The sequence below is a fragment of the Rousettus aegyptiacus genome, unplaced genomic scaffold (assembly GCF_014176215.1).
Source record: "Rousettus aegyptiacus isolate mRouAeg1 unplaced genomic scaffold, mRouAeg1.p scaffold_m13_p_4, whole genome shotgun sequence".
NCBI lineage: Eukaryota > Metazoa > Chordata > Mammalia > Chiroptera > Pteropodidae > Rousettus > Rousettus aegyptiacus.
In genome coordinates this window covers 74,902,045-75,190,402 of record NW_023416307.1, presented here as the reverse complement: position 1 = coordinate 75,190,402, position 288,358 = coordinate 74,902,045, and the positions used below count along the sequence as shown (strand labels likewise).

General features: G+C 34.3%; 4 protein-coding genes, 1 non-coding gene and 6 pseudogenes across 14 annotated transcripts; 5 read left to right on the top strand and 6 right to left on the bottom strand.

Moving 5' to 3' along the window:
* Window positions 1–57,276: 57,276 nt before the first annotated feature.
* Window positions 57,277–57,395, bottom strand: LOC118602453 (annotated as a pseudogene).
* A 4,793-nt stretch (window positions 57,396–62,188) lies between these two features.
* PROS1 (protein S) lies at window positions 62,189–135,249 on the bottom strand. Its single transcript, XM_016165180.2, has 15 exons — window positions 134,875–135,249; window positions 114,971–115,128; window positions 112,269–112,293; window positions 96,354–96,440; window positions 94,734–94,856; window positions 94,503–94,634; window positions 91,230–91,355; window positions 88,968–89,089; window positions 87,130–87,245; window positions 81,699–81,888; window positions 76,392–76,559; window positions 74,914–75,082; window positions 71,224–71,372; window positions 68,960–69,185; window positions 62,189–66,358 (listed from the first exon to the last, which is right to left on the bottom strand). The coding sequence occupies exons 1-15, from the start codon at window positions 134,948–134,950 to the stop codon at window positions 66,198–66,200; spliced, it is 2,028 nt and encodes a 675-aa protein (XP_016020666.2). The 5' UTR covers window positions 134,951–135,249; the 3' UTR covers window positions 62,189–66,197.
* On the bottom strand, window positions 91,764–91,882 carry LOC118602437 (annotated as a pseudogene).
* On the bottom strand, window positions 101,316–101,434 carry LOC118602157 (annotated as a pseudogene).
* LOC107520924 lies at window positions 102,897–109,447 on the top strand (annotated as a pseudogene).
* Window positions 128,047–128,165, top strand: LOC118602531 (annotated as a pseudogene).
* Window positions 135,250–140,600: 5,351 nt separating the features above from the next.
* On the top strand, window positions 140,601–204,483 carry ARL13B (ADP ribosylation factor like GTPase 13B). Of its 4 annotated transcripts, none has more exons than XM_016165170.2 (10): window positions 140,601–140,970; window positions 156,340–156,406; window positions 162,653–162,902; window positions 186,695–186,800; window positions 187,572–187,774; window positions 190,337–190,451; window positions 193,478–193,703; window positions 196,040–196,156; window positions 197,138–197,206; window positions 202,224–202,489. In XM_016165170.2, exons 2-10 carry the CDS (start codon window positions 156,352–156,354, stop codon window positions 202,298–202,300), a joined length of 1,218 nt encoding a protein of 405 aa, XP_016020656.1. In that variant the 5' UTR covers window positions 140,601–140,970; window positions 156,340–156,351; the 3' UTR covers window positions 202,301–202,489. The 4 variants fall into 4 exon arrangements, with proteins under 4 accessions (XP_016020656.1, XP_016020654.1, XP_016020655.1 ...); XM_016165168.2 differs by having other exon boundaries at window positions 156,336–156,406; XM_016165169.2 differs by lacking the exon at window positions 197,138–197,206 and having other exon boundaries at window positions 156,336–156,406; window positions 202,224–204,483.
* Window positions 170,604–170,721, bottom strand: LOC118601895 (annotated as a pseudogene).
* STX19 (syntaxin 19) lies at window positions 171,740–172,644 on the bottom strand. Its single transcript, XM_016165179.2, has one exon. It carries the CDS (start codon window positions 172,635–172,637, stop codon window positions 171,753–171,755), a length of 885 nt encoding a protein of 294 aa, XP_016020665.2. The 5' UTR covers window positions 172,638–172,644; the 3' UTR covers window positions 171,740–171,752.
* Window positions 204,484–208,749: 4,266 nt separating the features above from the next.
* NSUN3 (NOP2/Sun RNA methyltransferase 3) lies at window positions 208,750–256,071 on the top strand. Of its 7 annotated transcripts, none has more exons than XM_016165175.2 (7): window positions 208,750–208,857; window positions 209,754–209,863; window positions 211,860–211,940; window positions 219,156–219,499; window positions 228,365–228,519; window positions 229,257–229,378; window positions 253,321–256,071. In XM_016165175.2, the coding sequence occupies exons 3-7, from the start codon at window positions 211,927–211,929 to the stop codon at window positions 253,589–253,591; spliced, it is 906 nt and encodes a 301-aa protein (XP_016020661.2). In that variant the 5' UTR covers window positions 208,750–208,857; window positions 209,754–209,863; window positions 211,860–211,926; the 3' UTR covers window positions 253,592–256,071. The 7 variants fall into 7 exon arrangements, with proteins under 7 accessions (XP_016020661.2, XP_016020659.2, XP_016020664.2 ...); XM_016165173.2 differs by lacking the exon at window positions 253,321–256,071 and adding an exon at window positions 233,989–236,133 and having other exon boundaries at window positions 208,750–208,942; XM_016165178.2 differs by lacking the exon at window positions 253,321–256,071 and adding an exon at window positions 231,037–233,126 and having other exon boundaries at window positions 208,750–208,942.
* LOC118602365 lies at window positions 251,250–251,354 on the top strand. The gene has a single exon (XR_004950703.1). It is a non-coding gene; the product is annotated as a small nucleolar RNA U13 (small nucleolar RNA).
* Window positions 256,072–288,358: the final 32,287 nt, after the last annotated feature.

Genomic DNA, 288,358 nt, shown 5'->3' with positions numbered 1-288,358 from the left:
AAACTACAAAATAGCCATAATTGAGAGTCTTCTAAAGTCTAGCTAAACAGAAGTCCTACAACTGAGAATCTACAGAAGAGGCCACCTCGAAACTGGTAGGAAGGGTAGAGATGTGAAACGGCCTTATTCCATACCCTCATGTGGTGTTTGAGACTCAGGAGTGACATCTTATCTGTGGAGGTCTCCCCTGAGAAGCAGGAGGTCCTGGCCCCACACCGGGCTCCCCAGTCCAGGGTTCCAGTACTGGGAAGAGAAGTCTCTACTACACCTAGCTGTGAAAAGCAGTGGAGATTGTGGCTGAGTCAGACAGAGGGCCACTGGAATTGCAGACATTACTCTTAACTGATCCATGAATGGACTTACTTGCTGATAGACTCACTAATTCTGAGCTCTAGTGCAGAGGCACCAGCTTGAAAGGCACCAGGGACATATGGAAGGAACTGAATTTAGGGAAAGAGCTGGAGAACTAGCTTTCTTCCAGATAGAACTGCTGACAGGATCCATTGTTCTTTTGTTGAGCTCTCCTCCACCCCGCCCCCACCCTGTCTTGGCTCATTCTGAGGACTTTCCTAAAAATCTCTCAAAAGTTCACAAAACTTGAATAAGCAGCATCTGGCCTTGACATGCCCCATACCTCTTGCTGAGCAGCACTAGCAGCAGGCAGCCTCAGCCTGGCCTCTCGAGGCACATTCAAGTCCACCATAGGGGTGGACCATTTGTGGATTTCTTGGTGGCTCAGGCCAAGGGGCCCTGGGCAAGGCACAGGCTATGGCTAAACTTGGTCTGTAGTGGGGTCCCTCCCAGCAAGCCCTGGCCTGCATGCCGGGTGGTCAGCTTCTGTCTAAGCTGGAGCACAACCCAGTGCCACATCCAAAGATGACATACATAAAGGACAGAGTAGGCAGGCACCAGAGCCCTGCTAAATTAGCAAATCTTAATTGAGACAACAATGACAGAAAAGGGGAGGATTCAAAGATCCAAATTCACAAAGGGGAATCGAGATAAGGCATACACAGAAGAAAATGGACAACTACATACATATAACTATCCTTTACATGTTCGTAATGGTAACCACACACCAAAGATTCACAACTGAAGTATATAACATAAAAAAAGAAGCAGAGGGAAAATCCACAAAAGTCAACCAAAATAAAGGAAACAGAAACACGAGGACAAGGAAACAATGGAAACACTGAGCTACCAGAAAGCAAAAGATAAAATGGGTGTAAGAAGACTTCATATTTCAATAATCATCCTAAATGTAAATGGACTGAACTCACCCATAAAAAGGCACAGAGTTGCAGAATGGATCAAAAAACAAAACCCAACCATATGCTGCCTCCAGGAGACACATCTCCGCTCCAAAGACAAATATAGACTCCAAATGAAAGGGCAGTAAATGATATTTCAAGCAAATGGCATTCAGAGAAAAGCGGGAGTAGTGGTACTAATATTGGACAAAATAGACTTCAAAATAAAAAAGGTAAAGAAAGATACTGAGGGATACTTCATAATAATAAAGGGAATCATGCACCAAGAACACATAACACATTAATATCTATGTTCACAATCAGGGAACCCCGAAATATGTAAAGCAATTACTAATAGAACTAAAGGGAGAAACAGACCAAAACACTGTCGTAGTAGTGGACCTAAATACCCCACCATCAGATATGGACAGATCATCCCAACAGAAAATCAGTAAGGAAATAACATCCTTAAATGACATATTAGACCAACTGGACATAATTGACAATTACAGAGCCTTCCATCCCAAAATAGCTGCTTATACATTCTTCTACATGTAACATTCTTATACATTCTTCTACATGGAATATTCTCAAGGATCGACCACATACCGGGACACAGAGATAGCCTCAACCAATTAAAAGAGTTGAAATCTTGCCAACTATATTTTCTAATCATAATGCTTTGAAACTAGAGATCAACTGCAAAAAGAAAGCAGGAAGAACCACAAATACATGGAGATTAAAACAACTTGCTACTGAAAAATAACTGCATCAGAGAAGAAATAAAAAAGAGAGATCAAGAGATACATAGAAACAAATGATAATGATAGTGCAGCATATCAAAACTTTTGGGACATGACAAAAGTGGTTGTAAGAGGAAAGTTCATATCATTACAAGCCTATCTCCAAAAACAAGAACGAGCCCAAATAAACAACCTAACACTTCATCTTAAAAAACTAGAAAAGAAAGAACAAATGAGACCTAAAGTCAACAGAAGGAAAGAAATAATCAAAATTAGAGCAGAAATAAATGAATTTAAAAACAAAACAAAACAAAACAAAATGACAAAAATAAATACAATAAAGAGTTGGTTCTTTGAGAAGGTTAATAAAATTGACAAATCCCTGGCTAAGCTCATTAAAGAAAAAAGAGGACACAAATAAACAATCAGGGATGAAAGAGGAGGTAATTATGACTGATATCACAAAAATACAAAGGATCATACAAAATTACTATGAAAAAGTACACAACATCAAATTTAATAACCTAGAAGAAATGGACCAGTACTTAGAAAAATACAAACTTCATAGACTGAATCAAGAAGAACTGGAAAATCTGTGTAGATGGAGGCAGCATGGAAATTGAACAATCATCAAAAACCTACTAAAAAATGAAAAGTACAGGCCCAGATGGCTTCACCAGTTAATTCTACCAAACATTTAAAGAAGATTTAATACCTATTCTCTTCAGACTCTTCCAAAAATATCGAAGAGGAAATACTTCCCAACTCATCTTATGAATTCATTATTACCCTGATACCAAAACCTGGTAAAGATAACATAAAAAAAGAAAACTATAGACCAATATCTCTCATGAACCCAAATACAAAAATCCTAAATAAAATACTAGCGAACTGAATACAGCAACATATGAAAAAGATTATTCACCACGATCAAGTGGGCTTTATCCCAGAGGCAAAGGGATGGTTTAACATATGCAAATCAACTAATGTGATACACCACATAAATTAAAAAACAAGAATCACATGATCATATCAATAGATGTAGAAAAGGCCTTTGACAAAATACAGCATCCATTTATGATCAAAACACTTAACAAAATTGGTGTAGAAGGAAAGTACCTTAACATAAAAAAAAACCATGTTTGACAAACCCTCTGCCAACATTATACTAAATGGTGAAAAACTAAAAACCTTCTCTCTGAGATCAGGAATAAGGCAAGGCTGTCCACTATCACTGTTGTTATTTACTATAACATCAGAGGTCTTGGCGAGTGCAATCAGGCAAGAGAAAGATGTAAAATCCATGCAAATAGGAAACAAAGAAGTCAAATTGTCACTATTTGTGGGTGACATGATTCTCTATATAGAAAACCCTCATGGCTCCACAAGAACACACTACTAGAAACAATAAGCAGATACAGTAAAGTCTCTGGAAACAAAATAAATGTTCAGAAATCCATATCATTCCTATACTCTAATAATGAAGCATCAGAAAAAGAAGTGGAAAAAATTCCTTTTGTAATTGCAACAAAAAGAAAATACCTAGGAATCAATTTAATGAAACATGCAAAGGACCTATATACTGAAAACTATAAGACTCTATTAAAAGAAATTGAAGAAGATACAAAGAAATAGAAAGATATTCCATTATCTTGGATTGGAAGAATCAACATAGTCAAAATGACCATATTACCTAAAGCATATACAGATTTAATGCAATCCCCATCAAAATCTTAGGCATTTTTTAAAGAAATAGAACAGAAAATCATCAGATGTGTATGGAAACACAAAAGACCCCGAATTGCCAAAACCATCCTGAGAAAAAAGAACAAGGCTGAAGCCAGCCAAAATGGGGAGACAGATAAACCCGTCTCAAATGAAAGAACAAAGCTCCAGAAAAAGAACTAAACAAAATGGAGATAAGCAATCTGAGATGCAGAGTTCAAAACACTGATTATAAGGGTGGTCAATGAACTTAGGGGAAGAAGAGATGAACTCACTGAGAACTTTAATAAAGGGATAGAAGACATAAAAATAGAAAACGTGAAAAAGAACCAGTCAGAAATGAAGACTACAATAACTGAAATGAAGAATACCTTAGGAAAAATTAACAGTAGATTAGATGAAGGAGAGCATTGAATTAGCGATTTAGAAGATAAGGTAAAGCATCCCAGAACAGTAACAATAAAAAAAAAAAATCCAAAAAAATGAGGATGGATATTTTAAGGGACCACTGGGACAACATCAAGCATATCAACATTCACATCATAGGGATGCCAGAAGGAGAAGAGAGAGCAAGAAATTGAAAACCTATTTAAAGAAATAATGACAGAAAACTTCCTTAAACTGGTGAAGGAAATAGACATACAAGCCCAGGAAGTGCAGAGAGTCCTAAAAACAAGTTGAACTCAAGGAGACCCACACTAAGACACATCATCATTAAAAAGGCAAAAGTTAAAGAAAAAGAATCCTAGAAGCAGCAAGAGAAAAACAGTTACCTATAGGGGAGTTCCCGTAAGACTGTCAGATGATTTCTCAGGAGAAACTTGGCAGGCAAGAAGGGACTGGTGCAAAATATTCGAAGTGATGAAAGGCAAGGACCTACAACTAAGATTAGTCTACCCAGCAAAGCTATCATTTGGAATCGAAAGACAGGTAGAGCTTCTGAGACAAGAAAAAGCTAAAGGAGTTCATTGCCACCCAGCCAGTATTGTAGGAAATGTCAGAGGGACTTTTTTTAGAAGAAAAAAGATAAAAAATATGTATAATAAAATGGCAATAATTATATATTATTGGCAATTACTTTAAATGTAAATGGTTAATTGCTCCAATCAAAAGATGGGGTAACTGAATGGATAAAAAAAAAAAAAGACCTTTACAAGTGCTGCCTAGAAGAGACTCACTTCAGATCAAAGGCACACACACACAGACTGAAAGTAAAGGGATAGAAAAAGATGTTTCATGAAAATAGAAACAAAAAGATGAGGTAGCAATACTTATACCAGACAAAATAGACCTTAAGAAAAATACTGTAACAAGAAATGAAGAAGGATCCAGTAATCTCACTTCTGGGTATTTACCAAAGAAACACAAACACTACTTCGAAGGGACATGTGAATCCATATGTTCATAGCAGCATTATTTACAGTAGTCAAAATATGGAGGCTACTTGGGTGTCCATCATGGATGAATGGATAAAGAAGAGGAAGTATATATGTACAATAGAATATTAGCCACCAGTAAAAAAAAGATTGAAATCTTGCCATATGCAACAGCATAGATAGACCTAGACTCTATTATTCTGAATGGAATAATAAGTCGGAGAAAGACAAATGTCATAACGATTTCACTTACATGTGGAATCAAACAGAATAAACAAAACAAAACAGAAACTCATAGATACAGAGAACATTTTAATGGTTGCCAGATGAGAGGGGGGTTGGCAAGTGGGTAAAAAAAAAAAAAGTGATAAAGAAGTACAAATTGGTAGTTATAAAACATATTGGGATGTAAAGTACAGCACACAGATTATAGTTAATAATATCGTAATAGCTACATATGGTGTCAGGTGATTACTAGATTTATCAGGGTGATCACTTTGTAAGTTATATAAATGTCTAATCACTATGGTGTATACCTGAAACATAATACTGTACACCAACTATAATTTTAAAAATTTTTAAATATATTTTTTTAAAGTATTATCACTGTCTAGCTTGTGATTGTGATCTTTCCTTTTTCTGTTTCTTTCAAAGTTTAATTTTCTGTTATATGAAAATAATAATACTCATTACATAGAGTTGTTGTAAATATTTTTAAAACACAGTGCTTGGCACAGAGTTGTAACTTAAGCATTAGTTTCCTACGCAGACTGAGCATTGCCACCATTTAAAAGATGACACAATCCAGAAGAATTCAAATAACTTGCCAGAGCCTTCATAGTCTTCAGATTTATTATCCTGTGATTTTTCTGCTATATAGCTTCAAATGAAAATAATTTCACTTATGATCATATTGATAGATGTGAGTCTATACATATATTTTTATTTATATTTAACAATGCCAACATCACTTATATATTTAAGTGATATATATATCAGTGTTATGTTTCTTAAACTATGTGTCCACAGGGTACATGGCTGTGTGCTGTTGTTATTCAAAACCAGAAATTAAACTTGGCGCACCTTAAAAATGTAAGGGGGTGAAGGAGGGCAATAATTTATATTAAAATAAGCAACCATGTGTAAACTATATATAATGAGGTAGACTTTCTATTTTTTAATAAAAAACAAAAAATGTAATTGCAGAAGATTGTTTTGGATCATATCCTACTCCCTAGTTAATATGATATTTTCTGCTATGCTTGATACTTTGAAAGGAAGGTTTAATGAGCAATGAAATCCCATCTTAAACATTACGAAGGCATTTGTGTTTACTAGAAATTTACATTTCTCAAGATAAAGGCTAGAGATTGGCTTGGTCTCTAATCCTTTCTTCATAGAATAATTTCTATACATTCTTATGTCTACTATTTGCCATTTCTTCTCCATTTTGAAACAAGGAATACAAAGTACAAAATGGCCAAAAGCAACCCAAGGAAGGAAAGTAGAGGGAAACAAGACCAACACTTTATGATATATATGGTTGTTTAGGTATTCTAAAGGACATAATTTTAGTTAAGGTAAAATTAAAAATTTTAATTATGTCGAATGCTCTCATATCAGTGGCATGTGTGCTGAATAATAAACTTTGAACCCAATCTTCTATACTGCTCTTTGTTATGTGAGGCTGAAGTTCCAGCTTTACCTAACTGAATCTCTATTGAACTGTGCCAATAGGAAGTGCTAGAGGGAGCCTGGAAACTAGAGAAGGAGAAAAGACTAGATGCTTGCTGTTTGCTTCCTGTCCAGTGGCCCCAGCAATACACCTTATCCCTATCAGTGACACTCATAATTAAGCACAGTTCATTCCAATTTAAATCATTGACTCAAGTATTCTTTAAAAAGAAAAATCATTTCTTTAGTGCCTTGGTTATTATTACAAAAAACACTATCAGAGTTTTGTTTGTTTTCCTTTTTTGTCCAATTTGATCTCTGTCAGAAATATCAAGAATAATCACATTATCTCTCATCTTTCCTCCAAGAATTCTAGATGGATTGAGTAATCTTTTGTGATTACCAAAAAGAGAATATTCAAGTAATCAAAACAAAATTTGCCTCAGCATTGAAAGCCATGAAACTATGAGATTTTATTTCAAACTCTGTTTAAATGTGTCCATATAAAATATTATTTAATAAAGTAATTAATTTGGACTTGATATTTAAAAAATTCCGTTGAGAACTTCTGTGGGATTAGAATTTTTTTTCATTACCCTCACAGATGCACCATAAAATACAGCAGAAAACTAAACCACTTCTTACATCTGTTTTTCCTATTTTAGACATCAGTCTTCAATTTATTTTTATTTTTACTATTTTCTGTGTAATGTTTTGAAGAGCCTTATAAAGCAATACTTTTTCAGTTGGCTGCCATTTTATGGAAATGAACATGTACAGATACATTTTAAAATATTTTTAAAGTTTTTATTTTCAATAGTTTTAATCTTCCCAAAAAGCAGAAAGAGGAATATAATAAATTTTCATATACTTATTATGATTGTTAGTTTTATGTGTCAATTTGTCTAGGCCATGGTGCCTAGATATTTAATCAGCCTTATTCTAGATGTTTCTGTAAAGGATTTTTGGATGAGATTAACATCTAAATTGGTAGACTTTAGGTAAAGTGCACTGCTCTTCAGAAGATGGATAAACTTCATCCAATCAGTTGAAGGCCTAACTAGAACAAAAGATGATCTCCTCTAAGCAAGAGAGAATTATGCCATGCATTCAGACTTCAATTGCAATATTGTCTCGTTCTTACTCTTAAGACTGCTGATCCATCCTGCAGATTTTAGACTTGCTGGCCTCCATAATTGTGTAAGCCTATTCCTTAAAATAATTATATTTATAAATTTTTAAATAAATTTACACACACGTGCACACGCACATCACACACACATATGCACACATACCCTATTGGTTCTATTTATCTAGGGAACCCTGAATAATACACTGATCATCACCATCAACAATTGGCAATTGCTATATTTACTTAATCTATTTTTCGTGTGTAGTAATTTAGAGTAAATGCACACATCATGGCATTTTATCCCTAAACAGGTCATTATGTTACTATCTGTAATTGCTGCAAGTAATATTTTCCTACATAAGAAAATTCTCTATTCACACTTACCAATCTTAGTAATTCTTTATATAATATTCACTCCATCTTGAAATTCAATAATCAAAAAAAAAATGTTTTTATGCAAACAAGAAGCCAATTAAGAACCAAACATGGTGTTGGGTGATGAGACAAAATATTTTATGGGTAATGTTGTGTACCTCATATGACAATAAGAAGCCCATAATGTCTGCACTATTAGTGATATTAACACTGAACTCCTTGTTAAGGAGATGACAGCATGATCTCGTCATTGTAAAATCACATCCTTTTCTCTTTGTAACTTGCAAATAATCTTTGTGATGATATTTTGGCATATTATGAATATCTGTAGCAGTCTTCCATCTAGTGATTTTATCACCCATTAATGATCCTTCCCTGAATTAAATATTTTATTAGAAGTTACAAAAAATGTTAGAAGAATATCCAATGATAATTTATTGTAGGATATAAGAGAGCCTGTTCTATCCCCCATCTCCTTCTAATTTGTTCAACTCTGAAGACACTAGCATGGAATTTTGGATTATCACAGCTGCAATCAATAAAGAGAATTACTCTGTATGTAAAAGTGCCTACTTTAAGGTCCGGATTGTGTAAGATAAGGGGAGTCTGGAAAACTAGTAATAGAAATATCAGTCTATGGCCATGTTACCGTAAATAAGCCCAATCCCATCTGATCTTGGAAGCTAAGCAAGGTTGGTCCTGGTTAGTACTTGGATGAGAGACCACCTAGGAAGATGAGGTGCTTTAGATGCAAAAAAATAAAAATAAAAAAAATAAGAGATTGTTAACTGACAAGGTCCTTGCAATCTGTGATATCAACCAAAGGTTGCCTTGCGGAAGGAAGGAAAAGGGAGGGAAGGAAGGAGGGAGGGAGGGAGGGAGGGAGGGAGGGAGGGAGGGAGAGAAGGAAGGAAGGAAGGAAGGATCAATGTTTAGAAGTCTTAACCCCCATATCAATTTTCAAAATTTACTTAGAATATATGGAAATTTTTGATAGACTGAGCAACAGATAATGGACAAATTATGCTTGGTAGTGCAAACCAAAGAGCTAATAGTTTGAATGTTTCCCCAAACTTTATTGAGGTACAAATTGATAAATAGTTGAATTATTTTTATGAAGATCTAAACAAATGGTATTTAATGTATGTAACCTGCTAACTTAGCACTGTTTTTACCTATTGCCATTTATTTTTGTATGGTTTTAGGAATTCTTAACCTTTTTTTCCCATTTGTTTTTCATATTCACTTTAAAATAAAGGTTCTAAAACTCTGAGTTTTACCTCTTTGGCATTAGATTTTTACCTTTATATTACCACTGCATATCTTTGCATATAAAAATTTACCTTCAGCTTTACTAAGTCTGTGGTGAAGGAACACCCACTGAGAGTGAATGGAAAAGATATTAAACTTAAGGGATATAGGAATTTGAAAATTAACATTCTGATAGAAACAAGAAAATGCTGAGACAATACTGGAAAAAAGCCAGTTCTCTCTAAATTTTTGCTCTGTTCTAGCAGATTGTGGAGGTTTAATTAAGATCCCATTAGACTTTTGAACTCAGAATACTTACTCAAACTCATTGTGAACCCTTTGAGGTTGACTCATTGCTAATATTTTTCCGTTTTACGGTAAAATTTCCCACTGACACTAACCAACACAACCTCAATGTGGATAAGTGGAATAGGAAGTTCAAGATCACTGAACTCTTGTAAAATGACTTATTTATTGTTTTTACTTAATTCCTCAGACATGCTTTGTGAGCTTTTTATTATTACTGTTAGATTTTTAAGTTCTATTTTTCCATTCAGTGGCCCTAATCTTCCTAGGAAAATCCTGAACAACAGAGACAGCTGTTAAAAGAATGAACTCAGTAATTAGTTTCATATTGGGAAAATAAATAGTGTAACAAGTAACTTAAGTTATTGTTTATTTCTTAAAGGATAGTGTGGAAAATGTCCACTCATGACTTAATTGCAATAAAATAAATAGGATTCGCTTTGTATACTTTGATTGACAAATTTTATGAGTAGAACTGTTTCAAATTAAAATAAGAACCTGTCTTCATAAGCTTGGTTATTATTTATCTTTTTTTATTTATTTTTTAGTCTAAGAAAAATGCACTGGTAGATAACTTATCCTCTTAAATCCAGGTGGCATGCAATTGTCTGCTCCTTAAAGGATGCCAGCATTTAGTGTGCATGCCAGTATATCATGGGAAGTAATATATAAAACATCATCTACTTAGCAATGATAGGTTTCTGTAGATTCTAAATAAGTATCTCTTACACTGATATTATCAAATTCTTCTTTTTCAATAATGAATTTTACCCTACAGCTATTCAAAAAATGATGTTTTAATATAGATGTCAATTTTTTCATTGTATTTCAATTTTTGTCAACTAAAATTATCTAAATAATTGCACATCATATACAAAAAACAATAATATATTTGAAAAATAATGCTGGTCAGCTTCAGCATTTCATATAAAACTGTACTGTACCTCATTTTATGTTTTTACTTCTCACTCAAAAGATCCAGTGTTCTGCAGTTCATGAATTCATCTTCTTTCTGGACAAACTTAAATTTTAATGCCCATCAGAAGTATTATGTGCTTCAACACAACTTTGCTTCTCATTTTTTCCTGGCACCAGGAAAGACAAATCCACAGCCAGTTCCTGTGGGTGTACAAAATACCAGTTTGTGTTTCTGCTGACCATCATGGGCTAATTGGCATCTAACCCGGGAAGTTTTTAAGAACACTCAAACATTTAAGAATGCCTTTCCTGTGTTATATCACCTATTTCAGAAGAAAATGGGGAAGAAAGTGACATTAAGGGAAGCAGTATATAAAAGAAATGATTGAGGGGAAGAAAGAAAAGAGACAATGGGTAGGAAGCTCTAACAAAGTTCTGGAATAAAGGGCCATTGTAACAATATACAACTAGTAAACTATACAGGAATCAAGAGTTTTACAGAAACCATGAATTAAAAGAATGGATGCTCAAACCCAAATAAAATTTTATTGAAATTATTATTAAATAGATTAAGTTTTAACAAATACTTAAGGTATTAATTTCAAGCGATTAAATAATTTTAACATACCTACTGGAGAAAATGTGTCATATGTTTGCCTTAACCTATAACAACACTTAGCTGTAGAATAATTTAGGGGCTTTAATTGGCTTTCAAAATATTTTCCACAGTAGTTTATTATAATTCTCTGTTTTCCTCTTGTTTCATACATCCAGCTGACTTCCAGGTTAAAAATAGTTTTTAAAAAGTTGTCTGTGCTAAGACTCTTTTCTTTATAAGTATGTGTATTAGATTAAATATAAATGGTATCCATTAAATCTGCAAATTGCTGAGCCATGTATAAACTTCTGCTATTGTTGTTTTGGTTATTCTAGAGTAAAAGAAAAATATTTATGATTGATTACTTGCTGTGATAGAGAACTGCAAAAGGAGATATGATTAGTGGTAAACCAAAGAGAAGATTCCAATTTATACTCCTCAAAGCTTGTTAACAAGCTTTGACAGAATGTATTTTCAGAAAATGGCCACAGCAATATTTCTTGTTTCACAGAAATATTTTCAGATCCTTGCCATTCCCATATCAAGAGATAGAGTCTATTTTCCCTCCACTTGAAAGTAAGTGGGACTTTATTAATAAAATGTACCACAACTGATACTGCGTGACTTTGAGTCTGGGTTATAATTGATGATATGCCTTCTGCTTGGTTCTTGCTAAGTCTCTTGGGACACTGACCTTTGGAACCTAGCCATCATGTGGAACTCATAGGTGTTCAGCTGACAGCCCTTGCTAAAATCCCATGTGACTGCCAGTATCAGTTGCTAAACATAAGTAAATGACTCCAGCCCCAGCCTCTGGCTGCCCTTTTGACACTGAGTGGAAACTTCCTGAGTTGAAATTTGTGAACAAAATCAATGTTGTTTTGGTTTTAGGCCATGAAGTATTATGGGTTTGTTATTATTATGGACTGAATCATGTCCCCCCAAAATCCATATGTTCAAACTCTAACTCCTAATGTGACTGTATTTGGAGGTTAAATGAGGTCATTTGGGTGGTGTTTTAATTCAACAGAACTGGTCTTATAAGAAGAGGAGACAGAAGAGAACTTGCTCATTCACTCTCTCTCCCCACACAGAGGAAAGACTGTGAAGACAAATTGAGAAAGTGGACTTCCGCAAGCCAGAAAAAGAGGACTCAGCAGAAACTAACTTGTTGGAACCTTAATCTTGGACTTCTAACCTCCAGAACTGTGAGAAAATAAATCTGTGTTGTTTAACCACTTAATCTGTGCTATTTTGTTATGACAACCTGAGCAGGCTAATACAGATTTTGGTATTATGAAGAGGGGTGCTGCCATAAAAAAAAAAAAAAAAAAAATCTAAAACTGTGTCAGAAACCCTGCCAACTGAGACTAAAGTAAAAAAAAAATAATAATAATGGGACAGAATGTTGGACTTCAGGGATTCCATAGGATGGAACAGAGAGCTATCTGGCTTTGAACATACGTTATCCTTTGAAAAAGAGAAGAAAAACCTGAAGGCAATTCAAAGATCATCAGAAATGCCACTCCCACCAGAGCCTAGGGAGCCAGGCTTTTTCCTCAATGGTCTCAGAGGGCGAGACTACCTCCTTTGTTTCTGTGGGCAGCAATGCTGATCCCCAGAGGGGCAAGACCACCCCACGTAGCTTCAGGGGTGGGGCTGCCATCTGCAGATATGGGAGTGACACTACCACCCACTGGGCCCAGAGAGCAGAGCATTGAACCAAAGAGGATTGTTCTCAAGGTCGAAGACTTAATGGCCTTTGACTTGCTTGGGAGCTGTTACTGCTTTCTTATTTCCAATTTCTTCCTTTCAGAATGGAAATGTCTACCCTATGCCTGTGCCACAGCTGTGTTTTGAAAACATACGATTCATTGAGTGTCACAGTTTCACAGCCGGAGAGCATATTTAAGTCAAGAAAAATCATACTTCAGGTCTCACCCATACCCGATTTAGATAAATTCTGTTGAAACTTTGGGCTTGGAATTGATGCTGGAATGGTTAAGATTAAGGGGGCTGTTGGGATAGGGCAAACGTACTATATGTGAGAAGGACATGGATTTGGGAAGTGAAAGGGCAGAATGTTATATGCTGAATTATGTTTCCCCAAAATTTAAACATCGAGGCCCTAATCTCCAGTGTGAATAAAGATAGAGCCTTTAAAGGGATAATTATGATTAAATGGGGTCATAAGAATGGGACCCTAATCCAGTATCCTTATAAGTAGGTGTCCTTATAAGAAATGAAGGAGACACCAGGAGCATTTGCTAACAGAGGAAATGCTATGTGAGGATACAGCAAGAAGCTGAGTGTCAAAATCCTCAGCTATAATTCTAGATTTGTCTTTTTATTCTTTCATTTCTGCCAGTTTGGGGTTTCATAATTTGAAGCTCTGTTAGGAGCATACGTATTTGGAATTCTTACATTTTCTTGATGACTTGACCCTTTTATCATTATGTAATAACCTTCTTTATCCCTGGAAATAGTCTTTGTTCTGAAGTTTACTTTTCCTGATGTATAATCACACGAATTTCCTTATGTTTAATGTTTACACAGTTCATCTTTTTTCCATTGCGTTACTTTTAACATAGCTTTGTCTTTATATTTATGTGTTTTTTGTATACAACATATGGATGAGGTTTGCTTTTTCATCCTGATAACTCTACATTTAAGGTGCTTATACTATTTACCTATAGTGTGGACAGATTAAGTATTTTTCCAAATATTAGTTTTACAAGTATGTATAACAAATATGAAGTTAATTATAAGGAAAATTTATACAAATAAAATCTCACTTTTATCTGTTTTATAGTTTGGAATTCTAAGTAAGATATTTTCGATGGCAAAAAAGATTCTGTCACCAAAATAACTTCCAAGCCATACATGATCTTGCTTGATCAATTAATGGCTTTTGGTCAAGTAGATTCATTTTGATTGATCTAAACTTTGGTGTGTAGCAGATGCCCAAATGAACTCTCATTTTTAATTATAAATATGAGTCACTGTTTGTTATCTACATTAATGATAGTACAATACATTACCAGAACTAATTCTGCCACCCTCTGGTAATTCTCCACAATCACGTACCTATGAAACTTAATTTTGCTGGAGTAAAAATAAAAGGAAAAGGGAATTGTTTTTCCATAAACTGCTTCTCTCCAGAAGCCAATATGTATTGGCTTTGTGACCTTATCAGCCTTTATTCTAATATCTAGAATAATGGAAATATTTTTCCAGAAAGGTTTAAAGAGTATGGTCATAAGAGAGAATAAGTAACATTTGTTAGAAGTTTCATTAATTCTATTCCTGTGAATACAACCTTGTCTTTATATTACCTCCCTTTCCTAAAAAGTGCATTAATATTATATGAGACATTCTTTTGTCTTCTCTTTCATTTGGTAAATATAACTTAAAGAAAAGCAGAATGTGCTTATTATCCAGAGACTAGCCCAGTTGCCTTTAAAGGAAGGTATCCAGGAATCACTTCCCGGGCTTTAAAAGGGGTTGATAAAAATACAAATAATAACACATTGATGTAGTAAACACCATTTTACCCTACACTTCAAGTTGGTGTTAAATAGAAAAAAACAGGTGGGGTGAGAAAGTATGGCTTAGAGAATAACAAAAGTTCACTCTCTTTTAATTGAATTAATGTGACTCAATCTTTGAACTCCTGTGTTTGTCCTGGAAAATTCCTTTATTTAGTTATTTGTCTGTAAAAATGGAGAATTTCAGTATGTCAAATCCTAGGGTAACTCCATACAGAAAATAACAAATACTCACTTTTCTCAAACTATATAAAGGAGAAGATAAAATTCTGTTATTTTTCAGAGATTTTCTCTGTGATAATTATGAGTCTTGGGAAATCATATTTACTCTGTGAAATCGAGTCATGCCTACTAAATAAGTTTGCATTTTACACTGAAATAAGTTCTGTTATATAGTGATAAATAAAAGAAATAAAGTTCAGAAGTGAAACCATCACTTTAGAAATCTAATTTTATAATCTCTAAAATCAATCTTAACTTTAAAAAATGAAGATGACAAATCACTCACAAATGTCTATATATAAATTATATATATATAATGAATAAAAAACCAAACCTAAATTCACAGAAATGTAAACGCTAAAACAAACAATTAATTAATTAATTAATTAATTAACATTTGTTGATCATTTTTAAATGGTTCTGGATCTAGAGTTCTTAATTTACATAATTATGTGATTTTTAACACATCTAAGCTATTACATGGTTATTTGAACTTTTATAAAATAGCATTTTGAGATTATCTAGTCCAATTATATTTAGAGTGGAGAATATTTAGGTCAAGAGAAGATGAAATACTTGCACAAGATTTTCCTGCTATTTGGTTTGCCAAATTGGGAATAAAATCCACGTTTAATGATTTCAAATAATAATAAATTAAAATAGTGGATTGCATTACAATTAGAAAAATACTTCCAAACATTATTTTATCTAATGCACTTTCTACCATGCAACCTGTTTTCCCCCCTCAATTTGATTTATCCTGTTTATTCTAAGTAATTGTATAATTGTGTACAGGAATAATAAACTATTTCACTTGCCTTTTACCTAGCTGCTTTTTAATGGAATGGAACAGCTTATCTTCTTTAGATGAATGCCATTCTTCTACTTTAGCAAGGTGACTTCCTTGTATGACAGTCAGTAATATTCTGATTTATTGACCTTAATGAATGAGACCAGTGAGTTTCTTAATTCACATTTCTATCATTGTTACTTGATTAGTAAATGATTCTCTATGCTCATTTGGTGTAAGCCAAAATTTAACCACTCATTTATTTAAATATCTAAATTTATGTAGTTGTTTCTTTCCCTAAAATCTTGTCAGAAGAGTATGAAATGATCTATGAAATGTATTCTAATATACTAGAATGGCAGAAAATATAAGGCTAAACTACTTTATTTTATTTCATGGTGAATTGTTCACTATTATGCTTTCTCGGCATTTTCTTCTAGGCTATTGTATAAAATGTTGAGGGTCATATCTTGAAGAAAAGAGATATTTCCAAATATAAATGAAATTATAATGAATGTCTCTAGTAGGGACTGAAATATAATAAAAGGAAAGAAGCATGCTGTTTTGAATAACAGAATTTGTTGCCACTCAAACCCATCATTTTAACATTTAGGGGGAACCACTAAAGACAGATATTCTGAAAATAGAAAAAAATTAGCGTAATAGTAAATTATTCTGTGCGTATTTGTTTATATCTATAAGGTGTAACAAATTGTATCAGACTATGTCCCAAAATTGGATCAATCTGCAAATAAAATTGAATTTATGCACAAAAACATAAAACGTAGACATAAAGAAGACTCCATCTACTTGATTTATATTTGTTTGTATTTATTTACTTCCTCTTCCAATTGAAACTGGTGATCTTTAAAGTTTCTGTATTTATAAGAGAAGTGGAATAATTTAATTCCATATCTCAAGTATGATTTATTTTCCTTCCCTATTGGGGAAGTGGGCTAATTCCCATGGATTATCCAGCATTATATATGGTTTCATTATCTTTGTTTATTCAGATGTTACTCAATTGTCAATTTGATGGTGACTATAAAACACAAGCTAGCAAAAACAATTTTTTCATTTTGATACCAAGAAGTCATTAGGATTAACAAATTAATGTTTATCAAATTACTTTGAACACTCAAGTGTATGGTTCTGCATTAGTACAAAGGATTATCTGGTAAGCCAAATTAACAAAAGTGAATAGCATGGCAAAACAAGAATCATCTGCTTTTCGGAATTAAGTAATTATATATAATTAATGGAAAGGAATAATAATTAATGAATACATAATACTTACACAATAATTAGTTAACACTTTTAAAATAATTAACTTTCCTAATGACCATTTTCAACACAATTAATGTGGTTTGCATGAGTAGCTGGTGACAACAAAAATACTAATAGCTCCTCATTACAGCACTGCCAGAGGGGATGGAAAGAATACGGTGAGAGCAAACCTTTCACTAGTATACTCTTTGTGGTTCTTTTGCTAAAGAATAGTAATTCTTCAGAAAATTTAGCATTGGTAGAATTTAAGTGATAACATATGTATACATTTATATCATAAGTGTATATGATAAAAGTACATAAACTTATAATTATTGCTTTTAAATGCATTAATTTCAGAGGAAGAAATTTTTAAACTATCTCAGTATCGTCTTTAACACTTTCTTTTCCCTTCTTATAATCAGTTACCAGTTTGTACATATTTTTTAACTTCTGGACTTAGTTCAACATGAATGCATCACTATGTGTCTGATCTCCTCTGTGTATCTTGCTTATTTTTACTCCTACATTTCATATTATGCATAGTCAGCAATCTTTTTCCCTCCTAAAACATGCTTTACAACTAGATCTTAACCAACTCCAAAAGTATCAAAATGAAGCCCCAGGACTACAGCCTGATGATATTCGATCTGATCAAAATCCAACCCAACTTTCATCTCAAACTTTACCTTACTCTTCTATTCCTGCCTTTTAAATAGTTATATTTTAATAGTTCTTGAATGAATTAAGTGCTTATCCTCATTTTACTAAAGTTAATAATTCATATATTCAGTGGTAAGATTATGGTCAAATTTCAAAGTATTCTATAAGTTGCCAGCTATTATAATGATCATCTAAACTATACTGAACTTTCTGTTTAAGATTAATATTCTAGTTAGCACCAGAAAAAGAACTAACTCCTGGTCAAGGAAACAATGATATAAAACTTCCTGCTGTGACTATGCCTGCTTCTAAATGCTGTACTATTATTGCCAACACTTTCTAAGGCAGCAAATATTTGCTATAGTAATTTGTCTTCTATTTTTCATCCTTGACTTTTGGAGGTTTGCCTCAGGATCTTAAGTGTTGGGTAGCCCTGGGTTTGCACATCATAGACTCCTACATACTACACCTGGCAGAACATCTACTGGGCATCTTTTCTGAATGTGACATATAATATACTATAAGGGAGAAAAAACATGAGAGATTAACTTAACCCACAATATTGTCTTGAAAGCTATAAGAGGGCATTGCTGTAATAAGAAGGAGATCACTTTAAGAAAAGATGAGTTTCTGAGGTGAAAAGGACACAAAGACATAAAGAATTCAACATTGTATAATGTTAAACCCGAGGAGATCTTAGCGATTATTTAGTCCAAAGGCTTTATCTTGCAAATAACATCCAAAGGTATGGAGTAAGTGGTATAGTATTCTACAGTGAGTCAGGGAATGTGATACAATCAGAAAATACATATTCTGGCTGCTAGCTGAGCCACACATTTTTCTCTAATCAGTGCTCTAGATCAGTGGAATGTGTACATCACAGGATGTACATAAACCAAGCCACTGTACTGAGTGTGAAAATGTTAGCATTTCTAATTATTTACTTTTATATTTAAAAGAGAACAAATAAGGAATTAAGATTTATAAAATTTTAATATACAGATTGACATTAGTTCCCTCACTAGGGTGATACAAATATCAGATGTTCATGGCAATAATATTCAGCTGTCCTGAGGAAAGTGGGTCAGCTACAGTTAAGACAAATGGGACAAAGGCTCCTTCACATATGTATTTGCTTTTATCTTATTGATGCATATTATAGTCTACGTTGCACCAGAAAGTGGGTTTATAGATTACATTACTCAATGTTAACCAACAAGTGAATTTACAAATTATATCATCTAGTTTCAATTACATTAAACCTACATAAAATGGACAAGTGGCTAGAATTACCTTATTGCTAATTCTAGTCCAAGAGCCTCACTAGCCACATTACAAAGTAAAATCAATGAGAGTCTAATCAGATCTAACAAGTTATCAACCAAAAATTAAAATTACCTAGAAAACTATTAAAAATATGAACATATATCCATTACCAATAACAAAAAAATCTTACCCTAAATCTATACAGACAGTCCCCAACTTAAGATTTTTCAACTTTACAATGTTGTAAAAGTGATGCACATTCAGTAGAAACTGTACTTCAAATTTTGAATTTGATCTTTTCCCAGGCTACTGATATGCAGTATGTACTCTCATGATGCTAAGCAGCCACAGCAAGCTACAGCTCCCAGTCAAACAATCATGGGAGTAAATAACTGATACTATACAGTATTCATTGTGTTAGATGATTTTGCCCAATTATAGGCTAATGTAAGTATTCTGAGCACAGGTAGGCTAGGCTAAGCTACACTGTTCAGTAAGCTAAGCGTATTTAAATTCTTTTTGACTTAAAGTATTTTCAACTTATGATGGGCTCCATAAGTTGGTATTGTGCATTGAGAAATTGGTTAATATTAATAGTATTTATATATGTAATAAATAAATAAATGACTAGCCAACCAAAATATTTGGAGACAAGTATTATATTTAAGGAGCTGGATATTAAATAACAATAGATGGGCCCCAAACCAAGACAACCCAAATGTCCATATATAGGAGAATGGATAAGCAAATAGTTGTATATTGATATACTAGAATACTACTCTGCAATAAATAATTTTTAAAAAATGGACTTATGGATACAATCAACAACATGAACAGATCTCTAAAACACAATGCTAAGAGCAAGGAGGTAGACCAAAAAGAAATAAAAAAGGCCATAGTAACTGATTTCATTTGTATAAAGCTCAAATTGAAATTCTATGGAGATAAAAATTAGAACAATTGTTGCTAAGGGAAGGGAAATGACTGCAGGAGAGCATGAGAGAACTTTCTATGGTGACAAAAATGTCCTATGTCTGGTTTTGGGTGTTGGTTACTGAAGTGAATACCTTTCAAAGATTATTAAATTATACATTTGAGATCTGTACATTTCACTGTATATAAAGTTTGCCTCAGTGAAAACACATTTAAATAAATAACAGGTGGAACTCACACTTTTGTCAGAGGTTCTTATGTTCTAGCTCTTTTTATATAATGTAATTTTCTTTCGTATATCCATCTTATTGGGAGTGGATACTGTAACCTTATTTCTGTTTTCTCTGCCACACGCATATGAATATGGCACTGTCTCAAGGCAGGTGTTGTTGAACAATTAAATAAATGAAAGAGGTACTAATTTTTTATTTGTAAGTTATTTAATATCCTTTTAATTAGCAAGCAGTTCTCTAAAATAACTCCATGAAGAAGCTTCTTATTGCTCCTAGAATAATAGTAAATAAAATTTTCAAGTCCTTGAAGGCACCATAGGCCTTTAAACTAATCAGCTTTGGGTCTCAATTCCAAATGGGCTGCCTATGGGGCCTTAGGCAAATCAGTTAATCTCTCTGTCCTCATTTTCTCATTGATATAAATTGTGATGATAAGACCCAACCTAAAAAGTGTTGAGGATTATAAATGGTATAGAAAAAGTTCTATCATATAGTATGACACATATAATAAACATGCCATAAATATTAGCTTCTTCCCACATCCTATAAACAATGTAAGTGTATTTCTCCTCAAGTCACCAAAATAATACAGCCTATTTCTCTCAATCTTTAAACATGTGTGCAGATGGCCAGAGTTTCAGTAGTTAACCTCTTGTTCCTATATAATTTAGAGTCACCAAGCTACCTCTCCCCAGTCGTTTTTAATTTGGTGTGATTGGCTAAGTGAGAGTGTTAACACTCCACACCTTTTGTGGCTTGTGTGACAAAACCCTCTTTTAAAGCCACTAGACACTTCCTCCCAGAGCATACCGAAACTTTTCCAGGATGTGACAACCGAATCTGACAGCTCCTTGTAGAATTCAGTTTTATAGACTGCTGAATTATCTAAGGAACGTCTCCCCTGCCACTAGTGTTTTACTGGCTACCTCACCCAAAAATGTAGTGTGTCAGTTCTTTCTTGCTCTGCCTCATAAGATAGCCCATTAAAAAGATAAAACTAGTGGGAAAAAGCCAGCAGTTTTTATTTGTTATGTTTTCTATGAATTCCTTATTTATAAAAAGAAAAAATAGGCACTGTTTTTATTTATGGTAATAAAACTGAACTCTAAACTTAGGGAAGATGTCTCTAGACTCACATCCCATGAGCTATCACCAGTAACTCATAAACTTCTGTTAAGTCCTGGTTTCTATACTCCAGGACTATACTTCACAGCTAAGCCTACAGATCATAGATATAATAAACCCTGAAATTTTAACTTTTATGAAACAATAACTGCCAACTCCTTCATATATGCAATGCTCTCATATATAATGTGTGTGATTTCAAGGAAGAAAAGTATGAAATTGGAAGCCAGTCTCTTGATAAGAAAACATATAGATTTTATTACTTTATTATAGAACAATTTTTCCTAAATCCTTTTGTTCCCACCACATATTCTACTTATTTAAATAAGAAAATAACTAATTTAATTCATTTAATTAAAGGAGAAAGACGATCCTAACAGAAAATGGTATTTTTACTGGATACACTGGAGAGAGATCGATGTAACCTCAGATGACTGCCAAGCCCATAGGACACTCAGAAAAGCAACCAGATATATATGACACTCTCAAATGTATACTGAGTGAAAACAAGCTCAGTCCTTTGGCCACAACTGATTGAAGAAATAATCAGTGTGCTAGTGAAAGACAAACACGTTGGAACAAGTCAAAGTGAGGCCAAGCAGCTCTGAAGGGCTTTGGTCTGAAAATCTACCCAATAAAGTTGCCCCATACTGAAAGATGATAAACTAAGCCAATCAAATTCTTTTGTTTTTAGAAATATAAAGGTTAAATGAAAGATGTCTCATATTCCTCTTAGATCCCAGATAATACTGTTATGGTTTCAGTTCTAAAGGGGTAGGACATGCCAATCTTAGAAGAACTTTCAACCCAATATTTCTATATAAACTTAATAAGCTTCTCTTGTCAAAGGTAATTCCTGTGTGCCTCTTTCCTGGAGTATTAAAGAATCTGATTAATATAACAATATCAGTGCTGGGAATAATTATTTTTATATGTATAACAGTATAATACAATAAAATAAAGACTTATCATTTACATCATAGATTATATTTCTTATTTGCAGCTTCCCTTACTACTGGGAACATATTTAAAGAGAATACAATTTGAAGGAACAAAAGGAATTAATTTAGCAAAGCAGTTGACTGTGAAAATTGTATAATTGAGAGAGGAATACTAATCGCAAATAAATAAATGGCCTAATTCATAGTACTAAATTCTTATTTTCCTCAGCCTGTGCCTAGGTTAAAAGTAGAGCTTTTGTTTAAAAATAGAAGGTTGAAAAATACCAAGTATAAAATGAAAAGTTTCCTAAATTCAGACCATAAACCAATTCCAATCAATGCTGACTTACCACCAATAAAAGCAGATAACCTAAAATAAGGTAAACACAATCGCTACCTCACCAAAAATAAAGAAGAATACCAATTTATAGCCAAACTTGTAAAAATAAACTCTTAGAATGCAGTATAAACTACATGTGTGGATTATATCAGTATTTAAAGTGGGTAGTAACTAGATGGGGAGTTTTTATTTTAACATAGCCAATCATTATTTCTCCCATAATTTTGCTTTCTCAACAATGTAATCCCTGGTGCAATTTGCAAAAAAAGTTTTAACTTTTCTATAATATATGCTACCTTACTTATTATGCAAACTAATTATATTTAGTCATAAAAAGATTAACAATATTTTGCTTCTTATAATTGATTTTAGCAACAACAAGCTTTGTTATCACTTAGTTTCTCTTAAGGGCTTGTGCCTTCATATATTGTAGTTATCAGTGAAACTAAGTACTTCAACATTTTAGTTTTGTCTTTTTTTATTTTAGCCCTCATTTTCTTGCAATAATTTGAAAACACAGATGTGTTTCACTAATCTGTCCATTATATTTCACCTTCTATATACCTGGCTTGAAATGTTTTGTGTCATCTTTTCCTTCCACTTTTCTTGCATAGTAACTCCAACCCAGACTTTTTTGTTAACACTTATTTGCCCTCCCCTCTTTTTTGGCAAATTCCTTCCCTATCTCCCATCATTGCCAAATCTTGTCCTCCTCTTCATTTGCTCTTATTCTAATCCTAACCCGGAAACTTTGTGTACACGTTTGTTAAGTTCTAGGTTGGAAGGGTTGAATTGGTTTTGCGGAGATGGTCTATTTAAATATCTAACTGAATTAATTAGTCATAGGTCTCAGAGAGGAACCAGATTTATCAGAAGAGAGGTAGGTAGCAGGAGGTAAGGTTCAAAATCTTGGTTTACAAAAAAAATATTTAAGTAGCTACCTGAAGTTAACAACAGGAATTAAACTATTCAAAGGCATCAATCCAGAATTTGGCCTAGTATCAGATTGCAAATTCAGAAGCAAGTTTATAGAAAAGTTGTCCCACTTCTTCCCAAAATGGCAGAACAAATGTAGCTTGACTAGTGAGCATAATTATTCTTCATCTCCTTACTGTTTATTATCAGAGGGCAATTTAAGTCAGACTCTTCGAAGATTTACTGGTGTTCTAAAAGTGCTGGTCATTCATGCTAGGTATTGTAAAAGATGGATCAGTAATTACAGTATACAAGGTGTTCCTTCCTGCACGAAATGAGACAAAAGAAAGCCTGTAACTTGACACTAGATACCAAGTAGTCTAGTGACTTTGCAAATTTAAATTAAACTATCCTTTCATGAAGAAACACACTGGATTTTAAATCTAAGTATGAAAGTTGCTCTAAATATGCATCCCGATAGCTCCTTGTCCTTCTTAGTAGTCAGATATACAAATAGAAGTCTAATTTCAAAGTGTTTAGAGTGCAACGGAGGTACCTATTAGTCTTTGATCTCCACACAAATTATCTAAGAAAGAGGCTATCTTTTGAAACTCTAATGCCTAGAAACAGGATGAAGCTAAACTTAAAGAGTTTGCCCCTGACATTCAGAGTTCAATATATATTGAACTTTTATTATTAAAATGAAACCTTTCAGTAACATCAGATAAGATTCCTTTTTTGTCTAGGAAGCTCAGATTATGGTGATGGAAAGTCCAGAGGGTCACTCCTGGTTCTGTGATGGGATTGGTTGCTTTGTACTCATGACTTATGAAATAATCTCTAGGGGAATCAATATTCCTAGAATTCATAAAACCCTAGAGTGGAAAGGGACCACAGAATCATTTCCAGATGGATTACTTAGTGATGGGAAACCGAATTCCATGACTAGTTAGGGAAGAGAGTACTAAAACCAGTTTTTCTGCCTCTTGGGGCAGTGTTCTACTCCACTAAAGCAAATCCAGAGTAAAAAGCTGTTGTCCACTTGATAGTTTCATTTTCCTTCTATCTTTTGTTTCCTAGACCCTTTTACACAATAACACTGCTTTTCGTAAAATTCTAGGCTTTGCTGAGGTAAGATTTTTATCAACATTTTCTGCTGCAATTGCTATTTAAGCAAAAAAAAAAAAACCACTTTAACTGACTATTTTTTTGGCTTGCATCTTATTAAAAAATGGGAAATTTCAGCTCTGGGCTATACTTTCGAAAAATAAATATTTTTATTTTAATCAAAATTACATTTCTTAAGCATGTTCCAAATCATTGTTCCAAAACACTTTAGAAACTCAAAATGCCTTGTGTAGCCAAGAAGAAATACTTTTCTTTTTGCCATATGAACCCTTACCTAAAAAGCAAAGGACTTGACTACCAATTCAACAACATTTACATCAACTCTATTCTAAATAGTATGAAAATATGCTTTTATAATTTTAAGTGGAATGCATAACTTTTTAATATATTAATTGATTATTTTATGTACTGGCAGTAAAATGAAATATATAAACCAGGACAACATTTCAATCAGCAGAAATAACACAATAAAATAGAGCGGAGTAAAAAAACTGAGTGCCAACACAAGAAAAAGGAAATAGAACAATGGGAAGTCTAAGGTTTGTGTAAGAGTTTTATATTCATATAGAAGAAAAAAGTGAATACAGACTTTAGAGGCCAAAAATTATCAAAGTAAATTTGATTAAAGCATGAGGGATGGACTAGAAAGATATCAGAAAGCAAAAATATTTTTACTAAGATTCTTATTTTCCCCTCGATACAAACCACTGTATGTGTGTTTAATTTTGTCATTTCCCTGTAGGAATAAGAAATCAACTGAGGAGGGAGAAAAAAATGTACCAAAAAAACTTCTCCTTAGCCAAATTTTAGGGAATAAATTTACAGGATCTGGGAGGAATGCATAAAAGCAATAGTAGCTGGATTAAAAGAGGCCCAGTCAGCCTTTCTGAACATCTCCAATAATGACTAATATCAGTCATGGCTGGACCTGCAAAGCTTCAAGCCCTGCTGGATAACCATCTGAGTGCTGAACTAAATGACCCTCCATGATTCTCAAATACTGTAGTAGATCAACTGCATTTTAACATTTACACAGCTGGTTGTTTGGTTAAATGTGGGCAATTCCCCAAGTCCTCATTTGATTTTAGAATATATCTGTTCACTTAAAGCACATGGTAATGGACTCCCTTGGATAGTGTATCTGTACCAAGGGAATTCATTTAGCAAACCTGTGTTCCCACAAACAAAAATCCCTCCTAGAGAGACAGTGGAAGGTATTCTGGCTTCACTGGTCACAGCCCTAAATACAAACTATCTGATAATGGTTATTTTTAAACAGAGAAACTATTTACATGGCAGGGGGCGGGGAGAAGGGAATGAGGGGGATCAAAAGCTTAAAAACAAAAAAGGCTAAGTGGCAAAGATAATACCCAAGTGATTTATTATTCAGTATACAATCTACCAATGTTGCTTGAATTCTAGTAAGGTTATAAAACAAGTCTCTCAAAGAATTGGGTCACAAAATACCAGAAAAATTGTCCACAGATTCTAAAATAATTTAATAGGCTAGATTATGAGGCCTAGTACTAATAAATGTTAATTTATGGCATTTTAAGTTTATCAGAGAGCTTTCAAGTATTTTCATTTTAAAAACATATATTCTTTATTTCTGTTATATGAAGATGTTTTTCTGTCATCTAGTAAGGAAAACAAAACCAATCTGTTCTTCCTTCCTCAGAAAGAAAAAGAGGTAAGATTCTTAAATCGATTTAATCTTGGCAGCCCTCCTTACCTGTACCCAACTGGAGGTATCAAGACTTTTCTGTTGCTGCTGTTTTAACAGCCAGGGGGTTCCAGTTCTCAGCCTCTTCCCCCTAAAGCAGTGATTACAGATTCTACTTCCTCAGTCACTGTAGCTTCAGGGCTTTTGCTTGGAGTTGAAAACAATTAGATATTGCATTTGTTGAACTGCTTTTTAAGGAAGAACTGCTCAAATGATGTTTATACCCAACCTCTCTAAGTCTCAGTGTCTCCTTCTATAAATGGGAATGATTTAAAAATCTATCTCATAAGGTATTGTGATAAATAAAAGAGTTAATGCATGTAAAGCATATGATATAACACGACAATTAGAACATGTTTTGTGGATGTTACATCATTATTATTAAGTCCCCTAGTAAAAGACACAGAGGCACTCTAAATATTTTTAAGAGAAATTTGTAGTGTAATATTTCAGGCAGAAAGAGGAAAAAGGAACAGTGAAAGAGGAGATAGAAAAAGACCAAAGGCAAAAGACACGTTAATTCACTTCACCTTAATTTATGGAGCCATATCTGCTTTAGCACCTACCTAAATACTAAAAGGATAAATGTTGAGTTGATTCTCCATTCCGTCTTTTTTTTTCCTTTACAGAACATTTTATTTTAAATAGAGCATATAGAAATATTCCATTCTAAATATATTGGGAATTGGTTAACACTATGATATTTTTGTTTATGTCTTAGACACCTAAAATAAATAGCACCTGCGAGGAAGAAGCAGGAGGCGGTCATCAAGAGTGGACTTTGAGTAATGAAAAACTTCATAGGTTTGGAAAATACACTAAAACTTCCCCAATCTGAAATGAGTATGTGTGTGTGTGTGTGTGTGTGTGTGTGTGTGTGCGCACACACACACACACACACACACACAGCTTTTGTATTTTTTTAGATACTTCAGAATTTATTATTTCTTTAAAAAGTAAATGAAAATGAGCTTGTATATGGTTGCATGAGTACAACGTTAAGAAAAATGGAAGTCAAAGAAACCCTCCCTAGAATTGTTCAGGTTTCAGCATTGCCATTTACCCCTTTATGGACAGAATTAATTATTTGTGTTTCTCAGTTTCCTAGAAAATTCTTAAAATTCAAGTTTTGTTTCTTTGCAAAGAAATGAGGAAGGATCAGACAGCAGAGAAGCAGGAACCAACCCCAAGGGGTTAATGATTGTGGAAAAGACAGAAGGGAGACAGGGCTAGGTAGCTGGTACAGCTGGGGATCGTTAATAGCAATCAAGGGCCACTATAAACAAATCAGCAGGAAATAGAGAGGCTCTACATTTTTCTGGCTTGGTAGAAGAAGCCATCTGGACAGAGGGAATTTGGCTTAAAACTCCCATAAGGGAACTTGGCTTTTTTTAAAAAACCACTCCAGCATAGTAGATCACTGAAGTAAACAAATTGAACTTGCTTATGCTATAACAGATTAAATTACTATCAGAAAATATAAAATCCACAATGGATTATGACTAACACAACAATATAGGAAGAATTTAACAGCTAGGGAAAAGTGGGTAGAGTTTTAAGAGTAGCCAGGGAAACTTAAACAAAGAAAGGAGAGAAAATAAGAAAAAGTTATTGGTTTATAATATATATATTATATTCTTCAGAGTTTGTAAAAGAAATCATGGGTTGTTTAATAGCATTTGAGTCAGCAGAACTGGTGACCATGATCAAATCTGTTTGTAAAACATCTTGTAGGCAGTCCTGAATCAGTAAGCTGCTAATAAGGATGGAAGTAAGGAACAGTCTAGTAAAACAGAGCCTAAAAGTCTTTTCCTACAACAAAAGGAATGGGTAGTCACAATAGAAAGAATGACGAACAACCAAAAGGTAGCTTTTTCTAAGACCTCTTCTTCTGTCCGTACATCTTAATAATCTCTGCCCCACTTCCAGATGCTTACTACACCCAAACCAGACTCCAAATCATCTTTTTTTTTTTGGAGGGGGAGGGATGGGGCGTCTTGGCATTTGTTTTACTGCTTTACTACCCCCTTTGTTTCTCTCTATAGCAGTGGTTCCAAAACTTTGGCACCAGGGACTGGTGCTTCTGTGAGAATCTAATGCCTGATGATCTGAGGTGGAGCTGAGGTGGTGATGCTAGCACTAGTGAGCAGCTGCAAATACAAATGAAGCCGCTTTTGCTCAACCGCAATGTGCCTCCTACTTTGCACCCAGTTCCTAGCAAAGCACAGACTGTACTAGGATTGGGGGGGACCCTTGCTCTTTATGATGACACATCTCACTGTCAAGGGAGCAAGGGAATTTTCCATCTTTGAATCATGAGTTAATTATCTCTCTTTCCTGACTTTCTTGATCTTTTTCATTTGTCAACTCTGTTTTTTAATTTATTTATTTTTATTATATGGTGCCATTGGTTAACAAAATGCAGCAAGTTTTGGGTATACAATTAAACAGTAAGGTGTGTGTGTGTGTGTATATATATATATGTGTGTGTGTGTTCCTTGGCCATAGTTAGATTTCTTCCTATCACCACATTTTCGACCCCTTTTACCCCATCTGCCTCCCTCTCCCCTCTCCCCCTCACTCTCTGTTAACTGCTAGTCTGTTGTGCATGTCCATGAGTCTCTTTGTGTGTAGGAACTGCTTTTGAAAATTTTTATGGCTTTTCTCCATTTTAAGCAGACTCATTTGACTTGTACCCAATTGTGAAATTAAAAAGTATTCTGTTGTGAATAGTTCTTCCTCTCCTCTGTCATTATTTTTAGTCAAGTGCATTATGTGCACACAACTCCCACCGAATAAAGGCAGAAACAATTTCTTGGTTTTTGTTTTTCTCTCCTGGGCAGCAATTATAATTGGTTTGAAACATAGTTTATTGTAAGTCATCAAATACATTTCCCTGTGGTGTCATCACATACCACCTATCTAAATATTTTTTCTGCTGATTTATTTATTTATTCTTTAGAATAAAAATAAAGCAAGCTATATGACAAAAAATATAATTACTTATCCAAGGGTCTTATAAAAGGCATGTACATCTTTAATACTTTGACCTTGTATTTGCAGTAATGATTTCAAATACTATAGAGATTTTAAATTAATTCTATGCCTTCCAAAAATCTTTAGACTTATATGCAGAAGGAGAGATTCACATTAAGTACAGACCATACTTGAAGGAAGAAAATATTAGTTATATGACCAGACTTCATGGAGTCATTTGTTTCAATCATTAAATTAATAACCATTTATAGAATACTTAGATGTACCAATACTCTACTAAGCACTGAGGCTATGATAGTGAAAAAAAATTTCTTGCGCTCACAGGGCTTAAATTATGATGTTGAAGATAGAAAATAAATAAATAATCTATATGATGTGTTAGATTGTAATCAGTGCTAATGAGAAAAAGAGAGGGGTAATATGAAGTATAGAGATGGAAGGCCAAAATTTTAAACCTTGACTTGGGTGGCCCACTGTGAAGGTGAATTTTGATGATAAACCTGAAAGCACTGTGAATTCTAGGCCTGTCTGGTCCCAGGTCTGGCTGTGATTCAGGTTTGAGGCTAGGAATAGGACCCCTGATTTAGAATGTTACATTAGTGTAGCAAGGCACCTGTGCCTAACATATGTAAACATAATTCAGCTTATCGTATCATGCATGTGTGGCAAAATGCCACTATTGTACTCTGATGTATGGGGAGCCCATGTCGTCCCCTAATGGAGCAGGAGCAAAAGCGTGTACCCTGCAATAGAAGCGTGTTCCCCACAATAGAAACATGCTCCCTGCAATAAAGTAGGTACCTGCTGTTTCATTTGGCCCCTCATGCGTTCTTCCAACTGGTGTCTCACTATTGAAACCTTCCCTTTTGGATCAGCTTGGCGCTAACAAGCACACACACAAAAATAACTCTACTGATAATCTAAGGGAGTAGCATTTCAGGGAGAAGGAGTAGCAAAGCCCAAGTCAATGAGTCAGGTAAGTGCTTGGCTGTTCGAAGAAGAGCAAGGAGGAGCATGGAGAAAATTAAAGGAAAAAAAGGGAAAACATGACGGAAATATAGGGAGCATAACATGTAAGATCTTACCCTTGTGTATTCTTTGAATCAATAACTGTTGTCTAGAAAATAATTGGAAGTTTTAGCATCCTATAAAATATGTACCTCAGATTAATATACCCTAAATAGAATATTTTAAAGAAAGAAGTAGTGTTTTGGCTATTCATATCAAAACTCTTTGTTTGAACTATAGTGAGTTTTTTTATATATATCACTTTTGATTTAATTCTAAAGCTAAAGAAATATATTAGAGAAAATATGACCATTGAATCTTTTTTATTACCTTCTACAATAAATAACAGAGTTTATCATTTGACAATTTACCTTTAGCAAATATCGAAGAGGTCAAGAGAATCTATAAAAAAGGACTGGCCTCAAATAATGGATAAGAAGTTCCAACCAGTAAAAAGAACAGTTTATTCCTCATAGTTAAGGATTCTAAATCCATAATACTCAGTGAAGATTTTATCAGAAACTTCTTGAATTCACTCTAGGTGAAAATCATTAATAGAAGAGCATAGACAAGTCAACACAATGATCCAATTCTGTCAGTGCTGAGCTGATCGAGAAGGGAAGGCTCAATGGTGAGAGGCCGAGTTGGAAAAATGCACAAAAGGAAGACATGAGAATGAAACGGCAGACACCGACTTTATTGCACAGAGCGCAGTTCTATTGGGCAGTGCAGTCTATTGCTGGTGGTGCACGGTATTGTGTGTAATTCTTCTTCTCCCCTTTCTTGTGCTCCCCTTCTGCACCCTAGGGCACCGTGTGGCTCCACACATAGCCGAGTACAATAGTGGCCTTCGGCCACATGTGCGTGATATAATAAGCTGAAGTATGTATATTTTAGGCACAGGCGCTCTACTATACTAATTGAACACTCTAAATCCAAGGTCCTATTCCTAGCCACAGGCCTGGATCACAGCCAGACCTTAGGCCAGCAAGACCTTGGATTCAGCCAGGCCTGGCACCCACAAATTCCTTTACCTCTTTAAGACCAAAAAATGCTTACACTGAGGCATGAGGACTTTTAATGAAGATTTAAGTACTCAACCTCTTCTAAAGAGTGGGGCGCCGAGAAGGATCAGATTCAACTGACATCAGTTAGTGAAGGGACTGATGTGAGACACACAGAGAGGAAATGGCATTACCATCTAATGGGGAAGACAGATATTTCTGAAAAACAAACTCATCCACTAAATTTTAGAACCAAAATGAAACCAAAGCTTTTCAAGACCATTTTCATAACTTCAAGTATAAATTTAATGAAATAAAATAGAAATCTTTAGTGTATGTAAAACATATATAACTTATCTAAGTAATACTGTATTCACTTACAAATAAGGAGAAAATATATTTTCTTTGATTATTTCATTTCATTTAGCCATTTCTCTATTTTGTAATCATTATGAAGTTTACTTCTCCCATATCTGTTTTGCATCTCAAAGAAATAATGTCTATCAGTAAAAAATATATATATATATATTTTTTTATTCGTGAATAATAATGCTTACCTCTGAAAAGAAAAAAATATATGTATATATAGGAATAGGTTGGTAATATCTCTTCCTCTAGGAAGACAAACCTTTCGAACGTAGAAGTAGGACACAATTTGGTTTCTATGATTCTAATCCTTCCGTTTCACGTGGATAGCAAAGCCACTCAGTATACAAAAGACGCTTTGATTCTCATCATCTCTAATATATTATTTCTGTTAAATTAATGTAAAAAGGGAGCTATTAGACTGAGGTGGCTCTAATGCTGAGGTGCCTACACAAGCAAAGCAAAATCTAAATTTGTAAATGTCTCAAGGTTGCAATGTTAAAACCTAAGGATAACCAATCATAAACAGCCAACTAGCTTTAAGCTATAGCCAAGTAATAATTTCCTTGCTTCCCTTTACCTTTTCTCTTATAAAATTCTCATAAGAGATCCTTTTGGATTGCTTCTAACCACTTCTGGTTCAGGACTTCCCAATTCAAATCAATTTTTGGTGAAATAAACTCTTAAAATTTTAAGTATCCTTTACTCTATCTTTAACCCTTCCATGATTTGTATCTACCAGGATTAATATGTACCTGGCTATTCAACCCAGATCAGTTTAAGATTTATTGCAAACCAAGCCTAATGGGAATTAGACTGATTAATGGTAGCAATCAAAATCTAGAGATAGTCCCTTCTGTTTATGCAGTTCCTGCCCTGTGCTTGAGGGTGAAAGAGCCCTACAACTCACCACCATTACACAGCAACATTTTCATCTGTCTCCCAGCACGACGAGCAGTGTGCTACCAATGGTACATTTGAGTCCCAAGGTCTCAGAGTTTCTTACTGGAGTTCAAGGGTGAATGAGTGGGAGAGAGGAACATGAATAGAAGGGTGGTATTCATAGTCCTAAGCAAAACCCAACCTGGGATTCTTCATCACTGCCAATCTTTTCTTTACCTGTGGGCAAATCATCCTAATATCTTGAATGAGACTCACATTGAATAGTTAGCTTGTCAAAATCAGGTATAATTTGACCTCATTTCTGTTTGAATGTTGCTTTTAATGTCTAGTCACTCCCCTGTTAGCTGAAGTTCTCTAGGCTTTGTCTGCGCAGCTCACATCTCTCCCTTTTGTTTATGTCCTTCCTGCCCCACCACACATAATACAGAGGTAGCCCCCAGTATATTATACAATAGACTTTGAGATATGGATGATGGTTATGAAATAATCATTCCCCAAAGCGCTAACCTCTCTACACAATGATGATACCGTTATTTCCCACCTATTAAACTTCTTTGTCTAATTTGATAAGGCTTTCCTACGTATTCATCTTAAGCAACTTACTTACTTATACTTACCTTCAAACTTCTGAAACTAGCAATACAAGAGCAACCAAAGGAAGAACCCAAGATCTATGTATCAGCCTTAAGAATTAGCCTCAACTTTATGACTTAGTCAATTTTTGACAATTATATGACCTGGCCATGCTTAAGATAACTGGCATTTTATACACAATAAATTATGAGTCAATTAGTATACTGCCTCAGTAAAACTAGAGAGAGAAATTTTTTATAATTTATCCAATTATGTCACATTTATTAGGTATTATAACTTGTTTTCAGGTATCTTCACTCACCACCACCTGCATCATGGAATATGTTTCCCTTTAGTCACCTCATGCGTAAATTCAATCCATTTGGGTTTTTTTCTCCTTTGAAGTCTAAGAAATGAGAGTTATCAAAAAGTCACTTCCAAGTAAATTAACCTTAAAGTATGATAAATAATTTTCCTTATCCACATTTTTGTGTCCGTACACACACACACACACACACACACACACACACACACACACACCCCTATGTAAACATGATGAATTATATTATTTCTATTATTCTATATAAGATTATAATATATTATAACTAAAAGCTATTTTTTCTACACATACACACACTCTACTTCATTAACTTCTATATACAAAACTTCCTCTCATTGCCAAAGCTACAGTTAATCCTCCCTCTTTTTTTGCAACATGACTCATTTCACGCTCTCAAGATAGTTTCCCGTAACATTTCTGATTAAAACTAGAATCTTTTCTCTCATGTCACATTTGAATTCACACTGATCTTCCTATAGCTTTCAACACCTAACTTTCTTTTTCCACTCTCTTCACTGTAAGTTCTCAGCAGCCCACATATTAACCTTTTCAGTCTTCCTCTTTCTCTCGAAGATTTCCACAGTTAATAGAAGGAAGCTGGCACATTTCTTTACCCTGAACTACAATATAAAATCCCCATGAGTTCCCTTCTACTTTTCAAAGTAAGCTAATCAATTTCCCCAGATTATGTATGCTAAACTCTAGCCTTTTGCGCATATCATCAATTGAAGTGCTTCTCTAATTTATTTTTTAGTAGAGCTAAGGTTTGCATATTTTCCATGTGTCAGCTAATTTAATCTTCACAACCACTCAATGAGATAAATAAATTATTAGTCCCACTTTACAAGGGAAGAAACTGAGGCATATAGAGGTTAATTGCCAAGTGCCACACATTAGTAAGTAGAAGATCTAGGGTTTGAACAGAGCCATTATGGCTCCAGAGGCCATGTTCTTACCCAGTACAATAATCTGCTCCTTTGTGTTCAATATCTGTCCTTTATTTATATTTTTAAAGTTTATACATCTGTGATGTCTATTCTAGTATTCTAAAAACTTTATTGTTACAAGGACAATGCAGTTCAATTCAGAGTATATTTGGTTTTTTAAAACCTTTATTAATCATTAGGAGCTGATATATTCACAAAACTGACTTAACTTGGACAAAATGCTAATACATAAGGAAAAAAGACAAGGAAGAAATAAGAGAGATAACGAAGCTGTATAAATTATTTATTGGCTGAGATTTTCTTTAGGAAATTTATCATCTCCTTTTAAAGTTGTCTGTTGCCTCAAACCATTGCTGAAAGATTATATTAATATTCTATTCCCTTCAAATGAATTACTTGCTGTCAGAGGTATTTTTTTTTTTGGAAGAAAGGGAACTAAAATATACTTCAGATTTAAAAATTGTGTTGCTATTTAGAGTATACTTGTACATACATTATTTCTATATCAGCAATGACCTTTTTTCATTTTTCCTAATATGGAGTAACTAAAAGTGACATATATGACAATGAATTTCTTAGGAAAACCTTTATTTTTAGCAAGTGAAAGAAGTTCCTCATGATTTACATACACTTTCCTTTTTCTAAGAACTAAATATCTGTCTTAACTGATAAGAAGGTTTATACTACCATGCAGGAGCATCTTTTTTTGTGTGTCAGTTTCTACTAAATAATTATCAAAACAAAGAAATGAAAAAGGTTTGAGAGCCAGTGTTTATTCCCTCACAGCAATAAGTCATGTATTATTCAATTTTAACCATGCTTTAACTTCTTATGGAAAGATATGCATGGCTAAATTACCACAAATTAAAAATTACCTGTCTCTCTCTCCCTATCCCTCTTCCTCTCCCTCACACACAGGCACATAAAATAATCATTATTTTCTTAATATGTAAAGTTCTTTTATGATTTTAAAAAATAACAGCTAATAGAAAATTATTAGGTGGTCTCTTATCTGGTTTTATTTACTTCTATTTCAGAGAAAATATGTTAGGTTTAACAAATGATTGCAGCTAAATTAATTATGAGAGTGAATTTATTTTGTATATATTGTAACCCCTTGAATTTCTATTATTTGGGGGGACATTTTATACTTTTTTATATAATTTTATATTTCATAGTTTTAAAATCGCTATTCCACTGAGTTTACAACAAAAAACAATAACTTAAAGATTTTACTGGTCATCAAATAACAGTAGATGAAATTAAGAGCTTCATTAAAGAAAAGATCACCAGTGCTGCAACCAATAATTTTACAATTAACAAGAAATAGGCCAGTAATTTCTCTAGCAAGGAGTTTTTCTTGTGATGAGATTGCCAAGAATAGATTTCTATATCTGCTTAACAGTCATTGAAGAAATGATACATTTTCAAAGTAAACCAGGTTTTTCAGAAGCTCTCATACTTTGAAATATATTTTATATATATATATAAATATAAATATATATATGTATATATAAAACCAAAGGTTCTAAAGTGTTTAAGAATGTTTCAAAGTGTAAGTTTTACACTCATAACATAAATAAGCACTAAGTGTATCTCTAAACTGAGAAAAAGAGTTATTATTCTCTCTGAGCTTGAGACTAAGTCACTAGATAGGATATATACCAAACTTTCATGTCTGTGAATTTTCCTTTCTCAGGAAGGGGATTACTCAGCACATTTTTACCACCCAAGAACACAGATAGCCTGCAATTATGTTTAAGACAAATTCATATTGTAGAATCAAACAATAGATGCTGTATTAAAATTCTCAAATAACACAAAGATCGTGGTAACTCACAAAATCAATCAGATTGATGTTTGAAGTCCACAAAGAAGTCACTGTAGCTGTTTTTCAGCTATTCCTTTGATTTATTTTTTTGCTTTTGTCCCAAAAATTAAATCCTGATACTGGCAAGTTGAATTTAAAACCTGTCATAGAGACATCTGTAAAGGCCATAGCCAGACCCTAAGTTTAATTATGTGTAAAATGATAAATAAAACAGAAGTTCCAGACTTAATTAACATAGCGAACATTCAATAGATTCAATAGATATTATATTTAGAAAGTCCCAACATTTAACAGGCATATAACACAAACACAGTATTTTTCTTTACATCACAAACAACACTAGTCACGAATGAGAGCATGCAACAACTATTAAAAACTTTCCCGAAACAGTGGTGTTTTTTTCTTGACACAAAAATGTCATTGATGATACTACACGGCTCCATTAATGAAGAGGCTAGGTCAATGCTGGGCTAATAACATGGTCAGGACAATTTCTTGTCACCAACCAGAAACTGCTCTTTTTGATTTTGTTGTTCCTCTGGGCTAACACAAAAAACTTTTCATGTCATTTCCATTTTTTTTTTTAATCTAGTTTGAGATATTTTCCAGTAGTCTATTTTCATTCTAGTGCTTAAGGAGTGGTGACTATGTTCTGGCCTTTGGTTAGCAATGTCTTTTAATGCTTGTGGATTGTAAGAGTAAATTAGCAAGGATGGCAAATGCCAGCATTCCTCAAGTGATGAATTAGCTGCACGAAAAGCATGTGTTCAATGACATCAACTAATATTTGCAAGGTAGTGCTGGGTAACAATGAAGAGCCAATGCTCTGGAGCCAGAGTGCTTGGGTGCAAGTTCCTGTTCTGACACCTCTGTGCCTTTTACCAAGTTACTTAAACTTCCTTCATTTCAGTTGCCTCAGTTGCAAAAGGAAGATAATTATAAAGTGGTTATGAGAGTTAAATTAGTTAACACGTATATGTAAAACGCAAAAAATACACTAGTTATATTGTTATATTTCATAATTTACAGTCAATCAGGATGTTTTGATCATATGACACTATAACAATTTTCTCTGTTCCCAGTAGAAAATGCAGCTTCTTTACCTATGCCACTGGTTTTCAAACTTGGCTGCACGTTGGCATAACCTGGGAAATATTTAGACTCATAATTGGTGTAGGCCTCAGCATGAGAATTTTTAAAGGTTTCCCAAGTTATTCTAATGTGCATCCAAGTTTAAGAACCACTGATCTACGTTCTTTCTTACATAGGTAGGCCACCTCTAGAAAATATAGTCAGAGTGCTGTTGGAGATAAATGATGCTAATTCTCAAAATTCCTATGGTCTATGACAGTTGTTCTTAATCTGTTGTGTGCACCAGAATTACTGAGATAAGTTGTTAAAATAGATTACTAGCTACACCACAGAGTTTCTGAATCAGTAGGCCTGAGATAAGGCCCAGGGGTTTGCATGGAATGCATATTGCTGGTCCACTGATCGGGAGTTAGGGCAGATGAGCCCATAATAACCACCACACTGTCCACATCTTATGTATGGTCTTTGTTAGTCAGGATTCTCCAGACAAACAGAAAACAGAACTGACAGGATATATAAATGTGGATAGGTATTCTTTTTTGTTTAGTTCTGTTATGTTCTGTTTTGTTTTGTAAGAATTGGCTGACATTATTGTGGAGGCTTGATAAGTTCAAAATCTGCAGGGTAGGCCAGTAGGCCGGAGACCCGGGGTCTTGAAATTTGAGTCGAAAGGCAGACCACTGACAGAATTCCTTCTTGCTTAGGGGGGTCAGTCTTTGTTCTATAAAGGCCTTCAGCTGATTGCATGAGGCTCAACCACATTATGGACTTTATTCAAAGTCCATCAATTTAAATGTTAATATATAAAAAAAAAAAAATCCACCTTCACAGAAACATCCAGAATAATGTTTAACCAAATATCTGAGCACCGTGGCCCAGTCAAACTGACACACAAAATTAATCACACATGTTCTCATCTGTACACAGTGCTGAATCCAACATGAAGGAATAAACTTTATTCTCCAAATCTCGTTATTATTATAAATTACTATTAAAAAATTTCAGATTAATCAGATGATGGTAGAAACAATAAAATTTTAATGGTCCAAAGTGATTGAGTTTTGTCTTAACCAGTGACAAAGTTCTGTGTATTTAGTGACCCAACAGGACAGTTTTCTAAATAAAATTTTGAGATGCCTGTAAACAAAAGATTTCACTCGAGGTACAGTTATGAAGCTGACTCTCCTCCTTCCCAGCAACTCCTCCACATTGGTGACAGGGCTCTAGAACTGTTTTAAACCCTCTAGATTGTCCTCTTCCCTCCATCGAAACATATCTGTCCCATGTTCCAGTCCCAGTGGTTCCTAATCTCAGCTGTAAATAGAACAAATCAAACTGGAATGCTAATATGCCATGAAGTACAGAGGTGATTGGCTGACATTGACTGATTTTTATGTGGCTGAACAAACCAAACTCCTGCCAACATTATTTTACTAAAGAGCTGCAATGGACAGCAGAACAAAGCACAAAGAAAGAACTTATTTTTCATACTGGTGTCTATTGCAAGATTAGAATTAGTAAGAGAGCTTTTTCAAACATACGCTATGTGACTATCCATACAGGATATGTTAATATGCCCAATGTTTTGATTGTTCCATGTAATTCAAATAAAACTCCTTCCACTACTCCCATCAGTGGTTATCAATCCTAATTGTGTATTAAATCACTTTATGAGCTTTTATAATATACAGATGCCAGAGCTCCTCCCTAATCCAATTAAGCAAAAACATGTATGACGACTGGGGAATCACTGTGCTTTAAACGTTCTCCAGGTGATTCTAATATGCAGTCAAGGTTGAGCACCACCGCCTTACATTAAAAAAACCATAAAGCATAAGGTCACTGAGTTCGTAAGGAAAATAGACAATACTATTTATCATAAAATAAGTAAACATTTATAGTATTAGTTTTACATGTATAGTTACAAATTTATAGCCAAGGAAAGTTAGAAACAGTCTACTGTGGGGTGAAGTTTTGGGGAAAACAAATAGAAATCTCATTCAGCTTTATAATTTTTATTCATTGAAATTCTTACTCATTGAAAAATTTTCATTCATGGAAAAATTCCACTATGAGTATATAATATACTACATTCTTAGGCACACCAATAATTTTTTAAAATAATTGTTAAAAATAGTTTCTTCCCTAACTGTGCTTTTTGTTTCCTAGTCTGATGAGCGTTAAAGACAAATACCCTGCAATCATCCTGAAGTGTTCTTGTAACATTTGATCAAGTAGAACAGAGGCCTTGTTTTAAATTAACTGAGGAACCTCTACAATTCCAGCCCAGACACAAGCTCAAGAAGTATTATTGATTGGCTGATGGAGAATGAATTGTTTTAACCTATTTATTTTAATTTCTAAGGTATTTTAAATACATACATTTTAATACATATATTTAAATAAGATACATAAATATTTTATTTTTAGAAAAGCAGCATAAACCTTCAGAAAAATTTTATATTGCAAAATATTTTGTCAGTCTCAATGAAAAAGATCAAAGAACTAATGTATGTAAAGAATAACAAATATTGGGAAACTGTTATTCCCCAAATGTTTCAAATTTTAGGGTTAAGAATATTTTAGGTACTTAGAAAAAAATTATAGTTACTACAAATCCTTATTCAAAAGGGGCAATCTATAAATAAACAATATAATGCAAGTGGGAAATAGTAAGTAGAGTAGACAATTATTTCTATGGTTGGATTATAAAGGTAACTGCTATAATGCCATACTTCCCACAAAATCCCATTGATTATGACTGAAATGTCACCAGTGTTAAGTATGGCTTTAAGCATCAATTGCTTGCAGCATTTACTCCTGAGAAAACTCATAGTCCCAGTTAAAGTAATTGTAACAGGCTATGGCCTAAAAGCACTGTGTGTGAAGAGTGGGATTAGGGGCTTCCAGATATCATCAAAGTCCAGCTTGGTCTATTTTTCAGAAACTGAAATTATGAGACTCACTTACACCTTCTCAGGATCAGTCACTCTATCTGAAAAGATGCAAATAACACAGTAAAGTTCTAGAAAGTTGGAAGCACTTACAATTACATAGATTTGAACATAATTTTTATAGCTGAAAAATTGGAAAATTTGATATATTTTTTACATACCTTTTAATGTATAAGTAGAAAAATTTGACAAGAACAGTATGTATACTCAGAATTTGAGGGAAGACATGAGGGTAATCTGTTAACAGCAAAAAGAAAATTTTCAAAGACTACCAGAGTGCCAGGGGATAGTCTACAATAAATATGAGTATCGCATTTACACTATTTAAATAAATTTTTAAGATAACAGATTATTAATATGTGATTCTCAAATGACTAATGCTGGTGATGTTTTTAATGGTGCATTTTGTCATATTTGCTTTATTTAACTAACCAATAATATTTAAATTTGTTTGCAATTGTGCCATAACTAAATTAATTGCAACCATATTTGCAAATAGAAAAAGAATGGATGAGATTGTAAGCATAATATAAATAATTAATTTTGAAAATTAATTTTGGTAATTATATTTGTTTACATAATTTGATAATTTTATTCAATTATTTATATACTTATAAATAATAATGCAATATTAATGGTATTATGCACAATTAAATGCAAATATTTAATATTTTGAATGCATAAATTAAAGCATTTGATCGCGTTATATATATATGTGTGTTATTTGAACAAAACAGTTTTGATATTAATATTCTAATCCTACTTCTATAAGTTTTTTGTTTTATTTTTAAAATGATTAAGGAATGTTACATTAAGTTTATATAGATCTCTTTAGAAATAAAATGAACTCTTATAGAAAACTTTTTAATTAGATCTTATATTTCAGAGACATATACTGAAATGGTAATTGAATTTGAGCATGTAATGGATAAATAAAACACAAATTATTATGAACCAAACAAATGTTCCCAATTTTTAATGTTACTACATTTGCAATTTCAGTAAGTGAAAATATATACGAACCTCCGTAAATGAGAATTCCCCACTGCAGTTTTGTAGTCATTAATATGCCATTACTTTTCTATATAGTGTGGCCTCATTATCAGCAAGTCTCTAAAATCTCAAACTAAAAGAAATACCATTAATCGGGCAAATCTTTCTGAACCATCGATTCCATTGCAGGATTTGGGAGACATAGATCAGAAGAAAAATTGTTAAATTTGTATATATAACTTAAAACATTGTTTTTGTATTGCAACAAATACTAAGAACATGGAGATAAGAATAATTCCTCCAAATTTTTAGGATTAAACAGGAGACAGCAAACATATTCGATATAGCTGCTTCAGGCTATACTTCAGCTACCTGGGATACTTTCCACTCTCCTCTGCTTTCAGGAGGACTTCTGAGAAAATGTTTGAGAAGCATAGCTGTATTCTTTCCTCTTTGTTCATTGAACTGTCAACTGCATCTCTTACCTGCATTTTATAAGAAAAAAATTGTTTCTTTGATTAAAGAAACAAACAGGTAATGAACTTATTATGAACCCAGCACTTTGTATACATTCAAAGGAATACTTAAGAATTAAACATAGTAATCGAGGAAGGAAAGAAAAAAAGCATAGTAATTTTTAAACTTATAGATTCAATAAGCATATAGGACAGATCCACATGAAATAAAACATTTAATAAATGCCACAGTAGTTCCACAGTAATAAAATAATCGCCAAGCACATATGGGGAAAGGGGAAAAGGTCTGAGATTAGAAAGAGGAGCAGACACTACTCTAAGACAGGACACTTAACTTTTGTGCTTAAAAGAATTGGAAAGAAGGGAAAAGGGCAGGCTTCTGCATTTGGAGGAACAACTTGAGTAAAATAATATCACTGGCAATATTCAAGGTCTGAAAAACATTGAAAAGGAAGACATTGGTCATGAAAGATTAGGCAAGAGTGAAGATGAAAATAAAAGATTATTCCTAAATTTCAAACCTGGGGAACAATGCCAAGGTAAGTCTGAGAACAAATCTCATGAGGGAAAAGCTTGCATTTTGGTTTGAATATGTTAAATTTTTAGTTATTTTGAAGACAACTAAAAAAAAAAAAAAGAGTAGTATTAACACCTGAACAAGATAAGTGATGACAGGAAAAGATTGCTGCTACCACTTCTGCTACTGGGAAAAGCAGTCACTAAAACGTTTAATTATTTGTACCACAGAGTCTCTCTTTCAATACAGAAACAGAGAGCAATGGATAGTCTCACTGAAGGTTTCAATAGAACACCTAGGACTCCTCAATGTTCAGCATCTTTGAGGACTGAATTTCAACTCAGGGACATGGAATCAAGCTTTCTCCCACAGCCTTTCTTAAAGGTTAACTTTCCCACCCACGCCAGAAGTTTGTCTAAGTCTTCCAAGAGTCTTCTAATTCTTTAACTTGAACTTTACTCCAAGGACACTAGAAAACTATATGTTGAGTGAAGGACCCTATAATATCAAGATAGTCACTATCATGATCACACTTCCATCCTTGAACTCGTGGAAAAATGGCATGATTCAAGCCCCCTACCAAAAGATAAGCAAAATAACCATAAGATTTCCCCATATTTGGAAACCTGATGTCTTCTAGAAATACAGAGTAACTCAGCTAACAACCAGGCCCAAATGATCCAGGCTCAGCTCAGACTTGTGGTCAAAGAAACACAATAGAGTAACCAGAAAGAATTAAAAGACATTCAAATTATTTAAAGATGTCCTTTAAAAAATACCGACAGTACAGAAATATACTTTAAAAACCACAAATCATCTTAAATATCCATTCTCCCCATCTGTGTGGCTCTTAACACTCCCCACATGGATAGCAGCAACTCCGAAAGTTCTCCCTCTCTGATCCTCTCAACTTCCAACCAAGCACTGTCCTCAGTTCCAACATCTCATGAGGGCCTTTGTCTTTCCTCCCTCTCACTTTCCTTGAGTCGTTATTCCTTTTTCTCCTCCCAAAGTAAATACCCGTCCTCTCTTTTTCATTTTTTTTTCATCGACCCAAAGCATTGTCTAAGTAACATTGGAACCGAAAAAATTCTTCTTGGTGGTTAGGGGCAAGGAGAAAAGAAGGGCTAATGTAGGAAGCAGAAAGCATGCACACATTAGTGTTTCTGTTACCATCACATGTAAACACTTAGTTTCAAACTAATTTTCTGTTATTATGTTTTATTTTGTTCTCAAACTCCAGGCTCTTCAGAAGACAATTAAAATTCTCAAGAGGTCTCCTGATCACTCTCTTTTAGGATAACTTGGGCTTTTGGAATTAGGGGAAACCAAATAGAGATCTCCATATATCAAACCACAGAGACCTCAAGAGTCCTCTAACCTTGGAGATGTCAGATGTCTTCAGTGCTTCCCTGGCACCTGAAATGAAATGCCATGACACAGTGCAATGCCAGGAGCTCACGGATCTGTGGCTGTCTGCATTGCCGCTCACCAGAAAACAAGCATGGAATTTCTATCTTCTCCAAGAATTAGTAAGTTGACAGTTCCACATTGCTTTCTTTTCTCCCACAGAGTTTGTTTTTTGTCCTATTTTGCTTTTAGTAAGAAAAAGTTTGATTTCATGATTAATTAAATTTTATTTATTTTTTTTAATGTTAGAGTACCATCAAAGAAGAAAAATCCTATAAAAATAAAGAATAAACTTCCCTTTTTTCTGAAATGTCCAGGGAATTTTAGGATTTTTTGTAGTAAACATCTAGGAAACTAGAGATTTTTATGTGAATCACTAGTTTTGATTATATAAAGTGTAATGATATAAAAATAACATTGCGCTAAACACAATTTAAAGTTTCCTTTGGCACATAGTGGGAACTTGATAAATATTCATAAATGAGTCATTCTCTTTCTAGAGAATAAATTATTGATGATGGTTGCAGATAATGTTTTCTTTACTAGAAAACTAAAACATTACTTTTTTTCTGAAAAATGAAAACAAAAAATTCCTTAAGTAAATTTGCTCTTAAGGAGTTCAATTTCAGGTAATTTATCTGAATTATGTTTTCTATGATAATAATTGCAGACATTTTAATAATCAATATATTTATCAGGGAGGGCTACTTTTTAATCTCCATTTATAGAATAAGAAACCACAGTATAGTGAGTTCAGAGGAACAGGAGATATAATTATAAGGTAGAATATGTTAGAATATTCTAGCATTTCCTACTCAACCCTCAACCTGTCTAGTACCACTATAATTATGTGATGTGTAACTATCCATTATATCTACTCAACTATTTATTCGGTTGAAGAAAGCGACAGGAACGTAAGTAGCACTAAGTAGTTTCATATTTTACCTAAGTGCTAGACTGCTTTAAAGACCTTGAATTATAATTGCATAGTAGATAACAATTACGTAAAATAAAAATCATACAGAATGAATTAATTCTTTTTTAAAGCATATTATGTACCACTTACCTCTTAAATGCGGAATACTTTAACTCGGATGAAAGGAAATTTGATATAAAGTTCCTTAATTTTAGATAGCTATTCTATGAATGCATATGTTTAATAGCATTATAAAGTATCACTTCTAAGACACCATTATATTTGCAGACAGCATATTCTTAGGTCACAAAGTTATGATTCATATATATCAAGTCACTTAGTACTGCTGGCAAGTGTTGCAAACCTGAAGTATAACACAGAGAGGATAATAAAACTTTAACAAGCAGCAATAAAACTAATGAAATATAATCTCAAATATACTACTCTAATTCATCCAGAGAGGAAACACAATCACCCAATTCCGAGGATGAGGAAATGAAGCCAGTTTCATAAAAACACATATTCATCATACTAACTTGGATCATTTTAGAATTAGAACTAAAAGAAAATTCAAGCTGGTTACAGTAGTATAATTACCATGGCCAAATAAATGAGGATAACAGGATGAAGCAACAGTTTACAAATGCTTATTTTGGCTCTGTGTTTAAAGCTATAGAAATGAAAATATTGGTGCTATTTTTAATAGAGATAATCTTCCATGTTAAGGACAGAGAAATTTCATTATAGTCAGATTGAGCAACATTTAAGAAGTTAGTTATGACTTCCAAGATCAATATGTATGTGAGTCACAAGATTATTTACATGCAGTTTGTATGCATCTGTAATAACCATACAACCTAGTCTAAAATAACTTCAGGTTGATGTTTATTACTGTGTTCCTTGAGGTTGTAATTTGGCAATTGCGTGTTCCCTCACACCTATCCCTTATTCCTTATTCTTCTTCTCTAGTTTTGAGAACCTAGATTCCAAATTTAAGCATAAGGGAGGAGAGACAGGAAGAGGAAAGTAAGAATGAGAAAGGTAAAATGAAGTGAGAGAAAAACTGCAATTTGTTATATGAGTTCTTTCTCTGTAGCTTTGATGTTCAGCACCCAAAAGTAATTTAAGGCAGCAAGCTAAACAATAGAGAATGGATTTACTCAAAAGTTGAAATCAGAATAGACAAGGTTTACTCTTAATAGAAAACCTCTGTGATTGTACATATAGGAGAGTTTACATATTAAATAAATTAATAAAGGAAAACAGATTGATAATTGTCCATTTTCAGAAGCATGCACAAGACAACTAGAAATTCAGTGCTTAGTTTCCATGTTGGAAGATTTAGGAAAAAATTAGAGAAATTCACATCAGTGATTGACTTCTATCATCCAAGGAGGCTGATGAAACACATAAGGTCAAGTGGGGTCAAATAATAAATAAAATAGGATATGGGACTCCTTTCAAGTATGTTTTGATAAGTAAAAATAATGAAGAAGAGCAGGATGGTATACAGAGATTATATAGAAGTTTGGAATTTCTATTAATCAAAGGGCAACCTAAATGTACTAGCAGGATTATTTTCCTCATAGAATGAATTCAAGAACAGTGAGATTATCTGCTGCAGGCTAAATTGACTAAGTCATTTTTAAAACCTCCAACTAATAAGGTGCTTGAAAATACATAAATTAAAAGAAATAATGTGTCACATGAAAATTTATGAATTATAGGAACGACTTTTTCTTTTTTTACCCTACATTTTATAAGAGTAGAAAACAAAATATGAGGTTTAACTCTAATATAAATAATCAAATTCATCTCACTTTCTGTTGTCTCATTTATCTTTTCAAAATATGTATATGCCTACCCATTAGTTTTATGTCAGTTGGGTGAAAAAAAGTATTAACATCAGTCTCAAAGTTGTCTCCTTCTAAAAAGTAATTTTCATTCTTTCTCATCTATCCTGGACTTTTAAAATCAAGATAACGTATTGTTCATTTTTAAAATGATAATTAGTTTACTACCTCTGAGGGATGTTCTGAGAATTAATAATACAAGAGAAATAAAAACACTTTGCAGAAATGAAATGATGAGGTTTGCGATAATTATAGGTTGATAGTTAATGCTACTATTTTCCTACACAATGTTAATGCCTGATCATTTTTTTTCATTAAAAACAAAACCAAAACAATAATGTCTTTAACATCTGTCTACTATCACAGATTACTAATAATTCTGTTTATGGCAAGGGAGAGGAAATCTCAATATAAACAACATAAACTAACAATATTTTTAATATGAAGAATGCTTCGTGGAATAGGAGAACCAAATTAGGTCACATTCATGTTTTAAACAGATAACCTGGGTTGGTACATTATACAGCGTGAAAATAAACCTCTTGAGAGTTTGCTTTCATTATAAGGCATTCATGTGACGCCATCGTGTGGTAAGCCAAATACATGCCAGTTTATTTGAAATAGTGTGAAAAATCCCAAAAGAGAAAGAATGTGCTATTTGGTGGGTTTAGTTCATTCTGAGAACCTTCATCTTATTAGAAAGAGCTAAAAAAAGTTAGCCTTAGTAATCTCATACTATAGATCCAAGCCAGCACTTATTTACCAGCAGTCTCAAATAGTGTGTATTTGAAGTCAGAACCATATCAAAATAGCCGAGAAGACCTCAGGCAGCAAATGACATTTCCCATTTCAAAACTGTTTTAATATACTGGGCATCTTATATAAAAGGTCTATCAATTGTTCAAAATTGTGTTATTCGTATAATTATTTCCAAAATCACAAGTTACAGTCAAAATGATATTTTATAACCATAGTCCCTTTTTTATCTAACCAAAAAAATCTGGGTGCACAAATAGACAAGGTGAAGTGCACATGTGGAATGAATCAGAGGAACTTAAATTGGAAATATTAAACGCATAGCATGGCATTGTACTTTTCTCAGATGATTTGCATCTTTTCAAAAGTAAAATATCAAACTTTCCTTCCAACTCTCTTCTACTTAATTTTCAATATCATCTCTAATACTGAGGGATAGGCATAATCATTCAAATCATGATAATAATGAGATTATTTTAATGGATTTATATTTTATCAATTAAAATTTTTCTTTCAAGGAAATCAAAAACAAGTCAGTAAGAGAGTGATTTAAATACAAAAGTTCTTACAAAGCCTTAAAAAAATTTTTTTCAGAAATAAAACATTGTAAAATTTAAATATAGTAAAAACTACAGAGAAGTGCAATTTAGTTAATTACCTCTCTTTAGAAAGCATTAAATGAGCTGAAGAGATTTTTGCCTTTAATTGAGAGTACAAAGAGAGAAATGTGATCATTTAAATTCTACTGTCATATATATTTTTAAGAAATGCCAAGCACTTTCAAACATATTATCTCAGATTATAAAATTTAAACATACCAATCAACTTTGTGAGACAAAATTCTAATTTGCTTTTCTCTTTTCCCTTCTCTATTGAACACCAACTACAAATTGCTTATTAGATTTAAAATGTATGAAATTTTCAACAGATATACAATCAGAAAGAATATAACTATAAATCTAAATTTTGAGTCTTAAGCTGTCACTACTATAACTTTTTTCTATTTAAGATAGGGACTTTCTATAATACGTTCATGAGTTTATGATAGTTTTCCATAAAATAAGTTTGTCGTGATGACTTTTAGTAGAAAAGGATATCTACATGAGAGAAAAGAAGGAAAAAAAATCTAGTAGGTAAATATTCTAATAAAGAAAGAAAAAAAATGTATTCAGTAGAGATGGAGTTTATTTAAACCAAAGATTAGATAAGTACTATTATTCTGGTTATAAATGTTTGTTATAGAAAACAAAACAAATGCAGTAAATAGATATAATGAAACAAGTAGAAAGCCTACCAATTCCAGAAAAATTTAATTTAACCACTTTGAGTTTGGTTCAACAGGGGTGTCAGAGGCAGCTGCCGATGGTAGGGCTACAAACTGAAAATCTCCTGAATCTTCAACTCCGAATTTTCAACCCCATGAAGCAGATGAAGGGTGACCAGAAGATCTGGCTATGAGGTAACATTACTGAACTAAAGGAGTTTGTTTGCTGGCACTAATCAAAACTAAATGAGATACAAGCAGGAGTTTGCAGTGAAGAAAACAAAGGTTTATTTAGGGAATTGGCACCAAGCCCAGAGACACTGGTGAGCTAGTGCTCAAAGACCTGGCTCCGTGGTGTCCTCTAGGGGATGGATTATACAGGGATGAAATCAATGTTCATGGTAGGTAAGGGAGTTGGGGTCATGGGCTCTACTGATTGGTCAGGGCTTGGGTAAGAGGTACTTGATCAGGTCCTGATGTCAGCCATAGTGCCATCCTGTCTGGTTTTGTGAGGTTGTGATTGGTGAGGTCATCCTGCTTTCATAGGTCTTGGTCTGAGGCTAAAACATAACTGAGGTCAAGATGTTGTCTTTACCTTGACTGGAAACTCTGCTTTAGTTTGGGATCTGGTTATCATGTCCTTGTCATGATCAATAGACATGAAGCTTTATTCTTAAGAGAGTTTGTCGCTGACCAGAACCTAATGTTCTAAGGGCTTAATGATTAAGAGAGTGGATGTGCTGTATGTGCAAAGGTAGAAGGATCTGGTTGAAAGAAAGCAAATGAGTCATAGTCCTATTAGACTGAACAAAGCTAGGTTGAATTAAGGAAAAAGACATACTAAAGAAATAAAGTTCTCGTGCAGTTACGGTAACAAGGAAGAAGTATTGGTGACCTTCATAGCTACATATCTGTTGTCTTAAGGAGAAAGAAGAATGGAGGTAATCTTAGTCAACATTCTTTTAAATAACAGAAATTCATTTGAGACTGTTTAAGCAAAGAAGGGGCATTTATTATAGGGATATAAATGTATAGCGCTACCCAAAGAACAATCCAAAGACCATAATGGGATTAGTTATATTAGGTACTTAGGTATGAGCGACAGGAGTGAAGGCCCAGCTCTGTAGCCACAGAAACTTCCCTGAAAGACCTTCCTTAAACACCTCTCAGAAATATCTCCCTTTCAGGGTTATAAACTACCCCAAATCCTAGAGCACAAAGGCCATAGAAGCTGTTGGCTAAACCAGCTACAAATACATGAGCAGAAAGTACTGCCCATAATTTCAGCCTCATTATATCATCATTATAATCTTATGACTATGCCTGGAAGTTCATAAATCTAATTATAACAGACTGAATTCTGAGTAAGTGCATGTGCAATAGGCAAAGAGTTATATAGCAGCCAGGTGTCAGCCAAGGTGACCTGGTATAGGGATCATCTAGGCCCTCCCATCACAGCCCAAATATAAACAGATCATCCCACTTCTGCATTGTTACAGCTCTCCTGGCTGTAAACCTGCCCTTCCCTTTGGGGTGTACTGTCTTATCTCTTCACCTCCTAAATTCCACAGGGCTGCAGCCTTCCTGACACGGCCCATCTCCTTCTAAAATGGACTTTCAATAAATCTTACTTTTTCTCAGTCTTGCTGACCTGTAATTCTTTGATGTATCAGCAGGAAGAACCAAGGAACAACACACAACTCCACCGTCCACTATTCACCACCTCCTCCTCCCCCATGCCACTTGGTTGACACCAGATTTCACCTCACCCCAGCTGTGACAGTTATGGAAATTGAGATTGAGCATTTGGAAGTCGTATAGCATTTATAGAGTACTTTCGGCTGCTGATTCTTTAAAAAATAATGTGGACACTACATTAATTTTCTATAGCTACTATAACAAATTACCACAAACTTAGTGGCTAACAACAGAAGCTTATTCTTTCACAGTTCTGGAGACCACTCCTGCAATCTTCTTTAGAAGGGGTCCTTGAGCTAGTGAAGCATCTTTGCCAGCATAAGCAGAGAGCAGGTAGCCACCACTGCCTCCCAAGATGGCTGCAAGCTAATGACTGGTTGGCAGGGGAGTGTGAAAATCCAGTAAATTTGCCTTCAGTCAGGACCAACTTAGATTTGTATCTTAGATTCCAAGATTCCCTGGCTAGATCAGGATGTCACCACACTTGCTTGGAATAGGACCTTTGCTTTCGAATGTTCCCTCCCTTACCTGGGAGCACTTTCTTAATAAATCGCTTGCATATGAATCTCTTGCCTAATGTCTCCTTATTTTGAAGAAACTGACCTAACACAAAGGGTATTTCACAGATACCTTGCTCAGTGTCTCCTTAGGCTGAGAGTCCAATCTAAGACAAAAGCTATTTCATATGAATAAAGAACAGTATGAGAATCCAAACCTCATTGAAAAACCCGAACCTGCTTTCTCATCCAGCTTTCTCTGGACCTCCGGAGCCTCATGAACTATTTCCTCTGCTTCTCTCAGCATGTCTATTTTAGTTTTGTCTTTGCACACATCCATCTCTGTTTTACTGTGTATAACCATAACTATCAACCTAACTTTCTGGTCTCAATTTATAATTTCCTTCCACTTAATATAGACTTTCTACAACCTGTTTGTAAATTTTACAATAGTTTTATATAAAAGAAGTTTATTCAACAAACTTTAATAGAAAAAAATGTATGACGCCATAGCTTTACAAAATCACAAAACTCCTTACAGTAATAAGCAATATTATTTCTCAGTCCCACTCAAGTGAGGAATGAAAGTGGATCTGATTAACTCAGTACATTGGAGTAAAATGGTGATGATATTGGGTAGAATCGGTAGAGTTGTAAAATATATAAATAACTTCCAAATCCCACACCTTTAAGAAGGTTCTTCTCTTTTAAGAGAAGAGGCATATGATATGGGCAGATACCACCCATGTTTTGGCTACAGGGAATATCTGGAGGAAGACATGAGGAATCACTCTGGAGAAACAAACTGAAGGAAACCCTACTGAGAAGGAAGTGTATTCGAGAACCAAAGTGTATTTGTCTTTGGGTACAGAAAAAGCTTAAACTGAATGTAGGGTCAGGAAGATTTTTTAACAATTTAACCTTTTACTAAAGAATAAAATCACAATTTAATCATGGGGAATTTTATTAGAATAACTTTAAGATAACATTTTTTACTAATTGTGATGAAATACAATATTATCTTTATTACTTAAAAGCTAGTCATCATTTAATGAACACCTATTATATACAAGGCATTGTATTTTAATTTACTTGACAGTGATACCTTGATATGCATATTATCTCCATTTTAAAGATTCAAAACTGAAACTCAAAAAGTAGTGACTCACAGTCAAGACAGCTAGTAACCTGGTAGTTTTGTTACCAAAGCCCAAGTCATTTCCACCCTCACTTGCCTTCTTAACCCCTGTCAACAACTCTTTCCCCAGGGTGTCAGCCAACAATCCTGTTTCCAAGTCAGTGCTGCTTCTACTACATTGGCTGCCTCAGCTTCACTTCATTCTCTTTTAGAAGTCTGCCCCAAGGTGTCATGGTATTAATGGAAGAGACTCCTGAAAGGTAAAGAGTGTATCACTCATGCTTATGTTCCATTTCACACTCTGTCCAGTTTCTTAGGATGTGCACACATCTCTTTTATGGGGCATTATGGACCCTCATCCAGTTCCATGTGAGAACTTTCGAACAAGCTTAAATGTTTGTCTCTGAACTGAATCAAATGCAGTTAGACAACAGGCAGCAGAATACACTAAACCAGGATTCCCCAACTATTCGGCACCAGGGACTGGTACTCCTATGAGAATCTAATGCCTAATGATCTGAGGTAGAACTGAGATGGTGATGCTAGAACTGGGGAGCGGCTGCAAGTACAGATGAAGCTTCTCTTGCTCACCCACCACTTACCTCCTGCAGTGTGGCCCAGTTCCTAACAGGCCGTGGACTGGTACGAGTTCATACTCCTGCACTAAATGACGTCTCACTCCATTCTTTTTTTTAAAAAAAAATAATTAACTTGTTACAAATTAGGCCACTGAATAATTTTAAAGATGGAAAATAGTTTCTGATTGTCCTTAGTGAAAATGGGAAATTAAATATGACTTTATTCCACTGAAGTTGTGTAGTAGAGATTACTGCTTAAAGATAGACAGTGTAATAGAAAAAGTACCACCTCATCGAAAGTCATAAAAATAACAAAGTACACTTTAAATCATTAAGATGAATTTAGATATCATAGAAATTAATGAAAATAATACAAAACTTTGCTAAAATCTGCATCAGTTATTTTATTATTTGTACTTCAGTTGGTTAATTTAAACCACATTTATGGATCACCATGCATCTGTCATTGACTACACATTCATAATTATATTAAATAATTAAAACCTAAGTCAGCACAGTATGCCTGAAGCAAAAATGTTTTATCGTTTTGTTTTGTTTTTGTTTTGTTTTTTTTTTTATGACTCAAGCACTGTGTTTGATTCTAAGGACATCAATATGAGGAATTCATGAGAGAGCTTAAAGTCTTACTGTAATTAAGCTCTTATTCAATCAATATATATTCATTTGTATATTTATATATTTTGTTATATCATACATAGTATGCATTATATTATATTGTATTGTATTATATTATTATTATATTATATTATATTATTATATTTATTATATATGTGTATAGAGAGAGACAGCATTCTTCTTGGAACTAAGGATCAAAGGAGAAAAAATACCATTTCTGCTTTAATGATATTTAGTATGGCAGATGGTTATTAGTAAATGAATAATCATTACAAATAGGTAAAGCAATGAAAAAAAGAATCATGGGGCCATAGAGTATATAAATGGGAGATTGACCTATCATGGAGGGCAAAAAGGGCCTCTCTAAACAAATAATGATAAAGTTGATATTTGATGGCAGAGTCAAGGTGAGTTAAATGGAGCTAAGGGATTTCTAAAGCAAAAGAATAACGTGAACTAAAGTCCCGCGAACAGACATTTGAGAAACTGGATAAGGTCCAAAGTGACTTAAGAGCAAAGATGAGGGGATTGGGGGAGTGAAAACTATGAGATTAGGCTGGTAATGTGGGCCAGACCATCTAAAAAATAGGATGCAGAATTAAGAATGTTGATCTTCAACTAAGAACCATAGAAGCCACTGAAGAGATTTCAGTATTGGCCAGATCATTCTGGCTGTAGTGAGGAAAATGGATGAGAAGGAGCAAACGAATAATGAACAACCAGAGAGAAAATAATTGTAGCAGTACAAGTGGATGGTGGCCAGGAGTAGTGGTGTTGACAATGGACAGATATATAGGCACTTCTAAGAAATATTTAGGAGCTAATAACAAAAATATACAAGGGTATAAAAATGTTTGGCCACAATACAGACAGAATGAGTCATTCTTTCTAAAGTAAAAAAAGACTTTACAGAAATAGCATGGAATGTGGACTTGAATAATGAATTAAACTTTGTCAGAGGCAAATAAAGAAATGATATTTTATGCAGGGGAACCAGCATGACCAAACCAGTGGAAGCTTAAAATGAAGTTTCTTGAAAGCAGCAATTCTTTCAGGTGCATTTTTTTTTCTGTCCTCAGCAGTCATCACAATGCCTGTCATACAGTAGCTAGCTGTTCAGTAAATAAATGTGTTCAGAAAATAAATGTATTCATAGTAGCTGAACTGTGTAACTTATAGAAGAAATACAACATAGAGAATAACAATGGAATCCCACAAGTAGATATTGAATTTGAACTTCCTCCTCTAGGCAGTGGAAAGTCATAGACAGTTTTAAGGCACAAAAATAACTTGACAGATCTTTCTTTTCAAAATGTAAATAATAACAACAACAACAAAAAAGAAGACGAATATTAGAAAGTTGAGGCAGAAGGACATTTAAGAGGCAAATGCAATAAATCAGATGAGAGAGAATGTGAGCCTAGGGCAGGAGTGCTATAGTAACAATTGAGAAGAGATGACAAATTCCCAAACTATTTGGTGGTACAGGATATACCACAAGGTAGAAGAAATGAGGCAGCAGCACATTGGATGGGAGAAAACCTGGACAGGAGACACAAGGCTTTCCCTCTGCACTGGGGAGCAGGAGTGAAGTGGGGTGGAAAATGAGATAGGCAGTGGGGTCTCTATCCTCTCAGAGAATTTAGACAGTAGGTTATCTAGTGAGGGTTGAAAGCACAGGGTTGAGCTCAGGCATGAAAGTATAATAAAATTTTGTTAATTTTATGGGGAAAAGGGTCCACTAAGAAAGAAGTAAAATAATTAACGAATACGTTGGGAATGCACTAAATGCCACTAAATGGCTTTAAGATGGCTAATTATATGTTATGTGAATTTTACTTCAATTAAAAAATGTGTAGTGAACAAAACTGAGAGCCTGGAAAGCATGTGGTCAAGATTAGTATGAGACAATAGGAAGGAAGAGAACAGGATGCTCAAAGACAGTGACATGTTCTTCCAAATGTGTTACAGTTTTGTTTTGATTTTACTGACATGAAACAAATTAAGACCGAAATATGAGTTTATCTTCAAAGGTAGACAGAGAGAAAAAGCAGTATTACAGGCAAAAAATATAAAATGCAGAAAAAGAAAAAAGCAGTTGGATATTGGGTTTTTAAATCAAAAGAGGCAAAACAGGTCTGCTAAATGTAAATAACTGGAGGGTTTTTTCTTTGAGTAGAATTTGTTCAATTATTCCCAAGGATGTCAAAGTAATGATGAAACACTCCTTTGTAAGAGTATTTGAAGGGAAAAAAAAAAATGACATGTCCAAGTTGATATAAAGTTGAGGATTTCCTTTGAGACTGTTCTTACAAGATTTGTGGAGTGGGCTGCTCTGTTGTAACATGAGTCATCTGTTTTGCCTGGGACATGAAATTCTAAGAATGAGGGGAAAATGGGATGCATCTTTGTATGTCAATGTCTTTGTTACACAATAATAGCCCTTTATAGTGCAAGGCCTTTTACCCTAAATCAGCTGGTTGTGGATTTGAGTAGGGACAGCTAATTCTTGCTTCTCTATAGACAGAACTCAAACACAGATGCCTTCAGTGTTTCCCCTTATCTCCTGCAAATGTTTTGCTCAGCTCCAAAAAACTTCATTGTCGAGTTGTTCCCTCTTCTAGATGAGATGATGGTGAAGCACAATACAGCACATCTCAGCGTGCTAAAAAAAAGTGCTTACTGAAATTTACACGCCTCATTCTTTTTTTATCTTATTCCTTGTGCTCCCTTTGACCTTCACTGGTGCCTCATGATTTTAATGAGCCTAGATTTTTCAAGTGTCCATGAAGTCACTGGTGTTTAGGAGGTAGTGAGGTTTGTCAGAAGCAGCTGTGGATGAAAAGAATAATTGGTAATTTTCCCTGTACAGAAATGTTTGCAACCTTGTCAGAGAGGAAGTAAAGTAAGCACAATATAATTTATTTATTCGACAAATATGTGTAGGGTACCAAATGCCAAATGCCCCTCCTTACATGTGTCTATGGAAGGACACATTGTAAATAAACAGTAGACATAAAAGTATATACAAACATGGTTAAGTGCTACAAGGGAGAATGAATATATTGATGTGGGAAAGTTGGAATAAAGGTGAGGAAGACTCTGTTAGTGGAATGTAAAACATCATAGGCCAAAGCAAAAGATGATGACACATGGAATAAATGGCACCTATGAAGGGCCACTAAGTAACCATCTAATGAGGCAGAGATGATGTCTGGGGACAGTAGAAGGGGAAAGATTATGAAGGACCTTGGAAACCCTCTAGAGAATGTGAATATAAAACGAAGAAATTAGTGGCTAGGGAAGTCGTCTGTTTTTAAAATGCATTTAACAGGACTTGCCCTTTTTGTCTATAATGAGGATTTACTCTTTGTCCTATGACGGAAGAATTTTTCAAGTGGTGAACAAGGAGTCAGGGAAAGGAACTGAGGACTTGTAGCAATTTGTCACATTTGTCCTTAGTTACCACGGGTTTTACTTATGAATCAAACTGAAAACATAAGTGGAAAGAAAGTGGAAGCAAAGTGCTACTTTAAAATCCAAGTTAAGGAGAAAAAAAAACACAACAAAACACCTAATTATGTTATTGAATTTGGAACAACTCATAATAAATATTTTGAGCTTCTTTTCTCAGCCCTAAAATATACTTGATTATGGTATATTTTTATTATGCAATTAATAGAGCTAAATATTTTTTTATATTTGAAATATTACTGAGTAGACCCGCTAATACAGAGTAATAGAGAATCCCTAGAACAATTTTGAAATATGTTATTTTCCTGACTTTACCTCAACATGGTCATGAGATCACTTTTCTAGACCTAGAAGCCTGACATTTTCCAGGCAAATTAAGTGTAAGTAAAAATAAAGTAGATAAAAACTACTTTCAGAAGCACAGCTTTATTAATTAAAACAGATTTTTTTATTTCATACTTGAGTTATTTAGTATCTCCCATTTTGTCCACCCAAAGAGGTCATATTTTTGTTGTTGTTGTTTTTGTTTGTGTTTTTAGACAAGGCAACCCTTGGATGACCTCACAGATTACAAGGATCTTTTCAGTTTACAATCCCTTATTTTTTATTTTTTATGCCTACAGCACCTGGTCTTTCTAGATGGTCTCCCATCCAAGTACTAACCAGGCTTGACCCTGCTTAGCTTCCAAGATCAGACAGGATTGGGTTTGTTCAGGGTAGCATGGCTGTAGATTATATTCATTTTTAATACAAAGAATTAAAAAAATTAAAAAATAAGAACAAAACATTAAATAATAACTGTCTGTATAATTGACTAGATCATGGGAACAACTTTTTATTTTAATGAATTTATGGTTGACAAATGAAGGCCAAGTTGAATATTAAATTTTAGAGTCTTTTTTCAACATCTTCTAAACCACACAATCAACTATCTGAAAATTATATAGAAGAACCACAATATATCAATGCTTTAAAGTAATGTCTGCAGGAAGCAACAAATATATTTTAATGCTCTCAGAGAAAATGCATTGAAATTAAATATGCTAGTTAATAATTTCCTGGGTTCCTTACCTTACATAATTGATGAGAGTCAGAATCTATTTCTTTTGTTAAATGAACATTAACATGAGTGCTTATTTGAATAGCACTTCTGTTCTTGCACCAGAACTTGTTTTTAACTGATTCTGAATGTATGTTTCTAGTGGCGTTGGTGAAAATTACTATGGTAAAAACATAGAATAAATACATCTTTCAAAATTTTCAGATTTTACCCTTTTCTTAGAACAGATCCTCCTCATAGCCCTGATAAGGTAACCACCAGAACTATGAGACCAATTATTTTTTAAGCCAACAAGTGTGTGCTATTCTTTATATCATCCCTAGCAAACTAATACACCTTCCATAACCCTTTCAAATACATATGATCGTTTCTCTACCTTTCCATCATGGTCCTTACTGTTTTCATCTTCCCAAACCTTTATACTTAAAAAGATTTGGATTTATTCTTTAAGCTAGCATAACCCAAATAGCAAAATTAGATGAGAATAGAACCAAGAAAAAATTATCTAGACTTATTACATTTATGAATATAGAAGTTTCAGAATATACTATAAATTAAGAGCCCTTTATTTGAAAAATACAAGGATAGTTCAATATTAAGAAATCTGTAGATGTGTATTAGGCATTCTGTAGATGTAACTTACTAGAGTGTGTGTGTGTGTGTGTGTGTGTGTGTGTGTGTGTGTGTGTTTTAGGTAAGGCAAGCCCTTAGTTGACCTCACAGATTGCAAAGACCTTATCAGCTTACAAGCCCTTATTTTTATTTTTTATGCCTAAAACACCTGGTCTTCCTACGTGGTCTCCCATCCAAGTACTAACCAGGCCCAAACCCTGCTTAGCACTAGAGTATATTAAATAAAAAAAAATCATCTCAATAGACACAGCTAACATATATGATAAGCTTCGATAAGCGACCTGCAAAAAAAAAACAAAAATCTAGAAAAATATAAAGTATTATTGATAAGTAGTGTATAAGTAAATTGATGAGTAATATCTTTAGAAGTCAACAGCAAATTTCAACTTAATGGTGAAATATTAAAAGTAATCCAGTTAAAATCAAGAATAATACAAAACTGACTTAAAAATAATATTTTAGAAGCCCTAGCTAACAAGAAAAACAAATTAAGTATAGTGTACAGGGAAGGAAAACTACTATTATTTTCATTATAGTTAAAACAGCAGAAAACTAAAGAAATCCACTAAAAGATATTCCAATCAAATGGAACATTAAGTTAGTTGATGGCCTATAAGATAAATAACAGATGATTCTTAATATCTATTATACATAACATTTTCCTAGACTTCAATGAGAAAAACAAACCATCCAATAGCAAAATATGCATTAAATAAGCAAATCTCTCTCCCCCTCAAAAAAACAAAATAATATAAAACCTGAATAAATATGTGCAAAGTTGCTAAAACTCATTAATTATCAATAAAATGCAAATAGAAACAATAAGCTACCATGTTTTTTCTCGTCAGATTAACAGAATATTAAAACTAGTGGTGAGGAAATGGAGACAGAAGAAACTTATAAATTCTAAAGGAATAGAAATCGGTATAGAAATTTGAAGGGGATTCACAATGATCTCTCAAATTTTTAAATTAACATTTATTTTCACTCTGTAATTTCAACAAAAAAAGAACCATACAGTTAACAATACTTACTTATTTATAAGTGTACATATTTTAAATTATTTTAAGAAGCATGTATAATATTTATAATTCTAAACAAAACAAAAAAAAAAATTTAAGTAATGTCCGAAATGCCAAATTTCTAGCCCAGTAGAATTGTTGTGTTCTGAAATACCGTGGTGTCCACTTTATAAATTATTTAGCCAAGGCTCATAGATCTGTCAGTCTGAAATCACAAAAATCATAAAATACACAAAACTTCAAGACACAGGAATCTCACCGATGTAAAAGTACATAAATTACTATGCACTGTATTTAGAATTTTAAAAGTTTGTAGGACAGAGGTTTTGTTTATTTTTCTTCAATTTTAGGGCATTAGTGTTTAGGAGGATATTTAAAGTAATTTCTTTCGAGCTGCAGCTTTTGACAGCAGATTTCAGCTATTTGTTTATATCTATATATAACAATCCTCAAAATCTGATCATTGAGTTCCTAGTAAGATAATAAAAAATCACAATTTTAAAAGCAACATAGCCCTGTCCATCTAGAAATCTATGTAGATATGTCTCTGCAATATTACAGAGAGTGCTTGTTTATAATAAATTCTAAACTTTTAATATGACCAAATAGAGCGGTAAAATCAGAAATTTTATTAGATAATTAGCAAAAGAACTAATCATTTTTTTTATTTTATAAATACACTTTTATTTTTTTAATTAAATTTACTGGGGTAACATTGGTTAATACAATTATATAACTTCCAGGCATACATTATAATTTGACATTTATATATTCTATTGTGTAATTACCACCCATAGTTTCCTTCAGCTACCATATATTTGATCCCCTTTACCACTTCACCCTCTCCCAACCCCCCTATATTTGACCCCCTTTTCCCCGTCTACCTCTCCCAAAAACTAATCATTTAAACACGTTTTACCTAGACTCTCTGAACCCATATAAAGATTAATTCAAGAGAAAATGTAATATTTTAATCTGACAGTTTTTTTAAAAACATGTTTAAGAGCTACACAGAATGAAACTTGTAGAAGAGTTTGCCTCAGCAGATCCCACTGACAAAATAGTATTTTCTTAAAAATGGAACAAGATTCTTTAGAAAAAGAGTTGTCTGCCAGAGTATGTTTTATGCCCCAAATTTGGATTGTTTTAGAAGCATACAGTTGGTTCAGCTTTTATTTTCTGTATTGAAAGTTAAAAGTTGGTTTTATTTTTTACACAACCATTACGTCGTATAAGGCATAAGAGGTATATTATATACTAGAATAACTTACTTTTCTTCTGGTAGAAGAGGAATTATTATTATTAATTTTTTGGTACTTATTTTTAATGTAATCTTTATCAAAAATATGGCAAAATAAGACGTACTTTAAAAATGGGTTGTAGAGCTTCCCACCCCATTGCCCTGCTCTCCGGTACCTGCACCAATTCTTCTACCAATTCTTCCTTCCTCCTCTCCACCCGTCCCCACCTTCCCATTTTGTTCCGCCCCAGCCTGCTCCTCCCCAGCACCATTACCTTCCTCTCCCACCTTCACCCTCCACCTTCTTCAACCTGTTCCCCACAACCAAACCCCAGGTCTCCCACGTGTATCTTGGGCCAGTACCCACGCCACCTTGATCGCGACCCTGTGCTTAGGCCACACCCCTTCCTTTTTCGCAGCCTCCCTCCTCTCACCTCTGACCTTCCCTGTCCCTCCAGACCCCATCTTAAAAAAAAAAAAAAAAATTGAGTTGTAGAAATATAACTTTTACCAATGACTTAAATACGTTCTCCTTAAAAAAACAGCAGAAAGTTTTATTTCATAATGGGGATCTACAAGTGGTTGCCAGGACCCCTTGATGGGAGTTGCTTGAGCTCAGCTCCCCATTCTATCTCCTTGCTTTGTGAGAGATGCATATTTCTGTGGTATACCTTAGAATCACCTGTAGAGTTTTAAAGTTCTCTATGCTCAGACAGCACACCAAATCAGTTAAATTAAATCCTGGACTGGAGGCTGGAGACCAGAGGCTAGAAGCTAGGGGTAAGGAGGCGAATGGTCAGTGTTTTTAAAGGTCTACAGGTGATTTCACTGTGCAGCCAAGTTTGAGAACCTGGTCTAAGGTAAGTCCACTTTGCCTTCACACCACTGTCATTTCAGTACTGAACATTTGATCCACGCTGGGCCAATCAAGTTTTTCTCTTGGAATTCTTGAACTGGGACCAAAAAATAAACATGATCATTTTTCTACCATATTTGAGCTGTACGTGACATGAACATGTAAATTCAGAAATGGTTGGCAGCCATGTTCCATAATGTTCCAACTGAAGAATTGAGAAAGCCAGTATGTATTTTTAGAGCAAAATACAATTGCTCACAGGGCAAGACCCCTAAGAAACAACGTGCATGAACTTCCTTAGTTCACCACTGCAATCCAAGCCCCAGAAATACTCTTTAATCTCTCAAATTCCATAAATTAATCAAATATCTTTCCAAAAGCTCTTCTTTTGCTTGCACTAGTTTCAGTTACATTTGCAACTAATGGAGTCTCAACTCATTTATGTCATCAGTAGAGGAGTGTTTTGTTAAGTATGGAGAGTCCGATTTTTGTTTAATGTAAAGTTTTCTAATACTCAGAGTTGACTGTGGCAGACGTGGAAGTTGCTGCTTAGACCACCTTCAAGAGAACGTGCTACAGGAGACATAGTCAACTGACAGCTCCAGGAGTCAGTCTTCTGGATCCACCTGGGCTACTTAGATACTCTGTAAGCGTGATGAGGGTATTTATGCCAGGCCACTCCTGCCTGAGGCAGGACTCTTCTGATGAGATGCTGTTTTTTTTTGTTTTTTTTTTTTTTAATGAAATCCTCATCAACCTAACTGAAAATTTCTCAGAAGTGCACTGAGATACGAGACTCTCAACCTAATTCCTTTCCTCCTTTCAGTGGTGTGAGTCTCACGTGGCTATCCGAAGACTCTCCCTACTTGTTCCTGCTCTCTCCCCTTTTTCTCTTCCTGGGTGTCCCTTCCAATAAATCTACTGCCTATTGTATTAGTCTACTGGAGCTGCCATAATAAAATAACAGACTGGATGGTTTGAACAGCAGAAATTTGTTTTCTCACAGTCCGAGGGCTGGAAGCCCAAGACTAAGGTGTCAGTTTCTCCTAAGGCCTCATTCCTTGGCTTGCAGATGACTTCCTTCTGAATATGTCCTCACATGCCCCTTCCTCTATGCCTATGCATCCCTCTCTCCTTACAAGGACACTAGTCACAATGGATTAGAATCCCACACTTATGATTCCATTTAACCTTAATTACCTCTTTATAGGCCTTATCTCCAAATGGAGTCACATTGAGGTTTAGATCTTCAACATATACATTTTGAGGAGATTCAGTCTATAATCCCTGTATAATATCTTCTCAATATCTGCTTCTTGAAGGTTTTAAAATGATGCACTGAACAAAAAGAAAATGGGCTGACTTGGGTAAATAGTGAGCTCTATACCAATGAAGGTGTTCACACAGTGCCTTAAAGACTACTTCTTAGTAACTTTTTTTTCATTGAATTTAACAATACAAAGTAACCTGAAATCTGTCAGCCTAACAATAAGATAAAAAGTTTATTTAAATTAAGACCTGATAGGAAAAGAATCATAGAAGACATTTCTGGCTTGAAGCTCTAAGGTTCCTTTTCCATGACCTTATTTGTACATAGGTGCAAAAATATTTGTCTGTTTTATTCACTCATGTAATCCACATACCCAGAATATTGTCTGACATATTATGTGTGTTCCACATATAGTCATTCAATAAATGAAGTTATTGTTGCCCTCCCAAAACCTTTAGGATTTTCTTTGAAATGGGTTCGTGGTGGAAAGTTGTCATAGTATATAGAAATGAGTCTGTAAGTTCACTGGATGCTATTCTTGTCCATAGGTAATTGCTTTATCATGGCCGGTCCAAAGCATTGCAGAAGTAGTTGACTGCGGCTCAGAATATGCCTCACGGTCTCAATGGTGTTCTACTTGTTCCAAACCTACCCATGCTCAGTTCCCCTCTTTTTCTGACTTTCTTACCTTCACATATCTTGTTTCAATCTTTTTACAGTGTCAATCTGATTTAGTAATCTGGCTTTGCATTTTTAATATTAATATGTACCCCAAAAATGTCATAGACTGCTGACCCACATAACGGCCCTTCACCAATGCCTCTTCCACTGGATAAGATCCAATTTTCAAATATAAATTCTCTGTGAAATTTTGAAGCCTGGTATAGCAAGTAACCCAGGTGCAAGTTCACTTTCAAATCAGTCTCGTTTGCAGAGAAAACTACTCTAATATAGGAGCAATGATCAAAAGTTTTATTGCTTCAGTTTCTTAGTTCAACCTGAAAGAACCTGCTTTGTAACTCTGAGGAACAGGTGAGGCCTACCATGGGCTGACTTGAGTCCTGTCACTTCCTATTCAGTTGGGCCTTAGCATTTTAGACATTCTACTACCTTTGCCTCTGTATACATGGAGTACGTACTTGATAATATTTGTTGCTGAGTGAATTACTTAAAAATTTATCACACTTATCCCTAGAGGATCTAGTGGCCATATCGTCTCCAAAATTCATGTCATTAATAGCAATATCAAGAAATCTGAAATAAAATTATTTCAAATATCCCAGTCCTGTACTGACCAGAGAGACTAAGGGATTTCCAAAAGAAATGAGGCAATTATTAAACAAACACACAGAAAAGTCCTCTTTCCAGCAGCAACATCATTTCCAGATAAAAAGAAAGTTGGAAATACTTTGACTCATGGAGACTGAGACTGGAATTACAATTTCAGACAGAATGGAGGTGAATAGCTCTGTTCTCACAAATTAACCATTATGTTTACTATCTCTGTAAATAGTATTCTGGGGGACTCTGTATGACCCTGTCACTTGGATTTCTTCATGGATTTCTTCATGATACAAAGCTCAAATAGCACCAAGTATACTACTTTGGCTTTCATGAAACCACTGTTCTCTGCCAACTCTTTAAAAGTAGGAATCCATATCCCTTGGCAAAGATCAAAATCAAAGATAAAATGTGTCAGCCTAAGGAGGTCTAGACTCTCTCTCCCTCTCTCTCATTCTATCTCCTCCCGCCACCCTGCCCATTTCCAAGCCCATCTCAAACACAGTTAGATGAAATTTATAAATGAGTCTCTGGAGCCTCTATGGAGATTACTGCATGTTGGAAGTTTGGCTGAGAAATGGGGACTTGATCCCTACAGCTGAGTGTATTTAGGCATAATTAAATGAGAATTAGAGAGCTCTTCCACCTAAAAAAAATTATTCATCTTCCTTTCTGTTTCTTCTTCATATACTTTAGGTTTTTCTACTGCTTTGCTTTTTTACATTCACGTAATTATCAGTAGTTGCTTGCTCAAATTCGTCATCCATAGTGTGCAGTGGTAATTGGGAGAGAAATTATACCCAGGAAGATGAGTGAACACAATTTCTGGTGTGTCAAATACTCAATACATGTTACTTTTGCTTTTCTTCTCACTTTTGAGTTCCAACCATAATTAGTCATTAAATATTTGAACTTTATCTGTCTTTCAACTAAAAAACAACTGTGCTACATGAAGTCACATATATATTATGTTATTTTATATTCTGTTCAAAGAGTTGATAGAATATAGATATTATTCATATAAATTTTTAAATATACACCAATTTATTGTTTTACATGATGTAAAATATCTATAGTGGAAGAGAAATTTATTTTTCTATAACTGTCAAGGAAACATCTGATACATGCTTAATGTGAACTGTAGGTTTAGGGGTCATAAAACTGTCATTTGAAATGAATTACCAGCAAGTAATCTTACCTCTTTCCTTCAAAGATACAATATTACAAAGACACGATATTAATTATGTCCCTCTGTGGTTATCCTTTCATTAGTCTGTTCTAGTTTTCATAGTTCCTTTTGTATGTCAACAATCATATTCTGGCAACTTAATCTGGTAATTAAAGTTGAGTTCAAGGAACACTATGAACTTTCATATTATGCATTCTTTCCATCATTAGGTTCTGCCTTTTCTGCTCTAGATCCACACAGCCTAATTTAAGTAATATACCCATCCCAGCCAGGTTTTCCTCACCCATCCCAACATGATCTAGAATCTCACACTCATAGAGTTTTACTAACCAGCTAGATTCATGTACTGCTCTCATGAAAATCTGTCCCATTTGTTTTCTAATTCTCTAAAACTACTAGTTCAAATGTAAAACCAAGTGCAAGAAAGATGAAGCCAAAGCTGGTCCCCCTGAGGTGTTGTTTTGGAATAAAGCTTTAAGGACTTTCCCTCAATTTGAATTAATGCCACTGTCTCTTCTTCTACTACCTTAAAAAGAAATAAAAAATAAAATAAAATAGAATAAAAATAAAATAGAATAAAATAGTACCTGCTATGATCAATAGTATTTAGTCACAAGAACTTCTATTTGTGTTTGCTTCCTTGCTCTCTGAGAAAAGTAGGTATTTAAGCACTAATTTATGATGGTAAAGTTAAAGTTTACATTTACAAACATAAAAATGAAGAAATGTCATTTATGGCAAAAAAAATCAAATTATTTATGTTTCATTATTTAATTTCTAGACAACAGAAGTAATTCTTTAATGTGATTTATATCACACAAGAATCTTATTTTCTTGAAAAAGGACCTTTTTAAAATTCTGAGAAGACCAAAATACCATAAAATAATCAAGGTTGCGCGTCATAAGTAAAACCCTTCAACTATTATTGAAACAGAAGTATAATTACACCCAGGAAAAAGATAATATCAGCAGAGAAAAGATGCCTTAAGTTCTCTTATTTTTTTGCAAAACTGATGGACATGAGTGAGCTCTAATATCATTATGTTTAGAAATGGCTTCATCCAGATCCAGCTGTACATCATTAATATTCACTTCCATACAGCCATTGTAATAAGCATTCACTGGTGTTGCACTGAATGGAACATCTGCAAAAACAGAACATTAAAATATTAGCCCAAGACTTTTAGCATCTTTTCTGCTTACAGTTGGAAGAATTATTAAGACTTTACATTTCCAACCAAATTCGAATCCTAAAGGAAAAGTTAATAATGTAATTAATTCTATTTTATAAATTTTTATTAAGGTATTGTGCTTGGCACTGAACTGAGCGTCCACAAGTTCCTTCGATTCCATAAACACAATCAGTTCCATCCAAACCTAAGATAAACATACTCATGTATAAAAAAGATCATATTCTTACTTATAATGTTCTACTTCATTATTGTTTCTTTAAATTTGACAAACGGTTTAAGCATTATTAAATCACTTTTCGCTCTAAATTATAGCTACTTGGAACTCTTTTTTTAAATGCCATGATCGATATATCTCTTTTATTATTACTGAAATAAAAGCACATTTCTATATTTTCCAAAGAAATAGTTTCTTGCTGAGCATACAATGACAGGTCATGATAGGGAATTCCCTTATATGTAATATTTAGTGTTCTAAAAAATAACACCTTTAATAATGCTTCAGCGAATAAGTTTATGGCCTTTCGGGCCTTTCTACACTTTCACTTTATCAAACTTAATATTTGAGTTACACCCTTGCATTTCTAAGAACTACGGTTCATCTTAAAAACATCCATCTCTCCATTGCTTCCTCTTTTTTTGGCATCTCCTTTCCATTAATTTTAATTCCCAATGGATATTCTTCAGCCTTCATTCTTCTTCCTCAGAACCTTAATCTATACACACACACACACACACACACACACACACACACACACACATATATACATGTATGTATGTATACGTGTGTATGCGTATATATAAAGTGTGTGTGTGTGTGTGTGTGTATACACTTTAAATTTTCTACATCTAAATTGACAATACTGTGAATAAAATCCATACTTTTCTGTGGGCTCAGAGCACTTTTTTAAGAAATCCTTTCAAGTCTGGCTGAGCATCATAGATTATGCCACTATTATAAAAAACTTCAGAATCATCAATTTTCCCTAATTTTTAATTCATAACATGTAATTTAACAAGCCTATTTTGCATATCAATTATAATTTACTCATCCCATAGCTTACACTTACTACCTCAATTTTTAATTCCCCTTAATTTTTCCTCACTCTTTCAAAACAGTCAGTCTTCAGTGCTATGGTCAAAGATTTGGAACTATTGAATCTTTCATATTTTTACTTGTTTTGAACTTTTCACTGCTTGTTTGATTTCCTGAAATTGCATTCAAATAATTTGTGAATAAGGTAGGTGGATTTCAATATAGAATTTATTCATTTAAACTATAATCATAATTCCTAATAATTAATCCTGGTAACTTAACTTCCTAATAATCAACCATACTAATTTAACTATCTCTATATATTTATAGCCTATTTACTTCTAATTCTCAAAAAAAAAAACCACAGATAAAAATTCCCTATATGGGAAATGAAGACCCTAGGTCAGCAGCTTTCTCATCTGTAAAACAAGGATAATAGTGCCTACTTCACTGAACTATTTCAAAAATCCAATGAGTTGATAAATTCAAAGCACTCTAAATACTTCCCAGACTGTTTATTATGTACCAGCGAATGGTAGCATACTTGTCATTGCTGTTATTAATACTACTTCTTCACCTAGACCACGTCAGGAGCCCCCAACTCATCTCAACCACTTTTGCCTCCCACCTGTCCATCTCCGTCAATTATACACAGTGGATTTCTTAAACTACAATATTTATATACAACTTCCTTGCCTTAAACTTTTTAATGGCTCCTAAAATAAGACACAGGACCCTGAACTAGGTCTACAAACCTCCTATCTTACCACCACCCAATTCACAGCCTTATCCTGCAATGCCATTCCCACTGCTTTCATCATACTGATCTTCTATATATTCCTCAAGAATATCAATCAACCTCTTCGCATTTTTCCCACACATGGACCATTTTACTTGCATATTAACACCAAACCCCACCCCCACCACATGGTTAAATCCATTTAATCTTTCAAATATCAGATTTATATCTTAGTCTCTTCTTCAGAGAGCTTGTTTCTGCTCACCGTAAACAGAACAAGTCCCCATTTTCAGGTTCCAAAATCAACCTACATTTTCCTTCATAGAAGTTATGACAATTTTTTTTTTAATCTTTTCCTAATCACTTGTTTAATGTCTGCCTCTGCTACTAGATTTTAAAGCTCTTAACAACAGGAATGAAATCTATTTGTTCATTACTACATCCCTAGTTCCTGGGATGTAGGTTCTTAAGAAATATAGGGTGTGTGATAGATGGAATAAATATTGAATTCATCAGACTACTGTGAGGATAAAATTAAATAACAAATTCTTTCTGGCCAGGATAGTCAAATGTAGCAGAATTTGGTTAGTGTCAGTTCATCATTAAAAAAAAATAAAATAAAAATGTACCAATAAAATGTCAATATAAACCTTCAGAAAAATAATAATGAATACTGGAATTTGGTCTTCCCTCTGATGCCTTTTTACTAAAATTATATATTGAAAATGTCATTGATTTGATTAAAAATATACTTTTTAAAACTGAAGAAAAAATAAGATACCTGGAAGACCACCCAGGTAAGTGACCACTGTTCCTTTCATTGCTTTGTCCAAGATGGCAAATTGTCTTTGAAGGTCTTCAGAGTAGACAATATCTTTTTTAAGTGGAGTTGACAACTCCAGGTTTTTCCTGTTGATGCCGAATTCCAGATGGAATTGTTGACTGGAACAAAGATTTATGGCCTCCATCCGAAATATTACTGTATTTTCAACAGACACCAAGATATCCTGAAGAATAGGCAAAGACTCAATATAAGCGAGTACAAAGATAATACCACTTACGAGTGAGTTTGAGTTTTTGAAATTCAGAAACTGAATTGCAATGAGGGGGAAAAAGTATGATAGAGCCTCCAAGTTTAAATGAAAAAAAAATTACTAATTATTACAAAAATAATAGTTTTAAAATATATGTTATATTTACAAACTTTAGGTTTAGCTAAGATGTAAATGTATAGTGGCTTATGAAAATTCAGTAACCAACAGAGTTGTACAACAACAGGAACCTAAATAGTGTCTTAAGCAATATTTTGCTGTTGATGAGCCTTCTTAACTTCAAAATTTATATATGAAAAAGGAAGAAGCTGAATTACTCTTTGTTGGGGAAAGTACTCAAGAAATTTTGCTGTTGATGAGCCTTCTTAACTTCAAATTTTATATATGAAAAAGGAAGAAGCTGAATTACTCTTTGTTGGGGAAAATATTCAAGAAATTTGAAGTGCTTTAGTAAGCACATGCCAGCAAAACCGAAAGGATTTTTGTGCCACCCAAGCAATCCTACAGACTTGGGACAAAATGAATGAAGAAGCTCCAAGAGAGAAAAACCAAGGATCGCCAGCAGTAAATTACAAAGTATTTATAAGAAGATTCTCAAATGAGAAAATGTATTCATTTTGCTGAACTTTTCAAACTGCTGATACACAAAATAACTCAACTCATTGACAGTGATCTATGCATACGCCTTATATGTGTGTAGAGGAAGAGTAAAACATAAGAGAAAATAAAATCAAAACTAAGATACCTATGTTAAGTGAAGTCTATACTTTGTAAATAAAGTTTATTTAGGAAATCTGTTACTGTGTTATACAGTCCATATCTTTGAACTTGTTAAGACTTAAAGATGGCCAGATGAGAAAATGTTCCAGAATGGCCAGTAGTATGTGGAATAATATTATAAAACAATGTTATAAAACACAGATTTTGAGAAAGCAATCTGACATGCAAATAATGGTACCACAGAGACAAACACAAAATGATGAAATAAATATCAAAGACATGGCATGTGTTAACCTCCATACAGGAATTTAGTGTTAAAGATAGGAATTCCTTTTTAAAAAAAAAAAAAAAAAAAACAGGAAACAAAAAAGCTGAAATCCAAATGTAGGAAGCTCCTGTGGTAGACTGGAGCTAAAAACTTAGCAGGACCTTTTACTTTGCTTAGGTTAACCACCAGAAACTCCCCCCAAGTCATCCTTTGAGTTGTAAACAGCACCCTTGTTTACTACTACAGGTATTATTCAATTACATGTCTCTTTCTCAAAGGTACAGAGAGCATCCAAGCCAACCTTGGCACAAATGCACGCTTCTTGTTGTAACTTGTTGGAATGCACTGCATATGACACATGGATAGAACACTTAGCCTCTAATAGAAGGCTGAATAATACAGATCTTCTGATAACTCTTGTGTTTCCTTTTATCCAAGAGTTTTTTCCTGTTCTTCCTCCTAATTTCAAATCAGAGTTGCCAGCAAGAAGCCAACTGGACTGGTTTTAGTTTTCTCTAGTCTTTCCTAATCTCCCATGAGTAGATTAGGAAAGTATAAAACATAATAATTAGGCACTAAAGTAAAAAACATTATAATTAGGCACTAAATATCTGAGAGCAGATTGTAGTCAGGCTCACTTCTATTGTGTTAGTACAGACTAATTCCCATGATACCTCAAGGATTCTGAATAAGGGTGGATCCCTATGTGCTCTGAGAAGGCTGCAAGCAGCCTGTGTGTGAGTCTACCTGATCTGAGCTACAGATACAATGGGTTTTTTAATTTCTCCCCAGTACTACTTGTTTCAGACCTTGGAAATAAATCAGCCAAAAAATAACATTTATTGAGTCCTTAATGATGTGCTAGAGATTGTGTCAAATACTTTACATCATCATCTCATTTAATCTTCAAAACAGCATTTTGAAGTAAATATTGCTATTATGTCCATTTTACAGATTAAAACAACCACCACCACCAAAGATCATAAAGGTTTAGAATAAAGATACCTGAAGCTTTTCAGAGGTGGAGTCCACCAAGGACAAGGCAAAGGGCACTGTGAAACCAGAAACCAAAGCAAACATAACACCAGTGCCTGTGGATGGACGAATACTCAAAGACACATTTACTTGCCAAGCCTCAGGATTCGATGTATTCTCTGTTTAAACAATGAAACAGAAGCGAGATCAATGTACATCTAAAGTACACCACAAGGAATTATTACAATATTATTAACACTGAAAGCCATTTTCGTGCAATACTAGAGATTTTAGTTCTCTTTTCTTAATGATCTGTATAACCTAGGCAAAACAAAAGAAAAAAATTTTTAATGCTGGCAAGAAACACATAAATGGAGCCCCATCCTTCTGTTCTTCCTAGAATAGAATTCTGAATTGTGGCATTTAGGAATATTATGAATTTTCCCTGTTTGCCATTTAACAGCTCTTCCTTCTGCTTTGCACATTCACTAATGCTCTAATCTGAGTAGTCATATTTTATAATTCACATTTAGAAGGAAGTTCAACAAATCTAGTGTAATATTTCTCAGGTAAAATTTGGGTATAGCTGCCGCCACCACCGCACCACTCCTCATCCATGAAGGGGTCGGGCTAGAACAGTGAGAAAGAAAAATACAATTTGTATAATAGAGAAGTTGGGTAGTTCGATAATAGAGAAATACTCTGAAGTTAATAGTTAACTCTTACATTTGAATAGAAATGCTTTTCTGTTATTCTCTTATAATACCATTCTTCTTCTAAATCCTTGATTAATAACCTATCTTATTAGAGTGCATGCTGTAGTCTCTACCATCACTTTATTTCCCACAGTAGTCACTCAACAAATATCTGTTGAATTAATATTCCTAAAATAATTTGATTCCTTAAAACATTAGTTCATGATCTGAATGAAGTCTCCCTCATTTAATATAAAGTAATATATAACAGTAGCCCAAATGCCACTTGGAGGCTTTGAAAGGGTTAATGTGAACAGAGACAATAATTTTCCTTTGACAAGATGTTCTTCCATTTAGCTATAGCTAATGCTATTACATTTTTCATTATAACCCTCTAATTCCCACCTAAGAGAAAAAATATATATAATCATTTTGAAATAAGTAAATTTACAAAGACAAACTAAAATGAATATGCAAATAAACAGAAATTATAATGTAACATTAAATATGTAACTACATACAAATATAATGTAACTTTAAATTATCCATGAAAAACTAATTACTGATGAAAGTAATTTTTATAGACCATATTATTCTAATTTTCATATTTTCTGAGATTTTTTTCTTTCAACAAATTATTGTGGGCAATTGCTTCTATATTTAGTCATCAACTCGATTTAAACATTTTTTTTAAAAAAATCTTCATTTACAGAACTGAGCTAAAGTTAAAGACACTGTTAATTTATGTTAGAAAAACAGAAAGTGCTAGAGTAAGGTTCTTCCTTAAAACTGGTTCTTCCATTTTTAGGCTGCCATACACACATTTAAATTATAATTTTTTTCTCAAAGCAGAGCTATCAGAATAACACTAAATTTATAATGCAAATTCTTAGTACCACAAATAAAAAACTTCTAAAACAGAATAAAAGGCAAAGAACCCAATAAAATAATTAAGATATACCACATGAAGAGATATTCAACTTCAGAAGAAATTGGGATGACAATATTGAAAACTATATACAGATTTAATTTTTCAACTTTGATTGGAAACAAATCTCAAGCATAAACTTTGTTGGTAGAACTCTAACTTGGTAAAAACATCTTTGGAAGAGAGTCTGATAAAGCTATAAGAATTATACACTTGCATAACCTCTGAGAGAAATAATCTAAGATTCTTTCCTACAGAGTTAATTATATGAGTACAAGAATGTATGTCCAAGGACATTCATGGAAATATAATTTGTAAAGGTAAAAACCTGGGTCAGTCTGGTAAGTCCACTTAGGCTGTAGAAAACTGGAAAAAGCACGGTTCCCACCCTTATAACAATATCAGGTGCCCAGTTATCTACATGACCACAACTTTCCTTGGGCTATCAAAGAGCTGAGATTGCAGAGCAACTAACTAGAAACCTAAAGAAAGACAGGTGCTTCCGAGGAGAGACAGGATGAAAGTACTCTCTTACCTAAGGCAGACACCAGATACTATATAATTTAACAAGAATTTAGGTAAAAATTTTAACTACTTGCTAAAGTCCTAGTGGGAGCTGGTATGAGAGTACAGAAACCCTGGGAACTGTCGACACATAAGGAATTCATACCCATTCATGGCCTCTTCTTCACAAACCTTACTGGGTGCTCAAGAAAAACAAACTGGGAACAGAGAAAGAGATTAGAAAAAGCCTCCTTCCTAATGCAGGCCTGGGGGAGAGGAGCAGCAATCTGTAAGAAAAGGACAAAGTCCCACCCAGATTCCTCTCTGTCTGCTCTATGTAACAGAAGCCTTAAAGCATTGGGGAAAAGGTAGCAAACCTGTCACCATTAGGACACATGTGAAGACCCATCGTACCTACAGATTAGGGAAAGGAAATAAGAAAAAAACAAAACAAACAAACAAAAAAGCAACAACAAAAACAACCTACCATGAAGAAGAAACAGAAAAACATCCTGAATTTTAACCATTAGATATCTCCCCTACTGGTGTAGGGGAGAGAGACAATGAAAAGCTCATACCCAGGACCCAGGAATACAACACTCACCTAAGACTCAATCTGCACAAGAACAATAAAGAATGCTCCCCTCCACTCCTAACCCCTAAAGCCCTGTAATATGCTAGCAAATGTGAAGGAACAGATAAGAACACTCTGCTGGGTGAGGCAAGACCACGGAGAGACACTTTCTTCAGGCATAGGATAATAAGAATACCTAAAGTTGAGGATGGATTAGTTAAAAAGAAAAACCCTCTGGAAAACCAGCTGCTACCATAGCATAAGATTATGTAAAAGGAATTTGATGAGTAGTTATAGAAACAACCATACCTAACCTGCTCTTCTCTTGACTAGGTTGATTCCCTACTTCCCCAATTAAGGGCCTAGCAAAAGCAGAGGTATGCTTATTTCCAAATCTAAATATTATGTATCTCAGTCTCTACTTTTCTACATAAGATGCTCACTTTTAAAACAAAAATTATGTGATACAGAAGGAAGAAAGGAGGAAAGAACACATAGTCAAGAGACAAAATAATCAACACAATCAAGCTTAGATCTGACACAGATGTTGGAACTATCAGGAAATTTAAAATAATTACAATATACTGAAGGCTCAGGTAGAGAAGGTAGACAACATATATATAGAGATGAGAAATTTTGAGACGTGGAAATTTTAAGGGAGGATCAAATGGATATGCTAGAAATGAAGATGAATCCTTTCAATGTATTAACCAGTTGACTCAATACAACTAAGAAATTGTTAAGCTTTATAATAGGTCAATAGAATTTACCCAAGAATAATCAGGCTATGTGCCAATAATCTTTAAATAATAACATGAGTACATTCAACTACTCCTCCCCCCCACACCACCAGCATACTGGGAAATTTTTATAAAAAGTATATAAAAGTATGAATAAGCTAATACTATGCCTGACACAAAGTAGGTGTTCATAATGTTTACTGAAGGAATTATTGCTTTTGTCACTGAATAAATTTAGTCATTAATGAGGAAAGGGAGATAAAATGAGAAATTACTTACTATAATCTATGTTAAATTGAGCAACTCCAGAACCAGGATAGTAGGAACCTTTCTCCACAGTGACAAAACAATGCTTATTTTGTTTTTCTTGAATAATTTCTTCTACTCCCGAAGCTCCTTGATTCATCAAATTCCAGCCTCGTATACATCCATCTAGACGAGGATTAATCTAACAAAATAAAATGTAGATCAAGGTCAAGAAGTGCATTTTTAACTTAAACAAGTCAGACTGGTAGTGGCTTAACTGATAATAGATACAGGTTTTCATTTAGACGAAAAACCTTTTCTTTGATTACATTTAAAAATATTTTAAATATTTTGAATTTTGTCTAAATTTTTCTTTTCCAAGTGTTCCTCAGATGTATAGTCTTTTTCAGTAAAAGTGGGTTTATGCCATCACAGGCCTCCACTAGGATCCTAATAATTTTTAATACTTCAAGCCTTACTTGTCTCTTCTGTGTCATTCAGGGGTAACTTTTCTGCTCTCAAGTTCTATATATGCTTCTGGCTGCAGCCCTGGGTCCTATGCTGCTTTCTATTTTTCTTTAATTGCTTTTACCACATAGGTTTATCTTGCTATTACTCAGAGCCTCTTCAGGAACTAAAGTGTTTGCATTCTTTAACCTCACCAAAGCATCCAGACAGACTGAAGATATGTAGTAGCCATTTCATAAATGGTTGATTCTTTTTTAATAATTTATTTTACTATTAAAATGTCTTGATTTATCAATTTCAAAGGACAGGTATATTCACTCTGACATGAGTTAACTAATTCGGATTTTATATCATATTGCAGAAATTATTTAAGTTAAGGTAACTGTAAATTGCCATGAGTGAAAGGCGGATATAAAATAGTAAATATTTAAGTTAAATCAGCAAGTGTAATTGGCAGGTCCATGATTTCAGATGAAATTTTTAAAACCCTTCAAGGACAGTGATTAGTCTCCTTCATGAAGCCTATGCCATAGTTATTAGACAAAATTACCTGTTATATCTAACTTCAATTTATGACAGGCTGCAGTTATACTTCCAGCAAAGGTTTCTTGAAAAAAAAAAAAAAAAGTTCCACCTTATGTGCTATTCTTGTCTCCCAAAATAAAATAAACCTAAGACGGTTCTTTGACTGACTTCTGCAAAACAATGTATTTTGGGATTTAAATATATGTATTTATAGCTTAGTAGCTAAGTATGGACTAGTATAATGTTAACACTAAGTTTATGCTTGAGAATTTAAAAAAATCTACTTCAATATGAATAATACTTGGAATTTAAATGGGCTCAAAAACACTACACTCAGCCACCTTTCTTTACTATAGTTTTGAGGGCGACTAATGTTATTTTTCCATGTTCATTTCAAGTTGTCACAGTTGGTATGTTTAATAAAATAGCTTCTTTGACTCTCAGGAAAACACATCTTCAAATCTATTACAGACAAAAGGAATTCACCCATGATCAATAATCTAAGCTTGGATCATTACCGGTCTAATGAGTGTGTTCACCACTTTCAGAGGAAATCCTGCAAAGTATACTTTGGTTTCTAGAAATCCGTTTGTAGGCTTAAAAAGGCTTTCAGGTTTATTTATATTCATTACGGCTTCTTTAGCTATTTTCACACTAATACTCTGTTCTAATTCTTCCACAGAGACCTAGAATTAAAAAGACAAAAATTATCAAACAACCATGCATTATTGCATGTCATTTGAAATACTAAGATTGAAAAATCCTGTTATTATTACAGTAAATAATTTTCCAAAGTAATAATTTTAGTGGAATTATTACTTTGATCTAATCCATTTGAAATGTTAAATGATTATAAAGGTGACGAAAATGTGTTTTAAGGGGATAGTACTTGATCTAAAATTAAATTAAACTTTTTTTAAAGTTTAAAAAAAGTCGCTATTATTATTAAATTTAAATATCCAATTATAACACATGACTTTCAATCCAGTATGCCATAAAATAAACAATTGCAAAAAAAAATGTGAGTCACTATACAAAATCTTAGAAAACTTTTAAGTGCTTTCATTTGTCAATTGTCTGATAGTACACAAACAGAATCAATAACATAAATAAATTCTTAATATAAACTAAGAGTAATCACAACATCCATAATTCTGTTCATTACACACAAATTGTATTTTATTTCAAAATTCAAAAGTAACTAAATCATAAGGAAGCACAATACATGAAATTAAACTTTTTTTTCAATTTTATAAGTAGCTTTAAAAAAAAAAAGAATGATAGTGACAGTAAACAACAATAAAAAATATCCTCCTTTTATAAAGGCAGTTTGAAGAACCATTGTTGAAATCTCATGTAAAACTGTAGCACTTAAAACGCAAACTCTTCATATACTAATCACTAACAGAAGCCAAGCAATAGGTACATTAAAACACCACTGCAGGAAGAGAAAAACTATACTGAAGTAAAATAAATTTGGTAACATTTACAGATTTAGTCACTGTATACATTGTCCTAAATATAGTTAATCACAGCATTTTACTCTAATGACTAGTGCCTCCTTGACAGATCTCAGTCTGGCTTCATTCTCCTACATTCCTACCATTCCTTCTCAATCTCCTGGCTGGAGCCTCTTCTCAATCTCTCAAATGAGCCCGAATTCATCCTCCAGACCTTTTCCCTTTGCCACCATGCAATATTACTAAATGGGTGCCCTATTGCCCCACTCAAGTGCATTTGGAAAATCTGGGGGTGGGGGACACTTTTAGTTGTCACAATAAGGAGGAGTTATGCTGACACTGCAAGATGCCAGAGACTATGAAATCTGCAGGATAGTCAAGCAAAATAAATGGTAAAATATCCAATATCCTGCAAACCTTCTGAACATCCCTACTGGATATTCATGTACAGTATACTCATGCTTATCATTATTTTGGTTTGTGCACATATAAACACAAAATATTTCTTGTACCATTTTAGTATTCCCTGAATTTTTGGAGAATGTAACAGTCTTGTAAACCAAGGATGGATTGGTGTTTGTTCGGATCTTTACCAAGAGTTTCTCACCATTTGGGGAAATTACTATTACTGATGGCAATACCTTTTATGCACTTATGGTATTTGAGATGCCAAACAACACCCAGCATAATTCTTCATTTGTAGCTTTCATGTTATTATATGTATAGGAGAAAGATTTGGTAAGTATTGTACTTGTACTTGAACATTCACATTTTGAAATATATATTATTTTATTATAAATTACTTTCCTTCATTTATGAATAATTGGATCATTCTATTTGTTTCTATTAGCGATATGTGAAGGAAGCTTACGTTATTGATGCATTTCATTATAGGACAGTAAAGGAACAATATAACTATTTGGGCATTGAATGAGACAGAGTTTAGAACCACAGGTTACATACCCAGTCTCATGGCCTTTAAATCTCTATGCTGAATACTCAAAAGTTTATATCTACCTGGAAGGCCTGACCTTAAAAATATGTCTAGAATCTGATCACTTCTCACCACTCTCACCATCAACACTTTGTCTAAAGCCAAAGTTGCCATCTTCTCTCTACTGGGTTATTGCAATGGTCTCCTCACCCCACATCCTGTTCTACTCTTACTCTCTACTATCTAGTTTTCATATAGTCATGAGATCTTAACCAGGATTATCTTTTAAAATGAAAATTAGATCATGTCACATCTCAAAATCATCCAAGATCTTTCTATTTAGCATAAAATCCAAGTCCTCACTATGTTTCTCAAGGCCCCACATTACGTTATTCCAGATCACATTTCTGAACTTATTTCCTCGGACTCTCTCCCTTTGTCACTCCACCACCTCTACACTGACCTCTGTGTTGTTCCTAAAACACAACAAATATCTTCTTGCCTAAGACTTTGTACTTGCTGTTCACATGGCACAGAATCATCTCCCCCAATATAGTTTTCATGGCTTGTGCACTTAAGTCTCTGGTCAAATATAATCTCATCAGAGATAGCTTTCCTGATTCCATATGCACACCCACCATCATCACTGTCTATTGCCTGGTCTTGTTTTTCTTTTTCCTCCTATCATTGATCACTATCTGACATATCTATTTGTTCACTCATTTGTGGTTTTTATCTCACCACTAGAATGTAAGCTCCTTAAGAGCAGTGACTTTGTTTTATTCACTTTTGTGTCCTCACCACTTAGAAAAAGGAATAGCACATAAAGTGCTCAATGAATATTTTGTCGAATGAATGAAATTATGATACAAACTATAGATTTCCCATCAATAGTAGGATTAAACTCAAACATGAGATATAATCACTTATAAAGAAAGAATATTTATGTCTGTGGGTTATAGTCATTCTAAGTACTTAATCATTACATATTCTATTTAATTTATCAGAGTTACAAAATAATTCTAAGGTATACATTTTAATTTTAACTCCTTATTTTTAAAGTATTTTACTTGAAATTTTAAAATAATTTAAAATTATTGAAACAATTTCTATCAAATAAGCAGTCTAGTTTATTCATTTAACTTAACAACTTTGTTGATTACAATGCTTACTTAAAATATTTATGTATTTGGAATAATATCTGTGCTGCATAAATTAGTTTAAAATAGTATAATTTATTAATAAGCCATCAAGGTTATAAACTGGTAAAATATCACGTGGTAATATTTTTAAAATAAAAAATATGGAGTGAGAAAAGAAATCTTAAATGGAAGGTGATAAAAATTCATAATTACTAAAATATTGAATTATGAATTTAAGAAAAACCAGTAGCATTACATTTATTACCAGATTAAAGTAGAATTTTCTCTGACTTGTTTTTTGTTTTTAAATTGTATGTAAAATTTCATTCAGCCTATAAAGGGAGATTTTCATCAAAATGTTTTAATTAAACTATAGTTTATCATTAAATAATAGTGGGGGGGTTGGGGTTTTTTTGTTTGTTTGTTTTAACAAGGATCATAAACATAGGAAACAAAATGTATGGAATTGTACATCTGCCTTCGATCCGGGCCAGAATCCTGCCTTTAACAGTATCATCATTCATGGACAATTCTTTAATACACACAATCTGCAACCATAATGTTAACCTCACAGGTAAGCATTTGCCTTCTTCATTATACATATTATACAGTCTACGCAGCCATTTATCTAAATTCTACTACAAACAGCTGATATTTTCAATTTGTATCAACTCATTGAAAACAAATTGTGTTGGCTCTCTTTTGCTGAAAAAAAGATTTTAGTAATTTTAGACTACTTTGCGACATTAGGCAGAAAAACGTATTTTTCAGCTGTATGCATCAAATATTCTAGATATAGATATATTAGGAAAGGCATAGTAGCAAAGTATCTAATAACAGCATTAGGAGAAACCAGAGAATGTTAGTGATTCTATGACAGTCGCATCTGATCCTGCGCAGATAGTATCCTTTTCTAGTTAGGACACAAAATCTATACCTCCTTCAGTTGGGGTAGGAGGGGGTGATGGATTGGAGGGAGGTGGGGAATGAAAGAGTGCAGGCAGAGTGCCTAGATGCTTCTCAAAATGTCCTGTCTTTCAGGTTGTCTGACAACTTTATGTACAGCATTTTAAGAAAACGTCAATATATTTCCCTTTTTTATTTAGGGTTTTAATATAATAGGGTTTGATTCTGATAAGCAAATTTGTGTGTGTGTGAGAGAGAGAGCATTTGTGTGTGTGTATATACCTATACAGATCTGTATTATATATACAAATTTTGTACTATTATTTAAAATAAAGTTATTTCTTAATAAAATATGAAAGTGTGACCAAAAGAAAAAAAAAGGCAGATAGCCCCTTTTTTGGTGAACCACATCTGTGCCTAACTGTACTTTATTACTACCTCTACTGTAATGTATTTCACATTACATTGTAGTAGTTTATAAGGCAGCATCAGCTACTGAACTTTGAAGCACTAAGCTCAAGCGCAAGGAAAACCTTTCCATAGCTCTAGTGCCTCGAGCTCAGGAACTTAACACTTTAAAAGTGCTCACTAAAAGCTTTTTGAATATATGAGTGCATGAGTGGGTAAATAAAGTCAGCGATGACTTCATATGGCTTCTCTACATGCACTTCTCATCAGCTCCCACAAGCACAGAAAGTTTCTCTTTCAAGTACCACGTTCTAAGGTGAAGCTGATCTCTCAGCTATCCTCTGCTGGAAGTGGCAATGGCTTTATTGAAGAAAAGCTTTCCCCACTATAGACTAGCAGTAATCCCTCTCCAAGAAAAAATCCTTTTAAACACAGTATAACATAGAAAATGTTTTTCTTGATCATTACAATAAAGGCTCATTTTAGGGAATATCTAAAAATGCTAGTTTCTAGGCACTCTACTACTGGCTAGTGTATACTGTTTTATAGTTTGATTATCTATATGCTAATATTTAAAACTGAATTAATTTTGATTTTGTTCCTGTGTGTATTTCTCTTTCGTTTAAAAAATCTAGTATAGTTGTCCTTGATCTGTAGTGTCTTCGCAAAAACTGATAATCCCTGACCTGTAGAATCACTGTTCACCCAGCGACAGCCACTAAAAAAGGGTAAGAAGTTAAAAACAGAATAGTTCAAACAAATAACTGAAAACAACTTCAGAAAAATCCTAAATATATTGAGGTTACTCTTTTGCAGGCTGTTTCATGGATTAACAGTACATAGAATATACTTCATACAACATCAGATTAAACCCAACCCATTTAGGTTTGTTATCACTAGAAAAATAAATTACTAATGATTTTATACAAACTGCATAAAAGTGGAAATATTCTTGATGAAATCTGCACAACATACCATATTCCATAGACCATTATTAATAACTTTGCCTCCAGTTGTAATTTGGCTTGTATATTCATTCTTAAACTGAATTTCAATCTTTCCATCACGAAGTGCAATCAGGAACCAAGCTGAGTGATCAAGAGATTCTGCATACAGGATAACACCTTCTGAATCATATGTCCGGAAATCGAATTTGGCTGAAAATCTAAACAATAGATAGAGAGCCTTACTTAATAGTGAAAAATATTGAAGGCTCGATGTATTATTCCTTTTTTTCTTGTGCTGGCAAACAGCAATATGTTGAAAGAGTTAACTATTTCTGTCCCTGGAACTAATAAAAGAGAAGGGCAGAATTAGACTGTATGTGTATTATCTCTGGCTCCATGTATGTTTAAAATCAAGTTATTATATTTTCTTGCTTATTTTTGCAGTCTTTTTCCCAGTGAAGAGATACTCTGGTAATTTTTCAACTTTTTTTTTTTTGGGGGGGGGGCATTTGTTTTAAAGGCAGTCTTTCAAATGTTGGAATATACATGTACAAATATTAGGCATGTTGTATCTCTCCTGGACCCTTTTATATACTATATAATGACATTAAGATTTTTTTTTTTTTGCTGTATCTGTAAATCATTAGTAAAATATATTAGAATTTCATGATTGGTTTATCCATCATAAAGCATAGTTCTCTTATGATTTCATATATGTCCAGAAGAAATCATTCACAGATATACAAGACAGCATCTGGATGATAGCAAAAATAATTAAGCCTTCATATGTGGTAAAAAAAAAAAAGGTAAAATAAAAACTTTAAAATGTCTTCCTTTAGCTTGATTTCAAAAGCTCTCTAAAACTCTAACTTCATAAATCACTATTCTAGAATACACGGAAGGAGAGCTTAAAAGATATAGTCTAATATTAGGAAAACAAATTCAACAATACATTAAAAGGATCATACACCACGATCAAGTGGGATTTATTCCAGGGATACAAGGTCTAACATCCACAAATCATGTGATATATCACATTAACAAAATAAAGGGTAAAAATCATATGATTGTCTCAATAAATGAAGAAAAAACATCTGACAAAATTCAACATCCATTTTATGATAAAAACTCTCAACAGAGAGTTTAAAGTGAATGTATCTCAACATCATAAAGGCAGACAATATGACAAACAAACAGCTAACATATTCACTGAGGAAAATGTAAAAGCTTTTCCTCAAAGGTCAGGAATAAGACAAAGATGTCCACTCTCACCACTTTTATTCAACAAAGTATTGGAAGTCCTAGCCCCAGAAATTAGGCTATAGAAAGAAATAAAAGGCATTCAGGTTGGAAAGGAAGAAATAAAACTTTCACTATTTGCAGATGACATGATAATATGTATAGAAAACCCTAATGACTTCACCAAAAACTGTTAGAATAAATGAACAGTTGCAGGATACAAAATCAATATACATACAATGTATGTGAACATGCACTGCAAACATGCAATCTAAAATATATATGACTTACTGTTGAATTTTAAACTTGTGACTTACTGGATTTCATTCATCAATGTCACCATAATAAAAAAAAAATCAATATACAGAAACCTGTGGTGATTCTATACTCTAATAATGAATTATCAGAAGAAGAAATTAATAAACAATCCCACTTAAAATTGCATCGAAAAGAATAAAATACCTAAGAATAAATTTAACCAAGAAGGTGAAAAGACCTGTAAATGAAAACTATAAGACACTGATTAAAAAAATTAAAGAAGATACATATAGATGGAAAAAACATTTTGTGCTCATAGACTGGAAAAATTGATATAGTGAAATGTCCACACTATCCATGCAATCTGCAGATTCAATGCGATCTCTATCAAAATTCCAATGGCTTTTCACAGAACTAGAACAAATAATTCCAAAATTTGCATGAAACCACAGAATATCTTGAATAGCCAAAGCAATCTTGAGAAAGAACAAAGCTGGAGGTATCATGCTCCCTGATTTCAAACTATACTACAAAGCTATAGTGATCAAAATGGTATAATATTAGCATAAAAACAGACTTACAGATGAGTAGAACAAAACTGAGAGCCCAGAAATGAACCTACACATATGGACAACTAATTTATGACAAAGGAATCAAGAGCATACAATGGAGAAATGGCAATCTCTTCAATGTATGATGTTGGGAAAAGTGGACAGCCCTATGCAAAAGAATGAAACTAGAGCACTATCTCACATCATACACAAACATTAACTCAAAATGGATTAAAAACGTGAATGCAAGACCTGCAACCATAAAATACATAGAAGAAAATATAGGAGATAAACTCACATTAGTCCTAGCGATGTTTCGTGGACCTGACTCCAAAGGCAAGAGAAACAGAAACAAAAATAAACAAATAGACTACACAAAAGTAAAAAGTTTCTAGACAGGGATTAATATCTGAAACATACAAAGAACTCATACAACTCAAGAACAACCAAAAAACAATCCAATTAAAAAGTGGGCAGAGGATCTGAATAGGCAGTTTTTTAAAGATGATAAACAGATGGCCAACAGGCAAATGAAAAGATGTTCAACTTCACTAATTATTTGAAAGATACAAATCAAAACCACAATGAGATATTACTGCACACCTGTCAGGGCTGATATTATCAAAAAAACAAGAAGCAAAAAATATTATAGAGGATGTGGAGAAAAGGAAACCCACATACACTTTTGGTAGGAATATAAACTGGTGCACTAGTAGGAAAAAGAATATGGAGATTCCTCAAAAATTAAGAAAAGAACTACCATATGATCCAACTATTCCACTACTGCATATTTCTCTGAATAATACAAAAAAATTAATTTAAAAAACATAAATGTACACCTATGTTCATTGCAGCATTATTTACAATAGCCACAATATAAAATACAAACTAATTTTTCATTAATGGATGAATGGATAAAGACTTCTCTCTCTCTTTCTCTCTCTCTTTCACACACACCACTGGAATACTACTCTGCCATAAAAAAAAAGAATGAAATCTTTCCATTTATGACAACATGGATGAACCTTGAGGATATTATGCTTAGTGAAGTAAGTTAGATGTGAAAGACAAATATTGTATTTCACCCATATGTGGAATCCTAAACAAAACAAAATAAACTCTCAGATACAGAGAATAGGTTGGTGGCACCAGAGGGGAAGGGCATTGGGAGTTGGATGAAAGGGATGAAGGGGGTTAACTGTACAGTGAAGGATGGTAACTACACTTTTGGTGATGATCACTTTGTAGTGTATACTTCTGTTGAATTATAATGTTACTTATATAATGTTATTTATATAATGTTACTGAAACTTATATAATGTTATATACCAATTTTACCTAAAATAAAAAAGATATAGTCTAGTTCTGTGTTTGGGTGTATATTAGCTCTGTAAATGCCTATTGCTATTAAGATTCTGGACATATATGTAGCTATTACAAGGAAGGAAAAATCTTAAGGATACTGTATTTAAAAATAACATGTATTGATTCAGTGCCCTTAGCACACTTTAATGAAAATCTGCAATAAAGTTTCAAAGGACCAACAAATCAAAATGATTGAAAAAAAGCAAACAAATAGGAAAAATAGTTGTATGACTGTTAGTCATCTGAGTTAAATTAAAATAATCTAAAATGTCAGTCCTTCAGATAATTGCTAAATAAGGCAAAGAACCCCACACCCTTATCCCCACTATACTAGTAATAGCACTAGAGGCACTATTTGCAATAGGGCTCAGATCTGCCTCAAATGGAACAAAGGAAAGGTGATAGGATAAACTTTTTAATCTTAGAATTCCATGGGAATAGTCTAAAGAGGTAAATGTGGTGTTGTGTTGGGTGGATAACAATGTAGTAGAAATTTTTTGCTTATAATATGGTCTTATATTCTCTTTCATAATCATCACATTTTGCTGATGTGAAGCATGTGTTAAAACAGAAATCTGTGTATGCTCAGAATCTTCCAGAAGTTGACCTTATTATGGAAATAATTTCCTTCTCTTTGTAAAATCATGCTAAACCATTAATTCAAAGAATCACGTTCTGCATATTTTCTTTCTGGAATACATCAGAATACTGACTCATTACACTGGGGTATAATTCATTCTTTTTTAGAAGTACTGTAGAGTGAAAAAAAAGAGTGAATTCGTTAACTTTTGGGTAGGATAAACATTTGATCATTGGAAACAGAGCTAAAGGAATATGTAAAATATAAAAAAAAATATTACAAAGCACTGGCTGTTCTTTGTTGGTTATACAGGTGGCAATTTATAAAAGTTCATCAAGCTGTACATTTAAGACATGCGTACATTTCCGTATATATTAAACTTCACTTAAAAGCTTAAACTAGGCAATGAAATATCTAAATAATAAATAAATACTAGGAAGAATAAACATTTGGCCAATCTGATCCAATGTTAGAGCCCAAGCTGTTGTGAATTGTCTCTGAGGAACGAATACCCCTGAACGTGCCCGAAGGCATGCAATAATTATTTTCCTCTCTCATTCTCATTATCCTCATAGCAAGGAATGGTTGTCTCCAATCTATAACACTAGAAGATATTATTTGCTCTGAGATGTCAAAGGGAAAAACCAGGTCTTAGTGGGAAATGGAGTATTAAAGAAGCATAATTATATCAGTGAATCTTTGAATAAATTTTAATGTTCCTTAATGCAAACATTTCAATGAATTTATATTTAATGAATAATCAATCATATATCCAATGTATTAAATTCTGAGTATGCATGTTTATTCAATTAAAATATTTAAAATTTGAACTCTATAATCAGTCTTAAACATGTTACCTTCCATGATTTTAACAAAACTCCTATTTCTTTTTTCAAATTTTATGGCTCTGAGAAAATTTAATAAATTAGAATCATGACGCAGAACCGTAAGCAAATACTCCCTCCCTATAGTCAACCTAACTACAGGAATAGCAGATAATGTACTCAGTGTGCTAAAATCATGTGATGCATTTCTTTAAATGAACTTAAGCAGTCTTATGAATTTTCCTTAATTATGAATATAAGCATACTTAAAAAGAAATACTTTGAGTATTTTCTTGCTAGTTTTTAACATGCATGAAAAAGAATAAAATTTTTTAGACATACGTTAAATCTACCTTCACATCTTCTTAATAAATATGAGTTCACTAGAAAAGAATGAGAAAATAAGGGAAAACTGATCACTGGGGAAGGTCAGCCTGGAATGACCCTAATTGTTTCTAGCATGAAAATGACACGTGTGAAGGAGCAAATTCACCTTAGGGTTCCCCATGTCATCAGACTGATACTATACCTAAATTATCCAATTTATAAAGCAATTTCATACATTTCAAACCTTTCAGCCACTTCCTTCTTCTGTCTTTACCTGCTTACCTCTAGAAATTATCATTGATATTGGTTCCTCACCTGTTGACGTCTGGCAAGCGAAATTTTACATATAAAACAACCCCAACAAACTGCTCTGCCAGATAAAGTAGTTCATAATTTTTGTCAAGGCTCAAGGGAAGGCACACTGGAACAGCCTGCAGGGGTGGGAAAAACACAGTTTACTGCTTGGTGTTTTTGTCAGTTTATGCATCCTTTCTCTGGTTCCTCGTGTTCTTGTCAAAGGTATCCTCTGTAATACACCAAGGTAAATTAAGAACACCTCGGTAATAATAAAGCAGTATCTTTCACTTCCTTGAATAGTCCATCAGTATAACCTCCAAGGATATGTGTGTTTTAAAATCTTGTTCAATGTATGTTGCCTCAGATTTTTGTCCTTAATATTTCCTTTGCAAATCTCAATTTGAAATATAAACTTTTTCTTCTAGTAACAAAATGTATCCCCTCAATTAACTGGTATAGGTATGATACCTTACATTATACCTAAAAATTTTTATTTAGAGTCAGAAATAAGGAAAATTAAGGTACCAATAAATAGTACCTCATTCATTCACTCATTCATTATTAAGCAAAAATTTTTTGAGCAAAAATTGTCCCCTCTAGATAGTAAAGGGAATACTGGAAACCCCAAATGAAATAAATAAAAATATCAACCTAGTCTCCAAGGAAGCTACAAAAAAGTGATTTAGAGTCTAAATTTGATATCAAGTACTTTTTTTTTCTAAGAATGAAAATAAGCATTAAAATGGAAAGCCTCCTAAGGATAAATTTTTAGGCGTATATATAGGGATATTTTGGAAGAAACAGTCTACATAGCACTGTATTAAATCTAGTTCCAGAAATAACATTTTATTTTCTCTTGCAACTTTCACAAATCTATTCCAAGAAAGATGGTGATAAGTAACTACAACATATACTGAAATAATAAGAGATTAAACTACAAAATAGACATTCACACAGCATGGCATTTCAATTAAGCACTACTAAAGTTACTACATATGCCAACTAGTATACTCCATCTTCTTTTACCAAGTACGTGGTAAATATTGAATGCTACAGTTTTTGGATATATACAGCTTGTCTTGATAATACTGTTTGCCTCAAAATCATATAAAAATTTCAGCTTCACTTGTGAAAAAGTAAAAGAAATGCTAGAATTGGACTAAGGATCATTAACATGAGATCCTTATTTAGGAAAAAAAAATAGCTTGCAGTTGACCTATTTATTTCAATAAAGGAAAAACTAGGACCTACCCCTAACATTCAATTTCTGGGTTAATTATGTATAAAATTTGAGTAACTAAAAGCAAGCTTTAGAAACACAGATTAACAAAATTAACCTCTCTGAAATCTGATCTACGTAAACACCACTAAATCTTCTATTCTGACAAAGCTGTTTCTACCTGAGATTTTATGAGGCCTCCTGCAAGTACTAACACGCCTAAGGCGTGATCGAACTTGTCCGAATGGTGAATAAAGAAAAGTAGACACTGGGAAATGTTTTCACTCAAGTTTCCATGGAAGATTTTTTTTTTCTCACAGAGGAGTATAAACTTCAGCTTTCCTTAAGTTTCTTTTAAAAAGAAAACATTTTTGTATTTTGTAAACATACACGCTGTACACATGAGCACTCTCTGAACTATGACCCTGCAGCCATTTTTTTTTTTTTTACCCAGCGGCTCATTCCCAATATTTACAACTTACATGACCATAATTAATAAATAGATTGTAACTCTGACATGAAACTATACCAATTCTTGTAGGACATCTGCACTTTCCTGACTTACCTCAGCTACGGGGAAATAAGAACCAGAATCTCTTAGAAAAAACATGGGAAGTTTAGCATTGCAAAATGTTACCTCACAACTCTTCTGATCTTTTGCAAGCTTGAATCCTTTCTTCCCATCACAATAACAAGAATAACCTCCAGGGTAATTGACACAAAGCTGAGCACACATGTTTTCAGAGCATTCATCCACATCTGGAGTAAAAGAGAACATAAATGTTAATATTTTCTAAATGTTCAAAAGAAGAAATATTCTGATTTTAGTTTGCAATATCAATGATAGTAGATCCTTAGTGAAAGAAATCTCTATGACATCAAATTACATTTAAACACTTGGCATGAAAATTTAAATGAGTTATCAGTGTAATTTCTATTTATTTATGCACCTGAGACAACAAATTTAATGTATCTATTCCATTAATTATAATTAATAAAAAATAACAAGTACACTAATTTCCTGATTTTGAATTTGAAGGAAAAAAGATTGAGAATCTCAAGTTAGTTGTCATTTCTGGTCATATAATTCCATTGAGACTACCTCCCAATTCTTTGCTTTGAGAAAAAGGAAGGGAAGAGAAGGAAGTAAGAAAGAGAGGGGAGAAGAGGAGAGGATAAGGAAGAAAAGATCTTTTTTAACTGAAGATCAACATAATTGAGGATTAATTGACAATATCAAAAACATCTGACTTTTCGTAATGCAATGATTAATGGTGGCAATAAATTTAAGAATGTATCCTTATTTCTTGTTAACGTACCTTTAAAAAAAACAACAACAACAAAAAACAAACACAAAAACCCCTCTATGCTATATTACCTCTCGTATTGTGAAATTTTCTATGTGGTCTCTGACCCCACTCCATATTTTGAGAAAATAATTCTTGAAAGTTGTAATAATATGCTTCAGCTAAAGTCCACTTCAGAGCTACTAAGATCCTTGAACTTTTGAATGAGTGCACCCCGTGATCTTTGAAAATCACCCATTTCCTAAGTGCTATTACAGGATGTAAATTCCCCAATAAAATGTATTAAAACAGAACACCCAAATTAGTGACCCCTCTAACCACTAAAATTGAATATATGATTTAAGTAATAAAATATATGTCATATAAATCCTTTTGTAAAAAATCTGTCATTCATTGCATAAAACTACAATAGAGATAAGTTGGCTAGCTAATAATAAACCTACAAATGGTTAGGGCTTGCCACTGTAATTTCTCTCTGGAGTAGTGTGAGAGTAGACATGGTATGTGTTAGGGTGGATTTTTGTTGAGTGCATGAGGAGGTATGGTAACAAAATCTCAAGAAGAGTATGTACATTTAAAAATCTATTCTAAAATTATTATTGATTTAGGCAAATTCATAGAGATGGAAAGTAGATTAGAGGTTACCAGGGGGTTGGGAGAGGGAGGAGGGGCAATTTATTGCTAATGGTTACAGAGTTCTGTTTGGGGTGATGAAAAAGGTTTGGAACAGATAGAGGTAATGGCTGAGTAACTATTTGAAATGTAATTAATACCACTGAATTGTACACTTAAAAACGGTTAAAGGGGCATACTATATCTTACATGCAGTGCCACAATAGAAAAATTACTATTGGTGTGGTTAGTTTTAGTCATTGTATTAAATTCATTTTGAAATTAAAAGAAAAAAAATGCATCCATGATAGAAAGTAAATCCCCTAATACATCTAAGTTATCAAAGACACACATGGCAGCACCATGGTAGCCAAATGAAGTAAGAGCAAGTCAAAGGCCTTGGCCTGATCCATGGGTGTTAACATTACTAATCAATACTCTAATTTCTGAAGCTCACCTATCATTTGGTTTCTTTTATACGTATTTAATGACAATAGAACTATGTCATTTTTTAATAAATGACATAATGATACATACACAGAAAATCATTGATAAGTTTGGTATAAAATCAAAGGTTTCTAACCACCCTTGTTGTAACACCCACATGAATTTTAAACTTGTCTTTCTTACTGTGTGTGTGCTTTTCCTTCCAGCTCGATTTTTTTTTTATCTTCCAACATTATTTAAATCATATGAAAATGTGTTTATTTTGCTTTCACCATACTTGGGAGATCTCCAATCCATACATACCTTACAGGGCCAATCAGAGCTCATAACACTAATCTAAAGACCATGTGTCTTACATACTTTTACTCTGGAAAGAAGCCAATGACTATCCAGTTGACCAAACTATATATGGATTTTACCGTCTTAGAAAATCTGATTGTTGATGTCAAACAGAACCAATGCTTCTAATATCAAATCAGGGTTCAAACCCACCCTCCTCTCCACCATCAACAATGAAACCACCACAACTTCACCTTCACAAGACTTTGTTGTGGGATTGAATCTGTAGCCTTCAGGGCATTCACATTCAAAATCTCCTGGCATGTTCTTGCACACAGCTGTGCCACAAATGCCTGGCATCACAGAGCATTCATCCACATCTATAAATGAAACCGATAAAATAAAAAACATTTTTTCCATACCAGAAGATGCTAGCAAAGAACCCTTGATCTGTGTTTCCTGGATCTAGTTTAATACATGAAATAAGACAACAGAGTGGCCTGGGAATAACAAAATATTAAATCTATCATCATATTTTAGTTCACTAAATATGATTTCTTTATACAAATGCAAAAAGAATTTGATTAATTTTTGCCATGTTCCTTTGTAGTTCTGTAAAAGAAAGAGAGGACTTTAGTTATTTTCTTATCTATCAGGTTATAGTATGAAAACAAATAAGTAAGAGATTCACTGTATTCTTTTCATTTTTTAAGGTGAGACAACCCTTGGACAACCTTACAGATTGCAAGGACCTTGTGAGCTTACAATCCCTCATTTTTTATTTTTTACCCCTACAGCACCTGGTCTTCCCAGGTGGTCTCACATCCAAGTACTTACCAGGCCCAACCCTGCTTAGCTTCTGATATCAGATGGGATCAGGCTTGTTCAGGGTAGCATTGCCATAGACTCACTGTATTCTTAACATGTATTCCTAAATAGATATTTCTGAAATATAGTCTTAAAAGTATATTCACTCTGTATTATCACAAATATAAAAAATAAAAATGAGAAGGTTCATCGGTCTTACATTTTCCCTTAGAAATGAATAACTAAATCTACATACCATTATTGTCACTTAAAGTATTCAAGAGTTATTCAAATTTAAAATGAGATTGAATAATGTCTCAAAGTATTTATAAAACTGCAGTTAATCCAATACAAATTTTAATGCTAAATTAATATTCTCGAAATTTCATAAGCATTTATTATATTACATAGTAAAGTAGGAGACAAAGGATTGATTGCAACCAATTACTAGATAAACATCTGTGGGAAAAAAAGCAAGTGACAGAAAGAGTTCAATGAAGATGTAATTCTTAGTGAACTTTTCTCATTTGTACTGTCTGGAGAAGGGCAAGCTCAAAATGGAAAATATATTTCTACTCTAAAAAGTTGAGAGTTTAGTTTTTCCATAGGCTAATAGCCAAAATTTTAGACATTATTTAAAATGGCCTGCACAAAAATAATACCATATGGTAAGGGGATTTTTCTGTATCTTAAATGTATCAGTGTCAGTATCTTGGGTATGATAATGTACTATAGTTTTGTAAAATGTTACTGTAGGGGAAAACTAGGTAAAGGGTACGTGGGAATCTCTTTTTATTATTTCTTAAAACAGCATGTGACTCTACAATTACTTCAAAATAAAATATTTAATATTTTTAAAGAGCTTTAAAATCTATATTTTTAAAAGAAAGTGAAAACATATGCCTAAATTATTTGGTCTGAGGCATATTGCAAGGAATTATTTAAATCATATGAGTTCAGGTTATAGCACATTGATTTTATGACTCTACACTGACATCTAATGACTGATGAATAGATTTATTCTTGTATTTTTAGACATTTACTGGCAACTTGATCTTGCCAAGCATATCAACATCTTGGCAAAGGCCCTATTGTCATAGTTGTATACACGTTCTTCTAATAGTTCTGTACTCTATCAATTAGGTATCATGCATTAAAAAAACTGTAAATGACGTGTACAAGATCATATGTTCTGGTCAGAGATATTCTTATTTATGAGTACTTTTTTGTAATAATTTACATGTATGTGTATAAATTCAATGGATAAAGTTAAATTAAAAATAAATTTAAAATATAAGTCACAAATTCTTTAGAAGGACAGACTACTCAAGTACTTAAATGCAGAAGTATGAGTCAGTATTACTTCCTTATGGGATACATATGGTATTTGATATTATGATGGTTTTCTATAACTGGTGTGCTAATGATATTTGTATTCTAAATTTCTAACAACAAACAGACCTCCTAATAGGCAAACAAGACAGACATATGGTCACAAATTATATATATGTTTAGAAGAAATTATTAGTTAATACAGCTCACTTTAGTCATTTAGCTGCACTTTAGATACTATTAAACTATTCTGTTTTAAACACCATGGTGCAGTGAGGGACAGACCAACCCTTCCTTGACTGTGAATTCGATCTGGGGATTTACCAAAGCAGATACAAATTTAGTCGAACAAGAAAAATTTACATTTTAACTTTCTAATTTTTTTTTTTAACCTCATAGCAAGAAGTAAAGGATGGGAATGAGGAGAAAAAAAAGAAAGAGAAAGAGGGAAGGAGGGAGGGAGGAGAAAAGGAAGGGAGAGAGGGAAGAATGAAGGAAAAGAAAGAAAACCTCACTCCCAGTTTCTAAATGCAAAATTTAACTCCAGGCTGAAAAATCTCATTTTCAGTCATCCACACACCTAGCAATTACATTTGAAGATTTAGCTATGGCAGTAAAGGCAGTTTAATGGAAAAGACATTATGCAGAAAGGAAAAAGTCAAAATTTGGGGGAAAGAGAAGTATAAAGAAAAACAAAAGAAATACACTAGTAAAATGACTGTTAAAAAAGGTAAATTGGCAGGAGTTATTTAAGTCTGAAATTTAGAAAAAGGGTTATGACCAATGATCTGATCTTAGATGTACAAAAAGAAACAAAACCAGATATTCACTTTTCCCAAAACCACATGAACAATGAGGTGCAAGATGACAGGTTTATACTGGAAATTAGAAAAGCATTTCTGATAAGGCAATATACAATACAATGAAAAAGTTATTAAGATTGTGCTGGACTTCTTCATAAAGTTTTTTTTATCTTATTAGAATAAAGAAAATCATACTATAGCATCTAGTAAAAAGTACAAACAACAATTTAGCAAACACCATAGTATGCAAGGACTTACACTGAAACTTTATCACCATATAGTAAGATTATATATCAAAATGTGCTCATGAGTATGTACACACACATATATATACAATAAGAAAACCATGAAATACCCTATAGATAATAAAATACAATAAGAAAACAATATAACAAAATACCCTAAAAAAAAACAAACTAAAAGGCAGTCCCATAATATCACAAGGCTTTAAAGTGGATAATAATGTGTATGTATTTTAACAACTAATAACCAAGAAATTTTCCAAGAATTTCCTGGGGAAATTTCTTTAACTGAATTTTGCTCTCACACACTAAATACCTTTTTATTCTACCCTCTTGTTCTTACCTTTGCAGTCTTTTTTATTTGAAAGCATAATAAAACCACTTTTACAGGAACATTGGTAACTTCCAGGTATATTGTCACAAATCTGACTGCAACCTCCATTTATATTTGAAGGATCTTTGCATTCATTAATATCTAAAAGAAAGAGGAAAAGAAATTATTTTTAAAGTGATAAAGGCTTCAGAAAACTGTTCAGGTCAATCAAGATAAGCCACGTGGGTTTATTATACGTACCAAATTCACACTTCTCTCCGTGCCAACCTGATTTACAAATGCAAGTGAATTTAGCTTGGCCGTCTTTGCAGCTCATATATCCATCTTCATTGCATGGCAAAGGATTACACTGGTCTGAAATGGCTGAAGGAAACAGACATCTATTTAATGTTTACTACAAGCCATGGTAAAAAAAAATTATATGCCCCTTAATACAAATTCTGTGCATGAAGCCTATAATCAACGAAAAAAATTGTAATGCCTTTTTTTAAATAATACTTTTTTCATGAAAAAGTGAGTCCTTTAGACAAATCTTTACAATTACTTTACATAAGGAAAACACTTTTATATTTTCAAATATATACAATATTTTATAACTAATTTAGATTTTTAAAATATATTATTACCTAATTTGATGCTTAAAACAATTCCATGAGCTATGCAGAACAAATAAAACTACTTTCAATATCAATAGAAAAAATATTGGGACTTCCAATTTGCCTTAAATAAATAGAACTCTGGTCAAAATACATGAAACAGCAGTTTTAAGACATTGGATGACAGGTAGCAGAGTACTGTTATTCTTAGGGGAGAGAACTTTTCTTCATAAAATGTCACAGCACTTTATTACTGTTTTAAGTGATATGCCTATTGGTTTCTTTACTCATTTGTGGTTCCTTTCTCCTCGATAGACTCTGCAGTGGTCCCTTGCTTCCTACACATTTCTATACCTGCTTCGCAAGACTTTCTAATCAATTCTGCAAGTTCCTTCCATCCTTCCAATACATCCCCCTCTGCTTAAGTTAGCCAGAAGAAATTGTTGTTACTTACAAAGAAAATGTTTTTAAACAAGCTGAAACTTAATTACCAACTTTTTCAAAATATATCCTCATAAGATCATCATTTCTTTTTAAAGTAGTAATAAATTAGGTATTGGTTAAAATGATAGACTAATCAGAAAATTGTTATCAAATCATTTCACTGTTCTTTATTAAGTTAAAAAAAGATGAAATGTGAATTAAATACATGTGATCAGACAAATTGCTTTACTTATGTAATTATAACCATCTTTAAATTAGAGAAAATGCAGATAAATATCTAGGTATTGCCAATGCTGCCTGTAAAATATTCACTAGACAAATGATCCAATTTACCTCTTGCAATTTCACCTTTTTCTCTCTCAATTTGGAAATTGGTAAATCAGAGACAAATAATCTACTTATGTGAACTTCAGAAGAAAGCTAACCTGATATCATATTTTCCACACTTATGTAATTGATGCCAAAAGTTAGAATAAACACAGCTCCACTTTGACTTATTAATCAAATAAAATTTGGTCATACCATATGATTATGCAACAACAGCCAAAAATAAAGCTGTTGAGAATAAAATTTTGAAGTCAATGACCTAAAATTTAGTAAACAAAGCACACTTTTCAATTTAAACTTAAACGTTAGGTGGAAAATTCATTTTGTGTAAAATAGCAGCATTTACATCTGAAAATATTGTTACAAATGCATTTTCAGAATACGTCCTTGTTAGGCATACCCTACATGATTTTTAAACATTAGTTATATTTAATGGGTGTACTTTATTTGCATGTTTTAGTTTTGTTTTTAAATTCATTTTAGAGGTGTTTACCATTGACGCAGCTCCTTAGGTCAGTATAAGCATTAGTTGACTGATGTGGGGCAGAGAATAATCCTGCTCTAAAAGAGCCAAGACAACCTGTAAATACAAACAAATATAATCTTTTTAGAGTAGACATGCTCACTTGACCTGAAATCATTGTAGAAATTATCAAAAGAGATAATATTTATGCTCCTGTGGATTTACATGATTGAGCATTCAAAGCAAGATTGCACTGATCTCAGAAGCTAAGTAGGGTCAGGCCTGGTTAGTACTTGAATGGGAGACTACCTAGGAAGACCAGGTGCTGTAGGCATAAAAAATAAAAAATAAGGGATAGTAAGCTGACAACATCCTTGAAATCTGTGAGGTCAACCAAGGGTTGCCTTGCCAAAAATAATAAAAAATAAAATTAATAAACATTAAAAAAAGGCAAGATTGCAAAAATACAGAATCATGAAAAATAGGGTTATGGAAGCTTCTCTTTGGAGAAGAAACTTAAAGCTGAAAGTAAAAAAGATCTTGCATTAGCAGAGAAATTTGTCACAAAAACCTATGTTCTTAATTCTGTAGCAGAGACTTAAAGTAATCCTCAAATCTGTAGACTGGAGCTGGATTTAGGAAGTGTCTATAATTAAATCAATAGAATGAGTTAGTGTTTCTGGTTACTGTAGACAACTCCAATTTTTCCATTGTTGCATAGAGACTAATATAATAATATTTGCATAATGCCTCAATATTACAAAGCAAAACAGGTTTACTGTATTTGTTTTACTCCTCACTGTGAAATTAGATATAGCAATGTAGTGAAAATAACAGCTGAAATAATAGATATAAAACACTTCCAGACTTTTAAGTAACTAGGGTTCATATAGCGCAACATTTCTTAATCACCACTGAAGACAACATTATGTTTATCACTTCACTGAGCAGATAGTCACCAAATTACTAAAAAGGTAAATCTGATTATCTTTTGCTGAGTAACAAACCCCAAAATTAGTAGCTTAATCATTCTACTTTGCCCATAATTTGTGGGTTGAATACTTATTTGGAAAGGGTTGGATTAAGCTGTTTGTCTCTGCTGCACACACTGAAGGATACACCTTCAAGACAGTTTTTCATTCACATGTCTTGACAGCTCCGGCTCCTTGGACTCTCTCTTCACATGATATGTCATGATGCAGGGCTTCTCCACGTGGTTGAGTTTCTGATAGCACGCAAGTACTAAAGTGGCACTTCTTTCATGGCAGCTGTCTTCCAAGAGGAAAAAAGCAAGGGCTGCCAGGGCAGTTAGGAGGCATTTTGTTACTTCCACCATATTCTATCGATAAAGAGGTCCTAGGTTCCACCCAGATTCAAGAAAGAGGTGGCAAGCACAGACTCCATGTGGTGAAGATGAAGCAACAAGCTGATGTTGCAGAAGAGTGTGTGAGATAGGAGACAGTTTTGCAGCTGTCTTTGGAAAACACAACTTATCACAGATGGATTCAAAGGCTAATTTGAAGTTAATGTGTGTATTAGTTTCCCATTGCAGCTGTGAAAAATTACTACAATTTTAATGGCTTCAGACAACACAAGTTTATTCTCTTATAGTTATAGGGATCAAAAGTCTAAACTTAAGCTCTCAGCAGGGTTGTATTCCTTTTGGAGACTTCAAGGAAAAATCTATTTCCTTGCCTTTTTCAGCCACCTGTCTTCCTTGGCTCTTGGACCCATCCTCACATCACTCCCAACTTTTGCTTCACTGTTGTATAAGCCACTACTGACTCGGATCTCCTGCCTCCCTTGTATAAGGACCCTTATGATTAAATTACATCAGGCTCACCCAGATTGTCCAGGATAATGTTCCTATCTCAAGATCATTAATTGTTTTGTCATATAAGGTAAAACTGACATATTCTAAGGATTAGGACATGAACATCTTTGGAGGTGTCATTATTCAGCCTACTATGGTGGGATAGAATATTTTCCCAAAGAAACAACGCCTTATATCATGATGGTCTTTCTTGAGGTCAAATAAGATCTAAGCAGTTTTATTTTTTTTTTTTATTTTTCGGAGGCCAAAGAAAAATATTTTATTTATTTTTTAAATGGCTAAATTTTATTTATTTATTTTAACATTTTATTTATTTTTCTCTCCATCCCCCTTCTCTCTGGTAACTATTAGTCCATTGTCCATGTCTATGAGTCTCTGTTTGTCCTGTTCATTTGTTGGTTTTAGGTTTATACTCCACATATAAGTGATATTATGTGATTTTCAACCTTGAAACTTGAGCAGTTTTAGGTCTTGAATATTCTTCCTTCCAGGTTCATTTGTCCCTCCCCCTGAACTACCCAATCCCAGAACTGGCTCATTTTAATATAGATATTACCCTAGGATCCTCCTTCATGACCTCATTTTGCACCTCTGGACAAATTGAACAGTAAATAATAGCCAGAATTTGAAAGATGGATGTCCAGATGAAGTGTTTCATATGGTGATTAGGACCCCAGACTAGACTATAAAGTAGATTTAATCAATAATGTACCTTATATACAAGTCTGTACGCATATGTGATAATGTTTTTATGGAGAACTGCATTTAGAATTACAGTGTGAAGAGCCAGTTGCATGGCTACTGCAAAGTCATGTATTATAGAACCCTCATCTTCCCACTTCTCATTCTTCTCGCATAACAGGAATGGGGAAAGTTGGAGAGAATGAGTAGGAAGGTGAGAGCTAAAGAAAGATTGGCCCAGCTTTTATAGCTTGAAGCAGACGCTCTTGTAAGAAATGGGATTGGAAACAGAAAATAGGGCCACCAGGGAGGATAACCTGAGAAAAAGGCACTTTGATTTCAGTAGTCAGGACAGAATATTCTAGAAAGAAATCTTGGTTTTAGACTATGACAGTTCCTACAAATACTCTGTGTTTACTTTTTTCCCTCATTAACCTTATTAGGGAAAAACTATTTAATTCCCTTTTACCGCCTGCTGTAGGCACGACTGTCCCACGTGTCTTGTTTTGTCAGTTCTAAAAAACAGTTCAAACAGCTATTGCCATCTAAACAAAGATTACATTGGAACTATAATGGGACCGGAATATGGCAAATTTTTCTTTTCTCTGGGAAACTACAGACCTCTGTCTTTAAATCACAAAGAGGCCACCACATAAAAAGTCTAAAAGTTTGCCTGTTTTGACTTCAGGAGTGGAAGGCTGAATTATTCACACTACCTCTCTGATAATACCTTATTATTACTGGCCTTTGAAAAGGCATTGCTTGCTGCTTTTTAAAATATATACATATTCCTTTGTATCTCCATTTCCACTTCCATTCATCCCTTAGGCAACCATTCTAATGTGTTATGTGTATTTTTTCATTTGTATGTGTTCTCATAAAATACATATTTTTAATTTTGTGTCCATGAATTTTCATTTTTGTAAATGATTGTGCATTATATATCATGTTCTCTGACATTTCTCACTCAGCATTATATTTTTATGATATATCCATGAGGCGACATATAATTTATTACTTCTAACCGCTAAACATTACTCATGGCATGTAATCACCATTTTTAAAATCCTCTCTACCCACGATAGAGACTCAGATTGCTTCCAATTGCCCATCTCTACAAGTAGCACTGCAATGGATATCTTCATGAATGTTTTGTTAGTACATGCACAAGAATTTCTTCGGAGTAGGTACCAACGGTACTATTGGAGAAGGTCCCCTTGGTACAATTTTCCAAGGGTACAATTCCTTCTGGAATTGTAGGATCATTAGATAAGCATGAACTTAGTAACTATCCAGAGGTGCATTCCCACAGCAGAGCATACAAATTTCCATGTCTTGTCTTTCTAATTGTTGCCAAAATAGGTAATAAAGTGATATCTCATATTTTTCTGATTTCTAGTGAGATTGAGCATATCTTCATGTCATTTAAAAAATTTAGGGGTTTCCGCCTCTGAATATTTTATTATTATTTAACCACTCTTCTATTGGCACTCATTTACTGTCCATGTCAGTTTGCAGATATTTAAACATTTATATCATCTCATTCTCTTATCTGTCTCTTAACCTTAACATTTATGTCTGTCTTTTAAGAAAAGTTCTTAATTTCGTTAATCAAATTTACCAATTTTTTTGCTTTATAGTTGTGCATTTGAAGTTTTTTTGTTCTATGCCTTTGATCATAGAGATATTCTCATATATTCTGTCTAATTTCATAGTTTTATTTTAATATCTGTGTCTTTATTTCACCTAGAATCCACCTTTACATTTGGTAATAGTTAGGAGCCAAGATTTATTTTTCTGATTATAGTTAGGCAGTCTTCCTAATAGTCTTCTAAACAATTCACAGTGATATGTAGTATCATCTTTATAAAATATTACATTGCCATAATAAATGGGTATCTTTGAACTCTGTTAAGTTCATTAGTCTATATGTTCTTCTGACAATAGCATACGAATTTCTTTCTATAGCTTTGTATTGTTAATATTTGATAAAGTGTTCCCTTCTTTTGCATTTTTAAAGTTAATTTAAACATGTGTGGACTTTCATTCCGTGATTTAAATATTAAAATGAACTTCTTGAATTTCTTCAAAATTAAACTGGAATTTTAAGCAGAATTGCTCTAAATAAATATATATATGTATATGTAAATATACATATATATAGAAAGAGATTAATTGATCTCCTGATAGCATCACTCAATTCTGATTATGAAATCTTTCCATAATTTCTCTATATGGACTTATTATATATACTAAAGATAATTCAAGATGCACTATGGAATTTGCTGCTATTGGGAATAGTACCAACTTTAATTTTCTACTAGACTACTGTTTGTATAAACTAATTATTATGGGGTAGTCTTAGAACTATCAAAAAAAATTTTTTTTTTTTTTAAGCAAGGTAAACCTTGGTTAACCTCACAGACTGCAAGGACCTTGTTAGTTTACAATCTCATATTTTTTTAATTTAGTTTTTAAACCTACAGCACCTGGTCTTCCTAGGAGGTCTCCCATCCAAGTACTAACCAGGCCCGATCCTGCTTAGCTTCCGAGATCAGACGGGATCAGGCTTGTTCAGGGTAGCATAGCCATAGACTCAAAAATCTCTTATGTGTTCTAAGATTTTGTCTATGAGTTCTATTTTTTTCTAGGTATATCATCATATCAATTACAAGCCATACATTTTCCTTCATGATCCACACAACTCTTATTTATTTTTCTTTCCTTATTGAATTGTCTCTAACCTTCAGTTCTTGCTCTCAATAATAAACTGTATCTAAAGTTTATCCATTAGTTCTTCTATAATCATAGTTTGACAAAAGTTTTTATCATAATTAAATGTTGAACTATATCAATTGCTTTTTCTGTATGAACTGAGGTATAATAAACTATGTGGACATTTACAATAAATTTTCTAATGTTAAACCATCCTGAATTTCTGGAATAAAATCTACTTCATCAATGATATATTATCTTTAATATACTTTAGATAAAGTTGGATATCATTTAGAATTAACTCATAAATAAAAAGGAATTATATTTTTATTTTCTTGTGTTGTCCTTATCTGGTTTTGGAAGCAAGATTACAACAGTCTTTTAAAATAAGCTCACAGTACAGATCTTTTTCTATTCTCTAGGACAATTTTATTAGAGAGAATTTAACAATTTTTTATAAGTGGAAGAATTCATCTGTAAAACACCTGGGTCTGAATTTGGGGGGATATGAAGAAGAGGGCTTTGACTGAGTTTATGCTTGTTTAGTACTCATTTGTATAACCAAGTTCTCTATTTCTTCCTGTGAAAGTATAGATGTTTTGTATATTTCTAGGAATGTATCTGTTTTATTCAGTTTCCAACTATATTAGGATATAATTATCTGTAATTTTTATGACTATATTTTATTTTATGATAAATCTGATCTCTGATGGGTTTACAGTATTTCCTTTTTCATCCTCCACTTTGTGTTTTGGCATTTTCTCATTGCCTTTTTTTCTTTTTCCTTGATTATTCTTGCCATTGGTCAAACTTACAAGCCTTTTCAAAGAACGAGATTTTGCTTTTCTTTATCTTCTGTTTTGTTTTCCATTTAACTTACTTCTACCCCTATTTTTGTTATTTCCTTATTTTTTGTTGCTTGGGGTTTACTTTATTGTACTTTTAAAAAGTGTTCTTGATTTGAATGCTTAGGTCATTTAAAAAATATTCCAACCTCTCCTCTTACTGCTGCCTCAGCAGTTGTGAGAAACACCTGCAGTCCTGGTGGGATGACTGGTGCTTGGAGCAACAAGGTCGTCAGAAGCAGATGTGGACTTGCACACAAGGACACGTTGCAGGGAGGGCACACACGCCTGACCTATTCTGGGACTTCTTGCTCTAGAGACGAGGATGGGAAAGAGTTACCGGAGAAGAAATAGCTGATAACACAGTTGTGGCCCTGAGGCTGAGTCTGGAAATTGGCTGTAGTTTATAATTGCTAACCTGATAGTAACTGATGATGTTTTGCAAAGCCAGCTTTGTGAGGGAGAATAAAAAGCCATGGCAACAGGGGTGGGGGATGCTAGCATTGCCATTCCTTGCCATTCCTCCTCTCCCTGATCCATGTTAGTAAAAGCATTTCCAGACTCCGACTCTTCTCCCTAACTGTCTCCGCAACAATTGGCACCCAATGTGGGGCCCAAAGAAGAGGGTGCAGAACTATGCTGGAAACCAAAGAGGTAAGTCTGCTCATGGTAAGCGACACCTTCGGCACAGTTTTTTTTAGCACATTTCCAGACAACACTGGAAACCAAAAGGGGCAAGTCCACTCAGAGTAAGCAGCACCTTCGGCATAGTTCATTAGCACACAGTTCTAGCATGGGGAATTCTCCATCAAAGGTGGAGACCCAGTGCATTAAGTTATTGAGACACTTACTGTCATCTTCAGGAGTAGAAGTGAAGAAAAGTCAATTTCATGAATTGTTTTTGTATATAGGTAGACATTGCTACTGGTTCAAGCCAGAGAGAAAACCTCAATTAAATGCTAAAGTGTGGAAACAAGTCATAAGAGCTTTGCGGAGAGCTCATCAACAGGGGGATCCCATCCCCGTTTCTGTTTGGTCTTTATGCACTTTAATTTCTCAGCCTTTACAGCCTCTGCAGTCTGACTCTGAGGGCACTGCAACTGACTTGGCAACACGCCAAAAAGAAACTGAACCTGTTTATGAAAATCCTATAGAAATAGAGTTTGATAATGAGCAAGAGGAATCTACTGAGTCCTCATCTGAAGAGGAATGTGGAGGCTGCATTCCTCCCAGTAAAGAATCATATCAGGTTCTTTTGGTCCAAGTAAAAGCAATAAATCAGAGGTTAAAGCAACTGCGATTGGGGCCAACTGGAGGATATTTTCAAAAACCAAGAAAGCCCTCTGCACCACCTGTAAATACTTTATTTAGGGCCGATCCTTCAGTTGCTCGTCCTGCTTCATTTACTTTTCCTCTTTCACATGATTTGACTAAGGAAATAATAGAGAAAGAGAGTAGCCGAGAAAATCTTTCTAGACAGACAGCTACTCCTCAACTGATGGGGTTCCCTATAGTGAGACAGGCATTTCCTCCTAATGCTCAATTTCTTCAGGGTGGTATTAATGTACAATATACCCCATTGGAACATAAATGCTTGAGGATACTTAAGCAATCTATCAATCAATATGGTATGCAGTCCACTTATGTGACAGGTCTTTTAAACAATATAGCCACAGAACGACAATTGTTAGTGGCAGACTGGGAAGCTATTATAAAAACTGTGTTAGAACCAGGTCCTTATTTGCAAATGAAAACCTGGTGGAGAGAGGAAGCCCAGCAGGTGGCTTGTAGAAACGCAGCGGAACCTCCAGGGGCTACTCTTGAAGAACTGACAGGTGCAGGAAACTTTACCACCATTGAGCAACAATGTCATTCGACTGAAGAAACCTTGTTGCAAGTGAAATTAATAGTGTTAAGAGTTTGGTCTCGAATGGAGCCACTTGGGAAGCATCCTCAGTCGTTCACTAAAATTATGCAGGGTCCTGGGGAGAGTTACACCGATTTTTTGTCTCGTCTAAGTACGGCCATTGTCAGGGCGGTGGCTCTTCCTGAAGTTCAAGAGTTACTCTTAGAATCTCTAGCTTATAAAAATGCAAATGCAGAGTGTCAAAGGGCTTTAAGGCCCCTGGAAGCCCAAGGAGCACCTTTAGAAGAATATATTAAAGCTCATCATGATATTGGCTCTTTAACACATCAAGCTAATTTGTTAGCAGGAACTTTACAGAAAGGGTTTCAAAGTTCTCGAATGAAATGTTATCAGTGTGGGAAACTAGGGCATTTTCGAAAAGACTGCAGGAGAGGGAATGAGGGAGAAGGAAAAGTAGTTTATACAAACCCCACGGTAGGGAACAGGCCTCTAACAAAAGAAAAATTAGAAGTGTTACAGCAACTAGTAGACAAACAATTGGCCAGTAATCATATTGAATCCTCCTCTTCTCCGTAGAATTCACCAGTATTTATTATAAAAAAGAAGTCAGGAAAATAGAGAATGTTAACAGATTTATGAAGAGTTAATGCTGTCATACAGCCTATAGGAACTTTGCAACCTGGGCTCCCTAACTCCACATTAATTCCCTGAAATTGGTTTTTAAAGATTATAGATTTAAAAGATCCTTTTTACAGCCTCAAGATAGAGAAAAGTTTGCATTTACTATTCCTACTCTAAACAGTGCTCAGCCTACTCAGTGATATCAACGGAAAGTATTACCCCAAGGCATGTTTAATAGTCCTACCATGTGCCAAGCATTTGTGAATATACCTTTCTAAGAAGTGAGGGAAAGGTTCCCTCAGGGACTCATGTATAAATGTTTTTATTTGAAAAATTACTCTGGAAAAGTATGGCTCGAGATAGCTCCTGAGAAATGACAAGATTCTGTTCCTTATCAATATTTAGGATATAAAATTTTGCAATAGAAAATTACTCTTCAAAAGATAGAAATTAGGATGTTCTCAAAACTCTTAATGATTTTTAAAAATTATTAGGCATTATAAATTAGCCCTGTCCTTCCCTCAGTATCACCACATATGCTTTAATTAACTTATCCTCTATTTTAGAAGGGCCTACAGCATTGGACAGTCCTCGGGAACTATAACTGTTGGCAGAAAAGGAATTTTAAATACTGTATTATTGAAAGACACTCTTGTAGTCACAAACTTGCATTGCTCAGGTTTCATTATTGTGTGGTAAAGGTTCTTTCTCTAACTTGGAATTTAAAAGCTATTAATGATTTCCTTTTTCTTCTATTGGTTAATTAGTCTAAAACTTAGGACATTTTAGCATGGAGTCAACAGTGAAGATAACATGATTTTGTATTGGAGATGAGAAAAGTAATGACTAAATTACAAAATTCAGTGCTTTTTAAGGTACCTCTCTGTTCCTGTTTCTGTTGACTGGTCATCAGAGGTCCGTGGAGAGACTGGACGCAGTCATATCTCCCGTACCATGGCCAGGCTGCGGGATGCCACCTCCTGTGCCCTGTTGTCAGGTTCTGTTTATTGTCTTTAGTCTTGTCTAAGTGGTAGGTGGCAAACTTCTCTGGGTCCACCCGCACCCAGGAATTGTCCTTGTCTGAGTGTCTGTTTTGTGCTGTTTTGTGTTCTCTGCACAAGTGATGGGGGAAACCGGAGTTCATAGAAGACACCCTTGGGGTGTCTCCTGCAACATTTCAAAGAAGGAGATGCTTACAAAACAAAAAGGGGGAATATAGAATACCCCGAGACAAAGGCTTAATAGAACATTATATATTTTAAATTTTTTAAATCAAGATGAACAAGGCAGCACAGGGGCTCATCGGTGTTGGGTGAAACGGGCCAGTGAGCCTTTACAGCAGCCAGTATACTACAAGGATCTGAAAGGGGACTGGGTGCCTGCTGAGGTACTGAAATGGGGCCGAGCTTTTGCTTTTATCTCTACAGGAACAGAGAAGCTTTGGGTCCCAGCCAAGAATGTCAGGCTCTAGGAGCAGAGAGAAGTGGTGGGTTGTGAGTGAGTCAGGTCAGGAGATAACTCCAACTTCTCTATTCCTTGCAATGACAGCCCTGATTACAGCACAGGTAAGTGGAGTACAAGCTGAGACAGGAAATTATTCATATTGGGCATATGTGCCCAATCGCCCTTTAAATAAGGCAGTGGGATGGGGAGATGCTTCAGTGATAGTTTATGTTAATGATTCTAATTGGATGCCTGGGCCTTATGATACTAGAGGGCCTCTCAGGCCTGAAGAAGAAGGGAGAGTGATTGAGAACTATACAGTGGGAACGGAAGGGATGCCAATTTGCATGGAAGCTGGAGAGCACTGTTTACAGTTAGGTGCTCAAGCGTGGTTGACAATTTTGCAGACTTCTGAACAGAATGCTGGGGTAGGTCACTTGTTTTTGTTAAGTATGATAGGATTTTAAAATGTTACAGAACCTGTGGATGACACCTCTCCACCAGATTTACCGTGGTGTGCCACTCCGAAAGTTCAGACGCTTGAATATTGGGCTCAGTGGACTCAGTGTCGAGCTGAACAAGCTTGGGTTTTAGTTAATACTTCCCATGGAAGAGTCATTGATTGGAGTCCTTCTGGCTCCGCCCAAGCAAAGGGAGGAAAAGTAAATTTGCGGCGGCACCGAAAGATAGAGAATGGTTCAGTAAGTGTTTTTTCAGACGGAACTAGTAATAACACAATCATCTGGCATGATGGAGGGTCCCCCGCCCCCCCCCCATCTCCTCAACTACCCCATCACAGGCTACAGAATCATATTTGGAAGTTAGGAGCTGCTTTATTTCCCACGCATGCCTGGAACAGTTTCATAGTTCAATCTGGGAGTTCTTCTCATATCACCTTTCATTAGAATGTTATTCACTTTGCTCGAGCCTGTGTTCGGCTCCCGTATATCATTATGAAGGGCAAGGTGAAGTGGAACGAAACTTTAGGTTATGTTTCATGTAAATACTGTTCTTTTTACACTTGTATTAACTCTTCTATTTCTTTTAACAAGTCATATGAAAGCTTATATATTCTTAGAGCTAGAACTGGAGTATGGATGTCGGTTAGACTGTCTCGACCCTGGCAAGACTCTCCTGCCACTATGATATTGCAGCAGCTGATGGACCATGTTGTAAGAAGAGCTAAAAGATTCCTTGGCATGCTGATCACTGCTGTTGTGGGTATCATCGCTGTTACTGCTGCTGCTGCCGCGGCTGGAGTGGCTCTGCATCAATCTGTACAGACTGCTGATTATGTTAGAACCTGGCATCGGGATGCTGAACAGTTATGGACTTCTCAAAGACAAACTGACTCTGTATTGCAGTCAAGTAGCAGATTTACAGCAAGCTATTATATTGTTAGGAGATCAAATTGTTAGTTTGCAGAAACGTGTGCAACTTAAATGTGATTGGAATACTACTTCTTTTTGTATAACTCCTGTATTGTATAATGAAAGTGTGTTTGAATGGGATAAAGTAAGACAGCATATTTTGGGGTATGGTAATGCTTCAGGTTTAATTACAGATTTACAAATGCATATTGCTGACACTTTTCAAAAGCACCTTCCTGAATTACAGGGGATCGCAGTGCTACAAAGCATGGTCAATAGTATTGAGGACTTACATCCTATTCCACAAATTCATGGGTTATTGGCCTCATCTATCGCTTCTTGGATTGTAATTTGTTTGTTACTTATTTTTCTTTGTTTAGTCTGGAAGAGATTCTCAAGAAGCCAAAGACTAAGAAAGACTCAGGCCGTTGTGTGCTCAGTAATGCTGAATAAAATGCAGCAGAAAGAAAAGGGGGATATGTTATGAGAAACACCTGCAGTCCTGGTGGGATGCCTGGTGCTTGGAGCAACAAAGTCATCAGAAGCAGATGTGGACTTGCACACAAGGACACATTGCAGGGAGGGCGCACACGCCTGACCTATTCTGGGACTTCTTGTTCTAGGGACGAGGATGGGGAAAAGTTACCGGAGAAGAAATAGCTGATAACACAGTTGTGGCCCTGAGGCTGAGTCTGGAAATTGGCTGTAGTTTATAAATTGCTAACCTGATAGTAACTGATGATGTTTTGCAAAGCCAGCTTTGTGAGGGAGAATAAAAAGCCATGGCAACAGGGGTGGGGGCTGCTAGCATTGCCATTCCTTGCCATTCCTCCTCTCCCTGATCCATGTTAGTAAAAGCATTTCCAGACTCCGACTCTTCTCCCTAACCATCTCCGCAACAGCATTCAGCACCCCATTTCCTACATACACGTCCTAGGTCAAGCCAGCCTACCAGCCAGTCTACCCATGGGTTTTTCATATTTCCTGTTGTTTTTCATTTAATTTTCTGAATATTACTGCCTGGGATGCTACTGTTTCTCTTGAGATAATTTGAAGAGAAGGAGTCAGCAGTCTAGGTGCATTCAACTAACTTCGCAAGAACTAGAAACTAAAAATTATTTTTAATGGTTATATTCAGGCTTACAATTTGGCATTCCTCCCAAGAAGTTCTCTCCCACTAATACAGTCCTCCACTCTATCAGGTGATATTTTAAAAGTCAATATAGATGATAGAGTTATTCTATTTTTTAAGGAAAGGAACACAACTTAAAGACTTACATTTGTATAATAAAATCAAAAATACTTCTGTCCAAATTCCAAGTTTTCTGTGAAGTAATGGGATATATTGATAGAATGAAGTGCTTTCTGAACCCCTGAAACTCTAAATCTAAACATTGTCCAAAAAGCATAGGTTATTAGGGGGTCTCATCTCTTGAGTGTCCTTATCTCACTTTACGATGCTCTGTGCATGGGCTGTGATAATTAGTAAAATTACTGTTAAGTTTACAAGGAACAGGATTATCAAGGTTTTTCCCAAGTAGGAAAATCTGGGCTACAGAATATATACATCAAATGACAGAAAAATTTAACTTAGGTAAAGCATTTATTTGCTTTTTTCAACAGTGGAGTTCATCACTTATGCCTATGTATAAATGAAGACCTAATAAAATTTGAATCAGAAAATAAATCACAATAAAAATGCATTTTTATTTTATGTTGTGGGTTGGTTAAATAATAAAACTTTACATCTGAAGAAAGTCTGATGCAGTAAAATGTCTATCAACATAAATATACTTATTTGGTATTACCAACAGCTCTGAGGTTAGAGAGCAGTTATATAGTGTACATTTAAATACAGAACTTGAAAGGTTAAATAACTTGCTTACTCTGACACAGCAGAAATTTTTAGGTCTGGGACTAGAGCCTACATCTTACTTGCTTATTTATTTATTTGGTATTTAATTTTCCTACCCTGCTGCCAAACAAGACAGGCAAGGAGAAAAAAGTTGGGTCGAGCCAGCATAAAAGGAGAAAAAAGAAAAATATTTTATCTAAGGAACTTCTCCAAAACACATAATATTGTGTTAAAATGTTATTTATCTTTATCCAAATATAATCTGTGATCAAAGGAATTTATTTTCTAGAGTGTTCATGCCTATAGAAAGAGTCTCAATACATGGACCTAAGAAACAGGGATTAATACTGCATTCTTTTTTAATGCAAGCTTGTAATTTTTAATAGTCAAATATTATCTATTTTAGTTAAAAAAAATATTCAAATTTCTATCTAAAATTGCAAAGCTGAAATAGTCTTACTAGTCTATCTTTTCTCCCCTTTAACGGTACAAACTCTTGGTTTTTGGTTTAGAAAGTGAGTCATGTGTAACTACAAAAGAAGAGATGTTTTTCATAGATGTGTACTTATATCCCATTGCTCTTTTTAAGATGTAGCAATTAAAAGTTTTAGAAAATCTCGTTGCATTTTCACATACAGAGACATAAATATTACTAAACAACTTTTATAATATTCCCTTTCCAAATTTGAATAAACCTTTTTAAGTCTGTCATTAATAGCTAGAAAAGGGAAAGGAAGGGAAGAATAAAAATGGAAATAAAGGAGCAGTCAGGAAAGAAAAATGAAGAGGACCAGCATAACATATTTTACTAAGTGTTTTGAAAACATTCTTATTTCTTGCTAAAAACTTATTAGTTAAATTGTCACTATCCATTTAACAAGTGAGAAAACCATAACTGATAGAGGTTAAATAACTTTATAATCTCACAGGAGAAATGTTGGATAGGAAATTATAAAATGAATTGTAATGAGTCAACTGGAAAATGCCCAGCAGGCCACAGAACAGAAATGGGTCATTCCATGAAGTCCTAAAGAGAGATATCACTGAACTGAGGCCCTGCAATTGATGAGAGGGTGAAATGAGATGTCGTATATTATAGTTGAGTCTTCCAGGCTCAAGATGTGCCACACAAATAATATTTAGACCATTGGGGACACTCAAAAAATGGAAGAGTACCCACTTCAGGATTATGAAAAAAAAAGCACTTGGCTCTACACAGTGTTCTTAGGGTTTTATCTTGCTAATTGTCCCGAAAGGTTAATATAAGTACATACCAACATTTTAGTGTAAGGCTCCCTAAGAAAGGGGGAAAGGAAGAAACATACCCCATCTAAAGATGGTCTCTGGAAGCTTTGCACGGGTATTGAGAAACAAAGCAAAAATAAACAAAAAGTAAAGCCCTAAACTATAATTAAACCTAAAATTTCAAGAGAAATAGAGTTTAATAGAAAGTAATCTGCAAAATTATATTAATAAAGTTTAAGCTGCATAGTTACTAATGTGTACCAGAGTACATTTCTACTTTTTTTTTTTTTTAAGAAATATTCACTTTTCGTTTCAGCAGGGCTTGCTGCTCAAGTTAGCTGGGATGAGAGCTGGTGCAAAGATGCACAAATGGGGACTATTTTGAGCCTGAAGGAGAGAAAGCATGCCTTTGTGGACTGGACCTACAGAGAATCCCATCAAGAAGAGATGTGCAAATTATACTTAACTTTTATTGTTAGGAAATGTTGACAAGTAACCCGAGTAATATTAATACAAAATATTTTCATATTTGCTTAAAGCACACTGAAACCTTATTATCTTTAATTGATATTTAGTTGAAATCACCTAATCTGTTTAGCTGTGGAAATGACACCTCACTCCTTGAGAGTTCAGAATCGTGTACAAAAGTAAAATATGCGGAGGATTACTGCAGGGAATGATGAAATGATGATGTAAGGAGAGAAATAGTTAATCATTTCTATAAATATTTAAATAATAATTATTTACACCACAAGCTCCGGAGAGTATAGAGATCTTTCCTTTCATTAAAAGATAACACATGATCTAAATATAACTTAGCATTAGCCCAATAACTCTTTATGAGAAAAACACAAAAATGAAAAGACTAAAAGTCAAGTGCCACATGGTATTAATGAACCATTCCAAATTTTTCTACATAACTTTATTTTTTTCTAATCAGCTAGTCTATACATGTGTATGTTTGTGTGAGTACGTGTGTATGTGTGTGTTGTGAATTTTACTAAATTTAGAAAAATACTCAGTGCCCCACTATAGTTTGCATGGATAGATACCGTTCAGATATTAGCTTTTAAAAATTACCTTGTGTATGTTGTACTTTCAACAATTTTATTTTTCTGTCACCTTAGAGAGCTGTAAGTTGGCAGGTCCCAAATGCTAAAATTGTATTTGAATAACTTATGCCAGGCATCCTGTATCACAAACCTGAGTGCTTATTAATCTGAGTTTGGACATGATTTCCTTATTCACATTAAAAATTTCTTTTTTTTTGGTCTTTGCCAATAATTTATTTAGTATAAGTTCACACAACTTTAAATAAAAGGACAGCAATATTGCATGAAGAATGGGATCTTACTCCCAAATCTAATGAAATTGTATTGAATGAAATATGTGGATGGACGGTTGGACTTTATCATATCTAAGTTCTCTTCCATTTCTAAGATTATATGATTGAAATCCTTTGAACTTACCTAAATATTTTGGATAAAAATATTCCTAGAAAGAAAAGAAAAAAAGATTATCTTAGCAAACCTATATTTCACTATAGAGTTAAAACAATTTTAAAATGTGTTTTTATTTTAAAGATGCAAACAAATTATATATAACTGTTATTTTCACATTATAACTTTTTGTCTATAGTAAAATATATCAGGAGTAGATCATTAATAATATTAAGCTAAGAAGATGCTTAGGCTTAAGTCGATATTGATCAATAAAATCATGCTTCAAAAGCTTCTAATTTGAAAACAGGTTCAACTGAAGCTATTAAATGTAATCCTACATGCCCCCTTTTTGTAAATCCTTGAATTTTTCCATCATGATTAGATACCCATTTGAAACATTTCATGTCATGCTGACTACATACACCAGATTCAATATTAAATAAAACTGACATCATCTAAAGTGAACTGAAGTGTACTTTTATCTTTTAGTATCATAGGCATAACTAATACCTTACTTATTAATTGGTTATGTACCAAAGTTTGGCTGTAAATAAAAATTGGGACTAAGAAATGAACTTTACCAAAGAGAGAAAAATGTTTAAAATGATTTCTAATGGAAAGGTTCCCAAGCTGATTCATAAACACCTCCTTAAGCCATAACATATCTAATACACAACATTAATAGCACGAGGACACCTCATGAGAAACCAGTGTTCATTCACAAAAATGTACTCAAGTATAAAACATAACTTCATCCAATACAGAGTGGAAGTCCTCACTGTTACCTCCTCTCACATATAAACCCACACAACACTTACCTACTCGTTTTAAGGACAGGATCTTCCACCAGGTATTTCAGACAGCAGTGTTGTCTTCTACTGACCAAAATCCAGGAGGATAGGCAACAATGAATGGGTTCAAAAGGAAATTATGCGATGGTGAAAGACATATATTAGGGGTAATGGGGAGGTAAACAATAGGGTAGAGACTGGGAATGAAGTCTAGGGTATTAGAGACGTGGACAGTGAGTGTTTGCGAAGAGATAGAAGTGAAAAGTAACAAATGCTTTTTTCTTTCCTTTCATTCCTCCTATTTCTTCCTTTTCCCCTCTATCATATCTTTCTCTTCTGTGAATGAGACCAATGTCAAAATGAGTGGAGGATAGGATGCACATTAATGAATTTCCTTTTTTCACTATCTTCCCTTCTCTCCATTATGTCTTCTACCTCACTCCCCATTTGCTACTCAGAGGCTAAGCCAAAAGAACATATCTACAGTGTTAGAAATATATAAACAAGTATTTATGAGTGATATAATCATATGGTATCTCAGGCATGCAGATTTGCCTTAAAATATTACAGCAAAACAAAACAAAATTAGAGTCGACGGGGTAGAGAATAGGCAAAATAAGTGTGACAGACAGTTGATCATTGTTGACGTGGGAGGAAAGTATATTAGGATTTATTTATTGTTCTGTCTGGTATGTATTTCAAGTTTTCATAATTAAAATAAATGTATGCATGTGCATGTGTGTAGGTCTATTTCTTGCAAAATAAGAATACTCTATTTTAGTGTATGGAATACGATATTTTAGTCTTGCCAATGGCTTCTTCACAAAAGCAACAAGACTGAGAAAACATTTTGATTCAATCCCAGAAAGTATTAAAGATGAATCTTTAGTGTACCTTGAGAAAAAAAATTTCTTTGAACCTACTAGAGTATGTGGAGGTAAAAGAATTAAAGAAAACACAAGTTATTACTATCTTAAGCAAGTTCTCTAACTACAGAGATTGTTCTTTCTTGTTATAGAGATAGTCTCATGGTCCCAAGAGCCATGGAAGAGGTAAAAGAGGTACTTTGTATATGTTTTCTTCCTCAGGTTCATCTCAGGAAAAATATCTGAGGTAACCATGAAGGTTATCAAACTTGAATTCTCAAGGTCATCCTCACCTTAATACTTAAAGGCACTATTTATATTCCTGCTATCCGTACAACATGTTAGAGAATATTCTTTCCCAGGAAATAAGAGGACTAAAAATAAGGTGTAGGGGTCCCATATATCTGTATGATATATAGGGGTCTTTATGATTAGATTCTTAAAAATAACTTGGACACATTTATACACTAAAGATATAAGTTCTAACTCCAGGGATGACTGATGATAAAAAATGGCTCAGGAAACTTCCCAAGGGTTTATGGAATAAATTAAAGTATACCCAGGAAACGCAGTACCAAATGAGTTCTTCAGTAAGCATTTATTGAGTACCTATTATGTAGCAAGCTCTGGATGAAAGCCTGATTAAAAATGCCAATGAAGAGATTTAATGAAGTATAGGGATAACAATGCAACCACATGTGCCTGAGTGCACGTGTGCACACACACACACTTTATACTTGAGATGCCTTTCCCCTTCACACAAAACTACCAAATTCTGGATGGGAGAAAGTATTTACAGACTATGAGGTCTATACTGTTCGCTGTTAATGAGGTATAATTGAATTATAGTTTCATCAGAGCACAGTGCTTTTGGCAATACTGTTTTCCTAACAAGCCCACCTTCCTTTGAAGGTCCTTCCTCCTGAAACGCTTCAGTGGTTACAGGTGGAATGTAACATACACAATTATTAACTTTAAAAAAGAACACAAGAGAACAAAGACTCAAGTTGGAAATGTTCTGTCTGTAATTGTATGCCCAGGTATGTTAACATTAATTTTCATGAGTTCTTACCGTTTCAGGGTTATTTTCAAAGATCTCCCTGGCTTCTTCTTTATTGCACAGTTCTTCGATGCATTCTCTTTCAAGATTACCCTCTTTGGTTTCTTCAAACATAGAATTTGCACGACGCTTCCTAAGCAGGACTTGTGAAGCATGTTGCTTTGACAAAACTAAAGGAAAATTTAAGTTTATATAAATAAACTTTTTATTTCTCCACCTAAAATGTATTATTTTATTAAAAATTGAGAATTAAAATCATTTTATGTCTGTAAATTGTATGACATTTAAAATCAGTATAGTCGAACTGAGAAAAAAAAATGCAGATACACAGCACTTTGGTTAAAAATTCAAAGAGCAGGTTTGGTGTGTAGCTATTGCACTCATATAATGATCTACACAAATTATTGAAGTTCTTGCTTGAAGTCAAACATAGCAGACAATATTTACTGTTTACTTTATAACTACATTGGAAATAGCATCACGCTGAAATGACTATGTCAAAAGTCAGAGCCGTCTTTATGCTATATTAATAAACTTTCTCAATTTTAATGGAAAACTTACATGATTAAGGAGGAAACTGGGAAATGCAGGAGTATAGTTCAATTCGCTATATAAAAGATATTTAATAAGCAACATCCTTAATTATTCATACAAACAGGAAAACAAAAATTTATGGCAAAAGGGAGACCACACAGAGGGTTCCTGAATAGCTAGTGACTAATCCTGTCATGCCCTCGATGACTTTCTTCATTCTCTAATGAACGGCATTTCAATCTCATCAGAACACTCCCCATTTATTTGTTCCCCTTGACACAGCTGTCTAATTTATAGTCCCCACATCCACTCCTCACATTCTCTCATATATGCACACCCATCAGGCTCCATGACTCCATCATCCTACTCTTATCAAGTTCACAATACTAACTATAATGGTTATCAGCCCTCATTTTACATGACCTACCAGCAACATTTCATAGTATTGGTTATTGCTTCCTGGATATAACATTTTAACCTTGCATACAGGTCATTGGGCATTCTTCATTATTATTATGTATCATGGTCTAGGCCCTACTCATCTCCTTTTTTTGATGTCTTATTATTGGTTATTTGAAGCTTATTTCTTGGTTCTCTTCTCTACCAACGTTCACTTCCTTGACAATCTCATCCTCTTTCATGGCTGTATCCTAATAATACATTATCTCTCCAGCCCAAGCCTCCCTCCTCACTTCAGATCATATGTCCAATTGGCTAAGGGACTTCCACCTGGATAACCATTAAAAATCTCAGTCATGGCAGGATAAGAGTGAACTTTTAATTTCTCCTCTCCATAAGACTGGCTCCACTTGAGGAAGTTGATGGAAACTTCTAGGTGTTCATGCAAACAATTTTGAAATAATTTTTCATTCCTCTTCCCCCCTCACATCTCGATTCCATATCATCATGAAATCCTCTCAGCTTTCTCTTCAAGAACAATAGAAAATAAGACCACTTCTTACTACCTTAACTGTTATTACTGGTAAATTCTGTTTTCATTTTTAAACTTCCATAATTAAAATTAATAAAACATGTCCTTTAACCAACTATGAGCCAAGATTAAAAAAAAAAAGGCAATACTATCTATAGCACTTGAATATGTGAATATCAGTTTTGACAAAGTTATTGCTAGTTTGCGGAACTTAAATATTTAACTAATATTGTTCATTGTGACAAAAAAAAGTGTACACTTTTTCAAAAAAAATTAATATTAAAATGATTAATATATTACTTTTTCTTTGGTAGTATAATATGTATTTTATTATTTAAAAATATTTAATGGCAGCATTATACAGAATATCGAAAAAAAGAAGGCAAAGAAAAAAATTGGTAAGTTTGGCTACACAAAAATTTTTGAATAGCTGGATAACAAACTTAACATAAAATTCAACATCAAGCAACATATTGGAGGAAAATATTTGAATCATATAGAATAGAAAAAAATTACATACAGAAGTTATAAGCAGTTTTTACAAATTAAAAAATTAAATAAAACAAGGATAAGCCAAAAACAGGAATCTATGCAAAATTAATTCAAAATAATTTAAATAGAATAAAATATAAAGAAAACAACGTAAATAAAATCATATAAAGATCACTACATAAAAAATTATATAGGCAATAAACATATGAAAGGATGTTCAATACAAATATTTTTTCCCATTAAATTTCCAAAAATAAAAAACTGATAATATCAAGTATTGATGAGGATAAAAGAAAACAAGTATTCTCGTACATTGGTGGTGCAAATATAAACTGGTAAGCATTATTGAAAGGTAAATTGGTAGTATCTAAAAATTTAAAGCACATATATACTTCAACTCAAAAATTCTGCTTTGAAGTTTGTCCTACAGCTATGCACTTCTGCTGGAAAAGGCAATGCATAGAATGTTTATTGAAAGATTACAATCTTAAAAAAGTAAAAACAACCTAATAACTATCAAGAAAGGAGTGAAAACTAAACTACAAAATACACCTATATTATGGAATAAAAAGCAGCTATTAAAAAGAAGGAAGATATTTTTGCTCTGAAGATCTCCAAGATATAGTAAGTTAAAAAATGGAAACTGTGGATTGCCATGCCTATAATATCATCCTATGTATAATAGCCAAACTTGTAGAAACATAAATATTATGTGGACGAATTCGTAGAAAAGATGGAAAACACACTCAAATTACTTTTTACAATTATATTTGAAGGAAAGAATAGAGAGTATAAAGTTTTGGTTTTCTTATTTTATTATAAGAACACAACCTAGTTTTTTAACGAAAAAATTTCAAAGCACAAATAAAATCTACAAATAATTTTTTAAATCCAGAGTTTAACCACAATTGGTTCTTTCATTAAGATGAGCAAGTAATATAAACAGCTAAATTTATTTTTCTCTTATTTCCTTTATTACCTGGTAATTAATATGAAACAAATACTCAAAGTTGACAGTAGAAGGAAGAGAAAAAAAGCAAAAGAACTAACTAAGATAAAGATTAAATCAAGACTGTGTTTAAAGGATGCTATCTGTCAGCATGGTATGTGCCAAGTGTATTATTGCCTGATAAATGGCAGCCCTATAAACAATGAAAGTCCGACATGGGCAATTATCTCACTTATTTGAAGTAGTTTTAAGCATGCTACTTTATAATAAATACATCAAAAACTCGGCCCATCTGAACTTCAAAGCAAATAGGTGAGTCTTTCTGGGGAAAATTATAACACTTTCTTTGAAAGATGAATAGACTGATCCAATAACAAAAATAATCAAGGTCAAATGCACTTAGGAAACAAACCATAAACATCACTCTTTAATTTCTCCCATATAGAATATTGATATTTAAGAATATCTCTTACCTTCAAGGGCCCCCACTGCAAGACACAGACCAGGTATAATAACACATACTATATTCACGTTTGTGACAGGGGACATTTTCAACTGTCCAGGGAGAACCAAGACATGGTTTAAAGGAATGCCCACATAAGTTTATAAAATTTGAAGGAAACGTAATAACTCCTATTATTTCAGAGATGATGCAACTCAGGTAAAGAGTATGCAAAATATTTGCCTTACATTATAAAGCTAATAAATAGCAAAAGTATGACTTAGATCACAGACATCTCACTGCTCAGACCTGTGACCATCCATTACTATTTGATGCTTCTCAGAAAACGCGCACATGTTTCTGAGTTGACTGATGAGAGGAACAGTAAAAAGGAAAATTGTTACACCTCTGACCTAAAAGATAATGAAGCGAACAATAAAAAATAAGTATTATCTAAATTTGAATGTTTAGGTTTTATTTTATCCAAGTTTAACCAATAATGCTTCAAATTGGCATGGTACTTAATAATTTTCAAAGTATATGTTAGTTATTTCATTTGATCCTCATAAATAATGAAATAAACTAAAAGATAAAATAATCATCCTCTTTTTCCTATTGAAGAAATTGGAGTAGAAAGAGGTTACATGATTTGCCCGCGGTCATAGAGCTAGGAAGTAGTGCTAAATGAGACAGGAATATAAATATACCTATCATCTTCTTAGTCTAGTGCTCTTTCTCCTGTGTAGTTTATCACTCAAATGACCACAATGTACTCAGTTAAAAAAAACAAGAAATTATGTGGTTGTGGAGTGGACAAGTTTGACATCTTAAATAAGACATTTATTGTCCTTTATAAAATAAACCCATCTATCTAAGTGTGGGCTTTTGAGAGTCTACTATTCCTTGTCAAAAAGATATAAACAAGACATCACAGATCCAAACTAAGAACTATAGAACTGTAGGATGAGACAAATATGTGGTGAGAGGTGATTTTTAACAGCTGTCTCAAAGTCTGTCTGCCCCAAATCATCTACCTAACTGGCCTGCAGGAATGTCTAGAAAGTTCCATTATTTCTCATCATAATAGCCATGGCACATAAACAGGTAAATGATGTTTTTGCATTATCTCCTTTAATACTAATCACAACTGTTCCAAGTCGATAGTAAATTTCCCATTTTATACATGAACTAAAACTCAGGGAAGTTGAGTTTAATTTTACCAAGTTCACACAGCTGAGAACAGAGCAAACCAAGCCTGCCTCCAAAATCTGTTCTCTTTTTGCATTATCACATTCTCTCTAATCATTTGTTGCACTTCTTTAGATTAAGGTTTTTCAAGAAAGTCCTTGCTAAAATCCAAATATGTTGCTTGAAAAGTGTTACATTCAGATTCAAAATTTTAGGTTATTATGTTTAGTTATGAATCTTTCAAGATTAGAAGAATGACTGAATCTTCTTGTTTTTTAACTTGTCTAAGCCATCCCTTTCTTCAAAATAGTGATCACAGCAGGTTGAACAATTATCAGTAACATAACTATTATTCAAACACTATCTGGAATTCTCTTTTGAAACTGTCTTCACAGCCTTCACATGTTTCCTTTAATATTTTTTGTGGGAGTAAATCTTTGTTTTTTTTTTTCAGCATAAGTTTGATTGTCTTATTTCCAAAAAAGTAATTTATTATTACTGGTACTTCACTTACGCACAACTGCTTACAGGCAAATTCCTCCATTGTTCAATTCAGTTTGACCTTGGTCAAAGGGAGGTCCTGCCTGCGGCCCCTTTTCCCAATCTATTGTCCTGCTCTGTTGCAGGGTGGGAGGTCAGGATCACAGATCTGCAAGTTGCCTCAAACTGATCAGTCAGATGAGGATAAGGTAGCAAATGAAGGAGGTCCAAGCTTTAGGATAGCTCATCCTCTGAATCTCTTCCATTCTGCTCTCTTGTCCTTTGCAAAGGTGTCCCCCCAAAAGCTCATTTATTTTTAGTTTTGCTTTCTGTCTCTCCTTTCCCCAGGCCCTTCCTATCTGGTTTCCCAAGAATGAAAAACTATCCCTAAAAGAATGTGCCTGCGGAGAGAATCTTTGGCTAGCATTTGGGTTAGCAGAGTGTTCGAATCTTTGTTTCTGCTTCAGTGTGGGATGAGGTCAGGGAAAATGGCTTTCAAAATACAAATAGAACAACTAGATAATATTTTGAAAGATATATAATTGTTGTTTCATATGTCTCAATTATTGAAATGGCATGTTTTCTTTAATCAAAGCCTGAAAAAAATAGAATTATATTAATACATAAAAACCATTAGTTAATAATGATAGTAAAACATATGGCCAGATATTATAAATTTTAAATTTTCACATATTAATTAACTATAAAACATTTCATTTAATAAATATTTCTCCTACAAGAGATTTCTAATTGAAGAGAAATATTTTAAAAAATGAAGAAATATCTAGATTTTTAATTAGGCATTCATTAGACTATATAATTATTATGAATTTTCAAAAAAGTATGCATTAGCCTTCAGAAAGAAATGCTGTCTGTATGTATGCTATACCTAAATTATTTTTTTGTTTCTTTTAAAGAAAGATATTACCCTTGCTTTTCTGTAAATTTCACATTTTGTTTTGTATTGAGGTCTATGTTGCTGAATAACTGATTCTTCTCATATTATTATGTTAACAGTTAGGAAAATGTTACAGAAATATTCTCCCAAGATGAACTATACCTCTGTCCATCAGGAGTGAGCAGGTTGACTTTATGAAAGTCAAAGATTATAAGGGATTGGTCTAGATAAGGATTAAAATCCAGGAAAGAAAAAGAGGAAATAATCTGTGAATTATATACCATACATATAAAGGTGAGTTCTAAAAGATTTGGATGAGAAGAGCCGAAGGCTGACAGTTATTTAGAGATAGGAAAGCCATTGGTGGCATTAAAAAAAAAAAAAAAAAAAAAAAAAAAACTATGACCATTGACCCCCATTCTAGGACAGATCAATAAATGAATAGGAAAACAAAGCCTCAATTTTTTAGCCACAATAAAGTGAAATGGACCTCTCCTTACTCTAAGATTTAATTATAACTCTAATTTACAGCCCTTAGTTTAAGGGGGGAAAAGAATAAATCAAACACTTTGCCATTGTCTCTGTACGATTAAAACCATTAAAACCTTCAATTTAGCCATAGACAGAGAAAGCAGTCCATTTAATTATTCTTTCCAAAACAAGAAACACTTTTACCCAAAAGACAGGACAGGCAGCCTATTACCCAGAAAAAAATTACATTGACCATCTTTTACTTGACTTGTTTGTTCTCAACAAACATGTTGAGAACTTGTTTGTTGAGATGGAATATAGTAATTACTATATTCCATCACAGTTCAGAATTTGGCAAGGTATGAAGAGAAATTTTCTATAGCCCTCTCTTTTCTTTTCTTGATTACGTTGCCAACTGGCTATACTTCCTGAATCTGCAGCAGGAGGTCTCTTTTATGACGTACAACAAAATATTCACGCAATCAGCTCTCCTTGTCTTTTTTGTCTCCTAAACACTAGGACACTAAAATACCATCTGATTTTGACGTCATGTGTCATGTACCAAGATTTTACAGCACAGGAAATGTTTTGTTTTTTGTTCTATTTGACCTATTTTTTTAGGATGGCATCAATTAATACTATTAGTTCACTGGACTGTGTCTGCATTTATGTTTGGAAAAGCAACAGGCAAACTGTTCCTGGACATTTTTAAAGGCAACAATAAAAGAGCTGGCCTAATTTTGTAATATCCCACTTCTGCATTATCTCCCAGAGCTTCCCAATAAGGAAATCTAGGTATGCTTAGAGGCTTGAAAAATGACTCTCAATCTCAATGGCTTCCTTTTTGACTCTTACATTATTTACTTTTTAAAAAGTGCTGATGTGAAAATGAGATAATTTGGAATATTTATATATCATCAAGTAGGGTTTATAATTCAATACAATTTTTGCCAGCCTTTCAGAATTCCTGGTTGACATTCCAAAAGGCTATAAGACATAGTCTAAATAACAATGGAATAAAATTATAATTATTAAGAAAAGGAGAGAAAGTTACTGGTATAAGGTGTCAGGGTAAAGAAAGAAAACAAAACAAGTAATAAGGAAAGGGACACTTAACATATAGAAACTCAGGCCTCCTTGAAAAAAAATAATAATAACCACAAAGTCCAAAATCTACTTGTCCCCTTCCATAGCAATGAAAATAATAACAATAATTTTTAAAAAGCATTTGTGTTCTACTTGAGAAGTCATTATGGACTGAATCTTTATGTCTTTTACAAATTCCTATGAGGATGCCATATCTAACCAATGTACTGTATAGTTGAAACTAATAAAATAAATATTTTTTTAAAATGATGTCAGAGAGTATTTAAAGGTCCCATTAAAATGATAAAGAATTTTTTTAAAAAGAATAACCCACAACAGTTGAGAGAATGGCAAGAGTCATTGCCAGATAAGTGACTTCAGGCAATTCTTCAAGCTGAAAAGCTAGTGAATAATCTGTTGATGAATAAAACAAAGGAAAAGAAGTCTTTACCCAAAATACACACAGAGAGATGCAATGAAAGTAAGAATGTTTTTGCCTTTTGTAAATAATCCTCAGAAAGTCTCTAATACAGCATTAATGCGAAAGAGAGAAAAAGGTAATTAGAAGTAAGGAGATTAATTTGAAAGTTCAACAATGACACACAGCACTGGTTCCCCAGTACATCTCAATGTGCATGAGGCAGTATACTCAGAGTGGGCCCAATAAACATTAATTGTATAAATGAATCAACTAATGAGTATACACAGAGCTACCTGCTAATTCTCCCATTTAGAAGACCAGCAGGAATCAAGATCAATATGTAAAACAGCAGAAGAAACCCTTATAAGTCACCTAAAATCAATCCAGTACTAGTGCTTAAATAAAGAGGGAACCAAGAATCATCAGAAATATGGAGGAAAAAAATTAACAGTTACTGGCACTGTGAAAAAGAGAACTGACATGAGAAAAAAGAGGTAATTCAGAGAAGAGAACTTTTAAAAACTTTTTAAAATGTAATGAATATCCTTATAGCAATATTAGACGATAATGCATACATGAAAGTTCAAAGTAAGATAAAAAATGCATTGAAAAATTTACAGTATGATTGTCAAAATAGAAAGGTTGAAAAAAAGTTAAAGAATTTCCTGGAATCAAGAGCAAAATTTCAAAGAGATAGAAGATATGAGAGTCAAAGGCATATAGGATCCATTCCAGAGGAGTTCTAGAGCATATGGAGGGAGGGAATTATAATACAAGTAAAGGTAGAAAATTTTCCATAGCTGATGAGATACTAAATATAAAGAAGGTCTATTATTCCAAATGAGTGAAAAGAAAGCCAATTTAGACATAGTATAATACAATTTTAAAACAATTAGCATTAGAGAAGCTCCAGAATCAACTGATAAGAATAAGCATCAGATTAATTACACATCTCCATTAAGGACAGCAAAGCCATTGGAATCGCTCTCTTCCTCTTCCACTTACAGAGGATAAAAGGCTATGAGTTTAGCCTTTAAAAATAAAACCTGAAAACTGCTCTCTATAGACAGGGGAGATGTTGTTTGGGAAGGATCCATGCGTGGAACTGGGTTGACGAAGAAGAGCAGAACTTCCAGTCTGTCGCTCCAAACCTCATCCTAGTACAATGTGGGAGACAGCAGGTAGAGAAATTAGAAAGAATTCTTTTCAAAGATTAATGCCCTCCTTACCTTGGCAACTGACCCCACCCAATTCTCACATAAGGCCCTAAAGAGAAGCCTGGCTATCGACAAACCTACCCACTCAAATAGGACTAATTACAAGTTTCCCAATTCAAGAGACATCCTGTTAGGGAAGCAAACCTAAGCAACCACAGAAGAGAACCCTGTGCCAGCTACCTAGTCTATCTAATCAACGTAGGACTAACTTCAAGGAAAGAACTAAGAGCCAAGGATCACCAGATAATTGCAAAAAATTAACAGCATGAAAGTGAAAGACAAGAGAAACATATAGAACATGACCCCAAAGGTAATCAAAGCAATCAAAGACATACAAGTAACTTTTAAAAATACCTAACTTGTCTATGGCCATGCAACCCAGAACACACTCGATCTTTTCTGATATCGGAAGCTAAGCAGGGTTGGGCCCAGTTAGTACTCGAATGGGAGACCACCTACGAAGACCCAGTGATGTAGGTGTAAAAAAAAAAAGTATAACTAATATCCCAAATAAACTGAGAGGATCTGGCATCTATAAGACAAAAGTGGGCTGCTGTGATAAAGAAAAAGTAGAGAACTAAAATATAATTTCAAAATAAAAAAGTTAATGGATGAATTGAAAAATAGAATGAACTATTCCCCCAGCCCAGAAAAGTTACCATATCATCTAAAAACTCTATTTCTAGGTTTAGCCTGAGGAAATGTATAAGAATATATATGCATATATTCATCATAATATTCTGATGTAAGCAAAACTGGAAATAATCTGAATGTTCAAAAAATAGCTTAATTAAATATATTATAGTGAATGTACATAGCGAAAATTATTAATCTTTTAAAATGTGACATAGATTTTAATTTATTGATAAAAACGATCATTTTTTTCGGGTGAAATATCAAGGTACAAATGTAGAGCACAATTCTTTTATTTATATATTTTAATTTCTAAAAATGTATATATGAAGACAATGGAGCTTAGAAGAATACAGAGCGAAATGTCATATTGGTCTCTGGCTAGTCTGACTACAGACACATTTTTTTAGTGCATATATGTATTTCCAAATCAGTTATATTAAGCATGGAGTACTTGAATGTTTTAAAGAATCTTAGGGAATCAGTAGAATATAACTAGCCAGTTTAAGCTGCTGACCAAAGAGGATAGATTGTCAAAATGGAACCTCAGATAACATTAACATTTCAGGGAAAGCAGAGATCATCAAAATAGCAGAAGCAGAATTAGTAATAAACATGTAGAGAGAGAGAAAATTTGAATAATATAATGATTATAGACAGGAAAGGATGCCAATTTCAAAAAGATAAATTTTAACAATGTCGAATGTTGCAAAGAATTTATTAATAATAATTACTATTATTTAAGATGAGAGTTAAAATGTATATAGTTGGTTTAATAATAGGATCACTATAAACTTTCTCAGTCACTGAAACTAGCAAGAAGGTGAGAAGAATGGAAATAGAGATCTACAGAATAAACTCTTACTTTAAGAAGCTCAACTGAGAGCAGGAAGAGAAAAAGGGGGTTATAAATGTAGATAGAGGCAGAGTTAAGGTAACATTTTCCTAAAGTTAGAAAGATGCATCACAGAATAGTTGTGAAACTCTATGAGAAAAGACCAAATGTGCCATTTTGAAAGATGGAAAATATACCATTTTTATGAAGATTTAAAAGTCATTGTTATTGAATTTATTTTTTTAAAATCTATTCCAAAAATTAAACGAGAGGACTAAGAAGACATACTGATGGCCTAGAATTACTGAAAATTTACTCATCTATAGAAATACTCAGAATCTATTTAGACAAACTGTAATTACTTCACTTCCCCATAACCCTGAAGGATTAAATTTCTATATTTAGAACAATATAATATAAATAAACCTCTTAAAGAGGTTTTCTCTAAGTTAATAACAATTTATTATGTTTAAAAAAACAAAAAAGTAAATAATAAAAAGCATTATAACTTTGCTTTCCAAAAACACTCACTACTAAAATGTTATCTATTTCCTCTGAATTTTTTTTGTTATGCAGAGGAAAATTTTTTAGTGAGATATAATTGACATACAACATTATATTAGTTTTGGGTATACAACATAACAATTTGAAATATTATGAAATCACCACAATAAGTCTAATTAACATCTACCTCTCATACAGTTACAAATTCTGTGTGTGTGATTAGAACTTTTAAGTTCTACTCTCTTAACAACTTTAATAACAATGTTATTATTAACTATGGTCACCATGTTAGGCAGCTAGTAGACATGAGCAACAGGGAAGCAAAGGAAGAAGGACCCAGCCTGGAGACCACCCAAAGAACACCGTGTTGGTGGTTAGAGAATCCCTCCTGCATCCCCAGGGACAAAGGAGAGGAGGGTCATAAACTATTGCTTGTTTAATCTGACTGCAGGTGCCTGCACAGAAGGTACTACCCTAATACCTCATGAGGCAATCATCTAGGAATACATTTGGAACCACCCATCTTGGCCCAAATATGAATAGACCTTCCCATTTCTACATTGTTACAGCTCTCCTTGCTGAAAACCTGCTCCTCCGGCCTTCGAGTGTACTCTGTCTTACCTCTTTACCTTCCAAATTACACAGGGCTGCAACCTTCCTTGGTGTGGCCCATCTCCTTCTAAAATGTCTAAATCTCGCTGACCTGTAATTCTTTGCTATGTTGGCAGGGAAAAACCGAGGGGCAACATACTACACGAACACCTCCATCCTCCAGTCCACCGCTGGGGCAACACCAGATTTCACATCACCTCAGCGGTAACAACCATGGTGTACATTGTGATCTACAACTTATGTTATAACTGAAAGTTTATACCTTTTATACAGAGTATATTCTTCTTTAAATTATTAAATTCTTAATGGCAATTGTGTTACAACATATAAATGTATCAAATTAACTAATGTACAAATTAAATTTGCAATTATATATTTCAATTTAATTTTTTAAATAAAAATTGCATTCTTGCCTATCCTCCCAAATTATTATAATGAACTATATTTCCCAGAAAACTGTAAAATAAAACAGGAATGTTTTGATAATAAAATTTGCACCACTCAAAAGAACAAGAGCCAAGACATATTATTTTTTTGCAGCATCAAGGTGATTTTTTTTCTTTTATCATAACAAAACATTACCTTCAATCAAAGCTTGACAATTAAAAGATAATTAAGTTTTGCTAATGTGAGATATCATCCTGCCCTTTTGATTCACTGAATGGTGACATAATATACCAATCTCACATCTGATAAAGTTTATTTCAAGACATCTGCATTCATTTGGAGCTGTGGTTTTTATGGTCACTATTGGTTTTCCACGTTAGCTTTCAAAAACTTCGTCTCACGATTCTTTTCTCTCCATTCTTAATCAACTTAGATGTATAAATCAACTGTTTTCTGAAGAAACATTGGAGGTAGGTGGCAGGGGGAAGGGGGGAAGGGCTGCAGTTTATATTAAAGCAACTTTTGCAATTGAAAGTTGAGTCCTAGAAATGCCAGTTCCTAAAAATCCTTTGCCCACCTCTCATCTAATAATTTCTGACTGAGGACCTTCCACACATGCTGCTTTCTCTGCCATGTGGTTCAGCTTCCTTTCTCCCTTCTCTGACATCCTTTCCACTTCTCTCTCCCTGGTTGTTACCTACTGTCACCCTTGCAATCTGTTCACTTCTAAAAGCAGAAGTATTTATCTTTCTTGATATCTCCTTATAGACCACAATGATTCAAACTTTAAGTGTACATAGGAATTACCTGAGAGTCTTGTTAAAATTCATATCTTGATTCAACAGGTCCGGCGTGGGGCCAGAGATATTTCATTTCTAAAATGCCCCCCAGGTAATGTCACTGCTGGTCCCTGGGCTACACTTAAATAGTAAAGTTATAGACCATATTTTCAGAATGTCACTTTCTAAACCTAAAGTGTGTTTCAAGGTAATTGATAAAATAATAGCAGTCTATACCCATGCTACCCTAAAAAAGCCCAATCCCATATGATCTCGGAAGCTAAGCAGAGTTGGGCCTGGTTAGTACTTGGATGGGAGACCACCTAGGAAGACCAGGTGCTGTAGGCATAAAAAATAAAAAATAAGGGGTTGTAAGCTACCAAGGCCCTTGCAATCTATGAGATCAAGCAAGAGTTGCCTTGCTTAAAAAATAAAATAAATAAGTAAAATAAAATAATACCAGTTCTCACCATAGGAATAATTTCAATATCAGCTAACCATATATTTTTTTCATGCTGCTACATTGACATGATCATGAGCCTTGTATGCTGAGTTCAGATATCAGAAATAGTAGAGGCAAGAAGTGGCAGCAAATGCCTCCTGTTGACCTTTTAGAAGCAAACTGCCATGTTGTGAAGACAGCCACATGGTGGGATTGGTAGGAGGCCTCAGGAGCAGAAACTAATTCTGCCAATAGGCAGTGAGCTTGGAAGAGCTTCAGATGAGACCTCAGCCCTGGTGGGCCGCTTGATTTTAGCCTTGTGAGACCCTGAGCAGGTCCCGGGACTTGTGCTTGGGTTTCTGACTCACAAAACTATGAGATAATAGTTTTATATTAAGATGCGAATTTTGTGCTAATTGTTACACAGCAATAGAAAACTAATACAAAAAGGTATTTATAATTTTGAGTGTATTAATATTGCTGATTTTATTTCATGGGCTAGCTAAGACCAGCTTCAGTTCTAACAACAAATGCCATTCTAGATGAAACCTCTGCACACGCTAAAATAACAATGAAAAGCTGGACATTCCCTGGCATAATATAAAAGAAAGAATTCACAAAGACTGGGAGACATGTTCTGGCTTGAATCATTCATGCAGTTCCTACCTATTTACATCCTCACTCATTCATCTCACTCCCCAGTATAGAAGAAAAGGATTTATTTCCATGATTATCATAGAAATAGATTATTGAAGAAATCACTGGAGTTTTTAAAAAGCATTTTAGTGACTATCTGGCCCAAATCCGAAATGGTGTTGGGAGAGGCTGCAGCTGCAATGAGCTTCCAGACCTAGGTGGAATAGGAAGAACCTGGGGTGGCTGAGCTTCGGCAGCAGCCTGAACTCAACTGAATCATAGTCAGGGTGGGTATATATACTGATCAAATCTTAGAGAAAGGATTAATAAGAAAAAAAAAAATCTTCCTAGAATGATAGAAAGACAACTCACAAATTCTTCACTGAGTATTTTTCACCTCAAATGCCCCTGCGTTAGCAAACAGAGACTGTACTTCAGACACAATGGAAAGAAATCACCATTTCTCCTTGATTACTAGTCTTGAATCAGTTGATGGATCCAGAACTTCTTAAATGAAGGAGAGAAGAGATGCCCTTAAAGAAGCATCTGTGTATAGTATTGTGAACTTTTCTCCTAGTTTTCTCTAAAGCAAAATAACTGTACTGGGTAACTGCACTAAGGAAAGCGATCCCCCAAACTTTTAGTGATTATTAGATATTGTGGTGTGCCAACATGAGCCAGGGGCAGACCTGCTTCAGCCAGAAACGAACAAAAACACAAACTACAGCCTAAGGAGCACTGGACAAACAAAACCTTCACAATGGGCAGATATATAAACAGTATTTCTTATTGTCCACTTTGCCTAGATGAGAAATTATCTGAAATGAGACTCTATTCTACTTTCCAAATTGTTACAAATGGTTGGTCCAGGGACCTGTACAGAACTAGTTGGTTCAGGGACCTGTACAGAGCTAGTTCTCTGGCCTAGGGACAAGAAAGTGTGGGCAAGGACTGGCCCAGAGCTGAGAGTATTTGTTTCAGGTGAATGTTCATAAGATAGCCCCACACCAGAGAAGTTCTTAATAACAAAAGGACACAGAATGACCCCCTTAATGACTGTCCATTGTGTTTCTTCTCAAGGCAATCTAGTACAAAGGTCACAAACTCAAAATCTACTAGTGACAGACAGGTACCACAAATAAGAAAAGAGAATTTGGTGAAAGATTACAGCAAGTGCTTAGAATTGCAGCAAACTGGAGAGATTATTCCTACCTCAAGAAGGCAGCTTTGAATCAACACTGGCTGAATCTTACCATGTTGGAATGTGGGCCTAGTGTTGCCAAATCTTCCTTTGTTTTTTTTAAGACAAATCATAAAACCAAGTTTTTAGGTGAAATTTTTCTAATTTTTTAAAATGCCATAAAGGCCAAACACACAATTCTGTGGGAACGTGTGGTACTCAGGCTGTCACTTTATGTGACTCAGTCTAGTTTATTCACTATTCACCCATTCACTAATACATAAGTAAACAAACAAACAAACAAATAAATAGGCAGTCACAATGGCAAGGATGGAGACTATACATAGACTCAGCTACAATGACTTTTGCTCACCAGGCACTCATTACTAAAAAACAAAACAAACAAACAATACAAAAAAAAACAATAACCCGTCAAATTTGTCAGCAAATTGCTATTCTTTCAGCTGTTGGAAATTGGACATATTACAAAATCCAATCAAATAGAAAGTGGATGGTTGTTTAGTTAGGGCTTTTCTACCATGGCGGAACAAGAATTTGTACTCAGAGAGATATTTATTCTGTATTTGGATTTAACTTTTCTGTCAGCACAACTATTGGTAGACTTACTTATTCAGTTGATAGCTTTATGCTAAGCCACACAACATAACCTCTAAGAAATTAACTACACAATCAAGGAGGTAAATCAGTGGAATGATAATGGTTTTCATTGGTCTTAATGTATACTCTAATGCCTAGAAGGAGCTAGCTTCAGGGAATGATGGACTGACCAACTGTCAAGGTCTCAGTCACTGTCTTTTGGGACACAACACTATTTTCCAATGTAGTGGGAGGAAAAAATGTGGTACATTGTGTATCAGCAATCATTAATATACAGTGCTCTTTTTCCTGAAGCCAAAATATACAAGTCAGGAATGAAAGTAGAAAGGGAAGTACTTACTTGTTATGATTTGATAATGATTGTTATGAGTTGAGTTGTGTCCCCTATGAAGATGGTGAAATCCTAATCCCCCACTACCAGTGAATATCACCTATTTGGAAATAGGGGCTTTACAGATTATCAAGTTAAAACAAGGTCATAAGAATAGGTCCTAACAAAATATAACTGGTGTCCTTATCAAAAGGGGAAAATTTGGAACAGAGACAGGCTTGTATAGAGCAAAGATGAGGCGAAGACATAGGAAGAATGCCATCCACAAGCCAAGGAATGTCTTAGGTAACCAGAAGCTGGGAGAGAAACCTGGAACACATTCTCCCTCGCAGCCCCCAAAAGGAACCAACCCTGCTGATTCCTTGATCTCAGAGTTCTAGCTTCCAGAACTGTGGGAGAATAAATTCAGTTGTTTATGGCACACAGTTTGTAATACTTTGTTACAGCAACCCTAAGAAAGGAATTCAAAGACCTAGTGTCTTATTTCTTTTCTTTCTTTCTTTCCTTACAACTGAGTTCTGCTCATCTAGAAACTGTAAAACCAGTGGGGAATAGGTTCACTAGAGGGCCTAATACATTTTCCACTGAAGAAGAAGCTGAGACTGCTTTATAACCATTTTAAGTTCTTTACTTGTTTTTTTTAAGTGATTTAAAAAGAGATTATACTGGAATGACAATAATCAAGGCAAAATGTTGTTATTCCCACATATAAATCAGGGTTAGAAGAAATGTTGCTCCTCCAAAATAACGGTAGTACACAGTAGAATTGAAAAAGAGATGGATAAAATCATCAAAGGGTAGGAACGAAAGGGCTCGATTCTTCCTGAATAAACGTGTGGTTCACCTCATTGAGCGGACAAAAAACCAAACATGAGGAACTAACTGCCATAGAGTAAAAGAGATATGAATTGAGTAGTGAAGGATAGAGTTCTTCATAAATACAAGCTCGAGCTTATAATTAAGAGAAACAAGTAAGCTCTTAAGTTAGTACCTGTATTCTCTTGCTTATCTTTTATTATTGTTATTATTTGGCATATAGAATGTGTTGATACACTACAATGTATCATTTATTTTGTCCTTAAGGCATAGCACATTGACATGGGATTGTGACAGAACAAGAAGAGGCATGGACATCACCTGATGGTTCTAAACTAGGCTTGAGCCTTCCTCTCTGAGTGTGGTGACTAAAACCTTTTGAGGAGGTCTTTTCTGCTGCACTTTACCGATTTACATTAGAAATATTTACATATACTTGAAATATTTTCAAATGGTGTTTATGGAAAGAAGCATGTGTGTATGTTGCACAGCCAAATAATAAGAATGTTTAGACTACTCTTGTTTCTGCTTCCTTCCCAGCATCTATTCATTTGTGGGAGCTGTCCTGGCACTCTACCCTATTCTAGTGAGCTGTCAATCACAGGACTCCAGAAACAAGCTAAGTTAAAAGGATCGGCTCTTTTCTTTTGAATTTCAATTATGAGTAGAGACACTCAGGAATAGAAGGCAGTTAGAATTGAGTCATCTAGTGGCAGCTCCTAACATAGTGAACACACGAGTTCCCACTATATAGATCATCTAAATGTCCAAGCCCCTGGCTTCCGTTGGCCTAGTTATTCAGTATACCATTCAGTAGCCTTCCAATAAATCCACTCAGCTTCTTTCATCCTTCCTTCCTCCCTCTTTCCTTCCCTCTTCCTTCCTTGTCTTTCTTTCTTTTTTTCTTCTTTTTTCTTTCTTTTCTTTTTTCTTTCTTTTCTTCCTATTTTAGTTAGCAAGAGTTTATTACTATTAGTTGTAGCTAAAGAATACCAATATATGTATATGCTTATATTTTGTGTCATACTATTTAGAATGTTTATATACGTATATAGCCATAAAGAGACTATTAAACTTAGTGGGCAGAAAGGGTGTATTACAAAAAAGTATTATTGTGTTTCCTCAGATAGAATTAATGGTAAGAGAATATGCCAGAGGTTGCTATTGTTGTATACCAGAAACTGTCTCTAACTTTTCCAGTACCAACCCCAACTCTAATCTAACTTTGATAAATCTACCAGTATAACATCTTGAACTCTGAAATAAAGAAACTTTAAGAAAAGACAAATAATAAAAGGGATAAAGAAGACAAGAGTGAAAAAGAGAAGGAAAACATGAGTCAGTAATGTCTAGGATAAACTGTACCCAAAGTGGAAGTCTAGATAGGACTGAATTAGCACAGCCAAAAGAGAGGACATCCCCTTTTCTCCTATTTCTCTTCCCCACAGCCATTATGGAAAATGACAGACTATATAGACAGTATATCTTTTAAGTATCTCTCTCTATCTCTCTCTCTCCTCCCTCTCTCATTTGTGTGTATATGTGTATATACATATATATATGCATTTATATGTATGCACTTATATATATAATATATATATGCACATTTATATATATACATATATATACACATATATATGTATATATATATAAGGCCTTTATATTTTATGCTGGTAGAATTAACTTATCTACTCTATCAGTATCTATATATAACAAGTATATTTCTCCACATATATAGTTTGAATACTTGCATATAATACACACAGAGAGACAGACAAACAATTTTTAACTCTGCTTAGGTTCAATAAAAATATAACAATGTGTATAAAAAGAAAGGGCCAGTTATGATAAGCAGTAAGTGTGGCAAGCCACTTTGACTGTTTCTCCTCTCCAAAACACTGGTTAACAAGCAAATATTTGATTGTCCTAATGAACTATATAGATAATAATGTACTGCATATGGTCCACATATAGGCTTAATGATAGGTTTTTGAATGTTGAAGTTCTGCTATTGTAGCTCTTTAATATAAAATCAACAAATAATATTTTAGCCTCTAAATTAGAATTTAAAAATACCTCATTCATCCTGATCAGTAATTAAAAGGAACGAGTGGATTTAATTCTCCTTAAATAAACTTCTTTGTAAAATTTACATTGGAACTTTAGACAGCCTAAGTTATTCGTAATTCAGAGTTTATCTCTCCCATGCCATTTCCTGAGAATAAAACATAGCACAAATAAGCATTTTTTAATCCACAAACATGCTTAAACTTTAGAAAAACAAACGTATTCACTGACAGATAAAGTATTCTAAATGCCTCAATACTCATTTTTTTCAGAGAAAATTCAATATCCTTCCTTGAATCCAGGCATGGGAACATAAAATACTGGAAATACAAAGAGAAAGACAAAAAATTCATACTACAAACACAGATTAGTGGCACTCAGTGTCAAAAATCCTCAGTACAAAATGACCTAAGAAATACAATATTTATGTCTTTTTTACTTCAAGGTCAGAAAACGGCATCTGTCTACTTGGTAGACAAACCTGCAGTCATCCTAAAACAATTCGTTTGTCAGTGTTGAGATAAGTGAACCAAGTTCAAAGTCCAAGGGAGGACGGTTGCAACATGGGGGTGGGGGGGCTGGTTGGGGACAGACGCCTGTACAAAGAGAAGGCACAGTGTCTTGCCTTTTCCTCCCTACTTTTATAATGGAATGTACTCATCCCTGTCTTCTAACTGGGAACTTCGGCTGTTGGGGGTGAATGGATAGGTGATCTAATTTCTTCACTGATATTTACTGTTACCCAGGTTTTTGATTCTGTCCTGCAGACAACAGATGATTTCCAGAGCAGGGCAAATAGTGACCCTGCCCCACCATTACACTGCCCTCTAGATCCACGACTGCTTCCATCAGCCGGGTGATCGTCTTTTCCAGGCTGCAGTCCTGGAAAAGAAAATCCTGAACTACAAGGCTGGTAGTTCAGCTGGCATTGCTGGGGAAAGGGGACAGGACGCTGTTGAGTACTCACAGTTTGCCTCTGAGACGGGAAACACTAGGGCGAGGCACGCCAGCAGCGCCCCGCAACGCCCACCTACGACCCTCATGGTCAGGCCAGCAAAGGCGCGGGCGGAGGGGACCGAGGCGCGTCGCGGTGGGGACCTGAGCGCTCGGCGCGCGGCGGACCTGCGAACCTAGGCGCAGCTCTCTGAAGATTGAGGCGCGGAAGCGCCAGCGAGCGAGCGCGCCCGCGGGGCAGCGGGAGCCGGGGGCGGAGGGGACCGCCCGCTCCCAGCCCCCAGCCCGTGAGGGGAAGTGATAACGAGGACATTTCCAGGAAGCTTTTTGGAGCTGGGGGCAGGGCTCGCGGCGAGCGTTGGAGGCCTAGTAAACACTGCGGAGCCACCCTTCCTTGCCGGTCCCCAAACTCCAGCGTTTCGTTCCCGGTCTGCGGAATGTGAAGTTTCCCAAAAGGAAGGGGAAGCAAACGCAGTAAAAATCTCCAGCGAGCTAGGCTGGGAGGCTGAGCAGCCGAGAGACCTTTGAGGACAGAAGTGACAGGGTATCCCTGCTTAGAAGTTAAAATCGTGAGAGATCGATGTTGGAGATGATTACATTAACTGAAACTTAGAAGAGAACGAGGACTCTATGAAGACTAAAGAGAGAATGGAAGCAAATGGAATAGTTTTGATCAATATTTTTATTTTGTACTTGCATGTATGGTATAAAAAAAAAAAGCCATAGCAAAAAAATGTTTTGAGAAGAAAGAATGTATCAAATTCCATCACTTTCGAGCAGCTTGTTTTGTTTTTTACACATTACCTCTGCTTTTTATGCTTAGACACACCCTTTTGAAATACGTTATTTAATATTTAAGGCTGACTGTGGAGTTAAACTGCCTGGATTCAAATCGCAGTAGTCTGCCGCTTACTAGTTATGTAACGTTAAGCAAATCGATTAACCTCTCTAAGCCTCAGCTGTATCATCTGTAAAAAGGGGACCATAGTAAGTTTTCATCGTGTTAATGAGGATTTAAAGAGATAACACAAGTAAAGAAATTAGTGTGTTAAATAGTAGTATTTAAGGCATATTTACTATTATCATCATTTCTAGTATTTCTGCCCAGATAAATATATCAATTGATTTCCTATGTGTGTGAACAAAATTCGAGAGACTCATCATCTTTCAAGAGTCCCTCCCAGCTCTAGCTTTCTTGGGTTCTGTAATCCAGTTGGATGGAAGTTTATATTAGTCACCTTTTTTGATAAGAACGTTTGCAAAGAAATTATTGAATTTTTTTACCTTTCTCTCTTTTAACTTCTCTTCCTTTTTTACTGTGTGATTCTACCATGTCAGTCTATTCACTACTTTATTCCCAGCCCCCAAGTAATTTAATGATAATTCTAATCCCTGTAGGTTTGATGTGCTAGCAGTCATAACATTAAACAAAATAAATTTTAAGTACTATACTTAATAATTAAATGTATTTTGGCCACGAGTCTTTCAAGCAAAAGGTTGATTTAGGAATCTCCTCATCTTGTGAGGAAAAATTTAAAGTGGAATACCAACTTTGAGATCACGACATTTCACTAGGGGAGAAAATCTCCAAAATTGTGAAGCAACAATATTCATAACAAATCACCTCCAACACAGATATTAAAAAAAAAGAATATAAAGAGTATGAAGAAGGGAATGTTAGAGAAACAGGAAAATACCTGAAAGAAAACTCTTACTCTTCCAAAGACGTCAGCTGAAAGTGAATATCTTTTTAATATGGAAAATGTGTATCACAGTGCTAGCAATATTAATCAATGCTGAAAAATATATCCTATCTATGATATAATGTCAAATTTTGAAAAATTATATACAGATATTTCTACTACTAAAATTCGATAACACATCTTTGAAAAAAATTTTTGGATCTTTAATTTTTCTCAGAACTTCACTCTCAGATGGTAATATCTGGCTTTAGCTCAAAATTAATCAACACTTGGTAATTTTTATTTGGCCAAAATTATTTTTGGTGCAGTTCTAAATATGCAATGAAATCCTACCAAAATTTAACTCCTCTTCTAATACTATTATATATTACCATATATTTATAGTAACAAAATACTGTATATTTTAGTTCTACTAAAAATAGAACTCTCTCTCTCTCTCTCTCTCTATACATATATATATATATATATATATTTTTTTACATGTAGAAGTACTATATGATCCAAGAAACCCACTTCTTGGTATGTAACCAAAGGAAACGAAATCACTATCTCAAAAAGATATCTGTACTCCCATGTTCGTTGCATCATTATTCACGATAGAACAAATGTTATACATAAATACATTATGTATTTATGTATGTTATATGTGCCACATATATGCCATATATTTTGTATATCTAACATATATGTGATATATACGACAGAATATTAAGCCTTACCAAAAAAAAAAAAAAAAAAAGAGAGAGAAAGAAAAGAAACCTTACTATTTGCAACAATATGGATAAACCTGGAGAGTAATATGATAGTGAAATAAGCCAGACAGAGAAAGAGAAATATTGCATGGTATCATTTTTATGTGGAATTAGAAAAAAAAAGTCAAACTCAAAGAAACAGAAAGTAGATTGATGGTTGCCAAAGGCTGGGAGGTATGGGAAAAGGGGAGAGGTTGGTAAAAGGTACAACTTTTCAGTCATAAAATGAAAAAGTTCTGAGGATATAATGTGAAGAATGATGATTATAATTAATTATACTGCATTATATACTTGAAATTTGCTAAGAAAGTAGATCTCAAATGTCCTCAGCAGAAATAAAATAACTATGTGAAGTAATGAATGTGTTATATAACTCAATTGTGGGACTCGTTTCTTAATGTATATATATTTCAGATCATCGTACTATTTAGGTGCATCACAGTTTTATTTGTCAATCATAACTAATACAGCTGGAAGAAAAAAAGAAGAAACAAGGTAACATTTAGGATGTTATTTCAGCAATTCCTGAGATATGAAATGAAGTTCTTGACTAGAATGATGGCAGCAAGACTATTTTCATCATTTAGAATAAACTAGATTATAATGTGATAAAATGCCACAAAATTACAATGGCTTAAGATAACAAATGTTTATTTCTTACTCATGGGAAGTCCGCTGTAGGACTTTCCAAGCAGCTGCCCTCCATGTGTTGGCTCAGCATTTCATGATGCTTTGATTTTACTTTGAAGTTAACATAGACTTCCATAATTAACATTGCAAGGGGAAAGAGAGAACATAGAGAACTGAGCAATAGCATTTAAATACTTTCATGGAGAAGTAACACAACCAGTATTGCACACATTTCACTAAACGAAGCATGAGGGTAAGAATAACTATTTCATGTACTTGTAAGGAAAAGAAAACTAGAAATAGTGAACGCTTATGTTTATCAAACCACTTAATATATTGGAAACTAATGTTAACTTAGTTAACTAATTGACTGACTGGCTGGCTGACTGTATGTTGGCAACAGAAATGTTTGGTAATGTATCGCTATCAGAGTTAGAGAAGCCATGACGTAGAGCTGGGTTGAGTATGTTTTTCAAAAAGAAAAGGATGTCGAACATGGTGTCCAGAAATGCTTAAGAAAAATCCTCATAGTAAGTAAGGACCTTGGGCACTGATGTAATAATTGAATTCTTTAAAAGAATGTTTTTTCGAAAAGGAAAGCATAGGGATAAGGTCGGAGAATCAAAAAGGGAGCTGGAGGAGAAATGACTAGTGAGATAAGAAGAAGACCAGAATAGTATATAATTATGAAAAGTCACGGAAGGAAAGAGCTTTAGAAGTTAACTTTATTAAATTTGTTAAGTGATATAAAAGAAAATGAGAACTGACTTGGTAATTAGGAAGACATAAATTCTGTTGAAAAAGTGTGTTTCAAATATTTTGATGGGGCAAAGCTCAATCATAGTAATTGATAAGAAGAGTGAACCAGTAGTTTAAGAAGTTGTGTTATAAAGTTAAGAGTCAGCAGAACAGTACTAATCTGGCTTGTAGTTAAAGAGGAATTGTGGCTGTATTCTGCCTTGCCCTCTTACACTCACCCCTCCCTGGAGTCAGTAGCCTAAGATCTAGGGGAAAAAAAAATGGGGAGAGATATATTTAAGATGTTGGATCAAGAAGAAATAATTGAGGGAACAGGATTTCAGAAAAGTTGAAAAATGATGTTTGTCAAAGTTCCAAGAAAGTGTTTAACCTTGGGAAAGAGGAGGTAGATGTCTTTAGATATTAGGAAATAAGAAACAGGGATAACAGGGAAGGAAGAAAATATGTAAAGGTATCATTTAACTTTCTTTATTAGTACTTATAATAGAAGTATTTCTTTATATGGACAGAGCAGTCTGGGCAGAGTAACATCAGCATTGCTGAGGAAGGGTAGGGTTCGTTTTGTTGTTGTTGTTGTTGTTTTTAAGAAATCAGTAGAGGCCATATAGCTTTGAGCAGTTGGAAAGAAAGTTGAAGTTATAAATGCAGGACAATGAGAATGGTGAACAATGTCCCTAGCAGTTTGGAGAGAGGTAGAAAGATATGTGCCATGAATGTTTATAGAACACCAACTTCAAAATATGCTATTATTTATTAGAAATTCCACTTGAACTTTATTTCTCTAATTTCATCATCTTAGCAACCTTGCAAAGTAGTTATTATCATTTCCGTTTTACATATGGGGTACTTTGATTTAGAGACAAAGCTCTAAGAGATGTATATGAGTTTGAATTAGGATAACATGAGTTATTAAAGAACGGAGAATAACGTTCGACCTATATCTTAGTTCCAAACCACTGATTTCCTTGGGGCCCTCTCTTCTTTTACCAGGATTTGAAAATATGTTAGTAAAAACTGAATGGACGTGCAGGTCCCAATATATGAAGCAAGCATTTTTTTTTTTCTATAGGAATAACTTGTAATTTCTTTTCCAAAGAATATAAAAAGAAATGCAGACATTACATATCTTTAAATAAAATAAAATGTGTTACAAAACAGCCAGTAGATCACCATCTCCATCTTGAAGAAACTAAATAGCTGTCAATTTTTGTATCTAAAAACCTTGGAAAGCACATATATCAGAATGTTAACATTAATTATCTTTTGGTGGTCAGTATGAGATCGTATTAATTTTATTCTTTTTTTAGTGTTTTTTACATTTCCTACAACAAAATATTTTTTAAGTAATCATAACACCCCCCCATACAATAAATATCCTAGATTTATATTTCACAGTTTATGTAACAAACAGTAATAGTATACAGATTAAAACCTCACTCTCATCTGCTATTGGTGTAACTAGCAAATGAGTTTTTCCATCGTTCTTGTAATAATTGCCCCAGTGTATTATTTCTATGGCTGTGCAGCCAGAGTGTGCTGGAATCCCAGAGGATTCCCATTCTTGGCGCATAAAAGAGAACAAAACAAAACATGCAGGAGATCTGAGATCTCTGGATCTCAGCTGTGGTTGGGGACAGACGAGGAGCAGCACCCTCGGCCGGCAACACACTTTTGGACGAGTGTACAGGTAAACCTTGCTTGAGATTCATTTCGTAGCCTTCAACTCTTTCTAAAAGCTCCCGTTGCCTAGCAACCTCCCTCCCAGAACTCCACCTCCTTCTTCAAGACACGCCCCGGTACCCTTCAGCCACTCAGAGCCCCCCCCTGCGAGTCCTCGAACGATGATTGGAGTAGTGCATGGGCGGTGCTTGAGGAGGGCCTTCCGCGCCAGGGAGGAACGTCAACGCGTCGACGCGGGGGTTTTCTCTGGCCCGCTCCGCTAACCCTTCTCTGGGCTGGGAATCTGCACCTTTGGCTGGGCTATCCTGGGCTAGCAGGCCGGTGGTTTAACATTCGCGGGCCGGCGCAATTATCCGAGCTTTGTGCTCCGACTGATCGCCTTCACCTCCCTTCCGGTCTCTCTTTCTGGGCTAACCGCCTCGGAGGCTCCTCGGAGCGGCGGCGGCTTTGGGACTTGGCCGGGTGCAACTAGGGGTCCATCCCCTCTCCAGGTTCGGATGGGAGGCGGAGAGAGCAGCGGCCTGGGATGTTCAGTCTGATGGCCAATTGCTGCAGCTGGTTCAAGCGGCGGCAGGAGCCCGTCAGGTAAGCTTGAGACTGCTGGCACGGAGTCGTCCTAGGGGATGGGAACAGCTACGCCCAGAGGAGCATGGGTTGAGTCTCCCAGGCCGCGGGAGATGCTTTCGCGCCTAGTTTGACTTGTCCCCGGAGGGAGGGATAGAAGGATGTAACCTTTTTATCGAGTTGCATTTAAGTTCTCATCAACAATGCTTGTTATAATTTAAATGGGTTCAAATTTCTTTAAAATGTATGGATTTTCTGTGTGTGGAATTGGAAACTGTCCGTTGTGTGTTTTCCCTCTGAAGCTTTTGTAATGGGATTTTTTTTTTTTTTTAAGTAGAGAAGCATGGGATATAGTGTTCATAACATCCACATATCTGTTTCCGACACACACAGACACACACAGACACAGACACACACACACACGCGCACACACACACACACACAAACACACACGTTTTGTTTGAGGACTTACTTGGACTTGAAATCTGGCTCCACTACTTAATAAATTGCACTGTACTCTTAAAAATTACACTTAAACACCTTTGGCGCCATCTTCCTCATATATTACATGAGGATGATAATATCTATGCCTTAGGAGTGTTGTATATTAAATGAGAATAATTAATGGAAAGTGTTTTCTTAACTGTAGTGTAGCTTCAGTTTTTTTCATGAAATCTAGTTACTCCTTTTAATTGAAAGAGTCCATTTCTTAACTTTTTATTTTGAAGTGCTAGATATATTAATATTAAGTGCCTGTTACTAGGTATTCATTCATTTCTTAACAAATACTTATTGAGAAAATATCATGTGCCAGCCATTGAGCTGGGAAGGGATCAGTGAAAATGATGTTTTGTTTTGTTTTGTTTTGTTTTAATTAAGTTTATTGGGGAAACATTGGTTAATACAATTATATAATTTTCAAGTGTACATTATAATTTGACATCTATATATTCTATTGTGTGATTACCACCCAAAGTCCAGTTTCCTTCAGCTACTATATATTTGATCCCCTTTACCCACTTAACCCTCCCCCTACCTCCCTATTTTTGACCCCCTTTATCCCCTCTACCTCTCCCCTCCTCCCCCTACCCCCTTCCCTCCGGTAACCACTAGTCCATTGTCCATGTTCCTGAGTCTCTGTTGAAAATGATATTTTTAAAATTGAGAACCTCAACCTATGAAGAAAGCTTGTTTGTTATTCTTTATAAATAATATTGAGTTCTTATAGTACTACTTTGGAATTAGGCCAATGACAAATTGTTGCATAGTTTTTGGGGTTTTTAAATCATTAACATTTAAAATATAGTATTTGCAGTAAAGATGAACTATCCTTTTAGGAATGAATCCTAAAAGCAGTGCTTCTAAATTATAAGGAAAAAATATATGTGTACATTTGGAAAAGAAGTATGCTCTAAATGAAACATTTGATGTTCTTTTCCCTTTATTAACTTTTAACTTTTTTCAAATGTTTTATATATAAATGATCTTATTGACTTTTAGAGTCAAAGATGTGTTTGGGTGTCTAGATTCTGATTTATTGTTTTAATCATTTCTGTTTTGATTGTATAGTCTACTAAAGACTTGAAGATCATTCATAATGAATAGCTCCTTATATTTTTTTATTTATCTGCTTTTTAAAAATCTATTTTGTTTTTGGAAGAGGACACAATACCATTTGTCCTTTTAACTAAAAACACTCAAAAAGCTTACACTCCAAAAGGACTTCCAATTTAATTAATCATTCTTCGTGTTTGTTTCTCTTAGCAGCTATATAGTATAATCTCTGGAATGACTGTTTAAAGAAGAGACAGTATTCAGAGAAAGGAGAATGTATTGAGATCCAAGTAGCATCTAGATCTGTGCTGTCCAGCAGAGTAGTGACTAAGCTGCATATGGCTTTTGACCATTTGAAATGGGGCTAGTCTGAATTGAGATGCTATAAGTATATAATACGAAGTGGATTTAGAAGATTTACTAAGCAAAAGAAAAAACAGTAAATATCTTTTAAGTCTTTTTAAAATGTGATTAAATGTTGAAATAACTTGCATATATATAGGATTAAATAAAATAGAATATTAAAATTAATTTCACTTTTTTAAAGACGCAGTTACTAAAAAATTTAAACTTATATTTGTAGTTTACAGTATATTTCTGTTGGGTCTTCCTGATCTAGATCAAGATCATGGCCTAATATAGAAGGCATAGGTACAACAGCTCTCAATGTTTTATAGTGTTAACTGTCAAAGAACTTAAAAAGCAAGTTGGATAACCCATCTTTTAAGGATCCTTCTTTGATGCCTATATTATAATAGTGTCTGAATGAATATTTGCACAATATTGTATATAATCATCCTAATGTAAATAATATTAACAAGTAGTTTCATTTACTGGAATAAATGAGAGGTGAGCTGATTTACAGTTTATATAAAATTTGTGCTTTTATGATCTATTGTATTTTTAAGTTTCTCGGCCATGCTGCTCCTTACTGAGTTTCTTCATATTTATATTTTATGAAGATATGTTTGCAAATGTGAGAAGTGACTGTAAGAGAGAGCTTGATGCTTATTAATACGCTACGATCTGAAGTTACTTTGCTGACTTATCTAACGTATCCTGCACTTTGTGGGTTTACCCACCTGTCCTCTCTTAGATGTTCTCCCAGTGAGCATATTATTAAAGAAGTAAAATCAGGGATTTGATGCAGTTTTCAAAATATGTGATAAGGATAAGGCTGGAATTCAGAGATCAAGTGTTAAAGCACCAGTCTAGGTCAGAAGTCGGGAAAAGGATGTCAGACAATTCAGAGACAACATATATGCTATTATAAACTACCAGTGAGAATCCGAACCTTGGCTTTCAAGCTATGTAAATTCGTCTTGAATAGACTAATAGCTAGACCCACAGTTGAGTATCTTGCTCCTGTAGAAGTAGTGCAGTGTAGTGTAGTTTTTTTTTCTTTTTTTAACTTTTATTTTGAGATCATAATATAATAATCAAAGGTAAGAAATTAACTTTGGTACAATACTACTAACCAAATTGCAGACTTTATTCTGAGTTCTCCTGTTTTAACACTTAATGCCCTTTTTTCTCTCTAGGATCTAATCCAGGATTCCACATTGCTTTGTCATGTCTCTTTGGTCTCTCAGTCTGTAATTGTTAGTTGCTCAGTCTTTCCTTGTCTTTCACAACCTTAAGACTTTGAAGAACACTTATCAGTTGTTTTATACAACACCTCTCAATTTCTTGGATGTTTTCTTGTGATTTGATAAAGGTTTTAATGTATTATTGGGCAGTGGGTTACCACAGAGGTGAGGTGTCCTCACTACATCACACCAAAGGGTGTGTGTGATGTTGATATATCTTGTTCCTACTGGTGTTAACCTTGATCACTTGGTTGTGGTGGCATCTACCAGATTTTTCAATGTTGTGTTTTGAGTCAAACAGATTTGTGTCTAAATCCTAGGAGTTTGGACAATTTTGTGTGGATAATTTCTGTCTTGTAGCATTTTCAATGACAGAGAGACAAGTGCTGATTAGTAAATTATCCTCCTCAATTCATTTTATACTTATCTATATAGATGCCCTCCCCTCCCCTCCCTTCCCCTCCCTTCTCCTCCCTTCCCTTCCTTTCCCTTCCCTCCCCTCCCCTTCCTTTCCCTTCCCCTCCCTTCCCCTCCCCTCCCCTCCCTTCCCCTCCCTTCTCCTCCCTTTCCTTCCCTTCCCTTCCCTCCCCTTCCCTTCCTTTCCCTTCCCTTCCCTTCCCTTCCCTCCCCTCCCCTTCCCTCCTTTCCCTCCTCCCTTCCTCTTTCCCTTCCCCTCCCTTCCCTCCGGCCCTTCCCTTCCACTCCCTTCTACTCCTTTTCTTCCTTTCCCTCCCTCCCCCACCCTCACCTTCCTTCCCTTCCTTCCCTTCCTTCCTTTCCCCTTTCTCCTTTCCCTTCCTCACCCTCCCCTTCCTTCCTTTCCCTTCGTTCCTTCCCTTCCTTCCCTTCCCTTCCGGCCCTCCCGGCCGGCCTTCAACTCCGGCCCGCCCTTCCCTTCCCTTGCCCGGCCCTTCCCGGCCCTTGCCCTGCCTTTCCCTTCCTCCCTTCCCGCTCTGCACGACCTTCCCTTCCCTCCCGCCTTCCGTCCGCGCTCCCCTTCCCTTCTCTTCCCTTCCCTCCCCTCCCCTCCCCTTCCCTCCCCTTCCCTCCCCTTCCCTCCCCTCCCCTCCCCTCTCCTTCCTTGTTAGTAGAAGAAGGGTCTGTTTTCTTTTCCATGGCTAATTCTTATGCCTGTGCTCTTTATTACATTTCTTCCCACTTCCTGGTGAACTTTAGTTGTTCAGCATTTTGGCCAGAAATCGTAGAATTTCTGGGACACAAGAATCAACCTAAACTTTTATCCCAAAATTTATTCAATTTTATTAGCAAAAATATAAAAAACTTGCTCTCTTGTGTTCAGCTTCGCTTCTATTCTTTCTTAAATATGTAAACATGCTCAAGCCTTTCTTACCTAAAGAACAAACCAAGCTAAATGTTTCTTACTGCCACTGTAACACATTATTATCAACCTTGTGATATCAAACCACACAATTTTATTATCCTACCATTTTGACTTCAGAAATCTAAAATGGGTTAGCAGAGTTGCATACCTTCTAGAAGGTCTAGGGGAGAATCTGTTTTTCTTTGCCTTTTCTGGCAAAGAAAGAGGCTGCCTGCAGTTCTTGGCCTATAGCCCCATTCCTCCATGTTTAAAGCCAAGAGTATAGTTCCTTTTCCTCTGATTTCCTGCCTCTCTCTTAAAAGGAATCTTGTAATTTCCTGGATCCTCTAAGATATACTCCCCATCCAAGATCTTTAACTTAATCACATTGCAGAATTCCTTTTGCCATGTAAGGTAACATGTTCATAGTTCCAAGGATTAGGATGTGGATATCTTTGGGAGGCCATTATTCTGTGTCTACCATACTAAACAACCCTCTTTCCCTGCAGCCACTAATTATTCTTCTCCTTCCCTTCATCCCAGACTTAACAGCTGACAATGAATTACAGGCATTTTCTCAACTTCCTCCCCTCTTATGCATTCTTTAACTTCTGTCATTACATGACTCTTCCTGGACTCTTCAATTCAGTTGTTCTTTCTGTACCAGATGCTGTCTAGTTATTAAATCCAATGGATTCTTTTCAGTCTCTTGGCATCACTTGACACCTAAGACTGCTCTCTTTAAAATATCTAATTTCATTTTTTGCCTGTTAGCTGTTCTTCGTGTGACTCCCAAGTTTGGCCCAGGGTCTGTTTTCAACTCTCTTCTACATATTTTCCCTTTGTGGTCATTCTCACTTTATAGCAGGACTTCAGCTACCACCTCAACATTCACTCCCAAGTCCATGTTTCCAGCACCAAGACTCATCTACCATCTGAAGACATACATATCCAATTGCTACAGAATCCCCAATCCCAGCACATCCAGAATTGAGCTAAAATCCTCTCTCATTTCCTTGCCAAATCGCTTCTGCCTTTCTGTTACCTAAATCAGAATCTGAGAGTAATCCTGGACACCTCTTTGTGCTTTGTTCTCTCAAATCATAAATTCCTTTAGTTTCTGCCTGCTTATTACCACTTAAATATCTTGCACTCTTTCAGCCTTTTCATACCCACTGCTCTGTTTCCATTATTTCGTTCTCTTCCAGATTTCTTTGACAGACTTTCCACTATTCCCTTCTAATTAATTTTCCACTGCTGTCAGTGGTCTGTTTACAACACATTCTAAATCTTCTGTCTTTCTTAATTGCCTTCAGGATAGTGTCTAAACTTCTTACTTACAAGTTACTCATGATTTCACCTAAGCCTGACTATATGGACTCTTCATAAGGCATTTTTTCTCTATCATGCCAAATTTGGGGTACTTAAGTTTTCTAGTCCCTCCCTCCCCCCTAAGTGCGCTTTTCTTCTTCGTCTTCTTTGGATATTCCTAATCATGCTTCAGATCTCATCTGGGAGATTCTATCCTCCAGGAAACTGTCTTTGAATTTTCACTATCCCTCAGAGTCTAAGATAAACTGTAGTAGACAGGAGCTGTTGTTATTTAAAAAAATGTGTATGCGTATGTGTTTATTGTTATTTAAAGGTAATGCATGTTTATTATAGAATATTGAAAGCACAATTAAGCAAAAAGTGGCAAATTTAAGTTACCCATAATCTCACCACCCCCTCCCAGAGATTACCACATTTAGTGTTTTGGTGTAGAATCTCTGACATACATATAAATTTTTAAACCATTAGATAATAGAGTGCTGTTTCACGGCTTCTTTTTATTTATTATTTTTTGCTTTAAATGTATAATTCATATCTTTTTTGCATCATTATGTATTTTTCTTCATCATTTTAATAGTAGTAGACTACTGTGTTACATACATTCACCAAAGTATGTTTAATCATTCCTGTTATATATTTAAAATGTTTAAAAATTATCACTATTTACCAATACTGCTAGAGAGGGAGCATTTTTATATAAATATTTTTGGAAATAGAATTTTAGGTTACATGATAGAAAAAGGTCAAGGCGTTTGATATATATTGCTAAATTGTTCTTCAAGAAGCCTTTTTTTTTTTTTTTTTTTTTAACCAATTTCTATTCTTACCAGCAGTCAAGACACTGTGGGCTAGGATTTCCAAGTCATGTTGGGAACTGATTGGTGGAAGGTGAGATGTGAGATGAGGGTAATAAATCATTTCTTCAGGGCTTGAGGACAGTTCTGAGGTCTTTTCTGGAGTCCCTCATGAGAAAGTAGCGAGGGGGTCTTTCACCTTAGGGCTCAGGAGCTAAAACATCCTAGGACAAGATGTTGTCTTTATCATGCCAGAGGTCCAGACATTGTGACCAAGGGTCAGGTCTAGGCTACTGTCTTCTGCTGCCTTGATGGGTTCTTGATTATGGGGGGAGGGTGGGGGTGATGGAGGCTAGGTCTCTGAAGGGTATGTGTATATATATATACACACACACACAGAGGGGTGTGATTTCTGGAGCTATGATTTAAAATTAAATTTAATCAAAGGATCCTTGGTTTCACTTTTAGTTTTTGTTTTCTTGATTACTGAGAAGATTAAAAGTTTTTCCTTGGACATTTGTATTCCTTCTTTTGGGAATTTTTCAATGATTTTGTTTGATGTTTTTCTATTGGGACAGGTGCATTTTCTTAATGAATTTTCTGAGAGATTTTTAAATGTATATAGTAGCAACCATTTCTCTGTAGTATATGTAAAAGATATTTTTTATAATACTTTTTAAATTTTTCGGTTATTGAAGCATAAACACTTTAAAATTTTTTATTCAAATATGTCACTCTTTCAGTGTAATATTTTGTAAGTTCATTACTACTCCAAGGTTATGTTCACTTACACTTTTTTTCTAGTACATTCTCGTTTTAATTTTTAACATTTAAATCTCTATTGAAAATTATTTTGTATGTTGAGAGTAGCCTTCATCCTGTGCTCAACATAAGGTCTGTCAAGCCATGGTGTTCTGTAAGTTTCTGGACCAGTAAATATCTGTAAGTAGGCCCTCACCTTTACATATTATCATCTACATGCTCTGAACTATTATTTATACCAAGTAGCATTTAACTGATGAAATAGTGCATTAATATTTGATAGAATATGCAAGAATTGAAAGGTAATTTCCAAGATTTTTAGAATCGGAAATTGGAAGCAAGATTTGGGAAGGGATTCAATTAACCTGGGTCTTGAAGAATTTGTGATTCTCTAAGCTTACCATGACCATGATTTCAGGAGCTTAAGATAAGACCAACTTAAGAGAAGCAGAAAATGTACATTAATTTAAATCAAAGAATTTCGGCAACAAGAATTATGTAATATTATAATTTAAAATAATGAATAGTTTTACCGTTATTTAAACAAAAAAATATAATATGTACTTATGTGCTCACCACCCAGGTTTTATAGATATTAACCTTTGCTCATCACATTTCAGGTTTTTTCCTAAAGAAAATAGACAGCAAATTCTGGAAGTTTTTCTAAAGCAGTAGACAACAAATCCTGTACCCTATTCATCTCCTACCATTCTTATCCAGAAGTACCCATTAGCTGGAACTAGTTCCTTGCTCATCTGTTTTTTGATGTCATATTTCAGACTTTCAAAGCTTTACTTCAAATTTAGTATTAAATTGGTTCACTATGGCCTAAAAGAAGAGCCTTGGAAGTCACAGTAAGCCACGTGAATTGATGCTTTCTATATGTCAGTGTGGTGATTGGTAAAGCATACTGTAATGTGGCATATCATCTCTGCTAAGAATTTTTTCAGTGGGGGAACAGCATGGTAATAGCCATCTTTCTTGGTCTAAATAAATATAACTGTAAATCTAGACTATTTATAGAAGTTGCTGAGTACTTAATTTCATAATTAAGCTGTACATACAGATTAACAAGGATTATCTAAGGTAATACATGAAGAACTATAATGTCTTACATTTCTTTTTATCCCACTACAGCCTCTTGTTTGTTCATAGTAAGAATTTTAGAATTTTAGGATAGGTAAGGACCCAGAGATATCCTGATTCAACCTCCATTTTTTTTTTTTTTAATAGAAATGAACAAACTGACACTAAGAAATTGACTTGTTTAAGACGTAAAAGCTAGCATATGACCCCAAGTTTGATCCTACTACTATTTATCAGTTCTCTAGAAATTTCAGTAGTGATTTTGATGTAATAGTAGCCTGGGTTGTACATTCTGAATTAAAATGTTGGAAAATCGTGCACCTGTACAATAAAGTCACACCATAATTTTTTTTGGTAATTTTTTCATTGTATCAATTTTTTTTGTGATAAGTTTTTTTCATTCTCTCACCTATAAATCATAAAAGTGTTTTGAAGTCCCTTTTCATATGTGTGTTTATATTACTTTTTAACTTTAGAACTTCCTCTATGTTGTTTTAAATATTAGTTTTGATGTACCAAGTTTTCTTAGTGTTATTAGTGAAATATTTTTACTTGCATAATAATTTTCTTAGAAATAGCTGACAGATGAGGGGGTTTATAGTTGTAGATGTTCAAATGATTGCAATAATGCCATTCAGAAAAGATTCAGAATTCACATAATTTTTAAAATCAAAACTTCAATATTATGTTGCTTATGTTTCTGATACGTTAACATGTATATATTTTATATAAAAAAGGACTCTGAGGTAAAATATATAAAACTGGCCTTTGGTCTCTTAATCCATACTTTTCATTTTTTTTACTCAGAATTATTTCAGTTTTAAAACTCTTTCTCACTGTTAATTGAAATTAACACTGTTAATTGTAACCTTGAAACCATGAGCATGTAAACTTTTTCAGAAACCTTTAGCAAGTTTGATGTTAGAAGATAAGTGATTTTAATTACATTCTCTAATACTGAACTGTTATAAATTAAATTAACTTTTATAAATTAAATTCATTACAGTACTTCTTAAGTTAAAGGTATGTATTTTAATTTTACTTAGTATTTACTCACCAGATGGGGGATTAGAAATTATATTTATGTTTCATTCAGTAAAGATGCCTAGTTGTGCCCAGCACATTTGATCCTGGGGCTACAGAATTGCTGATGAGAAGTTCTAGTAGAGGAGACTGTATGAAAGTTCTGTGAGAAAGTTAGGGTCTGTTTACTGTGGTTACACAGATAGATGATTAGGAAGGACTGAGGGCATCACTGGTTTTGTAGGCCTGCTGGGGAGTAGCAAAAGAGGAGACTACAGAGTTGGAACTTGATTCTGCTTAAGGATTTGAATAGCATGCAATTCATAATTAGTTAATCTACCTTCTATTAGGTCTAGAAACTAGGTTATTATTGTGATAGGCCTAAATCTAGGGAAAAAAATTATAAGGTATCTTGATGAAAATGAACCAGACTACCTGGCTCTGTGTGTGTGTGTGTGTGTGTGTGTGTGTGTGTGTGTGTGTGTGTGTGTGTGTGTGTGTGTGTGTGTCTGTGTGTGTGTGTGTGTGTGAGAGAGAGAGAGAGAGAGAGAGAGAGAGAGAGAGGGAGGGAGAGAGAGAGAGAGAGAGAGAGAGAAAGAAATTTAAGGGTAAACAAAATGGTTCAAGTTACCCTTTAAAATAATAACTATTACTGTTTCTACAAACCATTATATTTAAACTTCCCATGGAAACTCTTGTTGACTAACTTCTTATTAGCACTGTAACCTTGGGAAACTTGTACTTCCTCTACTTGCAGGGACAGTATAAGACAAATGACAAGGTGAAATAGCTTTGAACTGTCAAGTCATGCTGTTTAAATTCAAAGCATTGGTTGTTGCAGAATTTGAAAAAAAAAATGAGCATTTATTTCCGAGGTACTTAATTTGAGGCAGTTACCAAAATGATACTTTTATTTTACAAGACTTTTTTTTGATATTGTTCATTTCTTAACTCTTCTGGAAAACTCTTCCCAGTGCCACCATTTCTTTTCTTTTTTTTTTTTTTTTTACCATAATCTTAAGGGTTTCTTCAGAGGTTCTCAGGGTCTCATGCTCCACTGTGCTCAGCTCCTCTCCCTACTGTACTCTCCCTGGGCTCTTTCATCTGTTCTCATAGTTTTAACTACCATGTGTGTATCTCATAAGTTCAGTCAAGATCTCTTCTCAAGCTTCCGACTTCAATGCTAGTCAAGCACCACTGTCAACATGTGCAGAACAGAACCTATTAATCCTCCTCCATTATCTGGTCCCTGCCCATCTCTCTGGTTGCATCTCATAGACTGCCTGTCTTGAATTTTATGCTGTAATAAGAATAGCTGTTGATTAAGCATTTACTGTGTACCACAGACCTTGTGCTCCTTACTTGCATTCTTATTTAATTTCACCACAACCCTTAGAGATGGATATTGTTATTATGCCACTTTACTGATGTACTTCTGAGAAATCAAATAATGTGTCTCACGTCATGTAACTTAGAAATGGCAAATCTGGGACTTAAACACAGGTCTAACACTTTGTTTGTGGCTATTTATCAGAGTGCTCACACTTCTTATTATGTTATTACCAGTACAGATATGCAGTACATCTTACAATATGAGTTCTTTTCTTCTCAGCCTTTCTAGTTTGGTATATTATTAAAGATTCTGGGATAACTTTAAAAAGAGTGAAGTGGTCACTTTCAGCTTCTGAAAAGGTTACACTGTTAACTATTTGATGACACTGATTCCTTAAGTAGAAGTGTGCCCAGTAGACTCAATACATAGTTGTAATGACCTATGATTTTGTATGAGCCTAAAGAGCACACTCTCCTTTTGTTTAAGTTTGCTCTACTGAAGTGTGCTCTTAACCCCTGGGTTTAGCAATTCAACACCTTGGCAGTTCTCACCTCCTTGGTGTGGTTGGTGTCTTTTTAATCAGAGTTCTCAGTCTGGAATCTCTTCCTCCTTCTGTTTTCACCTTCCTCTTGGTTGTCAGACTTCACAACTTTAAGTACTTAGCTGAGGCATCACCTTGTGTAAAAAGCTTCCTTGACCTTCTCTTGTATCTCTACGCTGGATAAAGTCCCCTTGCTCATTTTTCCTTCAGTATCTTGTGTATATAGATGAGCATTTTAAACTGTCAGTGTGGCACAATGTACTAATATTTGTTTATGTTTCAGTCATTCATTAGAAGACAAGCACTCTGGGGTAGAAAACATGTCTCAAGCATTTTTGTGTCTGTAATACCTAAGGCCTAATGCACTTTTATTGAATTACTGTCTAACCAGACAAATAAATGATTGATTTTATTACTAGTGTCAGCTATAAACCTAAGAACGCTGTATATAATTTTTTTTTGATTCAAGGGCTAATGTATTTGATCAATAATCATAAGATTAAAAAACATAATCTTTCATCTTAGTGTTGTCATGCACCACAGCCAAACTTTCCAATCAATGATAATACCATATTTAAAAAAGCTGTAATTGCATGTACAATTTAACATGTATTAGATTGTACATCTTCATTAGTTAAAGCGTTGCATAAAATTCTGTTAGGTAAATATTAACTCTTTAAACCCATTGTATTATGAATGTATAAATTTAATATTTTGTTATTATAATTCATGCTGTGATTTTTATTTGTATGCTAATGTTATGTTTATTCATTAAGGCTTTAATTACCTTAAATATTTAATTAAAACCATGTTTTCAAGTATATGGCTTAATGATCTTAAAAATTAACTGTTTGCAAGGTTAGGAAAAGTGAAAATAGAAATCCAGAGGGGCTTATTTTGTGCCAGTCTCAGCATGATTGCAATTTTCCAAAGTGATTTTCGTGTTTGAAGGACTTTTTTGTTTGAACCTAATATCCCTTTTTAAAAAATGGAAAACTTGTAAGGTAAAAACTAACATCCTTGGTAGCTAGCTTTAAGAGTAATGTGTAATAGTAATAATGTGGTAAATTTTTTAAAACTGAAATCTTGACAAGATTAGGGGGAAAAACATAAGATGCTACCCATGTAATAGAGGATTAGCAACCATTTTCCTTGAAAAGGTATATTTGAGATTTTCACTTTGGCTCATAAGGGATGTGAAAAGGTTTTTTGATGTTTCTAGGAACTGTGACACAGTTGCTGTATGTTTGTAATACGGTATTTCTTGACTTCTAGACTAGGCACAGTTGCCCGCTCTCTCTTTTTGTGTCTGCCTATACTTTACAACAGTCATCACACATAAGTACTTCTCCAATGCCTGTTTTCTTGATAGGCTCTAAGGTTTGTGAGGGCTGAGATTAGGGATGTTTGTTTGCTACTGTGCAATAGGTTCTTAATCAATATTTATATAATAAATAATGCAAACAATCAGAAAATGGTGATTTATTCCCAAAAATAATCGTTTTGGTTCATGGTGATGTTTGAAGCACTATAGATCTTGAAATATATTATGTTATTAAAGAACAATTGAATTAGCTTTAATATAATTTTAGTCTAATTCATGTATAACTAGTATCTTGAATTTTCTAAAATATTATTTAAAATGCTATATTATTCATCTTTTTTTGGATAGTCATTTACTATATTTTGTTAGGAAATTGTTTCGTACTTAAATCTTATTATTTGATATTTGAATTCTTCAAACAAAATGATAAAGTTATAACTCTAAATATCTCAACGGTTTCCTTAAGAAGTAAGCTCATATTTTTTAAAGTTGATAATTCAGGTAAAATTTCCACATGGATATGTGGATAAAGGTACCTAGACCTCACATACTACCTCAGCTCCTTAAATTCATAACCCACTGTTGATTTCTTTAGCATGTTCACTGACCCCACCGCTGGCTGACCAGAGAAGGGAGATAGGGATGCTAATTGTAACTGACTTTACTGTACTGACTCACACATAGGCTTATTTCCATTTATTGCCTATGGTGGGTAGGGATGGTTGAAACAAGAAAAGAGTAAGGCTCCTGGATAGCAAAGGAAATTAACATGGAGGTAAATGAATTTTACTCATAAAAGCAAAAGTCCTCACCATGGCCTACAAAGCCCTCATGATCTTGCCTTTGATGTGTTTCTGATCTGTTCTTTTCTGCCCCTTTCTCACGGGGTTTTATTGCACTGGCTTCCCTGCTGATGCTGGAACATTCTGGCATGCCTCCACCTTAGTGCCTTTTCCTCAGATGTCTCTCTTGTCCCAGATATCTGAATGACTAACTCCCTCCTTCAAGGCCTTGCTCAGAGTTCATCTCAGTGACGCCTACCCTGATCACCCTACATAAAACTGCAACCCACTTCCTATCCCCACTCCTGCCCTGCTTTATCCTGCCCTATTCTTTTATCTATAGTACTTAATCATCTACCAACATACTATACAACTTATAATTTACAACTTATATTACTAATAACTTAGTTTACAAATAGTAAACAAAATGTTACTTTAATAAGGGAAGAGTTCATCTGTTTTTTTGTTTGTTTTTGTTTTTTTGGTTTTTGTTTTTAAGTCAAAAAGAAAGTTTATTAGAAAAGGGATAACACTATAGACAGAGCATGGTCTCCTCGCAGAGGCAGAGAGTGAGAGGGACAATAAGAGAGAGAGAGAGAGAGAGAGAGAGAGAGAGAGAGAGAGAGAGAGAGAGAGAGAGAGAGAGAGAGAGAAAAGGCACTGAGAGGGACCTGTTTTTTTTGTTGTTGTTGTTAGGGTTATTTTAATAAACAGGTGTGTCTCAAGTATCTAAAACACTAGTGGCTGGTGTACAGAAGATGGTCAGTAACTATTTGTTTAATAAATGACCAATTTGGTTTTTGCAAGACTCAATTTGTTCTTCCTCATCTTGTGACCCATAACTGGACTGCCTCACACCCTCACTTCTGTCCTTTTCTCTTTGTCATATGGACCCTTAGAACACATATGGAATTAAAAAAAAACAAAAGTTCAGATCCAAGAAAGGGAGGTCTAGAGAGAGAAAAATGAATACTCTTTCTTGCAACTTAAGTTTTATTTTTTAACCTTTCTTGGGATGATTACTGGTGAAGAATAACTGTACTTGGCAGAAACCCTGACTCTACCCTATTGGAGTGAGGCCCTTTGAAATCCATGATGTTAATGGATGGTCTCACCTCTTATATTGTACAATAGTTTAGTCTGGAACAGAAATGAGCTTTAGTGGTGGACTGAATCATCAAGCTAATAGAACCAGTATAATAGGTGTGTTCCTTTACACCTGTCCCAGGTTTAAGAAGTCCTTGGGAAGTAGGCGAATTAGGTTCTGGTTCTGACTTTGTAACCTACTCATTGTCTTAAAACTCTGGGCTTAATTTTTTTTTCAGTTGTAAAATTCAACTAGACTTTTCTGATTCTGTGACCTTTAGCTATATCATCAGAAACATTTTAAGCATTATAATTGTAGACGTCTTTCAAAATATGTTAGCACTTAATAATCATGTTACTGTACTATATTAAAAATTTATACTTGATAAGGTTCTCTACATAGCTGAAAACAGAATTGAGCACACAGTAGTATCTAGAATTCTTTTCTTATGTAATTTTGCAAGAAAAAAACAGATTTGTAGTAATCCTTAGAATTCAGTTAACTGGAAAATTGAGTCTTTAGCCATGATAAATAACTCATATGTTAGAATCCATCTCCCTCCTTCCATTTCTCTCTTTTTTCCTTTTTTCTTATTTCTTTTCTATTTTTTGGGTTATCTATTGTATAATTTCTCCTTTTTGGCTTAGAGAACAAAAGGATGATGCTTGAAAGGAATTCTTCATGAATTTTACTTTTTCAATCTATATTTTATTCATCATTTTACCCCAGTATCTAGCAGATTGTCTTGTATATAGTAGATGTTCCTTTAGTGTTGCTCGAATGAATGAATTTGCTTTTATTTTTTTCCCAATATTGAATTAACTCAGAAAGTGATTTTAAAATTTTTATCATTCTAAGAAAGGTGACTCTCGTGATGGTGGGACTTGATAATGCTGGTAAAACGGCAACGGCAAAGGGAATCCAAGGAGGTAAGCTGAAAATATTTATTATTAAATTATTCTTAATTATTTATTTATTTAAATTGCTTTATTACATGTTCATTGGGTACAGATAGTGTGCACTCCATTACTTTATAGTCTTATTATACTTTTGGCTAATGTGGTAAATAGACTCAGGTTTAATAATACCAGCCTATTATCATGTTTCAGATTTGAATGAATGCAAAGATGCAGAGGCGCATTGATGTCTTTTATCAGTAATAGGGATCACATCTGTCTTCTAGCCCACAGGATGGAAAAAGTACAAAATGGACCTGCCTCTGCCTTTAAGAATACCCATCTAGTTCTCCTTAGATTTTCTTAGCCCGAATTTAATCACAAGTCTACAACTAAATGAAAGGGAGGTAGAAATATAGTTCGCCAGCATAGCTATCTTGGCATCTCTTGATTTTCTTTTTCAATATGAAATGCAATTTTTAGAGTGATGTTAAAGATAGGTCCTCTGCGTCCTTAAAGGATTTTATGTCATATATTATTACAACTCATTGGATGATTTTGTTTAGTCTTAATTCAATGCTTTGTTCTACAATATAGAAGTAACTGCTAGTGAGTTTTTTTTGTGTACCCAGATGATGTAGCACAAACCAGCATCTTAACGGTAAGAACTGGGAGAAAGCCTGACATGAGTTTGTTTCTAAAAATGGATGTTGCAACAAGATACCATGCATACAAATAGTTAAGGGATTTTTATTTATGGAAGATTATGAAAGAAAATTAACACCTTACAAAACTTGCCGTTGGAGAAAAACATTTTGTCACCCCCAGTTCAACTATGTAACATTAGATGTAAATGACTTATTGTTGTCTGTGGATTCTTCTAAAGCCTTTTTGGTACCCCTCATGCTATCTCTTAGGTTATATCCTCCCATAGTACCCACTGTCATCATCAAAACCAGGGCTTGGCAAAAATCTGTAGAGAACTAGATAGTAAATATTTAGGACTTTCAGGGCCATATGCTTTTTCCCAACTATACAAATCTGATACAGTAGCTCAAAAGCAGCCATAGATAGTATGTAAACAAATGAACATGGTCATGTTCCAGTGAGACTTTGTTTATGGAAACTAAAATTTGATATTATAAATATTCTTTTGATTTTTTTTTTTTGCAGTTATTTTAAAATGTAAAACAAATTCTCAGCTCGAGGGTCATATAAAAACAGATGGTGAGCCAGATTTGGCCTGCAGGCCAAGACCCCTTATCTAAGCATCTTCCCTTCCTATTCTTCAGAGTCTTACATTAAAGGGAGCAGAATCTAAGAATCTTCTAATAAGATCATCTCATTTGTTGTGTGTACTTAGAATATACTCTTTCCATTAGGCCCCTCCTCTTCCATTCTACCTTCATCAGTTTCTTTATCTAAGTTTAGAAAATGCTCAAGATGTCATATCATGAACAAATAATCAAAGCTGCCTTCAACATTGTGCTCCCCTCTAGCTCTTTGTTCTTCATCTCATATTTACTCTTCATCCTACTGCAGTGATTTCTTACCTTTTTTCTTTTAAAAAAAAATTCTGGTTATGTATAACTACTTCAAGTTTTCCAAATTGAGCCTTTTTATGCCTTTGTATTTTTATTTATGCTCTTTCCACTTATCTTACTAGAGAATATATACTTATCTTTAAAGATAGAATATTTGCTTATCTCTAAAGATGTATTTTTATCATATAGTCTCTATTAAGTCCTTTCTGATCTCTTGCTGCCTTCACACATTACCACCACCATCAGGAGAATTTACTACTTCCTCTGTTTTGGCCTGCTCTTAACCTAGACCTGCTTGTGTCACCACTTAATTGCCCTTTTGCTTATCTATCTCTTCACCTCTCCAGATGGTAAATTCCCAAAAGGTAGCTTTACTCATTTTGGTGTCCCAATTCAGGCCACGCTTTAAGTGTAGAAGGCAGTGTTCTTAAAATGTTTTGCCCATCGCTTCTACTCTTCAACTTATTCTTGGCTCTTCTCTGTTTGTTTTTGATGTGTATTTTTTACGTATATCTGTTTCTTCTCTAACAGCATTGCCGTTGTCTAAATTCAGATCCCTACTGCCTTTCATCTATAATGTTATTATAGTTTCCTAATCGAAGAATACTTTCCCTGTCTTGAGCTTAACTTCTTTCAATCAATGTTTCTTCTTCACAGCTGTCAGAATGATTGTAATAGTTGGATATAAGTTTGGTTGTTCTAACAAAGACCTAAAATAACATTGGCTTAACAAAACGGGAGTTTATTTCTCTTTCATAGTAATGCAGGCAAAAGTAGTCTAGGGCTGGCATAGCAGCTCCATGGTGTTAGGGACTCAAGTTTCTTCTCCTCTTTGCTTTGGTATTCCAAGTGTTCTCCCATGCCTAACTGGTCCAAGGTAGCTTATAGCTATATGTGCATTTGAGCTAGAAGGAAGAGGTAAAGGGCAAGGGGAGGCCATCCCCTTTTGCTTTAAGTGTATGACCAGAAGCCGCTGCATCACTGCAGCTCACTTGCCATTGACTAGAATCAGTGGTGCTCTGGAGCTGGCTCCTGCTTGTGCTTATTGACTCATATCAGTTAGTGAGAACCAAATAGGCACATCTCTTACCAACTCTGTGTTCAGGTACCTCATATTGGTAGTTTGAAATTGGCTATACTGTGGGTATTTGCACCATGGAAATTGGCAAATCTATATATCAAAGTTTCCCCAACTTGGATTAAACATTTAATAGTACACCACCAGCACATTACCTAAAACCTATACACCACTAGCAGCACACTTTTAGAACCTGTTCTCACAGCCACCCCTAGCTGCCATATAGATCAGGGATTATATTCTTTATCCTAAAAGGCTGTGTGCTCAGCTAAAAAAGCCAAGATTCTCTAACTGTTCAATGCTTCTTCCTAATAGTTCCTAAAGAACTATTGGTATTTTGGATGGGAAAGTTCTTTGTCTAAATTGGTCCCTAACATTGTTGGATATTAATACATCTTCATTTTTTGTATTAATTTGTTTATATATGTTTCCTTATTGTTTTTTAACTTTGTGTAAGAGCTATGTAAGATAAGATGGATCTTATTAATCTGTATATCTAGGACCTTTCACAGTGATTAGCATATAACAGATGTTCAATAAACAGTTATTGATCCTATATTTTCATGTTATCTCTAGAGGTTGTCTTAACATTTACTTTACTGAAATTCTCAGGATTGTGGAACATATTTCTTTGTACCCCTGTTTCTTATATAATGCCCAATCTATAATAGGCCCTCAATAAATGTTTACAAACATAGATGGGTGGATAAGTATATGGAAGGACAAGAAGAAGGATGGATGTAAAGATAGCAACTTAAGCTATTTTAGCAGCTTAGTAGTATAATATTGAGTCACTATATGTTTTGTGCTGAATGCTAAGGATGCAAACATAGGTCCCAGCAAGGAGACAGAATTTATGCTAGATGGTGTAAATTATACTGGAAGTAGGAAGGAATCATCAGAGAAGAATTTTTAGAGAAAGTTGTAACCCGAACATTTAGTCTTGAGTTTTGAAACACAGAATCATGAGTAGGAACCAGAGAAAAGAATAGAGAAGTAGGGGAGAGTATTCCATGTATCAAAAGAAACAGGCTTTTAAAGTCCTGAAGACCTGGATTTGAGACCTGGCTCTGTCTACTGTGTAACCTTGAAAAAATTAATCTGAATTGGTTTCCTGGGAATATTGCCATCATTTTATCTGTACTTACGTTGCTCCCCTGCCTAGAATGTCCTTTTCCCTTCTTTGTTATAATTTTGTAGCTATTAAGACTTCACTCCCATTTCACTTGTTTCTGAAGCTTTCGTATACCATAACTCACCCTTTCTTCCACTTTACTCTTTTCATCATGAATGCCTTCTATCTTAGTTTGGGCTGCAATAACAGAATGCTGTAGACGGTGCTCTCTGTTTTAGTTAGTTTGGGCTGTTAATACCATAGACTGGGTGACTTAAACAACAAATTATTTCTCACAGTTCTGGGAGCTGGAAGTCTGTGATCACGGTGCCAGTATGGTCAGATTCTTGGTGAAGGGCACTCTTCCTGGTTTACTGATAGCCAGCTTCTCACTGTGTCCTCAGGTAGAGGGGAGAACGAGGAAACAGGCTGTCTTGTGCACTAATCCTATGATGGGGGGCTTCACAAACCTTATCACCTCACCTAAACGTGATACCTCCCAAAAGCCCCACCTTCAGATACATTGAGGGTCAGGGTTTCAACATAAGAGTTTTGTGGAGGCACAAACATGCAGTCCATAATACCTACACATTAACCTCTCTCGACTTTCTCATGAAACATATAGGTTCTTGTGCTATTCTCATTAATATGCTATTTTACGCTGTGTATTCTTTAGAGACAGCAACCCTGTCTTATTTACCTTTGCATCCTAATGCCCGATAAAGTCCTGGTACTTAGAAAGTGTTCCATACATGTTAGTTCCCTTACTCCTACTCGAGCATAGTTATTTATTTTCACTGATAATGTCCTGGGGGTATCTCTCAAATCAGACTCCCAAGCCTGCTGCCTATTTTTACTTTGGAAATCAGTTCTGGCCTGGACTATATTCGCCTTTTTAAATGACTAGTGTAATCCTGTTTTCGGAATTTCAGACTGCTTTGTATTTTTTCTAAACTTGCTCTTTTCTCCTTCTAGGTAAGGGAGGTCTTACAAAAATGTGACTCGTAATGTCTCTGTTAACTTTGCAGGGAGCTGTGTATGTGAACTGCCCCCAAGTGCTTGCTGACAGGGAGCGGTATACTGCACATCTTTTTCTCAGTCACACTTGAGTCGGGCAGCTAATGCTTTTCAAATTAATCTTTGTAATAGCAAATATTTTGTGATTAAATGTGGAATAAGACCCTCTAAATGAGTGTTGTTCACTAGAGCTTTTTGCAGCGATGGAAATGTTCTATATTGGCTCTGTCTAATAGAGTGAACAACTAACCCCATGTTGTTTTGAGCACTTGAAATGTAGTTAATATAACTGAGGAACTGAATTTTTAATTTTAATTGATTTAAATTTTAAAAGCCTCATGTAATTTGTGGTCATTCAGCTGTAAACGAAGTACAATGGAATAATATTTGTTGTGGATTCCAGTGATGAAGAGAGAATGGAAGGACAAACATGAAGCTTGAACTCTTCTCTATAACCATTGAGTCACCTGGTTTGATTACTTTTTCATGATCTCTCACTTTCTCTTCCTCTCTTTTTATTTTTATACCTCTCTGAAAAGTGGCTATTACTTGCATTTCAAGCCAGTTCTAGAGATTTTTGCAAAGATGAACCTTATTAAAGCGCTACTTTAGTTACCTTAATTATATTATCAGTTTGCTGAGATACCTTCTGTGGCTCCCAATTCTCTATCTTCGGAACGCTCTTCAGTCTGCATTCACAGTTGTAAGGGTTTGCTCCAACCACAGTGTTCAACTTGTTCATACTTCTTGCCTTTGGCATTTCCGTTACTTAGATAACTCTTCTGTCTAAATCCTCCTTAGCTTTAAGGCCTAGCTCAGCTTCTAGTTCAAGTATTCTTTGAACCTTAGCAATTCATTTAATATCTTGTTATAATCACTCCTTGGCAGTTATATACATCTTGTACCTTCTTTGTGTCGTCATATACAGAAGTAAAAAAAAAAAAAAAAATTCAATTATAAATTTACGGAAACATCCAAAACATGTTCCTGTAGGAATTAAATCTACTCTTTATATTTGTATGCTGCCTTCACAAGTCTATTCCAGTTATAGCTTGAATTCAGTTAATTAAAAAAGAATGGTCCTATTCTTCATAGCTTATATTCAGTTCTTTTAAGCTATTCTGTAAATGTTCAGATTTTCTTTATAACTCCGCATAAGTTGTAATGGTCCCTGAGGATGTTTGTACCTTGGAGAATTAATAGCCTTAAAGGCAAAAGTTTATTTATTCATTCTACAGGCAATTATTAAGTACCTGTTATATGGTAGGCATTATTCTAGTAGCTGGGGTTATAGCAATAAAAACAAAAACAGACAGGAATTCCTATATGCATGGATATTTAATAGTATCTATTCTTTCCCCGAACCAATATGCTTAGATATAATGCTTATTTTGTAAGGAAATAATTACCATTCCATTTAGTACTAAAGTATAATACTCTTTATGACATTTAAATTATGAAGTCAAATTGTTATTAATTTAAAGTCTAAAGATTGTTTTTTTTTTTTTAAATATCATTTGAAACAGAGTATCCTGAAGATGTAGCTCCTACTGTTGGATTTTCCAAAATTGACCTTAGACAAGGAAAGTTTGAAGTCACCATCTTTGACTTGGGAGGTGGAAAAAGAATTCGGGGAATCTGGAAGAATTACTATGCTGAGTCCTATGGGGTAATATTTGTTGTGGATTCCAGTGATGAAGCGAGAATGGAAGAGACAAGAGAGACAATGTCGGAAGTGCTAAGACATCCTAGGATATCGGGAAAGCCTATATTGGTGTAAGTAATGTTGGTGTCATTGTAAACGTAGAGACAGTGGCATTCGCCAGTGAAGAAATTTATGTAAGTTGCAAAATACTGTGAATAAGCTAAAATAGTCACACTCTAGTATGATAAAATGTATGTAATTAACTGGGAGTCATTAATATGCCACGGGCTTGTTATAATGCTCTTCGTACAGATTAGGGGTTAAGGCTATATTATGAAGAAGCCTTATAATTATATATCCTGGGGAGTGAAATATGAATTCTTTATTTGATAATTTTTTTTTTTATCAAATTTTGCATTTTGGAATTGTTTAACAGGTTCTGGAATGTTTCTTTTAAATTTTTTTCTCCTTTAATAACTAATTTATGTTTTGCCTTTGTTCTTTTTTTTCTTGAAGAATATTCTTATTTGAAAGTTATTTAAATAGTTTATTCTTCTAATGGCACATTGATTTCTCAATTTTTACTTTTATATTTCCAAATTAAATATGGGAGCTCTCACTTAGACATGTGCTTATATCATTTTGTCCAGCTGCCTAAACATTTTTTAAAAAACGAAGCGACAAAGGACTTTTGCATTACCCGCCCTTATAACATTTCTGCACAGTAAACACCAGATGGTGGTATAACTTCAAGACATGGTAAAGTGAAAGTAGTTTGCTTTTAAAATTGGATGTAAGTTGGATGTGTGCCCTTGTCTTATTAGTTTGCTCTTATTATTGTGATTCTTACTAAGCATTTAAAAAATTTGTTTCATTGGTCCTCAATAGTAAATGAACATTTTAAAATGAGAAAGTTTGGAGACTCTGATTACAAAAAGTAAAACTTTGTGGCATCATTTATGGTAAAGCTTATACTGTTTAATTTTTATACATTTAACCAGTCAGAGAAGTTATTTGATTTAAGTAATCTTATCTTTTTGAATCTGGGGGAAACTTTAATAGATATATAGGAAAAGTGAACTTCGTTGAACCTCATAGGTTAAATTAGTCTCTCAAATGTTTAAGTAGAAAACCAGTGACTTCTAAAGTAAAAAGTATTAATGACTCATTCATTTGTAAAGTAATTGCATATGACTTTTTTTAACCTAATAGTTATTTAATTAATTTATTCTTTTATTTCATGTTAATTCGACAAATATTTATTGAGCATCCACTATGTGCGAAGGATTGTTCTGGTGATAGGGATGCATTTGGGAACAAAAGCAATAAAAATTCATGTGTGACCTCAGAAATCCATATTCTAGGGAGTGAGACACATAATAAGTGTAATAAATAAATTATGTTGTACTTTAGTTGATAAGTATATTGAAAATAAAGCAGATAAAAGAAGATTGGGAATCTTATGGTGGTGGTAAAAGAAGGATGTCACTCTTATAATTAGGATAAGCATAGTAGATGTTATCGATAAGATGACACTTGAGGTGAGAGAGTCAGTCATGCAGATAGATGCATGTGGAAAAGCACCAAGGCAGGAGCACATAATTCCTAAGTGACTACGGTGATTACTGAGTAATCAAATAACTGTCAGCAAGATATGTGCTTTAAGTACTGTCGCTTCTCTCAGCAAGTGTATTTCCAGAATAGGGGGAGGGAAAAAAACGCCACAACTAGGGTAATTGTTTCATCGTTATAATCGCATAATCAGTGAGATCTCACAGATATGAGAACTAATTGTGGATGGCATAATATGTTTATGAAATATAGAATGGTTTACCATGTAACCAGTTTTTCTCACTGGAGTTTTACAACTATGGAATTTTTATTAATAAAGGTAAACTACCTTTTGAAATGAATGTGCTCCGAAATATACAATATGTACAAAAAGTATGTTCTTAGTAAATTTAGAAGATATACAAAAGAATGAGTTAAAAAAAAATGATTGACTTACCATGTAAAACTAACCACTTCTAACATTTTGATGAATATTTTTATAAAACATGAAATGTATGCAGTGATCATATATTATATAAAATTTGATATCCCACGCTTTTTTATGTTTATAAATCCCTCTTGAATATCTACCCAAGCCCCATATTTGGAAGTTCTCGTTTACCTTTTCCTCTCTAAACCACAATTAATTTCTCTTGTTGACGTTACTGTTTGAATATCATGTGAATATCTTTACTGCTCTATATTCCCTTTGGTGTTACCTTCTTTCATCTCCTCCTCATTTCCCCCCTGTGTTACTGATAGCAAAGGTCTCTTAAAGAGTCTCTCTCCCTCCCAGCTACCTTGTTTATCCTCCAAGCTCTCTGCATTCCTAGCAGGAGCACTTTATTTGATATTTTTCAAACTACAAAACCGGTATGTGCTTTAACAAGTGAAATAATACAAGAATATATAAAAGATATGAGCGTTCTTTTTAAAATCCAAATTTGATCATTTTAGTATTCTTCTGTTAAGTCCTGTATGTTGCCTTCATAGCTCCATGAAGCTAGGGAATTCTGTTTTTTAATTGATATAACTCTGGCACCTAATAATAGGCACAACATTGAAAAGTCCACTAGATAATAAGTGGGAAGGGCCTCCAGGAGAACCCTTACTAAGCTCTGTGCGAGGGCCTGGTGGGCTGTGGAGAGTATAGGGAGGGTACCTGAATTAGGAGGCAGTCTGCAGTTCTCTTGTTGTACACAGATTCCTGCCCACAGACATCTGAACCTCTCGACTACAAAATCCAATGACAGCATCTTGTCTGAGCTTAAACTAGTTGATTTAGGTCTCACAAAGCCTCTCATAACTCACTTAAGCACCTAGGTGACTTTCTCTTTGCACCCTCTGATAATAAACAAATAGAGAACAACCACAGACCTGTGAGAAGATTCATTCATTCAACAGAGGAAATAAACCTAAAGAATGAGAATCTTGTCTATAATCGCGAAATTACAAATTGATAGAACCGGATCCATTCATGCTATGGAAAATGGATTAGGTGACCACAGTAGCAAACTCTGGACAGTCTGTCTCTGCCTGACTTGCTTCTGCACAGCAACCTGAAAACATGTCATCTCAAATGAAGCCACAGCCAAATTTCACTTGAGTATTCTCTTGAAAAACAGGAATCATAGACCATCAATAAGCTTCTGTTTTATTAGCTCAAAAGTTCTGTTTTTCAGCTCTATAGCATTTACCACTTAATCAGCATAATATTTTTAATTAAAATCTCTTAAATAAATGGTGGAAAGTTGAAAAATTATGTTTAGACAGAAGACAGAGATTCTGAAATCTGGATTCTAAAAACTAGTGTAAATTTGTTTATGATCTTGGCAAGTCACTTTACTTCTTTGGACTTAATGGTTGAATGTCTCTTCTATAATAAAAGCTGTAACATATTGTAATTCTTCATTCATATTCAGCTGTATATAATAATGTAAATCTTACTGTAGCTATACCAAGAATCCATTTCAGTAAACACATAAAAGTGATTTGTATTCCTTCTAAAGAGAGAAAAATTAGATGCCATACCTACATTCTGCTCTGTTATCATGTTAACCTATTTATTTACCTAGAAAGTCTTTTTCTCTCATACCTACTATAGAGATGAACCTATACTCTGATTAACTAAGGTGTTAATTATGTTATCTACCCTCATGGCCCTCCCCACACTATTGCTTTAACCATTTATAACTTAATTTAAAACCTAAAACTAGATACAGCATTGAAATTAGCAGTAATCCCAAATTTGAAGCTCAACATCCACCATAGAAATTTTTCATTAATAATACAAAGTAGCCTTTGTTGATTACCAATGGAATGAACTGAGCTGGGAGGTATTTTAAACATCTTAACCTATTGAAATTTTCAGCAGCCCAAGGTTACATTGATGTTATAAGAAGGCACATCTCTTCTGTCTAGTGAAGTTTTGAAAGTTGGCATCAGGGAAATAGTAAATTACCCTTCCTTTTTATAGTTGAACCTCCTAACATTTATCATTGGATAACTCTGGAGATCCACAGGCTAAAATTTCCTCCCAGGAAAATAACAGTCCTACTTGGATTAGCACATTTGAACTCTCAGAATGGTGCCACTTTCTCATTACATACTGTCTGCTTTTCTGTGGAGTTATATGTATGACCCAATTTTTGTGAGGCCAAACCTCACAAATTGGATGTTTCACAACAGAAGTGATAAATATAGAGAAGTTTCACTCAGGGAAGAAAACTTATCTTGATCCCATCTTACTAGGTGTTATTTTATGGAAATGTTATTTTAACATTTCCATAAAAAAGAAGAATTTTTTGACCTGGAAGTCTTTGTACCATGGATGGCCTCCCAAACAATTTTGAGTGCATATGCATTTTTCTTGGGAGAAGATCCTAACTCTCATCAAATTCTGAAAGGATTTTATGACCAAAGAGTTAAAAACCATGACAGTGAGTCTCCATATTAGGAGAAACAATAACTAAGCTTTTATTTTTACTCTTTTAATAGGAATATTTGTTTCCAACTTTTATATGCCTACTAGACTCATCTTTCTTCTAGACAATATTACAGGAAAATGGTAGTTTACAAGTTTTTTAAAATCTTATTCTTTACTATAAGTGCACTAAGTTATGGATTTTCCTAATGCTGTTAACTAGATTTTGAGTCAAATGTACTTTTACTAAGTTAGACCTTTAAATAATGATAGGAGAACCTGGGTCCTTTTTAGAATGCTAGACACCCGTAAGTATGAAAGTATTGATTACCTATGGCACTAAATCACTTGATCCTTAGATATAGTGGTGAGTCCACAAATTTCTATTTTTACCATGTGAAACCTCTACTCACTGTATTTATGGGGTCCATTTTGGCTTAAGATGTCTCTTTTTCAATGGAATTTTACCAAGCTGTTATCTTCATAAACCTTATTCAGTTATTCTATTGACTCACCTCCAAACTCTCTTGCTGAGGGCTCCTGTTTGTCCCTAATGGCATCCATCTTCACTCATAGCAGCTCTAGTTTACAGTGAAGTTTCTCAGCTGGTTGACTTCCTAGGTAATTTATGCACAAGGAGCCTTCTGAAGTTCCCATCCTTCCCCTCCTACGCCCCAACACACTCTATTTAATAAAGACAAAATACAAAAAAAAAAAAAAAAAATGCTGTTGGCCGTGTTGTTAGACACCAAGTTGTCTAGGGAATACCTACATCAACCCAGGCCTCCTGAATTAGAGAGCGTATGGCCAGGGATACTTCTGATTTTTTTTTTTTTTCACAGGTTTACCAGATCATTTTGATGCATAGCAAAAATTGAAATTACTGGTCTAGGGGAAAGTGTGGGCTTTGAAGTCAGACAGGCCTTGGATAGCTTACTTAAATCTTTCTGAGCTTCTGTATTTCTACTTGTAAAAAAGGATTTTAATACCTACATTGTCATGTGAATTCCAAGTACTGTGTTTAAAGCATCTAGTACGCTGTTTTACTAGTGTTCTATAAATGTGATGATGGATATGAATAGTTATTGTTGATGACATGTTGTGTCCAGGTAGAGATCAATTAGGAGATCCACTTTTAAAGTCTCATCATATGAATTCAGACTACATGAAGCTTTTGATTACAGAAAGTAATATTGTTTAGTAAGAATATGAGCCCAAGTGCTCATATTTTTATTTTTAATATTGTATACTTTCCGAAACAGTAGATTACTGATAGTATGCCTCCAATGCTTAAGCATTTTTTTTCATTAAGATAGTAATTTTCAGGAAAAAAATTACTACTTGTAGTGCCTGTTAAGTGTGTAAAGTATAAAATACACAAAATGTTCAACAACTAATTAGTTAAATATCACATTAGTTTTGTTGCTTAGGGTGGTACAACGATTTTAAAATATAACAATGAAAATCGTGTGCTACATTGCTATGAAAATTTCTATGAAGTTTTGCTTTAAAACCACTATGTATAGATATAAATGCTAATAGATAATCATTTTACAAATCCATCTGGATAAAATAATGCTAATGACTAATATATGGTAATTAATATTCTTATTTTTCATGATAAACAATTTAGGAACAATTGTAAATAAGTGTCCATAGATAAAAGGATATAGCACAACTTTAGAAGGGACAGAAGAAATATGTCTGTCACTACCTGATTAGCTGGAAAGTTTATCATCAGTTCTAAATTTATCTTTTTTGTAATGTTTTTTTAAATATTTGAAGCTAACATATGTGAAACATCCTTTCAGTAATGCTTGATAATTGACACAGTAGAAAGCTCTTAAATTTCTTTATATTTTCGAAATGAAAAATTATTTTGATATTAAGATGTGTGTGTGTGTGTATTTCTTCTACCATGATCCCACTGTGCTTTTAGTTAGTAATTTTACTTCATTGTTCTTTGAAGAAATAGAAACTGTCACATAGGAATTTTCTCACTTTCCTGCCACCAAATTTGCTCAACTATCTGCCTTTATACCTAAACCTTGCCCTCTTTCCTACGTATGGAAGAATTGTTTCTGCTCCTATTCAAGGCCAGCTTCTCCATTTGTACTCCAGATCTCAGCCCTTTCTACTTTGGTGTATTATCACTTCCCTCTCTTAGGACAAGAGTTCCTTTCTGTGGATCATTTCATCAGCAGAATGTGCTCGTGTGTTTCTTAACTTTATCATGGAATCCTTTGATTCTGCATTTCTCTCTAGCTATTGACTCCTTTTTATAATCTTCTATTCAGATTTCTGGAAAGAATTCTTTACATCACATTCTTTCCTCAATATATTCCACTTGTGCTTAACACTCTTCTTTTGCATTACGGCACATTTTTTTATTTTCCTCCTACTTCATTGATGGTTCTTTCTTAGTTTCCTTCATTAACTCTCCTTCTGCTTTAAATCTAAATTTTGGGATACCCCAGGTTTTTTTCTGGCCTATGGTTTTTTTATATCTACATACTTTTAAGTGACTCTAAATACCATTTACTGACTTTTAGTCCTGACATCTCCAAAGAGCTGCTACTCACATAACTAATATCTGAGAAACCTCACCTTGGACATTTCATTAGCATCATAGATTTTCTTGTTCAAAATTGGATTCTTACCTCCACCCCCAGTTCTGAAACCCTAATTTCTGTCTTTTCCCATCTCAGTAAATGGCAATATTATCCAATCAATGTTCAGTAATTTCTACCTCTTAAATCTCACAAATTAGTCTAATTTTTTTTTTTTTTCATCACCACTATATAGTGTATATAGTAGTTAAGAGCTAGTTCTGGAATCATACTGCTTGGGTTCAAATTCTGATTCTCTAAATAGAGTTTCTGTGACCTGGGACAAAGAAGATTGCTTAACATTGCTGTATCTCAGTGTCCTCATTGTTAAACTTGTAAAATTATTAGAACAATGCTGAGACATACCAAGTACTTTATCAATCTTGAGTATTAGTACTGCTGCTATCCCTATCACTTTCATTTTCATCTTAGTCCAAGCCTCTATCATCTCTTACTGGGACTATTACATTAAACATCTAATTGTTTTCTATACCTATATGTTGTCCTCTACTCACCTGCCCTAAATCCATTCTAACCCATCCTCCATAAATTATATAACATTATTCCCAGGCCAAAACCAGCTTGGGGGCTTTTCATTAATTATACTTGCTATAAACTTCAGACTTACTCTGAACTTCAGCCCCTGCTGACCTTTCTTAACTTCATGTCTTACCTCGCCACCCTTTTGCTACTATAATACAACCGTATTGCTCATTTTGTTTGTTTGTTTGTTTGTTTGTTTGTTTTTACGCCTGTAGCACTTGGTCTTCCTAGGTGGTTTCCATTTGAGTACTAACCAGGTCCGACCCTGCTTAGTTTCCGAGATCAGATGGGATCGGGCGTGTTCAGGGTGGCATGGCCATATACTTTTTTTCTTTTTTGAATGGAGTAAATTATACCATTCTCAGAGTCTTTCTACTCTTTATATCTTGTGCTTGGAATATACCCACCTTTATTCTCATCATTCATATCTTCACTTAATATTACCTTTGAGAGAGGCCTTCATTGACCATCCATCCAAAAGTAGCCACCCTGATAGTCTCTATCTCATTATACCCTCATTTTAAGTCTCTGCTGAGAACTTTAATGATCTAATATTTGTATTTATTATCTGTTTTCTCCACTAGAAAAAACATTTGGAGCTGAACATATGTGAAACATATTTTCAGTAATGCTTGATAGTTGACACAGTGGAAAGCTCTGTGAGTTCAAACTGTATTCCTAGTCTGTAGTATAGTGCCTGGCTTTACAATAAATCGATGGAGAAACTTTCAAGACTACAATTACATTTGTTTTTTTTTTTTACTTTATTTGCCAACCCTTCTCATCTGTAATACAGTGTCCTGAATGGACCCAGGTGTCTTAATTTACCTTATTAGGCCATAAACGAGATTCACCTCTCAGTTAACAACTATTCAAGATTTGTCAACCACTGAGTTAACTGACCTATCTGAGCATAAAAGATTTGATATGACTTTTAGTTTAATTTTGCTTGATTATAGCACCCTTTGAGGTCTTATTTTATATAATTCTTAACTACTAAAATACTCTCAAATGAGCCAAAAAGGATTAAGTAGTTTTCACTTATTAACATTTATCTCATAAGGAATTGGGCATTACAAAAATACACAATAGAACGTGATGCCTAATCAGAAACTTAAGATCATTCGTCTCGTTTTCAGTAGTTAATCTGTGAGTTTAAAGGCAAATACACTGTTTTTAGTTCAGTAAATGAAGACTTGTTTTATGTTACTGGCTTCTGAAATTTCTACAATTCTAGTGGGTGAGTGCTAAAGGAGAAAGGTATGTGAATGGAACTAAGAAATGAAGAAAAACAAGACACTGAAATATGGGACATTCTTCATTCTAAAGCTGGAAAAATTTCTAAAATATCTTCTTTATTTTGAGCTATAGCATGGACAACACCAACAACACAATACCCTACAAGGATTTCTTTTTTTATATTTTACAGCTAGTCCAAATTTCTCTTTAGTGGTGTTAACATATTCTTTTGTACCATTCACTATCATTTCAATATTGTTGATGCTTTCTCCTTGTTCCTCGACTAAAAGAGATATCTGAATGAAAAGCTCCCTTAAATCCTTTATTTGGTTCTCCAAATTAACAAGTTCCTTGTGTCTCTGTCCTATCTCTGAGAGTTGTGCTTTAGTAATTTTGATTTCTGTAAGCAAGCTTTCATTAAAAACTTCCCATTTTCCTTCATGAAGCATGTCATTTACTTCTTCTTCAGGCACTTCTTTTCCACATACTTCAAGCTGACGAAAAATAAATGTCTTGCATTTCTCTTGCTTTGCCGTTATTGTGTCATTGTATATAAACATAGTTTGCTGAAAATGGCGGAACATCGTAGCATGCTGAGACTTAAGTATCCTTGTGACCACTGATGATGGACCATTTTCAGCCTCTGATTTTTTAACTTCTTTTACTAAATCATCCAAACTTCTATTAATGTGTTCTGCTTGGGTTTTTATCTCCTTTGTAATGCTAGACTCTTTCTTAAGTAGACTAAACCTTCTCATTGAAGCCACCAGACTTTTCTCTTGTTGCCCAAATTTTTGAACATCATCTGTCAGATCATTAATACTTTTCTGTAGTTTTTGGATTTCATGTAGGTGTCTCTCAGCTACAGGCTCTCTCTCATAAATAACAGCTTGCTGCAGAATTATTCCTTGTTCCTCTGCTTCTGTAGTTGATATTTGCCTATCTCCAGAGAGTTCGATTTCCTTTGTCCGTTGCTTTAGTTCTTGAAGTCGGTCCTTCATCTTCTTTTTCCTCCTAAGAAGCAAAAATGATTGTGGTGAACAAAGAAAAGTTTGGTATTTTCCCCTGGATGCAGTTGGTTTCACAGAACTGTATCTCCCAGCAAAAATCTTCCTAGAAAAGAGGTGAAAGAATTAGAAAAATCAATTAGAATTTCCTCATAAAGATCACAAAAATAGGAAAAGTAGTATAAAATAATTTGTAAATTTTTGCATGACGCGGGCAACTATGAGCCTCATCCAGTTAAGTGAAGTAGCTGAGAAAACAGTGATATAGATTTACAGTTGCCTCAGAATAAGTTTTTGTGCCAGGATACTGCCACACAATAGATTTTTCTTGATAGAAGAAGGTATATCTCAGAATGGAAGATTTGACTTAACTGTGTCTTCAACTTTTAAAATTAAAAGGGCACTCTGAAAGTGCAGTATTACTAAAGCTGCTGTTCCCAGTTAATTGGTCTATGTAATGTTAAGAATATACTCATTTTGCTAAATATGCATAATTTAGTTAAAACCATTGTAGTGACAGGGTAGATTTCATGTGAGGGCTTTAAGCAATAAAAATAGTGTTGAATTTATTTTAAAATTTCTGAGGCTTCCTGATTAACACATTATTTGATATATTTTGTTTTCTTATTCATTGCATACATATGAAAACGTATTCTTAATCTGATTGCACTGATTTCTGATTTTTACCATTCCTCTGCAGATATATCCAGACTTAGAACAACATTTATATTAAGTGATATTTTAATAAACATGAGAATGAATATATTTATATAAATTTTATTTTGGAGATGCCAATAATATTGACTTCACATCTTGTGTTTGTAGTTATCCATGGGATCAAATTGATGTACATACTTTATATATAGTGACATATATATGTGTATATATGTATGTGTATATATATAATGATATGCCTATATATCCAAAATGAAATGATAAAAAGCAATCTTTGTTAATAAAATGCTTTATTTTCACAGAGCGTCTTGGACTTAGAACAGCATTTAATAATGCCTTTCGTGATGTTTTTTGCAGCTAAGAAGAAGCTGTTAAGGGAGTTACAAATAGTTCATTGAGCCACACATAATATCAGTATCAATCAAGGAAAAAGGTGTCTAATGTTATATTGTTATGCTATGAGACTCAGTGTTTGATAAGTTTATGCAAATATTTTTTTTCAGTGTTGTCATAAATGTCAAGCTTATCAGATATGCTGATGGCACAAAATTTGGGGAGATCTTCATTATGTTGAAGTACCAAGTTGGAATTCAAAGATTAAAATAACATGGAACACTATACTAAATGTATCAAAATATTTTTATCTGGGGTAGATATAAAATATCAGACCTCGGTTTTTAGAAAACACCTTCACATCTACAAAATGGAAGGCCTTTGCATTCATAGCAGTGCTTATGAAAATTACTGGAGATTTTAGTTAATCACGGGCTTTCTTTCAGAACTATTAGAATAGTCATTATGCTTTCATGAATAATGGTGTGATTTTAGATTGACTAAGATATCCATTTCACTGACTCTATGCCAATCAAAGCAAATGGGAGAGGGACTGTGTTATGTTTTGAGTGTTATATTTTGAGAAGAAAATTTATAAATTAAGAATTTTCCAAACTGTCTTAGAAAAGATGAGGTTGGAAGAACCGTTGAAATAAATGATAATATTTGTCCTGCAAAAAGAAGAGGTAGGAAATATCTACAACTGTTTTCTAAAAGGTATAGGTCTGGATTTATACAAGGAATTAGACTTACTTGGCATAACTCCAAAGGGAAGTGGGTGGAAATTACATGAAGAGAATTTTAATTTAATATAAAGAATACTCTTCAAACAAGTGGAGATGTCCCAAGATGGGATTAACTGCTTCATGAGATAATGAGCTCGTCATCACTGGAGATGTTTAAGATGTTCTTGAATGATGACCCAGTCAAGGATAATGCAGAAATGATACCTGCATTGTGTAAATGTTAAACCAATGTCCTAATAATATTCCTTTGGTTTCAAAGGACTGACATTTTATCACATAATTACTATATGCAAAGATCTAAGTGCTGTCCTTGAATAATTTACTATCTGAGGGCAGATGGACCAATATACAACTAAAAGGACAAATGTTATAATTTTCGATCCTGACAGATCAATTAGGCAAGGCCTCTCTAAGGAGGTATTTGATCTGTGAGACCTAAGTGTTCAGAAGATAAAGAGCCAGGAGAGTCCATCCTGTGTATAAGAGTTGGGGTGCCACGGCAATGAATGGCACTGATGTGTTGTAAGAACAAAATGAATGCTAGTAATGTGAAGAGTAACGTGGGAGTAAAGAAGTCAGTAAGTTAAGACAGGGATCAGATCATAAAGAGCCATGTGGGCCAAAGAAAGTTTAGATTTTATTCTAGATGCAGTAGAAGACAAAGGATAAGTAGGGTATTGATATATGATTTATGTTTTTAAAAAATCACTGTATAGAGCGTAATCCCCAGCCTTTTGGGCACCAGGAACCAGTGCTCCTATGAGAATATAAATCTTGATAATCTGAGGTGGAGCTGAGGTGGTGATGCCAGTGCTGGGGAGTGGCTGCAAATACAGATGAAGTTTCGCTCTCTCCCCTACCACTCACCTCCTGCTGTCCAGGCCTCCTAACAGGCCACCGACCAGTACCAGTCTATGGCCCAAGTGTTGGGAACCCTTGGGGTAGAGAATAGTCCTCTGAGGTGGGGAAAATAGTTTATAGGAGAGATGAATGATAAAGCTGGGTGGAATAAATGGGAACCATTCAGGACATATTTTGGAGACAGAAACAATAAGACTTACTGATGATTTTAACCCAGAACTTAACCACCATCACATCTTAAAACACTTTCAAATTATTTTTTCTCTTGGCTTTTCTCTTACCTCTTTGAGTCTTCATCATTTTTTTTTTTTTCCTGGTTTCTTCTCATCTCCCTCACCTCTGCGTTTTGGAATGTTTCAAGGCTCAATTCTCTTTTTATCCACCATCATTTTCCAGTCTCATGACATTAAGTGCTCTTTGGTAGCTGATGACTCAAAGTTATATTTCCAGTCTAGACTGCTCTCATAACACCTATATCTATTCAACAGCTCCATTTAAATGTGTGTCAAAAATAAGCTCCTGATCTTCCTCCCATCTTCCAAATTGCTGCTGCTTCGCAATAAACAGCAACTGTATTCTAGTCCCTAGACCAAAAACTTTGGAGCCATTCTTGACTACTTTGTTTTGTTCTGCCTACCTCTCTCCCTGCAGCCCCCCTCCCCCATCAGACACATCCAAACTAATAGCAAATATTGTCAGCTCCTTTTTCAAGGTATATCTGGATCCAGCCACCTCTCACTACTTCCTGGTCCAAGTCACCATTTCTCACCTGAGTTATTGCAGTAGTCTCCTATGTGGTCTCCTTGTTTCCTCCTTTGCATCCCCTTTCCCTTTGGTCTTTTTTTCATGCAGAAACCAGAGTTAAAATGTAAGTCAGATCATGTCATCCCTGTGCCCAAAGCCTTCCTTTAGTGTTATCTCTCAGGATAAGCCAGAGCTTAAAAGACCCTATGTGACTTCTCCACCCCTCTCTTTAGTCTCTCTGACCATACCTTCTACAACTATCCACCTCCATCTGCTTCAGCTACATTTTGCTCCTTGCTAGTCCTCACAGAAACCAAGGACTATCCTGCTGTAGGGCTTTGGACTTGCTATTTTCTCTGTTTTGAGTGCTCTTCCCCATGTAGTGCTGACTTATTCCCCCATCTTCATTAGGTCTTACTGACATCCTCTCAGTAAAGTCACCATGTCTATAACTGCAACCACGCTTCCCAACTTTATTTTTTTCCATAGCACTTTTCACTATTTAACATACTCTATATTTTTTTGCTTCTTTATAATCTGCTATTTTCCCCAAATATGAGCCTTCTGAGGGCAAGAAACTTTATTCATGCTGGTATCACTAGCACTTTGACGAGTCTCATTTTTTCATGTTCTGATATTAAGCTCTTGATATCTCATAATTTCTTGAGAACTTAATACGTGCCAGGCACTGTTTGAAGCATGTTGTATGTTCTTTTAAGAACTCGGAATTAGTGTTACTATATCTCTATTTTAGAGATAATGATATTAAGACGAGCATAAGTAACTTAACTAACTTAACCAAAATGTCAGCTCATGGTAGAGTTGGTAGAGTTGAGATTCAATTTCAGGCAGTCTAGTTTGAAGGACTCTGCTATGCTATAAAGCTTTTTTCAACAGTTTTGGGTTCTGTATAGAGATCAGCTCAGATGAGTTCTGAGAAGAGGCAATTAGGTAAGTGAAGTGGTTGGGAGAGAAGCTGGATCACAAGGAATAAAATCTTAAAATCTATTTTTGATGGAAAAGTTCTTTTGTAGCTATTAACAGTTTACTGTGGAACATTTCCTGTGTACCTGTATTGCTGAGCATTTTAACTACTAGTTGGAAACTTTTAACAGCAAGTTTTTGTTGCCTATAATGTTGCTATAGTTTTCTGCTGTTTAAAATATTTAAATTGTTTTTAAATTGTTTAAATTGTTTTATTTTATTAAATTATTTTATTTATAAAATGCTTAAATTGTTTTATTTTACCATTAATTTGCATAGTAAAAGTAAAAAAATGTTAAAAATTTGTAGCCTTTGCAATTTATTCAAATAAGAGACTTCTAAGTTGGGAAGGACATTCATGCCCTCTCTATCATTTTATTCCACCTTACTTGCAAGGAATAATTTTCTACCTTTGGAATAGAACTAACTGAAGCTATTGTTTTACTAAGATCTATGGGAAAAAATAATAAGCTACAGTTTTAATCTGGAAAATTCGTAAAACCAAGATCAGTCAAGGAAAAACATAAGAAGGCAATTTAGATAGGACTGCAAACTTTGAGAGTTGGAAAGTAGATCAGTATAAAACACTTAGTAGTTATTGATCCAGATGTTAGGCATGTATTCTAGTATATTTCTTGGCCTTCCTTCTTAGCAAATAAGCAAAATAGAGAAAATATATATAATAGTATGTGAACTTAACTATTTTTATGTCCTCTATTGAAAAAAAAAACTGATTTTAATTGAGAAAGATTTTAATACAAGAGCAACCAACTAAATGTGCATAAAGTTTGATATTCTCATTTTTATATCTTTTTTTCTCCTTTTAAACTATAATAAGTTAATTCATAAGTATATATAGTTTTGCATATCGGGTAAGTTATTTATAATTACAGTTAATTGTAATTAACCTAATGTAATTCTTAATATAAAATTCAGATTTTAAGAGATAAGTTAGAAAGAGTTTTAGCTTTATAAAGTAATTTAACCCAGAATTTTAAAATAAGTTTTAAATATTAAATTTATCAAAAATTCTTCCTGGTCCCATTTTATCATTCAAGATATGCTTGATTATGCCAAAGTAATATCTAGTTCTCAAATCTTTGTGGATTAAAACAACAAAGATGTAGTTCTTGTTCACATTTCATGTCTGTGTTGGTTTGGCATGGGCTGTGGTTCCCATCTTGGTCACTCAGAGACCTACGCTTCACCGTTTTGAATACACGGTAGGTCATCAAAGTAGCTAGCTAAAAGACATTAAAATTCTGTAGCCTTAAGTAATGCGTGTTTCTTTTCTTTACAACTCGCTACCAACTGGAGGAAGATGGCAGTGATGTGTAGCCCTCCCTTGTTCTCCAAAGGAGAGGCGAACCTGGTTTCTTCTATATCCATTGTATATTATAATTTGATTCTGGAAAGAATCTTTAGTTTCACTAATGAATTTCCTCATTTTTCTTATTGAGATCAGAAAGGTTAACTGTCTTACCCAGAGCTTCTTAGTAAAAGTACTGATATAATAATGAAAGCTTCCTGGCTGTTGGACCAGTGATTTTCTTTCATGAAATTCTTGGCCTTTTCTCTTTATTCTCAGTGTTGAAAGTTTGCAATAACATACCTAAGGTAAGTCCTTTTGCATAATTTGCTAGACATTTAGTATCTCTTTTCAATCTGAGAATTCATGTATTCAGGATTTGTGTGTGTGTTGGGGGGGGGTCTTAATTTTTTAAAGAACTTTATATGATTTTCTTTTAAGTTTCTATATTTGGAGGTTGACTTTCTTAACTACTAATTTTCCTACTGTCTGAAAGGTAAAGGGACTTGCTAGAGACTACACAACTTAAAAGTGATAGAGCTTACATGAAGTTGATCTGTATCAAGTATTGTGTTATGTTATTAGTATAAATACTATGTTTAAAAGAAAAAAGTTCTTATTGGAGGTAATATAGCATCTCAGATCAGATCTAAAATAATTATGTTGTGTGCAACTTTATTAGGATCTTTAGTATAAAGCAGACCAAATTCAGAACTTTACAATTGAGAAGAGAAGGAATTAGTTCTGACCTCATAGACATAGTGTCACAGAGAGTCTCTAAGAAATTTTGAATCTTATCCTTGGCACCATGTAGAGACTGGGATTTTTATATTTTCTTTTGCTTTAGTTCATAGTCATAGGCTGAGATAAGATAGAAGGTGAGGTATATTTCATTCCTGTTTGTGTACACCAAGTTCTGTTTCCTATTCTTGTACTAATCTGTCGTTATGGATTCTTAACAGCTACAAAGTATTTAACAGATGTGCTATTTTTCATACTATTTTTTTAAACTTGTGTTTCTTATAATATTGGAAAAAGAAATCAGTAACAGTATCAGATACTCAGATGAAAAATGGAGGTATCAAAACAAAATAATTTGATTTTTTTTTTTATTATTATTATTCATGAGAATTGAGTCCTATCTAATGCTTAGTAACGGCTAAGAAGCATTTCACAGCCTTTAAATTTCACAGGTAGTATCTCCGACTTTCTCTTTGGTAATATGATAGGGTCAAATCCCGAAACAATCCCCTCTAACATTTTTATGACTGGATAGTTTTTTTTTTTTTTTTAATTAGAAATAAATCACCAATTCCATCAAAGCCTTTTTTTTTTTTCTCCTGAAGTATCACAGTTTGTTTGTTTTTTTCTTTTTTTGAAATAGAATATTTCAGATTGACACTGTAGCACAGTATACCTTTGCAAAATACATTTGGGAAGGTGTTTTACTGTCACTGATTTCAGGAACCAAGATAGTCGACCCTGACCCTTGTAACACTTGTCTTTTTTTGGGCTCCTGTCCATGGAAGAACAATTTCCTGAAGTAGTACCATACCTTCATATTTGAATAAAAGATACTTTAAGGAACTCTTCCAAATATATTGATATGTATTTTATATTCATTAATCTTAATAAATTTACTAGAAAAAACATTTTGAGTCTTTTTCTATAAATCTCTATATGTTCCTGATATTATAGAAAAAACAGTCATATTTCTTTCTAGTGCTATGTATCGTGGCATGCATATTATAGTAAATGATATTTATATAAAATCAACTGTAAATATTGTTCATCTTGGTTTATGGATCCTATGTCTTCATTTATTTTTTTAATATTTAAAGTATATTTTTGTTAAAGATCCTTTACATTATTAGGCTAGTTCTGGTTTCTGAGGAATAAGTTTGTTTGTTGTGGCCACTGAGTGTTTCTCTTGGTGGTGGGCAGGTGGATTTAGTGAACTTTGAAAGTAGTTTATCTTCAATGGAGAATTATACAAGAATGCCCAGAGTGCTCTACATTGTGTATACATTCATAAGATATTTTCATCATTGTCACTACTAGGGCCCCATGGAGTTTGCCTGTGGTAGCCCAGGCAGTGTAAATATGGGCCTAATTCTCCTCTAGTGATTTTCACAGCCTGAGTGGATACCTCACTTCTTTGTTATAATCCTGGACAAGCCAACAGAGATCTTCCCATCTCTGTATACAGACTGTGTTAAATTTTTGTTAGTTTGCTAGTTTATTAGGAAACTCAGTTTTATGCACACACCCTAAGCCCCAGCTTCTAGTAGCTCATGGACTTGCTTTAATTCTTACTCTCTACTTTGGCTGTAAGTGTGTTCTCTCATCATTTCTGGCACTTGGAAATTTCTCTTTTTTACTTCAAATGTAATGAGGTAGTTTTGAAATTTGTCTTTTTTCCCCCCTAAGATTATATCAAAAACTTCTCTATGTAGAAGAGGGAGGAATTTCTGTTTTGTGCATCTTTACAGAATTAACATAATTCAGAATCTTCCCCAAATCCTTGTTCATCTCTGCAGACATTGAATTAATGGAGGTACTCAGGTGCATTTAATGCTGTGTATAAACTGCATTTTCTAGTAGTTACATACTAATAACTACATGTATAACTCTTTCCAATTTAATTGCTTAATCATATATCTTCATAAAATAGAATATTAGGCAAAGCGAGACAACCAAGCATATTAGAATTTAAAAGTTAGAAGAGACAAAGTTCATGTCATTTAATTGCTTTGACTAGGTGAAATCGGTAAGACTACTATTTTACACCGTATTTTCTGTTCTTTAAATTTATTTTCTTAATGTTGGAAGAGTTCTATTCATGAAACATCTTTCAGCATGTTTAACTTACTGCATTGCTATACAGTTTTGAATTCTGTAAATAACTATCTTTGAGCTTAAACTTGATATTTTCAAAAAACCCCACTAATACATAAATATGGTAATTGACTTTGACAATTTGTTCTGGGAAATAGAATAGTAAAGTTGTACGACTCAAGTAAAAGTTTCTTCATACTATTACAGACAGGGAACATTCCCAGGAACAGAAATATGAATAAAAATCACCTAGTCCTTCAAGAAATATACTCTGGAATCAATATTTTATAGTTTTATAGATTTTTTTAAAGTAAGATATATTCTTTCTATAGTTACTATATTGATTAAATAAAATATTTCAAGGAGTGTAACCAGTTCTTATCCAATATAAAATGGAGTATTCTTTTGCTTTTGTGTACAAAGACAGCTTGCAGCATTTCCTTAGTTCAAGGTGAAAGGAGCTGATGTTATTGGAATATTGACCTCTTTGACAACTTAAAATGAAGAAAACAAACTAATAAAAAAAATTGCAAGTTGCATATATTTTCTCTAATTTTAAATTATCTGATTTATTTTTTGTAATGCAGTCTTTCAGGGCCTTTTCTATTCTACTTTTTATTTAGTTTAAATAAGTTAATTGTTAACCAACTTGTTTAATGTAACATTAAGACCATTTTTGTTTAAATATTAAGATGGGTATTATTTTGAACCCTCACCTGATTATAAAATATACTGTACATACATAAAGTGATTTTTATATTAAATTTAAAACCATAGCCATAAAAATAATGTTATAGGTATTACTTAGTCCACTTTGAAGTCCACTCTTAAAATAGTTATTAAAAGCCATTATTATTTTGATTTGAAATGGGTTCTTTGCTAAATTCAGCATGGTAACGATTATAAAATAACTTCGAAGAAATATCAGAAAGTAAATATGTTTTGGTTAAACTTACATATTGCTTAATTTTAAAAGTATCGGACATATGTATATATGTTGACTTTAAACAATGCTGACTTAAATTTTTTTAAATATCAAACGAAGCATATTAAATTTTATAATAACGTACTTCTAATACTCTAGTAAAACATTAAAATGTGAGTACTTTGATATCTTACAGTAGTCCTTTTATAAGATTATTTTCTAATTTCCAGAAATTAATTTTAAAAGATTCTGAGAAACACCAATGAAGAAATTAAGACTTGCTAGAAAAATATCTTAAGTTTTTTAAAAGTTATACTTATGTGTCAAATGTGGGCATACACTTATTTTCAGAATTAAATGTTAAAGTGTTCTTTAAAGGAAGCACAATGTGACTAATTTATAGTCAATCTACAAAAGAAAGAATTTTAAATTTGTTTTTATAGGATCTGACTTTCTGGTGTTTCCAAATTGAGAAGATAGTTTTTAGAAGACTTAAAAGAAAAAGTTGATTTTTATTATAATGATCTATTTCTGAGATCTCTAAACCCAAATTCCATTCAGTTTATCACCAGTTTATATGAGTAGATCAGCTGACTGTAGCCTGGTCCAAATCTGAGCAAAACAATAATTTTAATGGTCTGTTGAGCTATTTTTAAGTGTGACAGATTTCAAGCTATGGATGTCTCACATTAAAAAGTACGAAAAAGTGTTTTATTTACCTTGGTCTTGTTCCTTTTGTTTCTTTTCCACCTGCAGTTTTGGAGTCTTCCCTTTGAGAGAGAAACCTGTTAACGCTTTGATCAGATTACTTAAGTCTCTGTCTTTATAGTTCACAGGCAATTTTTGTATGGTTTTCATATAGTTAACTTAATTGAAAGCCAAACAACGAAGCCAAATAAGTTAGAGATAAAATTGTCCTTTTGCTGTTAATATCAAATGAGAAGAACAAATTACTTACTTCACACCTGGAGAATCCGGTTCTGCCTGTTAACCACCCATTCTTTAGATTAAAGGAAGATCGTTTTCATTGGAGCAAGCTGGTAACAGGAAGTCCTTGTTAAACTGCCTACATAGAGTATTTGGCAAAGGCATCGTAATTCCAATCCTATATTATATATAAAATACATTACTCATTAAAATCGGGGTTTGTACTTAAACAAAGATTTCTTTGTTTTCTGTATGTATCAAAACTTCCTAAATATACAGAATTTGGAATAAATAGGGTTAGAAAGAAGCTCGTTGTAAGGCTTTTTGTTCCATTTACTTTAAAATTATTGAATTCAACTCTATTTTAGGAAATCCCGAGGGTTTAGCTCATAAAATCATTGAATTTCACAACTACAACTGCCAAAAAAAGCTCCTGTCTTTAAACCTATCCCACTTTTCTTTTTACTATACTTGCTGTTTTTTCCGAATAAGTTTCTTCCATAGTTTCCAAAATAGAAAAACTAAAGTTGTGCAGCAGTAAATGCTGTTTATTATATTAATATAACAATTCAAAATTAATTTTTACCAGGGTTAAATATTTGTAGGAAAATTGGAAATGAAATTTCTCTCACATTACTAAATTTCCTACCTTCCCTTTTTTTTCTGCCTGATTTTTATGAGTTGAGGGTGAGAGGAGGGACAAGGACATTGTTATCATATCTATCAAAATAGCAGTTGCGTTTATTCTTTGATTCAGTAGTCCTACTTCCTGGAACCCGTTCCCAAGGTAAGAAATAACACCTTCACACACTTATTCTTCACAGCACTCTTTATAAAAACAAAACGCTGGAAATAACTGAAAATAAGTCCTTCATTCTGGGCCTGGTTGAATAAATGATGACACGTCCACATAATGAACATTTTGCTCATTAATAGCGAATGTAGTAATAAAGAAGATTTCTTTACCCTGCTTCAGGGTAATTTTAGGATTTATGTTTTAAAAAAGTTGGGAGATGGTGCACAGGAGTATATATAGCATGCTGGTTTTTGAGGAAGAAAGGGAGGTAAAGATGCACATACCACAAACACCTCTCAACCAATCAGTAACGGTGAATATCCATAGTGCCCAAATTGTGGTCTTTAAAATACCATTTCCCCATATACATGTTTATATTTTCAAAAAGAAATATGGGAGGATAAATTAAAACTAACAAAAATGGTTACTTATAGACTTACAGGAGAATGGATGGAATAAAGAGAGGAAGAAGGGACCAAGACAAAATAGTTTTCTCATTATAGTTTTTATGGTTTTGAATTTAGAACCACATGTTTTAAAAATTAAATCTTAAAAAGTAAAACTATCTTAAAAGCAAAAGCTGTCTGAAATAAATAATCCTAGCTATATATCTAGGATATATAGCATAACTATACAGAGAAGGATTATTTCAACTAATTTTAAAACCCAGTATTTTAACTGCATCTCTTGTGGGATATGTTTTAGAAACAAGAATAACCTCAACGAGATCTTAACCTTTATTTAGGGTCTTATTTTTAGTAATAATATTGCTATTGTTATGTTGAAGCTCATATATTGTAGAATAAAGCTTATAGTCAGTGTCAGTGTTATTAGGAACTGTAGTTTTCAGCATAAGAAAAATAATACAATTTAAGAAGCTAAGTAAAAACTTGGTAATATGTAATTTAAAATGAAAAATTCAATATGAGCTCATAATTTGTTTCTTAAAAACTACATTTTTTCTTAGTTTTGTCCACTGAAAGGGTCTAGAAAATAATGATAAGTCGGTAGCAGTAAATATCCATAGGGTCCAGATTGTGGTCTTTCTAATAACAGTTGCTACTAAAAGGAACCAAGGCTTCTTAGGGAAATGGATGATTCCAGGTATGGAATATTGTTTCTTATAAAAAACTGAGAAGATAGCAAAGACTATTGGAGTTGTACCTACAGAACACAGGAGCTTACAAAGGGAACTTCCACTGATTAAAAATGGGTAACTTTGAGCCTCAAAAAGAAACAGTAACTGTAATAAATTGAAGAATATCGAGTAAGTTTTAAAAATCCATGAATCCATAATGATATTCCCAGAAACCACAGAAAGCAACTTGATCACCTTTGGAGGTTCTTAGGGCACCCATTTATTATGAAAATTAGGAAATGAAGGCAAAGAATCAAACGTTTGACTTTTATCTAAATTGTATTTAAGCGTAAGTAAGTAGTTGATGAAAGCTTGCTTTTTATCAAAATCCAGCTTGTAAATGCAGGATTATGGAACTAGAAAAATCATGATTTCATAAGCCTTATAAAATAACTGAATTTAGCAAAGGTCATCAATGGCTGCTAAAATCATTAGGTTAAAGATTAATGGGAACTTTATTTTGGATGAATCAGCCTGACTCCAGCTGAATCTACTGATCCATTTTAACATTGTTAAAAGAGGTACAACTAGTGGTAAAAACCTCCTAAGTACCAGCACCATTTATGAAATATGTTTGCCAAAAGATTTCAACTTGAAACTCATCCATCCAACTACTAGATATAAGAAATACAGGGTATTCATGTTAAATGACCTCATAAGGAAGCTATCAGCCAAATGCTAAACATGGGAAATTCTATAGAAAAATAAGTTATTTTGTTTTACAGATAAAAGAAGTGGTGATGGTGTTGCAGGGGTGGGAAATGTTGGGCTGGGAGTGAAAGACAATAAATTGTAATGTGTATTTGGTTTGGATTTTAATTTAGACATTTAACACTTGTAAAAAGTTACTGAAGAATATTAATTTTGTTAGCTGTGATAGTGGTATTGTGGTAATGTTTTTTATGTTTTAAATTTTTGGGTGCAGTGACATGACTGGAGGGGAAAGTAGAAGATATGTAGATGAGCAAGAATGGCACAATGTTGATAATTTTGAAGATAGATGATAAGGGTTATTCAGATTTATTCTGTATATTTCTTAAATAATATCTATTTGTCTGAAATGGCTATCCAACGCTGACCAAGTAGTGTTTTATTAAACTTTTGACCTCTGCCATCTGATAGGCAAATCATGGTGTTTTGTGGTAATTTCTATATAAATTTTTGTTTTTAATTTATTATTCCCCAGTTTGTTCCTAATTGAATATAATGTTGTTGTTTTTTAATGCCTAGTGCTATGCAAAGTAAATTAGATAGAAGTGACCTCACTTCTCCACCAAGTAGCACATTTATGTAGTCTCATTCTACACACTGGAAATGCAGATGATCTCAAATATTACAAGCCCAGAATGAGTATTTGGTTATTTAAAACATGGTACAGTTTGTATTTTAAGAAGATAAAAACATGAGATAAGGGCACTTACATCATAATGCAATGTATTTTAAGAAGATAAAGACATAGTTAATGTGAAAATTAGAATTGACAGCTGAGAGCTGCAGAAACTAGTCCACTTTTTTATTTGTAACTTTTTTGTTGGCCTACTGATCTGTTGCCTGATTTCTTGGCACTACCTGATTTCCCTTGTTAGGCCAATTCTTACTAACTTTTGAGCAGTAAAATAAAGGAAAAATGAACTGGAAACTAAATACTCTCTAAAACCAGTATGTTCTGAAATCGGTAGCTTTAAAACTTTGGAATGAGAACATGGTCAAAATATTTTTAAGTGGCTGTCTGATTATATATTTGCTATAAAACAGTTTCATTTATATCTCTCTAGGTTGGCAAATAAACAAGACAAGGAAGGGGCGTTAGGAGAAGCTGATGTGATTGAATGTCTGTCTCTAGAAAAATTGGTCAATGAGCACAAGTGCCTATGTCAAATAGTAAGTTTTGCGGGTTTTTTTTTTCCTTATGAACTAATTTCAGTATAACTTAGTTTTTGTATAAGTGATAAGCAATTAGGTGGTAAGGCAGCTAACGAAAGAATTCATTAGTGTTTTAAAAGAAATTTTTTTATCCAGGAAATCACATTCTCACTATTCTGTTGATACTACTTAATACTGTAATATTTGTTTTCTGTTTAGTTGTTACTGACTTCCATAAACCGTCTTTTGTAATTTCAAAGAATTTATATTTCCCCTTGTTTAAGATAATTGCTGACAAGACCTGTAAGCTATACAAACATGTCATGCTATAAAATTTGTAAATGGTAAATACAACATATAAATACAAAATTTAAACATAGGAGAGATTTACGATGACTTCTGAAAATCATATCAGGAGAGTTATCATATAATCTTAAGAAAGATGGACACAGGAATCATTTACTCTGTTTTTAGAAGATAGTCATTGGCATGTCAATCTTAAAAACTGTTTACTGCTATAAAATATAACTGGCACCGTTGAATCTTGTGTCATAATCTCTCTCATAGTTTATATATACATATACACAAAATATTTCATTTCCTATGTACTAATGTTAGCGATCATTGCAAAGGTGTGTTTTGTGAGTTAAATAAGCAAGAGCTTCCTAGCATTAATTTAATGGGTCAATTTTGATTTACCAGAAATTATACTTAATGGTTTATGAATAGATTTTTTTGTGGAGACCTTTTAGTTTTAATTTCCAAGACAGACAAATTGCTGTTTTTTAGGAACCTTGTTCAGCAATCTTGGGATCTGGAAAGAAAATTGATAAATCCATTAAAAAAGGCCTTTATTGGCTACTAAATATCATTGCAAGGGACTTTGATATTTTAAATGAACGCATCCAAAAAGACACAAGAGAGCAACGTGATCTTGAGGAACAAGAGAAACGAGAAAGGGCTGAAAGAGTGCGAAAGTTACGGGAAGAAAGGTAAGTAGATTTATTTTGTGTCACAATTTTATAAATAATTTTTTAGTTTTGTCTATTCAGTCTCTTTCTATATGAAGGACGACACTGAGTTAAGTTTTCTATTTTTATGGATCTTTCTGTACAGGAGTTTTGGCGATAGGATTCTAATATTTCTGGTGGTGCTGTGGTAGTTAAATTGAATCCTTAGATATTTATTATTTCACAGAGCATTAAAATTTTTGTCTCCTATTTCTTATGGGTACTTTTAGTGCAGTGGTTCTCGAACAATGGCGATTTTGCTTCTCAGAGGATATTTGGTAGTGTCTAAAGACAGTTTTACTTGTCACCGCTGTGGAGAAGTGGAGTGCTACTGGTATCTAGTGGGTAGAGGCCAGGGATGCTGCTATATACAACCTATGATGGACAGGACAGTCTCCTGCAACAAAAAATTATTGAGTCTAATATGCCATTAGGTTGAGAAACCCTTCTTTTGTCTCAGCAAAGATAGAAGGTAATCTGTTAGTGGATCACTTAACTGAAGCAAAAGCTGATCTTCAACCCTAGTTTTATCAGAAAGTTGACTAAATTGTACCATTGCAGGTTTTTAAAATATATTTTTCCAATTATTTTAAAAATATAGTTTCTTTATAGGAAATTTTTAAACTAAATTTAGCAACTCCTAATTTAAAAAAATTATATGAATTCTACCATAGAATTACTTATAATAATCTTAATTCTATAAGAAAGTACTTAGATTTAAAATTGAATTTAGGGCTTAATCTCAAGATTTCTCATTCTTTTTTTTTTCACTAGATTGTTACATGGGGGGGGGCAGGAATGAAACAATTTTTAAGTGAGCTCCTTCTGTAAGATCCAAAGTTGTCTTCCGTCTACAAAGTAATATTGACCTTCCACATGCTTTAACATAGTTGATACCTCGTGGGCAGGACCCCACTAAACTACCCTTGGTGTTGCCTTTGCGAGGTCTTCCCTTATTCAATCGGGGAAATCCTCTAATTACTAGTATCTTTCCATTAATTCAGAGATATGACTTAAAGAATTATTTGTAGAGATAACTCTCCATCACCAAGTGCTGAATAATATGAGCAGATCTAGGTATCTCTTGATACAGATATGAGGTTTTAGTTCCAGTGAGAATCTGGTTTTCTGTCCTACTGTATATTTTCATGACATAAATCTCAGTACAACCAATCATTCATTTAAGTATACTTTTTATATATTTATAAAAATAAAACATATAGCCAATTTTTCTGAAGACTCCTTTGTTTTTCCTTCATTAAGAAAATAAACAAAAAGAACAAACATTTTGAGTTGTATAAAAGAAACCAAATGTGACTCATTTTTCCCCCAAGTTCTTATCTTTTCCATAAAGATTTTCTAGGTCATGTTATGGCAGGCTTTTCTAATACTCATTCCCTTTCCTCTTTTTTCCTAGCCATGCCATGTGTGGTCTGAGGCCTTTCCTCTTGAGCAGAGTCTCCATAATTAAAAGTAAATTGGCATCTAGACAGGAGTGATTTTAAAAAACCTTTTTACTTCATTAAATACAATTTGATAGGTTCAGATATTTTCGAAAAACTGTAAAACACATTATTGGTAAACAAAAATAGTACTTCAATAGTAGGTACTTGAAATTGCTTACTAGTAAATGAATAACATTAATAACAATTACTGGCATATAAATATGTTCATTTACAGAGTGCTTTCACATATATTACTTTAGCTGAAACAACCCTATGAGGTAGGTATTTTTATCCACATTTATGGGAAAGCGGAGGCTCAAAGATCCAGATACATGTCCAAGGTCACACAGGTAATAAATTGCAAATCTCTAAATCTTGGCTTGCTAGGTTCACAGTGAAAGGGTAGATCTTTCCATCAGAGAAAATAATAAATGTCATAGTTATGAACATTCACATTGCTATCCTGTACTTGCAGCTAGGTTGCAGATCAATACGATTCATTTTTCTGTCTTCAGCTGCTTGTTTTATAACTTATTACCCTTCATGTATGGGGCAACATTAACTATAAATCACAGAGATAGTAAATGTTTCAGTAGTAACGAATATGGAAATACTATTTAATCTGAGTGATAAGCGCAACCTATTTTTATAGCCTCTTACACTGTGCAAAGCAACAGTCATTATTTAGTTCATATATGATATGTAACTTGACACAGCCCTTAAGAAGAGGGTTAACAAAAGGACTTATTATCTGTTAATATCAGTGAAGAGGACAGCATTGATTTAGGAGGATAATTAATAAATTTATAAATATAAACCTTTGACCCATAGAAAAATAAGTATGCACCATTGACCTCAAGAAATCAGTCATAAGGAGTGTCATTTTTGTCAACATTTCTTTAAAGTTCAAATGATTAATCTTTACATGAGGATAGAGGCCTGTTATCTGCATAAAGATTTCTAAAAATCTCTCAGTAATTCAAAGCCATGTCTAAATGTTTAAATTTCTAAGTTTAATGGCCTTAAACCTATTGTAAGTGTTCTTAAACATGGTTCAGCACTTTCTCAGGAATTCCAAACTTTTTTCCTCAAATAATAGAGAACAGAGAGAGAGAGAGCAGGCTGAACTCGATGGAACCAGTGGTCTGGCTGAGGTGGACCCAGAACCAGTTATTGTTAATCCTTTCCAGCCGATAGCAACTGTAATCATTGAGGTATGGATGGTGACAAATGTAATTTTTATATCTTAAATGATAAAGTTGGAAGTTAAAAAAGAAGGTGGGGAGTTGGGAAAGGACGCAGGGAGATGGAAGTGTTTCACCAGAGACTGATTATTTCTAAAAGAATTAAATGGGAGAGATGAGTTAAAGTTTTGCTGCTTTTTCTTTCTCTCAAATTTACTTTGGAAATTAACTGAGATGACTTGGAGATCAACTGAGAATGAAAATTAAGATAAAATGTAGCAACTGTAATAATTACTATTCTAATAAATCATTTTTTGTCATTTTTTTATACAGTAGTAATATATTTACTCTTATTTATATTGTCTTTGTCCCTGTATTGCTGTTACTATCTCTTTACAGTAATATTTAGATGTTAGAGTACATAAATGATTTTCTAATTATTTACTTAGGCTACTTAAGAATGTTTGAAACTATAATAAGTTCTTCTACATGTAAATATTATTTATCTTTGTTTTAATTGTCCAAAGTTTTACCAAAATTAATTTGTAGATTTTAATTGTAAAGAAGTTAAGGGGTTGTGTGTGCGTGCGTGTGTATGTGTGTCTGTATATCTGTCATTGTTTTCGTTTTCTACTGGCGTCCAGACTTTGCATTGGCCCTGCTTTTTCATCGCCCTCAGCAACCATGCCTCCTCAGAGGCAGAACTTCCTAAACCTCTCTCCATTCACTCAGAGCTTAATGTGGCAGCTGGCTTGCTGGTCCCACTGCCTGTATGTTCTCCACTCCTCTTCCCCTGTCACTGCCTCCTTCCACACAGGTGCTCATCTGGAAAGGTGGATGATTGTTTCTTCCTTGGGGCTGCCGCTGAGGAGGGAGGCAGCTCCGCAGGTAAGAAGATGATTGGATAATTTTGGTATTGCTTTATTTTGCAAAATAATTGGTATTATGGAATATTTGGTCTTAAGTTGCTTAGCTATGAGAAGTTAGTTGTATTTAACCTTTGTATTAACCCATTGCTTTTAACTTAAGTATGCGTTTTTCTAAGTATAATAAAGCCATCTGAATAACCTGAGCTATTGCTTTGTCTCCATCCAATTAAATATTATGTCTGTCAAGTTTTGTTTTCTACTCTTTAAAATATTGGTAGAGGAGAGAAAAATCAGTTTGACTTTTCACTTTGAAACATTAATTTACTCTATATGTGATAAAGCTCACCTTGTAAATAATGACCAATTATTCTGTAGTACCATGGTTACTTAAAAGGTCCTAGTGCTTCTATGAACATTGTATTTTTCACACAATGAAAATGTGAAACAATACTGGTGGACAGAGATGTGAACAATACTGGTGGACAGAATAGTACACCTTATATTAAAAGCTCCTGAATTAATCAGTGGCATGGGGAAAGTGCAGTTTTTGCGCTTTTGCTTTTTAGCTACAATAATTTTAAGGAGATAAACAGTACAGAAATGAAACAAATGGAAACAAATTACCTTCCTTTATACCAAGCAGATTTTTTTCCCCACAAAACTACTCCTCTAAAGTGTTCCCATTTTAGAGAAACGCCTTACATTCCTTTGCTTTTTTACCACAGATAATAAAAGTTATTATCTGTGAGGTGTTCGTTCAGAGCAGATAGACAGAACAGTGGAATATTGATAAACAGTGAATAAACCTAATAAACCTAATGCATGAGCATTTTATATTAGATAAAAGCGACATTTCAAATCTGGGAGAAAAGGAGGTTGAAACAACTGAATAATCATTGAGAAAAGTAAAATTATTAAGCACTGTATACCAAATTAAATTCCAGTAGATTTAAATGTATAAAAAAAATAAGCCTTTTACTAGTATATAATAGAGTAAGCATTTGTATATGGATGGAGAAGGAAAAACTTTCAAAGCAGGACAATCAAACCACAAATCATAAAGTGAAAATAGATAGACCTTGTTATGTTCAATTTTTAAGAGGTGTTTTGCAAAGTTAAAGGCAATAAAACCCAAGCAAACCCTAATGAAAAATATTTGAGACACATAAGACGAAAAAAAAAAAACCCTTTAAAAAACTATGAAAATAATAAGACTCTAATAGAAAAGTAGATATTGCGTGACCATGGATAGTTCCCTAATGGAAAAATAAAATAACAGTAAGGGTATTTAATAGTCCATCTTCACTAGTAATAAAAACAAGCTAAACAAAACCAACACTGCAGTATAATTTGACAGAAATAAAAAAGATTGATAACGATATGCAGCATTGAAAAAGATATGGGGAAAGAACACTCTCTCACGCTTTTACCTGGGATGTAAATTGACTTTAGTTTTTTTGAAGTTTGTAGTGTGTCACATTTTAAAATGTGTTTACCCATTGAGCCAACAGTTCCCCTGTTAGGAATGTATTCTAAAGAACTAATTGAATAATTATTTTGTTAATAGTGAAAAATTAAAATTTTATTGTCCATTGATTGAGAATTGGTAAAATAAGTTATGATATTATCATTCAAAATGATAATGTGATTGGTGAAAGTAATAATAGCTAACACATATAGCATTATATAACAAATAGCTAGCACTTTACTAGGTGTCAGGCACTATTCAAAGCACTTAATATATTCATTGGCAAGGAAAAAAAATGTATATTCTTAAATAAAAACATCAATTTTTTTGTTTTAAAAACAAATACATAAATATGTATAAAGAGAGGCAATCCATCTCATTTATGTATGTTTGTGGATGGTGTATGACTGTTGGTGTGTGAGGTAGGCAAAGAAAAGCACCTCTTAGCACCTCTTAGCACCTCTTTGATTATATATCAAATAGTGGTTATCTCTAGATTGTGGAGTTACTCATAATATTTGTTTTTTGTTTTTTTTTTTTCTTTATACAATGTTTTCTGACTGGCAATTAGCATGTTTTAATATCATCAACAAATGATTTTTAGTAGAAATATCACAGTTTCCCAAAGTTACAGAATGCTCTTAGATTATTTGTTCCTCCCTTAAAACTATCTTAGATATAACTGTTATATTAAAGATGATATATTTCATTTCTATTAGAATGAAAAAAAACTTGAAAAAGAGAAAAAAAGGCAAAATATGGAGAAAGACAGTGATGACTGCCCCCTGAAACATAAAATGGACCATGAGCAAATAGAGACACAGAGCCAGATCAGTGACAGTAGCCAAAAAAACAATGAGTTTGGAATAGTAGAAAATTATAAGGAAGCATTAACACAGCAATTGGAGAATGAAGATGAAACAGACCAGCCATCATCAGAATCAGGTGATAAATCTAGTCATTAAATTAAAAAAAAAATGTGCAAATGTGTAAATTATACTTCTTTCATTTGTCATGATTATTTTCACACACACACAAAAAAGATAGTATATTTTGTCTGCAAATGCAGTATTTATCATGGTTTTCTCATGGCTTGTAGTTACTTGTTAGTCAATTTGCTAACTTATGTTTTTATTTATTATGCTTTAAAATATAGTCTTTTATAACTTAAAAATACAGCATAGCCCCAGGAATCCTTAGAATGTATTTAATACTTTTCAGGCTTTTTTTTTTTTTTCTTTTAAGCCTCATAATGCTATAAACAGCATGATTTTCTTTATTGACTTCCTATTTCTGTAGGATGCAGACATAATCATTTTAACATTTTTAAAGTCTTATCAAATAGCCATTTTCCTTTTATTTTAATATCACATAAAGTCTTCACCTTGTAATTGCTTTTTTCTAAGTGGCTGGGTGATTTAACAGGAAGTTTTTGTCTTTAGGTATCACAGAGAAACATCCTATGTTTTGGAATCAGACAACTTGGGATGGAATCCTGACTTTTCCATCTACTAGATACACATGATGTTATATAATGTTTTTCAGTCTTGGTTTTCTCATCTCTAAAATGGAAATAGATATGATCTTTTTTCCCCTGTTACTTATAATAAAAATAACCCTACAGAGTTCCTAGTATGGGGCTTGACACATGGTAGACACCCAATAATGATTACTTCCTTGCCATTTCTGGTTAGCAGTATGATTCTATTGTATATAAGAATTTTTGTACAATGTCAAAGAGTTTATAAAAATGAGATCTCAATCCCTGGAGTTCAGATTAGCTAAAATGGATATTTTGCTGTATAAATAATAATTAGATTTGAAAGTTATACTTTTCAAAAGTTGGGAAATTAGGGCAGCCATATTCCTACCTCCTCTGTCTGTGCAGTTAAACAGAAAGTAGACTTAAAGTCTCCTCTAAATGTATATAGAGAAATCTTTATAACACTAATACATTGTTAAAGAGCAAAATGATTTGGCAGATGATTTGAAAATAAAGCATAGGAAGCTTTATAGTCAATCATATAACAATAATTATTATTATATTAAATTTTATAATTTAGAACATGGCTTCAGATGCCTTATATTATTTAACAGCATTATATTATTTAACATAGCAATCATAGAGTATGCTAGCCCCAAGATGTAGAATAGGAAACCAGGGACTTGGACATGTTGAGTAACTTATTTAAGAATCATAGATCTCTGTGGCCAGGCTGAACCCCATTCAGACCATGTGTTCTGTGTCTTATCCTCTTCCAAGACCCTGAGCTACCGCCCACCCTAAAGTACCATATCTTTCTGGAGGTTCTCTTTCCTTTCTCCCAGCTATAAAGTTTACAGCTTTAATTGTAAAATGATGTCTTCATTTGTATCTGGAATGAAATGTCTCAAATGGCACTAATGTATTTTTTAAAAATAACGTGATTCTAAACATGTTTCTATTTCTCATTCCTTTGTAGGTTTCATAGAGGTCGACTGTTTCTTATATAACAGAATTACTATTTTAGAAAATGTTATTACATAGATATAAATTTAGCAGTTTGAAATTGTTAATGAAAATATTTCAGTAACTATGATGTTTGGTTAATTAACTACTATGCCATTTTGGTTTACATTATTAAAGTTTACATGTTAACAACATAGATGTTCTTAAAATGTTTATATGTGCTTAAGTGAGAATATGTAAATAGTTTTCTTCAGGGAGAACAAAAATTTGATTCCGAAAGATCTAATAATGTGATTTGGGTTAGGTATATTTATATTGGGCATACCTTGTTTGGGATTTTTTAAATAGATAATTTGTTTAGATTCAATTGGGGTCTATTTTCACATTTCAAAATATTACTTTTGGATGATTTATACCTAAAATTTTTATATATATCCTATTATCGACACCTCTCTTTCCCCAGCCCATTTTAAGTTTTATGGAGATCTCTGCAATTAGATCATTGTACTTACTTAAATGACATTTGGAAAAATGTTACTTTTGGAAATGTGAACTTTTATGTATTCTAAATAACCTCTCACAGAATTTAGAATATAGACTCTTTGCTGTTTGTATCACATTCATTAATCATTCATTCAATAAGCAATCATTTAAAAAATTTATTCTTAGTTAAAGCAAGTTTATATTTCATTATTGGTAATAATTTCAAAGTTGAATTGAAGCTATATTTCTGTGGTAATGATAATATCAATATTCTAGCTCTAGTCTTGATTTTTATTATAGAAGTTTACTTTTTCTCAAAGGCATAAAGTTCCATGTTTATGTTTTGTAGATAACAGTAAAAAGAAAACTAAGAAACTAAGAATAAAAAGAAGTCACCGTGTAGAACCTGTTAATACAGATGACGCTGCTCCTAAGAGTCCAACGCCACCCCCACCACCTCCTCCCAGTGAGTAAATTGATATTGATACTGAACTTAGAAATACTACTTTAAACGGTGAAGAAAAAGAAAAAGAAAAAATGATGTAGTTTTTATTCGGCATATTCATTATGTTGTGAATTTGTGAAAAGGTAAAATTCTTTGCTCTGTTTATTCAGAATCTGTCAACATAAATATCTGTTGCTTTTTTTAACTGGAAAAATACTTTATAAAAATAAAAAAAATAAATAAAAATTAATAAGAAAACCTTACACAGGTACTTCCTAGAATGGATTCAAGAACTATTTGTAATATCAGTACCCAGATTGCTAAAAAGAATTTAAGTGTAATGAATAGATGGCTAACATGAGCTTTTAAAAAATTTCATCTTTCATCTTGAAAATTAACATTTGAAACCAAGATACGTGAATTTTTTCATTATATTTCCAACATACACACCCACCTTCTAAATTGTTATGAGGATTAAATGGAATACTACATGTGAAGCACTGAGATATACTAATTGCATAATAATTGTGAGTAATTTTTCAGCATGAGGCATAGTACCACATATACTATAGGTGCAATAAATATCTAAATATATATGTTTATAGTGTCCTTTTAGCCCTACTAGAAGGCTTTAGGTGGGAACATTTTCTGTTGAGAATTATTTGAAGACTCACTTCTAGTACTCCGTTTAATAAGTAAATATTTCTTCTGGCCTCTGCTATAGGTTACAATAAGAGCCTAAGTTTATTTATGGGAATGGTGAATATGCTTGTATTTTTAACTAAAGGTAAATAAAAGCATAAAGCCAATGTTACCAACTTACAATTACATTTTTAAAAAGAAGCTATTTAAAATGGGTTTATGGCTATTCAGTATTGTATCATTCAGTATATATAAATTGACAACACATGTTACATACATTCCTGTTGAGGGAGGAATCCTCACAACAGACCCAAAGATGCATTGTTTAACAGTGTTTTAAATGTTTTTCTTTTTCTTTAGTTGGCTGGGGAACCCCTAAAGTCACTAGACTTCCAAAACTTGAGCCTCTTGGTGAAACCCGTCATAATGGTAATGCAAAAGGATCAGTTTTCACATATCTATACGTTCTACATTCACTTTTCTTTGCCTCATGACTTCAACAAACTTTTATTTTTGGAAGTCTTTTCATAGCCATCCTTTTTCATTATACTTCACTTTTTCAATTTAATTCGTTGGTTTTTTTTTTTTATTCTTAAGTTCCTTTGCTTCCATATAATTTGATTTGATGTTTACCTTAGAATACAGAGGTAAAAATAATTACAGCTGTGTTTATTCATTATATATTTACACAAATAGTGATGGAAAGGGAAAGGTTTTAAAGCAGTTTAAATTAAATAGATATTGCAGTTATTGTCTTATACATGTTCAGTATACTCAGTGATGCCACATAATTGATCTTTCTCTGCTTCTAAGGCACTGAGCTATTGAATAATAAAATGAAGATCAAAACAATTGTGGAATCAAGGGCAATCAAGTATACCAAATAAGATTCAGCTAAATAGAAAGAAAGTTATTAAAGGCTTTATTGCCTCAAAATAATTTTCTTTGGATGAAATTAACATAAACTATAGTTTAGCCAGTATATAGCATTAGGACTCCACAAATGGAAAAATGGAGAAAGGACCATTGGAGGTAGATGACTGCCTTGTACAACAGGCAGGGGTTCTGATTCAGACCATCAGTCTAGATTATTTCAATAAAATATTTCCAGAATGCAAAAGGATAATTATGTATATGTAGCTCAATAAACATCTCCATCAAGAACATTCAATTCATTTTTCAGTGGCTCTAGTTTACTTAATCTGGTTTCCTAAGGAGATCTGTTTATTAGAAAAAAATGTTTGAAGTTTAAACTTTAGAAAAGCTTAACCATATAATTTGAAGTTATATCAAACTACATAAAATATTTTTATTCAAAAAGTATATATATATATATATAAATGTGCTGAGTTTTTTTTTTTTTCAGAATACCATAGGTCAGTAATGAAATATTTCTTCATAATCATTAGTGAACATTAAAGGATTTATTTTTATTTCTAAAGGCAGAAATGTTTGTCCTTAAACCTTATCAGAATTACAGTGAAAGCATGTTTCTGGTTGACTGACTTTCACAGTGTTTTTATTGACTATGATAAGTTAATTCCTGTTTTATTCTGAAATTGTACAGGTTATACTACGGTATCAGTTTAAATATTCATTGTGTTGTTAGGAAAAAAAGTAGGTAATGTTAATATGTGTGTGTATATATATACACATATGTGTGTATACGTGTGTGTGTGTGTGTGTATATATATATAGAGAGAGAGAAATAATTTCTTTTTTGACAAATATTTTTTCTGTGAATCAGGCATCCAACAAATAACTATTTTGTATTTGACACCACCTAAAACATTGGTGATACCAAGATGAATAAGACATAAATTCTGTCTTTCTAGAGACCTTAGTCTAATAGAGAAGACAGAATTTAGCTTACTATAGTATATGTGGCAATTCACAATTATGGTTAAATGTTCTCTGGTGCAGAATTGGAAACTGTGTACAAAATGCATGGACAGTTAGTGAAAATGGTATTAGGCCTGGGCCTACAAAGAATGGGAAGAGTCAATAAGCAGAAGAAATAGACTATTCAAAGGTAGAAAGATTGGCAGGAGGACATTTAGTATTTGGAAAATACTGAGAAGTTACTTCTGAGTGGAGCTTAAGTTCATGTGGGAAGAGTGGGTAAGAAAGAGGGCATTTAAGTTTATAAAGAGCATTGAAACTGGAATTATCATTTAGGGCCAGGTTGGGAATTACTTCACATATACGTCTGAAGATTTCTGGACTTGCTGTAATTTTACAAGAGACACTATACATTTTCAATAAGGAAATAATATTAGTAGATTTGTTATTTAGGAAGACAATTTTTGACACAATGTGAAGTACAAACCTGATGGTATCCACAGCTAGGTAAGTAAGGAGTCCAGTTTGGAGGCTGTTAGAGTAGCAAAGTGAGAAATGAGGAGTGGAAATTGAAATGGAGAATAAAAAATGTATTCAAGGAATATTTTAACAATGATAATAAGTAACATTTGACTAATGGATATGTGGGCTCAAGGAGAGAGAAATAGAGGATTATTTGGCTCAAGGGGTTGGAAGGTTGATGCTACCTCAAAGATTGAAAATACATGAGGAAGAAGGAAGCTGCTTTGGAGTGTCTGTAGGCTTATCTATTTGGAAAAGTCTGTACTCCAGTACAAGTAAGATTCTGAAGCTCAGGAGAAATGAAGGGATCCAGATGGGTTACAAGGATGTGTAGGTAGATTTTTGCTGTTTTAGCTGCCATCACACAATAACAATGCTTTGCTCATAATAGATGGTCTATAATTGTTTACTGAATGAATATGGTTGAGAGAATGATTGTTTCCTGTTTCTGAGGCAAAGTATATAGAATGAGAAAATAACTAATGGTAGCATAGAGCAGGGGGGACATTTCAGTTAAGGGCAAGTGGAAAAAGAGGTTAAAAATGGCCTGAGAAAGTTTTTATTTTGTTTTTTATTTTCTTTCTTCTGTTTGTTTTTAAATTAGAACTCCAGGGAAAGAAGTATAATAAGTTTAAGACCGCCATATTCTTATATTTCAGTTAATTTTTAGTTCATATCATAAATTTAGCTTCCCATGGCAGAGAAGAAAACACTATAACTTCAAAAGTTTTGAAAATATCTTTATTCCTTTTCCCGTAAATTTTAAGTTAAAGTATGCCTAAATTGGGTTCAAAAACAGTATATGATCATCTGTGCTTACATTAATGGGGAAGAAGATATAATAAAGTTTTTGTTAAAAATTATATTAATTTTTAGGATTTATCATGAGATAGTCATCTGAGATGCTGATAGGTGCCAATATTATAATTGCATCCTCTTCCCATTTCTTTGCAATTGGTTGATGGCAATTAGACTGCAGATACATGATGAACTGGATTAGATAATTAAAAATTAATTGCAATTGATTTGGCACTTAAAATGTACTGAGATGAAAAACAATTTGTTATAGTCAAATTGGGAATTTAAGGCAGATTCTTACTTGTTCTTTGATTTATAGACATTTACCTTGATAGCAATTTAATTCTTTTCCAATTGCTTTTATATCTGTAAAGCTTGCTCAGTGTAACAGGTAAAACAGTTGCATTCAGAGAATAGAGTTAAAAAGAGAATCTATTTCATTTTGTAAATACTCTCAGTCTGCATCAACGTTAATGTATTATATTTATGAGCAATAAATCAAAGATTCCATTTGATAAAACTACCAAATGTACATACTAAAGAATATTTTCAAATCTTACAATATGAAGAGAGATAAAATTTATTATGTATTATTCCAAATGTTCAGTTTTTCATCTTAAAATATTTAAAGCCCTTTATAAAAATATAAAAATAGGTATTAACAATTAAGTTGGTCATATCAGTTGAGTAACTAGATCCACTTAATATACCTTACAGGTAGTAAAAAACCTACTCTGTATATAATGATTTAATTTTCCAGCAAATAAAAAATATGAAATGAACTGCAAAACTAAAATAAGTTCTTGGGAGGGAAACATACTTTTTGCCAGGTTTTCCTACCTGGGCACTGGTTCCTTGGGTGATTTCTGTTCATGAACATCTGCTCCAGTAAAGTGAGACTCCCTGTATTTGCCTGTCTCTCCAATATTGGAGACTGGTTTATCTTGTAACCTTTCCTCTCTTATGAATCCTAGGTGACCTATTTTTCAGTCTGTTCAGCTTTTTACTTCCTGTTAGGATGGAGTGGGGACTTCCAAGCTTCTTAAATGCTGTTAGGACTTTGTTAAATTAACATTTGTTAAGTAGAGCCCCTGGTTACTAGATAATAAGCTTAGGCTCTAAAAGACCATGAGAGAAATTGAAATGGAGAAGTTTATTTCTCATAGGTCCTGGAGGAAGTATGTAGCATGTCTTGAGGGTTCCACAGAGGCGGCTCAAAGCAAGGTGCAGGCAGAGAGACCTATAGGACCTGGGGCACATGCCTTTATTAGGGTACTTAGGTGGAATGCTTTGAGGTCAATTTAAATAAAAAAGAGTGGAGCTTTACTAAGTTCCACTGGAGTCTTATCTGAGAAAAGGCCCTGCAAGGCAAGGGAGACCATTGATCACAGGGGCCATTAGAGAAGTCATATCAGGAAATTAACATTTACTTATGACTCTGTAGGTAGTTATCTAGGGCATGTGCTTGAATGAGAGACTCATATCTGTTTAAGGCCTCCACAGGCCACTCGCCCAAACAAAATGGATGCTGAGATAGCAATACCATGGAGTGTAGCTTAGCTAAACTCTAGACATGTGCAGAACTGGAAGCGAGTCCCTAATACCTTTTCAATATGTTTATTTCAAGTGATCCTGAACACCTGTGCTTCTAGAATAATTTTAAGGGAATAGACCAGAAATAATGACTTACTGGAAGTTTACGTATGCTATTAAATTTATAAGCCAATTTATGATAGTGAATGGATAGGAACTTATTATGAAATACAAACTAAGACTTTGTATCAAATATGCCCTAAACCACTGAACTATATTGAAGTATCATTATAAAAGATTCCTACTTACCAGAATGCTAAGATAATTAATTAAGTCTCCCAAAATACCTAGAAGTAATAGCCTTTGGATAAGAACCTGGATTGTACAGATACTGACTTATATCAGGGCTTTGACAAGAGATTCAATATTTGTTATTTCTCTTTCAATGTGAACATATAATTGGAAACAAAACTAATAACATATACATTAGATGTAGCTTTTTATTAAATCAAGTGGAAGTTAATTTATAATCTAAGGTTAGCAATTTACCCTAGTGGTAAGGTTTTAAATTTATTCGAGTTTTCTTGGATTGCTTTTTCATTTCTATTCTTCCCACCCATTGCTTCATCTGTCAAGTCAAAGTGTCTTATTGTTTTTTTTTTTAAGGTATTGGTTGGCAAATAATGAATTGTGTCAAAAATATCTATCTACCATAACTGTTTCATATTCTTGGCATCCCTTCTTTATGTAGATTTCTACGGGAAGCCACTGCCTCCCCTGGCTGTGCGACAGAGACCTAACAGTGATATTCATGACATGATCTCATAACCAGGCTACGTGGCTGAGCTCTCTTAATGGCAAGATGAACTGGAGCACCTTCTTTTTCAAAGAAGAAAAACCCTGACCATTGATAACCGGGGCAAGATAACCATAGCAATTTCAGTGAGGAGATTAATAGCCGAAGACCTGACTGATAGGATAATTACTTTTCCTTGTTCTTCAAGTTAAAAAAAAAAAGGAAGCAAAATGACCAGAAGATGGGATGAGCATTTGGACCAAGTTAGTAAGAGTTAGTATTGACTCTGGTTTATACATCCCCACTTATGGGCATATTCCTGAAGGAAAATCTTTCAACAAAAGAGCCAATGGACTCTGTACACCTTCGTTACTATTTAATAGTCTTTATTTATGTAGCTTAAACATTTTTTTATAAGATTCATATGCATGGAGGGGGAACTCTTTGGAATTTATAACCTAAATTTTTAACTTTTTATATTTTTCTAAAACTTATGTTTAAGAATTTTAATTACTATGATCTTGACTGTATACTTTTCTATAGATACTTTGTTTAAATTGTATCTGGAAAATGGAGTTGACTTATTGGACAAACATTAACTATACAATTAGGATATATTTATGTGGTTTGAGGTATTATTTTATAATACTATTTTCTCGAAGTGTATATCCTAATTTGACCTAATTTTAAACTATACAAACAGATATATTTATATAGTTTGAGTTACGTTTTAATAGTATTGTTCTTGAAGTGTACATTCTAATTTGATCTAATTTTAAAATAACATTTTAAATAGATTCTCAGATTTTAATTCTAACAAACTACATTATTTAAAAGCACTACTCATAGGGAGAATTCAATTTTTTCCTGTTGTTTGATTTCTTTGGTGATGTATGCTAATGAATGAGAAATACCTTCTTGACCAAAATGCTTTGTAAATTAGTAAAAATGTAATTGAGATATTATTAAATGTCTCCATAACACCTCTTTTAAAGTTAAAACCCTTTCAGGGATCAAGGTGCTCCTTTGTTCTGTCAGTAGCTGCAGTAACTCTTAGGTTTATTATAATTCTTTAGTGCCTTGATATTAAAGGCAAAAAGACTGAAAAAGCTACTGTAGTTTCAGAGACTTGTATTTTATAACAGGGGAGTGCTTAGGTACTGAAGCAATAAGAAAAAATGTTGGTTTAAAATTACTTTTATAAAGAAATAATTTCAAAAGAATTTCTCAACTTAAAATAATAGCATTTTTTTTTTTTTTTTTTTTTGCACTGAAGAATGGCATTTGTGGGATTCTCTATTCATCTGGCATTTAGACAGACTTTTAGATGTATATTTTGAGTAACAGATTCATAATGTTGCCTTTAATTTAAGGCACACATTTTTGTTAAGGTGAAAATACTATAAATTGTATGATTTCTATGTCATCTTGTTAAAACTAGCCAGTTGGTAGTATGTACTGACAACAGACATACTACTATCTGACATTAACATGATTAAGTATGTCTAAGGCTGTTTAAAATGATTATTTAATTTTAAAATTTACTTCAGAGCATCACATTTTATTTACATTTTTTTAACTTATCGAACTTTCATGAGTCAGGTCACTTATTTACTCTAGTCAGCATCTTACGGAGTTTTTTTGAGTTTTGTACGCGGGACCTACCTAGCACACTGAGTAAAAAGCATTCCACTGTAGTTATAAAATTCAAAACAACCTAACTTTGATAGGTGGCTGAAATGTAAGTAAGACCAACACAAGAAGACAGATGAAAATTTTGAACTGGATTTTAGAGGGAAAAACCTTGTTTGTACATCTTTTTGGTTTCTTTTCTAACATGTACATTTATTCATTTTTTTGAAATGCTAAACTCATACTTTTGACATCTTTCTAATAGTCATCTAATTTGAGAATATATATGTTGTTAGAAACTGTTGTTTCCTACCAGTGATTACTGTAGTGTACATTAATTACTGAGTCCACTTATTAAAAATAAAAGTGATTGAAATTAAATATATAATAAAGTGAAATGAATGTTTTATATATTTCAGAAGTTAATTTGTATCTTTAAAGCATTCTAAAAATATTTTAAAAGAACTTTTGTAAATCCAGGTGGCTTTTAACAGTTAAATGCCTATTTTGTTATGCTGCATTTTTATAATTAATCATCATGAGTTATGACATTTTTATTCAATAAAAATAATTTATAACAGTGTACTGGTTTCTCTTCATTTGATAGATTTAAATGTTTCCTTTGAGGTAATACTATAGAAAAGTATTTTTAAAATATGATTTCTGTTGAAAGAAATTTTAATTCAATACATTAAAATAATATATTTTTTGTTATTTTACATGAAAACTTCTCTGCATAAGTTTTTATATATGTGAGAAAGAATGTTGTTGTTTTAAAGGCAGTTAAAAAAAAGATCATATCATCTTATGATTCTAGGTGATTTGATATCTGTCTTAAGTTAAAGCTACTTACCAAAAGATGTGTTTTTACTTATTTAAAAGATAATTCTATATGCCTTTATGTGTAAAATGCACATATTACATATACAATATTTTATGTAATTGATTTCAAATAGAAAACTGCATGGAAGCAACACTAGAAAGAAGTTGCAAAATATCCTTAGTAAGTTCTTCAGTTATTGTGTGTTTTCTTCAATTTCTCAAGCTAATTTTTATAATTTGGCTTAATAATGGGGGATGCAAATTTGTAATTTTGTAAAAAATAAATGCCATGTTTTCTGCAAGTTTGAAATTAAATGCTTTTTTAAGTGCCACATGAAGGACTGTAATTCTCTTCATAGGTAAAACTTCCTGTGAATAGCCCAGAGATACTGAGTGGTAGAATATACCAGTACATTTGCAAGCTGATCTACTAAATGTTCTTTCACTCTGACAATATTTTATTTTTGTTATTCAGTTCCATATGCTATGCTGTTTATGTTCAGTTTCTCCCATCCAATGCTTCTAGGTGGCAAAAGCTTATCAAAAGTGAAACTGCTTATAGAAATAAAACTGTAGCTTAGAAACTTTATTATCCTTGCCTTTAATGCCTAAGTTTTTTTTTTTTTTTAAGTGAAGTATGCATTGCAACTTAATTTTGCTAATCCTGACTATTTTATTTATCAAGGAATATATTCCAGCTAATCCAAAGAACAAATCCAGATATTTCAAAACATAAAGTGTGGTATAAATTATCAAAATAGCAATAACCCATTAGTTTGTGGAAACAATTATAGAAGCCTCTTTTTGTTATTGAGAAAGAAAAAGCAAATCTGAAATGAATTGCTTTTAATGAGAGGATTAGCTTATAATTAAAGGAAAAAATAGGAAGCAAATCATTTGCTTGTTTAGTGTTATAAATTCCTCCTCTGTGCTGATAAGGAGACAGAATTTATGATGTAGGAAACGGAATCAGTGGTCTCCATATCTTTATACTACAGCATTTTCAGTAAACATTTTTAGTATATATTTATATTCAAGTTATTGTATTAGTTTGCTAGGGCTGCCATATCAAGGTACCATGGACTAGGTGTCTTAACAACAGAAATTAATTTTCTCATAGTTCTGTAGTCTGGAAGTCCAGATCAAGGTGTTGTTATGGATGGTTTCTTGTGAAACCTCTCTTCCTTGGCTTACACATGGCTTCCTCCCTCTGTCTTCATATGGTCTATTCTCTGTATGTGTTCTTTCCTAGTGTCTCTGTTCAAATTTCTCCTTTTTCATAAGGACACCAATCAGATTGTATTAGGACCCGCACTAAAGAACTCCTTTTAACTTAATCACCTTTGGAAAGACCCTATTTCCAAGTACGTTACATTCGGAAGTACTGGGGAGGGGGTTTAAGGCTTCAATATGAGGAGACGAGTTCCATTCCAGCCCATAAGACTTATAGACATGTTCTATCGCACTTTGTACATATATCCCCCTAAAGATTTTTAAAAGATTAGGTAAAATTAAATAAAAATACAAATGATTATTTTGACTTCCCGGTTCCAGTGGATTGTTTGCTAGGCTTTGTACACATTGCTTTGGAGGCCTAAAATAATAAAATGAGAGCCTCAGCCAACTAGCTACTCACCTGAAGTCAAAGTTCAAGATTGCTATAACTGACTATCCTTTGTTCTCTTGCTTTGATGGCAGGTTGCAATTGTGTTTTTCTGCCATCCATTTTAAAGAGCTAATGTTCTCTCAATGTCAGATTGTTTTACTACAAAGCCTGTCTTTATTTTTTGACACATAAAACCGTATATGCACATGAAAGTTTTTCAGAGTTTTAAGTAAATATGAAAATTCATAAGACAGTATGGGAGATAGTCTATGAAGTATACTTATTCTGAAACATTTCTTAAGTGACTTCACAATAAAATTGCTTAGATATGTAAAAATTATTTTCCTGCTTAGCGATAAATTCTTAAGCTACTTCATTCTTTAACACTAATTTAAAAAAAAAAAAAATTTCTGGTATTTGTGTCACCTCAATTTCTTATGCCTGCAGTGGTTTAAAACATATCTGCTTCTAACAGTTTCTAGTCTTAAATTTCAATGTGGAGTTTTGTTTATTTTGTTTATTCTAGTAGCTCTTCGGTATGGGGTAAGGGAAATCTATTCTCATTCTCATGATACACTAATATTGATTCTAGATAGATTAATAATTTAAATATTGAAAGATCAAATGTAAAAAAAGGGGGGGACAGAAGTAGCTCCCCTTTGTGCAAAGAAATTTCCAAGCCTAAAAGCAATGGAATCAAAACTCAATTGATGGTATAAAATTTTTAAGTATTTTCACATTTAAAGTTGTGGTAGGAAAAATTGAGAAAATACTTGAAAACGTGATACAGTTAACATTTCTAATATAAATATAAATATGAATAGCACTAACATGCATACAGATAAATGACATGAACAGGTAATTTACAAAATATAACTAATAAGATTTGAAAACCTGCCCTAAGGACATAAAAATTATAAGATCATGTGCAAAGATTTATGAACAAAAATATCAGTAATGAAATAGCTGGTAAGTATGCTAGCCTCCATACTTTAAAATATTATGCAACTTCTTAAAATGATGTATGTGAAGAATTTTTAAGAAAATGCTCATAAAAATAAGAAAATACATTATACGTATTGTTTGCTCAACCTCGAAAATGCATAAAATTAGAGAAATAGACTAAAATGTTATAGTGATTCTCTTTAGTGCCATTATGCCTAATTCTCACTCTCATAGGCTTTAAAATATTTCTTCAATATGCATTCTTAAAATCAGAAAATAGAAATATGCTGTGTCACAAAACAGTATAATAGAAATAATTTGATCTCTTTTCAAGCATAGCATCCCCTTTCTCTAACAGAAATATAGTACATATGATTTCTACTAACTCCTTAAAAGTCTTTTATATGCTTACATTGCAAATATACTACCGTATTAATTCATTAAATGAAACATGTAATGACTACAGGAAAAATAAATTATATAAAATCTCTACGTATAGAAGTTGAAAGGTAAATGACTAATGTAACGTCTAACAAACTGCATTTAATCATTTCACTTTAGTACTATATTTTCTTTGGCATCAAATCTAAATTTTAGATTACTGAGGAACTTGTTTAAATAAATATATTAAGCTTCGAACCACATTAATAGTAACATCATTTATCTTTTTTACATGGTTCTAAGATTTGCACTGATGAATTACACTTATACTGACTGGTATTTTGAACTTCAAGGGTCTCAGAATGTTGGTGCCCATTCAACATTAGAGACCACATTAAGCACTGATTTTCTTTAAGTTGCTCATTGCCGTTAAAGAGACTAAAGAGTAACACTGAATGAACAAATAAACTTCCTATCAGAATGAGTGTAATACCTTCCAGCGAACCAGTTAATACTGTCCCTGGTAAAGGTGGGTGAGATGGCTAGTGCGTAGTCATTTTGGTCTCCAAGCATTTGTTATCAGAACTTGGATAAGCGTTAAGATCATGATAGAGAAAATAATACACAGCAGCAGCTAACATTTCGGTATTTACTGTTTCCTAGTATCTGCACTAAGTGCTTTACTGTGTATTTCAATCAATTTAATTATTTAACCCTCCCCATCAAAAGAGAGAGATCCCAATGGGACATCTTTAGGAAATGTGTGACTTAATTTCTTTTTCCTCATAACCATCCTTTTATACAGAGTTCGGACTATCTGGGCTAACTGGAGTCACAAAGTTTGGTAATTAATTCAGTAACTAGCTTAGCCTTTGAGAACATTTTAAAACAATGATCATATAACAAAGCCTAATAGCGACGAAGACATTCAAGTTTTTACTAAGCCCGACGCACACAGCAGCCACAGACTGTTCAGGAAGAGGCGTGACTTTCTAAAGCTGAGCCTAAGGGCCCGCCCACAGACTTCAGCCACGCCACCAAGAACCGGCAGCGCCTTCGCAAGCCACCCGCGGAAGTTGGTGCGTAAGTGCCTCTCGCGAGATCTAGGCTTTCGAGCAAGATTTCGAGAATGCAAGAGAAGCTGTATCTCGCGAGAAATTGCGGCAAGGAAGCGAATCCCGGGGAGACTCGTGAAGTCTGGCTGTTCGTTTGGTTCCTTGGTAGCTTTAGATGTCGGGCGGTGTAGACCTATTGTTCGGCATCGCCTGGCGGGATGGTGTTGACCCGGGTGAGGGTTGGGAACCGGCCGGGCGCCTCCGACTGAAGTCGACACTTAAGGGTCGAGGTGGCAAGGGCGGGGCTTGAATGGGGGAACTTTGGGATTTCTGGGTTTCTCTGGTTTTCTCTGGTTTCACAGTGCAAAGCCCTAGAATAATGTAGAGTGCTCTGACGCTTGCTCGTGAGCGTTCTCTGGTTTTCTTCCAAGATTCATTCCCGACCCAGATAACTGTGCAGTGCAACCTGCAGACTTAATACTTAAGTCCCTTCAGCTTTGAGCGGAATGCCTGCGCCTCGGGACCAGAGACTCTTTGTCGCTGGTCTGCCTTAGGACCTTAGAACGATGCGTGTTACATACGTGATCCTGTAAAGTTTTTTTGGATGAGTAAATGAAACAATTGCAAGGACGTTTCCAAGGAAACTAGAGTTACTTCTAAAAACTATTTGGGGATAATTCTACATATACAAAAAAGTTGCAAAAATGATACAGACTTCCCATATGCTTTTCACTGAGTTCTCCCTAATGTTAACATCTAGAGTGACTTATTTAAACTAACTGTTCTTTTGACGCAGCTTTCTTTGTTAACAGTACTAGATTCTGCTTTTACCATTGCTTTACATTTGAGCAATAGTCATTTGGAGAAACCCTCTTTTTTTTTTTTTTTTTTTTTTTTTTTTTTTTTTTTGTAAAAGTATGGTAGTTGCTTATATTTGAAGTACTCACATTGCAGGAACAAACAATTAGCTAAAAAAGTGTTCTTAAGGAAAGACAATGTTGAAGTTTAATAGGGTGTGTCAGCAGCTTTTTCTTATCATCATAGCTGAAAGCAAAATCAGAGAGGAAGCTTGCAAAACAGATTTGCAAAGTTGTTTTGGATCATTTTGAAAAGCAATATTCCAAAGAGCTTGGAGATGCCTGGAATACAGTAAGGTTAGTATAATTCATCTCTTGATGCTTTATGGTACAATAAGAAATAAACCATTTGGGGGAGGAGTGCTCTGAGCATAAAAGATAAAGGAATCTAAACCTGGCTTCTAAACCATGCCCTATCAAAGCTACAGTAAAAAGAACTAGGAGGGAATAGATCGAATCATAGAGAGATGAAAAGGGAGAAAAAAAACTATTGCCAGTAAGCAAAAACTGTCATGCCTTTGCCTTGAGCAATTGCTTTGATCATTCAAACAGGAATGCCCACCATTTTGACAAAATTAATTATACCGTAACAAAAATCTTAAAACTTTCGAGAATATTCGACTAGTTTCTAAGATTCAGAAGATAATACAATAAATCTTTAAAGCCAGTGCTGCTTTCTCAGCTGAAGTTACATTATTTGGTAATTATATTTCTTCCCTGTGTCTGTGGCTGTCTGTTTTAAACATACAAATTCTTTAAATATATTACAGAAAACAAATAAGAAACAGGTAAGCCATAGAAGTGAGGTGTTTGATTTATATGTTGAGTACATTTTGCCTTTCATCAGAATGTTTCTCTATGAGTTCTTTATATTAAGTTCTGACATAGCACATGGTGCCCTGTGGAATTCAAAGAGCAAGACAGTCCTCATGTTCAGTTTTCAATCTGGTGTTCATGGGGAAGGAGGAGCCTGGTTAAAACTATATAAACTTCTAAATCCATAAGTACCCTGGTAAAATATAAGCAGGAGTACCCGGTCTTACCTAACAAAGCCTGATGGTGCCAGCAAAGGCTGGAGGAGAAGACATGTATTGGTGACTAAGAAGAGTTACCTTGGCAAAAGGAACCAGTCATTTTAGGCTGAGGAAAGAGCGTGCACTGCTCATGAAGTTAGGGGCAAAACTCCATACATTTTGCTCAGGGACAAAAAGTTACATGTTTATAGACAATAGCTGGAACTTAGTCGATGATTGTCTAACTTATGTCTTCTTGGTTCAGCTCAATAAGAATTTCATTACAAAGGACAGTGTTTCTGAGATAATTTTAGACAAAATTAAGCTGTTTTAGTGACTTGTAAATACTTGTAGTATGAAAATGTTTATAGTTGTTTTTATTTCAAAACTATATTTTAAAATTATGTCTTCTATCATAGAGAAGACAGGATAAACAGTGAATAGTGGCGTGTGCAATAAATTCATGTGGTTTTTAGTATGCAAAAGTATCCAAATAAAATACCCAAAAAACCAGATACCTGCTGCATGCTTATTATGTGCCATGAGATCTTCAGAGTAAACCTATGAGGTTTGTTTCTTATTTTTCACCTGAGGAAACTGTAGAGTTAAAGTAACTTTCCCAAGTTCACTCATCCTGTAAGTGACAGAGCCGGGATTTGTGCCCACGCTCTCTGGTTGAAGAACTTCCACTGCTCACCCTTATTCTATATGCCTCTCATACCTGTGATGTAATTAGGCATACATGGGTGATTTTAAAAAAATAGATTTCAGGAAGTATATTATCTTCAGACTTTGTAGTAGTCTGGCTACCCATTCCCTGTAATGAGTTTTTGTGTGTAATGTGCTCAGACAGATTTATAAATTAGTATTTGACCCTAAACAAAATGAGCAGTGAACCTCAAATCCATTTAATTAGCTGTGCTTCTGCTTCATCTACCTTTTTGTTGAGTTTTCATGGTAATTTAAGTTTTGCATAAATATGTGCTAAATTTGCCCTAGGCAAAATAAAGGATTTCTCAGCTTAGAAAGTAGTCTTAGCATGGAAGATGGCATAGGGAAATAAGAACAGAAACATTTTTGTTTTTTCACTTTATTTACATGACATAATATTGTGTTTGCAATTCAGTTTTGCAGCGTTTATTTCGAGGGAAAGATGAGTGCATTTTCGTCTTACCTAGAAAGTAATTTACTCAATATTTTCAGTTTCCTGTAGTAATGGGAAAATTTTAATGTAATTTTTTTTTTTTTTTTTTTTTTTTGTAATAACCTTTTTTGCAAAGTCACCCTCTGAGCAGCCCTAAAGTTGGAGTTTACCCTAGTTCAATTCTTGCTCTACTCGTTGCTGACATGTTCTCCTTCAGGTGAGCCCATTTATGAAATGACTTTAATCTTCCCTCAATGTGCTGTCATCTCAAGTTGTGCAGTCTTTCTCAAGCTTCAATTCCATATTTCTAAGTGTTTTCTGGTAGTAACTTCACTCAGTTTCATACCAGGCAAACTCAAAAGCATATTATTATTTTTTCATTCCAAACCTATGTTATCCTTTGCTACTTGCATACTTTATCTCAATTTAAGGCATCACCATCAATCTAGTTTCCTTCCTTCTCCATACCTTCAAAACCTGCGTCGTAAAGAATTAATGTTAATCAAAAACAGGTCTGGCATTTGCCCAAGCTTTTGGAGATGATTTCTAAGCCCTTGGCATGTTCTGCCTAAGAGTGTCTTTGTTTACCTGGGGGCTTTAGCCACATGGGAAAAATCTAACATTATGACTTATGGTTAAGAGCTATAGGCCATGATATTAGATTGGCCTCTGGCCCTGACCTCGAGCCTTTGGAGGGGCTGTAGTTGGAAGAGCAGCCAAATGGACTTTAAATTGTGTTCGTGTGACTGAGCCCCAATAAAATGTAGACACCAAGGCGCTAGTGAGCCTTTGTGGTTGGTGGTACTCCTGTGTGTATTGTCGCACATCGTTGCTGGGAAAAGTTGTTCTTGTCCATAATTCCACAGGAGAGGACAACCGGAAGCTTCACGCTTTGACCTTTCCTGTGCTCTGCACCATACATCTCTCACATTGACTGATTTTAATCTGTATCTTTTTGCTGTAATAAACTATAACCATGAGTATAACACTGAGTTCTGTGTATCCTCCTAGCTAATAACCAAACCTGAGAATAGTTTTGGGGACCCCAAACTTATAGTTGGTAACAGAAGTGAGGGTGGTCTTGGAAATTCCCTGACTATAGACTACTACCACACACCACCACCCTGCCCCCATCAAGATCTCAATGCCCACAAAATGCTTTTGTTGTACCTGAGAAACTTCTTAATTTGGATCTCCTTTTTATCTTCACTAATTAGTTAGGCCTTTATCATGTCTTACCTGGCATATTGCAATAGCCCTGATCCATAGTCTCCCACCTTTAGTTTGTGTTTGCTTATTTTAGCAACCACTTTTATGGCACTAAATGCCAAGCAGTGTCCCAATCACTTTACAAATAGTAACATAATCCTCTGTTTAACCCTCTGGGGTAGTTATTATTTCTATTTTACAGACAGGAAAGATGAGACATACAGAGGTTAAGTAACCTGCCCAATGAAACACGGGTTATATTTGGAAGAGCCATAGGAGTGTGTTTAATCCGCAGTGTCAGGCTGCTGCTTAATGCCACTATATTCCATGTGTCACTAGAGTAAACACCCCCTTTACTCCGCTGCTATCTGCAATATTATATTTGGACTAGATATAACGACTAGACAAGCTCCTTCATCCTTTTGGGAGTGGAGATGTTCCCTCTGCCAGGAATGACTCTTTTCTTTCTCTCTCTGTACAGTGAGTGGTTAAATATGGGTTCACATTTTACCTCTACATCTTATAGCATATAACTAAGGCAACATCTCTGTGCCTCACTATCCTTATCTGTAAAATAAGAAAAATAGTATGTATTTCATAATTATTTGGGAAGATAAAATGAATTTTTATATATATATATACACAAAGGGTTTAGAATATTGTTTGACACAGTAAGCCCTCAAAATATGTTAGCACTGTTTTTATTGCTACTCTCATTAACCAGTTCTCTGTCAAGCTGTCCCATATACCTTTGGCAAAATTAGTTCTGTCCTTTGTGTTTCCATTGCATTTTGTCGATACAGCTGTTGTAATTCTTTTAAGATTGTATTTTCATAATTTAGTAACTTGCTTGTCTCTTCCCTGACAGAGGAGCTTGAAAAGCCAATATCTTAAGACTTGGGCAGGTCATCTACCTGTTGAAAATTTAGGCAGTATTTTTATACCTGGCATTGTGCTAAGCACTGGGGATGCAAAGATAGATTATATATATTCTGCCTTCAAATACAAGGGGAAGATTAATTGGAAATGTTTATGAACTGTTAAGTGTGGTCTGTAATTTTTTTTTTTTTATTTGGACACTGTCTTCACTAACGGAGAGTTCACATAGTTCACATATAGAGGGGAAAATATATAATCAGATTGTATTATAAAAATCTGTGAAATAGGTTGGAGTGAGGTAGTTAGGGAAAACAGAAATGAACTAGTAGCTAGGTTTCTGTTTCTTTCCCTTATATTGGCTTAACACACATTTTCAACCTTAATCTGTGTAAATCCCTGTGAGTAGTAGCTATAGCCCCTTTTAGCCCATCCAGACTTATAACTTGGAAGTCAGTGCCCCTTCCTCTATCAAGGGTGCTGTCATGAAAGGTCTGCCATCCCAGCCTCAGGAGTGTACGCACATGTCTCCTTATGTAAGGGACTTCTGTGGGCAGTGTTTTTAGCCTTTTGTTGTTTCCACCAGAAACAAACTGGTGACGATTTATCTCAGGTACTATGGATAGCAGATATGGACCTAGATTGCCTTTCTATGAGAGGCACCAAGGAAACAATGCCAAGAAACAGTAGGAGGTAATTAGCTTTTCATTAGACTCTTCGAAGAATAATAAAAAGGCTCAAAAAACTTACTTTGGTGCATTTTCGTGAATTGATTTATTCTTCATTTCTAAACCAGACTTTAAAAATGATTGAATGAGCGCCCTCTGGTGGATAATAATAGCAATAAAAAGATTTTGTCTTATTTTTAGCTATGAAAATTAATTGGTTTTGTAATCTACAGAGTTATACCAGTTGTGCTTAGCAATATCTCGCACATTATACAGGGATGTAGAATGGAGACTAGAATACTAAGAGAAAAAAATCAAGTCACAGAAAAATTGAATGAAAATCATAATTAAATAATGTCCAAATAAAACATGCAATTTTTCAAGGGATATGTAGGCACCAGCAAATTACAGAAAACAAATTCTGATGCTCAACTTCCATATATGCTCCTGCAGTAAATTACTGTGCTTCCCTTTGCGCCTCAGGGGGTACTTATTCTTTCCCAACCTACCTTTATAAATTGTCTCTCCCACTTTAGAAAGAAGGGCACACTTTTGTCATCCTGACTCTTCCACATTGCATTCCCTCAGGTGTCAAAACCTCTGTGTGCCCGAGACTGTTGGAATGTTATTGTAAGGGTTAAGAAAATAATCACTAATTCTTTGACAGGTTAGAGAATTTTGTTGCTTTCAACAAAAACAAAGGAGCTCCAACTGAGTTTTCAGCTAACAGGTCATTTAAAATATTTTTGAAGATAGGTCATTAAGCTATTTGAGAATATAACAGACCTTTTTTTTTTCTTTTTTTCCCCTGTTTTTTATAACTCAGAACTTTAACAAAAGGGAGACATCACTATAACAAAATATATTTAGCTGTCATCCACTTATTTAAGTGAAGGTTTTTCTCAGCCCTTGTAAAAACACAATATAGGAGTAATATTGATGTTAAACCCTGGTTCACTATAGCTCTAGGTAATATTCATCCCTGAATTAAAAAAAAAAAAAAACTAAAGAAAAAGAACACTGATTTCTTTCAGAGATCTATTTTCTATCGGTTTTCCCTTTTTATATTTATGAAATCTATAATAAGTTATTTTGATCGATTTGTACTAATTTTATTGATAACCAAATCCAAAAGTTACCGTTTTACCATTTATAGATTTACAGGCACAGTGAAAGCAAATTTAGTATATATACTGTGCGTGTGTGTGTGTGTGTGGCAGAGAAATATAATAAGGTTATAAAGATTTCAAGCATAGTATATTAAGATAAAGTTATATGGGAAATAGGATGTAAAAAAAAAAAAAAAACTGTAATATTCCCACCAGTTCAAGAATAGTCTATGATTTTTTAAATGTACAATGATGAGTTTCCAAATCACTCTTGTATTTAGGTTTCACTGGATATATTTGAAAAAGTGGTATAATTTATATTTTAAAATGTCAATTTCAATAGTATGCTGAAAATCACATTTTGAAACATGGTGAAGATTTTGATGTCAACTAAGAATGTCCCAGAGGGCACAAAGGTTTTTTTGTTTTTGTTTTTTGTTTTTTGTTTTCAAAATGACATCAGTGGATATACTAGCAAAAAATTTGCAGTTTGCTGACCTTTTGGATCCCAGTTCTGCTGGCTTCTGATGTACTTCCAGCTTTGGAGACTACTAAGTGGAGCAGTTTCAGACTTCTCATGAATCTTGGGAGGAGGCCTGGAGTGTGGTGCCTAGCCAGTGTCTTTATGAGTCTTACACGGTTGCTCCGCTATCTGCTGGGCTACTCAGAGCTTTGGACTTGAGTAGCCACTGGCCTGCCAGCCCCAGGTTGTTGTCCCACCTGTGAAAGCACTGGAGTAGTGTGTGTGTGTTCGGGGGAGGGTAGGTCACCAGCAGGTGGGTGCAGGGGAAGCTGAGACCCACATTAATACACCAGAAAGCACAAGCCTGGGAAGCCTTAGCAGGTCCTTCATTGAGTTGGCCTCGTTGCAGCTGGTCCTCAGGGCAGATTGTGTCAAGCTATTGCTATGGTTAGAACCATTGTTAGAAACAATAGAGGAAGGCTAGGACCACTGGCACTAGGTAAGAGTTGGGGTGTAAGTTCTTTGCTCCTTTCTGTTGTGTACCTTTAGTGCTCCAGTACCAGAGTCTCATACTCCTGTTAGACGTTAAAGCCAGAGGGATTTTTTAATCAGGAACTTAAGCTTTATAGTGATGTGACCTTGGGTAAGTTGCCAAATCCGAAAGCTTCAGTTACCTAATCTCTGAATTGGAGTAATAACAGCCCCTCATGGTTATGGTGGTGGTTAAATGAGGTAAGCATGCAAAATACACATTGTAAATATCTGATCAGTAATTTTTATTATTATGGTGGGTGGTTTGGGTGGTAGGTAGAAAGACTTCTCTGGGGAGATAAAGCCTAAACTGCCCCTTGAGTGGAGAGTGGGAGAGTCAGCCAGGCTACAGGTAAGTTAGAGAGGAAAGGTCATTCTAGGCAGAGGGAGCAGTTTATGGTGAGCCTGGTAAAGCCTGAAGAAAACTTGGTCCAGGAAGTTCAAGTTCAGTAGGGCTGTGTATATGTTAGGAGTGATCAGAAAATTTATTTGTTCTAAACAAGGCCTTATTTTAATCTTGTTAGAGAGTAATTATGGAAGATTCTTGCCTCATTCTGCCAGAAGTACTCATTTTTAAATCTAATGAGGCTCTCCCCACCTAGAGTACTTTCAATGACTTCCCAACACTTACAAGATAAGATTTAAAAACGTTGTCATATTCCACTTGACCCGTGTAAGTATATGCCAGTAGCCGCACCAGACTATTTTTAATTCTCCGAACGCACTGCCCTTATTCATGTTCCTGTACATGTGTTGTTGCCTTCTTCCTGGAACTTCCTTTCTCATTGCATTCTATGGGTAACTCCTCCTCATCCTTGAAGATATTGGATAATATACAAAAATCGGAACTGTTCCTAAACTAATAATCCTTTTATATAATGTTAAAAAGAAATATGCAAGATTAATAACCTGTACTAAAAGATCTGGAAGAAAATGTGAACAAATGGAGGAGTCAGGGTCGGAAAGACTGGAGGCAATAAAGATGTTAATTCTCCACAAATTTGGTGTATTTACTATAATCCTAGTCAAAGTTACTACCTATCTACACAAATATAATTAATTGACCAACTAATTCTAAATTTTATCTGAAAGAACATTCTAAAATGGCTTTAGAAATGCCTGTCAGATATTAACCCATTGAAAGTACCCTATCCTTCATTAAGAGGTGGACACATGATGTAAGCCAAGCCACTCCAGTCTGTGTAATTACATTTCTGACCATTATTTTTCTGTTACTACATGACTCAAAATGCTGGTTTAGAGGGTAAGATTAGACTGGACTGATATTAAGATTTACAACAGTGGTGTTCACAGATTTCCCTTTAGGGTTCATTTTAATGTGATTCCCAAAGTGTGGTTTTGGGGAACAGCAATTATCCATATCATGTGAAGACTTGCTAGTTCTCAGGCCCCACCTCAGATCTACTAAATCAGAAACTCCAGGGTTAAGACCCAGCAGCCTTTTACAGATGCTTAATGCACGCTAAAGTTTGTGAAGCGTGTTCTTAAAGGAAGGTTGTCATCTTCCAGAATGGGTGCAACAGATAAACACTGGGCTCATGATGCATCATCATAGTTAGAGGCAGTGAAAGGAGAAAGTAGTTTTACGTATTAGTCCCTGATTGAAATTCACATGGCATACTTCTAGTCACAGGTGTTACATTTCAATCCAGCCATTCTTCACAAAGGCAACTCTGGGGTGAGTAGCAGCTGGAATTTACTTAATTGACCATGGTTAATGAGGCTTCCAAATATCTTGGCTGGAAAGGTCAGCTCGTAAATAAATATTTCCTGCTGTATCATCTGTCAGTTGATGTAATCCTGTGATTGTCAAAAGATTTAACTGTCAGATTGAATAAAAAATGAGGTAGGTAAATCTGCTGGGGAAGGAGGAGGGAGAGCCTACACCATCCATCCATAAGTGATTTTTAAACTGTCCTTGGTTTTGTATCATCTGAACCACTGATCACCTCATTAACCCTGTTATTGTAGAGTTTATTCTGGTTAGCTTTCCATACCTTTATGTTCATAAGGAAATCTTTAACACTCCCTAATTTAAACATCCTTTAATGACAGTACTTTTTCTTCCAATATTAATAGTCTCAGGTTTTAAATTTTGTCTCTAATAAAAACACTTTCTTCTACAAAGAGTGGTAGACTAAAATCTGTTTTGATGGATCTAGAGGTATGTAAAGGCAGGCCATGTATTTTTTGGCAAAATATTCTGCAGGGAGGGACTAGGCTGAAGCAAGTATGGCATTACTCAATGGTGCAGAATTGAAGAGACACCTAAAACTTGGTAATCGAGACAAATTATATTTTAACGGCCAGAATTGATACAAAAGAAAACAATCCACAATGAACAAACTATCAAAGATTTAAATAAAGACAGGATCATAAGTGCTGGGTTGAGTCATATGAGGAGCCTGAGGTGAAAGGAAAAGTCAGTAATACTGATCCTAGCCCTGAATATCTCAGGTAAGTTAAAGTGTAAATCTAGGACTACACTCGCTCAATTAGTAATATAAAAGTGTGTTGATGTTTATAATAATGTTCCTTTGTTTTTCTCTTTCTAGGGATATACTAACATCTCCATCATGCTGGCAACATGCTATCCTTTTTAACCGATTCAATTACCCGTTTGAACTGGAAAAAGATTTACATTTGAAGGGCTACCACACACTCTTTCGGGAATCTTTACCCTATTATCCTAAATCGATGAAGTGTTACCTTAGCAGTATTCCCAGCAGGATGCCTTCAGAAAGACACCAGATTGGAAACCTAAAAAAATACTACCTCCTGAATGCTGCCTCTCTTCTCCCAGTACTGGCTCTGGAATTAAGAGATGGAGAAAAGGTTCTGGATTTGTGTGCTGCTCCTGGAGGCAAATCGGTGGCTCTACTGCAGTGTGCTTATCCAGGTAGTGTGCTTTTCATTCAGTAATTGACCACTTTGAACTGTCTCTTTGTTATAAAATACTTTGAAAATTTATGGGGAGAAATGTAAGATTGAATTTGTCAACTTTGAAAGCTGAAAACAAGGGACAGTACAGAGAGAATGGAAATTATAGCTGAGGAAATCAACGTAACATTTTTCTTTCAGCTAGTTAATCCTACCAGGTAATTGGGAACAAAACTACAACATTTTGGGAATGAAAATCTGTCAGATAATATAAATTCTGATAAGCCAGTGGCAAAGATTTTTAAATTTTATTACTTTTATACTTGTGAGTCATATTGATATCCTTGTCATTCTTCCATGCAACAGAAACATACACATTTAAAATCATTTTTTGTATCATCAGACCATAAGGTTCTAAGGCACTTCTGTCCAACAGAACAACCTTTTTTTTTTTTTCCTGGCTAATAAATTATCAGGGACAGATTAACAGGAGAAAATGACCAGAGTTTATTATGCATATACATGCCAGGGGGTGTCATAAGATTAGAGACCTCAAAAGGCATTGGGCAGTTGAGGTTTATGTGTCATAATGGACAGAGGAGAAAGCGGGCATGCGTCTGAGATTGCAAAGGAAATAGGCAATTTACTGATAATTGAGGAAGATCAGGCACACATGGCCTGTAAATTCTTGCTAGGCAACCTGAAAACAGTAGGACACAGGGATGATCTAATTAACAGGCCTCTGTTGATGCCTTTTTATCTACTATACTTAATTCAAATTTGGCTAAGGTGAGTATGCTAAATTTCTTTCCTGGAGCCTTTCTGTCTGAATCTAGCCATACTTAAAGTGCTCATAGCCACATGTGGCAAGTGAGTATAGTACTGGACAATAAAAGATTTTAAAAGTTCTTTTAAAATGATGTGTCGTTACCATTATTATTAGTATAAAAATGATGAAATGTATCTAATGTACATTTTCATAAATTTTTGTTAAAAAGAATTAATCAATATTCATCTTAAATTATTTTCTTAATGAGACTGGCTTTTTCTTTTCTTTTTTTTTTTAATTAAGTTGGATTTTCCTAAATGAATATTACTTATGATTAGATGAAGAGTGCTCAGCATCAATTCTGTCTGGTTTTTGTTTGTTTGATTTTGCTGCTGTTCACATAGATAAGAAGATGGAAATGGAACCTGTGTTAATAGTAATTTCACTAGTGTCTTAAACTTATGAGTTATGACCCCAAATCACAGTTATTTTTTGTCAAGCCTTATTTTAATGATCTATTAGGTGTGCACTCTCTAGGTGTTATTTTTGATTTTGCTGAAGGCAAAGGGTCAGAACCATCTCAATTACAATAAGTTCTGTCTGTTGCCTGGTTGTTAGACTCATTCAGTTTCTCAGCCAAGGCACCAATGTGTTGAACTTTGGTGCATTGGAGATTTCTACACCCTGGCACAATTTGTAAGTATGATTCTGAATTGGTGGGAAGCTTACTCCTCATTCATAACATTGGTGAAGGGCCACTGTGAAAGGTGCCCAACTTTAGGAAGTTGATCTGAAAATTGATTCTTTTGAAGCTGTCCAAGCCCTCATTTTCTTTAGGAAGTTGTTCTATATCCCCAGGGCATGGATATCCCAATTTGAACGCTGCTAATTTATATCTCCATTCGAGAGTATTTCTTGTCAAAAAAGATTACAAAAAATTTTAATGAGAACAGTGAATCCAGTTGTACCAGGCATTGGTATAAATATATGAGTTTACTGTATATTTAGGGGAAAAACATTCTGTGTGTTTCAGAATTGTGGTTAAAACTATGTTATTCAAACTTGCTGTATTTTTCATGTGAGAAATCACAACACAAGAGGTTACTTTATAAAGTTATTTTTATAATTTGAGCTGGAGTTTTATGGAATTATGTCCTAAGGAATATTTACTTTTACTTTCATTCTTTCTGTATTCTTTGACAGTGTACTTATTTTGATTTTTACATCAAGTTTGAAAATAGAATTCTTAGTATTTTAAAAGATGAAAGAGAAATGTCAATTTTGGGTACCATTTTAAAGAGAAGGCATTTTAATCCTGAATTATTCTTATTAGTAGGCTATAAATATTTTACACACTTGTTATAAGGAAGATTATTTGATTCAGAATCCAAAGGAAAACTGATATATTTTAGGAGTTTGAAGTGGGAAGAATCTTCTTGTTCTTACATCAAGGGCAATGAACTACAGGCAGTGTTCCAAGTAAAGTAGCTTTTCATCTAAGTGGGACTAATGATAATGGTTTACTAAGAAGTACAGATGTCTTCATGCTGATGCTCAGAGCCCAAATTAGATTAGCTACAGTGCTTGAATTTGGAATGCAGAAGCAATGCTAATCAAAGCTTTTATAAGCAAAACTTGAAATGATGGCTGCACTAAATGTGCATTTATACACCGAATTTCGTTAGATCAGTATTGGCCTTTATTCTGGGCCAAGAGGCTCACAGCTTTAAATGATTAAAAAGCTCATGTTTCAGGATGATTTAAAAAATTATTCTACTTTTTTTTTGGTCCAGTTGCTCCCACCTGTTAGCATAGTGATGGACTGTCCATTGTGTTTTGTTAGTTTATGTTTTCTTGTCAATCCAGCCTTTGACATGCCCTGGTCTTGATGGAAAAAGAGCAAACAATTCAGATTTTAAGTAGGAAAACATTAATATACTAAGAATGACCTAGCTTAGTAGAGTGGCTTAATTAACTTTCTTGCTGAGAGCTGTATTCCTCTAGGCATGAATTCTCTTTACTGTGATAACTTTTTGACATCAAGTTAGTCTTTGGTGGCAGAGAAGATTAGAAGACTCCTTTCTTTACTGAATTGCTTTTGCCCTCTTTCCAGTTCCCTCAGACCTCCAGGCCCTTTTTGCATAATATAGGTACCATTTTTCTTCTCCTTTTTCCCTGCTAATTTCTTTCCATTCTTTAGGTTTTCACTCAGAAATCAACTTTCCTGGAAAGCCTTCCCTGTGGTAAAGCCTTCCTTTGTGGTAATAATAAAAATAATAACCATTTTAGAACACTTGGTACGCGCCAAGGACAATATTAATTACATTGCATGCACCTATTGTTTTGAAATATTTTTGGTAGTCTGCTTCCAGCACCTTGGGTTGTGTCTCCTTATGAACATCTTTCCAAAGTCCTAGGGCTCCGAAGAACACAGTATGACTGTCATTGGTATACATTTTCTCATTGAACTCAAACCCATTATTTGAACCTGAGGCAAAGAGAAGTTAAAAAAAATTGCCCTGAGTGAGTGGCAGAGCTGGGATCTGAACTCAAGTTTTTCACTAATATATTAGCTCTTGATTCTGTTCTACATTCCCCCAGTGTAACTCATCTACTGCCTTGTCCAGTGTCCTCCATTACACAGCTTCTTAAGGCTTATCTTTGTGTCGATAGCAACTAGCATGGTGTCCAGTCCATAACTGGGGCTTAATAAACTGGAAACTTAAAGTGGTTATACGCAAGTGTATTTTAATTTATTGTCTACCATGTTTTATCAAATTCATTGTTACCATTTTGTTTTTGTTACAAATTTGTTACATTGTTTCCAGCTAGCTCAAAGAATATTACTATTAGCTTTTATAGCACTTTTAGTATGTGGACAGTATCGTTATTCCAATTTTTCCATTGAGAAGGACATATAAACCAATCATTACAGCTTATGGCTCCAAGAAATAATTGCAGAATTAAAGGCAAGTAGGGTTGTTTTTGTTTTTGTTTTTGTTTTTCTAAATTAGGTATACCAATACAAATGACTAAATGGAACTCCTAGTTTCAGTTCCTTTCCATTGGCCAAAGGCTGTCATGTACAGATGATTTTTTTCAGGAATTTGATAAATTCATTTCATTTTCTACTAAGATGAAAAAATATCAAAATTTCATTTGTTTTCGACAATCTAAGCATGAAATTCATTCTATATCAATGTAGTAAGTCTCAGTATCTATATGAAATTTGGTTTGTGGTGCCTTATAGTACATATTTTGAAAAGTTTAACTAACCTGAGACTATTTCAAGTAAAATCGACATCTAAGCAAAACTGCAATATATCATAAAGTTGTATTTCAACTGAGGGATATTTTAAAATGCTGAATTGAGAATTTTATATAACTAAACTTATTATTTAATGAAAAGCTGCCTGATTTTCAGTTGTAGCAGTTTAAGTATTCTTTATCATAATGGCATGTTGTGAATCAAGTCAGCCACATTTAGTGAGCACATACTATGTGCAAGGCATTGTATGGTAGGTATAGAGCTATGAGGGACATAGAAATGACTAAGACTTCTGTTTCTGTGGTATGGTAGACTGGATAACCTAACCAACCCTCTTGCTGAAAACAAAAAAATGTAGGATAGACTATTAATGAAAAACAAAATATTTTTAAATGCATAAATCCCAGTGGCCAAAATCTAATAGACAGTTTGAACCTAGATAGTAAATTGAGCATTGAAGTCGGCTTTTGACTTGAGCACATTTACCTAACCTGAAAAACTTGCATGTTGATTTTCATTACTTCATGAAAATGTGAGAAGAGAAGATAAAGCCAGAGTCTGCCTGGGAGACTAAGTTAAGTAAAGCTGAGACTCCATAGTGCTATCCCGCCCCCCGCCTCCCTCCCCCCATGTAAGGTAAGAAATTGTCCTCTCCAAGGACTGAAAGGAGAATCTTCAACTTCAGTGGGAGGAAGGACTGAAATTTTTGAACCACAACTAAGCCAACATACACCATTATACTGAAGTTGCAGAACACTGAAAATAAAGAGAACTTAAAAGGAGCCAGAGAAGACAGTCTATCATCAAAGAAACAACGGACTGAGGGTTGAACTTTGAGAGTAACAGTGGAAATCAGCATTCAGAGGAATAATGTTTTCAATGTGCTAAGAAAAGATGGCTGTGAATCTTGAAATATATTCACCTAAATATCTCAGAACAAAAGTGAAATGGACATATTTTTGAGAGAGTGTAAGAGGTTGTCACCAGCAATTCTGAAGGATGTGCTTTGGGAAAAAGGAAAGCTGCCCTTGTTGGAAGATAGAAGATAAAAAAGAAATGAAGATCAAAGAAGGTGGGATATATAGAGAAAAATCTAATAATTGACTGTAGAGGACAATGGCAATAATGTTTTGTGCAGTTAAAAAATATAAGCCCAAATAAAACTGAAATATAATAATATTTAATCTGGGCAGATTATAAAATTCTTGTTTTTTTTTTTTTAGGGAAAATGGTGAAGATTGACTCAATTTAGATTTTCTTTTGCATGTCCATGTTATAACCTTTAGGGTTACTACTAAAAGAATAGAAATAGAATGTAAACTATTTAAACCGAAAAAGGAGAAATGGATTGCAGGATAATTAAGACATGGTTATTTTCCTTGAGGCTCTTAGTATCTGGTAAGCAGTGGTAGAGACGAGGTATGACTTATCTCTAGGGGGCTCTCTTGGCCTTGGTTTATGAAATACCACAGATGTGTTTGGCTTCACTTTTTCTCCCACTCCTCACCTCAGGGTGTGAGCTTATTTGAATTGTTTACAGAGGAGAAACTCTAGCAAAGGCTCATGCCATTCCTGCAGGTGTCGGCTGCCAGTGCTGCTACCACTGTCACATTTGAGGAAACTCCGAATGGGTGCCAGCTGACAAGCAGAGATTACCACACATGAGTTCTTGCTGTACCGGGCCTTGCGAGTCTCTGGCTTCCTTAGCATTTACCTGCAGGGGCAAGGTATTACAAACTCAAAATGTGTGGGAGTTATCAACTCTTGGAATGGACTTTAAGCACTGAGAGGTGGAACATAGGAAGAAGACAGCAGATTGTTTTTTTCTCCCTGCTTCACTAAACCTCATCATTTTTTCCAAGGCCAGTAATTTCAAACTATGGACATATCCTGAGAGACTGAGCAAAGCTTAGCCAGCTTGATTGTAAACCCACTTACATTTGTGCTCCCTCCTTAAATGATTTACTTTCTTATTTTTGCTTCACTAGGACTGCATCCCTGCCATAACACAAACTTTTGTCTTAGACTGTTTTCTAGTGATTTCTGGCTAGGACTAGAACTTTTAGATACCTGTCCATAGGCTGCATTAGTGAATCCTCCAAAACCACCCAAAATAAATATGTAAACTAAATGATAAAAATGTACTACCTGTGCAAATGCAGCTTTAAAGTGATTTTCTTTTCTTTTCCCTCTTTCTAACAAAATTGATGTCATGTCCTGAATTCTTTCCATATAGAAATTTGAAGCCCTACTAGTAGAAAAGGTAAGCAATCCATATGAACAGTTCTCATATGAGATAAAATATGCAAAGTTCTGTAGGAGAGTACAACATATGTTTGAAAATGGACTAGCCAGTCAGGTTTGGTGGAGTGCAGAGGATGTTGGTGAAATAGTGGAAGCTTAAAATTCAAAGGTTGTCTTGAGGTCTCAATATTACAGACCTTGATTTAAAGACTAAGTGTTTGGACTTTAATGTATGATGGGAAGTCATTAAAAGTTTTTAACAGTAGAGTGACAAATCAGAAAAAAACAATACCTGTATAGATATAGCTAGATGTATACACACATATTTGTACATAAATATATGTATCTGAGCAAAGAGTTTACAAAAATATTTCTCCCCTATACATTAGAATTTCACTTTTAGTTATCTCTCTTTCTTTCCCTGGTACCTGATAGAGATTATCAGTATGTTTCCAGGAAACACTGCTTATAATAAAAATGCCCCTGATTACTACAATGGATATCACTGGGAAAAAGAATAAATAAACCCTAGAGACCTGATGAGAATGCCGTGATTTGGGCCTTCCTGAGTGCAGTGATTCTTGTAATTGAGCGTGTCTGTCGCGGGGACCATGGAAGCTCTGTGAAGTTGTTAGAAGAGGTGTCAGCACTTGCGGGACATGAGAGACATTTAAGGCAGGGCAGCTCTTTGACCTGCCCAAAATGAGTCTCATCTTCTTGAGCCTGAATTACCACCACCTGCGTGGACTGTTAGACGGCCTTCCATGAAAGATGAATGTCTCACCCTGCTCTTTGGCAAGCTGTCGTTCCTGTCCTATGTAGGATGATGACAAATGTGACCTTCTTGAATGTTTAGTTGAATCAGATGAAATGGTTGAAAAGACCACCTTAAGACCAAAAACCTAGAAATTATGAAAGTGATATGACTGACTATAAAAACAAATTGTGAAACATATTAAAAAAAGATACCACAAATAAATTCAGAAGACAATTTAAGGAACATTTACAAATCAGTTGGCAGATAAAAGTTCTACAAGATAGGTCTTACTCATTAATAAGAAAAATATAAATACTGCATGAGGAAAAAAAGGCCAACAGATAAGAATAGGCACTTGATAGAAAAGCAAAACCAATTGGTAAAAAAAATGAAAAGGTGCTTAACTGTGTTAAGAGATCAAGGATTATCCTATAGCATCACATCCTGTACAACATTTCTTGTGGGAGTTTAGTGGAGAGTATTTAATAAAACTAAAAATGCCCCTACCTATAGCTAATTCCTCTGGTACTGTCCCCTAATAGTAAAAGGACATTATGAAAAGACAGCTTTTATAAAGATGTTTATTGAATGTTGTTATTAGAACAGTGTGAATGCCCAGCAATTGAGACTGGTTGAATAAAGGATGACACATCTATTCCATGCACTACTTAGAAACCTTTAAAAATTATATCTCTACCAATAGACTTGGTGGTATTTTCTTTGAAGTGTTGGCATATATATAAAGTAAGGGGTCAGAGAAATGTGTAAATATAATCCTGACTATGTACATAATTACATAAGCATGTATATATATGTATACATATAATCAAACACATATATATTAGGTTGATAATATAGGTTCATTTTGATGGAGGACTTGGTTGAGGAGGTGGATGAATGAGGTGAAAAAAATGACACTACAAATATATAATTTCATGTAAATTTTATAAGTTGGTATATGCATAAAGAGATATGGTATGGTTATCAAAATATTAAATGGGTTTCAGGTAATTTTTGATGTTTTTCCTAAATTGTGTACTTTGAAAAAATATGCTTGTGTTTATGTCTTATATAATTATATGTTAAGTATAGTTTATGTCATATAAATAAAATATTTATAAATATATAAGTATATTTTTAAAAAATTAAAACAGCTGTTTTATTAAGGAGACAACTATTTGCTAAATGCCTTCTATAAAGTGGTCTTCCTTTATCCGCAGTTTCACTTTCCGTGGTTTCATGGTCAATATTAAATGAAAAATTCTAGAAATAAACAATGAGTTCTAAATTGTGTTCTGAGTAGCATGATGAATTCTTGTACAATCCCACTGTGTCCTGCCCCAGATGTGACTCATCCTTTTGTTTAGAATATCCATATTCTACACTATCCATTGAAGTCTCGTGGTTTATAATTTGAGCCCATCTCTTTCTAACCATAGAGCCAACAAGCACTTCACTGGCTTTCCCCCAACATACCACGTTCTTTCCTTTATTTAAAACGAAGGTATTCTGTCCTGGAAGGATCTTTATATATGTAATAAAATTTTATTCTTAAGAGCTTTAGAGAAGGACTGCATCTGAGGTATTGGTTGTGTAGCATATTTTTAGGAATCCATAATTCTCTAAAGGTTTTCACAGTGAATAAATGGTGAGAGCTTCTGAGAGGTTGCGTAGCATGGTTGTTAATGTTTTATATAGTGCGTGTGTATTTATTCAGTATTTAAGGAAAGCATAATTATACATAATTATGATAAATTGATTTATTTTTGAAATTTATTTGATCTAAAGTGGAAATTTAACAATTCCATTGCATTCATTTTACAACATTTTAATTCTCTATCCTTAGGTTATCTTCACTGTAATGAATATGATAGCCTGAGATTGAGATGGCTGAGGCAGACATTAGAATCTTTCATCCCGCAGCCTTTGGTAAATGTAATTAAAGTGTCTGAATTGGATGGCAGAGAAATGGGAGATGCCCAGCCTGAAAAGTTTGACAAGGTACTTTTATTACATTGTGACAAACTGATGGACTCCCAATAATACCACTATTATATTTCTTTGTTGTTTTCCATCTTCTTCCAAACAGAGCCTAATATAATTTCTGAGTACCCTGGGAAATTATGATAAAGTGAACATGGAAGTGGTTTTTATTTGATGGTCAGCATGGTTCAAAGGAAGCGATAACACTGGAATTGGCGATTATAGAATAGATAGTTTTTTATTTCCAGGTACCTCAAAGATACTTAGCAAAAAATCAGATCTTATTTGGGTCAGTACACAAATGTGTACTGTATTGCTTTAATATAAGAGAGTATAGCAGTTGAAGAAAAAGAGAGAATTTCAGTAAACTGAATTGAAATAATAAATACTAAGAATTCATAAAAATAATAATGTCTTTTTAAAATGAGTAACTTTTGTAAAAGTTTTTGTGTAATTGTTAAAAATATGAAATATTAGTAGACATTTTTAGACTTTTAGTCCTCCCATTACCCCCCCCCCCCAAAAAAAAAACAAAAACAAAAAAACACTGAAAGTGCACAGGAAATTTTTCTGAAAAGCATTAGTGAAGAAATGCCATAAAGAAGTACTTACCATGGTGTATTTTTGGTTTTAAAAGAAATGTCTTTATTTATTTGCTATTTTTTAATTATGTTTTACATAGCTTCCCTCTATATTTTGTATCCGAGAATATATTTTTAGCACATTTTTGTATCACATGCTCCTTTTTTCTCTAGGTGTTAGTTGATGCTCCATGTTCAAATGATAGAAGTTGGTTGTTCTCTTCTGATTCTCAGAAGGCAGCCTGTAGGATAAGCCAAAGGAGGAATTTGCCTGTTTTACAAATAGAACTCATAAGGTAAGGGCTATTAATAGAAATGTTTATTTTGGTTTCTAATTTATTTAAATAGGCATAACAAAACATGACACAGGGAAGCCCCCAAATAGAGGGTTTTCTGTGTAGGTGTCAGTAATTATTCCTCCAGAGACCACCCAGAAAATTTTCAACTTCTTCCTTTTCAGCTCTCATGCTGTAATGTCCCCTCTGCCCCTGCCCAGTCAATGAAATACAGCCTTGTCCTGCATTGTCTTTTAAAGGGCACGGGTAATTTTACCCTGGTTTAAAATTAGTTGTTTATGAGGACCATCTCAAGCGTAGGGTTCATCATCCTATTTTTTCACCAGAATTTGAGCAGTTTCCCCTGTAAAAGTAGCTTGGGACCAAGATGCATTTGTTTTTGTTTTTGTTTTTTTTTTTAAATAATGGACTCATTTTTCTGGTTGAGTCAGCCTCCTAGGAAGTGGTAATTCATTGTTAGCATTTATACCCCCTCTAAGAATTTTCCAGAAGCACATGACCACTGAGAGATACTTGGTTTTCTTCATAACAAAGGCATTTTGGGACATCTTGTCCTGGTTTCAAAAAAAGATTTGTGCTCATACCCTGCTCCCAAGTAATCCTGTTGTTTAATGATGAATACAGATTATCTGGAATATTTAAAATGTAATTAAATGATGCCTTATCACTCATTACTTCTTACATATGAAATGAGGATGAGTGACAGGTCTATGCACTGCTCACAACTTGCTTTACTTCATACTTCCAATTGATATATAACAATTAAATATGCTATTAGTTTTACAGCCAATACTAATACATAGTCTGGTTCTTGTACTTGGTTATATATCAGCTCATTATGGTGATTCTTGATGGTACCTACCAGAGTATTCTAAACATTTCTCATCTAGACTATTTGTTTTTATGCCTCCAATCTAGCCTTTCATATACTATATTCCTAAGATATTTTGAGAATTCTGTATCACCTTTCTCTTCTCTTTGGTTATCAACTTTGGGGTATTGCATATTCTTTCTCACCTAAACTTTCCTGATCTGGCTTCTTAGTTGATTATTACTGCTTCTCTGGGCCTTGCTATTGTTAGACCTTATACGCCTTGTGACAGATATTAAATCTTTTGATGGCTTATTAGCATTGTGACTTCTAATTTTATTCTTTAAGCTGTGAGTAAGCAACCAGGATTACTAAGAATATTTTTCTTCTCTCTCGCATGAAAAATCCTTTTACTTTTTCTTCCTGTTCATTACCAAGCTTTCTGTGTTTTATGTACTGCTTTCCTCCTACTTTGTCTCAATTCATTGTAATATATTCAGATAATACAAATGAAGCAAAAGGCCCTTTGGCTAAACACTCAACCAAATACCAGGGTTAACTGTTGGACTTAAGTTTGGGGAATACTCTCCCAAATGTTTTCTATAATTTTTCTTACAACTACATATGCATAGAGAGATACATTAAAAAATAACTGTCATGTATATATTTTTCTGAAATTTTCTTTTTTTGTATTTAATATTTCTTAAAGTCTTTTTACTTATAGATTTACTTTGTTTTCTCCAACTTCTGTGAAATATTCAATAGGGTCAGTCTATCATATTCTATTTAGTTCTCTATTTTTAAATAATTACATTATTATTATTTGTTTATTTTTTTACTTTTACAGATTATCCTTTAATTTGTCTCATTGGACACACATGCTAAAAATTTTCTTGCTTTAAATATCAAGTGGAACTGAAGATCAAACATTTTAATATATAAATTGAATTGTTTTCTAAAATAACTATACCAGAGCTGCACTTTCTGTTGTGTTTGACTTTGTTGACTGCTTGCTTCTTTTTAAAATATCTTCTTCTCTTGATTTTTATGAACATATATTTGATTTCTTGGATTTCTTTTTACTTATTTTTTTAATTTGCTCTTAATCAGCTCATCCCATAAATTTTGGGTTTCCTTGGGCTACGGATGTTAGCTCTTTTCTCCGTTTCTTTGATGGCTTGAACTGATATAAGATGCTTTCTCCCAAATACAGATCTAAGCTCAGATCTTCCTCCTTTGTCTCAGACCTATGTATTCAATTATCTATCAGAGATCTCCATTTGGAAGCCCCTCAGACACATGAAACTCAATTTACTATAAACTCATAATTTCTAATGCTCTCTTACTCCCACCCAACCAAAATTAATAAAACAAAAAATCAAATAGAAACCCAGCAGCATGCCTCTTTTCCTCTCTTCCATATCTTAGTAATTACCATACATACCACCATGCATTGACCTAAGTCAGAAATTCATCTCCAACTTCCCTATCTTATATCCAATCTATCAGTAAGACATTTCAGTTTTACCTGTTAAATATTTCTTAAGTTCATCCAGTTATTTCTGTCATTAATAGCCTAATCTAAGCCACCAGCATCTGTCATCTAAATTATTGCAACTGGCTTCTAACGGCCCTGTACGTCTCCAGGTGTGAGCTCTACTTCTTCACTCTCCTTAGTAAAACCAAATCTGATCTGAAATGTAAATCTGATCTTGTCATTTTCCTTTTTGAAATCCTGCCGTGGTTCTCCCCATTACTAGAAAATGTCAAATTCATTAGTATGATATTCAGATCCCCTTTGTCTATGGTTCCTTCTTACTTCACTAGCCTCATCGTCTCAGGACTCTTCTTGCATTGTGTTCCAACTAAGCAGCTCATCAAACTCAGTGTCTTATTTCTGAGGCTACTGCATTTCCTGTTCCTTTTGCTTAAGAATTCTTCTAACCACCCTCCCCTTTCTCTTGGCAAACTCTACTGGTTCCTCAAAAATTAGCTCTGATATCTCCTTATTTACGCCTTACCTGACTCCCTAGGACAGAGACTGATACTCTTGTCATATCTTTACCTTTATTAAAAAATATATTGATTGTCAGTTCCTCTGATTGACATTTGCCCAATACTTGTCTCTCCTCAACATGACTGTAAGCCCTGTGGAACAGGGGTTGTCAAATAGTTTTTATTCCCATTATATAATTTGTTTCCTGGCATGTAGAAGACGGTCAGTAAATAATTGTTTAAAAACACTAAATTACAAGGGCTGAGTATTTAGAATTTATATCTATAATTAAATTACTAGCAAAGTTAATCTGACAAAAATAATATGATCTTTATTATGCTGAGTGGTAATTATGCATAAATGTGAAGCAATTTGCATAATTTATTTTGATTAGTATTGCTTTTACATAACCAAAGCATAGTTTTAGTTTGGCTCTTTTCCGCATTTAATGCATCTCCCATATCATAATATAGCATTTCAGTAATCACCACGAAGATCATGCATTTATGTAAAACTCAAGTAGGCACATTATTATGCCCTAACAACTAAGGTTCTTCTGTAGCGGCCACATCTCTCTCCCATCATCTTACTCCACAATAGGAATGTCTTTAGCCCCACATCACATTAGTAGCATATTGACAGGGCATGAAACTAACATCTCACTCACAGTGAGTGTAGGTTTTCATTTGGACTGGGAAAGACTATCAGACCAGAAATCTCTGATTCTTTAACTTGAGTAGATAATCTATATTCTCTGCCTCTAATGCCTGGTCTATGAGAGGTTTTAGAGTCGCTCGAAGCAGTTGAAACTCTGAGTCCCTTGGTTGTGTAATTTTGGTGATCAAGGGCAAAAAACAGCTAAGCTCTAGGCACAGAAAATGATTCCTTAATTCTCTAACATCTACAAATCTGGAGGTTAAAAAATAAAGGAAAAAAAAAAACCCCCGATAATTTCAGTGGCAATCTCCCAGTTATCTCCTGACTCCAAAAAAAATAAAAATGAAAAAAACAGTCTATAATAATTTTCTCATCACAGATAGCTCTGTCACTATACCACATACAAAGAAGTTTAGATCTTCCTCACCCTATCATTGCATTATCTTCTTTTAACAAAAGGCAATTCTTTTGTTCCACTGTAAGAAATTAAATATTTTAAATGCAAACATATGAAAGAGAGTAAATACACTGATGAATGTGAGTCAAAAGTATAAAGAATTGATAGTAGCTCCTTATTTGCATTTGCAAAGAACAATTAGAAAGCAGGCAAACAAACACTGTTTACCATGATATAGTGGACCGAAGATGGCACTCAGAAAGAAAAAAAGGAGTGGAAAATTAGTTAGAGGCAAATAAGCAATACTTTTTTATTGTGCTATTTTGTCAAAGACTGGACCTTTACCTTCATATGTCTGCTGACAGATATGGTACTCGAAAGTACTTTATGCCTTCCATGGCATTATATTCACGGACCTTACAAGAAATCATTCATATTTACATTAAATAGGCAGCTTGCATAGTGTTCAGAATTATAGATTTTAAAAACACTATATTCTACAACTCAGTATTCTACAACCAAATATTAATCTTGTACATGTTTTTATGATTGTGATACTTAAATGAAAATGAATGCTTCATTTAATAGAAGTTTCTTGATGTTAAGTTTTTTTAAAGGAGTAATGTTATTAGATATGGAATAATAATAGGTATATAATCTTTTAAAAATTTTTTAAAAAATTAATATACGTATAGAATATAAAATATATATTATGAAAGTAGTAATCTAACCTGATTTTTTTTTTTTAGCATGAAAAGCTCACTGAAAGGCATAGTGATGACAGGAAAAAGATCTCAAAGCATAGTTCATTGTACACTTATTGAGGACTCTGATTTATCATAAAGAAGTGGAAAAATTAGAATCCTCTATTAAATTTTATAAAACATGAACATAAAAAAGTATATTCAACTCACTTACACATCTGTCTCCCAAACCATTTTCAGAATGAAAACATGGGAGAGGATATAAGGAGTAAGTGTGCATAAGTCAATTCTATTAATAGAGTGCCATTTGAAAGTATAACTTTATTATCATTTCTCAAAATAATTTCTGAGACCAGTCATTTATGTTACATACTATATGTGTACACACTACATAATCAGATTCTCTTGCTTCATTTTTACTTAAATATATTAAGAAAAAACAGTGGGAAGATATGCTAGAAATGATATGTATGCAGTTTTTTTAGAAAGCGGCCATGATGTTTGTGCAAGAGAAGTTTATGTGATGTTATGTGGGGAAGCACGAACTGAAAAGTATGATTTATAACAAAAATATAGGTATCTTATTGCAGTAATGTATCATGTCATCCATTTCCTCCGTGGAAATCCATCACATTTAAAATGCTGACCCCTTCTGGTTTTCTTTTTTCGCCACTTGACAAGTGAAATCCAATTTGTGAACTCATTGAAAAAGGAAACTTAGATTATTTTGTAACATTTTGAAAATTTGTATAAATCATCCATATAACAACCCTTAAAAAGTGGTACTCTGACAGTAAAAATCGTATTTAAACAATAAACATTAAAGAAAAATCACCAATATCTCTCTGTCATGCTTTTGAGCTGAGATAAGGGATACCTTAGTGGCTGTGGAGCATGGGCCTTCGTCATCCATCAACATAGTAACCAAAACATTATGTGTTCATGTTGGAAAAATAATCTTTGGACATACAGTTCTATTTCCACCACTCCATGAAAATATTCCATGGAATATTACCACCACTCTTTCAGCTATGTATATATATATATATATATTCTTTTTAAAGTTCAACTAATTCAGTTAACTTTGCATACTATCATCATATGCTTAGTTTTATGTTTGAACTCCAGAAGACAAAAGCAAACCACTCTTAATACGGCTGTTACTACTTTTGCTACTACTACTAATTCTTTTCCTCCTCCCCTTTTTTCTTCTTTATCCTTTAAGTTAGGTGGCAGGAGTCCCCAAGGTTTTGAGATTAGAAATCTGTTATTAGGGCAAAACACATGCTCCTTTATAGTAAGAGTTTATAGATCAAAATATTCCACATTAAATGAAATTGTAAAAGATTGGGAGACATTTATAGCTAGTTTGTAGCTATTGTATTTTCAATCATAAAACTATATCTCAAATGTAGATTGACAGTATGAAATACAATCTTAATAATAAGATTTTATCAGCATTTATTAATTTATGCAATATTTATTAAGTACTTTGTATCAGGAACTTTACTAGGCACTGCAGATCCTAAAATATATGGGAAATTATCTTCGTTCTCAGGTCCTCAGAGAAATTATCATAAAATGTGGTAAAAATATAATAATAGAAGTAAAGGTTGCATGGGGAACAAGAGGAGGGACACCTAATTTAGCTGAGGTTAAGAATGTGGTGTGGATGTACGAAGGTGTATCTTACCAAATAAACAACAGAAATATTTAAACTGAAGATATTTTTTTCTAATAATTTCTCCTAATTATTAAGGTAATATAGTCTCATAAAGCATTGGATTATACAAAGAAACATAAAGAAGAAAAAGCCATTTGTCTTAAACTGTCATATTGACTTATTTCCTTTGATTGCATACAGTATTTACAAAAATGGAAACCAGTGACATACTGATTTTGATATCTTTTTTCCATTTAATTTATTATGAACATTTTAATTATTAAATAATCTTTGAAAACATACTTATGAAATGGCTACATCATATTAAATTGTTCATTTATTCAGGTAGTTACAAGTTATCAAAGGCTTTTTTTTCTAATGATAGAATCTCATTAATGCAAAAAGGAGATACAAAAACATATCTTAATGGAGATTAAAACATCAGCTTTTTATTGATCTGAGCAAGAACTCAATGACTTTTTAGAGAAGAAGCTAGCAGCTGAACTGTGATCCATTTCTCTTTTGATTTCCCAGAAGACACTCCCACAGAAAGAAAGAAGACAGGCGACCCAGTTAAACATGTTGATAACTGACCTTATTGGTAAATAGACTAATGAATTTTGCTAAGAGGAGGATTCTTACCTGTGGCATGCTTTGAGGAGACTGTCCTTGGTTAGGATTGCCTGTGATAAACACAGCCTGCAATCTATAGATTTATGAGGCATGACTTTCTGGAGAATGTCATATAAGCTATTCAACTCCCTAAGGTATGTTGAAGATGTGACAACCTAAATGGTCCCCATCATGTGAAGTGACCTGTGAACTTCGCTTAGAGAGCTCATCTATTCTGAGTTAGAAGCAAGACTTATTTAGGAAGCCACATCAGATATCCCTGCTTCTTTTGTGCCAATTGATTGCTTGCTTACTTGAAATTATTAAGAGCTTGATAGTGGGTATAAGATCTCTGGTTTATGAGAATGTGATTTGATAATACAGTCTGTTGTGTTAACTCATCCCTAAACTCCAACCATCTCCAGTCACCTCTGATGAAACTAAATTGAAAAACATGATTTGGACCAGAGTCTCAAGTGCAAGCCTCTTATTCCACTCCCACATCTAAGTCTTAGAACTCAATCATCTTATCCAGCCACTTGTTAGAAAATAAGAGCTCTCCTCTTATATCCTCTGCATGGAGACATGATTAAGAGGATGAAGGGATAGGACCTGTTGTACCAGAGCTCAGGCAAGTCCAAGAGAACAAGAAAGGTTGTGATATTTCTGAATAGTAACTTCATCCATTTTGGCTTCATCCACTAGTCAAATAATAACAGTAGACATCACTCATTGACTGCATTAGCTAGGTTTTCTCTTCTTGTTCACAGAGGCTCAAGTAAATAGGTGGAGAGACTCTTGAATTGTTCACTCCTGCATTATGCCTACCCCTGCCTTGTGGGTAGGAGAGGAAGAATCTCCACCTTTGTAGAAACATGAGACGAGGAGGGTGATGGTTCTCCTCTAACCATTTAGTCTTTCTTAAGTATTTATTGAGTGCCTATTATGTTCCAGGTACCAGTAGTAAACAGGGCAGATTCAAACCTTGTTTGACTTGGCTGCTGTTATTATAATTAAGTATCCATCATTTCTGACTCAGGAGTCTTATGTCTTTTACCAACATGTCTTTTACCATGAAACTAGCAGGCTAACTTTTTAGCTTATAAACAGGATAAAATAACAGCACTTTCTAAGTTTTTGATATTGTGGTGCAAATATCTTCCGTATTGTGGCTTGGTGCCTTGCCCTTTAACTCTCTTAGATATTTTTTTTTTTTTGGAGGAATATTACAAAGAGAATTTATTACTTTTTACATAATTTGTTATATCTATATTTTCATCTGATTCATGCTTTTTTTGTTTACTGTTTAAGAAAACTTTCTATATGCCAGATAATCTCTTGTTTTATTTTCTGGAAGCTTTTTTTTTAACTTCCATATTTAGGTCTATAATCCATCTCAGTTGTTTTTTGTTTCTTAGTATGAGGTAGGAATCTATTTCCTTTCCCTCCCTCCCTCTTTCCCTATTTTCATTTGTTTACTCCTGTTATAAGTCAAATGTCCACATTAACATGAGTCTGTTTTCTAGTCTATTTAATTGCTTTATTCATTGATCCTCAAGATAGTATTACACTAATTTAATTATCATGGCATTAATATCATAGTATGTAGGTACAGATCTTCTCTTGTTTCATTATTTCATTTTGATTTGTTTTGTTAAGAGTATCTAGGCTATTTTTGACTCCCTTGCATTTCTATATACATTTCAGAATCAGTTTCTCAAGTTTCATGAAAAACTTCTTGGGATTTTGATTAGAATTACATTAAATATATCAGTTTGGAGAGTTTTGACATTTTTCCAATATTTCATGATATTGATAAATTTATTAAGTCTCAGAATTTGTCTATAGCTTGTTTTGGATTTTCAGCAAAAACTTTTGTAATTCTAAAGTATATATGTGTGTATATATATATACACACACACACACATATATACATAATTTTTCTGGATTCTGTATGATAATATCTTGCTTAGGATTTTTCCATTTATGTTCATAAGTGAGATTGGCCTGTAATTTTTCATTCTTAGAATATTCTTATTATAGTTTAGAATCAAGGTTATACTAGTCTCATAAAATGAAGCAAGGAGTAGGCTCTTATTTATATTCTCTGAAACAATTTATGTAACATTGCAATTATTATTATTATTTTTTTGACTGATAGAATCTGCAATTAGAGCTATATGGTTCTGGAGTTTTCTTTGTGGGAAAATTTTTGGCCATTTGTTTTTTTTAATGGTTACAGGACTCTTAAATGTTTTCTCTTTTTGAATTAATTCTATGAGTTCTGTTATTTATTTATTCATTCATTCATTTATTTATGTAATTTTCCCATTTTAAACAAGTCTACAAATGTATTGACACAAAGTTGTGTACCATATCTCCTTGTTATCTTTTTAATGTCTGCAGGATTTATAATAATGTCCTCTTTTTTATTTTTGTTAATCAGTCTTGCCTGAGATTTGTCAGATTTTTTTGTCCTTTCAAGAGCGAACATTTATCTTTGTTCATCTTTTTAATTGTTAAGTTTGTTTTCTAGTTCCAAACATATGGGGATTTTCTGGTTATCTTTCTTATTATTTTCTTATTTTTATTGTGATCAGAGAGCAAATGCTATATTGGATCAGCCCTCTGGAATTTATTTTCACTTGTTTCATAGCCCCATATTAGGTCAGTTTTTATAAATAATTTATTTGTGCTTGAAAAAAATGTGAATTTTACATTTGTTTATTAGTACAGTATTCTATTTGGGTTCATAAGGTAACATTTGTTAATTTTGTTATTAGAATTCTTTATAGTATTACTTAAAAAAAAACTGATCGTTAGTTATTGAAAGAGGTGTGTTAAAATCTCCAAGTATGATTTGGATTTGTACATTTTTACTTGTAATTCTGTCAAGTTTTGCTTTAAATATTTTCACCTCATGCTATTAGAAAAATACAACTTTTGTTAATAGTCTTCATACTATCTCCAGAACCCTTAGGGACCACCCTATTTTGGCTATTAAAACGGGGGCCCTACTATTCCTACTTAGTCTTGAGCTACACAGCTCCGCTTCTATTTATTTTAATTGCCTATGCTTTTCAGTAATACTTAATTTGATAGCTTATTCCGTAATAACACAACTGCTTTATATACATATACACAATCTGACCAAGGGGAGAGTTGCTTAAGTATTTTTAATAATGAAGTAATGTGATTATATTTATTTTAAATTAATTTATTTCACATAGAGGATGCATAAAAGGGAACAAACAAAAAGAAAAGTAATTAGGAAGTTATTAAACTTTTCAAGGTAAGTAATAATTATCAATGGGTTAAAGTTAAAAAAATGAAGGTATTCAAAATAAGATGCTATATAAGCATTTCAATAACTCATCATGTTTATTCAATTTGTAAAATATTAGTGATGTTAATATGAGTTTAAATGATTTTTCCTTAATAACTTGAGAAGCCTCTAATGGCTATCAAACAAAATGAAAACCTTGCTTCTTTCATTAGAAAGGTTTTCTTGGCACTTGGCTTCATTCTACCACTTCCTACAGGAATCTGAACTTACCATGCCTTTGACCTAAATGAAGTCACTAAAATGCCTTTAGTAAACTTTATGGGCTTTTAATTATTTTATAACCTGACCACTGCAGGAGTCAAATGACTGTTCTTTAAAAGGAGATAGCTGTTGTTTTCTTTCAAAGAGTTATTTAGGATACTGGTTTTTAAACTTTGCTTTGTAAACACACAGAGATTCTGTAGCATTGTTCTGGAGCCATCTTGAGGGAAGAGAGAAGGATGACTAGGAGAGCCTCTTAGTTCACCACACAACAGATCCAACTAGGTGTGATAACTTAATCTGGTTAAGATTGTAGTATTTCATTTGGAGAAAGTTTCTTGTTACTAAAAATAAAAGTTTGAAAAAACTTTAAAAAATCATTTAAATCAGCAATAAGCAATCTCCGTTCATTTATAAGCACATATTCTATGGGCCAAAATTAAGTCAATTATGGTTTGCTTGAAAGCTTTTCAGTTCTTTTTCTTTGCATGAGTGAAGAGACTATATTTAGTGGTAGATCAAAGATCCTATCTTAAAGTTAGGCCTGATGTGTCTCTTATCATTCTCTTAAGTAACACAAAACTAGATTCCTTACGTTCAGTCTCAGCAGAGTTTTAAATCTCTAAGGCATCCTCCCATATCCATCTTAATGAGGTAATTAACTGTTAAAAAGATGTATTAAAATTGAGATCTTCAAATAGAAGCCAATAACAAACATGTTGAGACTTGTCATTTGTAATCTATTTCAGGAGTACTTGGAGTCATTACCCTGCTCTACCAGTACTGTATATAAAACCTTACTGCCAATGGGCAAAACATAATTATCAACATTGTTTTTATTTCTTAGGTTGACAAAGGAATAGCTGTTGGGTATGGTATCTCTGAAAATAGCAAGCCAGGTCAGGTTTCTTTATCTTGAATTTATAGAACTTCTTTGATAATAAACAGTTTGATATCTAAAAATTCAATTTCTTACTGTGAGCACAGTAAAGAATATCCTTAAGGCTTGTAAAATAACACTTTGAAAACTGATGTTAGCACTGGGTAACTATTAACCCAGAAATATCTGTATTTTTGATGCTTGTAATACCTGAAACTTAATTTTAAATCTGCATTTACTTGATATATTCTACATGAGCTTCAACATTTCACCTTAATGTGTTCTTTGTTGGTTCTGCATACTGGTAATAGGAGTTGTTTATTTGCTTTCTTGCCCAGACAACTGTTTTCCAGTAGAAATAGTGTATTAAATTAGTGAAATATTGAGAAACAGGTAGTAGAAAAATGAAAGAAATAGAAACTACCAAAAAGCAACAAAAATAGAAAAATTAGAAAGGAATACTCTCTAATTCTAATTCAATAATGTAACATAGAAAAAAAATATATGGCATGGTAAAGAAAAGTAAATAAAACAAAAATCCCTGAAATGCTTAGAGGAAAAAATATTAAATTTAGAAGAATAAACATTTAGGGTGGGATAAGGCAAAAAAGGAGATAAAAATGTTGTAGATCTCATAAAGTTGTAGTTTTAACATTTGTTAAATTACTTTATAGTAATTTAAATACTTCTATTGGTATATCAGATTGTTGCGGATTTTGGTCCGTGTACCCGGAAGAACCAGGTGGCACTCAGTGAACTAAGAATCAAAGGAGCTTTATTTATGCCTGCGGGCTCAGAGGAGTCACTCTCCAGAGTCTGAGCCCTCAACAAAGGCAGGCAGGCATATTTATACATTGATTACTTCCATATACTTGACAGTCTTTTGTTTCGCACATGCGGGAAAGGTAGGGTTCAAGAGAGAGGAGGTTGGAAAAATTCCTCTGGGACAAGGTAACCATCTTAGATTACTTTATGTTTCCCATATCAAAATTAAGGTAATAATTTTTTTTAAAGATTCTATTTATTTTCTCCTTTTTAAATCAGATTGCCTGCCCCCTACACTAACCTATTCTGTTAGATTTCCCTTATGTTTCCAAAAAGACAGTGTCAGGAATAACATTTATTTTTAAATATGACTTACTAGCATTTTTGCTACCTATAAAGATCCTGGTACCAGTTCCAATGTAATGATGGGAGTTTCCTCCCACACCACCAAGCAATTCTCCGCAACACCATCTGGGTGTCCTACAGTTTAACTCAATTACCACACTATCTGCAGATAGATCGTGCCAGATCTCACAGGTTAAGGGGTCAGTCCTACAAGAGTGCCACCATCCCACTTGAGATGCCAATTGCAAGTCCAGGTTGTCACCTTTGCTTCTGACCAGTCAGCTATAAATCAGAAGTTCCCATGACCCCTCGTTTGGTTTGCTTAATTTGCTAGAGTGGCTCACAGAGCTCAGAAAACAGTTTACCTATGTTTACTAGTCTATTAAAGGATATGATAAAGGTTACAGATGAACATCCAAATGGAAGAGATGCATAGGGTGAAGTATATGGGAAAGGGCACAGAGCTTCCATGCCCTCTTGGGCGCTGTCACTCTCCTAACACCTACATAGGCATGGTTGGTTAAGTCGCTGGTTGTTGGCGATTGTTTCGACCTCAAGCCCCTTTTCCCCTCTACTCCAGAACTCAAGTGGTGCGACTGAAAAACCCAACCCTTCAGTCACATGTTGGTTCTTGAGAAACCATTCCCATCCAAAGATGTAGTCCCAAAGTCATCTCATTAGCATAACCAAAGACACTTTTGTGTTTGGGAAATCCCAAGGTTGTAAGAGCTTTGTTCTAGAAAAGGAGATAAATATATATTTCTAATTATAAAACACAATATCACAGTACCACATATTTTAAATTTAAAAGTAGTGGCCACGGTTTTCCATAGAGTCAAGTGGACTTAACTAAAAGTTACCAAACTTTTCAGCTCATCAGAAATGAGAGCACAATTGTTAAGTAGTAACCTTCATTAACAGATTATTTTACTTTCTGTAGGAATTTATCTATGACCCCTCTTGACAAGAGGAAAAAAACTTTCTCATTTTATGAATTACTTGTTTACAAAATTGTTTTTCCACATAAAGCCTCTGTCCTATATTAGTTTCATCTGTTCTGTAACATAAGAGTTGTAGGTTTGAGTTGTTCCCTGTTCAGAATTTTTGCATGTTAGTCATAATTAATACATTCCTTTGCTTTACACTGAAAAGGTCTCTGCCTGACCACTTCTTAATTATAGTAGCATCTATTCATTCATTTGTTTAATAACTATATTTTTAGAACATACTTTCCAGTTGTACTACATGTAAAGTACAAAACAGATATAAATTCTGTTTATGAGAAGCTAAAAATTTATTGCTTTGGAAAAACAGAAGGGGGAGGAATTCTATGGGGAATGAGTGAAGTTTTCAGAGGCTATGTGAGCTTCGAAGTGGTATAGAAGGATGAGGAAAAGTTAGCCTGGTCAGAAGGAAACTAAAAGATAGTTATGTAAGCATTACAACTTGTTAAGCATCTAGAAAGATGAATGAATTTTAACTCTTTGATTTGATGGTTAATTACACAATAGTGTTCATGTTGTTCTACAAGGAGCAGAGGTATTGCTGGCTGTCAGGGTTTGGTCAGAGAAGAACCCTCACAACTAATGCAAGGGATTTCTTAGAGGAATTAGATCTTAATCCTTGGAGGTAGTTAAGCAGTCTTTAGAAATTGTGTGTGATTGTGCCCCTACTTCTAGTGTGAGGGTTGAAGTTAGCAGGGTCAATAGCCAGCACTTGAAGTGGGAGGGAACAAAGGCACACTGGAACCCAGAAGGAGAAAGCAGAACCACATCTTACTATCACCAGAACCTGCATAGGTTTCTTACCACCACTAAGCATCTAACTTTAATAATGTGTAATCTGAAGAACTGGTGCATTTTGTTATGGAGCTGCACAGTAACCTGGTTTAGAATTCAGAGAAGCCGAAGGGAGATCCCATAATTGCTGGGAAGCTGGTCCTCACCTCACCTACAAGTCGATCCAGTGCGTCTGTAACAACATGTGGGTACACTAAGCTACATGTTCGTGTTAAGAAATTTCAAGTTACATAGACACATGTAACCGACAACCCTATCAAGATTTAGAACATTTTCATCACCCCAGAAAGATTCCTAGTGCTCCTTCAGAATCTCTTTACTCTACTTACCAAAGGCAACCATTCTGATTTCTTTTACTGTAGATTAGCTTTGCCTTTTCTCAAACTACATAAAAATGTAATCAAAAAGCATGTCTTTTTTTTTAATCTGAGATTTTCTCTTAACATAATGTTTTTGAAGTTTATTCATACTGTGTGTATCAGAGTAATGAGAGTAATGAGAGTAACATCTTTGCTTTTGGACTGAATCCTGTTGCCCAGACAAGACATTTACTCAGAAGTGCTTGAGCAAGGCTTGGGACCACCTCTGTAAGAGCAACCTCTTCAGGGATATCTTTTTTACCATTGCTTCACTTTGGGGCACAGAATCTGTTGACTTTTCCAACCCTATCAGGCTCAAATTACTGAATTATTAAGTCAATTTAGATTATAATCCACAGGGAGACAGGTTTTTGGTAGAACTTTGCTCCTTCCATCTCTGCTTCCAATTTCCCAAGATATATCCTGAGCCTTCTCTCATTAACACACACTAACATTTTGAGATTTTCTTCTACTCATCCTAGAGTTATATAAGCACATGATCTGTTTCCTAAGATATCATAACCAGAGGTTTTATTAAATTTTTTTCCATAGTATGATAAGGGCTATTGGCTGTATTAGGGTTCTCCAATATGAAGGGTGGGCCAGCAGGTGGGAAATCCAGAGAAGAGTTGTTATTGTGGGTCAGGTTCAAAGGATGTCTGCTAGCAGTATTCCTTCCTGTTCAAGGGAGGTTAGTCTTTTGTTCTTTTCAGGCCTTCAGCTGGCTGGATGAGGCCTACCCTCATTAGGGAAGGCATTCTGCTTTACTCAAAGTCCACCAATTTAAATGTCTGTTTTATCTGAAAATAACCCCACAGAAACACCCAAAATAATGTTTAACCAAGTATCTAGACACCATGGTCCAGCCAAGTTGATACAGAAAATTGGTATTCACTGGCTTTCTAGCCTATACTATTTGTTTGACTTTGCCCACTATTGCTTGCTTACTAAGCCAGTTCTGCATTTTAGGTTTTGCTAATGTAACTACATTTGGTGCCAAATTCAATTTGTGTTATATTAGAAGACTCAAAGCAATAGTGACTTAAGTGAAAGTCTAAGTGGGCTTCCCGGGGTTGTTCTGGCCCTAAGTTGATTGCCTGACTCCACCATCAGGGATCCAGACCCCATCTATCTTTCAACTCATGGTCCAGGTTGGGAATTCCAGCTCTTGCTATTTAATCTGCATTCCAAGTAGTAGGAAGGAGCAAAAGAGTATACCTCCCATTACTTTCACTCACATCTCATGGGTCAGACTTAGTCATAGGATTACCTTTAGTGAAAAGCAGCTTAGGAAATTAGTCTTAGCTGTGCCCAATTAAAAATCTCATTACTACTGAAGGAAGTGAGAACAGATATTGAAGAACAATTAGAAGTATCTATTATTAGTTGGAAAATTCCTTAATCAGATGACACTGGAGGAAGCAAAGAAAATTAACAAGAAAATCCTTTATCAAGAAAACCGACTTGAAAGATTTTTACAGAAAAAGTAAATGACAAAAGCCTCAAGTAAATGAATGGGAAGGGAGTAAACACATGTCATCAGATTTGTAAGATATTTTCAATGGAGGATTAATAGAATTTGGTGATTGATTTGGCTTTAGAATAGGAAGGAAAAGGAAGTGTCAAGGATAACTCTGGTTAAGAGCATATGATGTACAGCTTTAGTTCCCAAATTTGAATCCTCTTTTGGACACCTAGTAACTGAGTGGACTTGTAAAAAGTTGCTTAACAGTCTTGCTTTTGTTTTCTCTTCTGCAAAGTGTGAATAATAATTCATGTTTTAAAACTTAATAGAGAGAACGAATGAAATAACATGTAAAACATCTAGGAAAAAAACTTTAAGAAGATAAACTAAGGATAAAGTTCTAGAGAAAACTGATATTTAAAGGATGGGAAGAAGAAAGATACCTGAGGAGGCCAGAAGGGAACTTCAGAGAAATAAATGTTGAACAAAAAAGAGTCATGTCCAGGAAGCCAAAGTGGGGAAAAGTTTCTTGAAGTTGAAAATGAAAGACAGAATCCAATAGTATAGTAGGATGAAGGCTGAAAATAACTCTTTTAGCTTGGGCTGGTTTTATACTCGTTTTATCAAAACGCTTCTGAGAAAAACATATTTTTATGTACTGCAGATTATTTGGAATTTTAATGGAGTAACCACCTTTGATATCTAACCACTGAGTCTTATTTGTTAAAATTCTTTAAAACTATGATTTAGATGTCAGTCTGTGATGAAAAGTTTCAAATTATGTCTCAATGTGAGGCGTTTCATTAACCTCACCATAAATTCTGTGCAATAGCACTTTAATAGGTAAAGATTGTATGTGCTATAAAAAGAGAGGGTAGCCAAGGTTCTCTGGTCATACCTTCAGACCTATTAATTCTTAGTTATTTATGTTAAAAGTACCTAAAAGTACATAGTTATTCTTTACCTTCATGAATATTTAGAACAGTTGGGATGATGAAATATATGCATGCAGTATTCTCTGCCTTATTGCCCCAGATTCCATACTTACTTTAGCAGCGGTAATATTTATTTCAGAGTATATAGCTTTGGGAAACCTTGTGGTCCTTTTCCCGGTATTATACCAGGGTGACAGTCTTTGTGCTTCATTAATTAGCTGTGTAACTTTAGGCAAGTCACAGAGTCTTCGTGACCCCCATTTGATAAACTGAATCAGTCTATTTGCCCTGTGTACCTCATACGATTTTATTAAAACTCCATGTGGGAAATGCTCTTTAAATTAAGCACCAGATATACAGAAGATAACATTAATTAGGCTGATCACCTGTCCCCCAGTCCGTTAACATAAGAACAGCGTCTCATTTGATTCCTGGGCCAAATCCACATTTCCGTTGATTCAGGAATATTCTCTCCTCTCCCCCTCCCCTCCCCTCCCCTGTCTCTTCTCTTCAAGAAAATATTTCCTCATGGAGAATTATGTGCTATGTGTGCAGTGTCTTCTGTAAGCATTTTGCCTTTTCAGTTTTGGATTTAGTTTGTCATTTGGGCAGTAACATACAAAGATTGCCAGAAATTTTTATGCATTTTTTTACACTAATAATTATGTAACTTTTTATTTAGGTTGCAAGTGACCTTATAAAGTACCCTTATATAGAAACTCTGAAACATTGATTAAATATTAAATGCTTACAAGGAACCAATTGAGGATTGATGCTCCTATACTCATTTAAAATTTTTGAAATTACTACAGTATTACTTGATTTTAAAAATGTTTAATGCTAGAGCTTCTAAGATGAGGGGGATTAGCTTGCTAATGTGGCAATAAAGGAATCTGTAAGTCTGTTTTACTTTATTGCTTGTCTGCATTTACATCTGAAAGAATGGTAGCTGTTGCCTTGATGCTTTAATGGTAATAGAAAGGACAGGAAGAAAGATGAGGAATAAATATATTAATCATAGGAAGTTTAGCTGTAATCTTAATTTTTCAAGAGAACAGATATCTGTGATTGCTTTACTTCTGCATCAGAAATTCTTGTAGGAGAGACAATGACTGTGACTTCAAACATGTTACAAGGGAAATATGAAAAGAAGTTGTGTATCTCCTGATGTGAAATCATGAGGAATTAATGAAAAGGGTGGAAAATCACTTTCTACGTTGGTCAAAAGATGGCACCATTGCTGTGCTGATTGTTTTCTATAATTTGGGCTCATGCTTTTTAAATGCAAAAAACAGTTCAATTTAGTGATCTAATTAACACTGAACCTCCCAACAGAATGCTGAATTTCTGATCAAGGACCAGAAGAATAGACCAGAAAAGTGGAATTTATATTTTTTAAATGTGTTAGGTTGTTTTAATAGCCATTTATAAAAATAACATTCTCTGAGACTCAGAGATTTACCATAGGAACAACAGACACCTACATCAAGTTTTCAGTTTTCATCAAGTTGGATATACCCTCCCTTTGGAACTTCGATAGCTGTTGGGTTTCAAGATGTTTTAGTTTTTCATTAGTTTGTTGGTTTAGTGTATTTCAAGTCATTAAACTTACACTTTCATTAAGGTAATGCATTTTTTTCCAGGTATTAAAATTATGTGATATTTTTCTTTTGTTTTCCGGGGTCATTATATTTTACTGATTGATAGTTGGAAAGTTAAATGGACTAGTCTGGAAACGTAAAGGTGGTCTCTCTTCTTATGCTGGGAAAGCAACACTTTCTCGTCTTGTTTCTAAGCCAGTATCTTAAGTGACTCTTGGGACTTGAGTCTCTCTTTTTCTCTAAGCAAATCTTTCAAGGATGGAGAAATTCAGTGAAAAGCAATGAACAAAACGATGAAATGAACTCCTGGAAAAAAAAAAAAAGGCTTTATCATTGATCGTACAAAGTGTTCTGTACATACAGTGTATTTTGGGGAGGGTGGGGTGGAAGCCTGGTTGTATTGAGAGAACATGAAACAATCTAGTTTTCCTTCTTTATGTTAGAATAAGAAAACACTGATGGACTCCTGCATATAGAATGCAGATTTGCCTATCCGATGCTTTTTAAAGTTACATTTAAATGGTTGACTTTTAAAAATAATTAAATTAAGCTTTCATCAGATTATTGTGACTAGTTTATCACATAGATGTAGTACAGAATATATTTTATATAGCTTTGCATTATAACTCATTTCAATCTAAAATACAAGTCCAAAATCTTATTCAAAACTTTTTAGGCCAGATATGTTTCAGAATTCCATTTTTTTTTTTTTTAATTTAAAAATGGTAACAAAGTACATATGTGGAATATCATGCCACCTACTTCCCCCCAGTGGTGTTTGGGGCAACATCTTTTAATTGAATGTTAGTATGTTTTCAGTAAAACATACGAATAGTTATACCACAGGGGCTAAGTCTTGACCATAAATAACTTCACATCAATGTAGATCAGATTTTGAGGCCAAATGAGTTGATCACGAACTTAAGAAAAAACTGTAAGTCACAGAGCTTTTTTGGGTTTCACAGTGGTATATCAAAGATAGTAGACCTGAAGTACCATTCAGGTATACTCTGTAAAGTGCCAAAATTCCATTAAGATTGTTTGTTTATAAATGGGAAGTTTTAATTTAACATTATATTCTATTTAATGGTTTCTTTTTTTAGAATATGTTTTGTTCTGTTTTTATCTGCCTTATTGACTAAGTGGTTCAAGTACAGAATGCATGTCAGCCTATTCCATAATACAGTGAAAGACAACAAGAGATTCGGAGAAATTTGTACAGACAATATCTGCCATAAAGCGACAGGGTATCTGGCATACGTTCTGTGGCAAGAAAGCCATCATTCTTTTTCTCTGTTAGGAGTACTTAGGGCAAAAGTATTTCTCATTCTATTTTATGCTCTATTATTAATCAAGATCAGCTTTATTTCCTACAGCAGTGTTATGAGATAGAATCTTATTTCATATCTTAGGTATGGTTAAGCCTGAACAGCACTTAAGAGGCTTCTGAGGGGAAGATAGATGTTTCAGGGAATGATGGAAGGATTGTATTATGTGGTAATTCTACTTCCTTTAGAAGGACTCCCCCTAGATCTGCATTATACTTGGACATTGTGTATTGAATAATATATAAAACCTAAGATAATGTCTACTAGTTCCCATTTAATTTTAAAGTATTAGGTTTGCTTTTACCTAATTGATCAAAATAATACTTTTGCTTTATTTATTGTAGTCATGACATCTTCTTCTGCCTTCTATTGGTATGATTAGAAAGTTCTGCTAACTCTTTCTCTGTCATCGGTTATAGTTCAATGGTAAATAATGCCGATCTTAATACTACTTAGTTTTTAGTAATTTCATGTAATATAAGTCAGTGGTATAGCACAGGTAAAAATTGACCCATTCTTCAGGATTTTGTTAAGCCATGAAACAGTCATTGAGAAGCTGAGGGGACCGCAGCTCATTTGAAGGTTAGCAGAAGATACTAATATGCCAAATGCATGCATAATAATAACTTTTCATGGTATAGAAATTTATACAGGCATAAAGAACCCTTTTGTCTTCTACTAGGACCCAGATCCAATGTCTTGCTTTTCTTCTCTAATCTTGACTTATCTTTTTATATGGTCATTATCACAACTTTGCCAGTTTATTACTACTATTCATGTGTCTCTAACTTCTAAATTGTTTTTTCACCCTCCAGAATTTTAAATTACTTACTGGGCTTGTTAAGAACTACTAAGCAGTCAGTACCTTTCTTTTATTCTTATTATTTTTCTTCTGAAGCAACACAGTCCTTCTCACACCCTACTGTGTCTGTCCTGCAAATACTCACATAGTTTTGTTTGTTTGTTTGTTTGTTTTTTATGATTTTGAGGAAACTTAAAAATAGTAACAACTTGGTTCTGATGGACTGTTTCAAAATATGTGTGAATTATTATGGAAGCAGATTATTTATCCTAGGCACTACTAGAGTGGGCAGAGTACTGCATATTTGGGTACTTATATTTTAGGTGTGCCTTTTCATTTAGTATACTGTAGAACACATGCTAAATATCTTTTAAATTTTATTGGAATACCAATACCAGCAGTAAAGTTTTTTAAATCATTAAACTAATTTGATTATAGACTTGTTAAATACTCTAGCCTTAACTAAAATCGATTACCTGTTGTCATTTATGTATCAAAAGTGAAGAAACTCTTATGCATATTGAAAAATGCTAATTATAGAGATAGATTTATACTTTGTGCAAAACCAGTCGTGAATCTCAATATGGACTATTTCAATTCATGAGATAAATGCCTTCTGTGGCATAAAATAAATTTCAGTGTAGAAAAATCTTGGCTGTGTGAACCTTGGGAATTAGTTCATTTTTCCCCCACATTGCCTGTTTTTCTTGATTTTTAAATACAAAATTATGGTATTTTGAAATTCAAATCTACTACCAGCAAAAGGACAAAACTGGTATTTAAAGAAAGTGATCAGCAGTAAAACCAGAACAATTGGACAGGAACCCCTAACATTTTGCCACAGGATGTTGAGATTAACCCAGTTTGTAAAAAAAAGCCCTTTGTGCTGCCACATACAGTTTCCTTGTTTTGAAAATATGACCAGTTAAGTTATACCCATTTTAATTTTAATTTTAGAAAGATAAATTATAAATGTTGGAATGAAAACAAAGCAGAAAAATCAGCCAACACTGGCAACATTATAGAAATTAATTTAAATTTGCATCAAATGAAGAACATATTGTTTATAAATGATAAAGCTTCTATGTACTTTTGTACAACTGTAATGAGAAAGAATTATACTTGATCAGGCATTGGCTTTGCTAATTGTGGAACAAGAATCAAAAAAATTTATTTTACTGGGAGTTTGAAGATATCTGCGTTCGATCCTTTTGTGGTTCATAAGTGTGATGATCAGGTATTCAAACTGTTGTGTGAGATGGTGCCTCCCTTAAACTTTGTTACAACATGGGCACAGTATCTGTCTGAAGTGAGGGGAAAAAAAGGGGAAAAAAAAGATATCTGCATTCAAATCTGTATATATCCCTTGCACAGCTAGTAATCTTTTTTAAAGAAAATCTTATATCCATTGCTATAGTCAGTAGAAATGATCCAAAATGAGCATTGTAACTTAAACAATTTTAGTAAAATTTAGCATCTACCAAGGCCTTAATATATCAATGTAAAAAAAATTAAAAATGCCATCACCAAGTGTGTATTAGTTTCTTACTGCTGCTATAATAAATTACTACAAACACTGGTTTAAAATAACACAAATGTATTATCGTATACTTCTGGAGGTCAGGACTTCAAAATCAAGGTGCTAGCAGAATTGTAATTCCTTCTGGAAGCTCTAGGGGAGTGCTAGAAACTGAATGCTTGTGCCTGCCCCCTAAAAAATATATATATAGTGAACTGTTAACCCCAAAGGTGATGACATTAGGTAATAGGGACTTTGGGAGGTGACTAGTTTGTGAAAGTGGAACCCTCATGAATGAGATTAGTGCCCTTTTAAAAGTAGATCCCAGAGAGCTCCCTTGCCCCTTCTACCATGAGAGGACACAACATCCTTCTGTGAACCAGAAAGCAGGTCCTCACCTGGTGTTATACCTGCTAGTGCCTTGATCTTGGAAATTCTCAGCCTCCAAGACTATGAGAAATAGATGTTTATTGTTTCAGCTACCCAGTCTAAGGTATTGTTGTTGTAGGAGCCTGAAAGGACTAAGACAGGAAGAATCATTTCCTTTTCCATCTTCTGGAAGCATCCCACATTCATGGCCTTTGGCCAGCAATCCTATTATTTCAACCTTACCTTCTGTCATCACCTTTCTTTCTCTGACTCTTCCCGCTTCCCTTGTCCATTTATAAGGATCTTTGTGATTATATTGGGCCCACTGAGATAATCCAGGATAATCTTCCCATCTAAGAACCTTAATTAAATCACATCTGCAAATGCTTTTTGGCCAGGTGGATCTTCATTATAAACCTCAGTTCTTAGGATGTGCTCTAGTTGTTTAAATATAGATGTGAGACATGGGGTGGACTGTACTCTTAAATCCAGTAGAAATTCTAGAACATGATTGTTTTTAAAGAAGTTCTTGATTCCTAATTGCTCTGGGGTTATTACCACAGCAACAAGACTAAAACTTTTCTGGTTTTATGTTTCAGTAGATGACCTTGCCTCCCATTTCACTCTTGTTATCGAGACTGTCTATCATGAACTTTCATTTACCTTAAAATATCCTGCTTCTCTGTTCATGCTCTCAAGTTGTTTCAGATGAGGAGCTGAACCCCATCTTTTCTAAAGCAATGCCTTCATTTGCAGTCTGAAACCTGGGACTGTTCTTCTCTTGTATCTGCATTTACATTTATGTGCAAGTCTTCCACTTAAAAACAACAACAACAAAAACCTTTCTTCCCATCTTTTCCCTAAAGCTACACTTACATCTGGTGAAATCTTAATTTTCTAAATTCTCCCTCCTTTTAAATATAGGCATTCTCTGAGAGTCTGTATTTAGTCCAGTGTTTCTTGTTTTTTGTTTTTTTAATGTTTCTTGGGAAATCCTATTTTTTCCCATGATTTCCACTGTCACTGAGCCCTAACTCCCTTCCCGAAGGTTAGATGCTCCATTCCACCTTCCCGCTGGAACCACTCAATATATTTAAAGACAAACCCATTATTCCATACTCTCTCCCAACCTTCTTGTCCTTCAGCGAACAAAGCAACAAACCAAACATCCTCTCTGTCTTACCTGTGTTGATTGATCTGATTACCATTTTCCTAGTCATCCAGGGATACATTAGAAATAGTTGTAAGGCTAGAAAAACATTCAAAGTTATTGCAGTCTGAGTCTGGGTAAGGTTAGTGTCAAGTATGCAAGCTTCCTTTCCTTCAGACCCTAGAGTTTGCTTTTAATGCACCTAAACAATCTAATGCATTTTCCTAATTACGCGCAGGTCTGCAGTTAAGGCCTTACGTCCTGGAGGGTCACTTGTGTACTCTACATGCACGCTTTCCAAGGCAGAAAATCAAGATGTGATCAGTGAAATTCTAAACTCCCACAGTAATGTGACACCTGTGGACATTAAGGAAATGGCAATAACTTGCTCCCAAGACTTCACATTCGCACCCACTGGCCAGGAATGTGGGCTCTTGGTGATTCCAGATAAAGGCAAAGCCTGGGGCCCAATGTATGTGGCAAAATTGAAAAAATCATGGACTATATGATATTGGTGATGTACATTTTGTAAACTATATCATGTGTTACATTTATTTTTCTGGGCTCTCTACATGTTAACATTTAAATAATTGTTAAGTTACTTTTTCTGGGTTTGTTTGTAATCCTATTTAGTTAATACAATACTTTAGCATTTCAGAATTTAGGCTTGAGAATTTTCAGGGTATATGTTTTTCCTAGAAATATATCTATAGCGATGATTTAAGATGGTGCAGATGGTGTTTGTTCTGTGTAATAAATCTGCTGTCTTTTACTTGGCATTTTGTAGTTAAATTAATCTATATGGTTTTATGCATAAGATGTGTAGAAATATATTTTATCCGTGATGTTGGTACTTTGAACCCTTAAAAATGCACATTTGCTGGCTTCTTAATTTTATCATTCCAAAATATACAGACTCTTTCAGAGGTTTTACCCCTTTTTCTTTAAGAACTGATTGGTATTCTGAGACTTCTTAAGCACTATTTCTAGTTCTAGAAAAATAAGTTTCTTATTTGCTAAGTTGTTTTTTGTTAAGGACTGTCTTATGTTTACTGCAAAGGTCAGTGACTCTATTGACACAAACTTTATTTCTCCACTTTTTTTGTATTCACAAATACAAATTGAAAGGGTAAATTATGTTGAAAGGCCATTAGACTAGCAGATTCACATGCACATGTTTGACTTCGACATTCAGCTTGTGGAATAATGGAGCCTATCCAGCAGGCTATAAAGCAAGTACTTGAAACAAAACCAGAATGATTAATAACTGTAATAACTGAACTATATTTGGAGAGTTTTGTTACATAATTGCAGTTATAATGAGCACTACAGAATCTGATTATCTTACAGTTACAATCTAGAGAGACTTTTTATGAAATGTTATATGAGAGTATGATGTCACATATTAATGCACAAGAGAGAGATACCTAATGAGAATGGATTATATGATTACCAAAACCCAATACCATTTACTAGGTGGCTCTCCTGTTTACACATATCCTGGGACTATTGTGCACATTTCTATATAGGTACTTAGGATTTTAGCTTCAGGTTTGGGTCCTGTGTTTTCTGTAGAAATTGCTTCACTTAGTGTCCAAACATAATTTTCCAACTATTAAGAAAAAGTATGCAGCATACTTCAAAAGATTGTATCTCTTTGGAAATTAGCTTTTTAAACAAAAACGAACTCTGACTATATAAATATGAAATTCTGAAATTGAATCCTTTTGAATTGTTTATTACATTCTGTGCACTTAAACTAGAGACTATTTGTTCAATAACTGTTGTTTGTTTTGCAAGCATGTATTGCTGGGCTCCTATACCTGCAGAGTCCTAGGAAGAATATTTTTTCTGTACTTTTATTTCATTAGCCATTTTTTATTTATATCTAACCAATATGTTTAAAGAAAAGCCGGATCTCTTAGATCAAATCAGATATACTTTGTTAATGCAGAAGATTAATGATAATGGAAAATATTTTTACTTTTTGTGTTGTTTTTTGGTGTATGCTTATTGGTTGTTTTTTTCAATTTGAAATCTTGTCTTTAGATACTATAGGTTGAAAAGGTGCATTTATTCTGTGTAGGTTAATTGCAAAGTAAAATTTTGAAGTGCACTGTTTTGAATGTCATTGTTTTCCCAACATAATGCCATGAAGCCTATTCTGAATACTTAGCATGCCATTAGATTAGACCTTCTTATGATTACTGAAAAAAAATGCAACTATATCTATATATAGATCTCTCTATAGCTCACTTTATTATTAACAATAATTATAATGAAACAGCTGACCCTTATTAAGTATTAAATATTTGATTAAGTTCTTTATGCATATTATCTTTTTTGACCTTTAAAACAACTTCAGGAGTGAATATTCTAACCTCTTTCTGTAACTGAGAAAAAAGCTCAGTGCTATTCGTAGCTTGCCAAGGTAAGTAATGGATGGATCCAAGATTAAAACTAGCTCCAGAGGCCAAGCCTTTCTCCCTATACTATGCTGTCTCACAGCATATAAGTTATAGGAACCCTCAAGACTATCAGCTGGCTTTACCCTTATTCTCTATTGCTTAGTTTCCTACTTGTGTACAATTCCCTATTCCCAGGGCATCGCAGGGTTTATCAGTCAATACTGGGGTAAAAAAACAAAAAAACAAAAAAACAAAAAAAAACCAAAACTTTGAAATATTTCAGAATGTGTTCTAAAGAAGTACTTCTTATGCCTGTAATACCCAGAAATCTCCCAAGGAGGTATTCTGTGCCTGCCTTTTCTTTGTAGGTGCTGAACTGAAGAATAGAAATTTGGAGCAGCCTTGCAATGTCAATGGAAAAGCAAGGAGTAATTGATATTACTTTTTGTGGCATTGAGTTACTTTCAAAATAGCTTTATAAAAATTTAGGTTGCTTACTAACACATTAACTTCTCTCTGCCATCAGCTCACTGAACAGTCACTAGTTTCAGAAATAAACTATGAATAAATGTATTGCATTTAAATGGTTTGTGTTGAATTTTTAAAGCATCAGATATTGTCTGTGGTTTGAAATCAAAGTGGTCTATAGTCCTTTATCCTATTACATATATCCATGTAGCCTTATACTCAAGATTTCATGCCCTTAGCAGTACTATGAAAAATATTTTTTTATACAATGTGGGTAGACATAGAATAATAGATACCAGAGCACTTGCTACGTGACTAAATAAAGTAATTACAAATCAAATAGGCCCTTATCCAACTAGGCCTTATTCTGGGAGATAAACATCAGATAATCTGCATAAACTAATACAACTAATCTAGAATACAAAGAGGAAATTGGAACCAATAGCAACAATTTTATTAGATGCCAGGAAGTCTTTTGATGCAATTGAATGGGACTACTTGTATTACGTGTTAGGTAAATTTGCCTTTGGGGACAAATATAACATAACAGATAGCACAATTTATTTTCAACCCATATATATGGTTCAAATCAGTGAAAGTCTCCTTTTCCTTGACTTATTGCTGCATTGGGGAGGGAAGTAAGGATGATGCTCGTTACCGATGCTCCTCTACAGGCTGACATTGGAGCTGTAATATCACCCAGGTCCCATGGGTATCCGAATGGTATTCAGATGAAGGTTCATAAGTTAACTAATGTTTGCTAATAATCCACTACTTGTGCTAAAAGCCCTAACAGCATCTGTCCTAAAAACATTAAAACTAATGTCATAATTCGAAATGGTTTCAGGCTGCAAAGTCATTGGGAGTGAATCAGAAATACGAATTTTACAAATTAATGAATGGATGTTTTTATATTGTAGAGGCAAATACCCAGAAGAGGAATTCTTAGATCATATGGTAGTTACAGGGTTAATTTAATTTAAAGGAAACTTCATACTGTTTTCCATAGTGGCTGCTCCTATTTCCATTCCTTACACCTGAAATTTATATAATGTTATTAACCAATGTTATGTTGATACACTTAATTTAAAAAAAGGAAATGCTATCTTGACAATAATTTCTGTTAATATTATTTATTGCATGACATTTAAAATAAATGAAAAAGAATTAATTTGATATTCTCATTAGGAAATGCTTAAACAATTTAGTTAAAAAAAATTTTTTTTAATTTACCTGTAATTCAGTGCTAAGTTTTTTTAAGAAATAGATTTCACTAAATCGAGGGAGGAGGAAAGCCTAGTAGAGTATATACCTCTTTAAAATTTAATTAGTTCAATCAGATATTAACTTCATACCTTTCTGTAACTTTTTACCAAGGATGAAAGTAATTATTTAGTCATGTGAAACCATATAGTCATGTTGAAACTGTGAAATGTATGCTACCTTATATAAAGGATTGTTTGCCTCACTGGAGGCTATTTGATCGTATACATCATGACTCAATTAAATTTGCTTTGGCTTGTTAAAAGGAATTATCTGCTGTATATTGCCATGGAAGAGCCTATAACACAAATAGCTTTACAACCTAGAAGAATAACAGAGACTAAAAACATATAGCCTATTGAAAAATAAGAAACTAGTCTACAGCACTCAGCTATTTCCTAGTTCTTAAAAACAAGTAAGAGTAAAATTGTAGATACTGGGAAGAATGGAGAGGGATTAGTGTTGGTGAGAGGAGAAAAGAGGGACTGGGCATATTTTAGCTTATATTTCTTAAGTTATAGAGCAAAAGATTCTTCATTTACTCATCCAAGGAAGATGTTAACAACCTTTCCAAAACAGAAAGACTTTCTTCCCTTCTGGTATTAATTATAGTAATCACTGGCATGGGGGTGGAGGAGCAAGACCAAAGAATTTGTGATGACTCATGAATTGATGTTAGTAGAAGAGGATTACTGTGGACTTGTAACTTATACCTGCCAACTCAAAAGGAAAAGGGAGGACATGGTGGCAACTAGCTTGATGCTAATGGAAGTTGTTCAGTGTGATGTTTAATGATAATAGCCAACATAACTAGCTATACCACATTTCCACATTGATAGACATCCCTCTTGTTCATAAAGTATAAGTCTTAGATTATAACAAATGTTTAATAAATACAACAGACACACACAAGCTATGTTCTTCAATTAAAATGCTTTTGCCATATATTCTGGTACAAATCTATGCTAAATCTTCCATATGAAGCTGTAGGTATGCCCAAGTGTACATTATTTTCAATTACCTAATTAACCTGCCATATAGTTATCAGCTTCCTTTTCCATCCCATAGTATTAAGTTGACTGAAGCAACTTGACACAGTTTCAGAAGAACCAGGAGAATGGTTCAGGATCTGGTATATCATTCTGGGACAGGGTCTAGAATGAATCAGTTGAACATGTTACAGAAGCAAAGGACAGAGATAGGTCTGAAGGGTTTATGATATACTGACAGGAAGCACATTATAATTCCCAACAAAGTTTATGTGTTCATCTATCTGGTCACATCTCTCATAGTCACTGAGGACATTAGCATTTAGCTCATATATTCTCTATTAGAACTCCTGTCAGAGGCTCAATTCAACATCTCTGTGGAAAACTAATCCAGTATCCTACCTTCCTGATCTTTTACTAACTTCGTCAGTGGCTTTTGTCTCCAATCTCTTCAGCAACTCACATTCCTGGACATTCTCTAGAACTTGGCATTATCTAGAGGCACACTCCAATGGACTTTCTACATGATGGAAAAGTTTTATGTGCCCTGTCCAATGGGGACAGTATTGTAGCCATGCATGGCTATTGAGCCCTTGAAGTATGGTGAATGTGACTGAGGAACATAACTTTAATTGTAAATATTTAAATGTAAATTACTTTATAGGGCTGGTTGCTACCACATTGGATAGCACAGATCTAGAATTTCTCCTCTTAGGAAAATTTAATCTCTACCTCCTTGTTTTTCTAGCTTTTTACTCTGTCATTCTCATTGAAACTTCAATCCAATTTTTTTTTTAACACCTGTACTTTTTAAATCTTCATCCCTTAAGACTTTCCTTTCATCTCCTGATCTCCTTTCCTTATTGATTCTGAACCCTATGGTCGATGCCTTAAAACTTCCTCTCACAGTGCTTCCACCTCCTTCCCACTCTTACGTTTCACTGCATCTGATATTTAAACTTGCAGCTCTAGATCAGTACAATGTCCCATGCCTCTACCGATATACCAATGGCTGAGCATTGTTTGGAATAAAAGAAAATCATACAGCAATGCAGATTATTGTCACCACAGATTCACACACCTGTGCAGATCATACTCACCTGCCTTTCTTGACTTTTACACTGCTCAGTAACCTTGGCTCTTTGGCCAACTTCCTTTATCTTTCCCATTAGTGACTTTTCCAAACTTCCACTATTCACTACAACTCACCTATACAAACACTCTCCTCTTTTTTCTCAGAAGATGCCCCTGCCTCCTAGTTTCTTCAGAAAATTATGGCCATCAGAGTGAATGTCCTTGATATTTGCTGATACTCTTCATTTTATTTAGAAGCACCACCACCCATCTGGCCTCAAAAGTTAGAAAGTTGGGAGTCATATTCAGTTGTTGTTGTTGTTGTTGTTGTTGTTGTTGTTTTTATTCTCTCACCGAGTACTATTGGCATTGCCTTAATTAAGGTCATGTGGGGTATTAAATTTCTTCCCTAATTCATCTTTCCACATGCTACCTCCAATCTCACAATCCACACACTATATTGCTGGTGAAGGGTTCTTCCTACAACAAAATCCTAACATGTCATTGCCCTGTTTAAAATTCTTCCATGGCTCCCTATTGTCTAGAGGACGAAGTCTAAACCCTTAGTATTTCATACTAGGTCCTCTTGCTTTGAGATCAGTATCTTTCTCTATCACTCTCACACACACAATCACACATACACACACACTCAATTGCATCCTTCTTAATGTCATTAAAATTTGAATAATCATACTAAGGAAACCTAATATTACAATGTATAAATTGCCCCAGCTTGCCACATTTCCCAATCTATAATTAGCTAGAGTTCTACTAGAAGACCTGATGTTATTTTTTTCTAAGTGTTCTAGATATTTAAAAGTACAGTCTTTTTGTTCTTATACATCTATCTGAAAACAATATAGGTATATTTTAGGCTACAATACCTAGTTTTTTATAACAAATTGAAAAGAATAGTCAAGCCATTTTCAAAAGCTTGCACATTGGACTGAAAGTTGTAAATTAAATGGAGAATCCACTACATTATGGGCATGCTTAGCCATGCATACAGTGTAGGAAAATTTCAAAATGAAATAGGCTCAATTATACGATTGGAAAGCCAATGGATAAATCCATAATTGTCTTCTGGGGGATACGTCAAACCTACAAGGAATATCCAAGGGCAGAACAGCAAATGATAATGTCTTAAAATAGAAAAAAGAAATCGTATTTCAGTGCATCAAGGACAGTCAAAAATAGATTTAAAGTAGCACTTGTAGACACTATAGAAAAATCTTATTCTGTATAAATTTATCAGTTACTCTAGAGTTTTTCTGAGTTTTCTTGATATGTGAAAATGTGATTTGGATCTATTTCTACCTTTAACTTGATCTGTGACATTAAATAGGTCTCAGACTTTTTAACCCTTGGTTCCCTAATTTTTAAAGTAAAATAGATTATCTTTAAGGTAAATGCGATGTGTTTTGAGCCATTACTATATTTCAGGTATTGTTCTAAGTATTTACATGTTATTTTATTTAATCTAACCTCTTTTCTTTCTAAAAGTTCTCTGACCTATAACTGAAATTGAGGTAAAAGGCTAATACTGTTTACAGAAGTCAAGAAGAAAATAGCCGGTAGTGGAGAACCGAAATAGGTCTAAGAGGAATTGATAAATAGAAGAGTAAAGTCTAAGTAGGCCATGGGACTGACAAGGCAGAAGCAGGCAGAAGAGCCTAGTAGAAAAGGACAACTGTCCGTGTTAGTTCTCACTCTTGGCAATTAACATTCATTTTGTTAAACTGGCATTCCCCTTAAGGCAATATGCCAGAAAGCCTGGTTGCTTCTTTTTCTTTTCTTTTTCTTTCCTTCTTTCCTTCTTTCCTCCTTTCCTTCTTTCCTCCTTAATTTCCTTCCTTCCTTTTTTTTCCTTCCTTCCTTCCTTCCTTCTTTCCTTCCTTCCTTCTTTCCTTCCTTTGTTCCTTCCTTCCTTTCCTTTCCTTTCCTTTCCTTTCCTTTCCTTTCCTTTCCTTTCCTTTCCTTTCCTTTCCTTTCCTTTCCTTTCCTTTCCTTTCCTTTCCTTTCCTTTCCTTTCCTTTCTTTCCTTTCTTCCTTTCTTTTTTGGTAGAAAAGAAGTCTTTTTTTCCCAAGCATGATGTTTTTCGCTATTTTGCATCTCAAAATTTGGTAATATAAGCACCCCTTATAAAAAGCAAAAATATTCCCTGAGGCCTCAGTGTTTTATCAAGTATTTATTTAAAAATAGAATGATGTATAAAGTTCTATTTGCATATAGTTGTATACAACTCTGAAGTCCACAAAACCCTATAAAATTTTGAAAGTTGAAAAATAAAATTGGAATAAATAGTATTAATTTAGTATCTCAGATGATGCTACTCTGTTGAAACTACATTGCCACTTGAAATCTGAACATGTTTCTTTCTATTAAGACATAGGGCTTTGGAGTTCATCCCGTCTCAGCTCCCATACATCATATAATTTCTCAATTCTCTCACCAGTTTTCTCTGTTAAGATTACAGGAAAACCTTCATTTTTGTAGTTTCCTATGGTGCCATTTTGTCTCTAATTTTTCATGAATACAGAATTTATATATTAAGAACAACTTTAAGTTTTTTAAATTATGTCACAAATGTTAAAATAGTACTGTTTGATTTTAACTAGATGATAACAGAAAGATCTTAAGGACTGGAATATTACTGTTATCATCTAGACGATGCAGAGTATACCTACATTTTATTTATTTTTTTAAGCTTAGAATAGCTTCAAATGGAATATAGAATTACCCAAATTCTCACAGGGAGCTCCGTTAACTGAGAATCATCAAACCACCCCCCAAATCTATGAGCCTTGGTTTGAGAAACACTTCGCTGGTCTTTATGGACACTTCTGAAGAGAAAAATATGGAATTTCGTCTGACAAGTATGTCTCAGAGGGTTTGCCAGGAAAAAGACACAGGGAAATCATAATTTGAATAAAAGGATAAAATGTCTTTGGTATACAGTCTTTACCTACAAATCTTTCTTTCCAAGCAAGGGACATTTTATTTTCTTGCTTATGGCAAGGGTGGTCATATAATTTATCATTAAACCAGGATATTTTTGAGAGTGGAAGGGTAAGCTACTAATAATTACACCAGGAAAACAAATATAACTAGGACTATTACGGACACAGGTCATGTGGTCACCCTAAATGTGAATGGGGCAGGTTGAACGTGGTAACTTATGCATTTGAATAGATCAAATAGATATCATGCGTCATGAGAAGTGCTTTTGTCCTTCCTGTAGTCTTCTGTCTCTGCAGAAGTGAGATGCTCCTCCAACTCAGCACAAATAAAAATCTCTTTAATTACAAAATGACTTCCTTTTCACTACTCTGCCTGAAAGCTAAAGCATGAGGATCTCCTTTTAATCAACACCTCAAATGCTACACTCCAAACAATCTCTAATGAGTTCAATCTGATGTTATTTTTTATGGAGCTTCAACAAGATCCCAGCTGAGATAACTGATAATTAAGATGAATAGTCTAAGGCAGTGGCTTTCAAACTTCTGAAAAAAAAAAAAAATTAATTACATTTATAAAATGACACACATATAAACCTATGGAATACAAAAATTTTATTGCACAATATCCTTAAATTCGAAATGTGTCCCATCCCCATATACATTTATATATGTCTGTATAATTCTTTTTTAAAACTGGTTGTGACTCAGTTGATATCATGACCCACTAATGGTTTGTGATATGTAGTTTGGAAACACTGCTAACCAGCCATTTCCTTCTGTGTCAAGTTGAGTAAAAGGGTATATAACTGCACTATGTTAATTTATTTCTACATGTCTTCACAAAACTTCAACTTATTACTTTGTTCTTGATTTAAATAATAGTCAATTTTAAAACATTTTTAAAAATCTTATATAAGACATTATATATTATGTCCACCCCATGTAAAGACCCTAATTATAAATTTCAGTAAATATTTTCAGATTAGGAAGCCTATGTAAATCAAGTTTGTTTTTTTCCATTTTGCCTTGAATGCTGAGAAACAAATTTTATAATCAAATGCAGCAAACATCTTTGTTGGATTCTCTACATGGCTTTTGTTCTTCCTTTATCACCTACCTCATTCTTCAGATGGCTTTTATCCTCCCTTTATCCTCCTTTTTAAATAGAATGGTCATGTTGTGAAATATGTACTGGTTAAGGGTATATGTACCAGAGTCAAACAACTGAATTTTGATGTTAGCCTAGTTGTTTTACCTTTTTGTATCTTAGGTCCCTAATCAGTAAAATAATACTAATACTAATACTAATACTACTAATAATATTTATATAATATAGATTTTTGTGAGAGCTTAATAAGAATACGTTTAAGTACTTAGAATACTGCTTAAGCTATGGTAAAGGGACAATAAATGGAAGTATTACTAATACCATAGAAGCATATATATGATTAGTTAAGGATTCCTTTATTTCCTAGTTTTATGGAACCAGGAAACTCCCATAAATATAGTCTCATCTGAAGTGAGCACATCTCTGCATTTGGCACAGGCAGCAGCTGACCTTGGCCTGTACCAGAGGCCCTCCCACAAGGCCCCAGAACCAAAACACCTGATGGCCAGCTTCAGACCATACTAGAGCACCACCCAACCACATCCACAAGTGACACACCCAAAGGGCAGACTCAGCAGGTACCAGAGCCCCACCAAAGCAAATCCTGTGCTGTAGGGTCAGCCCCTGCAAAACAGGTCCTCCACTATAGTCACAGCCAGTCCTCATAATCATTCAGCTTGAGTGTCAGTCCTGACTATTAATGTGCAGACAGCAACCAAGCCTCAACTACAGCAAGAGGGCACACACAGTCCACACAAGGAACACAGCTGGAACATGTGGTCCAGATGACCAGGGAGGCTGCACCACTGGGCCCACAGGACATCTATCACATAAGACGACTCTACCAAGATTGGACGATATAGCAGCTCTATCTAAAACATAGAAAAACAAACACAGGAAGGCAGCCAAAATGAGGAGACAAAGAAACATGTCCCAAATGAAAGAATAGAAAAAAACTCTAGAAAAAGAACTAAACAAAATTTGGACACATAATCTACCAGATGCAGAGTTCAAAACACTGGTTATACAGATGCTCAATGATCTTAGTGAGAACTTCAACGAAAAAGATAGGAAACATTACAATGGAGATAGAAAACATTTTTAAAAATACCCAAATAGTCAGAAGTCAAGAAAACAATAACTGAAATGAAGACTACATTAGAAGGAATCAATAGTAGATTAGATGAAGCAGAAGATAAAATCAGTGATTTGGAAGACAAGGTAGCAGAAAGCACCCAATCAGAAAAGCAACAAGAAAAAAAAGAATCCAAAAAAATGATAGTTTAAGGGGTTTCTGGAACAACATCAAATGTACCAACATTTGTATCACAGGGGTACTAGAAGGAGAAGAGAGAGAACAAGGAATTGAAAACCTATTTGAAGAAATAATGATGGAAAACTTCCCTAACCCAGTTAAGGAAATAGACATACAAGTCCAGGAAGCACAGTAAGTTTAAAACAAGATGAATCTAAAGAGACCCACACCAAAATACATCATAATTAAAATTCCAAAGGTTAAAGACAAACAGAGATTCTTTACAGCAGGAAAAGAAAAGCAGTTAGTTATCTACAAGGGAGGACCCATAAGAATGTCAGCTGATTTCTCAACAGAAACTTTACATGCCAGAAGGAATTGGTAGGAAATATTCAGAGATGAAAAGCCAGGTTCTACAACCAAGATTATTCTACCAAGTAAAACTATCATTAGTAAAACTATCATTAGTAAAACTATCAGATAAAGAGCTTCCCAGACAAGAAAAAGTTCATTACTACCAAATAAGAAATGTTAAAGATATTTTTTTAAGAAGAAGGAACAAAAGATAAAACTATGGATAATAAAATGGCAATAACTATATATCTATTAACAATTACTCTAACTATAAATGGATTAAATGCTCCAATTCAAAATAGGGTGGCTGAATGCATAAGAAAACAAGACTCTTCCATATGCTGCCTACAAGAGACCCACCTCAGATCAAAAAACACATAGATTGAAAGAAGAGGCACAGAAAAAGGCATTTAATGAAAGTAAAAATGAAAAAAAAAAAAAAAAACCCAGCTCACTAACAATACTTATATCAGATAAAAGATTTTATTATTTTTCCTAAATCAATGCATGATTTCAATTTCATCTTTAAAATATTACAAATAAGTCTGAAAAATCATTTGCCATCTTACTTTTTCTGTAGCTGGACAACTTAGTGTTTTTAACTGTTGTGAATTTTTGAATCAAAGCAGCTGGATTTGATACAAGTTCAGTGTCATTTTTTTAAAGAATTAATTCATCTTTCTGGGCTTGAGTTACTGAATAAGTGATGCCTGATCTCATTTGAACCCTTGGATTTCAACAAGACCTCATCTTGTAACAAAGCCCAGTATAATATGCTTGATCATGTTCTGTACATGACTACAGAAGTGTGAACAGTAACCCATTCCTTTTTATTTCCCTACCATTTATCAACTCAGGGCCTCTTTTTTTCCCAAGGAGACTGAGTTCTACATTGATGTGATTGAAGTCCCTTTGCCTCTGGGGCCCTTCACAATAACTGTCCCTTCAGAATGATGTCGATATTTTCTGGACTGTAAACAGTCTGATTGCTGAGAATGGTCTTCATCTTTGCAGTAGATGTGGCAAAGACTTTAAAACAAAAGCTATAACAAGATAAAGAAGGACTCTGCAATTCAACTTTGGGGTATTTATTGGAAGGAACCCAAAACACTAATTTGAAATGACATATACATTCCTATGTTCGTTGTAACATTATTTACAAGAGCCTAGATAAAGAAGAAACCTAAGTGTCTATCAATAGATGACTGGATAAAGAAGATGTGGTACATAAATAAAATGGAATATTACTCACCTATAAAAATGAATTAAATCTTGCCATCTGTAACAATACGGATGGACCTAGAGGATGTTATGCTAAGGCAAATAAGTCAGACAGAGAAAAACAAATGCCATATGATTTCACTTACATATGGGATATAAGAAACAAAATAAGTGAACAAATAGAAACAAATTCATAGATACAGAGAACATTTTGATGGTTGCCAAATGGGAGGGTATTAGGGGGATGGGTGGAAAAGGAGAAGGGATTAAGATATGCAAATCGCCAGTTATAAAAACAGTCACAGGGATGTAAAGTACAGCAAAGGAAATATAGTCAATAATATTATTATAACTATGTGTAATGTCAGATGAGTAGGAGACTTATCGAAGTGATCACTTCATAAGTTATAGAAAGGTCTAATTGCTATCTTGTATACCTGAAACTAATATAATATTGTATGCCAACTGTAATTGAAAATAAAAGTTGTTTAAAAAATAAAAGTAAAAAAAAGTATTCTCACACATAAAAACTGTCTCTGCATCTCATTCTATAAATGTTCTTTTGTCAGATGAATTAACAGACGAATGTTTTGTCTTGAAATCTTGAGGCTGGGTAGTTCTAGCCTACCTTTTCACTTACTCCTTTGTGATATTTATGTATGAGTTTGTTTTCTCACTAGTATGCAAGAAACTTGAGGGTCAGGGGTTGCCTTATCAATAATTGAATTCACCCAACACTTTATTCAGTGCTTTCTAACAGTAGGTATTTTATAAATGTTTAATGAAAAAAATGTATTTTATTAATTTATCAGGTTCCTTTCAATGTCAATAAAGTAAAAAACTTCTCAGTAGAAAGGAGTAAAAATCCACAGTTGGATGAAAGCACAGAGAGAATTTGATATTCAGAACATAAACTGAGGCTGTGAGGCCAAAAAATAACATTCACCTTTCTTGTCGGCAGTGGTTAAGAACATGGGTTTTGTTAGTAAATCTGGATATAAAATTCTTTCTGTGCCACTTCCTAGTTATGCAAACTTGGGCAAGTTATGTAAACTCTTTAAACTTTAGATCCCTCAGCTCTGCCATAAGGACAATTAAAAGATCATGACCTTAAAGTGCTGAGGCCTGTTTGATATATATAGAAAGCAGATTATTAGGTTTTCTTTGGCTGTGTCATAAATTACCACAAACTTAACAGCTTAAAAGAATGCAAATTTATTATCTCATAGGTTTCATGAGTCAAGAGTCCAGAACATTTTAATGGGGCCCTCTGCTTATGGTTTCAAAGGGCTAAAATGAAGGTGTAAGTGAGATATGTACCCATTTAGAGATTTGAGTAGGGAGAGAGGAATCTCCCAGTTTCCTTAGGTTATTGATCCAAATTTTGTATTATCTATTGGCTAGAATCACTCCCAGCAACTAGAAGTCACTGGCATGTTCTTGTCATATGACCCTCCCCCTACCCCCGCCCCATAGATCCTCTCACTTTATGAATCCCTTAATCTCTTCCTCAGTGCTCACCTGATTAGGTCAGACCCACCTATGGTAATCTCCCTTTTGATAAACTCACTGTCAACTATTAGTAACCCAGTTGTGGGAGTGATATTTCATTATATTCCCAGGTCTGGCTCACACTCAAGAAGACATTGTAAAGGTTATAGGTCATAAAAGGTGCGAATCTTAGGGGCCATCTTAGAATTCAGCCTAACACAAGAAGTAATTTTAGATCCCCGCTAAACAAGCATTTAGGTTTTGGGAAACATGTGACTAAAAATAATCGCATTTCATCCCACCATTTTATACTCAGTGAATGTCTACACTGTAGTAAGTATAAGATGAGAGACTTAAGTCTAATGTTCTTCTCTCACTGCCTTTGTTACTGTGTATATCTTACCACTCTGAGTATGATTCTACTACTGATATATCCATATTAATTATATAACATGACCCTTAACTATTTAATCAGGTACTAAATTGAAGATACAGCATTTTTTCCCTAAGATTAGAGGAAAAACTGGCTGTGTTAGATTTATTAACAGCTGGTAGATCTCCAATACAGCACTTTCCTAAGAGATTTTGAAAGGTAATTTTACTTTTATGCTTTTGCACTTAATACTCCATTTTCAGAATCTAAACTCAATAAAGAAACCACCATACTATATTGTTCTTATTACTATTATTATCCCCTAGGATGCCTTGAGATAACCAATGAGAGAAAAATGATTGACATGGTATAGAGTTAGGAAGAGATTGGTTCTCTTATTCTTCCTGTACTAAGTGGTTTTAACAAAAAATTTGTTATAATTTTCAGTTGAGTTATAATCAGTATTGTAGGGAGTGTAGAAATAAGAAATTACCTTTATTATCGATAATTTTTTTAATCTAGTTGCCAAGAAGACACAAATATGAAGAGTTAAGTCACAGTAGAAGGCATTGTATAATTATAAGCCAAATGAATAGTGAATGTTAAATGACGGAGTGAGTTATAAGCTAGAGATGTCAGGGGTGGCCAAGGGAAGTAGGACGCCACAGCCAAAATTACAGAGATGGGCAGGGTGTCACCAGATGGCAAGAATGGAAAAGGAAAAAAGGAGAGTAAAGTGGCATGAGTAGATGCATACAAAATAAAACACATTCATGGAGTGACAATTGACTGATCTCCAGAGTTCGACTAAGTGAAAAGAAAGAGATAAAGTTGAAAATGTAGATATCATTTGAAAACTCAAATATGAATCCAAGGAGTTTGGACTTAATTCAACAGGTAATAACAATCCAGTGACCCTTTTTCTGAAGAAGAATGCCACACAGAGTAAATATTGAGTAGGTATTTTTAGAAAGAAGGAATGAATACATAATGAATACATTATTCGAGGAGAGGAATAATTTGGGGAAGGCTGAATTGGAAGAAGAGGAATATTCATCTCACCTGTACAATATTAAGGCTCTGAGACATGGCCTATGTAGATGTAGGATCTGAGTTCAATTATATCACAGTAATGGGGCTTCAAAAGGAGGGATAGATGTAAAGAGCTAATAGGATTCAAAGACTAATTAGATATGGGAAAAGGAAGAGGGAGCTAAAGATGACTGGATTTCCAGCCTGGATAATTTTTTTAAAAAATGGTAGCACTTCACAGTTTGTCTATATGTAAAATGAGGATAATAAGAGTATTTATCTCATAGCAAGCATGTTTGTATTCTTATTGTTACATACATAAAATGTCTAATAGTGCTTGAGTGATTGTTGGTTTGTAATAAATAGTTGCTATTTTAATATCATCATCATTAATATTCTTTAATTCACAATCTCCAAATCCACAAAGCTCTGAAAATGTTTTATTTTACTTTTCGATAATGCATTCAGTAATCTGACCTGAAGTCTCTTAGTAGCAAAACCTTACCTGAGCTGAGAATTTATTTGTATCTTTATTGACGATGTAAATAACCACATGTTTTGCTCACTAAATTGTAATACATTTAGGGCCAGAAAAAATACTTGGTTCAACCTCATGACCTAGCTTTGTCTGTTTCCCTGGTTCATCTCCTTAACATATTCATAAATGTAACAGTAGCCCCCACCTTGCTTTCTAGCTCAATAAAAGGAACAAATTTGGATACTGACTGAGATATTCCTGGGAGTGTTAAAAAAAATATGATATATGTAATAATATTTTTCTAATGTTTGAAAATATCTAATTTCAAATTATATACAGCTCAAGGGTTTTAGATATAGGATACTGAACTACTGTTGATGGGAAAATAAAAATAGAGCTACTTTGAGGGGACAAAGAGTTCATTTTAGATATGTTGGATTTGAGGTGGTTTTTCATAATCCAAGTGAAACTGTTTTCCAGGTAATTGGAGATACTTGATTGGAATTTTAGGCAAAAGAACAAGAGACACATATAAGTGAGATTTTAAACGATAAATAGAAATGGGATCTCCTGGAAAGACTTTGGAAGGAGGGGGAAAATAAAAAGCAGTGAGGTGATTACTGAGACTTGGGGTATGCATGCAGTGCACGTAACAAAAAGCCCTGGCTAAGCTGTCACAGTGCAGATGCTTAGTCAGGGTCAAAGCTGAGTCAGTAGTAATAGTTTGAGGTGGAGAAGAAGCGAGATAGTTCTATAATTGCCAAAGAAAGAACTAATCTTAAGAAGGAGCAGTTGATCACCAGAGTCAAGTGCTCCAGGGAGGTCACAGAAGAGAACAGTAACAACTAACAGACTGGATTCAGTAATTTTGAGATTCAGAGATGGTGACTGTGTATGCTGAGCTGCTAGCAGAGAGATGAGAGCAGAAGCCTCAAGGATTTAAGCTGGGGAAGGGAAGTGGCCTATCAGGATTTTATTTCTTTTTGATTCTATCCCTTGCTCGTTGATTCAGAAACACAAGATTCAAAGAAATATAGAATTTCATAGCTAAATCTGATTGTATATCTTATTCCTCTTGCTTTGTGGTTAAGGATGCTAATACTCCAGAAGTGGTTAAGATTCTGATAATAATGAATTAGTGGCAGAGTGGAGACTAAAATGTGAGTACTGAGACTCCCAATTTAGTGCTGTTTCTGCTAGGCCTTAGGGACTCATCTAAGGGTGCTATGGGAATGACACCTTTAGGAGGATATTCTTGTAGTCCCCCTCATGCAAGTACTCCTCCACCAACCAGCTCAAGTATAAAAAGGCAACTTATATATTGCCTGTATACATTTGTGTATGTATGTGTGTTGGTTTTTATTACAAAGCATTTTCTTCACACTCACTTGCCTCCTACATAATTGATATTTTATGGGTAATTGAAAATCTTACACATTCATATACTATAATGTTCAGTGAACCCAGTGAATTGTTATCTCTGGCACCCTAGAACAATGTCTGGAACAATAAATGCTTGTTGAATGAATGAATTAGTGATTGAATGGATGAATAAATGAGTGAAGGAATGACTGAATGCAATGTTCAGTAAACTCCATCAAGAAACAGTGGTGAGAAAAGATATTGCGCACAACCTTTACCTAGCTTATACCTGTTTTTCTGACTGAACTCCAATAGAAATAGCACTCAGAATATTTGTAAATACAGCAGTGGTCCTCAATCAAAGGAACAAATCTGAATCATCCCTCAGAATGGTTGTTAACAGATTTTACTTCTGTGGGTGTCAATAACCTTAAATATATATTTGGAACTTGGAAAAGAAGTCACAGGAATGGTGAAGGAATGGGTTGATCCATGCCCTCTAACATCTGGTTACATATTTCTTAGCTACTCAGTCTCCTTTTGGGTTTTTTGTTTCTTCCGAAAAGCAGCTTTGAGGGTGAAAAGATGTACCAGAAAGTCAGGCCTTACTTGGAAGGTCTCTGTAGAGATGATTGATCAATACTTAACTATTTTTCCAGATTTAGTGCACAAATATGCCTTATTTCAAGAAATATGCAAAGTACTAATCATATATTTCACTCTGTACTATAAGGATACATTTTTCTGAGTGTGCGTGCTTTCAATTCAAAGCATCTAATGTCACAAATCTCTAGCACTGCCAGATTAAAATACCTCAAAGACCTAGTGACTCCCAGATGTCTCACCATAAGCTTGATATTGCTAAGCAAATGCCCATGCTATGCTTTGCACAGGGAACAATATATTATGCTGGCAGGCTGCCTCATTGGTGAGTACCTTAGAACAAAAAGCCTGTCAAGAGTGGAACACTGTTTCTCTTTAAAGCCCTTCATTTGCTCCCAACCCTTCCCCGCCCTGGTGTAGGTAAACCTGTATTTCAAAAACAGCAATCACAAAGTACCTAGTTATTTTGTCAGGATTTCTAGCTAAATTAGCTTCAATAGCTACAGTAATGGAAATATAACTCCCTGGCTTCTCTGTCAGCCTACTCTGAGAACATTCTGGCTTAATTCCTATCTTTAAAGAGACCAAGAAGACAGTCTTTTGCATCTCCATGTGCAAAGTATTTACATATTCAGAAATCAGCTTGGCAAAGGAGAGCTAAGAGTATGGGGAATAAACATTGTCTCTGTTCTCCGCCCCCTCCCACCCCCAACCAAGTTGAGAATTTAATTCTTGAATATGATAAGAGCTAAAAATTGCCCAAGGTGAGATGACAACAGTGATGTGACAACTGTCAAAAACTTGTGTTGATCAGTGAGGCCTCTCTCTGCCTACCCTGTGCACTCTCTGTCTCTTAGGGCTGGACGGTTGTCTCCCTTCTCCTTTTCTTCCCCTAGACTGTCTTCTCTGGGCCTGAAGGCCAGAGGCAAGCCTTCCACCTTCATGCTGCCTGATTTAAAATGCATGCTGGGTAAGAATTAAAATTAAAATGAGTTCCTTTTTAAGCGAAAATGTCACTGTTCTTTTTCAAAGATGAGAACTGGAGTAATGACTCTCAAGAGAAAAGATTGATGTCAAATTATGAAGCTGTGCTCCGTTGGCTTATGATTTATGCATAGGAATATATAATTTTTTGACAAAGAGCAAGATGAGGTTGAAGTTGTATTTATCTGGCAAGTTAATGTTGGTTTCTTTTACTTTTAAGCCATTGGTATTGATTTTGTATGTCATGTACACTTAATTCATGCCATATAACAAGGACATGGACCTAGCACTAAAACTAGGGTCGATGGTCATCCACCGGGCCACTGCAGTAAGTCTCCCAAGAATTCCATGGGATGAGAGCTACCTCTCTATGTCGTGATGGGTATTCATTTGGTTCCTAGGAGCGTCATTTCTTTAACTGTCATCTCTGTCTCCCCCTCTCGTTTATTAATGCAGCAAAGAGTGATCTTTACCTCTGGAAAGTAGAAAAATTGATGTAAGGACCACTAGCATTTTGAAATTTTTGGACATATGTATTCAGGTTCTCTGTGTCTCTCTCTCCAGTGTAGCATGCTCTTTTAGCAGTAAAGCTCTCTGTGTATCAAAAATAAGAATTATAAATCACCTATCTTTCGTAAGTAATAATAATGAGTATGATCACATGTGAAATTTTCCAATGGGGTATTAAGGATTAGTTTTATTCTGCTTACTTGTCAACAGAGCTGACTGACTAAGTGAGAATGATCTGATACAAATTTAGTCATGGGATTTAGAACATGCTACCCCAAAATATGGACCTCGGAATATTGAGTATTTCAAGCTGAAGGATTTTGAGAACCAGCAGGTGCAGGAAGGACTTTTATCCTACCACATTGTCTCATGACTTTCCTTTCACTCTTCATTAAACTTAGCATAAAATACTCAGGGTTAATTATTTCTTTGGGTATTTATTTCCTTAGGAAGGCTTCCATGTCATGTAAAACTTATATTAAATAAATTTGTATGATTTTCTCCTGTTACTCTGTCTTTGTCAGTTTAATTTTCAGGAGCAGCCAGGGACCCTAAGAGGGTCGAGGAAAAGTCTGTCCTTTCTTATACTTGCTACTGCTGCCATGTTGAATTCAAGCTGTTCCGGGGAGTGCGAGCCTCACTTTTCCACCAGTACATTAAGGGAAGCCTCGAAATTCCATGTGTTCAGAGCAATCTCTGTTCTGTTACTTGTAGTTTCCATTATATATATAGATCTTTCAGTAGAGAACAAGACAGACAGGAGGTTCTGAGTCATGTTTAGCATTATGCCTTGTGAAACTTAAGAAATCTTGTTTGAAATGTAGAGAGGAGATCAACACAGACACTACAAGCCGTACTGCATTTATAAATTTTAAGTTTGTGGTTTCCCCTTGAGTCCCACATTTAGAATCACAAATGATGCCTTTGTACATTCAGGTCCCTTACCAAAGCTGTTATTCTCCTATCACATGTCCAAAAAGATCTTGGAAGAAGAGATATGCCTTATGGGAAGCATGCTGTCTTTGGAATGCGTAGGATGCCTAATTAGCTGTTTGATTTCTGGGTAGTTGTTTTTCTCTGCCATGAAATGTAGATGCTAATACTGTCTTGAAGGTTACTGCATTGTCTAGAAGTTGAAGACCGACAGGTATGTAGACTCTTCCTAGTCCATCACTTTCTCTTAGGTTGGCCTCATTCACAGCGATCCTGCTGCTCTGGATAATTGGTGGTTACCTCACACAGTGTTCAGCACCATGGCCCTTTGTGCTATTCCTAATGTGCCCAGCCTAACAGCTACTCTCACCGATGTTCTGAGGCCCAGCACCTCTTGGAGTATATGCGTTTCAGGTCCTATAAGCTACTGCTTTCAATTAGTGTTTTAAGTTATTTTTTCCCACTATATAAGTTGAAGTTCTCTAAGAGACAGGCCTATGACTTGCTCATTCATTCATTTATTCAATAAGTATTTAGTCCTGAAACAAGCCCTCTTCACTCAAAAATTACAGACTCCCCCATACTATGCACCTTCTCTTTTTTTCACTTATCACTACCATACCATGTAATTTATTCATTTTTATTGCCTCTCTCTCCACTATAATAGATGCTTTACCAGGGCAGGGGTCCTTGTTTTGTCAACTGATATATCTCAAGCAAATAGAACAGTTTCTGGCACCTAGTAATACTTGTTGAGAATTTAGAATATGGCATATTTTAGGGACATGGTAAGTTATATAGCTCTTCCAGTGAACAGTTCACTCAGGAACTTTCTTGGGGCACTTTAAAATTATCAAGTTTTACATTAAATGTCCAGCTTCTTTCTTCTGTACCCTGAGGCAAAGGGAGTGTCACTCAATTCCTTTGGGTTCTGTGTGAGCTCTTGATCTCCTAGGTCTGTGCCATCATCATCATCATCATCATCATCATCATCATCATCATTATCATCATCATCGTAGCTGGTTCCCAAGATGGCTCTTACTGATTCTTGCCTTCTGGAATTCATACCCTTTTATAGTGCTCTTTCATGGTGAATAGGGATAACCTGTGTGACCAATAGGACATTGTGGAAATGGTTATATATAATTTCTATTTTTTGAGGCTTGGTTATAAAGACGCAGCTTCAAGTTTTCTCTCTCAGATCATTTGCTTTCGAGGGAAGCCAGTTGTCATGTTGTGAGGACATTAAAATAATCCTGTGGAACCGAGGCTTCTTGCCAACAATGCTGTGAATAAACCATCTTGGTAGTGCATCATCCAGCCCTGGTCCAGCCTTCAGACAACTATAGCTCTGAAGAATATTTTATCTACGCTTTCATGAGTGACCCTTGGCTGGAACCATCCAGCTAAGATGGTCTCAACTTCTGACCCATAGGAACTATGAGATAAAAAAGTTTTCTTATTGTTTTAAGCCATTAAGTTTGAACTAATCTGTTACATAGCAGTAGATCATGAATGTAACCATGACTGCACTTTTTAAATGCCTTCCATGTATAAGCAAATATGATTTCATTCTCATACTAAACTTCTGAGTTAGTAGTCATATCCTCATTGTACGGATGAGAAAATGGAGGCCCAGAAAGGTTTCATCACACATCTAGTGAGTGGAAGAATTTGAATTTTAACATAGATTTTGCTTTTAACCACTATGCTGTTCTGAGTAGTGTAATCTTTAGAGTAAAGGCTATTGCTGGTAGTGTCTGAAAAGGGTACCTGGAAAATTGGCAATCATAAACCACTTTCAGTTATGTTCCTTTTAAGGCACAAGGTGAGAGCAACTAGGTACTTTGAGTTTCAGGAATTATCCAAAGCTTCCCAGAGTCCCCTAAGATAAATGCATAGGTTTTCTATAATAATCCTTATGCCATGCTAAGTTATTAATTAGTTAATTAATCAGTCAGCTTGCTGGTTCCCAATGAAATGGAATGCAAGAGAGGAAAGTTTGGATGGTAGAAGGAGATCAAAGATAATGATATTGGGAGAGGAGGGAGATACACAGAAATCGTGATTTTAAAATGTGAAAGGTAAACTCTTATTTCACAAAACTTCTACCAAGTCTGGCCTTCAAAGAAAGGTACAGTTCTTCAAAACTAAGTGGCCAAAAGCTTCCCTAGTTTTCCTAGGTTTGCTACTCTAGAATTTTACATTAAATGTAATCTTCAAAATGGTTTTATCCAATAGTGGATGGAGTAACATAAGAAATACATAAGAACTTAAGAAACCCCAGACCTAAACTTTATCCACATCCACCCCCCTATTTTTTTAGGATGCCCTTCTATCAGTCTGAAATAGGAGTAAATGTAATTTAAGTAATCCACCCAGCAGAAATCCACCAAAGTAATATAGGTACATATTCTGATTGTTTAAAATGTTTACATGAGATTCAAACACAAAGCTAATGTCTGCGAAACAGGTCCAAGCTTAAGATCTAACTAATGAGTGCTTAAAGATGACAGTCTAATTTTGCCAAACATATAAGCCGCCTCATATTGCCATTTTTATGTTTAGTGCTCCCATTGTCCTTTGTTTTTGAGATTCTTCTGCTGACTTATTTCCTGTGCCAGTTTTCTACAGTCAGCATCCTTTAAAATTGGCTTAGAATTTTGCTACAGAAAATGCTGAAAAATCCCTTGCTGATTGTGTATGGCATGTACCCCACATAAAACATATCATCTCATTTTCTTTTTGAACAATGCTTCTTATAAACATGAGATTACGATGGAGTTGGGAAAACTATTTAGGAATGAGTAAATGGTTGTCATGGGGTATATATAATGTTCTCTTTTCTATGGACACTAACACTATCTAAGACTTTGAACCTGATTCCAAAAAACAAGCACATCAGTATAGAGAAGAGGTTGGGTGTCAGTACCAACAGCCAAATGAGAAATATATTCAGCAGGAAACTTAATGAACCAATTGGGTGTTATGGCAGCCAATACGAGTGATAGGTATTAACAAAAGAATGCCATCTAGAATGAGGAAGATGATAACCATGCTCTGCTTAGACAGTTGTTGGGATATTGCATCATATTTTGAATAGCAAATTGTTAAAGGAATAGAAACAAATGAAGCTATACTCAGATAAAATTCAAGATGCTAGAGTATTTGAAATCTATGTCACATGAGAAGCATATTCAAATATTTAATGAGCTCTGTAGATTCAAAGTTTGTATTTTTCGTTGTTTCAAAAGGTAGACCTAGAACCTATGCATAGAATAAAAAAGACTGAATCGAAAGGACTAAGAAGATTAATTAGCTGCTTCATGAGGTATACATTTAATATCATTTAAAGTGCTTAAATATAAGAAACTACTTGAGAGAGAATTAGCATAGAGGCATCATCTTTTATACAAATTTGCCTCATTCGCTGCTATGTTTTGCCCAATCAATGTCCAATAGTTGGATCAATCAGATTAGCAAATCCTCACTGCTTGGAAAGGCACTTGGCCTCGTGGTGAGTAGAGCAGCAGAAACATTGAGGGAGAGGACTGACTGGTCACTGTTATTTCTGCTCTTCTCACCCCATACTATCCAAATGGTAAATTTTAAATTTATCTTCCCTAGGGAGAACTGGAAAACTATTTGGCAATAAGTAGTAGGAACTTATTATATCTTTTGATCTAACAATTTTACTTCAAAGATATGAAAGATAGGAATAGATATTGTGAGAAAACTTTACACATAGAAATGGTCATCATGACATTATTTATAGTAGTAAAGAAAAAAGAAGGAGGAGAGAACTCTTTCATTTAACAAATATTTACTGAGCACCTGCTCTGTAACAGATACCATTCTAGGTGCTTGGGATATATCAGTGAGAAAAATCCTTTCTTTGCTCTCAGGGAGTTTATGGTCCAGTGGGGAAGACAAAAGTAAATATAAAGATAATAAATAGTTATGTAATACAATATAGTAGAAAGGAACAAGTAGAGCAAAGTACTGAGGGTTGGAATTGGTGGTTGCAGAGTGGCTGGGGAAGGTCTCATTGAGAAGGCAATATGACCAGAGACGGTGATGATGTCATCCATGCAGACATCTGGAGGGAAATAGTAGTATATAAGCTGATGGGAATGATTCAGTAGGAAGTGATAAAATTGATGAAATAGGATTTCTTTTATTAATATAGGAAATGCTAACAATATAGAATTCAGAGGAATAAGCAGGGTATAAATGTTATATTCAGTATTATAGTTTTTAATCCTGTACACACATATATATTATTTCCTAAATATTTATTAAGCACCTATTTGTTTATTTTATAAACATTTATCTAGCACTTATTATATTCCAGGCACTATTCTAAGCATTTCCAAATATTAATGTCATTGAATCTTTATAAATTTGTAATGAAGTAGGAGATATTTTGACCTCATGATGGAACAGATGCTAATTAATTACCTAAGGTCACCTGATCAGTATAATAAGTGCATGGTTTTGCTCTGAGTCTGTATTTTTAATCCACACAGATTCTTCTCCTTCTTTGCTAGGTACTGTTTGGGTACTGGGGAGAAAATAAAACACAGATGTATGCCTAGAAAAAAGTTCTGGAAAGATATATGCCAAATGTTAATATTGATTTTTCTGTGTGGGTAGAATTATAGATAATATTTATTATTTTGCATACACTTGTGCACTTTCCAACTTTTCTAGAGCAGAGACATTTAAAATTATAACTAGAATACTATAAACTATATAATACTATAAATAGTATATATTAAATATACTATTACTAAAATATGCTATATTTAATAGTATAGTCTCTTTTACAGTGCTTATAGTAATAAAAGCATAAACAGTTAAAGCTCGAAGGAAGAGCTGGAAGAAGACTTTGTCCTTCTTTATTTTAGTTTCATTTTTTCTTCCCTTAACTGTGTTTCTGGTACATCCTGTATTCAGCATAATATGATAGAAAGGCAGCTCGCCTGGAAGCCAGGCTCAAGTACTGCTACTGACACTGACAAGCTCTGCACCTTCAAATGAGTCGCTTAACCAGTCTGAGCTTGGGTTTACTCGTTTTGTAAAATTAGAGAATTGGACTATTTGATATCTGGTATATTTCTTTTCTGACTTTCCATGATTCTGTGTGTTACCCTAACTAAAAGGCAAATGATTCTGAGGTAGACACTAGAATACTAATTTATTAGCTTAGAAAATAAATTAAGTGACATGTGGACAAAAATTCTTGAAGTCTGTGTTATTAATTCATTTTCTTGATGTAGACAAACTATAAAAGCATTACTTTATAGATAAAAAAATAATCGAATATTAACACATTTGTAAGGTTTAACTGAATACATGGAAAGATAATAATAAGTAATAACCACTTTATTGATTGAGTTTGAAATTACTATCACATACATAGAAATACTTGAGGTTCAAATAATTGGAATACTACAGTACAGACTGGCCAGTTTTGGAGTTAAAAGTTGGCTTTTGGAATCAGAACAAATTGTCTCAGAAGAATCAAGCTATCCAATGACATCAGAATAAGATAGCCTTGAAACATCTATGTACTTACCTAGAGATTCAAAATCTGTTGCCTATAAGCTCCATATACCACTGCCACCCAACCTCACCAATGGGACTAGGATTCCTTGAAATCTCTTGAAGTTTTACATATCGCCAAAGTTAGGCGTTGCCAGAACTGAAAGAGCCCTGTTCCTTTCCTTTCTTTTTGCTTCCTGGCTATCTGCAAACTCTTTTCTCTAGAGGGTTGACTCCTTCGAGTGACTTTGCATATCCATCTCCTCCTTATCCAGGTAACAGCTTAATACCCTAAGGGCTTTTTCATTCTATAAACTTTCTAGTTTTTGAAAAATGGGAGCAATTCTCTATAACCCCAAGTGTTAATGACACAATTTGCTTCTTTGTTGCAACACAAGATTCTGTTGGACTAGAAGAAGCAACTTTTCCTCAAAATCCCAGGCTGAGAATAAACTAAGTTACCTGTGAAGTCACTAGAGCACCCAGGCGCCTCCAGAAAGTTGTTACTAGCAACTTCCCTGTCCAAGAAAAGAAGCATCACATGTACCCGCAAATCAGCTTAAAATTCACAGATGGCGTTATTAACAATGTGCACCATCTGGCAGCTTCCTCTTTTTGACTAAATTGTCTTGTTAACTAGGCTCAGTTATGGTCTATGCTGCTGAGGAAATGCATGTGCTGTCAACATGTGTATATAACAAATTTTAAGTTTGCACAACCTTAAAGTCATTATTTTAAAAGTTTTCTTTCTCTCCGTTTTGGTTCCCCAATCTTAGATATTGCTTCGCTTTCATGTACATATCCTCAGTGTTCTATGTTGACAGGAAAATTTTAGAGGATTTTTAAAATTCAGTATGGAGAAATATCTATGGGGCACTGAAATAATAAACACTAGAAAGTTACAAAAGCCCCCAAATTCTGAGAATTCAACAAAATTATACTTATTGTCTGCTTGAAACTCCTCATCTTATATGAACCTGTAGGTGGTCTAAGGTGGTCTGTTCATCTAACATTATTCTATGACACTAATATTCTGAATATAGCTATCATTAATCTTCCATTCTTCCTGCTCAATATTCTCTTTATCTTAACTAGGAAAGGACAAATTATATAATTCCCTGATATACAGCTGTTGTGGAATTGATTAAATACAGTTTCAATAACTTTTTCATTATAGCTAGACCTTGCACTTTTTATGAGATTATCTTCCTATTGATAGATTGTTAGCATTAGCAAAACAATGGACTTTATTGATTAAGCACCTGGTAGAGAAGAAAAGGAAATGGCACCAGGTATGACCAGATCTAGGATGCAAATGGTATTTTCGGATCCTTTTCTCTCTGCCACTAGCTCTTCCTCTCTTTTGTGTTAGCCTCAATCTCTCCTACTGCTTTCTAGTTTCTTTCTCCTGGCACCCCTCAGGCCTATAGAATACTAGCTTAGATAATTCAAAGTAAAGAGAGTCAGCCCTTTCCCCCCAGTTATCCATACTGGAATCTCTGTTGGATCCTTGTATGGTCACTTACCCCATCAGTGAACAAATCACATAGGCCAAGATGGTATGGTGTACTCCTGTGACCAATCCTTGGTCTTTTGGCAGGAGGTTGAGGATTGGGCAGTATTTGTCAACAGCAAAGAAGGGAAGGGATGCTGGCATGTTAAGCAGACACACATAGTAGCTACCGCGGTTTACTATAATATCTAAAGATAAAGGTGTTTGCAATATTATATTTAACTTTTTGTTATGGTAGCCAAAATATCCTGGAATTTCTGGAACAATCCTGATTTCAAATATTCTATCCACTGTGTGACCATGTGTTCCAAGTTTTGGACTGGAAAATTATATCACTCTACTTTAAGGCACACAGTTATTGGCTCTCAAAGGACATGTTGATAGCTTTTACATGACAATCTTCTTATGTTTTTAAAAACTTGTGTAAGCCTTCAAACCTTGCCAGCAAATATTCCTTGCCATACATAAACTTGTGTAACTCTCAACATTGACATTTAGGCTACTGTTTTCCTTGCACTTTTTATAAGCTCATTAATTATGCTTTGAAATTTCACTTTACAGACTATTACTTTTTAATGAATGAGCTCATTATTTTCCATTGGAAGTACTTCACTGCTGACTGCTACCATTTCATAGGCAGACTTTAATTTTAAGTGACAGCACGAGGCTCCATTATGCTTTTCTGTTCGTATCAACTCCAATCTGCTGTTCTTTCCCCTCTTTGCCAAAATAAACATTTCTCCCTACCAGGCATACACTATCAATTCTTGGAACTTGAAGCCAGCTACCAGGAGCCTCCAAATTAATTTGCTAACAGATGCCACACTGGTGCTGGGTACATAGTCTGAACTCGAGAGATTTGCAACACTAAGAGTAAGTGTAAAAACTACAAGCATTCAAAAGGCACTCATTTTATTTAATTCACCAGACCTTGACATTCTGTTAAAAAAAATGGAAGCACAAATCCTTTTCTCATTACCCTTCTCAAGTGATTTCTCTTGCATTGAAATATAGTGTTCATTTTAACAACCCTCCAAATGAGCACAACAACCATATGAGACCAGAAAAACTGCAAGAGACCATAAAAACTAATTATTATAAAATGTCACCAAAAGTTCTGTACCGAAGTGACTCTTCCTTGGGTTGCTGTCCACCATACTGCTACAATATGCGAGTTGAGACTCGAGGTGAAATCAATAGGCAGAAAAGAATAGGACACAAACAATTGTGTGCCTTTCAGTGCAAGCTGCTCAAGAGACACTGGCTGTTTAAAAGTGACAATGTGTTTTGGAAAGTGAATTTAAAGTGCAAGAATACTTTTGCTATCTTAATGCCATGAAAGGGATAAAATATACCACAAGATTTTGGAGTCATGGGATAGTTGGGTATGCAGTGTTCTGTTTTAAAATCCTTTTAAAGACTGCCCATTTTTTCTTACTCTTTTTCATTTTCCGATGATGGAACAGAAAGAACTCAATGGTTTGCAAGTGACACATCATTTTATGTATCCAAGTGCTTTATTCGCTTAACCATTTTTTCCAGTAATTTAAATAAATCATAGAGGTTGAATTAGATTTTCCTGAAGAGCTAAAGAAAGGCAGTGAGAAGCTGAGTCACAGTTAATTTCTACTGAGCTGATAGGAATTTCGCTCCCTCCATTTAGGTGATACTCCTGTCATTTAGAGAGCAATATCTGGCATCTTATTAGCCTACCATAAAGACTGCTTAAGTTACTGACTAATGAGTCTCTGAAATGTTTCTAATGAATGATGGGGGGAGGAGTTTGAAGCGCCCTCATGTTTATTCATGTCCTCATAATGACAGCTGTTAGACGGACTAAAAGATTGAGCACTTAAATAATCAACTCATTTAAAATGTGAATTATATGCATGATTTGCCTGACATGCTACCTGGGAAGTGAAACACACACTAAACCTTCTCTACACAGCAGTAGAAGTGGGGAGGAGAGTAAGTTATTTTAGGTCTGGTTCATCTGAGAAGGCATGCTTAGTTAAAGAATAAGTCATTAATGGGAATGGAGAAGCATCAGATCAAATACTTGGTTTTCTTCCTCTAGAACAGGAGTTGGCAAGCTTTTCCTGTAAAGGGCCAGATAGTAAGTATTTTGGGTTCTGCAAGCCATAAGGTCTCTGTTGCACCTACTCAACTCTGCCAGTATAGCACAAAAGCAGCCATAGACAGTATGTAAGTGAATGGATGTGCTTGTGTTCCAGTAAAACATAATTTATTGTCATTAAAATATGCATTTCATCTAATTTTGAAGTGTCACAAAAAATTATTCTTCTTCTGACATCTTCAACCACTAAAAATGTAGAAAACATTCTTAGATCACAAGTAGGACAAAAACAGTTAGTGGACCTGTGGTTGGGAGTTTGTGATCTCATTCTAGAAGATCAAATATGTTTCTCCATTTAATTTTGGAATGACTACTGTGTGCAAGGCTTGAGGTAGGGCAGAGAGTTATAAAATTGTAGAATGTTAGATTGAAATGGCCTTTAGAGATGGCCCTGTCTAACATCCCTACTTTAATAATCATCCCTAGCATTTCTAGTTCACTATTAAGTATGGTAGGGTATCTATGTAACAGTGTGCTACACAGAGTGGCATGCCCTTGGTGATTTTACTTGGTTTAGGATCTGTTTTTGGCTTGCAAGTCTAGTAACTCTTATCAGTGCTTTATATTTTATTACATTAGGAGAAGCTGGCCCATGGTAACTCAGGATACTAACTCTTTTAAAGCCCTTTCCCCCTTTGCAATTTTATTAAGCCCAAGGATCTATTCTCAAAATAATTTTTTAAAGTCATAAAATAAAATACACTTACTTGCCTGTGATTGTTCATGTGAAAAAATTATGTTATAAAATTATTAAAAGTTTGCGGTATGTTAATATGTGCTTCTTTATTAACTCAATAAATAACACGATCTATAGCAAGTGATGAACATATATGATATTTTGCAAATAATCTTCATGTCTCAATGTTATATAAAAAGATCTGTGATTTGTTTTGGAAGCAAAGCCTCAGGTACTGTTAAAATCTACTATAATAATGGAGTATATAAACCAGAATGCTAATATAGTAATTTTCAAAGAGGAATATAAATATCAAGCAGACCAAGTCTTCACCTTGTCTTTACTGTATTGTTCCTTTTGTAGGAGTATATGTGGTTATGATTCAAATGACATGATGTCTCCATCTCCGTCAATGGAGATGTACAATGGAAGGTCTGTTTGAATTTTCTGGGTGTCCCTCCCCTGGGAAGTACTTAGATGGATACTGCAAGTATTTGCCCCAATGGCAGCTTTGTCTGTTTCCTTTTGAAATAACTACTCTGATTTACATATTATTTATTTATATTATGAGTTTTCTTCCCATTCATCTATATCGACAGCAAACCTCCCAGCAATTTCTGGAATTCTTCAATTGATGCCTTTCAGGTAATCCAGACAAGAATACTTCCTGTGTTATATTGCAAAAATGGCCACAAATACACATACACACACACACACACACACACACACACACACACACACACACACTTCTAAATATACCCTATTAATGCCCTCTGCTCAACATCACTTCTCAGCTTGGCAGTGTGATTTGCTTCGGTCAATGGGACATGAGCAAAATGATATAAGCAGGGCCTTAAATAGCACTTGCACTTTAGGGTTTATTCCCATGTTCTTCTTATAACCTGGAAAATAAAAAAAGTTTTAAGCCAGGGTTTGCTTACTAGATGGTAGACAACAAATAGCCCATGACAGTGAGAGAATCCTAGATCACGCAGCTCCTGTCCAAACCACGTGAGTGAGTCAAAGAGATACCAGTTGAATCTGTTTCAAAATCAGCAAAAACTCCAAGCTGATGCATGGATTCTAGAACAGTAATACATACTTGTTTTAAGCCTCTATGTTATTTGATGGTTTGTTTTCAGCAGAAGCTGTTTACAATACCCTTCTACTCAGTCCCTCTCCAGGGATATTGTCCTCAGAGTTTACAGAAATACCTTGGTGCTCTGAAGGCACTCTGCTGAAGTTCAATGTTTCTTCCCAAATTTTGCTCAGCATCTCTCAGCATTGCATTCTCTCAATGTGATCTCAGAGAAGTTGTCTCAAACAATAATGTATACAGATAACCCACTGCTATGATTCCAAAATGTTTCTGTTCTGTTCAGAGAAAAGAAAGTAATAGTATAATAAACTCCTTCTTTAGAGACATTTGAATGTAGAAAAATATATAACAGAGAAAAGGCAAGGCTTTACACAATAAAATAAACTGCTAGTGATAAAATTTCAGGAATCAGTTGAGATATTTACGAGCAAATGGATTTCCTAACACCCTTAAAATTAAATAAATGCACTTATTGATCTTATACAATTTGTATAGCCATCTGTAGGACTAGGTTGAAGCCAGAAAGGTTCCTAGGACACAGAATTTAAGAAGGCATCTACTCTTCAGGCCATGAGAATGCACAGAGTAAATGTCTTCTTAAATGTTGTGCTGCAAGGGCTCTAATCTCGGCCCTGGTCCATAGCCTTATACAGGGAATAGTTACTTACCATTATTTGCTATGACTGTTGATTCCAACCCTAACAACCATCTCTCTCCTTTTTGCCATACTGTTACAGACAGAGTTTTGTTCAGTTGCCTCCACAGGGTTCTATGTTCAAGAATGGGCTCCTGCTGTGCCCTAAGGGGTGAGTCATGATCTTTGAGAGTCAGGATAAGCCTAAGGTAAACATGGTACCTCAGGCTTCCTTTTCCCAGTGATTGGTTCCCATGACCATGTGATTCAATCCTGATGAGTAGGACCTGGAGGAATTCTGCCGGGGTGCTCCTGGGAAAAGTATCCTCCCTAATCAAAAGGGATACACAGGAAAGAAGCCTCTGTTCTTTGTGAAACATGGTCTTGTTGGCAAATGATGCCTAGCCCTGCTACACCTTTTGCAACCATGAGAGATGGATTGTTGACATGCTGGAAATAGCAGGTTAGAGCAATTTCAAGCACTAAGATGCTTAATGACAAGGCTGACTCACTGAATTAACCACAAATTAGCCTTACCTCTGGACTTTTAAAATATGAGATAACGTGTTAAGCCACTTTGAATCAAGTTTCTGTTAATTGAAGCTGAAGGTGTATTTGATGCAACGAAAAGACTCTGAATTTGCAGAGTCTTTTCTATGGGGTTGGTGGACTGCCACTTCCTTAATGCTTTAATTAAACAGCGCACAAAATATCTCCTTTCATTTCAATCATCGTCAAAGAAATAACAAACAACTTAGGAAACCTGAGATCTTATGAATCTATATAATTTAATTTGTGGGGTGAGCTGCATAGAAACAGTCTTGATATTAATGAATGCAGGAAGGAACTTGCGACCTTTTGTTATAGAGAAAGTATCTAGGACACCGGGATGAGAAACACAGGTACTAATAAGCAGAGTACCTTTGGCTTACAGTATGGAAACAAGAGGAACAACACAAATGACTGGTGGAGAAAAAGGAGACTAACTTATATCTAATCCACTGAGATACACATCAGTAATGATTTAGAAAAGCTTAGTAAGTGCCTATTTGATGGCTACTTAGGTGTAGAAATAAATTGGGGAAAAACATGTCCTGCTTCTGGAGACTTTATTTTTAAATGAAATTAGAGATATGAGAAGAAAACAATGAGATCATAACTGTACATGTTTTACAATGTAAGTTTCCCTCCATGGCTCTCCCTCATTTCTGCACTGGGAGTATGAAACCAGGGAGGAGTTACTAAGGGAGAAGAAACAAAGCTAGAGAACCGGATGAGGGAAATACAGCTCTAGAAAATATGAAAGCAGAAGAACAAAAATGAAATGCACTGTGAAGAAGATGAGAGATGAAATTAAAAAGAGAGGGCAGGAAGACAAAGAATGTTTATTCTCTATCTACCAACCGCCAAGCTCTTTAACATGCTTTCTCGTTTAATGTTCACAACAATGTATTTTTACCTCCATTTTACAGATAAGGAAACAAAGGCTCAGTATGCTTATGTGACTTGTCCATCAAGGTGAGAAGATTGGGATTCTATTCTAGGTCCACTGTGTCACATTGCTACAAATAAAAAGCCTCTGAGTTTACAAAGAGGCCTGCAAAGTCTAAGTTGAGAGGGGAAAAATAAAATCTGTTACTAAATAAAACTATATCTAGAATCCTTCATGTTGTAAGTGAAATGTAAGACCAAATGAGCTGAGTGATCTGGGCAGTTGGGTGAGACAGAGGTGGAAAAGGGTAGGATCTAGCATGAAGCGAGGGGAGAGGGAAAGGAGCATTTCTGGGAGATGCATGTGACATTAATGTGGTCTTGAGTAATTAAAATCCTTTGGAAGGGATTCTGATATAAAGTAGAGAGACTAAAAAAGGAAGAGGCTATAAGATGTGCTGGGATTGAGGATGTGGGGATATGGTTGGCTACTCTATTGACTCAATACCATGGTCAGTAGAAACAGGTCAACAGAAGTAACTGGCTGGGTGTGGCAGTGGTTCTGAGACACCACAGTTTTTATCTGCCACATAATCCTATTGGCCTCTCTTGGTCCCTATCCAGAGCCCAGCTTTCTATCCAAGGTGGGAGAGGCTTCTTAGGTGGGACTATATCCCATTACAAAGGAGATAGATTTCTGCTTGGATTCTCTGGGTTAGCTCTTCCTGGGGCAGGTAACCATGAGAGGTTGCCACAAGCTACCAGAACAGGAGAAAGATAGCCATCAAGAGAAACACCAGAACATCAGTCTTAAAAAGTCTTTATCTGTGATACCATTTATTCTGAATGTTTCACAAATGCCATGCTTTCAACATTTCCCAGATTGACCTCATTTCCTTTTCCCTTGCCCTGCTCTTTATTGTCTTCTTAACCACAGGTAATAACATCAAGGCAGGCATGCCAGAAACCACAGTGTCATCTTGGACTCTACTCTGTCCTCTTCTGACACATCATGGCTCCCTCCAAGCTTAACCTAATCAATTGTTTTCTCATCTATTAACTCCTTTTATGCACCTTTCATTGCCTTGCATCAATCCTCAGCTTGTCTCATCTGGACCCTTCTAGCTGGTCCTGTCCTTCTCATCCAGTTCCTTTAAAGCTCTGCCATGCCCCACCCCCCTATACTGTCTGGGGTGAACTTTGTACCAACTCTTCTGCTTGATGAGCTCCTTGTGACCTACAGAATCAAACTGAAGTTCTTTAGCTATTCATCATAGTATATGAATCTCTCCAATAACCGGCCTTAAATATTTCTTGATCCTTATCTCTTTCTACTCTCTGCTTTGAACTTTATTGTTTAGCAGTACCTAAC

Coding starts and splice junctions, on each gene's coding strand:
- PROS1 (XM_016165180.2), bottom strand. CDS start 134,950: ATGAGGGTCGTAGGTGGGCGTTGCGGGGCGCTGCTGGCGTGCCTCGCC. Junction 81,889..87,129: donor CGCTTGCCAGACGTCAACAG/GTGAGGAACCAA, acceptor TCTATTGTTTAG/ATTTTCAGCCAAATTCGATT. Junction 75,083..76,391: donor TGAACACACTCATTAGACCG/GTAATGATCCAA, acceptor TTATTTTGTTAG/ATTAATCCTCGTCTAGATGG.
- ARL13B (XM_016165168.2), top strand. CDS start 140,912: ATGTTCAGTCTGATGGCCAATTGCTGCAGCTGGTTCAAGCGGCGGCAG. Junction 190,452..193,477: donor TAGCAACTGTAATCATTGAG/GTATGGATGGTG, acceptor CATTTCTATTAG/AATGAAAAAAAACTTGAAAA. Junction 193,704..196,039: donor CCAGCCATCATCAGAATCAG/GTGATAAATCTA, acceptor TATGTTTTGTAG/ATAACAGTAAAAAGAAAACT.
- STX19 (XM_016165179.2), bottom strand. CDS start 172,637: ATGAAGGACCGACTTCAAGAACTAAAGCAACGGACAAAGGAAATCGAA.
- NSUN3 (XM_016165171.2), top strand. Junction 209,864..211,859: donor GATGCCTGGAATACAGTAAG/GTTAGTATAATT, acceptor TTTTTTGCAAAG/TCACCCTCTGAGCAGCCCTA. Junction 219,500..228,364: donor ACTGCAGTGTGCTTATCCAG/GTAGTGTGCTTT, acceptor CTCTATCCTTAG/GTTATCTTCACTGTAATGAA.